The sequence below is a fragment of the Panthera leo genome, chromosome B3 (assembly GCF_018350215.1).
Source record: "Panthera leo isolate Ple1 chromosome B3, P.leo_Ple1_pat1.1, whole genome shotgun sequence".
Taxonomy (NCBI): domain Eukaryota; kingdom Metazoa; phylum Chordata; class Mammalia; order Carnivora; family Felidae; genus Panthera; species Panthera leo.
The window spans coordinates 128,017,343-128,305,700 of record NC_056684.1 but is presented as its reverse complement, the minus strand read 5'-3'; the positions used below and the strand labels follow the sequence as shown (position 1 = coordinate 128,305,700).

Below are 288,358 nucleotides of genomic sequence, written 5' to 3'. Positions count from 1 at the left end.
CTATTGCTGGGTCATAGGGTAGGTCTATTTTTAATTTTCTGAGGAACCTCCACACTGCTTTCCAGAGCAGCTGCACCAGTTTACATTCCCACCAACAGTGCAAGAGGGTTCCTGTTTCTCCACATCCTCTCCAGCATCTATAGTCTCCTGATTTGTTCATTTTGGCCAACTGTTCTGTTTTGAAGCCACTTTTTAAGTGACCTACTTATTAGTAAGTTTTCCTCTGAATGTATACACTTGGTTAATAACTATCAAGCATTTACCAGTTGCTTTTATGGAAGTGTTTACATTGCTTTCCATTATATGGTGCAAAACACTTTTAGACTCAAAAATACTCAGTAAACGGAGTGGATATGTGATAGTATAACCATCTTTCCCTTTCTCTCTCTGTCTGTTTCTCAATCTTTGTTCTTTCTGTTGTATGTATGCTCTGTGTTTCTAATTTTGTTATATGTGGTTTGATCTTCACATGTTGAGATGAAAAGAAATGCCTCTTCCTGCTTGTGATCCAAATGAAAGTAGAGGCTTCACTGGGCAAAAGCAAAGAAACACTACTGCCCATTCCTTGAGGTGAGTGACAAATCTGTCCCTGTGCCTCTGTTCTAAAGCCCCTTAGTTAGCTTCTCAGGTGGAATGTGACCATTTAGCAACTTCCTTCTAAGTCTTCTAGATGGGTCAGATTCTAATTTTATTAGGTACTTGAGTATCCTAATCGCAATAAATTAAACTTTGTGTTAAAATGATGTTTAAAAAACCCCTCTGTTATATTTTTTCTTAATTCTTAGTATTTTTCTTTAGTCTGCTTATTCTCCAGTCCACTCAAATTTCTTTTTCATTCCCCCCAATTTTTCTTCATCCTCGTTAGGGTGTTCTTTTGATTATTACAAGTTCTTTTCATAGTTTTTGAGAAAATCTCAATGCAAGTTCCTATCACTGCTAACAGTTTCAGACGACTCGGACTTCTCGCAATTTAGACTGCCAATTCATCAGCTGCTCTCAAATTATGCAGAAAAAGAAAAGTTATCAGATAATCACCAAATGGAATTAACTTTGAATCTGTAGAACTAGTTAGTTCTAGAAAGTTTTGCATATTTCTATAGTATTCATGAGTATTTTGAGAAGTAAGGAGATCACACTCCTGCAGCTAGTGCATTGGAATACTCTCTCTAGTAAATGGCAAATCAAGTGCTCTCAATTCATTAGCATAGTAATCTAAATTCTTTATATCAAGTCGTAATTTTTAAAAATTACTATGTCAGAAAAATCCAAACATATAGATATGGAAAAATAAGTGTGGTTGACACATTTTTGTTTCTCTAAAAGATTTCCTTTTCCTTTTTTATTTTTAATTTTTTTTGTCCATAACATAATGTTTTATAACATTGTGGATCACTTGTTTCAGAATCACCTAAGTGGATGTTTAGTTTGGTTTTATTTGTTTTGTTTTTTTCAACCCAGATATATATGACCAGCCTCTGACCTACTGAATCAGAATTCTTGCAGAGAGACTTTGCAGCATTTTCAAGTTTATTAATTCATTCAACCAATATCTGTCTACGATGTATCTGGCAATTGTCCAAGGTACTAGGGATACAACCGTGAACTGATCCTGTCTACTCCTCCTGGAGGAAGAGGGAGTTAGAAATTTCAATTTCAAATAGAATAATAAAGGAGGACATCGCTGAGACAAAGGCATGAAGGAGAAAAGGAAGCCCTCCAACAAGATTTGTAAAGGCAAGGACTTGCCAGGCAGAGGGTTTGGGAGTTGAGACAGGAGCTGTCTGGTATGCCAAACAATAGCAAGAAAGCCAGTATAGCTGGAGGGGCTGACTGCTACAGAGACAGTGTTGCTGTGTCCATAAGAGAATGCTTTCTGGGGACAGATCGCCTGTGCTTGTGTCAGCCTATCACATGCTGTGTGACCTCGGGCAAGTTTCTGAATTGCTCTGGACCTCGGTTTCTTTATCTATAAAGTGAGAATACTACTTAGACCATGATTAGGTCATTATGAAATTTAATGAGCTAATATTTGTAGCTGCTTGACACTTGCATTAGTCAGGATTCTCAATTGGGGAAAAAAAAAGTGGGATTCTCTAGTGAGACAGAGCCACAGGACATACACAGATAGATATAAGAGGAAATTTATTTTAGGAATTAGCTCACGTGGTTATGGAGGCCAAAGAGTTCCACAGTCTACTTCTGCAAGAGGAGGAAACAGGGCAGTCTCTGGTACAATTCGGTCTGAGTCTGAAGGACTGGGAGCCAGAGGCCATGGGTGTAAGTCCGAGAGTCTGAAGGCCCAGTAGTTCTGATGTCCAAGGGCAGGAAAAATTGACATCCCAGGTCAAGAAGACAAAAGAGGAAAATATTTACCTTTCCTTTCCTTTCTGTTGTTTTTGTGTAATCCTTCAACGGATTAGAAGGTGCTTACCCACAGCGGTGAGGGTAGCTCTCTTTACTTAGTCTACTGAATCATATGCTAATCTCTTTTAGAAACCCCTCCACAGAGGTACCCAGAAGTATGCTTTACTAGTTCTCTGAGCATCCCTTAACCCAGTCAGGTTGACACAAAGTTAACCATCACAACCCCCTTAAAGTAGAACAATAATAGAAAATGAGGTCAGAGGGTAGGAAGCACCAATATGTAGAACATTCACTTTCACTCTGATTGAGTTGGGAAACCATTATAGGCTTTCAGCAGAAAAACTGTGAGATATGACATACATTTTAAGTAGGACAAACGTTTGTATTTTGTTTCATTCTCCGTTAATGAACTCTTTGAGAAGAAACACTTTGAAATATAGATTCAACTTGTCACATTTATTTTATTTTATTGTTGTGGCTGTCAACATCTAAATTGCAAAAAATCTCTTGGGTTTGAAATATCCTCAGATATGGCTTAGGGTTAATTTATTCTCCATCACCTGTCATGTAATCCTACTAATCAGTAATGAAATACCACTCATATTTTGCCCTGTTGCTACCGCCTAATACAACCTATTATTTCCAAAGTTCTTGACCCCTGGTTTCCTCATCCATACCACAGGATATACATATTTTTCCAGCTTGTTTCCCTTGAGAATCAGCTGAGAAAAATATATATGAACTCATTGAAATCAGCAAAATGCTATAGAAATAAATGTCTTGTCAGTCATGGCCTTTTTAAGTATTAAAGCACTGGGCTACTTAACTTCACTACTATCTTTTTAAGGTGGTAAAACTCATTTGAACAGAAAAGGTCTGCTTATTATTTCAGACACTGGGCAAGGTTATCATTAATGCATCACGGTAAGAGCCAGTCTACACTCCCTGGAATATTAGGGAGTCAGACTGGTCAATTGCAGGGGCGTAAGGAATACCTGTTATGAGTCAGCTCCTCGACCATGTTCACCCCTGTCAAGCTGGCTCTCTATTCTTCCAGAACTGCAGTTTGCAAAAGTACCCATTCCTATTCTTTCTGAGTTATCCCTCAGAAGAATGAGGACCGTGTCTTATTTGTTTATTTACAAATCCACCCATTCTCTACATATACTTTTGGAATTCTTGTGGTGTGCCAGCCACTGCTTCATGGTCTACTTATTGTTTTTTCCCTTCACTTCATGACTTACTAGTAATCTGAGGGTTGATGTTTTGGATCTTGAGTACTTAACCCAGTACCATAATCACTGAGTACCTAGACAATTGTAGAACTACACTTTGCCTAAAGAGAAGGCAAATGTGGCCTTAAGGAATGTACGTTGCGAGTCCTACAGTTGCAGACGGCTTCAAATACAGCCATCTGACCCAGGGTTGATGCTCATGGTCACAGGCTCATTGGGTGTTTAGGATGAGAATGGAAGTGGACTAGAGACAAGTTAAGTGTTTGGGTGATATTCAAATAATAGAGAAGCAGGTCACAGCCTCTTCATCTCAAGATTAAGCATGAGGAAAGAGTACGCACAAAAATCAGATTAATTTGCAAGGTAGGGGAATAAGTATATTATTATATACTTGTAACTAAGTATTCTGGGACCTTGTTATGTTGACTACTCATTAAAAACTGGGCAATATTCTCTTACCAAAATGGATGTCTCTTCTTTTCAGTTACTAGTTTCCTACACGCCATTCTTTTTTTTCTTTTTGTCTGCCATCAAAAAGAAATAAATTTGGTCATAAACAGCAAGTGTTCAAAGTTGCCAGCTGGATGTTCTACTTCTGGGCAATGACAATGACAATAAGAAGAGGGTGATGAACAACAACAGCTCGTGTTGCTGATAAGACCCAATTAAAGGGGCAAATAAGGACAAGTGTTCCACTTGACACACACACACACACACACACACACACACACACACACGCACTCACCCGACTGGTCAGATTTTACAAAGTTGCCGTATTCTTTTTTCAAGTGCCTAACGTTGCCAGAATTCCTGGCATGGCCAATTGAATTTTCCACAGATTGATCCCATCATGCTGAAAATATCCAAGCCTCACATGATGATGATGCCAAACACAGACGTGGTCCTTAGCCTGAGGCATAAGGAGGCCAGCCCCAGCGAGCTGCATGGCAGCATGTTGGAATGTTGTCTGGAGCAGCATGATGGGGCCTGGAGACAGTTTCCGTGGGAATTCTAGCAGTAGGCTCCAACCCTTCTAACATGGCATTTCCGTATGAACTCATGAAATGACACAGAAAATACATCTGTGCTCACCTGTAGTCCCTCTCTTGCTGCGATATTTACTGAATTATACTTCCAAAGTCTAGTGTCTCCAAACTACTCAGTATCCCACTATGAATGAGTTTAGGATTCTTTACTAGAATCACTCATGACCAGTTAGCTTCAGTTTTCCCAAGCAATCAGTGATTTTTTTTTAACTTACCTCAGGTGCAAAATAATGATGTTTTCACTTACTCACTGAACCCAGAGAAGCCTGTGGTTTCCCGGATGTCAGTACCATCAACGGGAAGGCAGTAAATAGGAGGGTTAGAATAACAAGCCTGAGTTGGTGAGGTCTGGGTTCAAATCCCAACCCTGTCTCAAGTCTGAGAGTAACATGTAGCCAAGCTACTTGAACTTATGAAGCTTCAGTTTTCTCAACTGCAAGAAAAGACAAAAAAAATAATTTCTGAGAGGGTTCTTATTAAGAATTAATGAGGGGAAAAAAAGCACATAAAACGATTGGTGCATAGTAAACGCTCAGAAAAGTTATGTGGTATTATAAATTCTTTAAGCAAAAGCATTCTTAACACACAATTAAATGCCATGTAGATTTGAATAAGATTTCTATTTAATTCATTATTAACGAATTAAATACATAAGAAAGTAAAAAAAACAGGCTGAGCTTTTCTTTCTTTTGTTGGGTGTCATATTTTACATTATAATTAAAGCATTATTCAAGACTAATTATACTCTTGATTTTTAACTCCGGTTTTGTTGATGATGAAAGTTAAGAGAATTTTAATCCCCAGGGTGGAGAGGGTAAAATGGCTTATTACTTGGCAAAAGAAAGAGAGAATAAGAAAGTTATTTATAGCCATCAACCAACAAAGTGCATGAGTTTTCATCAGAAATGATCAGTTGGGGAGCAGTTTTTGAGAACTCTAAGAGATAAAATAGAAGAATATAAATTGTTATAAGCAGTCCGCATTTTGTCCTGGCTGTGACCACCAACTCATTTTGTCAAATGTCTGTCTGTGCCTCAGCCTTCTGGTTTATAAAACGATTCTAGATTCTACTTTCCCTTATTTACAAGGCATGGCTAACACCCGACACCTATTTTGGAAGTATTGTCACTCTGGAGGTTTTGCAGAGTAAGATAGTTTACAGCAGCAGGGAAGCTAAGTAATTCCAAAACCACACTTTCCAGTACAATGTAGATGTCAACATTACACCAAATACACCCATTAACTGAAAACCCTGCTTTTAAATCAGCCTGTTCATGCTTGTGGCTTCGTCTGCTTATGTGAATGTATTTGTGTTCACCGCCAAGTTCTGCTTTGAGTTGGTGAACACAGATGCCATAATGTAGGCTGGAAATACTATGTTTTGAAAAAAAAGTTACATCCTGAATTCCCGCCTGCACCCCTGTGTGTTTTATTCTCAATTGAAATGTTCATATAAAAGGAAAGATAATTATGTGATTCATTTACTGGTCGAGAGCAAGGAGGGTGTGAGTTCACAGAACTGTTGCATACCTTTGTTGGACTTTAGATTTCTTTTAGTAAGCATAGCCATTTCAGACAGGAGATACTAATAAGGCTCTTTTTTTTTCACTAATTGCTGCCAACAGAATATATAGGAAAATAAGACTGCTCATTTCTGATTTGCTTGTCCCAGCCTTGTTACTGCAGATGGATCTCAAGAGGACCATTGAAAGTGAGCTACTCTTTGGAAATAAGTGAGCTGACCTCTCCGCCTCCCCCCCCCAACACCCTCTCCTCAAAACAAACTAGTTCACATGAGAACAAAAGAATGCCTTCTCAGAGCCTGAGTAAATAAAAGCAACTATCCTTCATAAGTCAAGAGTTCATTGGACCCCCTTTGTCAGATTCTTAAGATGAATACAGAATATGTGACGATCATCCATTTTGTTGTCTTCCTTCAGGAGGAAACAGAAAACCTAACCACCATCACATTTATGTAAATGAGAATAAGCCTCTTGTAACCAATTTCCCACCAGCCTCCCCAAAAACATTTTGAGGGACATTTGCTCAGATTTCTATTACTGTGAAACAAACTACTACTGAACCTGGTGGCCTAAATCGACAATCATTTTATTTGTTCATGATGCTACGGGTCAGGAATGTGGGCAGAGTCCAACCTTGTGGCTTCTCTGCTTCATGTAGTATCAGCTGGGACACAAAGGAGGCTGGAAGGTCCCAATGGTCTCGTTCATACACTGAACAGATGGTGTTGACTAGGGGCTATGACTTCAAGCTGACTTCCATTGTCCTTCATGTGGCTCTCTCTGTTGGCTACTTAGACTTCTTCACAGCACAGTGGCTGAGTTTCAAGAAGGAACATTCCAGGACGGATGAGAGTAGACACTTGAAATCACTTAAAGCTTGACCTCATGAGTTACCTGGCTTCACTTCAGTATAGTCGAAGCCTCATTCTGTTAGTCATTCCCTATTCTGATAGGCAAAGCCAGTCATCATATTAGCCCAAATTCAAGAGGAAGAGGAACAGACTAACCCTTTCAAAAGAATAAGTATCGCAGAATTGGAGGCCATCTTTAATCCACTACAACCTATGAAACCAAAACCAGATATAAAGTTAGCTGTAGAAAGTAAATATTTGCTTCCCCAAGTTTGATTTTTGACTTCTATTTATTTTATTTATTTACTTTTAATTTTTTTTGTTGCTTATTTTTTGAGAGAGACAGAGACAGAGTGTGAGCAGGAGAGGGGCAGAGAGAGAGGGAGGCACAGAATCCGAAGCAGGCTCCGGGCTCCAAGCTGTCAGCACAGAGCCCGACACAGGGCTGGAACCCACAAACTGTGAGATCATGACCTGAGCCGAAGTCGGACGCTCAACTGACTGAGCCACCCAGGTGCCCCTTGACTTCTATTTAAACACCGAATACTCTAAAGAGTCACAGAGCTGGGGGTACCCTCATGGAAACATACTCAAGTGTCAAGACTCAAAGCAATATGTATTTGTAGTCTTATTTTAAAAAAGACTTGTTTCAGATTGAAGGAACACATTGTTCAAAAAACCCTTTACTTGTTCATAGGGTGCATTCCCCCGCCCCGAGATAGACTTAGAGAATGAGCCTACATACAGTAGACTTAGAATGTTGTCATCTTTCTGTAATGCTGAGACAGGAAACAGTACAGCTAAAAAAAAAAAACAAAAAGAAAACAAATAGGGGGTGAGGTGGGCTGGGAAATATGTCTGGTCAAGTATATGGCACTATGCCTAAAGGAGAGGAAAAAAAATCTCTGATTTTGTCTGACACTCTAGTACCTGTGCACCTGAGTCTAGGTGCAATCAGATAAGCCTGAGCATTTTGCTTAGTACAGGTTTGACAAGTCAAGATGCTGGTAAAGATTCTTAGTGTTGATTCTGCTGTTAAATTCAAATAGCATGACTAAACCTAACAGAATCTGAGGCACACTTTTAAGATTCTCAGCTCCCCTCCCTCTTCCTCCCCGAAAATATGTGCATTCCATCTGTCTTTTTAAATTTTTTTTTTAAGACCGAAGGCATCCCTGGAAGGTTATGAAGTCTTTTTTGTATTATTTCAATTTAACTGGTGGGGAAATAGGTTGGTGATAAGTGATTTGCTCAGATTTGACAGTTAGAGACGGAATTTTTTTGAAGCTCTTGTCTCCTGCCTCTCTGTGAAGTGATCTTGGTTTCCGCCCCCCCCCCCCGCCTCCCCCCCACCCCGGCAGATACACAGAATAGTTATTATATGCAATTTACTAAATTCCCAAGAGAACAAAACCTTACCTTTAATTAATTGATGATGCCAAGTTCAAGAGATATTAATGATGTTAATTACTAACCATGTAGTATTATTTCTTAAGTCAGGGGTAAGGGGCTTTTGGTCTTGATGATAATTACAGCAAGAATCACTGAGGCTAGAAATGCATTTTAAAATAATCTCTAGATAAACTGAGGGTTGATGGGGGGGGGAGTGGGCGGGAGGGGAAAGTGGGTGATGGGCATTGAGGAGGGCACCTATTGGGATGAGCACTGGGTGTTGTATGAAAACCAATTTGACAATAAATTTCATATTAAAAAAATAAATAAAAAATAAAATAATCTCTAGTCATCCACTTTGTGCCCTGTCTTTCTAAAATCTTCAGCCTCCATGTGAGGAGGAAAATAAAAGGAAATGCTTTCAGAGGGTGGTAAACTGGATCTCTCACCTCATTTAAAGAACTCCCATCTTCAGTGAATTGTTGTCATGTGGCCATATGAGCCCAGCGTTGCCAGATCTTTTGATATTTCAAATAAGGCCAGAAATCCAGATTTTTACATGTACTTTCCATATTTTTTAAAATGTTAGCAATGATACAGAATACAAAGTGTGTGGGCCAGTTCTCTGGGGAGCAAAATGAAGAAAAGGCAAAAACAAGGACACACATACAATTGTGGGGACATTTCAAGTACCACGTGTGAGACTCTAGTTTGAGCTTCCTTAATGGCTTTTGTTCTTTCATATAAGATATAAAAAATATTGGAATCATTTTTCTTGTTTCCTTTCACTGCTTCATAAGCCCCCTGAGCAAAAAACACATAGAAATACACAATATGTAGACATAAACGGTACAACACCTACATATTCATACAAACAGCGAGTGTGATTTTGTGGTGTCATAGGTTCCATGGTCTGGTAGATTTCAAAAATGACCATAACATCTTCCATTCCTCTGTGTCTATCCATTTTCCACATCTCCCATCAAAAGGAAGTCTCCTTCTAATGCCCTTGAATCCGGGCTTGATCCTCTGACTTATTTGGTTATTGAAACACTAGCAAACATGATGGAAGCAAGGCCTTGAAGAGGGTTTGTGTTTGCATCTTGTACTGATCTGTGGAACACTTCTCCCATCATGTGAATAAGTCCAAGTTGGCTTGGAACCACATGGAGGGAGTGCTACCTACCCCAGCTAATCTCGTATGCTCGGTTTGTCAGCTGAACTCTAGCTCTGTACCAGTTGAGTCAACCTAGTCACAGGGAGCCACCTGGCTGACCCGTAGAATCATAAGAAATAACAAATGTGTGCTATTTGAACCTACTTACTGATTCATGATACTAAAACAAAAACAAAAACAAAAAACGGGGAGCCTGGGTGGCTCAGTTGGTTAAGCGTCCGACTTCATCTCAGGTCATGATCTCGTGGTTTGTGAGTTTGAGCCCCGCATTGGGCTCTGTGCTGACAGCTCGGAGCCTGGAGCCTGCTTCGGATTCTGTGTCTCCCTCTCTCTCTTCCCCTCCCCTACTTGTGCTCTGTCTCTATCAAAAATAAATAAATGTAAAAATAAAAATTAAAAAACAACAGTGGGCTTTAGGGATAATAGTTTATGTCATTCCATAACTATGTGATATTGGACAAGTTCCTTGGATTTCCCTAAATTCCAGTTTCTCCAATAAATTACTACCTAACATATAAGAATAAAAAGGCATATACTTATATCAATATCTGTATCCATCTATCTATCATCTATGTATCTGTCTGTCCATTTGTCCACCTCTCTGTCCTCTATGTAGTTATTCTATTAATTAGTTAGAACTATTAATATAGATCTTGGTGTTAAACTTGACAGAAGGCCTTGTCAGCTATCAGTGACCTTTCTCCTTTGTTAATTGTGTAAGTACCCTATATTGTAATGTTGACGGTTCCTGATTCCAAGGCATAGTTGTAGTTTGTGCTTGTGATGCTCTTGTTTTTGTTTTTTAATTTACTCTTAGCAACAACCTTGCCTGGCCTGTAAGGTAACCTTCCAACAAATTAAGAAATATTCAAATTGAAACTCGGAACTCCAGCAGTTGCTTTCGGAAACAAAGTTAATGATGCTGGAGGCATATGAAACCAAGTACATTGTCTTGCACTCCTTAAAGAGTAAACATTTTCCTCCAGCTCCTAAGTGAAACAAAGGCACAATCTGGATTGAATAGCTGCCCAATGTTAAGGCCTTCGATGAAAATATTATAATATTTTGGAAATAGATTTAAACGACAATTTTTGAGTCTGCCAGAGGTGTATTTTCATAGGTGTTTTTATATGTATACCAGGAATAAAGCTGTGAAAGGCAAAGGGAAGATCTAAGAAGCGATGCTAATCAAAATCACGGTATCTTGCAGGAATGCTTTTTACAACACCTTTTCTCCATCTTTGAGTTGCGATGCTGATCAAATTAAGTCAAGATACACTGAATATTGTGAGAAGGAATAAAAATACCGTTAGGGTTTTAGAAAACAGATATTCCTTTGTTTCCATTTAAAAACTCTTCTTGGTTATACATCAAAGCTATTGCTTTTCTCACCCTTGATCCTTTACAAAGTTTGACCCTCCACCTTCCAAAATGCTTCCATTTTATTTTCCACCTGTCTTGTCTCTCCTTTGTAACCCTACTACTTTAAATATGTGCTTTTATTTTTTTCTCTTCTTCCCAGCTTCTCATGCCCCTCCCTAAATATGGAAAGAACCCATCTGTACATATGTTTTCTTCTTTTTTTAATTAAAGAAAAAGCACAAAACTAAACACAAAAACACACAAAACCTAAGTGGGTCATATTTTATGCAGAAGTCCAAAGCCAAGCTCGCTGAGAATTCTGCCCACCTGATTAAAGCGTGGCTCATATCCTCTTATCCTTTTTATGCATGTCTCTGAATACGGTCTTTTTGGAACCAAGGGGTTGGTGGATTTTAATGGTTTTAAATGATTTCCTGTTGTGTGATATTCTACCGTTACAGTTTGGGATTTAAAAATAACTAACTAACTAACTAAATAAATAAATAAATAATAAATGTGCTTTCAGTTGGTAAAGCAACTCCTTTGTCCTTCATTCTTCCTCTCAAGTATACGTGGGAGTTTCTATTATCACCCACATCTGGTCTTTGAAACCTAAAATTCGAACTATAAACTTGCTTAAAAAAATACATGTGCACAAAAACACAGCTGTCTGTAGGTTTCTTTTGATCCCACTGTAAAAGAAGCTACATGTCATTTTCTTGATTTGAGGCTTTTCGAAGTGAGGGAGCTAACAGATCACGGCTTTTCTCCCTTCTCCTTTTCATCTTCCTCCTTACAGCACAGCATGTGTGAGAACTGTGGGCAAGAAGACACTCTTTCATGCATTAATGATTATGCTACATTTCGGTGGAAAAATAATTTGGACAAACAGGCATCCATTCACATTTTGGGGCATCTTCTGAAAGACACCAAATGTTGAGGCTGTTTCAAATTTGCTTTTCCTCCCGGGTTGTGTTTTGAGAAGAGAGGGAAGTGTTATCCGAACTTATTAGGTGATCAAACTAATTTCAGAGTCATTTTAGTGGCAGATGAAGGGCCTATATTTTTGAACTTGTCAAATGGTTCTATGATAAACCTATGAAACTCTTTCAAGTTCTTCGTGAAATCAGGATTAATGCCATATGCCATGTTCCTTGTTTATGCAGAACGAAGCAAAAACTAAAGTTAGACCTGCCAGACCTGATGTATAGGAGATTATACAGTAAAATTAGGTCTGTCGAATCTCGCCATCCCAGTATAGACACAGGAAGAAAAAATGCCAATAGTCTTCACACTTTGTTTAAAAGATCATTTCAATTTTTCACAAACATTTTTTTTCCTAGAGATGCAAAAAAGCAGCAAAGCAGGAGTTCATTTTCTTACTTTTTAAATATGAAATTTATGGTCAGATTGGTTTCCATACCACACCCAGCGCTCATCCCAACAGGTGCCTTCCTCAATGCCCATCACCCACTTTCCCCTCCCTCCCACCCCCTTTTTTTTAAAATTGGCCCTAGATGATTTTTTCTAGCCATTTGCAGGAATTACAAATAAATTGCAATATATGGTAAGTGTGCCCTGTGATGATTTGATATGCGTATACATTGTAAAAGGATTCCCACCATTGTTACCTAACACATGCATCACTTTTTATTTATTTATTTATTTATTTATTTATTTATTTACTTACTTATTTGTTTGTTTGTTTATTTATTTACTTAGTGGGGTCATTTAAGTTCTATTTTCTTACCAAATTTCAGTTATACTACAGTAATGTCAACTATAATCACCATGTTATGGATTCAACTCTCCAAACTTATTCATATTATGACTGAAAGTTCGTACTCTTTTCCAGTCTCCTTATTTTCCTCACCCTCTGGTCCCTGTCAAATATTATTCCGCTCTCAGTTTTTATGAGTTTGACTTAAAAAAAAAGTGATATTATGCAGTTTGTCCTTCGTTGTCTGGCTTATTTCACTTTGCATGACATCCTTTGCTTTCGTCTATGTTGTAAAAAAATGGCAGGATTTCCTCCTTTTTAGAGGCTGAATAATATTCCACTGTGTGTGCATATATACATGCAAGAGCATAAATATCTCTTTGAAATAATAATTTCCTTCCCTTTGCAGGTATACCCTCGTGTGGTATTGCTAGATCATAGGTGTAGTTATATTTTTAATTTCTTGAGAAACTTCCATATTTGGCCTTTCCATAATTCCATTGTTTTCTATAGTGGCTAGACCTATTGACATTCCCACCAACAGTGTGCAAGAGTTCCCTTTTCCTCACAGTGTTACCAGAATTTTTTAACTCTTATCTTTTTGATTATGGCCATCCTAACAGGTGTGAAGGCTTATCTCATTGTGGTTTGGATTTGCATTTCCATGATGATGAATGGTGCTGAACATCTTTTCATGTGCCTGTATATCTTCTTTGGAAAATGTCTATTGAGGTCCTTTGCTCATTTTTTGATGGAATCACTTAGTTTTTATGCTATTCAGTTACATGGTTTCCTTGCATAATTTACACATTAACCCCTTATCAGATATGTGGTGTGTAAATATTTTCTCCCATTTCATAGTTGGCCTTTTCATTTTGTTGATGGTTTCCTTTGAGGCACTGAAGCTTTTTAGTTTGATGTAGTCCTGCTTAATTATTTTTGCTTAGTTACCTTTTCTTTGGTGTCAAATCCAAACACTAATTGCAAATACAGATATCAAGGGACTTACGTCCAATGTTTTCTTCTAGACATTTTATGGTTTGGGGTCTTATGCTCCAGTTTTCAATCCATTTTGAGTTGATTTGTGTGAGTGGTGTAAGATAAGGGTCCAGTCTCACTCTTTTTTGCATGTAGCTATCCAGTTTTTCCAACAGCATTTGCTGAAGAAATTATCTTTTTTATTGTAAATTTTTTGTGTCTGTGTTGAAAATCAATTATCCATATATGGATTGGTCTATTTCTGGGCTCTCTGTTCTAATGCATTGATCTTTGTGTCTGTTTTTATGCCAATACCACTCTGATTTGATTACTATAGTTCACAACGTAGTCTGAATTCAGGAAGTAAGGATGAATTCAGGAATAAAGGATGCCTTTAGACTTATTCTTCTTTCTAAAGATTGTTTTGGCTATTAGAGGTATTTTGTGATTCCATATGAATTTAGGATTTATATATATTTTTTTCTTTCTTTAAAAAATATCATTGAAATTTTGATAGGAACTGCACTGAATCTGTATATAGGTTTGGGTAGTATGGACCCTTTAACAATGTTTCATCTATTTGTATCTTCTTCAATTGCTTTCATCAATATTTCATAGTTTTCAGTGTTTAGATTTTTCACCTCCCTGGTTAAATTTATTAAGTATTCCATTCTTTCTGATGCTATTGTAAATGAGATAGTTTTTTATTAATTTCTCTTTCTAATAGCTCATTATTAGTGTATAGAAATGCAACTGATTTTTGTATATTGATTTTGTATCCCACACTTTATTGAATTTGTTTATTTGTTTTAAGTTTTTGGCTGAAGTTTTTAAGGCTCTCAACATAAAGTCATATCATCTGCAAACTGAGACAATTTTAGCTTTCCCTTACCAATTTGAATACCTTTTATTTCTTTCTCTTGCCTAACTTCTTTAAAAAAAAACTTTATTTATTGAGAGAGAAGGACTGGGGGAGGGACAGAGAGAGAGGGAGAGAGAGAGAGAGAATCCCAATCAAGGTCCTCACTGCAGGTGCCAAACCCAACAAAACGCTCCATCCCATGAACTGTGAGATCATGACCTAAGCTGAAATCAAGAGCCAATGCCTAACCGAGACCCCCAGGTGCCCCTTGCCTAACTTCTACTAGTATTTCCCAGTATGATGCTGCATAAAAGTGGTGAGAGTGGTCATCTTCAACTTGTTATTGATCTCTTAGAAGAAAAGAGCTTTTAGCTCTTCACCTGTAAGTGTGATGATAGACTTGGCCTTGCCGTATATGGCCATTAGTATGTCAAAGTAAATTCCTTCTATATCCATTTTGTTGAGAATTTTTATCATGAAAGAATGTTGAATTCTGTCAAATGTGTTTTTTTTCCTCCATCTATTGAGATGATCATATGATTTTTATTCTTTATTTTGTTAATGTAGTGTATATTACATTGATTCGTGATGCTGAATGCTCTTTGAATCTCTGAAATAAGTTCCACTTGATCATGATGTATGATCCTTTTAATGTACCATTAAATTTGGTGTTTTTGTATCCATATTCATCAATGGTATTAGCTTGTAATTTTCTTTTTCTTGTAGTATCTTGTAGCATCTGGCTTTGGTATCAGGGTAATGTTGGCCTCATAAAATGAGTTTGAGAGTGTTCCTTCATCTTCCGTTGTTTTGGAAGAGTTTGCAAAGTATTGATATTAACCCTTCTTTAAATGTTTAGTTAGAATTTACTCATGAAGTCATCTGGTCCTGGAACTTGTTGGGAGATTTTTGATTATTAATTTAATATGCACACTAGCAGCTGGTCTGTTCAAATTTTTCTGTTCCTTCATGATTCAGTCTTGGTAAGTTGTATGTTTCTTGGACTATATCCATTGCTTCTAAGTTATATAATTTGTTGGTATATAATTATTTATAATAATTTCATATGATTCTTAGTGTTTCTGTGTTATCAGTTGTTAATATCTACTCTTTGATTTCTGATTTTATGTATTTGAGTCTTGTTTTCCTAAGGTACTTTAGCATAAGCCTTATAAATTTTATCTTTTTAAAAGCCTCTCTTCATTTGATTGATCTTTTCTATTGGCTTTCTAGTCTTTATTTCAATTATTTCCACTCAGCTATTTGTTGTTTCCTTCCTTCTATGAACTCTGGGCTATTTATGCTTCTTTTTTCTAGTTCTTTGAGATGTGAAGTTAGGTTGTTTATTTGAAATGTTTCTTGTTTCTTAATGTAGGCAGTTATCACTACAAATTTTAAGAAATGCTTTTGCTATATCCCATAAACTTTGGTATGTTTTGTTTCTATTTTTATTTATATCAAGAAGCTTTATGATTTTCTTTAAGATCTCTTCTTTGCCCTATTAGTTATTTAGGAGCATGTTGTTTAATCTCCACATATTTGTGAATTTTCCAGTTTTCTCTTGCAATTGGTTTCTAGTTTCATGCTATTGTTGTCAGAAAAGATATTTGATAGGATTCCATTCTTTGTAAATTTATTAATATTGTTTTTGTGGCCTAATGTGTTATCTTTCCTGGAGAATGTTCCACATGTTTTTGAAAAAAAAAAAAAAACATATTCTGGCGCTTCAGGGTGGCATGTTCTGAGTATGTCTTCAGGGCCTATCTGGTGTAATATGTAGTTTAACTTCAATGTTTCCTCATTAATTTTCTATTTGGATGCTCAAGCTAGCCACTGTTGGAAATTCAGTAGTAAAGTCCCCTTTTGTTATTGCATTGGTAACTATTTTCTCCTTTAAATCTGATAAGATTTGTTATATATTTGATAATGATAAAAGGGTCAATTCTTCAAGAGTGTATACAATTGGGTGCATGAACATTTATAATTGTATATCCTCTTGAAGAACTGATACCTTTATCATTATATGATGACCTTTGTTTCTTGATAACATTTTTGCCTTGAAGTCTATTTTTTTCTAAATAAGAGAGCTATCTTTGTATCTTTTGTTTATTTGCTTGTTTGTTTCTATTTGGGTGGAATATCTACTTTCAGTCTACACGTGTCCTTGCATCGGAAGTGAGCCTCTTATATGCAGCATATGGGCAGTTCGTTTTTACCACCCCCCCATTAAGCCACTCTATGTTTTTGACTGGAGAATTTAGTACATTTACATGTATAGCAATTATTGGTAAATATAGGCTTATTATTGGCATTTGTTAATTGTTTTCTGACTTTCATTCCTTTTTCCCTTGTATTCTTTCTTGCTCTTTTCTTTTGTGATTTGATGATTTTCTGTACTGATAGTATTTGATTCTTTTTTCTTTATCTTTAGTGAATCAACCATATATTTATGCTTCATGGTTACTATAGGGCTTACACGAAATATATTTATTACAGTCTATTTTAAACTCATAGCAACTTAACTTTAAATACATACTAAATCTCTAAATTTTTACAATCCTCCCATACATGTTATGTTTTTAATGTCATAATTTTCTTCTTTTTATACTGTGTATCTGCTAACAAATTGTTATCATTACAGTTATTTCAATACTTTTGTCTTTTAACCTTTATTCTAGAATTTTAAGTGATTTGCTCACCACTATTTCAGTATTAAAGTATTCTGAAAATAACTACCAATTACCTTTTCTGGTGATTTTTATACGTTTATGTATTTTCCCGTTACTGATTTTATTTTATTTCAACTTGAAGAACTCCCTTTAACATTTCTTGTAAGGCCAGTCTTATGGCAATGAATTCCTTTGGCCTTTGTTTTCCTGGGTGACTCTTGAGCTCTCCTTTAATACCAAAGGTAAGTTTGCCAGTTAGGGTATCTTGATTGACAGTTTTTGTTGTTCCTGTTGTTTATTTTATTTATTTATTTATTGCACTTTGAGTATATAAACCCATTCTTTTTTGGTCTGCAAAACTTCCCCCAAAATTCCCACTAATAATCGTTGGAGTTTTCTTATATGTAGCAAGTTGCTTTCTCCTGCTATTTTTAAAAATTCTCCCTTTGTCTTTAACTTGTGACAGTTTAATTATAATATATCTTGATGTGGGTCTCTTTAGAATCACCGTATCTGGTATTTTTTTGGACTTCCTGGATCTGGAGTCTGTCATTTCCTCCAAGTTAAAGAAGTTTCTTGTCATTATTCCTTTAAATAAGTTTTTTGTTCCTTTCTCTCTCTCTCTTCTTCTTCTGGGACCCATAAAAAGCCAATATTGGTATTATTGATGGTATTCTATAAATCTCTTAAGCTGTCTTTACTTTTTTCCATTCTTCGTTTTCTTTTTGTTCCTTTGATTGGATGAATTCCACTTCCCTGTCATTAAGTTCACTGATTCTTTCTTCTGCTTAATGTAGACTAATGTTGAACTCTTTCATTGAATTTTTAGCCCAGTTCTTGTATTTTTTAGGTTTATGATTTCTGTTTGGTAGGGGTTTTAATATAATCTCTTTGTTGTAATTCTTATTTTATTCATGTATTTCTCATAACCTTGGTGAGCATATTTGTGATCATTTGAACTCTGGGTAAATCATTTATCTCCATTTCATTAAGATCAGTTTTTGGAGATTTATCTGCTTTTGTTTTTAATATTTTCATCTGGTGTTTTGATTTTCCTTGTCTCTTTATGTTGCTTTTTGAATATTAAATAAAATAGTCACCCCTTCCAGGTTTGACAGACTGGTCATGTGTAAAGGAACCTTGTCAATCAGTCTGGTCTGAGCTCCTGCTTGTTTCTGAAACTTTTGTGATTATCCAATCTTCCTTCTTGCTACTAATAGCTCCTGGTAGTGAGAAGTGTGCTTAGACTTTTGTAAGTTTCCCAATGGGAAGCTTGTGGTAAGCGCCCAGATGCTGGCTGATTAGTAGCTAAACCCTCAGGCAGCAGCTGGGATGTATGCAGTCAAAGCCCTTGCAAGGAAAAACTGGGAGATGGTCCCCTCTGTGCTGAACCACGGTGAGTGCTAGCATTACAGTTCATTCCTTCTTTGTTTGTTATAGTTGTGTGGGACTCATGAGCACAAAGTCATTGGCTTTCAGAGCTAAGCAATTTGGGGTCCCAGCCACTGGTTGACAGGTTTAAAAGTTTAGGTACTAGATGTGTGGTCCAAATCTTTTCCTCCTCAGGGAAAAGCTGGGAATTAGGGGTTCCGTCCCAATTGTCTATCATTGTACCCAGGTGGAGTTTATGGCCAGAAGATGTCTCAGCCTTTTCTACCCATTTCAGTGTGGGTGTTTTCTCAGTTGTCCAACATGCAGGAGTCACACACTCTTTTCTGGATCTCTCTCTGGGGGAACCGCTCCACCCGTGGTTACATATTTGGTGCAACTGCCAGACAAGGGAAATTCAGGTGGCTTCTATGTCACCATTTCGATAAAGAGTTCTAGAAGAAATGCTAGAATCCCCTAGATAATGTTTTAATGCAAATATGTTAATTAACTTTTTAATGTATTTGCTTTAAAAGAAAATTAAATTATATAGATCACACACTTTTTAGTAAAGTAGATAGATAGACCATGAAACATATTTTATAAATTAATAGTGCTCTTAGATTGTTGCCTTGTAATTCTTGCCTCATTAATGGAGTAAATTTGTTCTAGCAAAATATATTTGTTATGTTTTAGATGGTAGGTTGCAATATTTGGATTATCGAAGGCTAAAACAGCCTTCAAAATCTTGAGTGGCATGGGGGGAAACGTATTCATTGTAGACTTTATGCTTAAAGTCTATTTTTTTCCAAAAATTAATACAAAAAAGTGAAAAACAAATTTAAGCGTGAGTTCTTTTATAGTTTCTTTTTTTTTTTTTTTTTGGTTATTTGTTCTAAATTTCACACTCTATGTATGAATTACAGCCAAGACATTTTTGTTTGTGATGATAAATTAAAAGATTTATTAAATGGCAATAAATCTTGAATTTATAATTCCAAATGGTAAGATGGGAATTCTCATAAGTTTTCAACTGAAGCTTGGTTTCAATTATTATTTTTGCTTCCTTTATTACTCTCTCTACCAAAAGATTATCATTACACTTACAGGCAATTTGGGGTAGTAGTGAGCTACCAATATTTTCAGATAGCAACTTAGTTTATTGCTATGAAAGAAAGATCATATTCTTTAGCTCCTTTTTCTATTATGCTTCATATCCCATATTCCCTGTACCTGCGTGTATGTATCTATGTACATGTGTTATACTACATATATATAGTTTTCTTACTTTTTGTCTAAAATAATTCTGTACGTAAATTGATTGTATTGCACTAGATATAATAAACCATAATAATAGCTTAAAATATTTTTCAAAGTGCTTTTCCATAGGGTAATATGTGTTCATAGAATATTAGCAGTCTATTTGAGGTGTGATCACTTGTACATGAAAAAATATTGAATGCAATAATAATATGTTGATTAAATAATATTTAATGAACTGTGTAAATAAAGGAATCAATGAATTATTTTAGCTGGAGAAGACCTCCCATCAAAGTCATATCTTTGGATGAATTGTGACGAATGTGAGACACATGAGTTCCTGGAGAAGTGAATTTATTACGGAGTGTATAGAAAGATAGGAGCGAGGGACATGTAAGTCCTGCCGTAGGTGACCAATCTTTGTGCCATGTGGAAAAAAAGTTTTGTTGGGGATAACAACAAAATGAACCAATAAAACCACCTTTTATTGTATTAGCCAATAAAACCTCAGTAAATAAAAGGATATAATTGAGGTAGCTGGGTGGCTCAGTCGTTTGTTTGAGCGTCCAACTTTGGCTCAGGTCATGATCTCATGGTTCATGGGTTCGAGCCCTGCCTTGCACTTGGTGCTGACAGCTCAGAGCCTGGAGTCTCTTTCGGATTCTGTGCCTGCCTCTCTCTCTCTGCCCTTCCTCACTTGTGCTCTGTCTTCTCTCTCTCTCTCAAAAATAAATAAACATTAAAAAAAAACTTAAAGGGTATAATGGTGAGAGGTAACTCGAATGTTCTGTGAATAAAGTGTTACTTATATTTCCTAAAATTTTGCAATGCTGCCTTCGAGTATATGTAGCAAAATAGCATTCTTATTGCATACTTAAACATCTTGGAGAACTTACTTTAGTGAATAGAAAAGAATGGCATCTAAGTAGGACACTAAAAGCACATACTTTGACATTCTTAAACAGGTGCAAGGATGTGAAAAAAAGACATTGCCAACAGGGAGAATAAAACAGCCATATGCTCAAGAGAGGGGAAAAAACTGGTTGCCTGAATCAATTTTTATTGATTTTAGATCCTAATCATTTAGCGACAACTTCACATAATTAACCATGCTTCCAAAAGCCCATTGCTTACTGCCACCCCTACGAGTGAAAGTCAGCTGTCAGCAACAGCTGGCTCTAGGAGCCACACTCTTGCTTCTGAAAGATCACTGACCCATCACCTCTAATGGCCTTGTATAAGATCAGCTCTTTGCTCCATTAAGACTATTCCATACAAGCCCAACTTCCCTTAGATAATCAAGTCATATGGTTTAGCTTTTCCTTTCAAGTATTGAGAGGTAGGCTCTTCCTTTGACTGGAAGATACGTAGGTATGAAGAAAATATGTAAGTATTTTTTCTAAAATTTTTATTTCTTTAAAAAATTTTTTAAATGTTTACCTTTGTTTTTGAGACAGAGAGAGACAGAACATGAGCAGGGAGAGGCAGAGAGAGAGGGAGACACAGAATCAGAAGCAGGCTCCAGGCTCTGTGCTGTCTGCACAGAGCCGGACGCAGGGCTCAAACTCGTCAACTGCAAGATCATGATGGAGCCGAAGTTGGACGCTTAACTGACTGAGCCACCCAGGTGCCCCATAAAAATTTTATTTCTTATTAAATGATTAATAGAAAAGTATCCATTATGAATTCTGAAACTGGGGGATTGATTCATTCAAGAAACTCTTACTTGGTACTGGGAACAATAAAGAAAATGCATGTTTTCAAAAAGCTCAGACACTGAAGCTAATAATTACAATTCAGTGTATTAACTATAATAATGGGGATGGGCTTGATGTTACAGGAGTACACAGGAGGGCCATAAAACTAAAGGTGAAGGAAATCCGAGAAGATTTACTTCTGAGCTCCCTCTTAGAAATAATAATAATAATAATAATAGGCAAATGGAGAGATGGCCATTAAGGATGAATAACTAAACCAAATGGATGTTGAGGGAATTGAACTGAATCCAGTGTTGCTATCACATAAAGAAAAAGCAGAGAACTCTGAAAAAATGAGAGAGGTAGGTATGGGCTAGATCTGCCATCAGTGAGGCATGATGAGAAATGGACATGGGGGGTTGGAGAATGGAGATGATGGAGAAATGATTGGGGAGCAATATTAGGAGACAAAGGAAACTGGACATGCAGAGAAAGGAGGAGAAAAGCAGTCGCTGTTCAGCAAGGCGAATGACGGAGCTACCAAACGCAATTGATAGGAGAGGTCATGGGTCAACAACAGTAGAGTTTATCGTGTAAATCTTAAAAATTGAAATCAACCTTAAGCTCTCTTTAGTATTTCTAAATTCATTTCACAGATTGCTTGATATTTGGAGGTGACATCCCTTTTCACATGTTTCAACAAGCTGCACTAATTCTTTTGGAAAAGGAATATTTTCCTTGACCGTCAAATGCGAGACCGATAACTGCACCATGAGATTCAACTTCTTGAAAGGTGCAACTGAGCACACAAAATGTCGGAGAAACTGGCAAATATTTAAACTGTATGCATGCTTGTTACGTGTCATTGGACTTAGTTTGGAACAAGATACTACCGATGTTGCAGTGCCTACTTGGTCTTTGAAATACAGTAAGCCATTGTTTGGTGTCTTTTTACTCCAGGTATCCTTAATGTGAGGTGGCTATTTTTACCCCCAGGCAGAGGTCTTTGAGCAAGTGATTTTATAGCTGGCGTTTTTACAGATTTAAAAGCAGACCTGCTGGAGGTCATACCAAATTAAAGTTTGCTTAGCACCAAGGACAACAGTTCAGACTGCATCAATACGGGAAAACACAGGTGTCTAAACAGAAAGAGATTAGTTTACTTCTCATTCAGCAAATGTGAAAAATGGTTCTTTGTCATATTTTCATGAGGGAAAAATCACTTTTTCTAAGGTCTATGGTAAGTGTTAACAGGCTTTCATCTTTGTCCTGACTTATCAGTTGGATATGTAAATAAAGGAGAAGCGTGAGAGCATAGGTTTTGTGAGAGATGTTTACACAATTTTATTACATAAAACAGCATGTCTTTTCTATTAATAAAGCAACACACAATTGAGTGAGTGTGTCCATTATTGTTAATTACATAAATGAACATGGAGAGGAAAGAAAAATTAAAAAAAATTACTTATTTAATGATAACTTTAAATAATAATCCTATTTGCTTCAGGTTTGGCATTTTAAAATCATGCTTCAAGATATCCAGGAAATATTAGTTATTATATATATATACATATATATATAGCCATATAAATATTTAATAAATATATTTAAATATATACATATATGTAGATGAAAACATATATGAATTCATACATATATACATGTATTTTAAATTTGTGATTTATCACTAGAGGTACAGAAATGTTGGAACTGATTTTGACGTGGGTTATGGTCACGAGTTGAAAGATACCTGGTGTCCTCTTTCCTAATCTCATGGAAGATGGTTTCTATGTTTGGATACTAAAATCCAAAGCAAATGCCCCCCAAAACCTAAATGTTGTAAGGTTTCACAGTTTCACCAGCCTATGTGTTTGCAACATAAAAGAGGTACCAATAGTATAATTGTATTATTAAAATCAAAATACAGGACATTTTATTTTGTGTATAATTGGGAATTCACTACCATCACTGCAGGTCTCGGCCGACGAGAGAATCTGCTTTTGCTACAGCTCTTTTCTCATTGCATTGTCCAGACTTCCACAGAAGCAGATCTTTAAGCAAAAATGTCTAACTTATTGTGTTTTCTTAATTTGTCCAGCCTCAACCACTAACTCTGTTTGCTGTATGCTGTTAAAATGCATCGGTTAAAAGGATGTTTGGAAGAATAGATGGGTGAAAAGAGACCTAGGCAAGTGAACACATTCTACTAGGAATGCCACCTGTCCTCTGTCTCATAGGCTTCGGCGGGAAGTGGTTGGGCAGAGGGTATAAAGAGGGCACCTTCATGTAACAGAAGGGCAGAATCAATCACCAACATTTAGGTTTCTGTAAAGCCACCGCGTTCTAAGTCATTTGACTACCAATCTGCATTTCCCCTGAATTGCTAAGTACCGCCCACTCTACGGATTTAGAACAGTTTTCCTATACATGAGATCGGCATATGCAAATTAAAATATCAATGACTAAAACGACATATGGCTTAATCTTTGCTTTAAATGAAATCTTATCGGGCGTGAAAATCTTTAACTGGAGATGGAATACATCCTAACAGCCTGAACTTTAGTATTTTTTTTTTCCTCTTCTCCTAACAGCAGTTATTGGTTTATCATTAGTTTAATCAGAGGCAGCCTAAAATGTGTTTGTTTTGCACCTTCATTGCAGCCGACTTGCTAAAACTAGAAGAGCATATTGGAAACATAATATGCGGTGACATTCTGAGACTGATGCTTCATTCTGTCCACCTGTTACCAGGTAAGTGCATCCAGGCGGCTTCTTGGAACATTTGAAAAGCTCTCTCAGGTACAGAGAAGATAAAAAGGGCTTTTAAAATACACATATGCTAAAAATCCATTCCTTTTCTCTCTGGAAGAGTGTATCTTTTGACCTTTTTCTACCACTTCTTTTGCTATGGTGACTCCTCTTTCCCAACTCTCTTTTATCCATATTCTCAAATTCTTGTTTCAAGAGGTGCAAAACAAGTGAAGGTCATTTTCTGTTTTTTTGTTGTTATTGTTGTTGTTTATACTCTTTTCCTTTATATCCAGACCCTGTGCCAACTTTCCCTCCAAATATTTTTATTAACACTATCACCACTCTGATTTTGACAGTTAATTAAAGTTGTCATTGACTAAACATGGAAAAGGCCCATGGCTTACCTTATAGGCTTTGTTACTCTCTAATGATTGAGTCAGAGGAGTGAAAGGAATAAGTTGAAAAGAAAGTCATTATAGAGGGCTTTCCTTGGGTGTATGGTTTGCCTCTGACCTTCTAATATGTCACCCTGAGTCTTGAGTAGTTCATGTATCCATTTAAGCATAAAAAGTATCAGTGGGGGGAATTATAATTAGGGTTATGCAACTGTTAATTGTGACGAATGACACTTATTTAACCATAACATCAAAATATCCTTAACTATATGGGAAGAAAATTGTCCTGTGCCTCACCAAATATGCATGGTTGAGTTAGTCATGGAGTCTCATGTATTGTTTTACTAGCCTCTTTGACCTGGAAATAGTAGAAGATCCCTCTAAGCTTACACTATACAACGCTTGAGTTCAGCGGGGAGAGGGGAGAACGCTCTCGCACGTAGAAAGAGCAACCGGATAATGTATAATGAACCAAAGAATTTCCAGCTTGTAGATTTAGTTTATGATTTATACACTTAACTTAAACTGCTTATAATAATAACTTTAGAACCAAAGAAAAATATAATTTTACTTATGACATTTTGTGTTTACTCTTTCTGGCATGAGAGCTCTTAAGATGACTAATTTTTATAAAATTTTATCTGCTACTGTACAAGCAATTTTTTTAAAGTATCATACTTGAACTTTTCATATTTGGTTTAGCTACTGGGCCCTTCTGAAGCAAAAGGATAGGAAATAAAACGTTTTTAATAGGCATGTCCTAATTTCTTAATATTAAAGTACAATATGCTCGTTGTATTAATTTTCCAAATTAAAACATCACAAATAGAAAATGTCAAACATTCCCACAATCTCAAAGTTAACAATACTCCCTATTTCTTTTAAATGTTTGTTTTTGAGACAGAGAGAGACAGAGCATGAATGGGGGAGGGTCAGAGAGAGAGGGAGACACAGAATCTGAAGCAGGCTCCAGGCTCTGAGCTGTCAGCACAGAGCGCGACGCGGGGCTCGAACTCACAGACCGTGAGATCATGACCTGAGCCGAGGTCGGACGCCCAACCGACTGAGCCACCCAGGCGCCCCAACAATACTCACTATTAAAAATGTATTTGACTCCCTTTTAGTTCTTTTCTAAAGTAGGTTCAAATTTTATTTTACAACTTTGAGATCATATTTTAAAGCAATTTTATTCTACATTTTTCCATAATGATTATCCCACCACTGTTTTCCTTTTCATGATATAATTCCTAACCTTTTGCATCATTTTCCATTATATAGATAACACTCTATCTTAATTTTATTCTTTTATTGTAGTTTTGGATTTTTGGATGCTTTTTATCATTGTAATAATATTGAATCAAATATGCTATGTATACTTTTCTCATAGATCTATGTTTGAATAATTTTCTTAAGAAAGTTTCCTTCAAGGAGAACAATCTGGTGAAGAGTATTAAATGTTTAATATATGTGGGCATATACTGATAAATCATTTTTGAGAAGTTTTACCAACTTATGCTTCTTTCTTTCTTTCTTTCTTTCTTTCTTTCTTTCTTTCTCTTTTCTAAAAGACAGACTGCCACATTCAGCTCCTTGTTTGGATATGTCTGGAGTCCTGGAAGCTTGATTACCCTACATTATCCTCCAAAGGGACCTTGAGAACTTGTTTGGATGTTCTAGCAGGGGGAGCTCAGACACTCATGTACCCTTGACCAAAAAATGGTCATCCTCTATCATTGAAGGTCTTCGACCCAGCATGCAGCCTGGGGAGAGATACACGTGGAGCAGTGAAGGAGGAAAGGGACACTTGTCTAGCCAGCTAGATCAGCCGAATCAACCTTGGCAATCAATGGGGTGATTGCCCTCACATCCCCCACTTATACCTATTTCACTCATTTATGAAAGTGATTGCTTTTATAACAGTGAGTACTCTTATTCATCTGTTGGCAAAACATGATACGCCTTCCAGGTTATTTTGCATTTATTTCATTACATGTACTTTGAACACATTTACATGTACTTTAGTCCATTTTATTTTCCCATTACTTATCAGTTCAAGTTCTCTACTGTGGGCGTGTATTTGATACCCACAACACATGGGATGAAAGAATATATGGTTTAAAAATTTTGTAATTTGGGTGCCTGGGTGGCTCAGTGGGTTAAACATTGGACTTCAGCTCAGGTCATGATCTCTAAGTTCATGAGTTGGAGCCCCACATCTGGCTCTGTGCTGACAGCTCAGAGCCTGGGGCTGGCTTTGGATTCTGTGTCTCCCTCTCCTTCTGCCCCTCCCCTGCTCGTGCTCTGTCTCTCTGTCTCTCAAAAATTAACTTTAAAAATTATTATTGTAAATATTAGTACTATAAAACAATATGATACAAAATGCATTATATTTGTTAGATATTTATTTTGAAAAATCCTGTTGATTATATTTCAAAATTTACCTTATTTTTAAAATATGCTTCCAGAGCAGATGATGTCTTTTGAGTTAATGTTCCTCTGTTTCTTAACACCTTCCACTGTCAGTACATATAGGAGTGATTTCAAAACGTGACCTAGGGTGTTTAGAATTCTCTAACTGTAAACCATCTCTAACCAAAGTGGGGCTAATGCAATTTTGGGTCACAGACCAGTGGACACCTGAAAATTAATGGAATTTCTTCCCCTTAACCTAGGTCAGATTCATCCCCGAGCTTATGAAGGTGAAAGGCTAATGTTAACTCAATTACTCTGTCATAGGATCTCCTGATTTACAGTCTATTAAGATTTGAACATTTCCAGTTAAACTGACATACTTGACATTAAATTATGAGCTCTCTTCACTTTCCTTCCTTTGCTGGAAGTAGCTCTGTTTATCCTCCAAAGAGGTCAAGACCTTAAAATAAGAGACTGAATTTCTTTGATGATTTGAGGTTCTTCTTTGCTCACCAGTGATAAAATGGACTATAGAAGAGTTCTTAATTTAAAAAAGGCAGGATTCATTTGCTTAGTTTGTAAAAGGAGGGATATATAATGAACAAACGCTTGGATAAATAAACCCTAATGTAAATATTTGAGACAAATTGACCACATGGGCTCTTTTAAGAAGAATTTCATCAAATTATGTTTGGCAACTAGGCCTTTAACTCACTACAAAATAAACTATGTGACTTAATTTATAGCAGCTATCTGTCCAATTAATAGAAAGATTGATTCCACTCTCATTTGGGTCCTTTTTCTAAAAATGCTTCTTTATTTATTTTGAGAGAGAGAGAGAGAGAGAGAGAGAGAGAGAGATGAAGAGGGAGAGAGAGAGAGAGAGAGAGAGAGAGAGAGATAATGCCAAGCAGGTTCTGCATTGTGAGCACAGAGCCTGATGTTGGGTTCAATGGGTTTGATCCCATGAACCATGAGATCATGACTTGAGCTGCAATCAAGAGTTGGACTGAGTCACCCAGAAGCTCCTCATCTGGCTTCTAAGAATCATTTTACTTTTTACCATTCTCAGAACCATTATGGTTAAAAAGTGGGTTTTGACATTTAGTACTTACCTAATAGAGTTGCTGAGAGCATTAAATAAGCTATTAGATTTCAGTGACTGGTACATAGTATATAATAAATAGTCTAATATTGCTGATAATGTTTATATTTAGGCAAATAGATGCCTCTGAAATTTCATACGTATCAACAGTTATAATAGCTAATGTATTATAAATTTTATTGTTTAATTGTATCTTTACAAATATAATAGCAAGAATATAAAAAGTAATTATATGTTTAAGAATCTTAGGTTCTTTTTTTAATCTTCCTTATTACCCTTGTTTCACTTGGAAACATTCAGCAGATAGGGCATTATTTCAAACAGCAAATAATTGGGTTAAAGATCTAAAGTACAGGTGTCTGGGGGCCCCTGGGTGACTCAGTTGGTCGAGTGTCAACTTTACTCAGTCATGATCTCATGGGGTTCACGCCTCACATTGGGCTCTCTGCTGTCAGCACAGAGCCCACCTCAGATCATCTGTCTCCCTCTCTCTCTGCCCCTGTCCCACTTGCTCTCTCTCTCTCTTTCTCTCTCAAAAATAAACATCAAAAAATAATAATACATACATACATAAATAATAAAATACACGTGTCTGTGTAAGTTCGCTATTTTAGAGGTAAGATTCTCAACTCTGTTTCCTCACGGTATGTAAGAGAACTAGAGAATTGTCAATGGCTAAATAACCAAAGGCCCCACCCATCTGAGTCCCTGAGCACTGCTGGGCACCAGGAATGATCTACATGGTACCAGAAATGCCAGATGACTTTATGCCAACTTGGCGCCCCTGGCACACCTGTGAAAGGAAGAAACCCTGTTTCCCAGAGTCACCTTTCCTTTATGGTCCTGGTTTGAAAACTGTCAATGAGAGGAGCTCATGCTGAACTTGTAAGGTAGACGTGAATAAGAAGCCACTATTTTCTGGAGGTTGCCCCAGCCAAACTTGCAGATAGACAAAGGCCCAGAGGCTTCCCAAAAGCTATTGAGATCCACTCACTTGGGCTTTGCAAGTTGAGAGTTTTAGTGTCACCTCATGAGATTGTTGGTAGTCATCCCCTCATGACCTTCAACAGTGGTAGCTTCCCTGGCCTCTACTCCCTTGGCTGTTGGAATGATCACATAAGCGCTAATTAACATCAAAAGCATTGCATCTGGAATATAAGAAGTGGCTTCTGTTCTGATCAAACGCTGAGCAGATAAAATGGACAAATTCTAAGCACAGCTTTAAAATATTTTTGACTGAGGTCCCATTTGTGTTTACAAACCAATTTGAATGGTTCTACATATGCGACTGTACAATAAATGTTAAAAGCTATAGTAATTCTGTTGAATTATGTTTTAATTAATCACCTGATATGCTAATGCCATAAACATGGGAGGTCAAGAGTGAGTATATTGATTCATTTTGTTTTTCTTTTTGATGGCATGTTTTCATCTATATACAGGCAAAATAAATAAATAAATAAATAATGAAAAAGGCATCAGGCCCATAGGATTGTATGGGCTATGTAGTAGGTTGACTAGTGTCCCCTCCAAAATTCATGTCCACCTGGAACTCAGAACACGACCTTGTTTGGAAATACGGCTTTTGCAGATGTAATTAGGTAAGATAATACTGGTTTAGGGTTCGCCTTCAATTCAATGACAGTGACCTTATAAGAGAAGGAGAGGACACACAGAGATACATACAGGGAAGTAGCCCATATGAAGACGGAGGCAGAGATTGGAGTGATTCAGCTGTTAGCTGAGCAAGGTTAAGAATTGCCGGGAGTCACCAAAGCCAAGAAGAAGGAAAGGATTCTTCCTTAGAGCCTTCAGAGGGAGTATGGCCTTACCAACACCTTGCTTTCAGATTCATGCCTCTAGAACTGAGAGAATCAATAACTGTTCTATTAACCACCCAATCTGTGGTTAATTCTTCACGCAGCCCTAGGCAATAACTGCATGCCAGTTCAATAAACTTCCGACATTTGTCTCATGATATTTTAAAAGTTTTAGAAAATAGTTAAAGCCTCTCAATCAATTCACCTTCTCTATGAATCTGATAACATCAAATAATAAAGCAAACAAAAAACAGCCTCACATAAATTTAATGAAAAGATGTTAAATATAATATTAGCATCCCAGATACTTAAATGAATACTGCATATTAGTGATTAATAAATTTTACCAACTAGGATTTATTCCAGAAATTCTAGAGTGGTTCCATATTTACAAAATCTATTGATAGCATCTGTTATCATACAAGAACCACAAAGGAAAATATATTAGCATCAGTGCATGCTAAAAAAGATGTTCAATTACGTTTCAAAACCATTTTTCTTTACTGAAAGATTAACATATAAATATGTGAATAAAAGGAAGTGACTTTAAAATGATAAAGATTACCTATCTCTCTCAAATAGTCACCACCACTAGTCAAATGGCACAGCACCAGATACTTTATCATTAGGGATATGAATAAATTATAGATATTTGTTGCCACCACTTCTTCAGCATTATATTCCGATTTCTGACCAATATAATAGGACAATAAAATAAACAAGAATTTGACAGAAGAAAATAAATTTTTATCATTATTTTATTATTTTAATCTAATTAATTAATTTACTTATGCATGTATGTATGTATTTTTGAGAGTGTGAAAGTAGGGGGTGGGGCAGAGAGAAGGGGACAGAAGACCCAAATCAGGCTCTGCACTGACAGCAGTGAGCCTGATGTGGGGCTTGAACTCACGAACCTCGAGATCATGAGTGGACCTGAGTGGAAGTTAGATGCTCAACTGACTGAGCCACGCAGGTGCTCCCCCTTTATTTTTTAATTTTTTAATGTATTTATTTTTCAGAGATATTTTTTTATCATTATTTGTAAATTTTATGCTTTACCTTGAAAAACCTGAACAAGTTAACTGAAAAGTACTACAATTAGAGATTTGAATGTGATAGTTAGTTGTAGAAATTACAAATAAAATAAGTTACTCTGCTAAAGACTGACCATAAAAAGGTGAAAGTAAAGAAAATAAGTTACTCATCATAACCCAAAGTATAAATAATCTACATGAGGAATGCATGTTTCTTTAAATAAAATTATAATATATTACTGTTGACCATAATAGAAGAGTTGAGTAAGCAAAATGATCCACCATGCTCTTGGGTTGGAAGATTAACAATCAATATGTATCATTTTTCTCCAAATTAATGAATGAATTTAGCAATTTCTACCTTTTTCTATGTAATGACAGCCAAATAATTTTTCGAAAAAAAGACAAGTAATATCAGCAAATGCACTCTTCTATATTATAAATATAGATGAGAAAAGAAAATTATAAACAATAAAAAATTATTAATAAAGTTATGAATATACTAAAGCTGATGATGTTTGTTCAGTAAGGAAGGGATAGGTTATTTGAAAACCTAGATCTTAGATACAAATAGATTATTGTTTGTATGTAAAAATTAAGAATTCTCTTTCCAGCATATACCATAGTAAATCCCTCAGGGAATACAAAGTTAAATGTAAGAAATTAAATCATAAAAGAGGAGAAAATGTAGTTAACATTTATTTATTGAGGATTGGGAAAAAAAGGTGTGTCTGTGTAATGTATTATTAAAAATTGTATGTGAGGGAGAAAAAAATAAAGAAACAGGCACCATTAACAAGGCAAAGAAGTAATTACAAACTGGGAGAAAATGACAACATATATGATGGACAAATGGTAAATATTCCTATTATATAAAGAGATTTTTCAAATTTGTAAATTTGAACAACATTAGATGTTGTAAGGAAACAAAACGACTAATGAATATTATAATCTTAGCCTTGTACACAGAGTAACTGCCACCTATATGTAAACTATTATCACTTTGTTAAAGGCAGTATAGCTAATTTGAATCAATAAAAGATAATCTGTTAGAAAAAAATGAACAATTAGCATCCATAGGGAAACAATGAAAAAGTTCAGTAGACTAATAATATGAAGACATTTGAGTAGTATAAACGATCCCACATGAGTAATTTATAAAGTACAACATTCTTACATATAATATTGCTAAAGTTTTTAAAAAAATAATAATTGCTGGATAAGATGTAGAAAGAGTATACTCACATAGATAGCAAAATTCTAAATATAAAACAATATTTGAAGTGCGGTTTTGACTACATTTAAAATAAAGAAAACACCAAAAAAGAAATATAAAGCAAACAAACCAAAAAACTTCAAAAATGAATATGCTGATGTAATTTCAACTTTAAAAATTTATTCTTTCAAAAAAAAAGGTCCAGAATGCAAAGATGTTTCTTTCAAAACCAGAACCACTCTGAATACCTAAAGTAAAGGTTTGAATAAGAATAGTATCTTCTTATAATAGAATATTATGCTCTTTAGAATGATATTATAGAATTAAAAAAAAAAACTTAAGAATCTGGGTAAAATAAGTTCCTTTTTTTTATAATTACAAGTGAAGTCAGGTAGAAGTACATATAGAAAAGTATCTAGAAAGAGGCAAATTGCATATATTACATATGCATATCCATTGGGTATTGATATTATGATTGATTTGTTCTTTATGCTGATCTTTTTTTTTTCTCTATTTTCCCGTTGTGAACAGGCATGTGTTGGGTAATTAAAATGTGACTTTCTATGGCAAAGAAGTTTATGCAGACTAATGATGTTGAAATCAAACTGTGTATTAAATGTTAAAGGATTGTTATAAAAAATTACATATGGAATAATTCTAAGATGTAAAAAAAAAAAAACGAGAGTGAATTAGTGTTCTCCAGTGGATAGATTTATAAGCAACTTCTTTTTCTTCTTCATCTGTATTTTTAATGTTTCAATAATGACTAAGAAATAAATAATTAAGTCAAGCTATTTAAAACAAAAATACATTGAATGCCGTTGAGGCCAAATTGCCATCAAGTGATTGATCAAATGGACCTCAATTTATATTTCCTTTTTTAATGTATCCAGTAAGAATTTCAGCTGCTGTGTTAACATTATTGCTGTTTTCCTTAATCTACTTTTCTCCAATTTATAAGTTATATCCTGCTTCCCCGGGCACACAGCATGAGCATCACCCTTGGGCTTGTCAGAAATGTAGAATCTTCAGCCCCACCGCAGACCTACTGAATCAAATCTGCATTATAGCCAAAGCTTCAGGAAAATCGTATGAATATTAATTTGTGTTGCAGTGAATTATATCAGTTGATTCTACTAAGGCATCAACTGCTTTATGGATGCCTCTTCTGACTAAGTAAAATAGCAAAATCATTCTCCCTATTCAGTTTTCATCACAACACTGACTTTATTTGATCTTCCAGCTTACATTTATTCCTTATTATATATTCTTTTTTTTTTTAACAAGCTCTGCTTTCTCTAAGTTCAGGAGAATTTAGTGAGCAGGCTTGTGTAGTTGTGAAAGTGTTAAGAGTTCAGAACTGGAAAGCAGGACAGGGTCAACGTCACAAGTGGAGGTAGGATCAGTTATTTATGCAACAAATACTTCTTGAACTTTTACTGAGCACCATACCCAGGGCACAAATCAGTGCAAAATTCCTGTCCTCCTAAAACTTTCATTCTACTCAGAGGAGACAGTAGAATTGCAAAATAAATAAGTTTAGGACATTAGACAATGAGCAGTGGCAAGGAAAAGGTAGTGGATGAGGGAACAGGGGACAGCTGGGGCCCATGTGGAGTCAGTTAGATGTGAGGATTCTACATTGGCTCCTTGCCACTGCTCTCCCATAAAAAATTGTGTGACCCTCTCCTGTGCTTTCTTCACAAATGTGCATACTCTGATCCTGTATTCAGAGGAGGAAACTAACACATTTGAAATCCCTCTAAACTATAAGCTGCTGCAGGGCACAGTCTGTGACAAAATTACCGCTCAGTCCACATATCATAATTCAGGGTCTGACATGTAAAAGATGATTAGCAGTATTTGATGAAAGTTCCTGGAATGGACAGGCAAGAGTTGAGGAAAATAAACAGAAAGTAGATAGTGATGTTGCCCTGGGATTGGAGGGTGGAAAAGTGGCTGTGGCAGCAGCCTCAAGAGAACGAGAGACGATGAGATGCTGGAGAGGACTGGGTTGAAATGGTTGGGTGGGAGGCGCTGATGACCTGAAGATATGGTCCCGAAATAGGGCTGATGAACAGGAAAATACCCGGGATTCAACATCATGTAGAGCCAAGGTAGCTAACTGCTTTGGGTCAAGGGAGAGGGGTAAGTAGAGATGGAGCCATGGTCAAGAAGAGGATAGACGGTGTTGGAGCACATTTTGCCATTATGTGATTATGATAACGGCCTAAGTGCAAATTAGCGGTTGATCATTCACTGCATGGAGCGTTAGGCAGGGGATGCCTTGACTAAAATCAGATTCTCATTAAAGACACTTCTGAGGAAACATAACTTTTAATGAGGGGCTTGATTAGTTTATGTTCTCCCGAGCAGCCTGAGAAGGGAAAAGATGTGGGCTCTCTGCCCTTGATGTCACGAGCCAACCGAAGTTTGATGATTCCAGATTTAACAGCTACCATGTCAGTGCGATGCCTGCCATTCTCACTGATGTTATGGGATCCAATTTAACTGCAGGCACAGCTTTTGATGAAGCCACATGACTGGCCACGCAATCACTAAATTTTACTGCTTACAAAAAAAGAGCTTTCTAACCGGATGGAGGTATACAGTAATGTTCTCATATGGCTTCATATTTTCTTTACAGGCTAATTCTGCTTGTGTATGTGAATCCCAAGAAACCTTTCAATCTTCCTTGTATTATCAGGCATGGATGAAAATTTACCAGGAAAATCAAGTCATTGAATGTATTGACTGCTACACTTTCTAGCTCACACGTATGGCAACCTAGCCTTCCACCCCTCCATCAAACTTCTTCCTTGGTCATATTTTACAGGTTGACATTTAACACAGCCCTTTTTTTTTTTTTTTAAGGCAGCAGTACTCTTGAAAAGATGTGCTTATGGATTTTCAAGTTCTCTTTCCTTTTTGTGATAAGGTTGGATGAGAATTACGAATGGATGTAATAAAGCCTTCGTCTGCATAACCATCCATGGGTTCTTACAAAATAGGGATTTTTCATAGTATAAACAGAAGCAATACGTTCTCCTGATTAGTACTTGTTGACTGCTTGTTGACTGCCTGGGAGCATAGGGCCAAGGCTGCTGAGTTATGGTCCCCGGTCTGTCATGAGCAAACTGTGTAACCTTGTTCAAGTTAGGTTACCTCTTAGCATTTCATTTGTAAAATGGGTGTAATCAGACCTTCCTGACAGGAATGTTGTAAGGGTTAATTAATTGCTGTTTGTTAAGTGTGCTGAGATTGTCAGATTAAAGCATTAGGGAAGTGTCAAGTTTGTGTTATTATGGTATTATTTTTCTTTGTTTGGGAGGAAATGCCATTTCTGTGTAATTTACTTTAACAGTAAAATAAGCCATTTTAATCAATGCACAATCAAGCCCTTATTCATGGAGGACAAGGGTGTATACACTTAGCAAGCACAGTAGTGTCAGCTGACCCAGGGCAGGAATCTGAAAATTCGGCATTGGATACAAAGAAAGCCTAGAAAATGAGACATGGGGCAATCAGAATCTGAGAGCCCAGGAGACTCAGGTTACAGACCCAATATAGTCTGTTAATAGCAAAGAAAAAAAAAGTCTGTAACCTTAGCAACCGATACCAAAAAAAAAAAAAAAAGTTACCCATGTTACCAAGAAATTTTTGAAGTGATTGCACATATGGCCCAGAAACTAAATATTACAAATATTTCATTAGAATCCAAAGGGAATTTTAAACATATGGAGTTGTTTAAGACTTCCTTAGTAACTTTAAAGTGTGCATGTTTGGATGTGATTTTATTTGTATAAATACATGTTAGTTATGATTTAGGCTTTGACTATTATGATAATAGCGGGTGAATCTTGATTTTCCCAAGAGAATGCTTAGAGTTACAACTGAAAATGTTATTTAGCAATATACATAAGTTGCAATAATTTTAAGACATTATTTTTCTAATATGTATATATATACATATAAAATGTATGTATGTTTCTAATATATATATAGGAAATATACATAATAAATAGTTTAATAAGAACTTTTACTAAAAAATTACAACCATTCAGCACAAATGTTTAAAATGAGGGTGAATAAAGTGTGACACTTCATTGATTATAGGTAGGTATTTTCTAAACAATGTCCTACAAATAATGACGGCAATAACTCTCATAAACACTTTTCAGTATTAATTATCTTTGTGTTATTCAAGAATCCTATGTAGTTATTCAAAATTCTACAAATTTTACATCTTTTATTGTCCACATGGATTTAACTATTTTTTTATTATTTTGCGCTAATACAGATGTATCTACAATCTCCATTTTGAAAAAGTACTGAAATAAATTTTCCATTTAACCAGTTTGCAAAGTCATATTGAAAGAGGGGCCATCCTCATACCTCAGTTGGACAAGAGCAGTGGGTCTCTAATGACCTCTCTGCTTACCCCTGTGCGATACAGAAGGCAGATAAATCTCTTTAAGATGTAAGTCAGGTCATGTCACAGCTCTGTTGAAAATCTGCTAGTAAGTTCCCACTGCACTGAAACCAAAATCCCACAGGGTCCTCCACAGAAGCTTCCATAGCTGCTTGTTTGCCCTCATCTCCTACATTTTTCTTTGCCTGCACAGCTCTGGCCTTATTGCTTTTCTTGGTGTACATGACAAAAACTGTACTTGGGCTTTCCCTATGGCATTTGTATTTTCTGTTCTTTCTGTAAACGTTCCTCATTCCCTTTTCTCAGTTCTGTGCTCAAAGACGACCTTAGAGTATTTCCCTAGAAATCGTGTGTTTTGGGGCACCTGGGTGATTCGGTTGGTTACGCTTAACCTTGACTTTGGCTCAGGTCATGATCTCATGGTCCTTGAGATGGAGCCCCTGGTTGAGACCTGAGTCAGGCCCTGTGGTGTCAGTTCAGAGCTTGCTTGGGATTCTCTCTCAATCTCTCTCTCTCTCTCTCTCAAAATAAAAAAACTTAAAAAAAAAATCTTTTGTGTTAACATCACCACTAAGCCATTTTCTTATTACCTTCTCTTACTTTTAACTTTATAACACTTCCTATCATCTGCCATATTATATATTCATCTCTCTTAGAGAACAGCTTGTTTAGTTCACTTCTTCAATGCACAGAAGACTATCCAGTGAATAATAGTAGCTTAACAAATATTTACTGAATACTTGAATGCATAGTGAGATATTGTCACGTTCCAAAATATTCTGTAAAATCTTAGTCATTACTAATGATGTTATTATTTATTGAATATTCCCAAATTAAAGTGTCTAGTTTTTTTTTTTATTTTTTAAAGTTTTTATTTCTTTTTTAGGGAGAGGGATAGAGAAAGAGAGAGAGAGAGAGAGAGAGAGAGAGAGAGAGAGAGAGAGAGGATGAGCAGGGGAGGAGCAGAGAGAGAGGGAGACAGAATCTGAAGCAGGCTCCAGGCCTCGAGCTGTCAGCACAGAGCCCAACATGGGGCTTGAACCCACGAACCATGAGATCATGACCTGAGCCAAAGTTGGATGCTTAATGGACTGAGCCACTCAGGCACCCCAAAGTGCCTACTTTTGATGTGGCTTAGCCGTTCTTGAAAACAAGTGAACATTTTATTAAGGAGAATCTGTTTTGACACTCTCCAGAGCTAAAGCTTATATTTTATGTGGCTTTAAACAGTCAGTGAGGGCCTCTGCTGCGGACTCAGCTCCAGAGTTAAAGTTTGCTCATTGGTGAAAGCAACCCTGTGGCCTGAGTGAATTGTGCTATTGTTCATCCTCAGACTTACACTTTCATTTTACTTTTCTTTCTTTCTTTCTTTCTTTCTTTCTTTCTTTCTTTCTCTTTAAACTCACACTTTTCAATACAGAAGAAAAGTTGGGTGGAAATTTGATGTGAAGCACGCAAGTTTCCTAGAGGCTAATTTTGCAAGACATTTTTTTATTTGATTAAACTGATATCATTTTATGGTTCCTGAGAAAATAAAGGACAGTGTATTGCTACTTATCTGAATGTTCAAAATCCTGGTTATCCTTCAAAACCAATCTCAAATATTGAGACCCCTTTCAGTGCTAACTGCTTCCTCCTTGATTCTCTTTCCATATACCTTTAGAACACATGGTACAAAATTTATATATGTACCTGTTTCCCAATCACACTGAGCTCATTCAGTGTAGTTCCATACCATATTTATCCTTTATCTCCAGCATCTATCTCTACATTTAGCCTGGAATCGCCATTTAATAAGTATGTGTAGAAGGTTTACATGCACAGACTTCTAATTGTTCGGTTTCTTACTCGTCTATCTTTAATCTGTGTATATTCAGATTACTTCCTAGATCCATTAGAAATTAAAAGCAGTTCTTAGAGCCTTTGGAAAGGTGTTGTGATATGACGTCATCATTGCTGTCATCAACAATGTATATAATTTAATTAAACACCTACTCTAACTCTGGGTGGTCTATGCATTGCTGAAAAGTTTCACTTGTAACTGATTTGTATCATCAAATAATAGTTTGGGTCTGCTATCACATGTACGAAGTGCAAACACTTTCCAGAGTAACCCTTTGATCAATTTCTTTTTTTGCAAGAAGAAGCATGTAAAATTAGGAAGAAAAGTATATTTCATTTATAAGGGCAGGGAATTGGAGTGTTGGGGTTACAGTGTTATTCTTTTCAGTGTTTGACTTTGAGCTAACGTAACCTATTTTATGCTTTCCATTTGTCATTTGTGAAAGAGGAGTCACAGATGGATGATAGCTGTGGGTGGGCAGAATAATATTCCACAAAGATGTTTATAGCAGATTCCTGGGAACCCGTGAGTATGATGCCTTCTCTGGAGAAGCGGACTTTGTGGGTGTGGTTCCGATGAAGGATTTTGAGTCGGGGACATTAACCTGGATTATCCTGGTGAGCTCATCCTGATCACATGATTTCAGCAGAAGCAATGAAGCTTCCTTAGCTGTTGGCAGGCAGGGAGGTGTGACTAGGAAGAAAAATCAAGGAGATGCAACATTGTTGCTGGCTATGAAGAGAGAAGCAGCCTACAGCCAAGGAAAAGGGTGGCCTCTGGAAACTACCAGAGGCAAGAAAATGAATTCTTCACCGGTCTCTGAAAACGAATGTAGCCCTGTTGAAACCTCGCGTTTAGTCCAGGCAGACCCGTGCCAGGCTCCTGATCTACAAAATGTAAATAAATTTGTGGTAATTTGTTACAGCAGCAGTAGAACCCTAATACGGTATCTTGTTGCTTTTCGCCTTGAAAATCTTCCAATTCCACCTTTAATATATTTAATATATTGTTTAAATCCCGGTTATCATGTAGCGAGGCTGTTTAAAAGTGACGCGCATTCATACCGCAGATTTCTGTCTTCTAAATGTATGCATTTGATATACTTCAGAAAAACCTCTCAATTCACTGCTTGAACAAAGGATTTTGTAACTAACTCCTATACTCCTTCTACACAATAGAAATCAGAGCCTGTGAGAGCTCATGCCATTTACTTGCGTCAAAATCTGAATGATGCATTGCATAAGTAACCGCATAATAAGGCCCTCATATTGTAATCTGGGTGGATGTATGCTGTGCTTTGAAAATCAAATATCGTTCCTTTTGACGTTTTGACAAGTAATTTCGACAACAATATACATTTGGCTAACTCATGAATGTAGTACTTCTCGTCCTCCGGATTGTGCCGGGTTTGCACTCTGCTAAGAATGACAACAATTAGAGAACTGACTCGCATCTGCCAAGTGAACAGATGGTCTTGTAGTTTAGAGGAACAATGGTGAAGAAAGAAAAGGCAAAGGGGTGGGAGGGAGAGCCGGTAGGGTGGGATAAAAATTTTGCAATCCAAAATAGCACTAATATGTCTAAAGAAAGATGTAGACAAAGGCATGTTACAATTTATTATTGAGAGGTATAAAAAAAAAATAAGAGAAAGGTCTTGCTTATTTCACCCTTCTTTCATACTGGCATTGAATCAAGTTCCAGGGTACTTGAGATCTGTAAGCTTTAAAACTAATATTGACCACCTCATTTATGGAAATGGTTATTTTATTTTATTTTATTTTATTTTATTTTATTTTATTTTATTTTATTTTTTAATGTTTATTTATTTTTGAGAGAGAGAGAGAGAGAGAAGGAGAGAGCGCACGAGCAGGAGAGGGGCAGAGAGAGAGGGAGGCAGAATCCGAAGCAGGCTCCAGGCTCTGAGCTCTGAGCTGTCAGCACAGAGCCCGACTCAGGGCTCAAATCCATGAACCGTGAGATCATGACCGGAGCTGAAATCAGGTGCTTAGCTGCCTGAGCCACCTAAGCGCCTCTGGAAATGGTTATTTTAAAGTATTATCAATGTATCATTTGGGATGACATTTTGCCCCTGTTGTCTATATACTTCTTTTTGTTGTTGTTGTTCTTTTTAGTTTATCTGTGGAATGAATAGAACACAAATAAGAATAAGGACTTCAGTTCTCATCAACCTCAAATATTTTATACAGATCCCCTTCCTAGGAACAGTGAAGTAATTGTTTTCTTTTATCTCTTTGGAGTCATTTTACCTTCACTTGGTAACATGGAATATAGGTGCCTCTTTAGAAAACACTTCATTAAATAAATAGGTGGTGCATATGTGTGTATTTGTGTTGTGTGTGCACTTGGGCATTAGGTAACCCACAAAGATGGTCCTACGTTCTTGCCGTCAAGAGTCTGGATTACATGCAAAGTCGTATCTTTGAATTTAAAAATATTTAGACTTATCAACCCGTAAGGATCCCCTTGCTTAAGCAGCTTTCGTGTAGAGAAGACTGAATTTCCAGTTAGATTATATCAAGGACAGAGTCTGTACTTAGATGCATAGTCTTAAAAACTATTCAGATATTTATTTTCTCTTCCTGGAAGAGTACTTATGGTACTTAATTACCAAACTAATTATAATAACTCCCATTGTAAGTATTTTGTTAGGCTCTGTGTTAAATATTTTATCATATTTTATCTCATTTAAAATTCAGAAAAAGAAGGCCGCTTGGGTGGCCTAGTCGGTTAAGCATCAGACTCTTGATTTCGGCTTAGGTCATGATCTCATGGTTTGTAAGTTCGAGCCCCACATCGGGTTTAGCATTGACAGTGAGGAGCCTGCTTAGGATTTTCTCTCTCCCTCTCTTTCTGCCCATCCCCCACTCCCTCTCTATCTCTCTAAATAAATAAACTTAAAAAACAATTTTAAAAAAAATAAAATTCAGGAAAAGAATATTACATGTTATCTCATTAAAACTCTGGCATAGGTTTTTCCCCTTTTTAAAGATCAGACAATGGAGGTCTTTGCAGTTTGAGAGACTTTACCCAAAGCCACACATTTGGCAAATTGGGAATGGGAATTGAAAGTTAGGTTTACTTAACTCCAAACTCTCTACTTCAGTTTTCAAATTAGTTAAGGTAAGCTGGGGAATGAACACAATAGATGGTAAATTTCAATGGTTTAACGCCATTGTTCACTGTTCGTTTATGTGAGTTGAGTGACCCGCTGGTGTTAATGTCTGCAGGACAACCCTCCCCATAGGATCACACACAGAGATCCAGGCTCCTTGGGCCTTGGTGCTCAGCCATCCCCTACCGAAGACCTTGCCATGGTCTGTACTTCCAGAGGAAGGAAAAGAGCAAGGAGCAACGCCCACGGGAGGATTTGACCAACACACTGCTACTTGTGTTCCTTTGGGAAAAACTTAGTCACAAGGAGTTTTGCATCTCAAAAGAGGCTGGCAAAGTCATCCAGTTGTTTGACCAAAGAAAAGGAGGGACTTTAGTGAACATCTAGCCATCTCTTTAGCACCACTGTTTAGTGTGTTTTATTAATGGATTTGTGAATAATAAGGAAGCTTCAGAGTGGATCTTCAGTGATTTGTGAATAAGGCTTAAATTATTTTTCTCACCCATACCTAACCCACAGTACAGATCCCTGAGAGCCTTTTGTTCTGTCCTTTGCCTACAAGAGTTGCTTGATTGATTCCAATGGTTTGAGGGGCTCCTTGGGACCTGTGTTCTTTGTGTTGAATGGAGGAAACATTTACAGGTTGGGGAAAGGGTGAAAGGCAGGTTCTTTCCCCCCAGGCATTGTCGATTAGGTTTCCTCTTAACATTTCGGAGGTGTTTATTATTGGAAGTTACACTACAACTAACAGTTAACATTGTTATCATTAATTAATTTCAATGAATTTTTATTTGAATTAAATTAAATTTAATAAAGAGTTTTAACATTTAGGCAACTCAAAATAATAATCTCTAGTGTCTCTTTGTTTTCCAATTAATGTCAAAAAAGATTCATTGTTAGAACTGGCCATAATAGGAGATCAGAAGCAGCTCAGCTATTTTCAACTACTTAGAATGTGAGAAAGGCAATTTACAATCGTGCCGTGATTTTAATGGTACCGCTAAATAAAAACAGTGCCTCCTTTTTCCATCATTATCCTCATATAAAATGTTTCATATAGGTGAATTTTCCATATACACAGTACAAAACTTAACAATAAAAACAGGAGACCTTTCCTAAATATTTTGCATAATTTCTTTATAATTTAAATTTATCATGATATCATAAACTTGTAAATGTAACTATCCATTATCGTTATTTTCTAAGATACTACAGGACTGCCCTTTTGAAGCCAGAGATGCCTGTCCCTGTTTTAACAAGTCCCAAACCACTTATGTATCTTGAAATTTTGTTTTTATTTTTTATAGTTTTTTTCTGTTTTCCCTTCATTTAAAACACATTTCATATGTTTCAGATGTTTGCATTTAATATGTTTTATATGGATATAAATATATGTTTTATATTTATATTTAATATGTTTTTATGATATACATACATAGTGTCATACATTGGATAAATACTATGCAGATTGCATTTATATATTTCTACCAACCTGGCTATAATTTCCTGCTAATCTGTCTGTTATGGGATGAAAGAGCAGCAGATCAGTATGAATTGTGTTAATGATAAGAATCTAAAATGAGTGCAATTTACTCTCTGCAAGGCTTTCTGGTATGTAATGAACACAAACGTAGGACATGGTCTAAAATGTTTTGTACAAATAGCCTGGTCTTTTTAGGCAAAGGGAGACCTTATGCTTTGTTTCTTATTTTTGTTTGTATAAGGAACATGATGGAGAAATAAGTCATAATTACAATATTATTGATCCACTTTGATCTTCGTTTCTCTCTCCTTTCCTTGAATATATCTCCATTTTATTTTTTTTTATTTATTTTTTTTTTTTTTAATTTTTTTTTTCAACGTTTATTTTATTTTTGGGACAGAGAGAGACAGAGCATGAACGGGGGAGGGACAGAGAGAGAGGGAGACACAGAATCGGAAACAGGCTCCCGGCTCCGAGCCATCAGCCCAGAGCCCGACGCGGGGCTCGAACTCACGGACCGTGAGATCGTGACCTGGCTGAAGTCGGACGCCCAACCGACTGCGCCACCCAGGCGCCCCAATATATCTCCATTTTAAAGTAAAAACTGAGCATGTAATTTTTGCTTTTTAGGCAAGGGACTATTTTCCTCTCCTACAGCATATCAATAAGATTAATGGGGTTTCTTTTGCTTGTTTTTGTTTTTGTTTGTTTATTATTTTGTTGTTGTGTTTTACAGAATTACACTCAGGTTTGACATTTTCAGTAACACTCTTCCCTCTCCCTCACTTACACTGAGCTATCCTTAGGTCTTTATCTTCCTATTTTCCATCTTTCCTTACAGGTTTTTGTTGTTATTGTTTTAACAATGGCTATTTTCTTTTCAATTGTGAATGAATGCCTCCTAATTCTGTCTCCGATATTTTTTTTCTCCTGAAAACTGAGTCTTGATCATCTTCCATCAATACCTATCCCTCTTATTGTAAAAAATCACCTTACTATTATTATCTGAAAACTAAATGATATGATCATTGTTGTGCCAAATTAAAAATTTTGGTAAACATACAATTACACTCCAGGGAAGAAATTGCATTTCACAGACCTGTTCTAACCTCCTTGACCCATTTCCCCTCTGTACCATTTCCCTTATCTTCTGATAAACCTCATTCTATCTATTACTACACCTTTTCCTCCAGAGAAGTCCTGATGTCAATTATAAATTGTTGGAAATTTAAAATAACAATTTATAAAACATAAACTAAGTACAAGGCACTCCTGTAAGCACTACACACACATTATTAACTTACTGAGTTTTATTATTATAACACATCTAAAATAGTCCTATAAATATACTCCTTGTTTTATATATGAGAAAACCACATCACAGAGACATCTACCTATTGGTCAAACATTGTTGAGTTGGATCTTACACTCGGGCAGCCTGGATCTGGAGTAATGTTCTATAAGGGGCAGAAATTAACTTCAATGTTATTGACTCCTTACTGCCCATCATGCTATGAATTAGTGATTGCAGTATTTTTAAACTTATCTTCTTCCCTAATCATATAATGAAAACTTTTGCCCTACTTTAAAAGAATTGCAAGCATCAAGGACCTCACAGGGTGGTATTTGTGGAGAAGAGCTCTGTTGATTGCCTAATGTTAGATCCCATATGAGTCTACTTGTACAGTGCCAGGCTTAGGTACATTTTCTAATTATTCCCTACTGCAGTCTGTGCCTGAGACAAGAAATCAGGGGTCTGTGTTTGCTTCACCCATTATTCCTTCATTCATGTGTGCATTTACCTGTTCACCATTACTCCTTTATTCAGAAAACATACATTGAATGTTACCTAATCTCTAAGTACTATGGTTGTTTCTGATTTGATTAAGGGAGCTCACAGCATTTGGGAAAGCTAGAGACACAAATAGCTAGAGTGCAATTGGTAAGAGTCACAATATGAATAGGATAGAATAGAATAGAATAGAATAATAGAATAGAATATGAACAGATTGCTATGGAAACATAAAAGCGAGAGGGACTTGCTCCACTAGTTGTCTTGTTGCTCTATGGGGAAGGCAAGAGGACCAAATCTTGTTGAATATGTTGGATTTCAGCACATAAAAATGGGATATGTATCGTATCAAGTATGCTCAGAAGCATGTAGGGCCAAGTATGTCCGGGAACTAGAAAGTGTTTAAGTGGCTGAGGTACAGGATAACTAAAGTTTAGGATACTTGATGTGAGGTGGGGCAAGTTAAAAAAGACAGGTACCAACTGCAAAGAGCTTTTGAGCTACCTAAGAGCTCTAGAATATTCCTTGTAGAGTGGGCATGACATGATCACCCCAACTCCAAGCTGTATGAGAAATAAACAGGAGCCGCAGAAATCATATAGGAGGCGGTAAGTTCCAGGGCTCACATAGAGGTGGTGGGAATGAAAGGCAGGGAACAAATCTAAGAACCATTTAGGGCCAGAATTGGTTTAATGTTTATTTTATCTTAGAGAGAGAGAGAAAGTATGAGTGGGGAAGGGAGAGACAGAGGGAGACACAGAAGCCGAAGCAGGCTCCAGGCTCTGGGCTGTCAACACAGAGCCCAAAAGGGGCCTCGAACTCATGAACCATGAGATCATGACCTGAGCAGATGCTTAACGGACTGAGCCACCCAGGCGCTCCAGAGCTAGAATTAACAGATGTGAACAGGTGTGAGGAATGGGGCAGCAGTAGGAGTGTAAGTTCTATCACATGGATTAGGAAATGCAGGGAAAGAAGGCTTTGAAATGAGATGAAGATGTGCTTAATACTTACAATGTTTAACTGGAAGCACTTACAAGTATCCCAGATACAAGAGTGCAATGCATTTCAGTCTGGAGAGAAAGAGAAAAAAAAAAAACGGGAATGGAAATATACATGTGAAGAGCTGTAATCAAATTGGTGATACTTGAAGCCAACAGAAATTGATAATTGCACAGAAAAGAGTACAGAGAGGAAAAGGAGAAGAAAATTGATGACACTTTGCTAGAACTGAAGTGGCAAATTGAATTTGTTTCACCAGTGACAAGTTAAGGAACATTTACCAGAATGCTTGATAGATTTAAAGGATAGAGTTTCTTTTAGTCGCACATCTTGAAATTTATTTTTCTTTACCACACTATTGCTACTAAAATTTTAAGTCAGCTATATAATAGCCTTAACATTTATTTGCTTTTGTATGAGTACCCCTCCTCTGAATATTGTTCTTTGAAGCAGGGCTCTATGAATATAAGATCTATATGGTTTAAAGCTCTCTGTTCTCAGGATGTGTTGGGAAGGAAACTTATTTTGCAATCAGTTTCAGGCATAAAAGGAGGTACTTTTTATTAAAACAACAGCGTATAATTTTTTTTTTTTGAAAGCTTCTTGGACTGGGGAGAAACTTGAACTAGGAATTAAAAGACTTGCAATTTTATTCTGCCTGTGTCCGTAACTTTGCGAAGCTCACAAGTCATAGCACCTCTTTGAATGGTGCCCACAGGGGCTGTAAAACAATGTAAGCCATGACAAAGATCTTTCAGATGTCCTCGACTCTGTATTTCTATGATAATCTTTCTCCATCTTGAAATTTTGCCAGCTATTCTCCATGTTCCCTTTTCTCTAAACTTGGCCTTTATGTAGCTATCACGACACTGAGACCCTAAAAAGAATTAACTTAGCTCTGCCTCCTGCAGTTGAGTTTTAAGACGTGGCTGGCTGGTCTAGATTTTCTAATTACAAGTCAAGTTAAAGGCATGAATGAAGCTTGCACTGGTTACCGATATAGAAAACAATGTACAGCCCAATGCTCATCGTTGAGGAGTTTACATTGACTGAGACAAATTCTGTCTATGGTCTCGTGAACGACTCAACAATAAATAAAGGCCAGAAGTTTTCTCTGATCATGAGTTTAATCAATCATGATCTCACTTGATTTTAATCAGTTTCATTACTTGCCTGTAAAAGGAAGGTGGGTTAACTTGCAGTAATTTTTGTCATGTGAAAAATGCACATTTAAAACTGTTGTGTTGGAAGTTAATAAGGGAAGAACCTGGTAAGCATTTACACCACCACTCATTTTGCTTTATAAAATTTTTTAATGTTTGTTTCTTTTTGAGAGACAGAGAGAGAGCGCGTGAGCAGGGGAGGGGCAGAGAGGGAGACATAGAATCCGAAGCAGGCTCATGGCTCTGAGCTGTCAGCATAGGGCCCCAAACAGGGCTCAAACCCATGAAACATGAGATCATGATCTGAGACCAAGTCAGACACTTAACGAACTGAGTCACCCAGGCGCCCCTACTCATTTTGCTTAAATCTCACTATCTATGCCTATGTTTGCATTTGACAGGACTAGACTAAGCCTGAGCTTCGTAAAGCCCTTTAGCTTGTAGAAGACAATGGTAATAAGCAGATGTGGTAAAGAGTTATACAAGGCAGGGCGCCTGGGTGACTTGGTTGAGCATCCAACTTCGGCTCAGGTCATAATCTCACAGTTCCTGAGTTCTAGCCCCACATCAGGCTTGCGACTATCAGTGCAGAGCCTTCTTTGGATCCTGGGTCCCCCTCTCTCTCTCTGCCCCTCCACCTCTCTCAAAAGTAAACATTAAAAAAGAAAGTAATTATATAAGGTTATGACATTGGGTATGATCTATAAAACTTTGCAAAAATATACACTATGAGCCAATTTATGAGTCATAATTACTGATCTTTGCTTCCAAAATCACCTTAAATATTTCAGGATTAACCAAATTTGAATTGACACTAAGCCCTTTGACATCAGATATTGTGTCTTCTTTTTTTTTCTTTCTTTCTTTTTTTTTTTTTTTTTGTATCTGTAGAATCTATTCCAGTGGGCAAGATATTCATCAGCATTCAAAAAATTTGCTATATTATAGAATATTAATGCTAAATTAGAATTGTTCATACTTGATTTTTCACAGATACTTATTCACTCAGTATATATTCATGTGTACTTACTATGTGTCAGGCACTAAAGATTATGCATGGGGGAGACAAAAAGTAAACAGCAGAAATTTATTTTTTACAGTTCTAGAGCCTGGAAGTCTGAGAAGAAGGTGCCAGCATGATGGGATGAGAACCTTCCAGGTTAAAGATTCTCATTTTGTCCTCACATGGTGAAAGAGGGTAGGGATCTCTGTGGGTCTCTTTGTGGCACACTGATCCCGTTCATGAGGACTCCACCCTTATGCCCTAAGGACCTCCCAAAGCCCCATCTCCTTATAGCATCCCATTGGGCATCAGGATTCCAACACTAGAGGGTTATGATAGACCACAGCACTCACCCGCTACATTGACTACAATGTCCTAATGTACCATTATAACTGTTCAGTAATGCGATAGGTCATGAATGAGTTACATATACCCTGAAACACAAGTCTTGGTTCCAGTTGTTTTAATACAATGTGAAAAAAAAAACACAAAATTGTAAGAAATTAATAAAAAAATGTACTTTGTGAATCATCCTTAGGATAGACATACTGGTAGGTATCATGTCAGACCGTTAACTCCAAGCTGAATACCCATGTTTGGTGATAATGTTGACCCGAAAATCTCAGAAGTTATGCAAGGAAAATGTATATAGACAGCAACACCAAAATAAAAGTTTATTTGGGAGGAACTCCAGACAAGATAGGGCTGCTTTATACAGACTTTGTGAACTGTTTATAAAGCAATAAACATGCTTTTATTTTTTGATAAAGCAGAAGTAGTGACTTCTCAGGGGTGTGTGTGTGTGTGTGTGTGTGTGCGTGTGTGTGTAAGTGCATACGCACGTGCACACAAGCGTATGCGTTTGCTTCCTGTGGGAACTGGAGCTTTCTTGGTAGAGCCTCAAAATTAATTTTCCAGCATCAGGGGTTGTGATCATCAAAGGCATGTCAGGTTTATGGGCTTCTCTCATTTTATTGATTGGTTCAAGTTACACTATTTTTAAGGATTTTATTTGCATTCATAAGGAGAAGGCAAGAGTGATTTAGTTTAAAATGTTTTTATTTTTATAAAGTAACTCTGAAAAATATTATAATATTTTACTTCAAATATCATTTCATGTCTACAGAATTAGGATGAACTTTATAAATAATACAAAGATACAATATAACCATCGCAGACCTTGAAATTTTCATAGCAGGAATATCATATGTCATATATTTTATCCTCTCAAAATAGACTGAGTAGAAGGAAATCTTTTGACCAGTTGGCTTTGTAGTTCATATGCAGAATGAAACTCAATATGGGATAGATCCCTGTTCGGGAGAAAGAATCCCCTTTATACCCTCTAATAATGTAGTTACTCCAACTTAGTAACTTATGCCTTGAAAAGAAATTTAATAATGTAGGATGTCTAGTCCTCAGCAGTAGGCTACCATCCCCTATTCAAAATAGGTGAATATTTGACTAAATGATAAGAAACACAGCCAGTAAAAGTAGGTGAGAATCAATTGGGTCATTTAGCTGGACCACACGTTCAAAACAAACTCCAAACCTATTTGTTGTGTTTGACTTGGTTTGTTTTTTTCCACGTTTCAGTTCTTCCAATGTACTTAAGATCAACCGTAGCTGTACATCAAAGCAGAATCTCTCTTCAATAACCCAGGCACTTTTCCAAAAGTGAAGTTTAAACTTATTTTGGTGTAATCTGTTTTATATTTATACATCTTAACTTAGAAATCTCTTCCTAATAATCCAATGGAGAAAAAAAAAATGTCACTTTGACAAATGGTGTTAAAGAAAGTGGCTATCCCTACGTTCAGTAGAAGCAGTGGAAGGAATGCCCCAAGGCAGAGTCCCAAGTCCTTGAGGGGGAATGCTAGTGACGTGAGCTGGAGGCAAGGATAGTGATACATAGGTTACACATTAGCAGCCGGGGGCACAAGACGCTGACCTTGTGGCTTCCAAGACCTTGAGGCTGACATATCCAGAGCCACAGGTGCAGGGCATGTGCTCTTTTCTCCCACCTCTGCCCCAGGGTGACCCCTACACTCCTTATAATGCATTTGCCTTGCAGTTATAGCCCCCTACCCCATCTGAGAAAGGCTGCCTTGACTGTTCTGGTACAAACATCGTAGGGTCAAAAACTCCCGCTCCCAACCTGTGGAGAAGTCCCCCAAATGATTGCAAGCTGCCTCCATTTAGAGACCACCCCACTGTGAGTCTCAGCTCCTCCCAGCCCAGAGAGCTATAACAGATACCCAATCCTTAAACAACTTAGGGCCAGTGCCACCTCCTGGAACTTGCCTGCTCTCCCACCTTGAGAGTGTACTTTTGCTTTACTCAACTGCTTTGTGGTTGCTGCTTTCCCTGTGGCTGTCTTTGTTCCAGTGGGATTGTTGGGTATTATCTTTTCGTGGGAAATCCAAGAACCCAGACCTCCATTCACACACTGCAGACTCTCCTGCTGGAAATACACATGCAAACTAAAAGTAAAATTAAATCCCTATCAGCACTGTATAAAAAAAAAAATATTGAAGATGGTTCAAAAACACAAATATAAAATTATAAAACTTCCAAAAAAAGAAAAAACAGAAAAAAACATGGGAGAAAACTCTTGGGATCTTGGGTTAAGCAAAGATTTATCAGCTATTACAACAAATCAAAGTCTATAAAAGAAAAAACAGACTACATCAAAATTAAAAACTTTTGGGGCACCTGGGTGGCCCAGTTGGTTAAGCGTCTGACTCTTGATTTCAGCTCAGGTCACAATCTCACAATCTTAGGTTGTCAGATCAAGCCCTTCTATGGCTCTGTGGAGTCTGTTTAAGATTCTCTCTCTCCTTCTCCCTCTGCTCCCCCACTCCCACCGCTGCTCACTCATGCAGCTACTCTCTCTCTCTCTCTCTCTCTCAAAAGAAAAAAAAATTAAGAACTTTTGTTCTTTAAGAGACACTGGTTAAAGGATAAAAAGACAAGCTGCAGATTAGGATAATATATTTGTAAATCACTTATCTGATGTAGGACTTGTATGCACACTACATAACAAATTTCCAGAACTTAATAAGAAAACAAACAACTCAATTCTAAAAAATGGATGAAGGGTTTATATAGACATTCCACCACAGAAGATAAGTGGATGGGAAATATGCCCATGGCGGGAAGTTCAACATCATTTGTTACTGTGGGAATGCAAATTAAAACCATGATAAGGTACCAATATGTGTGTGGTATGAAAATGGCTTAAATTAAAAAGACTGACCATACCAAGTGTTGGTGAGAACATGGAGGTATTTGGACTCTCATACATTGCTGATGGGAATGAAAAAATCATACACTTTTGAAAATCATTTGGAAGTTTTATAAAATGTAACACTCACACTTGCCAGATGAACCATCCATTCTACTTCTAGGTATCTACCCAAGAGAAAAGAAAGCACGTAGCCAAACAATGACTTACATACAAATGTTTATAATGGCTTTATTTGTAATAGCCCAAGGTTGGAAACAACCCAAATGTCTGTCAACTGATGAATGGATAAACAAACCAGTACATTCACACAATACAATACTACTTGCATTAAAAGGAATGTACCATTGATTCATACTATAACATGAATGAATCTCAAAATAATTATGTTGAATACAAAAAAAAAAGACAGAAAAAGAGTACTTATTGTATGGAACAATTTGTATATAATTCAAAAAAATAAATATTAACGAGAGTAAATAAGTGGTTACTTGAAAGAGAGGAGCTTGAGAGACATTACGTTAAGGCATGAGGAAACTTTTTGGATCGATGGGTAAATTCATAATTTTGATTGTGGTGATGATTTCAAACTTACAAAATTGCATATCTAATGTATGCAATGTAGGTATATCCATTGTACACAACAGAGTTGTTTAAAAAAGTCTTGTCAAGAGTCTCACAATCAGGAAGTCTCTGAACTTCTCAAGTTCTAAAAGTGACTTTATTCTGAGATGTTTTTTTGAAGCCCACTCTCTACATTTATTCATATTAATATTTGTCATATCCATGGTATGTTTCTGTATAAATGGGGGTGTGTGTTATATTACATATATATCATTATGTACATATGTCATTTAATTTATAGACTACTCAAAACACATGGTTTTGACTAGCTGCTGGTTATTGACTCCTTTTTATTTCTAACTTGATATTTTTATTTATTTATTTTATTTGTTTTTGTAATCTTTATTTATTTTTGAGAGAGAGATGGAATGAGAGTGGAGAAGAAACAGAGAGAGAAAGAGACACAGAATCCGAAGCAGGCTTCAGGCTCTGAGCTGTCAGCACAAAGCCTGACACGGGGCTTGAACTCATGAATGGTGAGATGGTGACCTGAGCCAAAGTCGGACGCTCAACTGACTGAGCCGCCCAGGCGCCCCTCTAACTTGATATTTTTAAAAATTTTAAAAAGAACATAGTGACTGAGGCTTCTAATCACTATGTGGGGGCTATTTCTCTCCTTTCCTTCTATCCCTGGGAGAAAATAACAACTCAAAGGCCATGATCATGAACTCTGAAAAAGACCTTTCCCTTTCCACTACATGGGCCAATATCAGAGAAGTTTCATACCCGTATGAGGCCAGGTGTTACGCTGGCTACAGGATAGCAGTGGACTGGAATTCAGTTTTGCAACCCTGAGTTGTATCAAGAGTAAATGATATTAATGTAGCAAAATCTGAAAAGTAAAGATTTTGCCAATGTATACAACATAAAATTATTATGAAGGAAGCTGAGTGAAATTGTAACTGATTTTTTTCCTTTAAAAAAATACAACGATTAGATCACTTCAGTTTCATGAGTGGCTCTTAATCAGGGGTGCCCATCAAATTTATAGGGGGAGATTTTTCAAAATGCACATGCCTGAACCCTCATTTCACACCCATTGGTTTGAGGAAAGGGAGACAAAACATGGAAAAGTCCCAAAAGTCATTTTGATATGAACTGCCAGTAGCAAACACTGATTTAGAAGAAAGAGATTAAAACAAAATGTGTCTCTATCACTAGATAATGGAAGGACCACAATGATCTCATCAGCTCCCATTCTGACATTAAAATAAATAGCATAACCTTGGCCATGGAGCTGATTATGCTCCAGTTGATTCAAAACTATTTAGTGTATTGACAAAGTTGTATCCCAGCCAGGTAGGAGGGAAGGTGTAAAGTATAAAAGTGCCTGAGATAGCAGACAATTTCACCACCACTGTGTTTTTACAGATTCTCAGAAGCTAGATATCATGGACTTAAGTATTTGAGTGTTTCATTTTGATTTCAAGGAGGTTTCAGTTCTTATATGCCCTGTGAATCATTGGGGTGGGTGTATTCGATTCTGGTAAGCTCTGATATGAACACATTGCTTTCAAACTTCAGTTGCCCTGGAGGTGTAGGCCTGTGCAATGTATTAAGTTGTCCAACACAGAGATGTAGTAGACAACTTTAGAGCTTGAGAGCATTTTATATGTTTTATCTGTAATAATGTTTGCTCTCCATGGGGTGTATAACTTGATTGATAATCTGCACACAAAGTTCTATGGTAAACATGTTATTTTAAATATATATTTTTTCTCTTTGATGTTCACAGCAGCCCTGTGAGGTATGTGTTATTAACCCATTTTAAACCTGAGAACACCAAAGCATAAGAGAAGACCAGGTGATGTTAAAGAGGAAACAAGAATGGCTCTAGCTTAACATTGGAAGGGACTTTGAGCAAGAACAAATATAATAGGGCAACGATTTTCCCATTGTTTCCACACAAAGTACTCTAATAAGAGTTTAACTCAGATGAAGTAATCATCACCGTCATCATCATCCTGGATTTTTGAACATCTGGCACTAGAGGGTTTTATTTATGAATATCTGTAATGGTTATGTGTCAACTTGAATGGCCATGGGGTGCCCAGATTAAACACTATTTCTGGGTGTGTCTGTGAAGAGTTTCTGGATGAGATTAGCATTTGAACTGATGGATTCAGTAAGGTAGAACCCCCTCCCCAGTGTGGGTGGGTGTCATCCAGTACACTGAGGGCCTGCCTAGAGCAAGAGCCTGAGGAAGGAAGAATTTGCCCTCCACCACCACCCCCCCCCTTTTTCTTTCCTGCCTCACTGATGGAGCTAAGATATCTCATCTCCTCTCTGTCCATGGACTGAAACTTACAACATCAGAGTTCCTGGTTCTTGGGCCTTTGGACTCAAACTGAATTACACCACCAGCTATCCTGGGTTTCCAGCTTGCAGACAGCAGATCATGGGGCTTTTCAGCCTCCATAGTTGTGAGCCAATTCCTATAGAAAAATCTCATAAAATATATCTGATATATAGATGAATCTGTTATTTCCTTGTGACTGCAAAGCATCGTCTGATTTTGTTGAGGAAGATGTCTCTATCCCTAAAGGTCAATTAAGGTGGATTAAATCTACCTAAAGGTAGATTAATGGCTAACAGTCACGTTTCTGGTATGAGAACTCTAAGGACCAACTTGGTCTTTAGACTCTAATAAAATGTGGTCTAAAGATGTCATTTCTTTCTCACTGTTCTGATTAACTGCTCATATGGATAGCTGATTACTACATTGTCTGAAAAATTAATCAGCAGCCAGTTAAACAATACCTCTGATTTGGTTTAGGAGCACTTGGCCAAGAATGAGGAAAAAAATGTGTCAAATACCTACTGGTAACCAAACCCCCATGGTCACTGCTGAAATCTCATCAGAGATTGTTTTGACATTGTCCCAAAAATCAGATACCTGGAACTTAAGGAAATGAGGTTATTTAATCTAGCAAGTTCTGTATAATGTTTCCAAACAGAGTTGGTATGTTGTATTCTGTGGCAAGAAGTCTCCTGCAGGACTGGATCATGACTGGGGGCAGATTGTGTGAGAAAATTCAGATAAAAAGAATGAGGTGGATATATAGCAATTTCTTTTTTAGCTGCTTCAATGACAGCACAATTCTCCTAGGCAGATCATGGCTTGCCTCCTGTTTCAGTTATAAATTGCTATGTATAGAAACAATCCAAAATTTAGTAGCATAAAACAACTATTATTTCTCAGAAGACTTTGGGTTGTCTAGAATGTTCTGCTGTCTCTGCACCATCCCTCTTAGGTTACTTACGCGTCTCCTCTGACCTAGTGGGTCTGTTGAGGACTGGACTCAGCTATCGTGCCAGGATGGCTACATATGTCTCTCATTGTGGTCTCAACATCTTTCTTCACACATGTTCACTCATCACTCAGGAGCCTCAACAAGACATCTAACATAGTGGCTAGGTTGTAAAACGTAGTATTCTAAAATAATTAGGACTCTAGATGTTCAGCTTGCATCACACATTATAAATGTCCCATTGGCTAAGGTAAGTCACATGGGCAAGACAACAGTCAACGTGGAAGGAAATTACACAGGGTGTGAATAGAAGGAAGTATGGTTCACGGTAGGCCACCTTACACCAATCTAACATACCTCCTGAGTGGCAGCTCTCTGGACCTTGAGCCAGATACTAAATCTTTTTGGCATCAGTTTCCTTTTTATGTAGCATAGGTTTAAAAATAGCACCTGTTTCAGTGACATACAAATTAAGTGGGTTAGTAAGTGTAGTATTTAGAATGGTGCCTGAAACACAGTAAAAGCTGTAAAAGGTTTTGTCCTTACTATCATCACCATTGTCATCATTGTTATTGTTGTTGCTGAACTTTTTGTGCAATATTTTTACCCTGTTATAGTGTTATATTATACATTAGTTCATCTATAGGGTCTCCAACCCCTGAGACATAATTCTGTCTTGAGGGATATGACTGTCTAAAGAAGATGGCACACAAAAATACAGAATTCTAATACAAGATGATTTAAGAGGGATTAGAAAAAGGTGCTTTAAGGAGCAAAGGTACATTTTCTCAACTTCCCCTATTTAAAATTTTACAACTGTCACAAACTAATGCACATTTATGTCATGCAATAGTTTCACACACAAGCATAGAAGTCAATTCTAAATGTGTCTAAACAAGCATACCAATATTAAGTTAATTATCAATACCTTTACCCCTTCATTTAACATGTCAGATTTCTCATGGCTCATAGTTCAACATTTCAATGTATTGGAATGAAGTCTCACTCTCATTCTGAGTAAAGGTCTAAACTAAGAAACCAGAGATGACAGTGACCCCGATCTCTAAGCAATTTGATTGTATCAGTGCTGTTAAAATCTTCCTACCGTGTCCTGGGAACAATTCTTATAATGTGACACAGGGTCTGGCCTACATAGAAGGAAATGATGAAAATAAGAGTGAACATTTATTCAACCTTGTCATGTGCAGGCTTTATCCTCAGTTCTACATGTGATTCTTATTGAGAACCCTCTGCCCTGGAATGTGGTCTTTTTTTCTTTTCCAGCTGATCGTGGTTCATTTTATTGGTGTTCACAGATCTTCACTCTCCTATCCCTATCGTGGGTATGCATTCTCACCCCAGTCTACTCATGTTGGGTTCAGCCAATGGAATGTGAGTGAACACAGCACACACCTCATCCCAAGCAGAAGGTGTACTGTCACTGTCACCAGGTGGTTGCCTTGTCTCCCTTTCTCCTTCCCTCTGCCATGAGAATGAGAGCGTACTAGATCAGGGCTGCTCCCTCAGCTTGAATCTCAGAAAGAGTAGACCCCATAGCCTGGCATTGACCTGCAGCTTAGAGCTGCAGCAGCTGTTTTCTACCTTCATGCGATATTAGCAAGAAAGTAAATAGCTGTAGTTGAAACCTCTATGATGTAGGAGTTGTTCATTAGCAGCATTACTTAAACTGAGGTTGAAATGTTAGTTCCCCTGAGTAGATTATTCAAAACTAGCCTCTCTATCTGGGCTGTACCTCTTTGCACAATGGTACTGAGTTGTAGCAGTTTTGATTTTTCTCCCCAGGACTTGGAGAGAAAAGGATCTATCCTAGTCTAACATAGCCCCTCTCCCATGAAAGCATATCTAGAATAAGGAATTTTTACAACTCAGTTCTAAGGAGACAACCCATTTTTTATTAATAGGCAGAAAGTGAAACAGGAATAACACAAACGAAGATATACAAATGACCAGTAACCACATAACCACGGGAAAAATGCTTAACATCATTAGTAATCATGGAAATGTGAGTTAAAAGTACAATGAGACATAAATAGAAATCTATTCAAATGGCTAAAAAAAGAGAAAACAAACAAACAAACCAAACCAAACAAAAAACAACCTTATAATTGGAGCACCTGGATGGCTCACTCAGGGAAGCACCTGATTCTTGATTCTGGCTCCTTTCGTGATCCCAGAGTCATGGGGTCAAGCCCTGTATCAGGCTCCATGCTGAGTGTGAAGCCTACTTAAGATTCTCTCTCTCTATCCCTCTGAACCTCTCCCCTACTCGGGCTCTCTCTCTCTCTCTCAAAAAAAAAAAATAAAGTGGTAAATTAGCTCATAAAGAATAAAGAAAATTAATCACAGATTTTTTTAAAATCCCCCAAATTGTCAAATATGTGAAATACCTGAAACTCTCATACATTGCTGGTAGGTTTGCAAAATGGAAATCTCTGAGAGTCTCTTATAAAGTTAAACATGCAGTTACGCTATCACCCAGCAATTTTACTCCCATGTATTCACTTAAATCAATGAAAATAGAGGTCTACAAAAAACACGTACAGCAATATAGCAGCTTCATTCATAGTAGTGACAAGCTACAAACAATCCAAATGTCCATTAATATATGAACTGATAAATTAATTGGATTATAGTCATACAGTAGAATACTACTCAGCAATACAGAGGAACAAAGTACTGATAGATGTAACGACATAGCTGTATCTCAAAACCACTGTGCTGAATTAAACAGTCAGACAAAAAGGACTACTTACTGTGTGATTTCATTTATATAAAATTCTAGAATGGGCAAAACTAATCTTTAGTGACAGAAAGCAGACCACTCATTTTTCTGGGGCTGGAGCTGGGCTCCTGACTACAAGGAGGCAGAAGAAATCTCTCTGGGATGATGGAAAGAGTCTTAGTTGTAGCGGCAGTTACACCAATGCATAGATTTTTCCATAGGTACATTTAATTGTGTGTAAACTGTACTATAAAAAAGTAATTTAAACATAAAATAAAATAACATGGTTTACCAGAATACCAGAATACTGCAAACCGAAATAGCCATCACTAACTCCTAAATCTTTGCTGTGTTCCATTGACTAGGATGAATCTCTCCTATGACTAAATTGGTCATGCTCTCCATTGTCGCTGAGTAAGTGAATATATCTGATTCTATACCCCCCTTCCCGCTCTTGTTCTGCCTTGTCCTTTTGACATTAATTAGGCCTTACCTAAGTATATCCTAAAAAAGTGTGGTTTTTGTTTTTTGTAGTACTTGGTGAAGGTTAAGGAAGACTCATGTAGCTCCCTATAGGCCAAGTCAATTCTGGCAAACAATGTAGTATCCAATATGGTGGTCTTCCTGGTGTCTAGTACTTCTTAATAGTGGCAGAAAGTTAAATTTCCCCATTTTCATTCAATTACCATTCTCCTCCACTTATGCTGATAGGCCCTGTGAAGTGGTTATTGGTTATCCACTTTGATTCCTATCCAGTTCATAAATTATTTATGAATAATTTTTAAATGTTCTATTTTTTTTTACTTTGATGGAAGTGTTTTGTGCCAAGTGACAAATCAATGAGTTCCCATATATTATTTGTTTCCAAGTTGGCATTTTAAAGTTATAATTACTATACTAGAAAATAATACATTTAAAAGCAGAATTCTAAGTAGAACTCACATTTAGGTTTAAAAAGCAACCACTACATAAAATAAATCCTGAACTCTCACTGAACCATAGAGAAATGGTACTTTTTATAAGGACTGCAATGTAAAATCCCAGATGATTGTATTTATATACTTATACTTGATATATATGGACAGAAGCAAGAGAACTGAAGCATTATTTTCATGGGCAACAACATTATTCTTGGGTTTTGACACAAAAAACACCTACTAGTAATAAAAACATTTCAACCACAAGGAAGTATTTTTTTTACTTCATCAATCTCTAGTGAAAACTATTGGTTTCTCATTATTGATTGGAGGGAGAATCTATTGTTTTGGAGGAAAGGAAGTTATCAGCATTGGTTAGTAGAAAAAGAGTGTGCAAGTCAGTGAAAACTGATTAAAGGTTACAATATAAGGTTACAATTATAAGGTTATAAAAACATTAGGGGGAGACAAATTCATAAGACATTCTTTGATTATAGATAGGAAGGAAAGCAAAAATCCAGTTGGCAAAGGAAAAAAATGGAATGGAGACGCTAATTTAGGTTTCACTTATATTGTGTTCTCGGTAGTCATGAAAATAGGGAACCCTTCCTATGGTAAAAAGAATTCAACAATGTAAACATACATTAGAAGTGAAGTCAGGAGGTATTTGTACTTTGGGTAGTTTCCCATCTTTGGGAAGGAGGGATATTAGGAGAAGTTTGGGAAGGGTTTAGGATATTATCAAAAGGAGTGAAGCAATGAAGGGAAATGTTATTAATATGTAACTGGCATTAATTTGAGCATGTGTACTAAAGAAAGCTTATAGTTACTGTTGACCTGTTGTTCTTCCTGTTAAATTGATGGGGTCAGTAAAAATAATAAGTTATATAGTGGATATTCACTGTAGTACATTGAATCATTACCACCCAAATTTATGTCCATCTAGAATCACAGAATGTGACCATATTTGAAATAATGGTCTCTGCAGATGGGATTAAGGTAAGAATCTTGATTAGCATATGTACCAAATCCAATGACAAGTGTACTTATGAGAGACAGAAAAAGGGAAGACACACAGAGAGACACAGAGGGAGAAGGCCAAGCGATGTTGGTGTCAGAGATGGGGGTAGAAATACAATTACAAAGCAACAACTCCAGGGATTGCTTAGAAGCCACCAGAAGCTAGGAAAGAGACTTGGAACAGATTCTCCCTTGCAGGCTCCAGAAGGAAACATCCCTGCTGACATCTTTGATTTCAGACTTCCGGCCTTCAGAACTGTGATGAAATAGATCTGTTGTTTTAAGCCACTGACCTTGTGATAATTCATTACTCAAGTCCCAGGATACTAATACCATTTTTTGGTCATTCTTAATCTACTTCATCATCCCTTGTAAGGGTGCTGTAAAAAACTACATTAAGATTCATGTAAATACAGGATGCCTGGATGGCTCAGTCCGTTAAGTGTCCGACTCTCAATTTGGGCTCACGTCATGATCTCACGGTTTGTGGGGGCTCGAGCCCCGCATCAGGCTCTTTGCTGACAATGTAGAGCCTGCTTGGGATTCTGTCTTTCTCTTTCTACCCATCCTGCATGCTCTCTCTCTGTCTCTTTCTCTCAAAATAAATAAGCTTTAAAAAAAGAAAAAAAGATTTATGTAAATACATGGAAAGCATTTGGTCAGGGTTTGAAGATAAGAAGCTCTTGATAAGTCTTAGTCACTGCTTCTTTGGTGGTAAGAGCACCAGTATGGAATTAGTATTATCGTGATTGCTAAGAATTATCTGGTCAATGTATTCTAAATAGCAACATCAGTTTGCATGAGAAGTTTTAGTGAAATCACAGAACTTAAGGAGGCCACCCAAGCCCTTATGTGTAATTGCAATGTTTATCTGCTCATACTCTATCTTTCAGACTTTTCCAGTGAATAGTCAATGAAATTGTGATTCTAGGAGCAGGATGAAGTTGTCAATCAAAACTGTAGCAACACAGACCTGTCTGGTGAAACCCATTATATTGATAATGGCTGCTGTGACTTCTGCTTCTCCGGAAATATTCATTGTTTCTGAATGCATTACATAATCTCTCAGTGATTCTTTAAATTCCACATCTCAATAGTTTTTAGTTGTAATGAAATACAGAACTCAATCCACCCATTAATGAAAACCCTAACTATAGTATATGCAAATTAATGAAAACAAGGAAGAAAACAAATATGTTTTCTCCCCCATTGCCTTAAAGGGTATGTATGGGGAAAATTAATCTGAATTATTTTGAATGGATATATCTATAATAGAAAAAATAAATGGGGGTGCAAAGGAAGAACATACGATCGATGGAATAATGAACTTATAAACAGAGCAAAATTACCTCCTCTAACCACAAATAAATGCAGAAAATATTACAGATAATTGATAATCCATTTCATAAAGCTTTTTCTTGCAAACACAATACGGTTAATATGATGTCAACTCCCTAGTTTGATATACAGCATATTATAATTTTAAAAGCAATGTTATTATAAAAAATTCATTTGCTGTAATAATCAAATAAATTTTCAAAGAAAAAACAAATATGCATTAAAAATAATTCCACAGGGCCTTGCTCTTCTAATGGAAATGCTAAATACAATACAAGAAAGATTTGCTAATTAAAAGCCATTTTTAAGCTTTCAATTTCATTCTTTTCCCTATTTAATTCAGTAGGAAGCGGAAAACAGTCAAACAGTATTTTTAAAAGGAGGAACTTTAAAAAGATACCACACTTAAGAGACCACTGCTGCTGATATATTTGATGTTCAATTATTTTTCTATTTTTGTTTTCACAGGGAAATTGGATTGCATAAGCACACACACACACACACACACACACATATATATAATTTAAAATTAAGTTTGTTTTGTGCTTAATTAAAGCAGGTATAGCTTATATTACAAAATGGTGATTAAACTTTCTGCAGAGTCATTATGGGATTGAGAAATAACCCCAGACCTCATGTAAGCGTTTTAAAAGAGCTTTAAATTTCAGTGGCTCATGGTACTTCATCTTTTTCTTTTTTTAGTATAGCTTAGAATTCAGTCCTCCCCCCGCCCCGATAAAAGCTGTTCTGAGACTACTGAGTATGGTGCAAAGAACATGGAGTTGGTGATTAGTTGGACTAACCACTAATCAAACTAATTTTATCACTAGTTTGCTCTAGGTCATTCTTGACAAAAATCAGAGAGATCAGTGCTCTGACAAATTATGTATTGGGAGATAAAACCTACTCTATAAATTTCTAGACTTATTTTAGAATAAACTGAAGGGAAAAAAATATATATGCCAGTACTTTACAAACATGATGTCATAATAATCCTGGTCTTTTAGGAATGAATAAATACATTTATCAGGCCGAGTTCAATCAGGAAATTGGAAATTATCCTAAGTATGTGAAGAGAGTGATTTAAACAGTATTAGAGGGTTGAGGTTTGTTCTTCAACAAGGGACTTATTGAGGCTAGGGACATAAAGGTCAAGAAAGCCACCAGTACCTTCAGGAAACCAGTGGGTACTGGAATCAGAGGAAGCTACTGGTTCTGAGCTCAGGCACATGCAGCAGTAGAACAGGTTGTCTTACACCTGGAATCTCCTGGCCAACATTCTCTTCTGCTCTCAGCTCATCTGGTAGCCAGCTTCTGCATTCATTAGGAGCAATCAAAGATGGCCTCCACCTCTATTGCTGCCAGATCACTGGGAAGTAACTCTCACTTTCTGAATCTAACCCAGAACCCACTGCCAAGCATTCTGGGAATGTAGTTCCCAGTCTTTTCACTGGACCTAGAAGAACAGATACAGGAAAAATAGTGTTATGTTAACAATGAACAAGATGGCAGAGGATAGTAAACCTCATGAAAAGTTAATGATTTTGTTTTCAGCACATATCAGCAGATAAAGAAGGATTCATTGGGGCTTTGGTCCCCAAAATTACTCTGTTTGTATGGATATGAGGCTATGCTAATTTTTCTTAAGACTGAATCTATATTCTGAGTGTCTGTATATCGACTGTACTATCTTGTTGTCTCTTGTCTTCAGCTATGAATGACCTCAGAGATAAATATTACTGAAAATGTGTTTTAGCAGAACATTGCACCAAACTATGAATGGCGATGTATGATTATGCTGAAAGAACTTTAAGAGTGTTTGCAAACTTTCAAGATATTAGGCGTGTTCTTGGGTATAAATCCATGCTCATCAGTAAGTCACAATTTGAAATCTGAGCCCATAGTTTCTGACTACTCCCAGTCAGAAATGTAGCTTAGAAGGACTTCTGGTGCACTTGAGGGCCTAATATGGGCTGTAAACTTAGGTTACAAACAGGCTGTAAACTTAGAATGCTTCAGGAAGTACAGTAGAATAGTAAGAGCACAGCATCTGGAGCCAGACCACCTTCATTTAACACCCAATTTCAGGGGCGCCTGGGTGGCTCAGTTGGTTAAGCCTCCAACTCTTGATTTCCATTCAAGTATTGACCTCCTGGTGGTGGGATTGAGCCCCATGGTGAGCCACTCGCCAGGCCCTGCTCTGAGTGTGGAGCCTGTTTGGGATTCTCTTGCTGTCTCCCTTTGCCCCTCTCCCCTGCTCACACACTTTCTCTCTAAAATCAAAATTAAAAAATAAATAAATAAAACCCAATTTTAAAAACATATTAATCATGTGATCTTGGGCAAATTTCTTAACATTTCTGTGCCTCAATTTTCCCATCCATTAAATGGAATGAAAACATTACCTAATTCATAAGATTTTTGTGGGATGAAACAGTTTAATACATGATAAGCACTTAAAATATGACTTTAGTGATTTGTAGAATATTGTGTCATTTTGTATTCATTATGCTTAAAAGAACATTCTAAGGGCTGTAGTCACTGTTGGTTAGACTTGTTATCATAACACAGCATGACAAAATGCAGGTCAGGTTGAATTTATATTGTGCCTACCTGTACAAGACACCACACTAATCTCATTCATTCATTTTTATTTAATTCATTTTCATGTACTGTCCCTCCCACCCATTTGTCTCCTGACCTGCTTTCACAAGAGTATGGTGGTTAAGGAACATGTCTTATGAAGCCAGATTGCCCTGTTTAGATCCCAACTCTACCGCCTACTAGCTGTGTGATCCTGTACAAGTTACTTAACCTCTCTGTCTCTTCATATGTATATTGGAGATACTATTAGATACTAGTCTCTTTGCATTGAAAGTTAAAATAGAGCACCTAAAGACATGAACATAGTTGGCACAGTGTTAACTGCTCTTATTATTGTGTCCAAAATGATCCATATCCCGTACTGATATAGTTATAACTCCTAGCAATTAAACGTGGTTAGCCCAGATTTTACACAGTCCCTTGTTGACCAGTATGTGTTTGTATCCAAGAACATGCCCACTTTCCCGCTGGTTGCAAATATTTTTTTTTTCTGAAAAGTTTGTAAAAGAAAAAAAAATTAACACACAACTACACACTTTTTTCTTTTCTAATTATCTATCTTTTCTAATTTATCTTTTCTAATTATCTATATATTTGAGTGAAACTTGAAATACTTATTTATAAGATTTATAGTTTTGACGTCACTTCTGTGAAATAGAAATGAGAATATAGTCTTTTTTTTTTTTTTTTGCTTCCCTTTACTTAAGCCTCTGTCTAGGTGAATGCACTTCCCATATCTTTAAATGTAAACAACACATACAAAATGTAATGCATCTAGGAATGATTTAGATATTTCCCCGTATTGTAAGGAATGCGTTTCCAGTCTCTAAGCAATATTTAAATGAGTCCTGGGAGTTCTATGAATAATTTCCTGGATTCCTTTTTTTATGGATGACTATAACCAAACCCCTTGCTAGGGCCCTAAACTCTATTTTCTCAGCTTTAGTGGTTTAATTAAGCATTAAGTTGTTTATAGTCAGGAAGCCCCAACACAAGAGGTTTCTTTCTCAATCTGTCTCTTGAAGAGAATCACTGGATTCAATCCAATAGTAATAATAAAAAATCACTAGTTATACTAATTAGCATTGCTTCTGTCATGAAGATTTTAAGGCTTGGAATGATGCCTTGAACTTGAATAAAGTAAGATTTTTTTTTCTTCATTGCATGTATTATTACTCTGGGAAAATTATTACAAAACCATAATCTGATATATAGACTTTCTTGGTTAGAGAAAGGAATGGAAAGAAAAATATAACTTACCATCTCTTCATTTTGTGGTCTATGATAAGCATTTTCCTTTTTTGGGCAGATGATCAACTAATATCATTGAGTCCTTCAATGGTGTTTAGAGAGCCTTGAATCACTACCTTTACTGATTCGTATGCTTGGCCACAAAAACTTCCAGAATTTGTAAAACTTTCCTAATAGTTATAGAGATACATTTTATTAAAACAACTCACACTGCATGTAAGACAATATTAAATATACAGCATATTGATTAAGTAAAACCAATTGTTACTCCAGAATATCATGAAACTTCCACATATCATTGATCAACACATGTCCCTGAACAACTCATTTAATTATTAATATATATATTTTTTAAATTTCTTCAATTCATACATCAATAAATTCAACCCTTTTTGCCATAACATAAATTTACTTGCAGACTCTTGTTTTTTAATGTTTATTTTTGAGGGAGAGAGAGAGCTCAAGCAGGGGAAGGGCAGAGAGACAGAGGGAGATGCGGGGGAGAAGGGAGGGTGCAGGGCAGATAGAGAGGGAGACAGAGGATCTCAAGTGGGTTCCCTGCTGACAGTAGCAAGTCCAATGTGGCTCGAGCCACCAAGGCTCCCCAACTTGCAGATTCTTAATAGAGGAGCCTTAAGAATCCCAGTTCATGAGAAATAGCCTCAAATAATATGCTTGGGGCATTTTGAGAAGAGAACTTCCTGTGTTCCATTCATATTAGCTTCCTCTCTTTCCTGGTGGAGACACTGGGTTCCCTCCACGCTGCTCTCTCTCTGCAGATCGCTTCCCTCCACCTCTCCCATGCTTTGCTGGCTCACATTTACATACAGATACCCATGTGTACACATACTCGCACCCTACAGTTTTTTTTTCTTACCAACATTTATTGGAGCTATGCCTTTATTCATTTATTATGCATCTCCATGTCTGGACTATTAACAATGTGATGACCTAACAAGGACTGTATCTGTCATCAACTCCTGGAATCAGTTTATTTCCTGTCATTCATAAGGTCAGGAAACATTTACGTAAGAGAGTCTCTGGCTAGGCATGGATATAATAAGCGAATAAAACAGACACTGTCCTAATGCTCATGAAACCTAGAATATAGATATTTATTTTTAAAATCAGGAGAGCCTGGCTGGCTCAAGTGGTAGAGCATGTGGCTCTTGATCTCTGAGTTATCAGTTCAAGGCCCATGTGGGGTGTAGAGTTTACTTTAAAAAAATCACACATTTCTAATAGATATAAATATAGATACGGATATAGATATATGTAGATACAGGTTTTAGTCAGATCTGGCTGCCATAACAAAATACCACAGACTGGGTGGCTTAAGCAAGATTTTATTTCTCATGGTTTAGTTCTTCAGCAAAGTCTTTCCTCCTGGATTGCAGGTAGCTACCTTCTTACTTGGCTACATTGTAGAAAGAAAAAGAAAGAAAGAAAGAAAGAAAGAAAGAAAGAAAGAAAGAAAGAAAGAAAAGAAGAAGAAGAGGAGAAGAAAGCTATCTGATATTTCTTCCCATATGGGGACAAATCCACCATGGGACCCCTACCCTCATAACCTCATCTAAACCTAATTACCCTCACAGCCTCCATCTTTAAATACCATCACATTGGAAGTTAGGGCTTTAACACAGAAATACTGAAGGGACACAATTCAGTACTTGGCAGATATAGATGGGCATTTAGATCGCATGCTAAAAAAAAAAAAGCTTCTTTATGGATAATTACAAACTGGTAGTCACTTTAACCAAAGCAGTGACATGGTGTAAACTTGATATAATTTATATTTATTTTTTATAGTTTATTTATTTTTGAGAGAGACACAGAGCATGAGCAGGGGAGGGGCAGTGAGCGGGAGACACAGAATCCAAAGCCAGACCCAGGCTCTGAGGTGTCAGCACAGAACCCAAAATGGGTCTTGAACTCATGAACCATGGGATCATGACATGAGCTGAAATCAGACTCTCAACTGACTGAGCTATGGAGGCACCCCTGTAATTTATAGTTTTAAAAATTATCCTGATGAGGAATTCATCAGGGACATAAATCTGCGAATGGGAAGCCAGTTAGAAAACACTAACAGCGTTCTTGTGGCCACAGCTGGGGGCTGGAAATAGGGCTGTAATTGTGGTGACAGAGAACAATCAATTTAGCTAGCTGCCAAAGGCCGAAGCAATGGGCCAGATGATGGATCAGAGGTGGAGATGATGATGCAACAGGAACCAAAGTTGAATCTCACCTTTATGGACCGATTACCTTGATAGAGAATAAGTCGTATTATGAAGATGAAGAAATCAAGAAAAGGGGTTTAGGGAACATGTTCACAAGTGCAGTTCTGATGTGTGGGATTTGTCGTATCACTGAGAAATATAAACAGAAGAATCAAGGAAGCAGTTGGTGATATAAGAACTGGCCATAGAGGACAGGTCAGCTCTCGAGATACACATTCCGAGATCATTCAACACAGATACTATTCAAAGCATATTGTAGATACATTAGTCAGACATGTAAAAAAAGGAAGGGAGTACAAACCAGAGACATGAGGAACTCCAAAATCTAAAGGTAAGAAGGAAGAAGAATAGGGCAGAGGCAACATAGGGTGCTGAAAACTCAGGAGGAAGTCCTAAAATTAGATGTCATGGAGGTCAAGTGAAGATGTATTTAAGAAAAGGGGAGTGACCAGTTTTAATGCATTTAAAAGATGAAGAGTGATGAGGACCAGAAAATAGGCATTTAGTGACATGAATTCCATGGTGGCCTTGACAGGAACAGTTTCAGGACAACAACAGGGGACAGACACCAGCCTGGAGTGGATTGGTTTAAAGGGACATGAGGAAGTACATATGGATCCTGACATTAATTGAATAAGTTTGGATATAACAGGAAGTAGAAAAACAAAATAATTCCTGGAGAGGCAAAATATTCACATTGCGATGATAATGATCCAGAAGAGAGGAAACAATAAATGATACGGATATACAAGGGATTTTGTCAGAATAAAGACATCCAGAATGTTATTCAGGGCACACATGGACAGATTCTACTGGCCTAAAGAGAAAGACACTTCCTTTATTTTAACAAAGGTGAAAAAAAAAAGCTGGTGATGCTGTTAGGTTTGTTGATTTCGAAGTAGGGAGTTAAAAGGATGCCCATTTAATGGTATCTCTTTGCTCAAGACAGATTTATCACCTGAAAGCAAAGCAGTGGGGAGGAATGGGGAATGTGAGGAACAATGAGAATGTGTGAATGATCACTACAGACAGAGTGGAGTTGGAATGATAGGCTGTGACAAGTGTTTAAATAAAGCTAATGTCACCTATCCCCTAGATTGGTCTGCAATAGCATTCAGCTGAATTTGGGCCCAAAGAAAGTATGTATGTCAGTTCTTCCAGGGGTTAGGGCAGGTGTCAGGGCATTGGAGGTGTGTTTCTATCATAGGAGACATTGGAGTTAAAATACAGTAAAACCTTGGTTTGGGAGCATAATTCATTCAGGAAACATACTTGTAAACCAAAGCACTTGTATATCAAAGCGATTTTCAAGACCCATTGGCTCAGTTGTGATCACGTGACATTCGGCCTCATGTACTACTTGTATTGCAAGACATGGTTCATTTATCAAGTTAAAATTTATTAGAAATATTTGCTCGCCTTGTGGAACATTTGCAGAACAAGTTACTCACAATCTGAGGTTTTACTATATTTTCAAATAATTGTAGTAATGGATTGCAAAGCTTGAACTGGATTTGAGAAGAATACAGTAGGAGGGAAAAGTTGGATAGGTGAATGTGGTGAGTCAATACATAATGAGTCAATGGGTTGAAGGCCTTCACACTTCCTCTCCTGACTAATTAATCCCTTGTGGCACCTGGGTGGCTTAGTTGGTCAAGTGTCTGACTCTTGATTTCAGCTCAGGTCATGATCTCAAGGTGCATGGGTTCAAGCCCTGAGTTGCGGCTTCTCTGCCTGACCGTACGGAGCCTGCATGGGATTCTCTCTCTCCCTTTCTCTCTGCCCCTCCCCTGCTCGTGCTCCTTCCCTCTCTCTCTCAAAATAAACAAATAAACTGAAAAAATATTAATCCCTGTCTCCAATCAGTTGTTTCCTTTTCTGGTTTAATAAAGAAGTTAATGAAATTACCGTAGGTGTCCTGTGGTGGACATAGAGATATGATGCCCAGATCACGTCAGGGATGGACTGGCCACCCAGTTGTAAAGAATGTCGTCATCATTTGGCTTTGGCTTTCAATTGTCAGCAGCTTCAGGATCTTCTCAGTTGTGGACAACTGCTTTGTTCAAGGTTATGTCCTTTCCAAGGCTGTCTGCATCCAAGTTCTGGCCATTTTAACACAGTGTGGGACACTCACTCCAGAGGTCCCTACCATGTTGACTTTTCAAGTTTGCAAGTGCTTTAACTTTCTCCGTCTTCTAATGTTTCCTCCCTGTTATGGATTGAATAGCAACCCCCCTCCAAATGTATATGTTGAAGCTTTAACCCCCAATGTGATTTATTTGGAGATAACCATTAAGGTATTAATCAAGATTAAATAAAGTCATTAAGGGTAGAGCCCTAATCCATTAGAAATGACATCATTATGATGATGAAATCTCTCCAACACAGACAGAGGAAAGGCCACATGAGAGACACAGAGAGAAGGTGGCCATTTACAATACAAGAAGAGTGAATTTGCCAGAAACTAACCCTGATGGCATGATGGTTTTCTATTTCCAGCTTCTGAAACTTTGAGAAAATTAATTTCTGTTGTTTAAGCCACCCTATCTGTATATTTTGCTCTGGTAACCTGAGCCGACTCCTCATTCCTTTATAGGTTGATCCCTAATAAAATCTTGTACCCTAAACACTCAGTATCTGCATTTAGAGAACCAGAGCCTTCTGGCTTCAACCTCACCCTAAATAGCATCACTTGGCTAGGTCAAGAGCATTATGCTATTTCCTGTAGCACCCTTTCATAGGCCTACATGGTGAATCATTATTAGTTGGACATCTTCAACTATACTGCGGACATCTTGATGGCCGAAAGCGTGCCTTGATTTGATCTTGAAGACCTAGCACACTGAGAGTCACAGAATGACAAGAGCCAATACTTAGTGAATGGTTAAGGGGCCTTGTCTTCATCATGTCATTTGTTTGCAAATGATTTTCCAGTGCACATCCACCTCTAAACTTTTGAACTTGAAAGCAGGATTTGCTTGACCACCGATGATCTGATCCTCAGTCTTATTTCTGATCCTGGTGTGTATATCTTGATTTGAGGTTGCTTTAATTTTTTATGCTACATATGACAGTGAGGTGGTCCTTATCCAACTTTTTTTTTTTTTTTTTTGTAAGCTGTCCTAGTCTTGCTTGGGTTCTCCAATCCCTAATAGTCTATTTGATCTCCATATCCCATGCTGCCCTCACAGTCCAGCCCCTTAAACTAAAGGAATTTCCTTTTAATGTGAAACAAGGTATCTTTTCACATGGTTGGTGAGGAAATTTTGAATTGGAGTGCCCCCAGTTACTTCTTTGGTCTTCCCTACCTAGAGAGGACAGGAGTAGTGTGGTCCTTAGGTTTAAAACAGAATTAAATCTAAGATGTTAAGAACTGTGAACTACTGGGGTGTATCTAAGTTTGGTAGGAAAGTCATTTTCAAATAAAAGAAGAACTTGGTAACATGGCTTGATCAGCAGGCAGTTACATGTGAGGAAAATTAAATAGTAGTTTCCTAATCTATTTTTTAAATATATATAAAAGACTGAACAACAAATCACCTCATATCTTCTGTCTAGTTTTCATGCATGCCCAGAGAGCTGGATAAGCATATCCTGCTAACTGATGTTTAAAGGAAATGCTTAGAACATGTTTACAAAGCTTTAATCCTTTCACTGACCACAGGTCCATAAAAACAGGATTAACTTCTCTGATTAGCATTTTTTTTTTCTCTCTGCAAACGAGCATGTAGGTCTTTCTCCATATCCTGCAGGAGTTAAGTTTTATATCAATTTTGACAACATGCGGCTCTTTTCTTTGTATTGCATGGTTGTGTAAGTGTGTTTCCACCTTGAGGGCTAAGAAAAAAAAATCAACAGGATGCTGACATTTATTTCCTGTTTTTCCTTGCCCTGCACATTAATATAAAAAAAATTAATGTAATTAACACATCCTTGCTGCCACTCTCACTGCTCAGGGCATGAATTACTGTACCACAGGCTCTCTGAAATAACCCTCAATGACCTGCGGTCCTTTGCATTCATTAAGCAATTGTCTTTCTCAGTGAAGAGGGATTGTGACAGAATACTTGAATCAGAATAGTGCCAATTACTGTAACAGAGCATCAGAGTCTTTTCAAAGTTCCATTAGGATATTTGATTATTTTTTATATATTCCAAGAGGTGTTGTGATTTACTGCTAGTGTTTAGCTCCTTTCGAAAAGAAATTACTCAAAAGAATAATTTTTTAAGGGGCAAAAGGTACTACTGTGTGATAACTAGCAAAATGCTCGTAGTTAATGTCTTCCTCTTTCTGAGATTTATTCCACAGATGGTACTTTTTTTTTGTCCCCAAGATGATGCTGTATAAAAAGGATACGAGATAAGTGGGGGGAGGGGAAGCAGGACAAAAATCAACCTCAAATTCTTCTTTAATAACGGACCATAAATTCTTTTCTAAAACTTGAGCAGATTTTGGGTTGCAGTGACCATTTGTGACCTATTAGAGAGCCTAATGTCCAACTGTCAGTTCCTTTATCCAATAAAATATTTACAGGTTATATGTAAAATAAAGTGGAATATGAATGTACACCTAGGAGTGTATAGGGTTTATAGACCTTGTGAAAATAAGGTTACTGACCATGCTTGCTTTTCAAAATTTATTTCAGTGCCTGCTGCTACTAAGATATTGAATAGATTTGCCCAACGAATGAATGGAATGGAATGAGTTTTTATGGTTAGTGAATCTCTACTTTTTATGACCATATTTTTTCAAAGCCAAAAATTTTGCAAGCAAAATTAGCAGTGTGATGATGGCAAGGCATTATTAGTAATATCTCGGTTTAGATTTTGTTAGTATACTAGATAATATACTAAAGAATCGGTTTTGGGTGGGAGCATATCGGTGGTCTAAAGACAAGGGGCTGGTTGAAGTAAAAGAGACAAAGCTCACCAACGGTGATGTGCCCAGTCTTTCATAATGAAAAAATATCAAGCCTTTTTGGAACTAAATAATTTCTATTTTGTTTCTTGTCCCCAGAGGACAATACCTGCTGGTCAAGGACTTTGCCAGTAGGAGACGGCCGTTGTAACTAATTGAACCCGCCAGAAGAAAAATAATTTGTTTAGGATATTGTCCTGTTTTTGACTTCTGAGCCTTTGTGAATATACTATAATAAAAAGCAAACAAACACAAAACCACAAAAACTCAGCCATATCTTGTTTGTTGATGATATGCTACTGAGCCAGGATCTACTCACATTTGAGATGGTGCCAGAATTCTTGGGTTTTTTTTTTTTTTGGGGGGGGGTCAAAAATGTATTTAAGAAGGGTCAAAGCTACCTCTAAAACCATATCTTCATGATCCTACTTTGACTCTAGTCAGGTGTCTCTGATATCTTAAATATATCGACTTTGTGCACACCCATTTTTTGAATATACACATACTTTCTTGAAACGCTAGAGGAATAATGATAGGGGCTGATACAGTCCATCTACTGCAGATTTTGTATTATATCACACCACTATAATATAATACTTTTATGACAGAGATCAAATAAGCCCCTCTTCTAATGATCAAAATATATAATGTTACTGTTAATAATATCTACGATTAATTTCTTAACAGTAACAAAATTTCAAGAAAGAAATTAACTTACTAAATTAATGACTGGATTATTTATCTCCAAATGTTTCCCCCTTTACCATTCACATTTAGCTGATAAACCAAATTACTTTCTGCATATTCCTTTCTTTTCATTTAGTTATTTTTTTTTAAGTTTTGAATCCAGGAATTGGTCTTAAAATATAGAAATTAAACTGGGTCATTGTAACTGAGTCATGATCAACAAAAGTTTCCAAAGGGAAAACAATATACAAGCCAATACGTGAAATATGAAGAAGCATTCAACTTTTTGAAGTCTATCCTGGGTATGGAACCCAGTGAGTGATCAAAACCTATGATATGTGTGATGGCCAATTTTGTGTCAACTTGACCAGGCAGGCCATTGTACATAGATATTTGATCAAATTCAGACCTAAGTATCTCTACAAAGATAAGATTACTATTTAAATTAATAAAATTTGAATAAAATACAGTATCCTTCATAATGTGGGTGGGCCTCATTCAATCAGTTAAAGGCCTTAAAATAAAATATGGAGGTCCCTAAAGTACAGGGATTTCTGCCCCTAGGATGCCTTTGGACTCAAGCTTCAGCATCAACTCTTCTCTAGGTTTCTAGCTGGGCTGAACTGCTCTGCATATTTTGCACTTATCAGACCCCAAGACTATATGTGCCAATTTTCTCTTTCTCTCTATATCCATACATACACAAAAGTATACACACCTTATTGGTTGTGTTTTCCCTGAGAACTGGTCTCTGCATTAAAGGAACTTGCAGTCCAGCAGGAAGTGTAAAACTAATGTGCACATACAAACATCCATGTGAATACTCTCTCTTACTTACATACAGTATCAGAAATGTAAGTGGTATGAATGCTCATCTATCATTAAAAATATTATCACAGCATAAGAGACTCTTAAAAACTGAGAACAAACTGAGGGTTGATGGGGGGTGGGAGGGAGGGGAGGGTGAGTGATGGGTATTGAGGAGGGCACCTTTTGGGATGAGCACTGGGTGTTGTTTGGAAACCAATTTGATAATAAACTTAATATATTGAAAAAAAATATTATCACAAAGCCCTAACCCTAAGTGAGAATATCTTTTCTGATGTAGAATGGGGTAACTCACATGGAGGATTAGTAGTACACATTCTCTCAGTCATGAAAAATTTACTTATGAGAAAGTGCAGAAAGATCATCAGAGAATGTATTGTACAGTTGATGTGTCCTAATCTCTTGCAGGAAATATCAGTAACAGAAAAAGCACAGTGAAGAAGGAGAAGGAGAAGGAAGGAGGGGGAGGAGGAGGAGGAGGAGGGGGAGGAAGAGGAGGTTGGAGGGGAAGAAGGAGACTGGAAACACATACAGATCTTGGTACCTTCCAGCTCATGGGTTCTATTTCCTACCCTTATTTTTCAAAACAACCTCACCCTTTATCTGATATGTCATTTGAAAATATCTTCTCCCATTCTGTCAGTTGCCTTTTATTTTGCTGATTGTTTCCTTCGCTGTGCAAAGCTTTTTATTTTGATGAGGTCCCAGTAGTTCGTTTTTGCTTTTGTTTCTCTTGCCTCTGGAGACATGTTGGGTAAGAAGTTGCTGTGGGCAAGATCAAAGAGGTTTTTGCCTGCTTTCTCCTAGAGGATTTTGGCGGCTTCCTGTCTTACATTGAGATCTTTCATCCATTTTGAGTTTATTCTTGTGTGTGGGGTAAGAAAGTGAGCCAGGTTCATTCTTCTGCATGTCGCTGTCCAGTTTTCCCAGCACCACTTGCTGAAGAGACTGTCTTGATTCCATTGGATATTCTTTCCTGCTTTATCAAAGATTAGTTGGCCATACGTTTGTGGGTCCATTTCTGGGTTCTGTATTCTGTTCCGTTGACCTGAGTGTTTGTTCTTGTGCCAGTACCATACTGCCTTGATGATTACAGATTTGTAGTATAGCTTGAAGTCTGGGATTGTGATGCCTCCTGCTTTGGTTTTCTTTTTCAAGATTGCTTTGGCTATTTGGGGTCTTTTCTGGTTCCATACAAATTTTACGATTATTTGTTCTAGTTCTGTGAAGAATGCTGGTGTTACTTTGATAGGGATTGCATTAAATATGTAGATTGCTTTGGGTAGTATCGACATTTTAACAATATTTGTTCTTCTTATCCAGGAGCATGGAATCTTTTTCCATTTTTTTTGTGTGTGTCTTCTTCAATTTCTTTCATAAGATTTCTATAGTTTTCAGTGTATAGATTTTTCACTTCTTTGGTTAGATTTATTCCTAGGTATTTTATGTTTTTTTTGTGCAACTGTAAATGAGATCTATTCCCTGATTTCTCTTTCTGTCACTTCATTGTTGGTGTATAGGAATGAAACCGATTTCTGTGCACTGATTTTATATCCTGCAACTTTGCTGAATTCATGAATCAGTTCTAGCAGTTTTTTGGTGGGATCTTTTGGGCTTTCCACATAGAGTATCATGTCATCTGTGAAGAGTGAAAGTTTGACCCCCTCCTGGCTGATTTGGATGCCTTTTATTTCTTTGTGTTGTCTGATTGCAGAGGCTAAGACTTCCAATACTATGTTGAATAACAGTGGCGAGAGTGGACATCCCTGTCTTGTTCCTGACCTTAGGGGGAAAGCTCTGAGTTTTTCCCCATTGAGGATGATATTAGCATTGGTTCATTCACCTATGGCTTTTATGATCTCCAGGTATGTTCCTTCTATCCCTACTTTCTTGAGGGTTTTTATCAAGAAAGGATGCTGCATTTTGTCAAATGCTTTGTCTGAATCTATTGAGAGGATCATATGGTTCTTGTCCTTTCTATTATTGATGTGATGAATCACGTTGTTTTGTGGATATTGAACCAGCCCTGCATCCCAGGTATAAATCCCACTTGGTCGTGGTGAATAATTTTTTTAATGTATTGTTGAATCCGGTTGGCTAATATCTTGTTGAGGATTTTTGCATCCATGTTCATCAGGGAAATTGGTCTATAGTTCTCCTTTTTAGTGGGGTCTCTGTCTGGTTTTGGAATCAAGGTAATGTTGGCTTCATAGGAAGAGTTTGGAAGTGTTCCTTCCATTTGTATTTTTTGCAAATGACATGTCAGATAAAGGGTTAGTATCCAAAATCTATAAAGAACTTATCAAACTCAACACCCAAAAAACAAATAACCCAGTGAAGAAATGGGTGAAAGACATGAATAGACATTTCTCCAAAGAAGACATCCAGATGGGCAACCGACACATGAAAAAATGATCAACATCACTCATCATCAGGGAAATGCAAATCAAAACCACAATGAGATACCATCTCACACCTGTCAGAATGGCTAACATTAACAACTCAGGCAACAACAGATGTTAGTGAGGATGCGGAGAAAGAGGAACCCTCTTGCACTGCTGGTGGGACCGCAAACTGGTGCAGCCACTGTGGAAAACAGTGTGTAGGTTCCTCAACAAATTAAAAGTAGAACTATCCTACGACCCAGCAATTGCACTACTAGACATTTATCCAAGGGATACAGGTGTGCTGTTTTGAAGGGACACATGCACTCCCATGTTTATAGCAGCACTATCAACAATAGCCAAAGTATGGAAAAAACCCAAATGTCCCTTGATGGATGAATGGATAAAGAACATGTGGTATATATACAATGGAGTATTACTCGGCAATCAAAAAGAATGAAATCTTGCCATTTGCAACTATGTGGATGGAACTGGAGGGTATTATGCTTAGTGAAATTAGTCAGAGAAAGACAAAAATCATATGACTTCACTCATACGAGGCTTTAAGAACCAAAACAGATGAACATAAGGGAAGGGAAACAAAAATAATATGAAAACAGGGAGGGGGACAAAACAGAAGAGACTCATAAATATGAAGAACAAACAGAGGGTTACTGTAGGGGTGTGGGAGGGGAGATGGGCTAAATGGGTAAGGGAAATTAAGGGATCTACTCCTGAAATCATTGTTTCACTATATGCTAACTAATTTTGATGTAAATTTTAAAAAATAAAAAATTAAATAAAAAAACAACCTCTAAGAGGTATGAAAGATTCCTAATAAGAAACAGCTTTTTTCTAACCCTTGCTCCAGAACACTGAAAGATTTAGAGAAAACAGTTGTTATGCTGAATGATCTGACAAAATAAGGGGGAAATTTTGTAACATGACAGGTTGGCATTGTATCAGTAGGGTTTGAGATTATTTTCTAAATTGGTAATATAACAAATTGTCAGGTTTTCACTTCAAAGTCTTTGTTCTAAGAGAACTGTCTCAGACTGGGTCAGGTTCATGGAAATTATTTGAATCCTTTCTCTTCTAAGAGATTGGTTTGTTTCTATTTCAAAGGGTAGCTAACATTTTTTAAAAAGTGATTTCTGCCTATTGGTAACATTTAGCTCTAGAATTAGACATTTTCTTACTGGTTTCTTAATTGACTTGCTGTTTGACATTGAGTTAGTTGCATATTCTTAGATAAAGAACTTGAATTAGTCATTGAGCATCTGTGTCTTTGTTGTTGTTTTGTCATTGGATTACCCATGAAAGATATTGTAATGTCTACATTAAGACAAATGTGGAATCAAATATAATTATCAAAGCATGTTGATATGTAATAAGTCATAAGAAATTATAAATTTGCTATTGATAATTGTTATTCTGTCAATTTAATTGAATTCTACTCACCTTTATCCTATAATAGAGAAATACAGTGAGTAGGACTTTCATGATCCTAACATATACATAATTTAACAGTACTCTGGGAAGTACCATCAGGGTTTCCCGAATAAGTCCTTTCTATTCTCAAATCTATATATTATGTTACCCCAGAGAACTTTGTTTTAAGAAAGAAGCTTTAAAGCTTCATGATCTCACCATGTCTGGTCAACCCAGAATAAAAACAACTGGAATAGATACGGAAATAATACAAAAATAAACTGATAAAAACAAACATTGGCTATTAAGCTATGCCACTGTGGCATAGATTCTGACAGTTGTCTTTTCTTTTAGTAATAAAAGTTCCTTATTTAAGCTTTGATTACGGAGGCATCCACTTCAAGGATGGCCATCTCAAATAAACACACTGCCAGCCACAAGGGTCTGATAGACTGACCATTTGGGTACCTTGTGGTTTTTTTCTCTTCCTGTGCTTTAATTTCCCATTCTTCCATTTTAAATTTTCCAATAAGGAGTGAACCCTAAAACCCTACGTCCCACTCTTGACCCCAGTAAAAGCAGGACCCCTGGCCTGCATTCTCTCTCTCTCTCTCTCTCTCTCTCTCTCTCTCTCTTTTTTCCAGCTTTCTGATGGCTATTACTGAGGGCCTTTTGCAATCATAATAAGGACCACAAGGTCTGGTCCAGCTCCAATACTGGATCTCAGTAAGCTGAGACTGAAACAAAACAGACACCTCTTTTTAACAGGAGAGAGAAACATGTTAATGTGATTATAAGATAGGGATATGGGTGAAATGATGGAAGAAGTCATCTTTTTATTCTTGTTCATGTTCTTCCTGTTCTTGGCTTTCTCCTCTCTTCCTCCTCCTCTTCCTGCATTTTATGTTGTATCTATTTCAACAGACAACAATTTAAGGAAAGATTATATTCCTTTTTCCTAAAAATCCCTGAAATAAATATATTTATTTACATATTTGTTATAAAAATATAAAGAAAAAATATGGTACAGTGAATAAATTTTGGGATAAAATAGGCAAATATTTCAAATGGACCACTTAATAATTGAGACAAGTGACTTAAACTCTTGGGGCCTCACCATTCTATCTGTAAATTGGGAATAATACGCTCTTCTTCATAAGTTTGTGATGAAGCCAGAGTGATCACTCACATTTTATAATGAATGAAGAAGCATTAAAAGGAAACACATAATTTTACATGAAAAATCATTTTGCCTTTCATTACTCCACATTATCTCTTTATGTGCTTTCCATGTTTTTTTTCATATTACATGGTGATATGAAAATATTTAAAATATTTAGAAAGAATTGTTTGCCTTATTATTCTTTTATACAAGTGCATTTAGTATATAAGGTGATAGATTATAATGTTGTACTCTGATTAGCCCATGATTATGTTAGAGTAAAAACCATAATAGAGTAACCAAATAATTAGTTACTTAATCATCAAAGGTAAATTAAATTCATGAAATCTAAGCAACATAGACCAAATTGAGATTTATATAAATAAGCTGAGGGTACACTGATTAAAGGATTACCAGATGTTCCTGTAATAGGTTAATTATTTATTATTCTGCCATATATAATGACTATGAAGCCGGTAAATGATGCTACATCTTGTTAGCTGAGTGGTATTACAGTTGATTATCAAATTAAATGTCTTTATTTTAATGAGTTGCACTGGAAGGGTATGTGTACCATGGGATCAATTATTATTGTAAAATAACCATTAATTACTTCCAAAGTACTAATTCTGAGAAAACTAAGGATTAGGGACAGACTTTCGTCTTAACTAATCAATGTTAACATTTTCACATTTATAGGAAAATTTTGACTTAATGTCCCTTAATCTGGATTTCCTTCACGTAGGAATAAAAATTAGAAACACTGCCAATGCCTCTTAGAAAACAAGAAAATATTAACCCAATAGTGTTTGTGGTAACATTTTAATATTTCTCAAAAACAACAGTTTTTAGGGTCCCCAGCTGGCTCATTTGGAAGAGCATGTGACACTTGATTTCAAGGTCACAAGTTTGAACCCCGCTTTAGTGTAGAGATTACTTAAATAAATAAATAATTTTTAAAAAACCACCAGTTTTGAATCTCTCTTTTTTTTTTTTAAATGTTTAATTTGTTTTTTAGAGTGAGAGAGACAGAGTATGATCAGGGAAGGGGCAGAGAGAGAGAGGGAGACACAGAATCGGATGCAGGCTCCAGGCTCTGAGCTGTCAGCACAGAGCCTGATGTGGGGCTCAAACTCATGAACCGTGAGATCATGACCTCAGCTGAAGTGGGATGCTTAACTGATTAAGCCACCCAGGCATCCCTTGAATCCTGTAAGTACTGATCTTAATAATTAGACAAAAAGCAGAACTATGCTGCAAATTAGCAATTGTTTCCAAACTTGAGGACAAAGGGGTCCAAAGGATGACCTTGTCTAAAGAGTATGACCAAGACTTGGACTGGGTATTTTCCCTAGGGCTTGCCACGGGGCAGTGGTCCTGGTTCTGTGGAAAATTCAGTGCTCTGGAGAGCACATCTTAACATCTCCCCCGAACTAAAGTCATAGTGGTGGCTTTCTAAAAGAATAGTTAATAGAGATTGATTGCCTACCAGAAATTGAGAGTGACACCTTGCCCAAGAGAGATGTCCTAAACTGCAAGGTATGTCAATGTCTGCTTCCTCTAGTCCCTCCCTGAGGCAGAGCTGAGCAGAAGGCAGGGTCTTGGAGACATTGTGAGTACTGATGATCATAAACACCAGGGCCTGCTTCTTAAACTTCCTCCGATTTCCATTTCTGCCAAGACCCGGTTCAGAACACCTCTAAGAACTAGCCCACTTGACTACTATTCTGCGTTTAGAAAACATCTAAAATGAAGTCCAGTGAGTAAAATGATTGGAACCAAATTGGACAGAGATGGAATGAGCTGCAGAATAAGATCGGTTTGCAGAGGAGTGATCGAGGATTCATGAGGACAGAGGTGGAGGGGAGGGGAAGGGAAGAATTAAAAATCGTTTTTTAAATAATAGCTGAAAACTTTCCAAACTTGATGAAAACCACAAATCTAAATGCCTTACTCTGTTTGGGCTGCTATGACAGATACCACCAACGGGGTAGCTTAAACACAACAGAAATCTCTTCCTCACAGCTTGGAGACCAGATGTCTGAGATTAGGCTGCCTGTATGGTGGGCGTCTTCCACAAGGTCCTTCTCCTTGTGTCCTCACATGGTGGAAGGAGCTAGAGAGCCTTGTGGGATCTCTTTTATAAGCCACTCATCTGATTCATGAGGCCTCACCTTCATAACCTAAGTACTTCCAAAGACCCCACCTCCAACCCCCACAACATTGGGTATTAGGATTTCAATATGTTAATTTGGCAGGGGGGGCGGGGGGAGTGAAACTTCAGACCATAGCACTGCATAACCAACAAGCACCACAAACCCTAAGAAGAAGAGCTAGAAATAATATCAAATTGTCGAAAATAGTGAAAAAAAGAGCATCTTAAAATAAGATACCCCCTTGAAAAAAAGGACACATATATACAGAACAAAGGTAAGAATGTCAGAAAATTTCTCCCTAGAAACCATGCAGGGTAGAAAACAATGAAATGGGAGCTTTAAAGGACTGCAAGGAAGAACAACAACAAAACAAAACAACAACAACAAAAAAACCACACCTTTGTCAACCTAGCATTCTACACCCACAAAATACCTTTCAAAAATAAAGACGAAATATAATAATTGATTTTATGTATTAACTTGACGAACTAAGATGCCCAGTTTGTAGTCAAGCAGCAGTCTGGATTTTGCTATGGAGGTAATTTTTAGATGTGATTATCATTTAAAGCAGTGGACTTTGTGTAGAGTACACGCCATAATGTTGGTGAGCCTTGTCCAACAAGTTGAAGGTCTTATGTGAAAAAACTGAGTTCCCTCAAAGAAGGGATTGTGCTTCTAGATGGACATTAGACTCAAGAATGTAACATCAGTTCTTCTCTCGGTCTCTAGTCTGCCTGGCTGCTCTGCAGATTTTTGAGTTGCCAGCCCTCACAGTTGTATGAGACAATTCCTTGACATAAATTTCTCTCTCTCTGTATATATATACACCCCAGAATAAAAATTGACAGAATTCATTGCAATACAATTAATGTTAAAGGAGTTATTCAGAAAGAAGAAAAATAATACCTGATAGATACATGGATCGACAAAAACTAGGATAATCAGAATTAATAAATATATGTATAAAGTTGCATAAAGACTCCAGACCAAAATAATTATTGAGATTGGTTCTTTTTCCATAGCTATATGTACACGGGTACTTTTACCGTGGCAGTAACACACAGGCATTACCTTAGATGTGACTAGAGAGACATATGGGATATGATTTGGACATACACAGAGTGGAGTGGAATGAAACCATGGTTGATGAAGTGGGGCAAGTAGAAAAAGGAGGACAAAGGGGTCCCAAGTCTAGTTGAGGAAGTGTTTGTTTAAGACAAGTGGGACATCCAAGGTATGACTTGAGAAATTTGAGGTAGATCACAGCTTTACCTAGAGTGGATTAAGAAACTCTTGAAGAGGACATCCTTTTTTGGATGTGAAAAATATTTAAATTGACTCCATAAAGATCGTACAAAATTTTGATGCCCCTTCCATTTCAGTCATTCAGAATTCAGGCCTTAGAACAGTGCTGCATAGAGTAAGTTTTTCCTAAGTATTTAATTAAAGAAATGAATACCTCACACCCAGAAGTTATGGGTGAGATGACCCATGAGTTTAGATGGATGAGTAGTCATCTCAGGAGACAACTAGGGAGATGGGTCAGAAACACAAAGCCAACAGCAAGTCAAGTCACTGGTGTTGGGTGCCTTTTCCCCAAGTGGATCTTTTTTTTTTAAGAGAAAGAGCTTGAGTGCAAATGGGGGAGGGCGAGAGGGAGAGGGAAAGAGAATCTTAAGCAGTGTCCAAGCCCAGTGCCAGCCTGATGTGGGGCTGGCTCTCATGACCTTGGGATCATGACCCGAGCCAAAGTCAAGAGTCGGTCGCTTAACTGACTGAGCCACCCAGGCACCTCTCTGCAAGTGGATCTCAACCTCTGCTCAGGAAAGCTTAAATTGATTTCAGATTATTCATGCCCCCATCTTCCGGTGTGCATGCATGCGCACATGCGTTCACACACACACACACACACACACACACACACACACTTTTGCAATGGTTGCATGTAGCACTTCTGGAATTTTTTAAGTTGATAAATAAGTAGATAAGATTAGAATTTGTGGGGATTAGCAGGATTAGGAGGTGAGAAGTCTGTGCAAACCTGAGACCTAAAATAACCTACAAGATGTTGGAGCAGTCACTGTCCATGTTCCATATTCCCTGCTAGGAGACTGACTGGTTACTGGAAGGGGCAGAACTGGGCAGCGGCCCTGATGCAGAAGACCAAAGCGTCTCGATGGATTTGAAAAATTATCCCTACAATAAAATTTAAGCAAACTGATTATTTTAAAAATACAAGCGAGCACTTCCGTAAGTGAATTTGAGCAAAATATAATGTTAATACCAGCGGCAGATCTTTTTCCGTTACCTTTTAAAGAAATGATGATGAAGACATGGCTACCTGTGTTGTCATCTCCAATCTTTGGCTACTTCTCCCCTTCTTTGTCCCATTTCTGGTAGTAAGTTGTATACTCAGTTTAAGCATATCTTGTATATGTTTATGAAATATTTATATATAATATGCATTATTTTACATATCAAATAGGACATTTTATATAGTTATAATATGACCACATATCTATTATATCTATTTATATTCTTTTTTATGGTTTAAATTTTAATGCATACACTATCTAATGTATGTATTTTTCTGTACGTGATTTTTTCACTCAATAACCTTTTTATAACTGAACCTCTAGTGTATTAATTTGAGCTGCTGCTTTACATTCTATTTTCCTATTATACCAAAATGTATCCATTCTTCTGTTACTAGACATGAAAGACCTTTATAATTAAAAAAAATTTACATTTATTTATTTTTGAGAGACCTACAGCGACAAAGCATGAGCAGGGGAGGGGCAGAGAGAGGGAGACACGGAATCCGAAGCAGGTTCCAGCCTCCAAGCTGTCAGCACAGAGCCGGATGCAGGGCTGGAACCCACAAACCATGAGATCATGACCTGAGCCAGAGTCGGATGCTTTACCGACTGAGCCACCCAGGCGTCCCATACCTTTATGATATTTCTAAGATTTTATTTTAAGGGAGAGAGAATGTGTGAGGAGACAGCCGGGGGGGGGGGGGGGGGGGGAGAGAGAGAGAGAGAGAGAGAGAAAGAGAGAGAGAGAGAGAGAGAGAGAGAGAGATGTAGGCAGGCTCTACACTCAGTGCTGAGCCGGATGGCGCTCAATCTCACAACCCTGGGATCACGACCTGAGCCAGGACCAAGAGTGAGCTCAACCGACAGCCACCCAGGCACCTCTGAAAAACCTTTACAATTAACCCATTATTTCCAGTACTGGTATGATCACTTTTTAGTCTGTTTTCTTGTACATGTGTTCAAAAGTTTCTCCAAGATATACGCCGAAAGTAGAACTGATAGGTTACAAGTTGCACGTTATTCACATAGTTAATTTTACTAGATATTGTGAAATGGTTACTAAGTGTTTATCCCATTTCCTTACAGCAGCTTGTAAATACTGCTTTTTCAATTCTTACTGAAATGTATTGTCAGACCTCTCAGTGTTTGCCAAGCTTTGGGATATGAAATGACATCTCATTGTTTGAATTTGCCTTTTGCGGGGATGAGAATAGATATTTCTCATTTTTAAGTTTGTATTGTATTTTTAAGTTTGTATTTTTAAGTTTGCTCCTCTTTGATTTGTACCTTTATATAATTTTCCCATAATTTAAATGAGTTGTGTCTTTTGTTCTTATTGATTTCTAAAGGTTTGTCTCTGTATAGATATCTATATTTTAGAAGACACCTACAGAGAAAATATCTACTCTCAATTTGAAGTTTGGTCTCTAATTTTTTACAGTGTACTTTAAGTTCAGAAAAAAAATAATTTTAATGCAGACAAAATCCTTTCTTACCCCACAGTTCTAAATCTATGACCATATGTTTTTATTAGTGTTTAAAATATTTTAAATGTGTATATTTTTATCTACTCAATGAGTGGTTGTTATGAGGTTAAATCTTTGTTTTTTTTCTTATCGATAAGCAATTTTGCTCCTACTATTGTTTGAATAGTCTATGTTTCCCTGCTTCCTAAGGTCACATTTATCCCATAGAAAGAGTTGGTTTCTCTTATCTCTATTCTGTACCACGGGTCAATTTATCCACCTCCAAATCACTCAAAAATTTTGTCTTGCTATTTGCTTTGAAGCCTCCACTTTTTCCTATTTCAGAATAGATTTACCTGTTCAAGGCCCTTTTCTCTTTCATATAAATATTGCAATCTACTTGTCAAGTTATATTTAAAAAATCCCTTTGGATTTGCATTGATATTTTATTGAACTCTGCATAATTGCATTGCAAGGAAATCTTTGCAGTATTGCATCTTTCTATATATAAATATGGTAAGTTTCCCCATGTACTTGAATCTTATTTTTTATGTTATTCAAATTTTATAATTTTATCTGAAAAATGGTAATACTTTTCTGTCATTATTCCTCATTCTTTTTACAGCTCTTTGTTGTTAAAATTTTCAAAATTGTACTTTCTAATTTCTGTAGCTAGTATATAAGAATTGTTTAGTTTTTTTTGTTGTTGTTTAGTTAGCGTTTATATAGCAATCATGCTGAACTCTGTTCTTGCAACAGATTCATAATCCCCTATTCATAATTCTGAAATTCAAAAAGCTCTAAAAACTGAGAGTTTTTAAAAGTAAATTTGGCACTCAATCTTATTCCAAGGCCAAATCTGATCTGAACAGATGTGAGGCTATTTACAGTCTTTGTCTCAATTAGCGTGAATATTCATAAGTTTTGTTGAAAACATTAATATATTTGATTATGGGACGCTGCTCCCAAACTGCAGGCAATGTTATGTAATGTATGTTTATGGACCTTTTTACCTTTCTAGAACTCAAAAATTCTTAATTCTGAAACATATGGATCTAAATATTTCAGTTAAGGAATTACAAAAGAAATTGATTAGCTTGTTCTTGTAGATCCTCTCAGATTTTGTTTAGGATATCATATTGTTAATGATTAGTAACAATGATATTTCTCTCCAAAGGCTATATTCTGCTATGTTTTTCTTGTCTTACTGCACTGGCTGTGTTTTAAACATTGGTTGTACAAATGAAGCAAAGCTAGCAGGTATAAATAAATATAAATATAAATATAAATATAAATATAAATACAAATATAAATAGATATGTATGTAATGCAAAATTTATATTTACGTTAAGGATACTATACTAATATTTCTCTATTTATTTTAGCACTCTTTGGACAATCAAGTAAATTATTTTCCATCTTTTTTTCTTAGTATTTTAATAAGTGTGTGTTTCAAAGTGAAATCACTTTTACATTTAAGTGAACAACTCAACATGGTTATGTATTATGTCTTGTATATAATTGTAGATTCAATTCATAAATATTGGCCTAATCTTTTAAAGTTTATGTATTTATTTGAGAGAAAGAGCATGCATGTGTGTGCACAAGTCGGGGAAGGGCAGAGAGAGAGGGAAAGAGATGTGGTGCTTAATATCACATCATGATATTAGTGAGATCATGTCCTGAGCTGAATTCAAGAGTCACACACTTAACCAATTGAGCCACCCAGGTACCCTGGCCTAACTTTTGTAATATACTATCTTTATCTGTTTTTGTTATTGGTATTATAATAATCTCACATAACAAACAAGGGAAATTCAATTTTTTTGTATTTTTAGAAAAAATTCGCATAGCATTAGATGTTGAAGAAGAACATTCATTTCAACAATGATCTCTATTGAGGTAGGTGTTTTTCCCCTCTCTTTTAATAGGTATATTTTTAAGTATTGACTATTTTAACCTATTTCACAGGTTTGTGAAAGGGGACTGACTCATCTGGGACTGATTAATTTTTAAGTTAATTTTGGTAAGTTACGTCTTTGGATACTATGCATTTCATTATGGTTTTCAATTCTTGGGCATAAAGTTCATGATATTCTCATATTCTTAGCCTATATTTTATCTAGAGCTATATACTTTCCCATTTTTATAATTTTTATTTGTATTTTCAGTCTTGTGTCCTTAACACTCTTGCCACTATGTTGGTCTTTTCAAAGAGCCAGTTTAATTGATCTTCCTTACTATTTCTTTCTTTTCTGATTCTGCTTTATTCATTAATTTCTATTCATCCTGATCACTTCTTGAGTTTCTTTAGAATTATCACTTTTTTAAAGTTTGTATTGTTCAGTCTTTTCCTGTGGTTACACTAACTTGTCACTTTAAAAAAAAGTTTTCCAATTTGATGGTGGATTTATCAAAATTTCATTTTGGTTTTGTAAATATTTATCTTACATATTTAGGCTATGTTATTAAATATATTCAAGTATAGAACTGATTGATTCCTGACATATATTACATTTATATTTATACAATAATCTTATTTTGCCTGAGATGTTTTTATCTTACTATGTAAATATATTAAATTCATTATATCAAATTAACAAGTATTTGTATATTATTAATAACTCAAGCTGACACTTTTTTCAGATTTCAAGTTTACCACTGTCTTTTTTTGTTCTAGGATTCCATCCAGAATATGGTATTAGAGAGTCATTAATTCTCCCTAGAATTCTTTTGACAATATCAACTCCTGAGGCTTTTTTTGTTTTGTTTTGGGTGACTTTCACAGTTTAAGGAGTACTGGTCAGTTATTACATAGAATGTCTCCAAATGGGACTTGTCAGATTTGTCACGTGATATGACTGGGATTATGAGAATTTGGAAGACCACAGAAATAAAGTCAGGTTCATCACATTATAGCAAGGACGTATGCTATCAAAATAATCTATGACTGTTGATGTTAACCTTGATCACCTAGACAGGGTAATGTTTGACCCCATGTTTCTTTATTGCAAAGTTACTCTTTCGTCTTCCCCAGTTCCATACTGTACTCTTTTGAAATAAGTCACTATGAGCAACCCATACTTAAAGAGTGGGAAATTATGGTCTACCTCTTTGAGGTTGGAATATCTGTATAAAATATTTGGACATCTTATGCACAGCAGATTTGTCTCTTTTTTCCTATCTATCTATCTATCTATTTATTTATTTATTTATTATTTTTTGTATCAATGTAGAGTCATCAATATTTATTTTACACTTTCAGTTGTAAATCCAAAACCAGTGTATTTTATTGCTCAAATTCCAGTTTTGGCCATTGAGAGCACTTTTAGTTGAATCCTGTGTCCCTTTAACCCATTATCGGGGTGTGTGTGTGTGTGTGTGTGTGTGTGTGTGTGTGTTTGTGTGTGTTTTGTGCTCTTTTGTTTTGTTTTTAGCACTTTCTTACTTTTCTGTCACTATGAGATACTCCAGGATCACCTTCCAGTTAGTTTCTTGTCCGAGTCCTAGAATCAACCATTTCTCCAAAAGTCAATGCTTTCTTTTTTTTTTTTTTTTTTTTTGTACAATGAAATTAAAAACCAAGACCTGGATCCCAGACAATTTCATTGCTCTGGAGTGCTGCTTTGCCCTCTTGACTGTAGAGCAGAAAAATGTGTGTGTGTATTCTAACCTGTGTTTAAACATGTATCTCCTCATACTTTTATGTACTAACATCCCTGTCTGTAGAAATCCAAACATGAGTTCATCCTGCTATCTCAAACTCTAATTAATTACCACACGGGCCATTTTAGCCTCCTCCTCTTGCTTATCTATAAACTTCCATTCTAACAATGAAAGAAAGTTCTGGCTCCCACAATCTATTATCTATTTCCTTAATTTTCAATATCCTTATTCATGTATAGCAGTATCAGAATTGCTAACCCTCATCCCCATGAGAAACAACTTTATTGACAAGAGTACAGTACTGATATAAAGTTTCTTTTGACTTTAGTCTTCTAACAGTTTCATTCTTTGTGCTGTAAAATTCTACGGGTTTTGACAAATCCATAATCATATATCCACCATTGCAGTGTATACAGAATGGTTTCACAGACCTAAAATATCCTGGTGATTTAGGCATTCAACCTTCATCTCTTACCCCTGAACCCCAGGATTTTGATATAATGATATCAAAATATTGATACTGGATCCATAGTTTTGCTTTTTTCAGAACGTCATATAATTGGAAGGGTGGCCTTTCCAGAGGACTTCATTCACTCAGTAACATGGATTACAATTCAGTCATTTTGGCTTGTTAACTATGTATTTGTATTGCTGAATAATATTCCATTATGTGGATGTACACATTTGCTTTATCTATTCATCAATTGAAGGGCATCTTGGTTGCTTCCAGTTTGGGGCAACTATGAATAAAACTGCCACAAACATTCTTATACAGTTTTTTTGTGGGAGCATAAATGTTTTTAAATCAGTTGGGTAAATACCAAGGAATATGATTGCTAGATCATAAGGTAAGAAAATCATATGTTATGCTTTGTAGGAAACTATTAAAATGCGTTCCGCAGTGACTGTAGGATTTTATATTCTCACCAACAATGAATGAGAATTCTTATTAATCCCCGTCCTAGCTAGTAATGCACGTTGTCAATTTTTGGATTTCAGCCATTCTAATGGATGTAGAGTAGTACCTTACTGTTGTTGGAATTTGTAATTCCCTCATTCTCAACAAATAATGTCAAGCATCTTTTCAAATGCTTATTTGCTATCTGTGTATTTTCTTTGGTGAGGTATCCAAATCCTTCTCCCCACTTTTTTAAATTAGGTTGTTTTTATATTGTTAACTTTTAAGCATTCTTGGTATATGTTAGATACAAGTCATTTATTAGATATGTGTTTTGCAAATATTTTCTCTCAGCAGTTTGTCTTTTCATTCTCTTAACAATGCATTCACAGAGCAAATTTTAATTTAAAATTTAAAGTTCTTAATTTTAATGCATTCCAACTTAACAAGTTTTTCTTTCATGGATTGTGCTATTGATGTTGTATCTAAAAACTTATCACCAACCCAAGGTCACAAAAATTTTCTTCTTCGTTTTCCTCTTCATATTTAGGTCTACAATCTACTTTGAGTTAATTTTTGTAATAGTTATTAGTCTCTGTCTAGGTTCTTTTTTTTAATTTACATATAGACATCCAATTGTTCCAGAAATATCTGTTAAAATTACTCTCCATTCTCCATTTGATTGCCTTTGCTCCTTTGTCAAAGAAAAGGTGACTGTTTGGATCTATTTCTGCACTCTCTTCTGTTCTATTTATCTACATGTTTGTTCTTTCACAAAAAATATAATGTCTTGACTATTGTATTTTTATATTAAGTTTTGCAATTGGGTAGTCTTTGTTCTTCAGTATAATATTGCCTATTCTAGGAACTTTTGCCTTTCCATATATACTTTAGAATTAGTTTATCAACATCTACAAAATGCCTTGCTCGGACTTTTTAGTGAGACTACATTGATATTATGAATTTGAATCCACAAACTTGGAATCTGTCCTCATTTGTTAGATCTTCTTTAATTTCTTTTTTTAAACTTTTGAAAAAAATTATTTATTTATTTATGTTGAGAGAGAGAGAGAGAGAGCAAGGAACGGATATGGGGCCTTCACTATGAAGGATGACGGAACCCAAAAAAGTGTCTGTGTTCCTCTAAGACTGGGAGTTTCTCACTCACGTTAGTCTATACTTTTCCTCCAGCAATTTGTCAAAATCAACACTTAAATGGTAATTCCTACCAGTTTCTGGCATAGTGACCTCTCCTCTAGATAAGCAGTTCTTGGCTGTAATTTTGTGAACTAATCTCTCCAGGTTTGGGATGATAGTTTGTTCTGCAATCTCAACTCTAAGATGGATCCAAGAACAGTTATTGTTATTTGGTTTGTTCAGGTTTTTCTTGTTGTTAGAACAGGGTAATGATTCCAAGCTCTTTATGTGCCAAACTGAAACCGGGAGTCTACTTTTGTTTTGTTTTGTTTTGTTTGTAATTTTTACTTATACAGATTTCTTTGTCCACTACTGTTCTTAATATCTCATTCTTTTCATTCTAGTTTAATTACTTTCTTTTGAAATTCATGATTTAAAGTTACTTTAATAATGGACTTTCAGTCATATTGTCTTAGTCTAACTTTGTGAAACATACCTTTGTTTTCTTGTCATTTTGAATGACAGTTTAGATGGGTGGAATTCTAAGAAAATTGAGTTCTTTGAGCATTTTGAAGATATCTGACTCCCTTCTGGTTTCTGTTATTGTTATTGAGAAGTCGGCTGTCAGTCTAATAGTTATATACTTTAAGTTAATCTGTTTTCCTCTGTATAATTTCTGAAATTTTCTCTCTTTGCTTAGTACTCTATCCATTCTCTAAAATATTTTAAATGGAAACCAGTCTCATTTATCTTGTTTTGGGGCTCTTCTTGAATCTATCAGATTTATGTTATTAATCAGTTTGGGGAGAAAGTGACCTATTACTAGTTTTGATATGGTCAAATGCCAGTTTAGACTCCATTATAAGGATGAAAAATCTCAGCATCTGGGAGATAAAGTAATTTGTGTAAGGTCACAAAGCTAACAAGTAAAGAATATATAACTGGAATCCAAGTCTCTTTAATTGGTACAATGCTCTAATCTTTTTTAAAGAAAATCTCATTTATTTTCTTTATTTTTAAAAGTTTTTATGTGAGTTGCAGCTAGTCAACATACAATGTAATATTACTTTCAGGTGTACAACACAGAGATCAACACTTCCATACAACATCTGGTGCCCATCACAAGTGTCCTCCCCGGTCCCCATCACCCATCTGACCCATCCCCCCCACTCACTTCCCCTCTGGTAACCATCAGTGTGTTCTGTATAGTTAAGTCTGCTTCTTGGTTCACCTCTCTTTTTTCCCTTTGCCCATTTGTTTTTTTCTTAAATTCCACATATGAATGAAATCACATGGTATTTGTCTTTTTCTCACTGACTTGTTTCATGTAGCATAATACACTCTAGTTCCATCCATGTCATTGCAAATGGCAAGATTTCATTGTTTTCTTTTTATGGTTGAGCAATATTCTCTTTTTTTAATTTTCTTTTTTCTTTTTTAAAATTTACATCCAAATTAATTGGCAGATAGTGAAACAATGATTTCAGGAGTGGATTCCTTACTGCCTCTTACCCATTTAGCCCATCCCCCCTCCCACAACCTTTCCAGAAACCCTCAGTTTGTTCTCCATATTTATGAGTCTCTTCTGTTTTGTCCCCCTTCCTGTTTTTATATTATTTTTTGTTTCCCTTCCCTTATCTTCATCTGTTTTGTCTCTTAAAGTCCTAATATGAGTGAAGTCATATGATTTTTGTCTTTCTTTGACTAATTTCACTTAGCATAATACCTCCAGTTCCATCTACATAGTTGCAAATGGCAAAATTTCATTCTTTTTGATTGCCGAGTAATACTCCATTGTATATGTATACCATTTTTCTTTATCCATTCATCCATCAAGGGACATTTGGGCTCTTTCCATACTTTGACTATTATTGATAGTGCTATGTAAGGTGTAAATAGTTTGTGAATAAATACTATTATCTGGAGAGTTCAAATAAATACATAGATAAATCATGCCCTTTTATTGTGTTTTCTTTCTTCTCTGTACACTATTATTAGTTTTCTGCATAACTGAATATTTTTTATGCTTAGAAAGGACTAAAGGTTTCTTTAAGCTTTTATAGATTTCACTACAGTAATATTCTGGTAGCTGGTATTTAAAATATATCTGTCACATATGATCACGCAGTAAAATAATAAAGTATTTTATGTTGATAATGAATGCATACAATCTATTGATTTTGTGCTAGAATAGCAGATTCTAGTTCTTCAATTTTTAGAATTAATAATTTTTGAAAAATGAATGAGTGAAAAGATCCTATAAGAGCACAGAGTGATCTGCTTCAAGAGCCTCTAATGGTATCACTTAGTTTAATCAAAGATTACTTAGCTGGGCTGCTCTCTGAGTTCCAGAAATACGAGTTCTTCTGATTGATCCAATCCAAGGTCTGAGAACTTTGGAGATTTTTCATTTCTCCAGCTTCAAAATAAAACATTTAAATGTGCAGAGTAAAATAATTTCCAAGTACATCTTAAAACTGTGACACCTTATAAATAGGTGGGAAGAAGCTTGTGGAGCCAGATATCAGATGACTGTTTATCTGACATCTTTTTAATGGTTGGGAGAAATGGAATAGTAAATACAATCTTTTATTAAGTGTGGCACCTAAGGTTTTTTTTTTTTTATGGTTGAAAATCTCTATTTTTATAGAAGGCATATTTAGTGGTTCATGCACAATTTGCCAACCTCTATCTAATATATGGATCTCATTTTACTGTTGAAGAATCATGAAGAGATGTAGGAAAGTTAATGAAAATGCTCAAGGCCACAGGGAAGACTAATGTCAAAATCCGAGATAAATGTTTCCAAATTCCTAGGAATTCCATCTCTACCCTGAACCTGTATTCCTCTGTTTTCACTTAAAAGACACAAATATATGCAAATATGTGTTTATGCTGATGCAGCATAAATCATATATCTGACACAAAACTAAGTTTCTTACTTACCTTCAAGTCATTTATTTTGCAAATAGTGAAAAAGAAACACTGAATAGTGTTAATCTGCCCCTACACCAATCATTGAATGAGAGAAGATATATTTTCTGAATAAACAAATATGTGTATGCCTAGGTGTCTGTGTGTGTGTTCATGTGTGTGTGCATGTGTATACATATATTCTGTAACATTCATGTAAATATAATTACCATGGGTCCCTTGTTGATCTCATGCTTCAGTTAACCCCAGGGGTGGCATGTGGAATAAAATCTACCTTTTAAATGGTGATGTAAGTGACCCAAGTTCTTTGATAGGTCTCTTGGCTGAAAAGACTTCATGACAGAAACCTCCTATTAGAATTCAATTACATTACACTGTGCGATGTTAAAAGCACTTCATCACAGCACACAGAGCTTTTCCAGCTCTGCCTAAATGCACCCTGGTACTTGCCTCTCCTTGAGTCTTTTGTAATGTGTGCCCAGAGGAACCGTATTGTGGAACACTCAAGACTCAAACGTATTCTCCTCAGTTCCTTAAAAATCAAGTCCCAGCCTCCTTAACAAGCAATCTGACAAGGCATAGTATATGCTCCCTGGGTAATCAGTCAAGCTCACACAGAAACCATAAAGGATCGAGCAGGGCTGCTGGGGTGACTGCTCCTAATGAAGAGCCTCATTGTTCTCACAATGAAGGTCCAGGAGGCCCTCCTAGAAGAGGCTCTGAGGATGTCTAGGACAAGGTATGGGGAGGAAGGAGACCTGGCATAAAACATAGCTGTCCTTCTAACCTGAAGAGGACCCCCTTGCAATGCAAAAGATGTTAATGTTGATAAAAGCAAGACAAACAAATATACCTCACATTGCTGCTGCTACCCCATGCTGTTTTGGTATGCTGCTAGTTAGGAGATTATAAATTCATTCAGTTCACCTTTTGGACTACATCCAAGCAAGCTATCACAAAACATAAGAGACTGGCTTCTTTTTACCTGATAAATACCATTTGAAATGAAGTGGGCTTTTAAAAACACAATTTCAAATTATGAATGTCAGGTTTTATGATTTTTAACCGTGTGCTCAAAGAAAATACATATTTAAGATTTGAGGTCTTCTCATGCCACTAATGGAACTTACGTTTCATTTTTCCCCCCTTGGGGCAAAATGACAGGTTCATAAAGGCAGAGTTTAATTGAACTTAACCATGTAAGTCTGCTTTATAGATATACTAAAAAATATGCAGCTTGACAATATCTAGAAAGTACCTAGGATGGAAGTAAAGGAGATAGAAGTTGCAGATGTACTCAAAGAAGATTTTGCAATTTGTAGGCTAAATTTTTGCAAGAAAAAAGTCACATATTATGTGTGTAATTAAAGGGGATGTAAAGCCAAAGAATTCATGTAGCACATAATAGTCTCTTATATGGGTAGGTGCATTTTTACTGCAGTTTTATCCAGTAAATTATATCATAAAGATAACAACTGTCAAAGGGGTTACATCTTTCAATAGGATAATATTGTGTGATTTTAATCACTGATGAGACTCTTATTGTCTAAAGTAGCTTTCATATACTCAATGAATACAGTACTTGGGATTTGCTTAACCTATTAAGTCACCTATTTATTCATTTAGCTATTGAGTGGCAGTTCAAAACTGAATGGGAATTAATGCAAATAATTAGCACAGTGCTTACAAACAACAATAACAAAAATATTAGCCCTGCTGGAAATATTTGAAATAACGTTCATATTCTATCCTATCTGTGCCAGCATGTGATGGGATAACATTCATGAAGTCTTGGGAGATACAGGATTACATGTAATATTATAAAAATTGGAAGGCAAAAATAGGAATGGCTGAAGCAGGTTAAGGTAAAGGTTACTGTGAATAAAGATTATATAGTCACAAAAATAAATAGGGGATTCATTTATTCACTCCTTAAAATGCATTTATCAAGTTTCTAACTACGGACAAAGTATTTTCTTATGCGCTAGAGATTATAGATGAGTAAGGTAGTAGTCTTTTGATTTAGTAAATTTAACGTTTATGGGAAGGGATACGCACATGTTAACAAATACATTGAAATAAATATTATGGATACTGCTACAGACACAGGCACAGGCAGAGTGGCCTACACAGAGGAAAATAATGTACTTTGCTTTAGAGAATCAGTAAAGATTTCATGACAGAGCTGATAGTTAAATTGCATCTTGCCAGATATGAGTTCTCTAGGTAGACCATCGTGACTGGGTAGTCAGGGAGAGATGTCCCCTGGCTGAAATAGGATCACCATAGGGGTTCAAGGAAGAAAGGACAGAAGAAAGGAATGTGTTACTAAATATACTCTCTACGCATCAAGTAAGGTTCAAGACTTTTGCTATACAATATCTTGTGTAATTGGGTTTTGGCTTAGTGCAATGTGACATGTGTGTGGGCTTATATTAAAATCCATATTGAATTCCAATTGTTTTCTCCACCCCCAGTGAGGAATATGATTCAGGAAACAGTGTGAATAATAATAATGTGAGTTTATAGCTAAAGGTCAAATTACTATGTTAACTCAGCCTTTGTCAGCAAAAAGACACTTTAAAAAAATTAATTGCCACCTATCATTTGTAAACCAGGCTCAAAAACTTGAATTGATGTAGAGCAAAAAAATATCTATAAAGTGAATTTATATCAGGCATGTTATGAGATCTTACATTATGACTGAAAGAAAAGCTGCCTAAGCATTAAACGATTTAATAGAATTAATTAATTAATATAATTTTATTTCACTAGGTCCTAAAGTTTTAGTTGAAATTCATATGGGTTTAGAGCTGGGGTCACAAAAGGGGAGATAAGAGTATGGTAATGTAGCATTTATTTATGGCTGAATAACAACCCAAACTCAGTGGTTTATGCAGCAACAATTCATTTATTTTTTTATGATTCCATTGGATGGCTGGATGGTTTCTCTGTTGGACTCATCTGGGATCACTACTAAGGGTGCACTTTACTGGGAGAGGAGAGGACATAGGCAGAGGCTGTCAAGGTCATTTTGGTTTCCCTCCTTACGGTTTTTCCATGTGGCTTACTTGGCCTCTTTCATAGCATGCAGGTCTATAGGCAGTGGTCTGCATTCCGAAAGCATGAAAACAGAAACTACAAGAGCTTATAAAGATGCGCTCTGGAAGCCACACAGCTTTGGCTGCATTCTAGTGGCCAAAATTAGTTAGGGGGACAGGCCAAATTCAAAGGCAGATGAGGATGGTAATGTCTTCGGTTATGAGAATGACAAAGTCTTATTGTGAAAGGCATGAGAAAAGGGAGCTATCATCATAGCCATTGGTTTTTTTTTTTCTTTTTTTCCCTTAAAATTCATTTATTTTTTGAGAGAGAGAGAGAGAGAGAGAGGAGAAAGAGGAATTGTGTGCAAGTGGGACAGGAGCAGACAGAGAGGGGGACTGATGACCCGAAACAGGCTCCACTCTGACAGCGATGTGAGACTCGAACTCAAGAACTTCGATCATGACCTGAGCTGAAGTCGGATGCCTAACCAACTGAGCCACGCGGGTACCCTCCTCATGACCATTCTTGAAAATAATCTGCCCCTGCTGGTTAGTAGAGTTAGCTAAAAATGTTAAATGCAATTTGAATGGATTTAGGGAGTGTATGGATTCCCCAGTTTTCCATCATATTCTCTTGTCTTATACCAGCAGTCTTTCATCTATCTGTCCTCAAAAGTCGTAGTTTTCTATTCTTCACTTAGAGAATCCTGATTTACTTATTAGAATTCAGGAAGATGGAAATGGTATAATAAAGTGTTCCTGAACTCTTCATTTTAAAGTCACTACAGAACACTTACCTGTTTTCCTCAAGTAGAGACTGATTAAACAATATTTAAAATTTTTGACCTAAAAAGAAAAAAAAAACTGAAGCAAGAAGTCATTTCCCCACAGTGAAATTTGTCTAGTTAATATCATCTTTCAAAACAGAGGTCTCCATAATGTATAACAAGGGGAGTAGATTTGGAAACGCAGACTAACTGGTTGGAGAACAAGATTAAATATGGCACCAGGGGATGGAGCCATGAAAGTCAGGAACCAGGAAAGCTTTCACTGACTGCAGAAGTTTTATCTGGCAGCCGGAGGAGCAAGTGAGAGTAAGAGTTCTCTCATAATTAAAGTTTCACGGATGGGCCACAGGGTCCACAAAGAAGTTAGCCTAGATAAACTCACGGTCTTGAAACATGAGTTTGACGCATTTCTGTGTTTGCCTATTGGCTATGACACCATTCTATTTTGTCTGTTTGTAGGACAAGTTAAATTAAGCTTGAAATTCTATGACAAAAATCTGGCTCAGAAGCATTTTGTAAATATTATGACAATAAGTCTGTAGCAAAATCACTGCAGCCGTGTTCACAAAAAAAATTATTTAAATTCTACAAAGAGTAGGTAACTGGCTCAGTGAAGATAATGACTTTAAATTTAGCATGCAAGTCTTTGCATGTAAATATGGAGCAATCAGATTATTAATGTGTTGAGATTTCTATCAAATAAACTGTTAGAAAATATCATGACCTTGATTTTATAAAATTCGGGGGGGGGGGGGGCGGGACAAGCGTTTGTACATTCCAGGAGCTAATTTAATTTCTAGGACTCAAATGGCATAGTATCCTGTGGTTTTAATACAGTCTATTTATTGGTTTCTGACAAAGTTGTTGTGTACACATTTTGTAACAGAAAGGCTTTAAATATAATCTCCATTGTAAATATCAATTTGTAAGAAGGCAGTTATGCATTGAGATTTTGTATTTTAGCAATACTCATCTCCTGGTTTCATTTGATTAAACATGTGAAGGAAATTCAATCTGTAGGGACTCAGCATTTTACAAAATTTATTTGATTTTGAAATCAAATCATCATACATTTCTGCTAATATGACCCAATAGAAGCATGGCCTAATATAGTGATGGTGAACTTCATTCAGTCATAAAAATAAGAGTTTGAAATATATATATGGCAGGGGAGAAGCAGAGAGAGAGAGAGAGAGAGAGAGAATCTTAAGCATACTCCATCCTCAGCAGGGAGCCAAATGCGAGGCTGGATCCTACAACCCTGGAATCATGACCCAAGCTGAAATCAAGAATCAGACACTCAACCGACTGAGCCACCCAAGCACCCCTAAGGTCACTTTTACTGTGAGAACTCTGCAATGTTTCAGACTCTTAGTTTGTACTTCTTTTCAATTTTATAATGCTACTACTTGTCCTTGAGGTTTAAACAAAGCCCTTTGCTTTTGTTTGTTTTTCTTTTTTATTTAAAATTTTAAAAATGTTTATTTATTTTTGAGAGAGACAGAGAATGAGCAGGGGAGGGGCAGAGGGAGAGAGAGAGAGAGAGGAGACACAGAATCCAAAGTAGGCTCCAGGCTCTGAGCTGTCAGCACGGAGCCTGATGCAGGGCTCCAACTCGCAAACTGCTAGATCATGACCTGAGTTACAGTCGGACGCTTAACCGACTGAGCCACCAAGGCGCTCCTCATTCATATCCCTTGATAGGCTCTAGGCTCTGAGCTGTCAGCATAGAGTCCAAGGTGCGGCTGGGACTCACAGACCACGAGATCATGACCTGAGCTGAAGTCGATTGCTTAAACAACTGAGCCACTCAGGCGCCCCTAAATAAAGTCCTTTGCTGCCAACCGTTTACCTGTAATATAAAGTCCAAACACATAAACATGAAAACATAGGCGGTCTTAACTTCTAATCATTCTAATTTTTTTGCTGCCCCAGGTATAGCTTCCCTGGCATGTGACCGGAGCAGTTTAAGTTTGGATGCTTTGAGTTGCTGTCTTCAGATGCTTATTATTATTAATTTATGTTTTATAGGCGAAATTCAGTGGATAGAGGAGCATGTGTCAGGGTCTTGGATTGTGGGCTCACACGTGGCCCATCCATCCCCTCCTCCACCTCCAGAACATGTTCTCAGGCCCCCTTCCCCACACCCATGTGGTGATCTCTGCCACTCTCAGCTGGGGATGATGACTGGATTACAATAACCGGAGCCAGACTTGCATTTCACTGCGTTTGGCTTTGGCCGGGGAGTGTCTTGGGTTTGGGCTTGAGGAGAGTAGAGAAAGGTAGGGGTCCCACACACTCCCCATGGCACTCCGCGAAAGGCAAGCTGTCCCACTTGGTCAGGCAGCACCACGGGCCACGTGCTCTATGACATGGCAGATGAATTGGTGGGAAGTTTATACCCACCCTTGTCTAGGTACCCGGCGCCTAGGGTACATTCTAGCATGGAAGTTGTGATCCCCTGGGTAGGTGGAACAACAGACCCTGTGAGGACAGGAAGTTCCCTCCCCCCCCCCCCCGACATATTTCCTTGGCAAGGGCCTACAGTTCCATTTTACACTGAGGTCTTCAAATTATGTATCTGGCCCCCACCCCTCTGCCTACCTCCAGCTGTACTGAAGTTCTCTGAGTTTCTCAAATACACCACCTTTGCATACTGGCAATATTCTTTTACCTGTAACAGTTTTAGCACATTTGAATACCTGGAAAATTTCTATGCACTCTTAACATAACACAATTACACATTTCCTTCTGATAAATCAAACATCCCCCACTTATATACCTCCAAGTAGATTTAGGCATTCCTTCCATGTTGTTCCGGGATGATTGGTGTCTCCCACTCTTTGGCATTTAGCATATTGATATAGGTGTCTGCCATCCCCTTTATTTGAAGGGCAGCGCCTGTTTTCTTCTATAGTTCCAGAATCTAGCACATGTGGTCAGATAATAAATATTTGTTGAAAACCAACATTTATCCTGAATTACAATACTATATATTATTTATAATATCTTAGTATCACGTCAAATAAGTTTTCCTTAATATATGGCTCTCAGGAAATATTTTGAACATCTATCAAGTATATTTAACTTGAAACACAATTTCTAGAAAGTGGTATTTTTCCATTCTAATTTAAGGAACATTTCACAAACATACACACGGGCATACATCTATACACACAAACACTGAGGATGTCAAATACTTGACCTTGTTAAGGGCAAGTAGAGGAAATTAGCCAATTCATGTATTGTTTTTATTCTTTTTATTTTTAAACTTAACTGTCTGTTTAGCTTAAACAATAACTAACCTTGAATAATGTATGTAAATTTAGACAAGTGACTTACATAACACTAAGGGTAGACTTGAGAAGTGAGTTGTGAATTCATTTTCCATTTTTAGTATTGGCTTTAGTCCAAATGAGCTTCTCTGTTTCTAATGGTTACCTACACATATCAGTTCTATTTCAAATTTATGACGAATATGTAACTTGAAGTCAAGCTTTATAGACATGGGATTTTCAAACTTCAGTTATTTTAGGAATGCAAACACAATTCTTGCTATGTGTTTATACCAATTGTATGATTAAATAGTTAACATATTTTGTTATATAATGTATATTGTATAATGTATAATGTATAATGTATAACTTGTCTTATTTAATGATTTTAAGGGAAACACACACAGTACCCAGTATGGAAAACCAGTATTGTTCCCAGAAACTAAGGTAAGTGTATGGATAATTTCATTGTAATCATAATAATGGGATACATTTAAAAAAATGAAATGCAAATGCGAATTTTTTTAAAGCATGCCTGAAAACAAATTCCTGAATAGGAGGTACTTTTTGTAATTAGTCAGTCCTAGAGGTAATCAGTTCAATATTATTTAGTTTAATAAAAAGATTTGGTTTTACATCAGTTAATCCAATATTCTTAGAGCTACTGCTGTGTTCTGAACCCTATTCTAATCATCGATAAGATGATTTTGCTTTTTACTTTTGACGCTCATCAACGTGCGGAATTCCAAATCACCTGCACATTTGTGTATATGGATTGTATGGCAGAGAGAAAGTTCTGCTCTGCAGTTCACTTGGCCTCCCTAAGCACGCAGCCAGGGTAACTCAGCAATTTCCCATGCAGTGAGCCTGGGCCCATCTCTCTGAATTCAAGTTAATGAAATGTGGCCAAAATGATACAGACTGACTTCAGGCACACTTTACTTTTTAGAAACATCTTCAATGTCCCTCCAGATCTTCCTCTAAAAATTTTAGAGACCACCTGTTCCAGAAGCAATAGCTGAAGCTGGAGGGGAGCTGCCCCAAATGCGGCACAAGAAATAAATCTTTCTAGGGAGAAGCCAATGAGATTCTAAGGTTTATTTATTACTGCAGCCTATCCCAGCCTATCCTAATGTACTCAAAAAGGCAAGTTATATTTCACAGCCTTCTCTGATAAGGACAGATAAGGCAATGAATTCACATTCAAAATGGCGTAAGCGAATGCTGTTCAAAAACCTTGCTTTTAGAAAAGGGGATATAGTTAACGGTGTTGTAATAGTGTTGTATGACAGATGGTGCTACACTTGTTAGAGTTGTTGAATCGCCATGTTGCATACCTAAAACTAGTGTAAAATTAAGTGTCAGTTACACTTCCATTAAAAAAAGGAAGGATAGAATAGAAAAGAAAGAAATGTGTGATTGCCAGAATATATTCTTCTGGATGCCAAACTGTTTATTGACACGGCTGTCTATGGGATGATATTTGTTACTTACTAAACACTTGCATAGATTTTAGAATATTCATAATGAGATCCTTAATTATGTTCTAAGTGTATATGCATAACATCTTGAAAATATTCTCATTGGGGCGCCTGGATGGCTCAGTCGGTTGGGCGGCCGACTTCGGCTCAGGTCATGATCTTGCGGTCCGTGAGTTCGAGCCCCGTGTCAGGCTCTGTGCTGACAGCTCGGAGCCTGGAGCCTGTTTAGGATTCTGTGTCTCCCTCTCTCTGACCCTCCCCCGTTCATGCTTTGTCTCTCTCTGTCTCAAAAATAAATAAACATTAAAAAAAATATATTCTCATGAATCAATGATATTTTTTTTTCAAACAATATGGGCTTTTTTTTTTTTACTTTTTTTAGTTGTTGTTAATTAAATAAATGAGATTAGAGGCCATATTCACAGGGTTATTATGTGGGTTTATTATGTCTAAAGTAATAATGAAATAATAGTGATGATTCCAGGTTATTAAGGCACACATATTTTTTTTTAAGTAGGCTTCACAAGAAACGTGGGGCTTGAACCCATGACCCCTAGATCGGGAGTCACATGTTCTACCAACTGAGCCAGCCAGGTCCAAATTAACCACTGGACATGATTATGATTCCCTGAGTTCAGTTGTGAGCGATAGCCTCCAGTTATTTGCCTGTAGTAAATTAACAAGAGTTAATCCTTTGGTTAATAAAAATCACCCCTATAAGCATTTTGGATTCTTCTTCTTTTTATCATTTATGTCAGTTTATCAACCAGTTATATGATCTACCCAAAGTGATCTCAGAGGGATTGGCCTCTGGGGCTGGCTAGCTCTGCTGTTTAAAGCAAAGTTCCTAGGAAGTTGACAGTAAGTGATCAATATCTTTAGTCTACTCAGAGTCCAAGGATGCGCCGCTAACCCCAGAGAAATTTTCTCGTTCACAAAGATGTCCCGTGGACAATAGGAATGGTCAAGGCAAATCCTGGGAAGCTTAAGTGTTGACGTAAAATTTAAGAGTAAAAAATTTCATTACCTCTTCTGGGAAAAACTGAACATGATATTATGTACTTTTCTATCATTGAGTTAATAGAATTAATTTTTGTCTTTGTAAAAATCAAATGTATAAAAGTGAAGAAAGTAAATAATAAAAGGTCCCCCAATTATAATCTCATCACCAGAGGTAGGTAGACATTGCTAACATTGCTGATCTGCAACAGATATGGTACCTTAATGCTATCATTTTATTCGTATTATGTATACTGTTCTAAAGTTAATTTTTTTCTAGTAAAAAATTTATCATAAACACCAGTCAAGGCAGTATATATAGATTTGCTTTATCTTTTTAAAAGACTGCTTAGAATTCCATTGTATCAATACACTGTGATTTATGAAACCTGCTCCCGATTGATCAACTTGTGTCTCCAGGTTTTTGCTCTCTCCAAAAAATGCTTCAGCGAACACATTTTTATATACATCTTGGGAATTTTATACCAGAATATCTGAACCTTTTCAAGTGGAACTTCTTGGCAAAAGAGAATGTATCTTTTGCATTTTGACAGATACTGCCAAAACAGACCATAATTTTACATTCAGCCAAATTAATTTTACTGGTGTCTCATTCCAGTGATTCTGCCTTCAGTGTGTTCGTGTAGGCAGCCAGCTGTGGATGGAAGAATTTGCTGAATCAACCGATATCAATTTACATTCAAGGCTGGCTGTGATAGCTGACATCAAATGACCGAAACCATTATCACGATTTAAACGAAGGAATTTAAAGAACTCAAGAGCCAGGGATGCTAGACTTACCTGTCCCAGGTATGCTGTCCACTGACCTCTGAATTATTTGACTTGCAGTATTTTCTCTTCTTCCCATTCTTTCAAGAATTGTTAAAGTAGCCCTGACACACTGGAATTGGCACTTTTGACCATTTTTTTTTCTCAGCCAGGAATCCTGGTGATGAAGGTGGCAGCTCAATGGCAACCTCAGTAAGTTTGAGAAGCATCAAATAATGTCTTGGTCAAGCAGGGCCAGTTAAACGGTATATGCAAGTGGATGATCATTTATTATCAGCAGAGGAATGACTCTTAAACATGTAGAGATTTTTGGTAGATCTTATGGACTAAAGTTTTCTTAAGGGAAAAAATATATTCAGTAGGGCTGTACACTAATTTTTTTTTTCCTTTTTCTTGTTTTAATTTCAAAAGCAAGACTTGGAAATAGGTCCTTTGATTCAAACGACTCATTGGATCCTACAGTTTCTAACCATGAATTGATTTATCACCCTTAAATTCCTGAGTAAAACTGGCCTGGGAGTGGTTGTGAAAGCAGTGGCCTCTAATATTACAAGATCACCATGTGAAACTTTTTTGTAGCCTTTTTTGCTAGGACCTGTAACTTTTTACCTTGGTGTCTGTTTTTGAAGGAAGAGGAAAATAACAAAATGAAACAAACAAACAAAAAACAACTACTAATGCCCAGGGCAATGTAATTCCTATGTCCAGAACACAAATGTAATTTGATGGAGGTCAGGTTCACTTAATAAATCAAGCTCTGATTATAAATGAGCTTTTGGTTTAAGTTTATCTGACATAAATTATCTCTCCAGTTTCTAAATATTATAAATCCTGATATTGGGTCTTATGGACAAAGGGTAAATTAAAAAACTTGGAAGTCTGCTTACTTCCACCCTACTCCAATGAGGTCAAAGATATTCCCGTAAGAACTGAAGATATTAACACCACTGCAATAGACTGGTTTCCAAATCTTGCTAGAGAAAAAAAAAAAAACTGTCGGATTTTCAAGAATGATGGAGGATTGCTGTGAGTTTACCGGGTAGTGAGTCCAATTGGAGATAATGTTTCTGATATCATCAGTTGAATAGAGAATAGCAATATATGGCCATGAAATTGGAACGCAATTATTCATATTATGTTTCCATTTTTTGATTCCATTGTTTTCAAACTCTCAGATGTAAGTTTCTTTTACAGCTGAAACAGGAGTAAATACTTCATTCTTCACCCTAGCTGTTAAGTCAAACTGTGTTGGTGAAATAAATCTCACTTGGCCATGCTATATAAATCTTTCTATATGTTCCTAGATTTTGTTTGTCACTGTTTGTTGAGGATTCCTATGTCTATAAGAGATATTGATTATAAGAGATATTGGGCTATAGTTTCCTTTCCTTTGGCTATTTTGCCTGGTTTGGGTATCAGGGCAACATTAGTCTTATAAATGAGTAGAGAACTTGTTCTTGTCTCTTCTTGTGAAAGAATGACATTAGTTATTTTTTGAATTTTAGGTGAAATTAATCAGTGAAGCCATCTGGTCTGGGTTCTTCTTCTAAGTGGGATGCTTTAAATTACAAATTTGATCTTTTTACTTGTTAAAGTTTTATTCAGATTTTCTATTTCTCCTTTCTTGAGTCATGTTGGTACTTTGTATCTTTTTAAGATGCTAAGAACTTTCATCTAAGTTATCTAATTTGTTGCCATACACGTGTTGACAGTACTCCCTTAAAATCCTCTTTATTTCTGTGAGGTTGGTCATGTCCTCTCTTTCTCTCTGTATTTTTTTAAAGTTTAGTTATGTATTTTGAGAGTGAGAGAAGGTGTGAGTCATGGAAAAGCATGGAGAGAGAGGGCGAGAGAGAGAATCCCAAGGAGGCTCCTCTCGGTCAACTCGGAGTCTGATGCAGGTTTGGAACTCACAATCCATGGTATCATGACCTGAGCCTAAGTCAGGCACTTAAACGACTGAGTGACCCAGGTTCCCCAAACTCCACATTTTTATAAGTTAAGTCTTCTCCCTTTTTTTCTTGGTTGGACTAGCTAAAGACTGTCGATTTTATAGATCATTCCAAAGAACAAATCTTTGCTCATTGATTTACTCTGTTATTTTTTTTAAATGTCTACTTCATTTAGTTTTGTTCTAATTTTATTTCCTTCTTTCTTCTTGCTTTGTGTTCAGCTACCTCTTCTTTTTCTCTTTTCAGTAGCTAGCTTATTAGTTTGAGATTTTTTTTTATTTATTATTTTTTTAAATTTTAGGCAGAGAGAGAGCAAACGTGTGAGTGGAAGACAGGGACAGAAGGAGAGAGAGAGAGAGAGAGAGAGAGAATCATAAGCGGGGTTTGATCTCATGACTCTGGCATCATGACCTGAGACAAAATCGACTGCACCACCCAGGTGCCCTGAGATCTTTTTTTTTTAATTTAGGTGCTTGCAGCTATAGATTTCTACATAAACACTGCTTTAGCTGCATCTTCTCAGTTCTGAGGTTTTATCTGTATTCTCACTTATCTCAAAATATTTTCTAATTTCCCTTTTGGTTTACCGTTTGATCCACGGGTTATTTAGCAGTGTGTTTAATTCCCATGTATTTTGAATTATACAAATACCCTTCTGTTGATTTCTACTTTAATTCTATGTTGTTGAGAATATACTTTGTATTATTTCAACACGCTTAATTTCATTGAGGCTTGTTTTATGGCATAGCATGAGGTTTATCCTAGAGAATGCCCCATGGGTTCTTGGGAAGAATATGTATTCCACTATGGTTGGGTGGAGGGTCCTATAGATATCTGTTATGTTTAATACTGTATTCAAATATTCGATTTCATTTATGATATTCCACATAGTTCCACCCATCATTGAAAGTGGGGGTATTTAGGTCTGTAACTATTATTTCAAATTTCCCATTTCTCCCTTAAACTTTTCAATTTTGTGTATTTAGAGCTCTATTGTTAGAGAAAGAATTTATTATTACCTCCCCAGAACACACTTCCTTCAGATATCCACACTAATCTCTTCTTTATTTCTTTTCGACTTCTACTCAAATATCACCTTACTGGAAGACTTTTTCATGATTAGCCTAACACTGGATAAAAGAGCAAGAGAGGTGACCCCAATACCCAACTACTTTATAATTTATCAATTTTTATCTAAAGTACTCAAATCTTCCTCATAATATGTAATCGTTTCTTATTGTCTGTCCACCATCCCACCCAGAATATAACCTGTAAATCATCAAAGACTTTGTTTAGTTGACTTCTAAATCCCTGGCATTTAGGCCAATGCTTAGCTTATAGTAGGTACTTGTTAAGTATTTGTTGAATTAATAGAATGAATTAACTAGAGCAGCGGTGACCAAACTTTTTCTGTAAAGAACCAGATAATAAATATTTTAATCCTCTGGGTCATAAAGTCTCTGGTCTCTGTCACAAGTACTAAACTCTGCTAACGTATTTTGAAAGCGGCCATAGGTGATATATGAACAAATGAGCATGGCTGTTTTCCAATGGAACTTTGCTTATAAGAAAAAGACAGTGGGAGAGACTTGGCCCACTGGTTGGAATTTGCCAACCTCTTGACTATAGGATAGCAAGTGCAGGAAAGAACTCAGCAACTGGCAATGACTTTAAGAACAACACTTTGTCATTGTCTATAGACAGTGGACCTATAGATTCAGAAATTGGATGCAATTATTGTATTGTGGAAGGGGTCATTACCTTGTAGTTGTGCCTAAAAGCATTGGGTTATGTTGGGAATTAGGAGCTTTGGATAGATGTCCCAAGAATGTGGGCATATATGCCTAGCACACATGGATGTTTTTTTTCATTCTACAAATATTTATTGATCACCTATATACTTGGCATCCTCCTAGAGAGTGGGAAACATGTATTAGACATATTGGGTTGGAGTATGTTAAATAAGCAGTTGGGGATTTATCTCATCTAGCTTCCTTTTTCAGAAAATTTGCTCACACCACAGTTTGGGCAATGGTTCATGTCATTTTGCCTCCCTGGCAGTAGCTGGTTAGATTGTGAGGAATGAATACTGGGCAACAACCCACAATGTGAGACTCAACATAAAAAGATGAGCTGAGACAGAATTTTTACTCTTAAGCAAGTAGAAGTTGGAGGCCTGGGGGATCAGAAAGAAATGGAAATGGAGACTGAATCATTTTAACAGTGGACGGTTGGAATGAATGTTTGTCAACAGCTAACTGAGAAGATCCTAGAGCCACGTGAGGTCCACAACCACACTTCATTCCTGGCCTCACTTATACTTCCTTGCTATTAAACTCTACCAGCCTAAATTTTATTACCTGAGATAGTTCGTACTCACAATTTCAGTCAAAAGTTCAATCTGCATCTGTACCAAGCATATCCTGCTGTTGTGTTGTTGTTGTTGCTGTTGTTGTTATTGATTTTTTAGCATAAGTAAGTGAAGGAAGGATTTTTTTCAGAGAACTTAGCCTTTTCAGAGTTTTTCTTTTCTCCTTTCTTTCAGAAACATGAATTATTTTCCTTCTCAAAAGGGAAATTAAGAATTAAAAAGATTATTTTGCAGCGGAAATTTTTCTAAGGTATTATTTTTACACATAAGGAGATATAAAATGAGAACTTATACTTCGATATCACCACACAATTGTAGGTGGCTTGGTGGTTTTGAACATTTGGAAACTATTAATACAATTGATAGGAAAAAAAAAACCCTAAACAATTCATTGTTAAGATTTGATAATAGGTCTTCTAATGGATAAGACAGTATTAAGCTGTTTAGCAATATTTCCACTACTTTGAACCAATCTGTTATCTTATTGTAATTTATTTTCTGAATTCCTTCCCACCCAACCATTGAATCTTGTTCTCAAAATTGTTTTCAGGTTTCTCAACCTCTTGCCTATCCATAGAGACTTTCAAGCAACCCTAAAAACAAAACATAACACTATTTTGTGCATGGCATTATGAGAATTTCTTTCTTTATATATTTGAGTGCATGGGTATTTGTGTATATAAATATGTGGATATTCACACATGCCATCTTATATTAAAATATAAGAGCATCTGATAAGCAGTATAATATTTTCATTACAGAAGAAAAATATGCATTATATGCATTGTTTTGTTAATTAATGAGTGCGTTTCTAAATTCCAGACAGCAATAGGGCCAGCTAAGTGAGTTAGGGAAAGATTATCAGGAACTAAGATAAAAGCCATAACTTAGATCCAAATTATATAAAGCTCTCTAAGTCATAAAATAGGTTGATTTTTACTCTGAGATGAGAGCATTTTAGGCAGAAGAGGGACCCATCTTTTTAAGAGGCTCACTCGGGCTGCCATGCTGAAATGGCTGGAAGGTTCAAGGGTTGAGGCTGTTATATTTATTTGGGCATAAAATAATGGTGGTTTGGGCCAGAACAGTAGTGATGGGAGGTTGTTAGAAGTAGATTTGTGTCATGTGAGAAAAAGAAGACCTTTGTCTTTTTTTAACTTGTATGTATCCTTCCAGTGTATCTTCATGCATGTACAAGTAGATGTACTTCTTGTCTCAATTTATTTTACAAAGTGCATTAGGCTGCATACTTTGATGTGGGCATTTATTTATTCATTTCATTTATGGATATGTTTGGAGCTCTTCTCATGTCTGCATATAGGATGCACAGTCTCCAACTAATCCCTAATAACAGACCTTTGAGTTGTTTTTAACTCTTAGCTACTAAACCCAGGGCTTTCATGATTAGCCTTGCACATGAATCATTTCTGTGTGTGTACAGGTCTATCTGTTCGATCAATCTTTTGGAGTAGGATTGCCAGGTCAAAACATTCATGCATTTGTAATTTGAGTTATTAATTCTCAAATTTAATATTTGGAAAAGCTTCTTAAAAAGCTCCTATTCTTTAAAATTAAAAAAAAAAAAGATGGGTTTCTGTAAGATCTATGTAGTTGAGTGGTTGGGTTTGTTTGGTTTGTTTGTGTGATTACTCTGAAGAGGCACAAATAAAAACATTTTGGAGCTCAACATCATAAATATATGGATTTTTGTGGTTGGATTTTTTTGTATTTATTTTTTCTTGTCTTCATTTTTATTTCTATAGTGTTATCACTGTGCTGAACGTTGTTCTGTCAAAAGCTTGTATAACAAGCTTTGGACTCCAACTGTTAGCCAGGCTAAGTGTAAATCTGAGCTCTATTTGTCTATAACCTTAGGGAATTTACCCAGACTCTCTGTGACCTATTTCCTTAGTGGTAAAATGTGAAAAATAACCACCGTTATCTCATTGGGTTGTTATGTGGTTAAGCAATTTAAAATATGTAAAAGCATTTAGAGCAATACTTGACACAGAATGAACATGAATCGAGTGTTAGAAGGTTTTACAAGTCACTTTATCAATTCTAATGTTTTTAACATTTATTTATTTTGAAAGAGAGAGAGAGAGAGAGAGAGAGAGAGAGAATGCCTGCACAAGTAGGGGAGGGGTAGGGAGAGATGGAGAGAGAGAATCCAAAGCAGGCTCCACATTGTCAGCCCAGAGCCAGACACAGGGCTTGATCTCATGAACCATGAGCTCGTGACCTGAGCCAATAACAAGAGTTGGACGCTTAACCAACTGAATGAGTGCCACTCACTTTGACAATTCTGTGAAAAGATGTAGGTACAGTAATAATAATATTACTTTGTCTATACATATCCAGCTTTCCTCTAGACAGAAGAGTGCCTATAAATACATTAAAATTAATTAGATTCAATTCCTTTAATTTATACATAACTTCCTCACATGCAAAGCGTTTTAAGAAATAGGACTAAAAAATTGTTTTTGGAAAATATCTTGCCTAACAAGACAGCAAGATAGTAATTTTTTAAGGTACACGGACAACCTACTGAAGTCATACAGAATTTTTAAAAAAGAGGAAAAAAGATTTATAATTGCATTAGATAAGTATTAAAAGTTTCTTAAGTGGAGATATTTATATTTTTAAATTAAATTGACATATGGGTTTGATATTGCCATGGGCTGGCAGATGGCCACATTTCTAAGTATTATGAAAAATACAAAGGTGATTGTTGGATATTTAAGAAAGTTGACAGAGAATCAGTTCAATTTTTTTAAACAACCCTGCCTTCAAAAATGATTTAAGGGCTGCCCATTATTTCAAAAATCAAAAGGACATGGCAATTAGCAGTCAAGAAAGGAGACGCCATTTGGGGTATAGAAGGAATATGAGAGGCAGTGATGTCACAATGCTTGATGAGAGTACTCATTACATGGGTGTCCCCAGTTTATGGAAATTCATTTAGAATATTCATGATGTGTGACAATTTAGAAATACATTTTTTAATATTAAAACAAAAGGCTCAGCATGGTTAATTCATGCTGCTGAGAGAGCTAAATGTTCCTCAGAGACGCCTCAGGCTTTACACTGGACAATGGACTGGGAACGTTTCAGGTGGTGATTTGTGACTTTTCATCCCAGCTTTGACCATAGCAACTTTGTTGTTTGATATGTCAGCGTTCTGAATATATTCCGTTAGAATAAGGATAACTGTGTTAGTTTTCTAGGACTGTCCTAATAAACTACTACAAACCAGATAGCTTAAAACAACAGAAATTTATTATCTCACAGTTCTAGAAACTGAAAGTCTGAAATCAAGGTTTGCATGGGGCCATGGTCCTCCTGAAGGCTCTAAGAAAGGATTCTTCCTGCCTCTTGCAGTTTCTGATAGCCCCAGGTGTTCTTTATCTTGTAGCTGCCATGCATCAATCTCTGCTTCAGTTGTCATGGAATATTCTGCCCTTGTTTATCTGTGTACACTTCTAAATTTTCCTTTTCTTGTAAGCCCACCAGTCATATTGGATTAACAGCCCACTCTAATTGAGTATGACTTCATCTTATTTTGATTATATCTGCAAAGACCCTGTTTCCAAGCAAATTCTCATGCATAAATACTGGGGATCTGAACTTCACGTATCCTTTTGGAGGACACAGTTGAAACCAGGATCATATCCAATAAGGCTTCAAAGACACTGGATTAGAGAATACAAAACCCACAGAGTCCTCAGGCTTTTCTATCCAGTTTTAATTTTAAAAAATACCCTGGTATGACCAAGTGCACTTAGCCCTACAGCTCCAATGGAAAATAAGCTGCCTTAAAATGTGTTGCCTCGAGGTACAGAATCAGCTGTCCCTTTCTGTTTGATGCCTTCCCCAGAAAAAAAAAAATGCTAAGCCATACTCAGCCCCATGGGCCCTGTGATGGTGCAGCAGCACACTTCTTAAGAAATTAGGGTAGACTGGTAGTTTCTCCTTTCCTTCACCAAACATGCCTCTTTGCCAGACTCATCATCTGAGTCCTCCTGTCTGAGAATATGACTTGATTTGGTCTCCCAGATACTGAATTTTGCCACTAACCTTTTAGAAGTCCGCATTTTCCCCCACAACAAGATGAGCCAAATTCTTTGCTAGCTCAGTTGAGATCTGATTGCACAACACACTTGTTATTTATGTACAAATCAACAGCTTGTTCCCCTTCACTGCTCACCCCTTCAATGTGATTTAATATTTCAGCACTGGACAGAGGATTATAGATTTTGTTTCATCTTGAACCGCATAATTCATTTTCATATATTAGATCACAAATGATTGGAAAACAGATTCTAATTGGCAGGTAGCCATTTATGTAAAATCTAGTAGGAAATGTTAAGCTCTGACACCTTCACCTTGAAAAGGCTTTTGAAATAAAATTAAAATTCATCATTCAGAGTTGAATGTTTTATACTGCTGGGAGCTAATTACCACACGCATCTCAGAAGTATGTGCTTATCTCTCTTCTAGGCCACTTGTCTTAAACTGTAGGCTCTAGGCTTCACAATTTGTGCTAAATCCTCCAGTTGCCAAGTGGGATAAGGGCTGTTTGCACAAAGTGTATTCTCAGGGGACTCTAGTTTGATCCAGGTGAGTGAAAATGCACCTGCTCCTTGCTAGCCCTGGCGGGGTCTTTTCCTACTGGAGTGGGATTAACGGCTGTCAACTCCCATATTTACCTGGGAGAAGAGAGTTGTGCATCACCAAAAGAAATACGAAAACCAGGAAGTTGTTTGGCCAAAAAGCCGGCCTGGAGAAACTAAACTCAGCCCTATGGCTGGGCTGGAGTTGACGTTTCAGTCATGCGAGGTGGGGAATATTAAGATGAGCCTGACAAAGCCCAACCATCCTTCTCTCCATTGTGTCCACCTCTACCCAGTGCAACTGTTACCTCTTAGTCTAGACAGATCATAGTGATAGTCTGTCACTAGAGCCTACAACAGGTATATTATCTTAGTTACCCAAGTTCTTTCTTGGGAAGAAAGCCACACACTATCTCTCTGGAATACTAGGTTTTTGTTTTTGTTTTTGTTTTTTCCTCTTCTAGGGACAGCCCATTTTCCTGACTACACGTCCACCATTATCTTGAATGGTGGCACCTTCTCTGTTGCACCTATTTATTTAGTATCCAATTCATTATCTGCCTGCTTTATGCTTACCCTTGATTTGGCCTTACATGGTAGGTTCAGATTTTATCTCTTTCTTTTAATTACCCTTCACATTTCTTTAATATCACTTCTAAAGTATTCACGTTTCCATTTACTCAGCTCCCATTGGACCTCTGACTTCTGAGCTTTTCTTCTATTCTTCCATTATCCACTAATTCAAGGAAGTCAGATACTCGAGACTTGTGTGGCTATTCCTACATCAACATGCATGGTAGACTTTGCTCATCTGTCTACACCATTGTTGGTTTCTGACCTGACCTGAGCCATAGAATCCATAACTTACTTTTCAGACAACTGCTGCCAATTTATCAGAGTTGGCCCTTGAGATAGGAGCGGTTTATGATCCCTGTCTTTATCTAGGCTTGTAGCCAGACTCCAGGTCCTCGCCCTAGGTTCATAAGCACTCAACCCTGAATGAGTAAGTGCTCAATAAATATCGGTTAAATGAGTAAAATAATGAATGAATGGAAAAGTGCCAATATCCTTGAACTGCTTATGTAACTGCCAGATAGGAATGGAAGTGCAGTTCCAGTACTGACCACTATGTGGCCTTGAGAGAGTTTCCTATCCTTGTGGATTTATCTGTAAAATGGGCATAATAGTGCTCACTTTATAGGATTGTAATAGGACAAAACCCAGATGATATCTGTAAAGCTGTGGGCACAGTGCCTGTCATGCTTTACATGCTTAATACATATTGGTCCGTGTTATTGCTGATTTTATCAAATAACTTCTATTCATTAAAACCTACTTTTTTCACAACATTTCTTTTCTATGTGCATCTGATTTAGTTGTAATGGTTCAATACCATCCCTTTAAGCACTGGAAATAATAGGTTTGCCAAGTACACAATTTTGTCTCCTAATAGAGGGGGCAAGTTGCCGTCTTTTAAATGCCCAGCAGAGAAGAAACCACCCTTGTCAAGCTCTGGTCCTAAGAAAGGGTTTATCTGGAGATACATTCATAGGAAAACTTTGGCTAATGCTACACTTAATCATTTGAATATGATTACTCTCTGGGCTGTTTATAGAAGCATATTTCTGATATAAGTGTATATTTTGTGATCTATAGTTAGAAACGAAGTTCACATTTTTCTTTGATTTAAATTTCACTATCCGAAACGGTATACCAGGGAATGGTGGGAAACTTGACAGTTACACCTGGCTTCCATACCATTTATTATTAAACTCTCCTAGAGATCACACTCATCTCTAGATGTATAGAGTCCTGAATCAAGGGATACTTTGCCCAGATAATGGGGTCGTATTTATTAGCCACGCAACTGGCAGTTTTATGTGAAATACAATGGTTACTTATACAGAGAGGGTGGATGAAGTATTAGACCAAAGGAATATAAAATCAAAATAAGGTCGTTTGCTTCTCCAGATGTTTCTACCATCAACATAAAAAATGCATCTCTTATTTAGGAGATTACTAGTATGTTATGTTGTACATGTCAGGAGAGTACTGTTAATGATACAAAAGATGGACTTCTGCCAGAATCAAGCTCTGATTAATTTTTTTAAGATTCATTTATTCCTAAAAGTAAACCAAAACATCTTACAGTTGGTATTTATTAATGAATATGTAGAAATGACTATGGTTGCTATTTTGCCTGAATTTCAAATCTCAATTTCTTCTTTCTCTGCTTTTCATAGGGATCAAAAGCATTGGAAAAGAAAAACCCATGATGCTCTCTTGCAATGTACCTTCCTGTCAGAATGGATTTTTTTTCAAGTGCTCAGTTGCTTTTTAAAACTTGCCTAATAAGTCTTTCACTATTTCCCTTGGGTGATTATTGATAATTTGAGTTTGTGATGCTATTTTTCCCTCAAAATGTGGTCTATAGTTGGACATTTTAAGTATTAACTCATTGTTCTGATTCGTATTCCACCCCTTCCTGGAATCATACACAGTTTACCAGATTGAATATTTCCTTTTCTTCTTTGCAGATTTCATAATACAAATATTGCATCCTTATTTCTGAGCCTGGGGAAACATTATTTTTGAGGGAAAATTGCTCTTTGGTACTAATTGCAAAGTACACGGTACATGATTTGACAAAAATCTATCTAGAGAAATAAAGGAATAATTTAAATGGTCTGAAAGCTTGGGCTCTGCTATAAGCTTCTATAAAATAAAAAGGAAAGAAAAATTATATTCTACACAGAACACAGTTTTACCATATAATTTCATTGCTAAATATAACAGGAATTAGAATGATGAAAATAACAAAATGCTAATAGAACTATGCATGCCTCAAGGTTGCCATTATGACATCACCATCATCCTTTTAATTACTTGGGTTATAGAGCTCTAATGCACTCTCTGTAAGTTCAATATGACTGGTGAAACATGTTAATATGAATATTTAAGTGCAGCTAAAATTCATTAAAGTACGATTTTTCCTGCTTGACGTAAACATATCTGAGTTTTTAAGACCAAATCTATTGGGAAATTGGAATGATTTCACAAATATAACATTCTTTATCTAGGTATGAGAAAGAAACACATTTGGAAATGTCTAGAAAATCCATCGAATTTCTAGTTTTTCCCCAGGAAGTGAAAGAATGTAAATGCTTAGTTGGAGCCCTGAGATCAATGACTTTATTCCCAGCTGGTCTCTCTGTCTCTAGTCAATGGGAATATAGCTGGTCAATGAATTTCCATTCTATTTGACTAAGATGATTATGGATTTTTACACTGAAAAAGAATGTTCCACCTCAATGATGTACAAAGATGTATAATTTCTTGGATGATTATTTAATAAAAAATTCACTTAATGTAGTTGATCAGACAATATGGGAAAAGCTTGATATCACTCTATAAACTACACCCCAGATGAGACTAAATTAAAAGCAAAATGATTCTGAAATCATTTAAGTGGTTATTTTACCACTGGAGATTTTGAGCAAATATAAAATAGTAACTTAATAGACATTCCCTAAATCTTTCTCCATTTCACTGATTTGCAAGGCTAAAGAGGCTACTCATTGTGTTCCTAACCAATGTTTATCAAAGGAATTACATTCACAGATTATAAAAGACTTTCTCATGCATCTAAGCATTTCTGCTGTAACCATTAGGTTGTACTTACCAAGAAACATCTACTATTTAATTAATATTTATTGCACATACTATATACCAGGAACAATTCTAGGTTCTGAGAACAGCAGTTAAACAAAGAGAAAACGTATTTAAAAAAAAAAAATCCCTGTCCTGTGATGGTTACATTTTATTTGGAGGAGAGAGAAAGAAATAGCAATTTGCAAATATAAAAGAAATGGTAATTCAGGTGATGACATCGGTATTTATTTCTGTGCAACAAATCATTATAGACTTAGTTGGTTGAAATGGAAGCTATTTGATTTGCTTATGATCCTGTGGGTTAGAAATTTGGGTGGGTTCAGCTGAGTATTATTCAGGGTCTTCCCCAAGGTCAATCTTGCAGCCACAACCACTTAGTGACTCATCTAGGGCTCTATGGTCTAGGATAGCCTCTGTCCCATGTCTCACATTTGGTGCTGGCTGGTGTTACCTGGTCCAGCAGGCTTGATTTGGGGAAGCTTGCCTCAGAAGCCTCATGCTCCAGTGGGCTTCTTCACATGGTGAATCCAGGACAGTGTTCTAGGAAAGAAAAAGTAGACCTATGAAGCCCTTTGAGGACTAGGCTTAGAGTTCCCACGAGACCATTTCTACAATATTCTTTTTGTCAAAGAAAGTCATAAAACTACCCCAGATTCAAGGAATGTGGATTCAAGGAAAAAATACAGTTCCTCCTTTGATGAGAAAATGTCCAAGAACTGTTGCAAATGAACATGTATACAAGGATGGAATAGATTTTTATGGCATTATGGCATCTTTTGATAACGAATCTACCTTAGGTCGTAATCCGTGTTATGGTGAAAATAAAAAGCAAGGAGAAAGATAAGGAATGCCAGGCCATAGTAATGGCAAAGAATCCGAATTATAAATAAGAAGTAACATATTTGACAAACTTGGAGGAAATAGAGAAATACGGCATGTAGTTTTCTGGGGAAGATATTCCACCCAGAGGAAATGGCAAAGGTCCTGAGGGAAGTTTATGTTTGGAATATTCAAAAACCAATGAGGTGATCAAAATGGTGGAAGAGGAGTGGTCTAGCGGAAAAACAGTGGAAGAGGAGGTCAAAGTTATAAATGTGGGCCACTAAAGGGTTTTTTGCCTTTACTCAAATGACATGGGAAGACCTTGGAAGGTTTTGAAAAGATGAGTAGAACATTTTACTAAAGCTCTAAAATGATCAGTCTGGCTATGGTGCTGAAAGTAGACTATTAGAAGGAAGGATAAATTAGAGATTAATCAGGAGGCTACTCCATAAGTCCAGCAAGATATACTTGTGTCTCAGACCAGGATCATAGTAGTGATTATATTCTGAATATACTTTTAAGGTAGTGACAATAAGAAATGGTGACAAATTGGATGTGAACTATGATAAAGAGAAGATAAAGATGATTCCAAAGTTGTTTGGCTTATACAGTGGAAAGCCTGGGGTTGCTAGTTTAAAGACAGAGGATACTGAGGAAGGAGGGGTTTTGAGCCATATTTGGTGTTTATTGTTAGGTATTGTCTTAGCCTGGAATCTCCAGAAATTAAAACTGGGTTAACCACAAAATACAAGTAATTCATGAGGAGTGTGATCCGAAAACAAGAGTGAAGACAGGAGGAGAGTGATAGGGAAAGATCTAATGCAATATTGAACTGATCACCTGTAAAGATCACTTGTTCTTTGATTTGAGGGTTGATGTGAAATCCATCTAAGGACAATTTGGTCTCACGGGAGAAAAGATTGTGCATGTTTTCACTGGTTGCCATCTCCTTTTGGCTCTGGGATGTTGACCTCCTGAGTTTCTGGGCTTCTGAAGGTGTATGCACAAGTGTCGAGTGGATTTCCATGAAAGTCCTGCTCTTGAATCAAGAGAAGTCATTGGTGGGGCGCCTGGGTGGCTCAGTTGGTTAAACATCCGACTTTGACTCAGGTCATGATCTCGTGGTTTGTGGATTCAAGCCCTGTGTGGGGCTCTGTTCTGACATCTCAGGGTCTGGAGCCTGCTTCAGATTCTGTGTCTGCCCCTGTGTCTGCCCCTCCTCTGCTCATGTTCTGTCTCTGTCTCTGTCTCTGTCTCTCTCTCTCAAAAATAAATAAAAACATTATTTTTTTAAAGACAAGTAATTTGTGCAGGAAGCCTCCCTTGTTACTCCTTAGATTTTTTAAAGTTTATTTATTTATTTTGAGAGAGAGAGAGAGCACAAGTGAGGAAGTGGCAGAGAGAGAGAGAAAGAGAGAGAGAGAGAGAGGGAGAGAGAATCCTAGGAAGGCTCCGCACCCCCAGTGCAAAGCCTGATGCAAAGCTTGAACTCATGAGCACTGTGATCATGACCTGAGTTGAAGTCAGCCGCTTAACAGACTGAGCCACCAGTGTCCCACTACTTAGCTTTTGTGTGTGTCTCTTTCTTATCTATCCTTTGAATTAGAAACCCCTTCAATGTCACAATCTCTGCAAATACTTAATACAAGAGGGTTAGTGAAGAAACATCTTTTCCATGAGTGATGTTCTTCATCACTCATTTTTCCCCTTTCTAGATTTCCTTTACATTGACACTTCATTGACTGTGGGTTGCTTTCCTGAAAGATTGACTTATATCTTCAAGCTCAAAGGTTCAGAACCCTTAGTTACCTTGCCCTGTTTGGACCATGTACCATGTAATTTCCCATTCACTATTATTACTGAGAACAGACAAAAAGACTTCCTGTGAATCATCTAGGTTTTAGACATAGTCATTTTTGGCTCCATACGTACTATGTCCTCTGCTAATTAAGATGGATTGTCCCATGAGTGTAGAAAGATATTGTTTGACCTGAAAGACCCCTGGAAAGAGGAGCCCAAATATTCAGGTATAGTTTTATTTCCAAGTTCAGTTGAACACTCACTGGATTCCATACTAAAAAATATCTTAGGGAAATGCATAGCCCGACTGAACTCAAGGCAGATAAGAAAAGGACAAATTCCACAGTGTACCACTGGAAGTCATGTTCTAAGAGGTTTATTTTATATCCTCCTCTCATTTCCTGGACCTGAGTCTTCTAGATATGAGGGCTGAGCACAATTACAGGCCACTGGTTCAGCATATATACTGCCTTGTGAAAGACAGTGTACTATTCCTATAGAAGGTTGTCCCTGAAATGATGCCTTAATGGAACTTTTCATAGGACATTTCACTGTTCTATTGAATTTGTTTCTGGGTGAGGGGACAGTAGATAAGACAAGTGGAACCTATGGAAGAGAATAAAATTAGTGCATTTTGTAACTTTCTAAAATTCTCCATAAATATCTGGGGTATGTATAATAGGACAACTATACAATATCCCTGAATAAGAAATTATGACATAAGAATCCTGTCCCCATTCTTTTACCAACTATTTCCATAATCTTGAGAAAGTGATGACATTATGGCACAAGGGTGGCTCAGTTGGTTAAGTAAGTGACTCTCCTTTTCGGCTCAGGTCATGATCTCATGGTTTGTAACGTCGAGCCCACATCAAGATCTGTGCTGTGAGCACGGAGCCTGCTTGGGATTCTCTCTCTCTTTCCCTCTCTTTCTCTGCCTCTCCGCCACTCTTCAACTCTCTCTCTCTCTTTCTCAAAATAAATAAACTTAAAAAAAAAGGGATGCATCTCTATTCTAAGTCTCTTCATCTGTATATTGGGGAGGTTGGGCTTATAATCACTAAAATCTCTTCCAGCCACAACAGTTGATGATTTTATGTTCCACAAACACAATCTATATAAGTATTGCTGAGCATCTAAAGGTTTTATATGCATTTTTTTTCACTGAATCCCAAAAGTCTTTGAGTCTTTAAGGTAGATAGTAATATTAGTGTACAGATTAAGAACACTGAACAGAAAATGTTTGATTACATGCCCAAGATTGCATAGCTAAATATTTGTTGACCCAGGATTGGAGTTCATATTTGGCTTCAGAAACTTTATACTTACTTACAGTGCTACAATAAGTCAATTTTTCTGAAAATACTATTGTTAATAATAAAATAATTTTTGTATGTAAAAAAGAAGTTGCTTAATGTTTGTCACTGTAGTTACTTTCATGGGAATAAAAGTAAAAAAAAATCTGTAGTTAAAAAAGAAAGCCTTTACTATTGGAATTCAACATGATAGTGTTCTTTGTTCTTAGGAATTTGGGGAGAAGTAGTCTATTCCACTTTCTTTATCTGTGTAAGTGAGCCTAGCCATTTTTTTCCTCCTTTTTAGGCCTCAATTTATTATAATGTGGAAACTCCTTTATGTTTATGATACTTTACTCTTTGAGCGGGCCATAATTCTTTCTTTGAGCACAAAAGATTGTTCTGAAAACTAATATTCTCATGTTACCTGCCCAGAATGAATTTATGTATACATTTGTACAGTAAGACTCTAGAAGATAAATTTGATGCCCTCTTTTCCAATGACCTTCTCACTCCTTCAGTAGTTTCCAACACAAACAAAAGGCCTTCATGAACCCCCCAAATTTTCTCTTCTAAGGACCAATAGTTGCAATACCCTATTTGGGTCATATAAAAACAACCATGCTCATATGTCCTATAGATAATTTGTCTTGTACCCTTAGCTTTCAAGACAGGTGTAGTTATTCTTTCACTGATATCCTCTACTTTGGTTATATTAAAGATCTATCTTGTGATATATTACTTAGAATTTAGTATCCCTGGATGCATTTTATTATTTCCTTCATGTTCCTAAATTTCTCACAGTCATTTCTGTAACAGATATTTTTCTGGTCTGAATTATGTTCCAGCCTCTCCCAATTTAATGTTATCAAAAAATTTCATTAACATGCTGTCTGCACCCTCTTATAGATCATTAGCAGCAAACCTGAAGGAGCCCACTCCATATTTCCCCCAGAAGGCTCTGTACCTATTAATCATTATCTTTTACTTATGGTCTTTAAGTTCATTTTTAATTCAAGTGACTGCATTATTCCCTGGGCCAATCTGAACAGAATTTATAAGGAAAGCTGCAGGAGCCTTGTCCTCCCAAGGTCTTAAAAGGTATTTTAAAGAATAATTACAAATATCTTATACTGTGCCTATATATTGCCTAGCAGATCAATTATAATCCTTGGAAGGCTATTTAAGATACTCGATAATTGCTTATCTTTTCTGTCATTCTGTTTTTCCTTTCTCCCTCTCTCCCTTCCTTTCTTCCTTCCTTCCTTCCTTCTTTCCTTCCTTCCTTCCTTCCTTCCTTCCTTCCTTTTTTCTTTCCTTCCTTCCTTCCTCCCTCCTTCCCTCCCTCTTTCTTTCTTTCTTTCTTTCTTTCTTTCTTTCTTTCTTCTTATTTATATTTTAAAATAAAATATATTTTATATTTTAACAAAATTTATATTTAATAAAAGACTTATATTTTAAACTGAATTTCCACAAATGCCCAATATAGCCACTTCTCTTGGGCAATCTTCTCTCACAACATCTCACTCAGAAAATTGCTTTGACCGATTTTCTCACTTTGAATGCCCTCCCCCATAGTTTTAGCCAGTGCTTTTTTTTTTGTCTCTTATGTTTCTTTTTTTTATTTATCTGGGATTTGAATTATTTGCTCTTTTATTTTTGCATCTGGCACAAAAAAATATTTATTCCTTCAGAGCAGTAACAGTATTTTCTTCTTGCTTACCATTCTACTATCTGTGACAATGCCAAATGCTCAGAAAACAAAGACTTAGGCATAGTCACTATTTCAATTACTTCTAGAGGAATCTGTATTTATAATACTTAATGTTATTTTGTCATTATTGATAAACATAAATGTCCCCCATGTGATGCATAGTGTTATGAGCTTTGCAGTTCTGAATTGAATCCTTGCTTTACAGGCTAAAAATTCTGGAATTGTGTGTGGTTATTTAACTTCTCAGCCTTATTTTCCCCAGCAGTAAATTCGTGATTACACGATTGACTCATAGAATGGTGAGGATTAATTAAGATAATAGCCATAAATAATCCGTTCCCTTTCATAGCATGATCAATTTTTTTTTTAAATTGCGTTACCTATTTTTTTCTTCAGGCATAGCTTACTGATACTACCAGTTTTTGTTTTCCAGATCTGCCATAAACAACAGGTGACCCATTTATGTTCCCCTACACCATTACAATCTTACGGATGTTTCAAACATCCATTAAGCCTGGATTTGAATTCTTACTAGGCTATTTTCTAGTCATATGATTTGGGGCAAATCACTTCTCTGCAATTTCATCTTACAAAGGAGAAGAACACTAATAATCCCCATGTCAAAGGCTTGTGCTGAGGTGTGAAGGAGAAAATGAATACAAATTGGAGCATAGTGCCTGGAATAGAGCCCAGGGTTCAATAATTCAGGACGATTCACTGGGGCCATGAGATAAGAATGAAGAGCATTTATAGGCCTTGGTTTTACTTCAGTCCTCGTTCTTTTCCCTTTCCCCCTGACCTTTGATTTTCCTTACAGCAGAGGGGCAAAGTCTACCTGGCTTGATTGTTTTTGTTTTTCTATGAACTAACTGAAATATGCTTAGCTCTAGCTCCCAGTATTTCTATACGGAAATGACATGCGCACTTGATATGAGTGAGAATCCACCAGTGTGTCGAACAACATTGTCCTCTACACCCCCACCCCTCGGCCCCCAACCTGCCCCACGCCAGGGAGGTGCTTCACGGAACTCTTAGACTGAGAGCCAATAATGCCACATATTTTAAAATCCACTCTGTCTGCAGTTTACCTTAATTCATACAGTCACAATCTAAAGATTCACATAAATTATTGTTTTATTGACAAAAAAATAAAAACAGTTTAAAAAAATAAAGTTTCTAATTAAATATAGTGATCCTATGGAAAACCAGACTCATACTTTGAAATGCCATCTTTTAAAAACTGAAACATGGGGTCAGTTTGTCTTGGTCTTCCAACCACGTGGACCATGTGTCTTATTTTCTTTCTCTATTAAGTAATTCATCTCCCTCCTCTAATTCAGACAACATTAGTATAACCAGTAACAGCACAATTATCTTTTTTATTATGTGACAATTATCTAATATTAGATTATTACCGATTGCAAACAATTCAAAGCAAGAGGCACATATTTGATAATGTTTAGGACAGCAGGGTGTTATTGTGTTTAAAGCCTTCTTAACATCAAAAACTGAATAAATGATAACTAATCATGATAACTAAGGGGCTTGGTGAAATCCCACAGTGTGCAGGGGCATTAACAGTTAATTTGATTTACAAACATTTGCAAAGTATTCAAATGTGTATTTAGGAATACAAATAATAAACTCTTCCAAATTTTAGCTCTGGATCCAACCACACGTAATGGTAAGCTCATATGAGCCCACACGTAAGCTCATATGAGCCCAGCAGTGTGTTAGGATAATAGATAACACGGCTGTTCCCTGGCCCTGAGGAGTGTGCAACTTGTTTATTAGTTTATTCACTTATTTTTTGTCAGTCAAAGTCAATCAAGAAACATTGAGAAACTGACAGCTACAGTTCCATAAGCGTTGTTCTTGGGCTGGTGAAGAAGCACATGCTGATCCTTTACATTTCACTGTGAGTATTTATGCGATTGTCTTGTGGGGGGTGGTGGGGCAAGTGGGAAGCATTTGCCTCTATGTTCATGACTGCATGGAAGAATGGGAGTCAGCTTGAATCCTTTTCAATGAAGGGTCTTTGTTTTGCTGAGCCCTTGGATATTAACCCCTGGGTTTCATAATCACTACAGGGAAAAAAAAAGTTGCTTTGAATTATAGAATAAGAATAATATGGATTTTCCATGGGCAATCTGGGAGGAAGAAAATGGGCAGTGAGGCAGAGATGGAAGAAACACCAAAACTGTTGATTGACAGGAAGCCTCCTCGTGGCTCTCTCAAGGTATCCAAAAAAACAATCATAAAACTCACAAACATACAGTAGAATTAAATGTGGTTGGAAAGTGACCAAAATCTGAGTTCATAACCTGAGATAGCACATGATACGATTCTGCAAAGCAGACCAAGGAGAGGTACATTGAAGAAGAGAGAACCTGATAGGGATTTGACATGCTGAAATTAATCATATGTTTGCAAGAGAGATTATGGACTTCCAGAGGCTAAATTGTTGGAATTTGGGTCAAGAACAATTTATAGGTATCAGAGGGTCAAGCTTTTTTCCCTCCTCTGCCTCATTAGAATTCTTGGACGAGATATATAATATATATTTATTATATATCATATATATTTATTATATAATAAATACATATAATATATAATAAAATAAATATATAATATAATATATAATATAATTATAAATTAAATATATATCACATATATTTATAAGAGTATTACATCATTAAACATTCTTGTTTATATTTTAATGCTATATAAAATTCCATTCGCTTTTTAAAAAAAATCTTTTTACATTAATTTATTTTTGAGAGACAGAGAGAGACAGAGAACAAGTGGGGGATGGGGGTGAGGCCCAAACTCACCAACCGTGAGATCATGACCTAAGCCAAAGTCGGACGCTTAACCGACTGAGCCACCCAGGCACCCCCATTTGCTTGTTTAAAATAAGAATTTTATATCTTTTCCATATCTGTTAAAAATACACAAGTGCCTGATGCAAGTGAAGGTTTTAGATGGAGTACACATACACACACACACAAACATAAGTATATATGCGAGTATATAGATGCTCTCATACATACATATATATATATTTACATACAAACAGTATATATATATAATATGCATTCTATATATTTTATATATTCTGAACAACTCAGAAATGATTACATGGAAATTATAAAATTCTGAAGGAGGAGAATGCTGCAGACCACCAGGAAATGCTTTTCAGATGTGGTAGCCTTAGGAATGAATGAGATTTGGCCATGAGGAATTTATAAAATTTATAGAAAGAGCATTCCAGGTGGAGAAAATGGTGTGAGCAAAAGCTTTACATTCCCTTATGAGAAAGCATTATAAAATATAATTAGAGGAGGGATATCTTTCTTCCATGAGTGGCTTGCCTTGGATTTAGGCAACTCTTTGCATATTAGACCTATGGATCCTTTCCCCCACCCCAATTTTCTCTAATAATTTCAAGGTTAAAGGAATTTTAGGACTACCATGTGAGCGAACCATCAATAATTTTCAGCTACCTGGAGTAAGGGAAAGTCTGGACTTAACTAAAGCATAATTCAGTGCTGTGTTGCACCAGTAAAAAGAGTTTTTATATCATGCAAGAACCTCCTGAGTTCAGTACACTGTGTCTCTAGCTGTGACTTTTCCTCTCCCAGCAGGCAGGTGTAGGATAAACAGGTGAGATTATCAGCCGTTCATATCAAATAGGCCCCCCAATATATTACATTCTTGTGTGGAGATTTATCCCACTCCAGTTAATTCTCTGCTTTGCCTTGTACCCAAATCGGATCTTGCTACTATATCACTTCCTTGAGTAAAGACTTTCAATGGCTCGCCACTGCTCTGAAAATAAGAGAACAGCACCACCTGATTCTGCACACATCACCTGCCTCAGTTGGCACTGTTTCCTTCTCTCTGTTCCTTTGAGACGAACTGCCTTTCATTCTACACATATGCCACAATTACGCCAGGTTCAGAGTCTTCCCGCCCATATACTACCTCGTCTGCCCTGTCCAGCCCTCATCTTTCTGCCAAATAACTTGTCATAAGATTTCCACCTTAGCTTACTTTCTCAAGGAACCCTTTCTTAACCTTAACAAATTAAGGTGGGTCCCTTGTTATAACACTGTTTGTTTGTTTGTTTGTTTCTTGTCTTTCACACTACTTATCACAATTACATTCAAACAATTATGTAGATAATTGCTTGGAGACATAGTGTCCCCAAGGGAACAGACCTTCTCACTGTCATCGTGTTACCTACCACCTGGGCACAGGATTCCGCCTTACCCATGAGAGGTCCTCAAATTTCTCTCAGCTTAATCAGTGAATTGCAATGAGACAACTTTGGTTTGAATTCCCACATCTCCTCTTCTTAGCTGAAACATTGTAGAAAACTCGATCAATTTCAGTTTCGGTTTTACTCCACCAAAGATATTAAACATAACAATTCCTATTTGACAGATTTTTAAGGATTAAATAAGATGCCTTTACTCCGGGTGCTCTGTAAACCATAAAGCAACATACATATGATTTCTTTTTATAATTGAACATGTATTTTCAGGGCTGTATTTAAATGGGGCTTAAAATAATTAATAAACAGATTACTATTTTGGTGCGTGATGAATATCACCAAACTCGTTTTTATTCACGGCATATAGGCTTTAGACGAAGATGATGTTGGCATCAGCTTTATTGTAAGTTGTGATTGTAACTACATGGTTTGGGTCCTCGTCTGTTTTTCTAATCATTTGTATTCTGCAGGCTCTGGGTAATAATCGTTTTATAGATTTAGGATAAGAGTTCTATATTACCCATTTTTAACTGATTGCTCACTTCAGCAGAGTAATCATTTTAGAATCTGTTAATGATCCCCTATGACGGCTTTTATAGACACAGCACTACATACCATGTATCCGCGACATGTAAGTATCTGCGACTATTTTTCAGTTGTGAGAAGAGATTTGTCCAAAAGAATCAAGAAAAAGCACAAAACCACAATCAGCGTCATATAAAAGGTGCAAATTAACATCAAGAAATATAATTACCTAGCAATTTCAGTCCATCATATGCGTGTAGATAATGTGCTTCTCTAATGGGAGTCCAGAGTTATTTCTGAAAGCACATGCTTTCTACCGCCATGTGGGACACATCTGAGTGTGCCCAGGCCTTACTTCTTTGTGGCAGCCAAGATAAATAAAGCAAAACAGTCTCCTGAAAAGCACGGGCAGAGTATCTGCAGACCATTAATCTTCATCCATCCTCATTTTGCAAGCAGTATATATGCCACTTTGTACATTTACTTAGGGATCTCCTTTCCAACATTTTCCCCCCTCATTCTCCTTCTCATCCAGCTTAACTTTGATTCTGCCTTGAATCATTCTAGTTGGCAGGCAGTATCTTTCCACACAACAGTTCAAAGCTGTCAATATCAGTCACTATTTCACCCTATTGGACATGTGAGTATATATTATAAATGCACTGTGCCTTCTTGATTCATTATTAATAGTCGTAATTTTAGGTACCACTTTTTCTCCTTGACTCTTTGGATCTCTTCCTTTTTCAGACTCTCCTCTTAAGTTCTGTATTTCTTTTTTATTTCTCAGCTTCATGACTTTCTTGCTTTGTCTTACACTATCATTTTAACTTGTCCATCCCTACGTTTATACGTTATTTGCCTATTCAACGCTGAAAGAATTGGAGGTGTAAAATTTAGTTTAAATGATTTTACCTGCATATCTGCAAAGAAAATCAATTATTCATTTTCAACCAGTGGCTTTAAAACCATGGAAACAGGGGCGCCTGGGTGGCGCAGTCGGTTAAGCGTCCGACTTCAGCCAGGTCACGATCTCGCGGTCCGTGAGTTCGAGCCCCGCATCAGGCTCTGGGCTGATGGCTCGGAGCCTGGAGCCTGTTTCCGATTCTGTGTCTCCCTCTCTCTCTGCCCCTCCCCCGTTCATGCTCTGTCTCTCTCTGTCCCAAAAATAAATAAAAAACGTTGAAAAAAAAAAATTAAAAAAAAAAAATAAAAAAAAAAAAAATAAAACCATGGAAACACATTTGTTTCTCCGTTGGAGATGGGAGCAAGGGAAAAAGCATTTGACTTGGAACCCCCTGACTCTTTTACATAATATGCTTTTTGCTTTGGTTTAAAATTCCTCTTCACTATTTTTTTTTCCTCCTAATCATTGACCTACTGAACTTAAGGCATAACAGCTTTTCCTAAATTTGCTGTTTCAGAACCCTAATTCAATCCTGAATATATTGCAGATTTTCAGGATCTGTTTAGAAGTTGCTAAGAGGGACTCTCTCAAATTTTCTAACAAATTACAGAACAGCTACTTCTATGTCATGATCCTCTGGAACTCATCCACCAGTGCTGTAAGTGCTGTTAAAAAAGGACAATGTTAAAGCAATCAAACTGCAAATTGTAGAATTAAGAGACACTTTAGATCCTCCAAATCCCCCAGGGAATGATGTTATTTTTTTGATTGCTTTCTTGAAAGGGCAATAAGATGTGTGAAATAACTTTTGACATTAAAAATACAGAATGGGAGACACGTGAGTATACTTTTTCCTTTTGCCTTTATTCTTTCTTGAGCTATTTTGTCTTTCAGACATGTCTCTATTGGGTTCTGTAGAGTGTTGCCCCAGTGATGTTTTATTTTAGAACACTATGTATCCATTAAGAGGCTCTCAAATGTAGAGTTCTAAAGTTTCCACTTCAACTAATTAATTAGGGACAAAATTCTCAGCTATTTGATGAAATAGGCTTTACTCTAAATGAATTCATCCAAAATTGTAAAAATAAAAACCAGATTATTTAGAGTGTCAATTTTAGTTTTAGTGAAGTAAATTGGGAAAGTTCTCAAAATACTGAAATAGCAAGCTGTAAGTGGGAAATTTTAATGTTTTGGAAAATATATGTGGCTTTTAAAATTTTATTTACTAGGGGAATGCTGACATTTCAATATCTATAACAACCTTGCATTCAGAATTTTCACCCTCTTAAAATTATTTTATCTTTGTTTCTAATCTGTCTACCTTCCTCAATTATCCACTCATATTTGTTCATCCATATACAACTTACTCTTCATTTACCAAACGAGTAATATATATTTAAAATGTCTTATGGAGCGCCCGGGTGGCTCAGTGGGTTGAGTCTCTGACTCCCAGTTTCAGCTCAAGTTATGACTCTCAGTTTCAGCTCAGGTTATGATCTCACATGTCGTGAGTTCGAGCCCCACATGGGGCTCTAAGCTGACAGCACTGAGCCTGCTTGGGTTTCTCTTTCCCTCTCTCTCTGCCCCTCCTCATACCCCACTTGTGCTGTCTTTGTCTCTCTCAAAATAGGTAAAAACAGTTAAAAATTTTTTTAAAGTAAATAAAATGTCTTTGTTTTGTACACATTTTTGGCAGCTATAGCAAGGTGCCTCCAGTCTCATAAATGATGGTCATATTTTTTTCTCTCTTTCTCTCCATCTATTCATTGTGTTTAAACTCAAGTTTGAATTTAAAAAAAAGAAAAAAAATGTACCTATTTCTTCTCTCCATTCCTATAGTACCACCCTAGTCAAGGGGCTCATCTCATCTCATCAACGTACACAGATTGTAAATAAAGTTTTTCCCAGGCAGAAAATCTAGCACAACAGAGTATGTGAGCCATGTACAGAGAAGTGCAGATTGAAGCTGATGTTTGAACAGCAACACCTAATGTGATGTTGAGACTTGTGATACATTACAGATAGAAAATTCTTGGACTTTACGAAACTGAATGCTTGCCATCTCTTTATTAAGCTTAGCTTAGCTTAGCTATCTCTCTTCCTCACAATCTAGAAGAACTGTGATTGGCACGTAGTAGGAGCTCATAAATAGTTGTTTCCGTTATTATTATTTACACAAGATCAGATTTTACCCATTCTTCATGGGTCACTAAAAGCTATTTTCATTATTCAGTCTATTCCTTATTGCTCCCTAGAAGAAAATAATATTCCCATTCCACAATTGCAATTTTCTCCCTGTCTTTAACTGACCTTTGATCTTTGATTTTAAATGCATATTACACACATTTTTGCCTATATATATATATATATATATATATATATATATATATATAGCATATCATTACAGTCTAATTCCATTCTGGAAGGTATCATGTCTTATAGTCTTGTATCAATCATAATCTCTACAATAATAATTATTATACATTAGACAGTTAAGTATTTGAAGAAAATAGTGATCAATGTCCTTTAAGACTCCATGGGATATGGGGGAGTGTTTCTACCGTTGTGACTATGTCCCAGGCTGTGGATCCATGAACGACTGAAAGAAATGCAACGCTCTCTGCTTCATGGAGGTGGGAAAGGAAGTCCTATTGAGATGTTGGCTCCCAAGGGCGATGAACTCACTCCTAAGCTAAGTGGCTTGCAACTGCTCAGCAGCTCAGAGGGCTGTCACTTCAAATTCATACTGGAGGGCGCCTGGGTGGCTCAGTTGGTTAAGCACCCCACTTTGGCTCAGGTCATGATCTCACAGTTCATGAGTCAGGGCCCAGTGCTGGGCTCTGTGCTGACAGCTCAGAGCCTGGAGCCTGCTTCGGATCCTGTGTCTCCCTCTCTCTCTGCGCGCCCCACCCCCAGCTTACTCTCTTTCTCTGTCTCTCTCAGAAATAAACATTAAAAAGATTTAAAAAATAAATTCATACCTCAAAATATGCAAAATCTATACAAGTTATCAGTTTTTGTGTTACTTCATATAGTTGAACAGACTTCATATAGATATGAAGTCTGAGCATGTCAATGGTCTATCGTGACTGGTTTTACTCTTTTTTCAGGACAAGCCTCCCCTCTGGACTCAGTGCAAAGCACGGCGAGCAGGGCAGTTAGCTTATGGATAAATATCCTCAATTATATCCTCCAGAGATTTGCTTTATGCCTTGCCAAGAGCCCATTATTCCAATGCTCAGCTTCTGCTTGGACTAGAAATCCAAATCTGATTCTTCAAAAACATCTGTTCAGCCAGCTGTTTGCTACTCTTATAGTGAGTATTCTTCCAAAGTGAAGCTGAAATATCTCCTTGCTCTTATAATTTCAAGATTGCTGCCTAAGGCTTCATAATCCCCTGCGATGCTTCCAAATTTATCCATGTATTCATTCATTCATCATTCATTGATTCACTTGTGAATTATTAATTGAATCCATTATTTCTTGAGTCCCTAAGATGTGCTGGCATTGTGCTAAGAACCAGGTAAGACTGGTGAATCAAATTGGCATTGGTTCTTTCCCTAGGAGGGAAGTTTGTGTTAAATAGAGTTATTGGTTCCCATCTAAACTTGTGGGCGTCTAAGGTAAACTGCAAGTTTGATAACCTTTCATCCCCCTCTTATAATGGGCACCAAGAATGAATACATAGTCCATTTTACCCTGGTATATTAGCATCAAGATTTTATTAAACCTTGAACAGAATGTAGTTGGCCTTGGATTCATCCTTTTATGGTTAGTAGCTAGTTTCTTCACATCTTTGGAGCATGCAGTTCATCAGTTCTGGATTTCCTCATGACTGACGACTCACTAGCTATGGAAAAGTTCTCATTTAAATAAAAATGTTTAAAAAATTTTTTAAAAAGGGGTGCCTGGGTGGCTCAGTCGGTTGAGCATCCGGCTTTGGCTCAGGTCATGATCTCATGGTTTGTGAGTTCGAGCCCCGCCTCAGGCACTGTGCTGGCAGCTTGGAGCCTGGAGCCTGCTTCGGATTCTGTGTCTCCCTCTCTCTCTGCTCCTCCCCTGCTCACACTCTGTCTCTCAAAAATAAATAAATGTTAAAAAAAATTTTTTTTAAAAAGAAAAGTTCTCATTACTACCACTCCACTAATGCAGAATTTCTGCGTCTCTTATTTGTGTCATTTACTTTGTGTCATTCAGTCACACTCCATCCATCCTTAAGGTGATGATTAGAGCTGCCCTCAGCTGCCTCATTTTTTTATTTTAAGTTTATCTATTTATTTTGAGATAGAGAGAGAGCACAATTGGGGTAGGGGCAGAGAGAGAGAATCCCAAGCATGCTCTGAGCTGTCAGCACAGAGCCTGATGTGGGGCTTGAACTCCTGAATCATGAGATCACGGCCTGAGCCAAATTCAGGAGTTAACCAACTGAGGCCGCCCAGGTGCCCCAGCAGCTGCCTCATTTTTAGTAGGTGCCACTGTATACCACTTGTGCAGCTTCAACAGAACAGATGTGCTACAGCCAATTTCCCTGACCAGTCTACCCATATCAGAGAGTTCCAGAGGAACAAATTTGGATGAAATACATTGTAGCATAAAATCTGCTACCTCTAGTTCTGCCACATACGTGGCAACATGGTCACACATCCCTGTCATCCCACTAAGCTGGGATTCAAGTAACTTGAGTCTCCAAATCAACTTCAATGTTTATTATCCTGATGTAGATATTATGTACACTTTAGCCATATGTAGAGCTGATTATTTAACTTGTTTCATATCTTAATGCTAATGAGGACGGTTTTTTCACTTTGCTTTCAGTGTTTTAAGTCCCTAATGCGTTCCCATTATAAACATATAAAATATTTGTAAGTAAAAGGTGGGAATAAAGTGAATGATTAAACTCTGCTTGAGAGGTAAAGAAAATATATCCCTACAAAAATATATAAAAATTGTTTAATAAAAATTTGATATATTTTTACTAAAACAAATTATTATATTGCCATACATAAAGCTGTCAGAAATTTAATTCATCTATTTAGCTGTGAAGTGTCCAGGGCATCTACCATAGCAATGTGGACTTCAATTTTAGCAAAAATTTCAGGAATTTATTCCATTGGTTGATACTTTATCCCAGTCATGGCTATATTTTGCATTCTATGATGCCAAAAATGTTTTCTTATTGCCTTTATCTACTTTCTTTTCCCTATGATGTTTCATTGAATTTCCATTCAACTTAGATTCCTGTAAAGATGAAGTCAAATAGAGCCAAATTTAAATGAAACGTCGAGGTGCTTCTACAAGTCACAAAACCAAGTATGTAAAACATTTCTCTTGAGTTATCTTACATGCTTCATCATGACGCTTATTGATTTGGGAACTAACCTCTCATTGTTAACCTGAAATTAGGATATTCTTGGCTATTTATACCAAAGGAAGGGAAACCATGGTAAAGGCATCTTTGCTGAACATGGAGAGTGGTGCCTGAGTGGTTCAATCAGTTAAGCATCTGACTCTTGGTTTTCACTCAGGTCATGAATGCACAGTTTTGTGAGTTTGAGCCCCGCATGAGTTCAAGCTGCCAGTGCAGAACCCGCTTGAGATCCTTTCTCTTTCCCACTTTTGGCCCCCATGCGTGCCCTGTCTCTGTCTCTCTCAAAAATAAATAAACCAAAAAAAAAAAAGAAAAAAAGAAAAAAGAACATGAGGAGTAACCTCCACCTCGACTATAAACCAGTGATTCCTAAACTAGTTCATTATTGGAATCATCTATAAAGCTTCCTGAGCATATAGATGATCTGTGTAAAGAACTAGAACCTCCAAAGGCAGTTCTTGGAATTTTGATAAAGATCTTGTACTGGATTCTTTTAACCCACTCAATTTTTATTCTTGATGTACACCACTTTTCTTCAGAACTTTTCAATGTACACAATCTTACCCATTCAGTGCCTGACTTCCTGTTTGGGTCTAGCTCTTCAGCCATAGTTGACTCATCCATGTAGAGGTCAGCAGCCCCAGACACAACTTGCCTCCCTCCCCAAATTCACTCAAGAATCATTAATTGACTCAAATGTGGCCAACTGAAGGCTTTTTCCAGGACAATTAAAATCAAGAGATGGCAGAGTACATACTGCACTGACAGCAGAAGCTGTGGATGAAGATGTGACACTCAGTAGGGAGCATGCGTCTGTTTCTGTGTTTGTTTACTATGGCTGCTATAGCAAAGCACCACAGACTGGGTGACAAACTACAAAAATGTATTGTCTCATTGTTCTGGAGGGTAGAAGTCCAAGATCGAGGTGTCAGCAAGATTGGGTTCTTCTGAGGACTCTTTCCTTGGCTTGCAGACAGGGTCTTCTGGTGTCCTCCCACGGTCTTCCCCCTGTACATCTGTGTCCAAATTTCCTCTCTTATAAGAACATCAGCCATGTACTGCATTTAGACTCACCTGAATGACCTACTTTTGAACACTTATTCATTCTTGAGATACAGAGACAGAGCGTGAGTGGAGGAAGGGGCAGAGAGACAGGGAGACACAGAATATGAAGCAGGCTCCAGGCTCTGAGCTGTCAGCACGCAGCCCGATGTTGGGTTCGAACCCACAGACTGCAAGATCATGACCTGAGCTGAAGTCAGACGCTTAACCAACTGAGCCACCCAGGCACCCCCTGAATGACCTACTTTTAATTTAATTGCCTCTTTAAAAGCCTCTGTCTCCAAATACAGTCACATTCTGAGGTACTGAGGGTTAGAATATTAATATATGCATTTGTGGGGGACACAATTCAGCTCACAACTGTGACGCCCTGCCTTTCTTTCCAAATCAGTCCAAGAGTTGTTAACCTACTCTAATGTGGTCTCTTCCAGGGTATTTCAAAGCACAACATGACAGAGTATGTTCTCCCCTGACAGCAAAAGCTGTGGATGGGGAAGTAAGATGCAAGGCAGGGGTGGGTGGGCAGTGGGGGAGACTGTGGTTTTGTTTCCTCCCTATGAAGTGGGAGCCTAACCTCATTGATAGAGATGTCATCTGACAGCCAGAGGAGAACACAGATTAAAACTCAGGGAAGAACCGAGTCTCAGAGGTGTTAAATTCATTGGTTGTCCCTGTTCTTGAGTACTGACTGGACCTATCACCTTCTATAATTCTGTTTTCATCCTTTGTCTGGATATTTGAGCCGGTAGATTCCAACCTACCCAAACTATTTTGAGTTCAACTAGAATAATTCATAGATGATTCAGATGCTATTCACTAAGCAGTTTAAGCAGATCCCTGCTTTAAACTACCCCGGTTTCCATCTCTAAAGAAAGTGTCAAATGCTATATCTAATTTAATTCTAAATTTTGATTTCTCCTTCATATACCTCTTCCACATCTTTTTCATAGCTCGCATCTTATATACCTGAAAGTTTCATCCTGACCATCAAGATCTAGAACAGATTATAATCTGTGGTGGGAGTGGAAGATTTTTAATCCACTTCCTCCATTCCCTATCCCCACTGTATCCCCAGTATGTAAGCAAATTACTCTTGCGGTTTCTCTAAACCTAACCAGTTTGATTCTATATGATCCTCCCATAGTGTAACTCAACCTTTAAGTAAATTCAATTCTTCTTTGATATCTGAATCTGAGTTATTGTTCTTTGAATTGTCCAATGCCCATTTTAACCCATCCCTAAGATTCTTTTTCTGCCTCCAGGCCATAAAGATGATTTTTCCCCCCTAAGGTACCTGCCCAAGGTGGTGGCTGTGTGGTACACTGTTTTACCTCTCTTCCTTTTTGAGAACAACCTATACATTTTTCACATGCTCAGATGTGACTGTCTTGAAGTATGAAAAGACAGGAGACAAACTTTCACAGGTGGATAAAATAGGCACACATTATCTGTCCTTGCATTCATTCACTGAGAGCAAAAAAATACCCTCATGAAGTTATCTATGAAGGTGCTAAAAATATAAATAATGTATACTGTGATTTGCTTATGTCCCATTGTTGAAAATACCTAACTCATAAGATCTTATGCTGTTTAGACAACACAAAGTGGGACGTGAAAATATGCTGACAATTACTTCTTAAGAGAGCAAGACTTTAAAAAAAGCAACAACGAGGTTTTGTGGTGTGTGAAGGATGTGGTCTGTGGGTAGCCTAGAAATAAAGCTCTCATCCCACTTCAAGAAGTAGTGCTTTCTTACTTCCATCCTTAAGGAATCAATTTCCCTGGAGTGTTCTGGTCCTTTCATTACAGGGAGCCTTGTATCTAGGATCCAAAGATCTGCTGGAGAAATGACAGTCAGGGTCATTTCAAAGCAGGGCACCTTTGACCTGGGCCAGCCCTGACCCATTTAGAGGAAAGACTAGACTTTGTTGCACATCCTTATTTTTCTTATGGGTCCCTTAAAATAATTATAGGTGCCCACGCGTGTACATACATGTAGATACATACTCTAGATGTTCACAGAGTCGCAAGGAGGAAAACATTTAAGTATTTGTAGTACAAGGTGGTAAATGCAGCAAAAGGAGCACATGCTGTGTTCAGATACTGCTCTGAAGACAAGGGTACCATTTTGTCTTAATTGGTTACAAGGAGAAGGGTTATGGCTGTCAATACATCATAGACTTCTTGGAGCAAGTGTAGCCTCACAGTATGATTTTAAAGAATGATAAGTAAAGCACCTTGGGTGAGAGGAAGTATTGTAAGTAAAAGAAATGACATGCTAAATGCCAACTCCTGATTCTGCATGGTTTGTTCAAGAAAACATAGTGATGAGTAGATCGTCACTGCTGAGAATGTGGTGCTCTCATGTAGGCTGTGTTTATGTTATATGGCATGAGGCTGAAGGTAAGACTTGAAAAGGAAAAAAAAGGTAGAATCTTAGAGAACTTGGTTGGAACTCCGAATGTACCCCTAAAACATTAGGAGCTAGTGAAGAAACACGCATTGGAGTAACCTGTCAGATTTCTGAGCACTGAAAAGCTCAGTAAGTATGGTAGGTTTCTCTCAGCTGATGACAAATAGCTGGAGACAATTGTCAATTCATGTTAACACACTAAAAGTGAAAATTAAGTATCTCAAACAATGTGACAAATGCTTTCATGGTGGTTTTATGTTAAAAAAGATAAAAGTAACATTAAGAAGAAAGTTTATTTTGTCTTACATTAAATTGCATTCAGGTTCTGTTTTCAAGCTATGCAGTCATTCTTGTAATTAATAAAAATTACACATCTTAATGCTTTCTGTAAACATCTGCCTATTAAATTATGCGATAATACATTTTGAGTTCTGAAATTTACATTTGGCTTTAATGTTGCTAACTTCAGGAAAAGTCACACTGGTAAGGATATTTGAGAATTTTATTATTTTTTCCCCCATGAGTCTTAATGTCTTGTGATTCACACCATTTTTGTCCTCTTTAGTTATATTTTCTAAAGTTGCTAACTGGCTTAAGCCTGTTCAATTCTCATTTGAAATGGATTTGTGTATGATTTGTAGCCTTCTACTAGGCCACGCAAGAACTCTTGTTGAATTGGGAAAAAAAAAGGAAAAAGAAAAGCACCCCTTTCTAAAGCCAAAATTTTCATAATAAATGTACAACTATGATGTTTACATAGAGAATACCACCCGAACAATTTTGCAGTACACGGCTTACCCAACTCTTTGTGGTATAGGAGATCTTCTGCAACAACATGCTCCTCTGCTCTTTTGAATCTTTCCTCTTTTGCAAGGTAAGCAAGATATTTTGAAACCAATTTACATGGTACAACTTACATAGCATAGGCAGACTTTGCAACTGTTGCAAGCATGGGAAAATGAACTCTTCGAGGAAGATAATAGGTAGAAAAAGATACCAGTTTTAGGCAGGTAGTAACACTGATTGATCAATTAATATCTTCTGATGACAACTTCTGCTTCTCTATACATTCTCTTGAGAAGTTGGATAGTGTAGACTCATACTGAAGATGATCTCAAATCAGAGAAATAGAGGTGAAGGTGGCATACTGAAAAATAAAAACAAAAACAAAAAACAAACTATGTAGATTACCCAACAGATAGTAGTTGGTTATTTGGTGAATGTGCTAGGAGAGAAAAGGCGGATTAGTGAATCTCAGACATTAGGACTTCTGGTGTGGGAACACTTTGTGGCCTATGGTTCCTCACCATGTAATGAGGTATAAATGGAGGAGCAAATTTAGAAAGGAAAACAGGATTAGTTTACTTTAGGCCATATATTTCTAGAAGACGCTCCCTATCCAGACACTAATATTTAGTAAGGACTAGGATATTGGTTCTAGAATTTGTAGGAGGTGTCAAAGCTAGGGATGGAAATTTGAGAACCATCAGCATATGGGTGGTATTTGGAAACATGGCAGGGAAAAAAAAAGGTTTTAAGGGAGGAAATAGAATGATAAAACAGGAAGAGTCCTAGGAGATTGAGTGTTTATGGAACAAATGGAGGAAAAGAGAAGGAACATTCAGAAAAGGAACAGAAGAACAAAGACAGAGTTCTGAAATCTAGATCCTGGAGGATATGCCATCTACCCTCAGGGAGCTCTGATGCCCAACAGTGTGAAAGTCATAAGAAGGTCAAATCAAGGAGGGATTGAGGAAAGTATCACATGTGTTTTAGGATTATCTAAAAGGATCCAATAAATAGCTCCACTTTTCCTTGACCAACTTTGAATTGTGAAATAAGTAAAAGGAATGACAGCAACCACAACAACAGATAATGATGCAATTACCCAGAAAGAGTAAGATAAGGGAAACAGCTTTGTACAGCTCTGAAAGACTAAGATAAGGGATACAGCAAACTGGCCTAGAATAGAACCCTGGGATAGGCAAACTGGCCTTCCAAGTCATAGGCAACACTGGGCCAGAAGGGGGCCCTCTGCATTGGGGAGCTTCTCGGGTGCAGCATATGCCATGGAGTAGCAGAGAAGAACAACTGCTCCTTCTGTCCTGCTCTCATGGGAGCACAAGGGAATTCATAATTCATTGCGAGAGAGTGAGCAAGAGTAAGAGAGAATTCAGGCAGTTGAAGATCAAATCAAAATGTCACCTTCATTCGCTACACAGCTGTCAGGTATGCGGGAACATGGACTTACAAACACTATTCTGCATGACTAACATTTCTCAGACTGTCAAAGCAAATCTCCATAGCCCCACTCCAACCCTCCCAGAGGGGCTGAGTCAGTCTTGCTGAGTTTGGCCAAGAGAATGGAGACCACCTGAATAAGGCCCATTGCAGTAGATGTGATCCATGAATTTACATAGGGCTGCTAAGTTCAGAAGGGCCGTGGCTTGGAGTTCAATGATGTGTGGCCGGTGCCTTGAAATTCTTAACAATTTAATTTTAAAATACGTGTTCAGCTCACTCGTAGCCCATCTCTGGCTTTCTTTCCATCTCTTTGAGGAAAACCTTTTATTTCTTGAGTCCATGGTATCCCAGGTCATCTTGACCTTTGCCTCCTTGCCCTTGCCCGACAACTACCACCTCCGGCCTCCCCAAATTCACTCTGTGGGGACCTGGACCTAGGTACAGGGAGGGAAGGTCTGGGTCAGACACAGGTATCCTGCAACATCTTGGGATGGGGCATAATGGTGGTCATCCTTGCTCAGGGCTGGGAGTATTTACCCAGTGGCTGGAGGTGAGGATCAACCCTCTTAGTCACTCCTGATTCAGGCACGGAGTATGTCCCGCTGCAGAGGTTGCAACCACTTGTTAGGTCACCCGTTGATATGACTTAGAAATGCAGATGGCCCTTTGGGAAGGGAAGATATCGGCTGCTCCCTCCCCACCCAATGGATCAGTTCTGCAGCTGCGGGAAGGGGGGACTTGGAAGCAGTATGCTGCTGTGTGCATCACTGAATCACAGAGCGGGGCCTCACCTGGGAACCCGGCAGCATCTACACTGGCCTCATGACTACCACCACCCCTAAGGGAGTGTGGCATTAAGTAGCGGATCAAAGACATCATGAAGGTTAAGAGGAAGACCGCAGAAGAGAAAATAGTTTTATATATTAGTAGCTTTAATGTTACATTTTTCCTTTTCTTTGGACAAGGGTCTCCACCTGTCCATTTTAAAGCAGGCCTTAGAAATAATGTAACACACCTGAAATTTCCAAGATGGGCTGAGCCACATATTCTGTTCCTTCTGTGTTAGTCACCAATTGAGGGTCAGTCACTGAGTGAGGGCTAAGGGAGTAAAATGGGGTCCAGAGGATCATGCAAGGGGAATTTCGTTCACATGCGCTCAGTGATGGGCCTGTGTTGTTCCTCATGAGCCTAATTAACCTGCATGTGGCATTTCAGATGGAGCAGATCAGAGCTCTGTTAGTGACAAAAGCCGAAATGACGGAGGCAGAGCTACAGGACTTAATTTGTTTCCTTTTTAGTACAGGGGTTTAAACTGCGCTGCACACGTAATTGCTCTTGTGCACGGGCTCGCTTTAGGAAACTGACAGCGAGGGCCGGGGTAGGGGTCAGGGGCTGCACTGATGCTGTAAGGCAACCCATCAAGATGCCCCTCAACCCTGAGGATCTGGAAAGATCTTATCCAGAAGCACTTCCGTACAAACTTTTGTAAAGTTGAACCTAGTCTCAGTGGTTGAGATGGTTTCACCCGTAAGGCAGAAAGGCAATGTTGAAGGAAGAGTTTCCTTTTATCCAGATCAGCCTGGCTGAAGTGCCATTTGCCTGCCAGGGCACCAGCACCAGCACTAGGACAATCAGTTAAGCAGCCAACGTGTGATTTCACTGGGTGGGAGGGAGACCGTAGCCTGGTCAGAAACCTGTAATTACCAGAGGGCTGGAGCTTTGGCACTGGTCCCTTGCCCTTGTCCACTGTATAATTCTGGGAGGGCTGAAAGCATTTGGAGCCACCCGACTTCCCTTGGGGAAAACGGGCAGGACTGAGTTTACAGAGTCTGGCCTCCGTGAGCACGTCAGAATCTCTGCTTCAGCTGCAGTGGATTGACTACCAGGACTGAATCAAGCACCGCTGGGGAACCTGGGAATTATCTGGAAAACAAAAAAAACTATGGTGGGGAGGTGGGGAGCCAACAGTATAACACACGGGGTTTGAAGCCAGAACAGTTTGGATATTCATAAAAAGGTAACCCAGGGCTAATCACGCCTGCAGCATACCCATTGTTCATTCTTTTGTAATAAACCTGGAATTCGGCACTCTGTTGCTCTCTGGGCTTCTTCCTCTTCTATTCCAAGCGATCGGCCATATTTCCTCTTTCCTGATTTAACTAGCAGGTCAGCCTTTGGGAAAATGGTGTTAAAGGGAGAAATCTGTAAAATGACATATCACTTGGTGTGATTTTATGTCTTTTAAGAGGTTTTGGAAACAGCAGCCTCTCTGTCCCCTCCTGCTTAACTCAATTCCCCCAGCAACAAAGTTTTGGACACAAACCACTAACACTCTTCAAATGGTTCACTCTCAAAAGACCATTAGGGTTTTTATTCCTTGGACCAACTGAGGAGAGAAAGAATGCCACAGCACTCAGCAGGGCAATTCAACATTCACCAGCTGAGACAGAGTTAAGCCTTTAGAATTGTTGCCCCCTAAAGGAAAATAAAACACAGGGAGAGGGAATTAAGATGATCTTGCATCATTAAGCAGTCATGTGTATTACTGAAAGATGTTGCTTTCTTATTGGGGCTATTAAGTATCACTTTGAATAATGGCTCCAGAGAGCTAAATGCCAGAACAAAGGCAAAAGGAAATGTGAAAATATCATGAATTAAAAAAATCAGAACTGGGAAGAATAGACATTTCCTGCAATAAACTTTAAAGTCATAATCATTCTCACATATATGTACATAAAACACATTTAAAGCAGGGGAGAGAATCATTTCTCCTATAAAAATCATTTCCATAATCTAATGATTCTCGCTAGCTTTTATGAACCCTTCTTGTGTTCGGTAATAATTGACATCAGTGTGTTCAACTTATTTTAATCAAGTGTAGAGGTTCGTACTCACTTATGATGAAACACACTCTGAAGGATTGGTCTCAGAAATTTTTGCACTTAGCTGGGAGTAGAGGTTTCCTTTTCAAATCGAAGGGGATAGGATTGATCTGTTAAGATTTTTGCCGCATAGCAAAAATGAGAATGGGGCTGACAAAGCAGTAGACTTTGTCAGATGTCTTGTTTTCCTTTGACGAGACTCAGCCCACAGGTTAGCACCCAGTGACGTAGGTGTGGGTGTGGATTTTATATTTCGCTTCTGACAAGAGCTTCTTATTTCAGGATAGCCTATGTCTTGGATGAACAGCTAGTCTGTGCTCTTTTAGGGAATGTGCTAATTAGACAAAATTTCAATTCAATGGATGTGGTATATGAGATTATTATTTCGCTCTCCCTAGAAACTTTGGAGACCAGAGCACAGGGCATATCCTAATGTAAAGTTGAAAGGAGGGCTGCCCAGGGCATCTGTGGTAGTACCATTTTTGCCTAAATCATAAGTTAATGACAATGTTCTAAACAGGTTGGTTGGAAGTTTTGAGGAAAAAAAAATGTGGTTGGATGAGGTAACACTGGAGATCCTTTGGTGCCATCAGTTAGATAATGGTTGGTAACCCAAGTAGTACTAATAAGAGGGGTATACAAGAAAAACATGTGAAATGCCAGGATCTAACAGTTGTACTAAAAAAAAAAAAAAAAGGCTGTCTTAGGACATTGAAAAGGGAAAAAAAGGTTTAGAAGTCACTTCGGAAATCTTTATTTACGTTCGTGGCAGCCAAAGGTCACAAAACACAAGTATGCTACCTAGAATCACACATACGGTGAAATCTTTTGTCTTAAGATGCAGTTAGGTAAAGTTGGAGTTAATTACGGTCTTTTCCAAACACGCGGGGTTCTGCAAGTGAAATCTCAAACTTGCCCCTTCACTCAAGGGCAAGGAGAGATGGCAGAAAGAGGCTGGCCACTCCAGAGTGGTAGGTGAGCAGGTTTAACGAGCAAAGGACATTATCTAGGAAGCCCATCCTGGGCAGCTGCAAGATGAGGGGATCTCCGTACCTACCAGCCAGGATGCTAAAAGTTACTGCTGAGGCCTTACGTGGGTTCAGTCACCACATATACTGTCCAGGTAGTCTCAACAACACATTGTCCTCTCCAAATTGCATTCTTGGACGTGCCCCCCACTACGGGAATGCTGAGCAGAGCATGTATCCCTTGGGCAGGGGAGAAGATGAGTGGCTGGGTCCAGCTCATAAGTCAATCAAGCAGTCAGTCACCTTCTCTGAATAACTTACTACAGCAATGACCTGCTTACCTACCATTTTCTAAACACGTTTGAAATGCTCTCCTTTCTATTATGGGCCAACCAGCTGATAAAAACTGTAACTTTAATGGGAAAAAAAAAAATTAGCCTAGGTCGCAGTTTCTCCTAGTTTAAGGAGATTCTGAAGTCATATTTATACTGTACCACAGATTCTAAATCTGGTAACTTTCAAAGGTACACTTCTGTTTTTCAACCTCATGGCTATGTAACTACTACTATTACTACTACTAGAGGGTAAAAACAGAGAGAGAGAGAGAGAGAGAAGGAGAGAGGGAGGGAGAAAGAGAAAATAAAAAAAAATCATTAGAATCACAATGAGATATCTTTAAAACCATCAATTGTTCTAGAAAGTAATGCTTAGCTACAAATGCAATTAGGCAGAAATTGTTACCTCCCCAAAATCGTCTGAAAAAAATAGCGAATTCAAAAAATCTATTTCTCCCCATAGGGTTATTCTGCTTAGCTTAAGTTGTGGAAAATTCTTAACATAAAAGAGGGTTCACAAAATACAAAATGTGTTGACACTATGGGATCTTACTAGAGGAATCGTTTTGATTATTATTATATTCCTAAAAATTCAAAATTGAGAGATCAGAGAAATTTAATATATCTGAGACATTTTAAGACACAGTTTTAAACATTCTACTCAGGGAAACAATGCCTGAACCAATTTTACTGAGAAATTGTCTAATATTTCATGTATTTGGGTCAGTTTCATAAATAAGGGATTGAAAATGACCTTTCTGCTACTGTACATGTTCAAACTATATTGTTATGTAAGCTTTTATTATTACTTTAAAATCTGAGTTATATGATCATTATTTCCTTGGATCAGAAGCATTTTAGTCCCTGCAGCTCAATACAGTCAAATTTAACATCATTGAAGAAATCAAAACAGAACTCCTGCCTCATTGCACAAATCAAAATATCAGGTCTTAGAGTCAAACTCAGTCTTCTTAATGTTCAATTTGAATTAATAGATTAATGCCTTGTTAACTTTGGCAGAACTCTTTGGCATAGAATTAGTTCTACACACTCAGGTAATTGACGTAACAGTTTAAACAAATCTCTTTACCTGAGACAGTTACATAATTGCATCAAATATCTGGCTTCATCTCTTTTGTTGCATGAGGCCAATTGACTTCGGTGTGGTATTTTGGCTTTGCATTGTTTGTTTTTCTGTGACAACCAACTAGATAGTAAGAAAGGCACCTAGCTGCGAGGACTGACAACCACACCTTGAAAAACGTTGCCTTCCAGTTTTGGGTGCAAATGGAGTTAATTTTGAGCCATCCTGGGACCCAGGTCAGGTGTCTAACTCCCGTTCTTGGCCTGTTGTGCATTCCCCAGGGACGGATCAAGTCCCTCATGCATCTGGCAAACCATGCAACATTAGAGCTTAGCAGGGAGGGGAAAAGGTAAGTTTTTTCCCTTGAACCCAGCTGGCATTCAACATACTCTGAAACAAGAGGATTGATAGCCCATGTAATTTTAATCTGGGTTAATATGCATTTTTAATAAAACTGCAGATGCTATTCTGCTTCATACATTCCCATCTCTATCATATCACTGCTCAAGTTTTGTTACCCATATTTGTTGTGGGAAAATAACTCTGTTATGAAGTGTGCGGTTCCCCTGGCCTTTGAACCTTTTTCTCTTCAATGGCATGAATCAAATCCTAAAATTATTAACTATCTCTGCAGACTACACATCCCAGTTTGTTCTATGAGTCTCAAAAGTCTTCCTTATTTGAAATGTAGCCAGATGGGTTTTAAAAGTTTTAATCATGAGGGATTTAGAACAGACGGGAACTTTGCCTTATGAGGAAAGCTGAAAGTCCTTAGCAGTTGTCAGCTGTGGCACTGGAGCCACGTGGCTTCCTAGGGCAAAGCCCCAAGAATGTATTATAGTTTGAACAATTCCTAGAGCAGAAAAAGTAAAAGAAGCTTTGCACTGAAGTCAGCTTGTCCTGGATTTCCAGATCGGCCCATCTCCATGGAGTGATGGCTGCTTTCATACCTTTAAATAGTTCCCTGGTTCAGTGTCTTCTGGGAGGTGGTGACCCTCAGCTGCTACACCTCCCCTAGCTCTGGATGGCTTTCCCTGCCTCCCATGCTTGCTCTTGATCTCTGACTTCTAAGGTACCTCCTTTTAACCTACTCTCACCATAGCACTGACTGTTATTCTTAGCCTTGACCTTAGCTCACTCAGCATTCACCATTAATTGCATTTCCTCCAGTTCAACACTTCTGAGGGAGGAATTAGACAGTGACAACGGCTCTCAGTAAATATGCTCAGGTTAATTTGTAGCTCACAGTGGCCTCTACTCACTTTCAACCCGTTCCCTTAGAGAGTTGATATCTGGATTATTTATTAATTTGCTCATATAAGTAGTGAATTTAAATGAATCACTTTCAGTGCTTATCCTTGAGGACCATGGCATTGAAAAGTTAGAGAAGAGGGAACTGAGATCATGTCTCCACGTGGTTGGTGGTCACCCGTGCTTTTCTGTATATTTTCTGTACCATGTCAACTTGACAAAACATCCAGAAGATTCTTGGCCTTGCCCTTTGGAGAGCTACCACCAAGCAGGCAGGTGCATTTCTTGGTCCTCCACCTCATTCTGGGAAGCCCTCTTCAAATTGAGCAGAACACTGTAATTCCTGTCATTCTTCTTAGACATTCCAGTCAGGTGGCAACTATCATGTAGCAAGAGCCCTGGTCAGCCTTAACATTCCAGCCACTTTCTAGTTCTGAGTTACTTCTGGACTTTTTGGGTATGAATTGAATGAGAATGGCACCAAACAAAACATGACAGTGCTTCTGGACACAGATGAGTTAAAAAATAAGCAAGTGGCTTGATTAGATATGTCCAGGAGATGAGAAACAAACACCATCTTTTTTGTGTTGCTTACACAAAAATCTTCCGTGGAGCCAACTCACAGGCCTGTGCCATATTTCAGGTACTCTGGAAATCGGCTCTCTGTGAGTATTTGGACATAGGAAGAAAAAATTAGTTTGTGACAGTAACTCTTCAGTGGAACCATTTGTAGTGTGTGTGTGTGTGTGTGTGTGTGTGTGTGTGTTTAATGTTTATTTTTGAGAAAGAGATAGAGCATCAGTGGGAGAGGGTCACAAAGGAAGGGGGACACAGAATCTGAAGCAGATTTCAGGCTCTGAGCTGTCAGCACAGAGCCCAACTTGGGGCTCAAACCCACACACCTGATCATGACCTGAGCTGAAGTCGGAGGCTCAACCAACTGAGCCACCCAGGTGCCCCATGTAGCATATGTGTTTTAAACCCAAAATACATCCTGACATCAACAAAGAAGTTGACATTTTGTCTAATATATATATATATATATTTGAGAGAGGGTGGAGAGGGGCAAAGAGAGAGAGAGAGGGATAGAGAGAATCCCAAGCAGGCTCTGTGTTGTCAGTGCAGAGCTCCCATGTGGGGCTCGATCCCACAAACCATGAGATCATGATCTCAGCCTAAAACAAGAGTCAGATGCTTAACCTCCTAAACCACCCAGGCACCCCTCGGATATTTTATCTTAAAAAAACAAACAGACCCCACAAAACAACAGAATAGAAATGAAAGAGCATGGATCCTGGAAGCTGGCTGGAACCTCAGCCCTGCCACTTTGGTGTGATACCTGGAGATGCCACCACCCATAAAGCCGAATAATAACAGCTCCCGGATTTGTGATTATAATCCTGAGCGTAACTAAGCCTTCCAAATGACAACAATACCCAGCATTAAGTGCTCACGTACACACACCTGCCAGTCACGTGGCTGAATAAGACAGAAGTCACCCCCAGCGGAGTTGCGGACACATTCCAACCTCAGCGAGCCTCCGTAGCGCAATCTGCCCCTAGGCCTGACGGCGAAAGACAAACGCGCAAGGAGGGATCTTGGCCCTGGGAAGTAGCGTGAAACCTCGCGAGACGAGAGAAAGCTCGCAGGATCTCCCGCGGGATCTCCCGCGGGAGAGTCCCACCCTGGCAGCTGCGCCGGAAGGAGGGCGGCAGAGGACACCGAAAACTAGGCTTGCCTCGGGCAGCCCAGCCGTAGTGGTGGGCGGGTGCGCGGTTCCTGGATGTCCTGTGTTACCTGGTGACCTGACGACGCAGGTGGACGTGACTGGTCCCCTGACACTGAGTGCATGCGGTACGGAACTTTATCTTTGCTTCAAGAACTACCTGAATCCTAGTGTATTTGACCAAAGGAGGACTCTCCTGAACAAATAAGCCTGCATCTCAGGATCACAGGTTATGACTCCTCTGGGCAAACAGGTCACTTTTCAGACAACTGCTTTTCAGGGCTTGTGACAAGGTCCTCACCTCCCCGTGTCCACTGATGATAAACTGCTATGTCACAAACTTTGTCCAGTCCCAGTTAGTCCCCAAACTTGAAAGATCTACCTTAAACTCCTGGCACCCAGATCCCAAGACCTCCTAAATATCTGCTCCTGACCTCCCTCTTCTTTTTTTGAAGTTTATTTTGAGAGAGAGAGAGAGAGAGAGAGAGAGACAGAAAGAGGGGCAGAGAGAGAATCCCAAGCAGGCTCTGTGCTGCCAGTGCAGGGTCTGGTGGCGGGGCTCGAGCTCACAAACGGAGATTGTGACCTGAGCCGAAATCAAGAGTCCAGTGCTTAACCGACTAAGCCATCCAGGAGCCCCTTAACCTCCCCCCTCTGACATACAAGTTGAAGCAGAAAGATGTATTCTCTTTTATTGAAATATACACATTTTGGCATATCTGGGTCCACAGGTGATCCTGGAGGTCCTCTTGCTGGTGGGAGCCATCAACAGAAGGATCCAGGCAAATTCCTGAAAGTGTGGTGAGTGCTGCAATGCTGATAAAGAAAAGTATGCTCATGAAGGACTCAGAAGGGGACCCCCTTCTTGGAAAAGGAATAGGAAAAAGTCTGGAGGAAGTGATGCTGTACAAGCTAGCCAGGGGAAAAAGGAGCCCATAGGGTAGGGAGGGGCGTTTAAGACACAAAGAATGAGAAAAACAATGATTCAGGGGCATGAGGGGGCAAAGTGGGTTTCTGGGATTGTGGTGGCTCAGTGTGGCTGAAGCACAGAGTGGGAGGTGGCAAATGGCAGGAAATGAGCAGGAGAATTTAGCAGGGCCCAGTGGGGTTGGTGGACTAGTGGTTAGAACACTTGGAAATATTGAGGTTGAAATGAAAATTACCAAGCAGTTTTGGTTTATAATGGATTAAAAAAAAAAAAAAAAATCCCAAATTTGGAGCAGGTGTTGGTAATGACAGAAGGGAAACAAGAAAATAGTTCCAGGAGTGCTGATAACGTACCCATTCTTCATCTGTGTTATATAGCTGCATTTGGTTTGTGGAAATTCATTAGGTGGTTAACATTATGGCCTGTGTGTTACATTTTAACAAAAATGTAAGTGGAAAGACAGAGAGAATTATTTCTATCCACAAATAACCTACTAGTGATAGGCTGATCTAATGTTTTAAATGTCAAGGGGAAAATAAATCTGTGTGTTTAAGTAAGTTCACAACATTATTGAAATGAATGTCCGGGAGCACATGTTTGGCTATGTTTGCATTTATGGGAATTGGGAGTTTTGATGCATGTTTGCAAAGTTTGATGTTCAAATAGGCTTTCTGTAAATTATGAAATATGCTCACAAAGAAACCTTAAAAACTGCTGGCCATTCACTAGCTTTGAGTAAAAAAAAAAAAAAATGGTGTTAAAAACATGTTGCAGTAAGTATAATTGTACAGAAAAACCAGGGAGTAACTGTATACATATGGACACTAGAAGTGATGTCTAAATATTATTATTTGTGAAAAAAAACAAAAAAACAAAAACAGATTCAGGATTTCCATGCCACATTATCACAATTAGGTGGCTTAAAGCAACATAAACCTATTTTTTCACAGTTCTGAAGACCAGAAGTCCTAGACAATATATTGTCAGGGCCACGCTTGCTCCAAAGACTCGAGGGGAGGACCCTTCCCTGCCTCTTCCTAGCTTCTGGTAGCACCAGCAATCTCTGGCTTGCCTCTGTCATCACTTGGCATTCTCTCTGCACGTCTCTGTGCCTTTTATTTCTTCACCAGTCACACTGAATTAATGCCCACCCTAGTGACCTCATTTTAACTTGATTACACTTAAAAAGGCCCTATTTCTGCATAAAGTGAACATTCACAGGGACCGGAGATTAGGACTTCAGCATATCTTCCTGGGGACACAGTTCAACCCATAACAGCAAGTTATAGAAAAATAGGTATTTTGAGCTCATTTAGGTAAAAATATGTATATATGCACATATACGTGTTTGTGCAAAAGCATGGGAATGACTATATAGAAGAACACTAACTCGGGGTGCCTGGGTGGCTCAGTTGGTTAAGCGTCTGACTTTGCTTATATCATGATCTCACGGTTCGTGGGTTCAATCCCTGCGCCAGGCTCTGTGCTGACAGCTCAGAGCCTGGATCCTGCGTCTCCCCATCTCTCTTCCTGTCCCCTGCTTGTGCGCGCTCTCTCTCTCTCTCTCAAAAATAAATAAGCATAAAGTTAAAAAAAAAGAGTACTAACTCAACAGTGCTTTTGTCTAAGGAGAATAAAGGGACATTTTCATATTTTTCCTAAGTATTTGCAAAGTATTTGAATATTTTACAATGATTATGTATTGCCAGTATAATTTGTTTTTTCAGTGTATATTGATTAGGTACCTACTATGAGTCTTGCATGAAAACTCAATCTGTCTTAAAGTATATCTAGAAGAAACATTACACACCTTTTAAAAACTCAAAGCCTGCAGAGGTATAAGGGGTACATTGATTAGTATCATTAAGTTAAGATTTAGAATTTTCCTAAATCAAAACACAGGAAAAGTGAACATGCAGATCATATTTGGGTTATATTTGGCCTATTTAATTTTCATGTTCACTAATAAAGTAAATTTTACAGTGTCTTCTATCTGTGGGTCATGTGGATTCAGGGCCAAGTGAGTTCATTTATTTTGATCAATAGAGGTAGTAAAATAAATGATCTGGATTGGTTATTCTGTATGTACATAGTCCCTAATCTGGTCAGGAATCTTCATGTCTGATGAAACATATATATGCTAAGTCTCTTCCAATATAGTATTATATAGTCACAATCTGATTAATTATATCAAAGTAATACTTCATTGTACTTTAATAGTCAAGATCTGTAGCGTTAAATTTTCTTTAGAAATTTAAACTATGATATATTAAGATATAACCATCTTTTACTTTACCTTTAACTTGATGATGTAAAGTAATGTCTGTGCTGAGAGTGTCTTAGCACATTTTTCTCCCCATGTTATTAGTTTTGAAATTTCTGTGCCATTCTCGGTGGTATGTGCACGGAGCTGGGTGCTAGGGCTGGGCTTATCCACCATGTGCACCATGAGGCCATTCTTCTCTGAGGCTTTGGAAAGCTCTGACCAGAGGGTTTAGAAATTGGGAACATATCTCCCCAGTTTAGACCACCAGGCATCCTATACTTTGCCTTCACCAGAAGGGAATCTTCCTCTTTTTCTCCTATTTCTAAAAGCATTTCTTTCTGTTAACTTCTCCTTTAAGATCAGGGATTATTATTTTCAAAGAATTTAGGTTATCGAGAGGAAAAAACAACAACAACAGCATAAAACAAAACGGCTATAAGTAGTTTCTGTATTTTCCTTATAGAAAGCCCCGAGGCAAGGAAGTACTAAGAAGTTGGCTTTCTGGTTGTAATGGATGAGGAGAAAAATGCAAAGTTTAACACAGATAAACAGTTCAAATAAGATCTTGCCACTGCATTATTCAGGAATGTTATGATAAAAAGTTCAACATTCTCCAACAAAGCATTTGTAAACACAGAAAAGAGCAAACAATTCCTAGTTTGGAGATATCTGTGTTTGCTGTAGAGACTGTTTCTCCTTCCAATCATGAGATGTAAGCAGAATAAAATGTATATGTTTTAAAACTGTGCTTTTAACTACACTACTAAAGATGGATTGAATAAATATTGGTATGTAATTGTTCTATAATTAAGTCAACAAACCAATTTTCTTTCTTGGAATCTGAGCCCTGAAAAACTTCTTCATACACTTTGAACCCATTCTGTTTAGCATTGAGGTAGAATGTAGTCAAATTCTATTTTACCTGATTTACGTGAACAAGGAAATGTGGAGAAAACATATGTAAAGAATATGTTGCTTAATATATAACTTCAAGACCAACAGGAGAAAATGTGTATTGAAGTGCTTTTAGGATTTTTACTTAAGTTGCTAAAGCTTATATTAAAAAAACAGAAATGAGAATTGTATCCTTCCTGTTTCTCAGCAAAATAATGGACTTCAGTTGAATATGGCCAGACGTTGGTGAGCCTGAGCCACTTGAAAGAGCACTTAAAAACAGTGTTCAGCACCTTCTTCCTTCAGAATTCAGTTATGTTCTGCTGACCTAAGTGACCATGTTTTCACTACAGTTTTGTCAACAAAAATAATTTTTATGTTGGTTTCTATTTGTTGACTGTTAAAAATTGTGGTCAGTGATTCTGTTGCTCTTTATTTTAATGTGTTCTCTTATCTTGTTCTCCTTCACCTTTCATACCACATGCAATTCCTTACCCGTCAGGTGGAGAGTGTGATACAGATGGAGTAACGCATGTAAACATAGTACCTTATGGGAAGAAATGGTTGTTATTGTAACATTTTCCAGAAGTCTCATATATAAAGTAGGTTTCTAACTAGTGGTCCACTAAACACTTCATTTTTCCCAGTGATTGTTACTACGTGATGACATTTACTCATTCGTTCAGTTATTTATTTGCTAATTCATTCAATGGCCATTTTTGAGGGTTTATCATATAGTAGATATGATGCAAAATACCAACTAAATCATTGTGACCAAAAGAGAAGCAGTCTCACTTTTTTCCATGGAGCTGACCATGCTGTTTGTAGCACTGGGGGAGGGGGTTGGCACACACGGGTGTAAATGAAACAGAAGTTTTGTTTAAGCCAGTGGTCAGAAACTCAAAATCACGTCAAGGACAGGCAGATAAAGCAGCTCGTCGTGAGACAGTAGGTGTTTAGCTGTTTTTATTTGCCTTGTTCCACGACTCTCTAAAACAACTGTTTTTGAGGGGTGCCTGGGTGGCTCAGTCAGTTAAGCGTCTAACTCGATTTCAGCTCAGGTCATGATCTCACAGCTCATGAGATTGAGCCCCATGTTGGGCTCTATGCTGACAGCAGGGAGCCTGTCTGGGATTCTCTCTTCCTCTCTCTCTGCCCCTTCCCTGCTCACACTCTGTCTCTGGAGAAAATAAAAATAAAATAAACATTTAAAAAAAAAAACCTGTTTGATGTATAACAACAAAAATATATATGTTCCTAAGTCCTATAGATTTTTTGGTCTTGAGTTTGAGACTTGAGACATAGGCTGATGCCAAAGATCTCTTTTCTTTTTTTTTTTTTTTTTTTTTATCTTTTATCTTTTATTATGAGTTGTGTTCCAAGTTGTTTAAGGATAAGGTGGCAATTGAGTCATATTTAAGTTGTTTGTTTTTTTTTTTTTTTTTTTTTTTTTTTTACAATAAGTGTATTTGAGAGGGGGTTGCATGCCATTTTTATTCAACTATTTCTTGGGTTCCACCAAACGATATGGCTCAAATGATTTTTCTTTTTCCTCTTATAATAGGTAAAGATTTCTTTTTATAACCATTCCTTCTGGTGACTTATACATTGATATGCAAATGTGAAATTTCTTCACAATTTCTGTAGGACATCGTGCAAGCAAGAATATGTATATCCTAATAATGTATGCTATAGTAATCATGAACGTATTTTTGATCTTTGAATTCTGTCAGTGATATTTACTTTAATGGGAATGTGTTTTTCTCAAAAAGATCTCAAAAACTTTTTTTCTCAAAAAGAATATGTAGTCAGTTTAATAAAATAGCCTCTCCATCATTTTTTACTGTTTATTGATTTCCTACAGGATTCACGGGACTTCAGTTTATACTTAAGACTCAGGTGGTGTGCAGTGATTAATCAGTGTTTTTTTTTGAAGCAGTGTTATACGTTTGATTTTGCTCAAGGTTTCCTGCTTAGACATTCATATGATGTTACTGAAATGGCCACAGCACACTCATGTGAAATGTGTGCTTGTCTTTAACATCATCCATTCATTAGTTCATTAAACACACATTTGTTGAGATCTACAAAGGGCAGAGTACTATGTGAATCTCTGGGGATATGTAAATGAAGACTACATGGCCCTTTTCAAGGCAAGGAGTCATATTTTGAGATAACCATTATAATCCAGTGTGATGTACATATCATTCATCAAGTCCAGTGGGAACACAGAGTTGGGGGTGTTTTACTGATTTTGGTTGAGGGTTGGAAAGAGTTTGCTTTGGAAGGGGTAGGTTGAATCCTCAAATATAAATAAAATATTTTCAGGCAGTGGGCCAAGAAAAGAGTTTAGGCAAAAGGAGCAGTCACTTCACTCTGTGATGATTAACTGAGCCAGAGAAGACAAAGGCATCCACACAGCAGGACAGCTTACACTTATTTGCATTACATAAAAATTAGGGAATATATGTCAGTTTTCATATCATCAACGTCAATATAATTAAACATTTATTGGTGTTTATTTTTGTAGATAAATGAGTTAGTTTGTTGAGACACAGAGTTCTATGGCACGGACTATATACTTGGGGAGTTTATAGGATGAGTAAAGCTAGTGTTTCATATTAGAAAGATAAAAATTGATGCCAGGTTTTAAAATGATCTTATAAAGGCATAATACAGTAGGCTGATTATATTACTTATATGTACATTTAAACATATATTTCCTTTGAAAAATACTGTTTTGTATTAAAATAAAGGAGTTGTAAATTTTCTATACTTTTTAAATTTAATTTGTTAAAAATAGTGTGATATTTGAAAACATTGATATCTTTGATACACACCTTCCATCTATCATAAATTGGCTGGCTTCGTCTCAAATATATACATGTTACTTAATGAGACTTTATTCCATAGGGCTTGTTATGTGTTAGGCACTGGAAATGCAAAGATTAATGAAGTGTTTATATTTAGAGTCGTATAATCTAAGGAAAAGTGTGAAAATTTTGGCTTTTACAAGTCACAGGAGGTATAGCAGAGGGAGCATGTGGTATTGAGCGGTGAGGGGTAGCAACTCAGACCCCAAAAAGCCTGATGGGCTTCAGTAAATGGAATCATTTGATCTGAGATTGAAATAGGAGTATGAAGTTACCGAGAAAATTCCAGGCACAGCAGGTGTAAAGATGGGGATAAGGACACTAATTTGTAGATCTGCTTGTAGTTTGGCATAGCTGAAATGCAGGCTATGGTGTGTAACAGAAGAAACGTAACACAGGACTTAAAACATGTTATGGAGACCTTTGTACAACGTACATTTTTATTAATAAAGTAACATCTATAAGATGTTATTATGGTAAAAACATGCTATAACCTTTTAACTCTGTGCTTCTCTGGTTTTCTTTTGGTTTTATAATTACTTAAATTTCAAAGACTTTTTTCCTCAGAATTGAGAAAATAAATTTGAGAATAAAATAAATAAAAATGAGAATTTTCCATTAAATAATGTGCTTATTTCTTTACATTTGAGAATACCCTTTGCACATGTGCATCATTGTAATTCTTCACCTTCTTCCCTAATTTTCTACTTCTTGAGACTTATCCAGTATGGGGACCACATGTGCAGTCACCATGGATTTATACTGCCTTTTAATATTTTTATTCTCCAATAAATATTTAATGCAACACAAACAGATGGAGCTTGAGACCTCTGGGCTTGTTTGGCCATGGCGAGTGTAGCAGTGAACCTGGGATTTCAGTCCTGGAGGAGGCTCTTTTCATAACCCCAAACCTCATGAAATGGAACCACTAAGTATTACGATCACATTTGGCAAAAGTCAATAAAATGTAGTCAGTAAATTCCCACATTTGAACAAAATGATATCTTTGTACTATTACTTATTTACACACTTTCCTTTCAGTGAATCTTAACACGTGTAGCCCTGAGAGAGGACAGGCATCAAAATTATTATAAACTGCTTCCAAAAGTAGATGCAAATTACGAATTGTCTGCTTGAACGTATATAGTACACACACACACACACACACACACGTGGAAACACATGCTATTTTTGAAAATGTACAAGCATGTATTTTCATGATATGGTAGTTAATACAACTACACATTTATTTTAAAGAATTGTTGATTTCAGTATGTTTTTACCATCATCTATTTTTTATTTAACATACACTCATGATTATTTTATGTGAGACAGCCCATGGCATATTTTTGACGTTAAAAAGGCTACTTAATTTCACAACTTAGAAAATGATAATCTTAAAGTATTTCGGCTTTTATTTGTTGAAAGGGTTACTGATACTCACTGAAGTCCTTTCCTTTATTTGAAAATATCATTCTGATGCTTCACTAGAATAAATTTGATTTTTTCCAAGAAGCACTGTAAATAAGGTAACTGCATAAAAAGGTGTTTTTCTTATTTGTTTTTACAAAAGTATTTCTAATATTTTTTGAACTTAATGAAATACTGTTAAAGAATGAAGTGAAATGCTTTTATATGTTGGGGAATATGGTGGGTTTCCTCCCCATAACTTGTCCTACAACCTGAAATGCTTTGCAAACCAAAATAGAAAGCCAGCAAATTTAACTCTTCTATCTTTTCACCACAAACTCAGGGTCAAAATCAAGGCTCACCCTCTTTTTTGTGGCTGCGTCTTCCCAAGGACCATAAGTACATAGATACTGTAGAATCTAAAACAAAACTTGTTCCAACATTACACACTCGAGAATGTACTGTAAATATAGGTTTTTAGTGACTTAGAAATTAAAATGATTATTAAAGTCTTTTTTGAAAAACAGGTCTTAAAAATCAATCTTGGTACAGGTATCAACTTCAAAATAAAGCTACTTGGTCCATTTTTACCTTCTAGAGCAGCACACGCTTTATGGTCATTCAATTATCTTTCATCATCAGGATCTACTATATACAGAAAGTGAATGCTATTCATATTTTTTCTTTTTACAAAATGTCAACTTTCTCTATAGGAATATAATATTAGCTTTGGGATAGACTTCATGCAGTCTTAGAGATATCAGAAACAACTCAGCCTTAAGTAAGAATTTGCTAAGAGTGAGAATGGATAAACCCAGCTGTATAAGCTGGAGCCCTTGACCCAGAAGAGCCCAGGCTTCTGTGAGTAAATAAACAGTGACATCATGATGCAATTTAGTAAGTGCTGTTCTAGAGATGTGACAAATTAGGTCAAAACAATCAAGGTGGGTTTTTCACTCCCACAGCCATTCTTAGAATAATGTAAAGAGCTTTTGAATAAGCCAAATGAAAAGATGAAATTCTGCACTGGTTCCTTGTTTGTGAAAAGCACTTCCTATTGCATGCTATCTCTGATTAGCTAGAAAGCACAGAAATCCTATTCTCCATTACCTTCTGACTTCTGATTCTAATGGACCATATGGTTCCCGATTCTTCTGTAAGTAACTTAATGCTTTGTGTAATTAAGAGGGCATATGCTTCCTGTACAAAATCACTGTTAGGTCTCCTTTGCATGGCAGAAACCAACATGGACCAAGTTGTGATATCAGCTTTTATCTGCTGCCAATAAACTTTAGAATTGCTTAATAAAATTCAGAGAAAATGATGATACGTCTTGCAGTTTTCAAGATAACCACATGCATTATTCTAGTTTATTCTGAGACTCTCTGCTCAAGAGAACTTAACACCTTGTCACTCCCCAAAACCCTCTCCCCACCAGCAGGCTTTTGTGATGACAGTTTGACCAGGTATCAGGTAAAGTTAAAATTCTCTTTAGATTCTTCCTGAAATTTATGTATTCTATAGCATCATTCCAGCTCACTTATTTTTAAACATCTCACAGAGCACCATTTTTTTTTCCTACTCTCTGCAATTCTGCACCTACTCTCTGCAAAGCAAGAACTGCAGGTGTATGGTCAAACAAGTGTGAGTCATCTGTATAATTTTATACATGAAAGGGACAAAAAAGCATATCACTTTTTGTTTCACATTCTGAGGATTGACTGTCTTTGATCTTAACTCAGAATAGATGTAGAATTAAGTCCTTTATCTTGAGTCTTTATTCTGCTTCAGGTTGCTGGGAGGATGGTCTAATTCCTTTCCTTTGTGTTCCACTCAAACGCTTTTTACAACTATCAGAAGATACTGATTTTTACTAAAGCAGTAATTGTCAGAGACCCTAGCTAGGAGTCATGTTGGTGGGGTTCTACACAGATCTAAATCCACTGAAGGCAGTGGGAGTTGTGAAACTTAAAAACTAGTATGCAAAAAAAGTGACGTATGAGTATGTGAGTTAATTTTTATCTTTTCGGTTGGAGTATGTGCTAGATTGCAGTAATGACTGTACTTATTCTACATCTGTTGTCCTATCCGTGGCTTGCTCTGTAACTTTGTGATAATCTCCCACCATGACTGGGAAGAACTTCCCTGCCCATTGACTGTGGTCTCAGCCATGTAATTTGCTTTGGCCCAATGAAGGAGGTGGAAATAACAGTGTGCAATTCTGCACCAAGGTTTCAAGGTAACTTGTGTATTTCTGACTGAGTTTTTGTGTTTCTGCCTTAGCCAGAGAAGGACATTCCTGGCAGTCTGTTATTCCTAGACAAAGAGGAGAGACATGTGGAGCAGAGCCAACCACAGATAAATGAGGAACTTACCTGAGGTTAGCCAGACTCTATAGATGCATAAGAAATACTAGTTTATAGTTGTATGCTACTGAGTTTTAAGGTGACTTGTTTGGCAGCAAAAAGTCAATTTGCATTTGATGTGCTCTAAACAGAAATCCTCTCCAGAGGTGGCTATTCAAAAATTTCAAAGATCCTTATAGAAATCTACAACAAAGATTTTGTTAATTAGTATATGGCTTGCTAGAAATGGATGAAATGAACAATGTTTAAGATACGTCATCAGCTCTGCCCCCATAATTATTTGGGTCATACCAGTTAGAGAATCCAGCTAGCTTAACTCATTAGTACCTTTAGATCAGGTCTAGAGATTCATTGGCTCTATGTTCTCCCTACTCTATGCAACAATATGTTGTTTTTCAACTATAGGATTGACCAGATTAAAAAAAAAAAAGGTTAAAAAAATAATCATATGACTGATTTCATGCCTGATTGGTAATAAATGTTTGCCTGTTTGGCAAATTTTTCTAAGAATTGCTTTCATTGTGAAATATGCGGGCGATCACTACTGTTTGCACTGAATACTTCTGCCTCTTCGTCTTCCATGGGACATTGCATGGTGAGGTTCATCGTTAGTAAGCTGACTGAGCATTTAATTGCTATTACAGGGCCTCTCCCTTTGCTCTCTGCCATGGCCTGTGGCAGTGTTCCTTTTAGTTGCTGTCTGTCAGTCTGGGTCTCTGAGTGAGAACAACAAGGACAAGGTCAGAGCCTTTAGTCAGCCTCCAATGGACAGGACATATGCCTTTGTTATATTAGCTTCTGAGATTTGGGTTTTTCTTTTTCTTACTCAAATGTAGCCTAGGCTCAGGTACCATTTGATAATGAGGCTATTGGGAAGAGGAGATATAGTGCTCACCTGACTCTAATCACCTCATGGGAATGACAGTAATAAAACTTGACAGTTATTTAATGGATAATTTGGCAAAAGTGAGGTTGATATATTTCTGTACCAGTGACTCAAATATGTCTTGAATCTTTTCTGGACTGAGAATTAGTTGATGAGTCTCTAATTCTTTCTCATTCAATAAGTAGATTGTTTTAAATAGGAATACTGATTTCTCATGACTGGGTTCTGCTTTGAAAGAGGGGGTGATATCTAGTTTAGAAGACTCCTGGCGGTTTAGAATAAATTATATATGACATGAGAAAAATACATATTTTGCAAAGTTAAGATAGTTAAATAAACCTAGGATGTTGTCATTTTAATTTTCTCTCAGCAATGCTCAGGGCCAATCCTGGTAAGAGTCTTTGAAACCCAGCTGGGAAACTTCACCAGCTCCCAGGAATTGATGTCTCAGGGCTGTTGAAACAGAAAAATTGGAGGGTGTGCTGAACATGTGAATTACACATTTCAGTGTGTGTGTTTTATGTGGGATCTTGTTTCATCTTCCCACAGGGCTCTGCTTTAAGTATGATTCTTCCTATGTAGGATTCTTCACAAGTGGTTGAAGGTTAGGTTAGGTCAGTTGGCCAGGACCACTGGCACATTGAGAGAAAATAGCAGCACTTGGACTTCAACTCATTCCTTTTCCTCCAAGTGTCATGCCTTCTGCTATGAGCTGCCTTGTGTTCCATCCCCACCAGGGCTGTCCCTTAAAACACACTGGACACGTCCTCTGAGTTCTCATTTGGTATCCCTGGGACTTGGTCCTCGGTGATCAAGCATAGGTCACACACAGTATGCGGTGGTCCTGTAGTTATGTCTTCCCGAAGACATGTAGTGACTTTTCTGACATATCCCATCGGCCCACTTTTCTTATTCTTCAATTGCTTTCCTTGCCACCTTTCCCCATTTTATCATTGTCCCTTTTCCCATTTAGTAGTGTATCTTTAGGGATTTGGTAAGAGGAAAATGAGTTAGGACTAGATCACTAGGTAAGTAAGTGAGGGAATAAAGCTGAAATATTTTAGTTTTTCTTCTTCTTCTGACCAGCCAATGTGAACAAAATATGATTGATGGTAGTTTGGCAGTATTTCTGAAAGCCAGGTGGTTAAAAATATGATAGATGTACTTTCTTAAACTATTATTTAAAAAGCATAAAGTCTATCTCCTCTTTCTTTATATAAGTTTCCTAAGTGTGAGTAAAAGAAATGAACAAAAAGAAATGGGTTAGCCTAGTCTCACATACTGGAGAAACCAAGTAGTATTATACAACATTTCTTATTCTGAATACTCATGAAATATAAACATTCCAAGCTATGGCTATCTGGGGGGAGTTTATGTTTACATGAGTATTGCATTAAACTTGAGTCCTCAGCAAATATGGTCAGAAGATATGTTCATATATCTTTTGAAGGAAAAAAAAATCACAACATTGTTGAAGTGATTTAAATACGTGTCATGGAGTTGTAGTAGGAAGTACTAGATACAGTTTGGGGCCTCAACAAGGTCAGCAAGGACCAAAGTGAGGGTTTTTGCTTTCTGGGATTTGTTTGTTTGTTTGTTTGTTTTCTTCTTTCTGCTTTAACAACTGTCCTGCATTCCAGGTGGCTGCCAGAGTTCTAGGCCTTGCACAGGCAGGCTTGGCAACACACTGCGGCAAAGGAAGTCTGGCCTTTGCTTCGGCTTGCTTTTTAATAGTGAGGCAACTTCTTCCAGGAGCAGTGCCTGCGGAAACCGTAAGCCCTTACTGGCTTGTGTTTCATTCCATGCTCACCATTAAATAAAATAGATTGAATCTTGAGGTTGGTATAAGACCGCCCCTCCCTGAGACAGACATGTAAACTACATCAATTTTGGTAAACAGGGAAGAAGGACAAGTATCCGTAGTGCAGGCAAGTGACAGTGACTACTAGAGCATTTGGTTTGCTTCCACGTTACAGTTTGTTTTTTCCTGTTGTCATTCCTGCTGAAACTTGTGTGTGTAAATATGTAGTATTTGTTTCTTGAGAAAGAGAAAAAAAAAAAGGGATGATTCTTACATTGTTAAGATTCAGCAGGCTCATGGAAAGTAGCTTCTTGAACATTAGGAATGAATTTGAGAAAATGCATTTTGTTTCAAGTGGTTAAGAAAATAGTGAATTACTTGTATTCCATTTCTGCTAATCCTTCTTGGTTAACCACATCTTGTTTGTTTCTTCTGTCAGTATCTATAATGTTTCCATCGTTAATTTAGAGATTATACATTGTTCTATTTTGCAGCCCACACATAGAAATATGCTCATTATTATATGTTTAACTTGCTCCCAGATTGATTAGTCATGGGTGTGTATTGCCAAATACAGTGCAGTGTATTATATAGAGAAAAATCACTTTGAGCAGAAAGATGTTTATGTATATGTGTGTATTGTAGTGGGGGATAGTTGTTGGTGAAGACTCAATTTCCTTCCATTGAAAAACAGCATTCAGAAAGCACTCAAGTTGCTGCAGGAAACAATGAAAGGAAGGAAACGTTAGTCAAGGGTGAAAGGCACCATATGTCCTTCAGTACCTAGGCACAACGGGGAGTCAGCCTAATAGCTGTCTTAATGCCCCCTGTTGTGTGTAGGTATTGAGGACATATGGTATATTTCACCCTGAACTGTGAATTTCCTGAAACAGCTGTAATGTTCTTTTAATGTAGTTTGTGTCGGTCATTATATATAAGCAGAGATGTTTAAAGCATCCCCCTTTCTCCCACTGGCAGCAAGCAAAGGAAATTTACATTTTGTTAATATACACTTGTAACTATTGAACTTTCTCATTTTGAAATGTTACTTGCCCACTCTCTACCTCTCTGCCTTCCTCCACATACCTGTTTTCCTCTCTCCATTCCTCGATCCTATTCCCTTTTCCTCTTTTCTGTAGTTAGTAGCAAAGGGCTACTGTTGAGGAAAAGGAATGACAGTTTTTTCAAGTTGTTTTTAAATGACAGCTTGCATATCAAAACCATTTATATGCATTTTTATTTTTAAAATGTTGAGCAAATTTAGATCTCCATTTCAAGTTTGGGGTTTCAAATATATTAGTAAAAGTGGGAAGCTTTGTTCCTTATCTCCTGAAGAGTCTTTTTTTTTTTCCTTAGGGGCATTTTATGCTTGTTCTGAATTCATACAACCAGTTCTGATTTGCAATATGTGACTTAGAAACAGTTTAATAGGATTCTTACATTCAAACAGTAAAACATAACCTGATTGTGAAAATGAGAAAAATAATCTTATGAGGGTCAAATGGAGTATAAATTATGATAAAAATTATGTAAACCTATAGTCAGGAATATGGATGAAGGATATAATTTCAGAGAGACATTTTTGATGTGAAATTAATTTGGCATAGGTATCACTGTTAAATAGGTATCACTTTCAGTTCATCTAAAATCAATGAAGGTGATTAATGGCTCACGTAAGACACAAATGACACATCTTAGAGAACAGTTACTTCTCTAGGGTCATGGGGGGGGGGGATGAGAATTTACAGCATTCAGTTAGGACCCAAGTAATTGCTTACTTAAATTAATAATGGCTCAACACTTAAAAAGAAGATATGAATATGTAATAGACTGTAACACTTTGCCTTCATATGAGGACATTTTATTATAGTTTTGACTTGTGGTAAATGACAGAACTACCTCATTTTAAATGTATTTTATGTCTCTCTCTCTCTCTCTCTATATATATATATATATAGACATAAATATATATATATACACATATATATATTTCTGTTCTTTGAAAGTAATATTTCATATTTTACTTGGTTGTGGTAGTGTGTGTGGGATAGAGCCATCATTCATCTTTAAAGATTAAGGAACTGAAATGCACACAGCAAAGTGTTACAGCCAGTTGCTATTAACAAATCCACCTGCTCAGACATCTTTACTTTGGTAATAAATGTAGCTGGATAGGGACAGATTAGGCTAAGAAATCTTCCAGGCATTTCTTTGGTGAGTAAAGGTTTGATAACATACTATATGCCCTAACTACATACAGATGTTTTAACATCAGTCAAATAGCTTCCCAGAAGAGTAAAATAGCATTAAAGCTAGCTGTATTACCTTGGAATTTATGATAATAGTTATAAAATGTTTACTTTTGTTTAATTTCTTATAAAAAGATTAACCAACTAAAACTAAGCAAAAGAAATATGATATAGGAGCCTACTTGAGAAAACTTGTTTGGCATAAGTTATTTCTAAAAGTTGGTAGAATATCTTTATAACAAACACATTTCTATATTTTTTAGAGTGGAGCCAAATCATCATTATTAATTATTCAGAGTCTTTTGATATGTAAAGTGATATTTAGTTTAAAATATTCCATAATTCTTATTTAACAGTAATACACATTCTTCTTTCCTTAATTAGTTCATACGAAGATTTTTTTTTTTCCAATTTGCATCAGGGTTCCAGTCACTTACAAAACTGACAGTCCTTTTGTAATAAGTATATCTAGAGCGGTGTTTTTTAAACTTCAATATGCATAAAACTCACCTAGGATCTTGTTAAAAATGCAGATTCTGACTCAGTTAGTCTAGAACGGTGCCCACTTTTCTGTATTTCTAAAAAAGCACCCAGGTCCTGCTGGCATTGCTAGTTCATTGAGTAAAAGGCTCAATTCAGTTTGTCATATACCTTGGCTGCTAATGGGTGCCCTTTGGGAGATTTTTTAAGTTACCAATACCTAGTCCCACTCAGAAAATTGAATGAAACTCTTGATGTGGGGTGCAGGCATCAATATTTTTAAAGTTACCCGGGTGATGTGAAAATGAAGCCACAATTGAGAACAGCTGTTTGAGATGATACCTGATTTCTGTCAAGCTCTGTGATGACCTTAGTACACAAGATGTACTTCATAAAATCATGTATTCTATTGGAAAATGGGGTAATCTGTCAATTACAGCAGATTGGATAAGAAAATGGATAATTTTTTGGACAGTGAATTCACATTACTGCTACATGTCTCTCACTGAAAGGAGCAAAACAAGAAGATTGAAAAATGTAATTGAATACCACTAAGAGTACCAAAGGGAGATTAAGAATCCATTAAAAAAAAAAAAAAAAAAAAGGTTTGGCTTGATGCAAAGATTGTAACATGAAGCAAAGAAAAGACAAAGGTCAAAGCCATATCTAATTAATTATGGGAGAAACCACATGTAATTAACAGCTGTGTGGGATAAATATCCATGTCTGTGTACTTCTGAAGGTGAAATGGATCTGCTCAAGTGTAGGCCTATGTTACTTACTCTTAGCTGAACTTAACCAATTCTTTGGTCCCATGATACAAAGAGTGTCCTTAGACCACTGTAATTATAATTACAATCAACTCTGTCTTCTGCACATCCTGTCCAAACTCTTGATTTAGTTTTCTCTCTGATACTTATCACCTTCTGACATACCCCGGTATGTATTTCCTTTGTTTACATTAAAATGTAGTGACAGAATTCTGTCTTACTTTCCTTCTTGTATCCAGGTGCCTGAATAGTGTAGAACACAAAATATGCATCTTGGGTAAATATTCCTTGAACATGTAAATGAAATGAAACAAAGAATAGAATAACAAAATAACAACAGAAAAAGGGAGGATAAAGAATGTAATCTTAACACCTAAAAGTAATGTAACATTCTATATCAACTACAATTAAAAAAAAATATAAGGTTGAAAATAACAGATACTTGACATCAAAAAAAAGAAAAAAGAATTTACTCTTTTTGATCTAAGGATCCATTCTGACTCCTTCTACCAGCTACAGGAATCTTTGTATTGTTTTTATATGAAAGATTGGCCTTATGAATTATTGTGTCTTGGGTTTTTTAAGATAGACATCTTAAAATAGCACCATAATACTATCAAGTAACAAAATATAATTTAAAACTCCACAAAGGCTCTAAAGTTTTACAGGTAAAATATTTCATATACAGGGTACTTAAATCATTAAAATCCTTAATTCAACTGTACAGAAATTACTCTTGCATATTTACAAGATGAACTGAAAACTTACTCATTTTCCCCATTTGTTCAGAGAACTTGGTAATTTTCAGATTAAATATTCTTTTGGGAGGGGCACAGTAAATATTCTCTTTCGGAAACCTATAAAATAATGGCGGACTCCTACTTTGAATTCTGAAAGGTATTCTCAATTTATTCTAAACTCTTGGAATTTAAGGTAGCAATGAGAATCCAACATTGGGACCATGTCCTTACTTTGGAGTCAGTACAGTGACAATTTTTATTTGTGTGTGATCTGAGTATGAAGGAAAACTTCTTCATATTACATATCTAATACAATCTGGTACATTCTGTGATTCTTTAATTTTATGTATAACTGAAAACAGAGAAGGACAAAAGGAGATACTGTCAGGAGTGGTATGATTTATGACTATTTTTTGGTTTGATGGGATCTTTGGTAGCCTAAAGTGTAGATAAACAATTATGATGGTCAGCTTAATAATTTCTTGATATTATTTATGGATATTCTACTCTATTGGTTTTGTTTTTCTTTCAATTTCATATTCTTTGAAGTATGTACAGGAGAGGAAATGTCTGATCCCAGCACTCTGTTTAAAGACTGTAAAAAATATATTTTATGGTATCTACAATGATAATTTGGAACGTGACTTGGCCACAATGTGTTTAGATAATTATAGCTTCCTTTCTACTGGGTTGTACTTCCATTCTGCTTTTTTTTTCCCACCCTATTTCATATTAACATCTTTGGTTTTAAAAATATAAATCAACAACAATTATCTTTTATTTCTCTAAATACTGCTGAAAACAGATAGTTGAGTTAATTTGGGTTAACTTGAGTTAATAGACACTTGAGTCAAATAGTGAATTTTAGGGAAAATATGTTCTTGTTTGTGTTTAATAACATGGTTGAATCAGTGGGAAAAAAGGGGGACAACTGCCTATAAAGAGAGGCCTATTTCCCCTCCATTAAGTTTAATTGCGAACATTTTAGGCATGATGAATCACTGCTGACCACAGGCCACTTCACCGTCATCCTGTGGTCATCGTGGGTGCTTGTGGCTACAAGTTTTGTATTTCAATTAGTAGTGGGAAGAAATTGTAAGCATAATTGTGATATTGTAGGAGCCTTTTGTAAGTTGCACATGAAACGGGAAAAAAAATAACTCTTTAGAACTCGTTGGCCTACTAAAACCTCAAACTTTGACTTCATGGAAGTTAAAAAATGATCCCCTTCTTTTTGGTTCTGTGCATTTGTCAGGTGGTAAAATCCAAAAAACCATTTATGAGAAACGTTAAAATATGCTTTGAGAAAACCACCATAACTATATTTTAAGATTGTTTTTGCAAAGCCTTGGGCAGTTTAAAGAGCCAAGCAAACAAAAGATGTAAAATGACTTTAGTTGTTCTCTAGCCTGTAACCATCAGAAGAAAACAAAACTGGCTGCTATGGGTTGATTGTAGAAATAATGCAGATTGAGACCCTGATACAGGGCAGAATTTTCAAGTGGTTAGAAAAGAGAAAGAAAATCATGGCAAGTGAGGTCATGGGCTGATGTCACATGAAGCATCATAAACACACAAATATTTTCTAATAGGACATACTTTAATAGATATTTAGCAACTAGAGTCAGAAGACAAGATGAACAGACGGGCATCACAAAGTTTTTTGTTGGTATATATGAATTCAATTTTAGTACTTATTTGGATTAAATATGGTAAATTCAGTTTTTAAATAAACAAGATAGAAATATGCTAAGCAAAATAATTCACTCAGAGAAAGACAAATATCATATGATTTCACTCATGTGAAATTTAAGAAACAAAACAGATGACCATAGGGGAAGGGAAGGAAAAATAAGATAATATAAAAACAGAGATGGAGGCAAACCGTAAGAGACTCTTAAATTCAGAGAACAAACTGAAGGCTGATGGAGGGAGGTGGGTAGGGGGATGGCCTAAACGGGTGATGGGCATTAAGGAGGGCATTTGTTGAGATGAGCACTGGGTGTTGTGTGTAAGTGATGAATTACTAAAGACTACTCCTGAAACCAATATACACTATATGTTAACTAACTTGAATTTAAATTTAAAAAATTTGCAATAACAACAACAAAGAAATAAGAGGGGTTGAGAAGTGGGATTTATTTTTCTTACCTGAATATGAACAGAAATGACTACTAATTCCAAGGTATACATAGCTTCAGAGATCTGACATAGATATAGTCTTAGATTAAAAAAAAAAAAAAAAAAAAGCAGGGCGCCTGGGTTGGTTAAATTGGTTAAGCGTCTGACTTGGCTCAGGTCATGATCTCGTGGTTTGTGAGTTCGAGCCCTGTGTCGGGCTCTGTTCTGATAGCTCAGAGCCTGGAGACTGCTTCAGATTCTGTGTCTCCCTCTGTCATTGTTTCTCCCCTGCTCGTGCTTGCTCACTCACTCTCTCTCTCTCTCTCTCTCTCTCAAAAATAAATAAAGAATAAAAAAATTTAAAAATAATTTAAAAAATAAGGCAAACATAGTTGTGTGTGTGTGTATATGTGTGTCTGTGTATGTATGTACATATGCCAACACAAGCACAAAAACTCTCCAAATATTTTGCCCTATGTATAGGTATGCGTATAAATGCAAGGAAAAAATGAAAAGTAAAGTATGGAAAGTAAGTGAAGTATTTACTTATAAAATGGGAGATGAGATGGCCCTGGAACAAAGGGGAACTTTGTTACATAATTTTAATTTTTTACCAGAAGTCATGTAGTGCTTTTGTAATTATTTTTGGCAAATTATTAAAAGAAAAAAGGAAGATAAAATTTATGCCTTTGAGACAGAAAGTGTAAAACTAGAAGGTGATTAATGTTTCCAAGTTTTAAAGTAGTTAGAGTGGCTAGAGGCAGCTAATGGAAAAGTCCAGTTTGAACTTCATAAACATGTCTTCTTCAGGACCTTCGCACTCTCCAGTTTGTTTCCCTCCTGCACAGTCCCCTAGCTTCAAGCTCTCCTTGCAGATAGCTACAAGACTGATTCCTTTACTTTATCTGTGAGGAAATGACATTTCTTTGGGTGGTCCAGATTCCACTTCCTAAAATATCGCCTGCTACTCTTCCCTCATTTCTTTACCCTGAATTAGTTTCCTCCATGGCATTTTTCACGGAATCACATGTATTTTCAAGTATTATCATGTTAATAGGTGTTTCCAGCACTAGAATGTAAGCTCCATGACCACAGGGCCTGTGCCTTTTTCTCTTTTTGACACCTACAACAGTGCTCAACATGTAGCAGTTGCTAAAAACGTATGTATTGAAAGGAATAAGACTGTCTTTTAAGATGCCGTTAGGAACAAAAGACAAATAAGGTGGAACCTCAAATAGGATGCCCAACAGAATATAACCAACTTTCATGGAAGTTAATTTGTTCCATTTACAAATAATCTTTATATCTTATATTTCACAGCTCTTAGATATTTGAATGTGTCTCTTGGTATTAAGTGAATAATTTTAACTTAAAATTCAATGTAGAGAAAATTATGGCTTAATATTAATTTTGGACCATCTCTTCACAGCAGGGATTTTTTTTTTTTTCACTTGTGCTGCAGTCTCTAATTTCTCATCATTTTTGCATATGGCTACCACAGAGAGTCTAAAGGAAGAAACTGTGGCCTCGGAATGTTGTCTTGGCTCAAAAGCAACCTATTGTATATGTTAAAAGTACTTCTCAGTCATTATGTTGAACTTACATTTTTCTTTCCTCATATTTTCTATTTAATTATTAATAAGTATTCCTATAAGCATACAATAACAAGAACAAACACTCAGATGTGTGGGTGTTTGATTAAAAAGCTTTTTAGTCATAGTGTCCACATCTTTTTGGGGGGAATATTTTGTCTGAGTTTTATACTAGATTCTATATGTCAAATAAAAATCAATATGAATTTCTGTCCAAAGTTGTTCCAAATTGTAGGCTTTACAAATCCCCTCTCCCTTAAAAACAATTGGTAATACAGCATTTTAGAGCAAACAACTTTTGCCTTGAATATAATATATGGTGAAGGCAGAATTTTACAAAACCTCAACTAAAATATAAATATTGGGAAGGATAATTTATTTTCCTACCTATGGTGAAAGAAAATTTGCAAGGTAGCAATTTTTTTTTATTGATTTCTCCTTGTGTACTTAATCATGAACATTTTAGAAATTAATTTCATTTTGTTGTTGCTTAAGTGAGTGACTAGTTTATCTATGAAAGATGCTTAATATCACTACAAAAAGCAAGTAAAACAGTGAATTAAAATTGCACAGTGTTTCAAATAAGCATGTGAGACGTTACTATTAATGTTATGAATGCTAGACACCAAAAATAGATCTAAAATAACCAAATATGGTAAAGAAACAGAATGTATATTCAGGTAAATATAATTTTCTGACACTGAGGATTATCTAGGAAAAAGGGTTTCTTATTTGAATGGTGTGAATGTACATAAACATTATGATAATTTAGAATTTTAGGATCACTCAAGGCATTTTATGATCCCCTAATCATCACAATATTGGAAGTGTGTCTAAAAATTAGTTATAAGAATGCAGATCCCAGGACCCCAAAGCCCACCATTCTGAGTTTTAAAAGCATATCTCTAATAGTTCTTATCTACCCCAAACTTTGAGAACTACCCTCTGACAACATTATGAAAGAGGTGATAATACAAAAAGCATAATAATTATAGCAATATTGTTGCTAACAACTAATATTTCAACGTGCTGATCATTACCACCATTCTAATCATGTTACACGTATTAACTCCTTTACTAATCTCAGTGACCCGACATGGTAGATACTACTGCAAACTCCATTTTGCTATCGAAAGTGTATCACGGAGAGGTTAAGTAACTTGACTAAATAACACAATGTATAAGTGGAGGAGGCTGGGGCCAACAATGGAACCAAGGGAGCCTTCCTGGATTTGCCATATTAGTCCTCTCAGGGTCCCCTCGTGTGTGACCCATGCCAAGCATTGTGGGTCAGAGATGAACAAGGCACGTCCCACTCTCAGAGACCTTGAAGTCCAGAGGGGAGACAGACAAACGCTGAGACAAATGCAAATATGATTTAGATATAAGATGATCAGAGAGGAGTGGAAAGACTGTTCATCTCTATGGGGAAATCTTCACAAAGGAACCAAGTCAAACTTACAGACTAAGTGGAAATGGCACATGAGATGATGACAACATTCCATATGGAACCTGCTGTGCCCTACTGCAAAGTCACAGAACATTATCGCATGACTCGTTTAGAGCAAAGAAGTGCAGCATGGCACAAATATAGCGTGCAGGATGAGGACAAGTGGAAGGAGGTGGAGCTGGAGACGTACATCAGGGCAACATAGGAAAAAAGTGAAGAAAATGGCTATACTGGCCATGCCAATTCCATAGGCAAAGGTGTACAGATTTTTTTGTTTTTCCTATGACAACAGTGCCCTCTTGAGTTGTGCAGGGCAAATCCGGCACTAATGCATACAGTGGGGAGTGGTCGTGGGAGAGTGTTAAAGGATGGTAGTAATAAAATGAAATTTGCGACCAACTCAAGCCAGTGCTTCATAAACCGCATACAGGAAGACCATAACCCACCTAAAATACGATTGAATTTGGGTAGACCTCGTCACATGAGTTGATCTAAATGCAGGTGATTTCTTTTCAAAAAGAGTCATTTTAAGAAAAGACCTTGGGGTGCCTGGGTGGCTCAGTCGTTAAGCGTCCGACTTAGGCTCAGGTCATGATCTCGAGATGCTTGAGTTCAAGCCCCGCGTCGGGCTCTGTGCTGACAGCTCAGAACCTGGAGCCTGTTTCAGATTCTGTGTCTCCCTCTCTCTCTCTGACCCTGCCCCGTTCATGCTCTGTCTCTCTCTGTCTCAAAAATAAATAAACGTTAAAAAAAAAAAAAGAAAAAGAAAAGACCTTGAATACGGCCCTTTGCTGTGGAGGTCAAAGTTCACCTAGACTCTTCAGGATTGTTAAACATGTAAATATCTTTATAAAGTTGTCATTACTGAGGGCAAGAACTCTATCAAAGAGATGTTGCAGACTCAAGAAAGATCACAATTGACTTAAGGCAGAGTGGCCGCATAGCACACTGTTTGGGTTTTGCTGTACATACTGCATTTTGCTCCATCACTTAAGAAACTTACGTGGGACTCTACCAAGCTCAAGTAAAAACACTTCTTTTTTAAAATTTTCCATTCATTTTTTTTTTTTTTTTTTTTGAGAGAGAGAGTGAGAGAGAGCGTGCATGAGCAATGGAGGGGCAGAGAGGGAGACACAGAATCTGAAGCAGGATCCAGGCTCTGAGCTGTCTGCACAGAGCCTGATGTGGGGTTTGAATCCATGAACTGCGAGATCATGACCTGAGCTGAAGTAGGTCACTTAACCAACTGAGCCACCCAGGTGCCCCTCAAGTAAAAACACTTCTTAACAGCTTGACTTACTGGGGGGCAGGGTGGTTTGTCACTGGGGCATCACGGCAGGAAGAGAAGCAAGCATCTCAGAGTACTTGCTGAAGAAGCAGGTTTGAAGTGACACAGCAGCAAAACAAGACGGGAGCAGAATGCAAGCTTCTTAAGGAAGCTTAACGCGATTCATGAGGGACAGAATAAGCTAAACATTTCCAACAAATGGAAGAATGGAGAACACCCTATATGAGTTGAAGAGTGGAGAAAACTCTATGCAATCACACAGGAAGGCAAACTTTAGAGACTACTGAGAGGGTGATTATAGACGAATTATTAAAAATAAAGAGTGGTAAAAGTAAGCAGGCTACGTTAAAAAATAATCTGTAGGGGAAAAAAGCAAGTTAATAAAAAGAGGAGAAATATTTTAAGATGTGATATGTCTGGTAATTTTAATGTGTCCATGCAAATGATCAGGGAGGTTCCTGATTTTCTGAAATAGTCATCTGATTAAGTTGTTAGCCAGGATTCAATCTCAGGCAGATCTGATGCCAAAGACTACCTTCTGTTAGTCCTAGCAATTTAACAAATTCTGTGAACCCTATTATAATTATGATTTATTAACTCATTACACAGAAGATCACATTGTTTCCACAAGAGAAGGCTCTCCCCTAACTCACTTCACAGGGTTGTTGGGTAGGGGTGTCTGTGCCTAGATAAATGTGAATTGGGATATATGATCTGCTTATACTTGCAAAAATAGGCTGTAATGCTCTTCTTTAAAGGTAAATTTTAAAAATTGAATATTTGTGGAATGGGGCAGCTTTTGTTGATTTTTTATGGATGCGATTTAATAAAGGATAACAGTAATACTGTATTTGTTTGTATAGGGAATATAAACACTGAAGTATTGATGAATACCTTTTAAATTACGTTACACGTAGGCTGAAAAACTAGTGAAATCTCTGAGTTTATACTTGACCTTGATCAGTTTTTAGACATGCAGAATCAGTCTTGTAAGAATAGATTATAAGAATATCCTAAGTATCTGGGTGAATGAGCAGAAAAGTAGCTGATGAGCTTTCGTGTCAGCTACCACAGTATAAAATGGTAAAGAATAAAACACAAAAACTATATGCATTCAAAAAAGGTCTCTGAGGAATTTATTCCTATTCTTGGCTCATAGTCCACACTTGGAGCTTTTGCGTTGCCTCTGCTGAGTCCTTATTATCCCCTATGTTTTCCTGATCTGTCATTGCATAACTTGGCCCAGCCCAATGACTTGAGTGGAACCAGAAATGTCTTTTAAACCGAGCTGATTTTTCCCCAGTCATTTCAGCTCTATCCAAGACTGTGTAAGTGTGGCAACAAAATATGGGACTATATGAGGAAGGACCCTGGAAACAAATAAGAGTATTATTCTCCTGGCGAGGGATAGCTTACACACACACATCTGTAAAGGTGTGTGCAGTTATGGTTTCTTCATTTCAAGAAGATTTAAAAAAAAAATGAGAAGACATGCAAAGCGGTGTGCAGGGGTGCTCCACTATAAAGTTATAAAGAATCTGTGAGGGTGACAGTTGAAAATATATCATAAATTATTGAGGTTTTAAATGAAAAAAATAATTGTCATAATAATATTCATAGCTTTTCTGTGTGTACTACTTCATTTACATCTCCTGACAAACATGTAAGATAGATATAATTATTTTTCTTTACAGGAGAAGCAATTGAGCCACAGAGGGATGACAAAAGTGAACATAGGTCAGGGGAAGAGTAAGTCCTTGAACCTTAGGTCCACTGAATTCACAGATTTTTAAAAGTCAGAATTTTTAGAAGAATTTACAGTTTTTACTTGAAATTGGAGATTAGGAACACATACTAGGAAATACTATTCCATATGGTGAAGGATATATGCTTTTAAATTAAAAGGTAATATGAATGGATTTTAAAAGGATTTGAGAACCTTGCTCAGCATCCACTGAATAGAACTTGGCACTAGTTCCATTCTTAAAGTTGAAGGAAGAACTCCTGCGTTTTCCTATGGAGTTCTCGGAGGTCCTCTTAGGGAACACTGCAATGCCAAAGCTTATGGAACAACCTACAAACCCTTTGACTTTGAGAACTGAGAATTTTAAGCTGTAGGTGAAGTTCTGTTTGTGGTTAAGTTTTACCAAATGAGTAACTAAATATTATCCAAAAGGGAAAGAAAAAACAAAACAAAACATGAGGCAAGGTGGTAGAGATAGAATGTATGTTAGAAATTCCATTAGCTTCTATAACAATTTTTCTAGGAATATGAGATAATAATTACAATGGAAGTATTTCTGAAATATACCATATTCTAAATCAAACTTTATTCAGAGACAGTTATGTCTGTACTTATAGTAATTGTACAGTAGATTCAAAGAACTTGAAGAATTTAAACAGATTATCACAATTTTTATTATTATAATTTTAAGTGTTCTAATATGTATTTCTCCATTACAGAAAATATTACTGTGTAAATCCAATGGTTTTCAGTTGTACAAGGGTGGTAGAAAATCAATGCATTGGGGAAGCTTTTATGTATGTATGTATGTATGTATGTATGTATGTATGTATGTCGGGCTTTGCTGGTTTGCAAAGTTTTAACTTCCTGGGAATGATGAAGAATGAGCACACTGAGGGAACACCATTATATAATTGCAGTATATGTATTTGCAAAGCTATATTTGTGAAATAAATAATAAATCATGGTAGTGGGTAATGACATACTTAAAAATTATTTGAGATATTTAACAAAATGATAGAACCCATCGCCAGCCTTTGATTGTCATGTGAACTCCAGCAGTTTACTAACGCTTTTCAATGTCAGAGAAAATTGAAAGATGGAAGATGACACATTTAGAGGCATGTTATGCCAAGGCATTCAGGTCACACATTTCTGTAACAAGAATTATAGCTTACATTTAATAACCACCTGCTATGTGAAAAATACTGTGTCAAGTACTTTATATGCAATATATTATTCAATTCTCATAATGATTCCATAAGGTGATACTCTCATCATCTCCATTTTTAACAGACAAGGAATTTAGTTTATTATTAATTAGAAATTTAATAGTTAATATTAATTAACTTAGACCAAGAGAGGGCACAAAATTTTCAGTTGTCTGATTACCGATCCATGGTCAGAACCAATAAGCAGATATACGTAATGTATCTGATACAGATAGATCATAAATTAATTAAAACAAGAAATACAGTTTATGTAATAAACATAGTCTAAATCATATTCAGTCTTCAAACTGACTAACCAACTAAATAGATGTTTATGTTGGGGTAGGCAAGAATGAGGAGTGGTTATTCATAAACATTAAGGTATTTTGCTTTCTGTAAGTAGGTAAGTTTTTTATGAAAGGGACTGAAAAGTTTCCACTATATAAAAAGGTTGGAAAGCTTTTTAAAGCTTACTTGTAAGTACAAAGATAGACTCTTAATGGATACAGAGAAACTTACGGTGGAAGAATATTTCCAGATGATCCCATGCAACTGATGTTCTAGCGGAAGAAGAGAATAAATGATGTTAGCTATTTGCAGCATTTCAAGAAGCCAATAAATGAACAAACAAACTTTCCATAGAATAAGACTACCTGGTTAAAAGGAATTTTTGCTTTGTGTTTATGGGGGTAATAATGAAATTTATAGTTGTGTGTTGAAACTATCTATAGCATATGTACATAGATGTATATAGCAGTATTGTATTTGGAGCTATTTTCCAAGTGATACAAATAAAAATGAGTATGTAATAAAGGCAATTAAGACTTGCTCTGATTCATGTAACACATAGTAGCGTATAATTAGTGCTAAACCACTTTAAAATACAATGCTCTGACATACCCAGGGAAGATTTATTAGAAACAGAAGATGTGTTATTGTAACCAATGATACTTTGGTAGTTAGTGATACAGGAACTATAGACAGAGAAAAATTAATTAAGAAATAATGGCTTTTCTTCGGTATCGGGGCCCCTGACTGAGCAGGATAACTGCTCCAAATCTGTTTCTCTAGCAATCTTTTAGGCAGCATACACGTGGCTGGACCTGGACACAGGCAACTATTAACTCAAGTGATCCAGAGGCTCTTTTCTAGTGTTTCAAACTGCTGATCACCATCTAGGAGAGGGTAATGCAATCAGCTTAGGAGGGCTTATGCATATTTTCTATGTCATAGAAATGAACTGGCAATGTCCAAATGGCTCTTGTGGACTAAGGATGACAGTTTTATGAAATATTTTCTTTGAACCATGGATGTGTGTGGAAAGGATAGAGGTTGGGCAATGGTGAGTTATAGAAAACTTCTGTATGGCTCATAAAGTAAAATGTATTTCTGACTGAGTGGAGAAGATTAAAAAAATTAACATTTCTCTAGGACATGATCATGGAAAAGCTGATAAAAACTTCCAGTGTGGACAACCAATAGTGTTGGGGTCTCCCTAGTCCCACTTGTGGGTCTCCTATTTAGGAGCATGATTTGTTCTACTTTCTGTGTCTGTGAAGTCCATCCCATCCCTGTATCATATAAACTTCCTTCAGATGCTCAGACAGGGGAGCTTTCTAATTTGTTTCTCTGTTGATCAATCCATCTTCTATGCCGTTTCCAAATGAATTTTTCCCAACCACACTCCTGCTTAGAACTCTTTAATGTTTCTTCATATGGTCCAGGTTAATTTTAAACTCTTCAATTTGGCATGAAGTTGTTGTTGTTTTTGTTTTGTTTTGTTTTTGCCATTGCCCCTTACCAATATTTCGAACCTTATTTCCCGTCATTGCTATAGAAAGACCCGAGGTTCAGTGAAACCAAAACACTTGCTGGACCAGGTTGCTTGAGGGCATTTCACACCTTTATGTTTCAGCTCAGGGGTGTCCTTTTTTATTATTTCTCTCTTTGTAAACCAGTAAACCTTTAATTTGTTCTTGGAGTCTCTATTCATGCATCCTCTCCTTTGTGAAACCTTCACTGATACTCCCCACCCCAGCAAGAGTAAGAAGGGTCATCTTTTCTGCCTTCATGATCCTTTACAAGGCTGTCTCTCCAATTATGTCTTATATAGCTTTTTATTCCAAGTGTACAATACAGTACTTAGGACATAATGAGAGATTAATACATATTTGTTGAATGAATAAATGTCAGTAATCATGGAGTTATAGATAAAGATATTAATATTTGCTGGACATATTTATTTGATTGATGCTCTCCTTTTTCCAAAAACTGAATAAATATTAATTAATATACCAACACTGCAAAATTGAAAATGAGTTTCCGCATGACATAATGAAATCACCATCATTTAGTAGACGTGATGCTTTGAGCCCTGCCAATAACTGCTTGTCTAAGCTGTTCTTGATGAGTTATTATTTTAGTCTGAAGAACAGTGAAGGGAAATGATTTGTGTATTTATAAATAATTTCTGTATAATGTGTGTTTGTGGGGTTTGTGGGGAGAAGAGTGAGAAGCATTGTGATCGGAAACACAATAGAGAGAATGGAAGAGAAAGACATCATGAAAAGAAACTAAGAGTTCATGTTTTCACCAGTGATTTTGGTTCAGAGAGCATTTGATGCCTACCAAGAAGTATAAATCAAGATTTGAGGCTCCAACATGTATTGAGTCAGTCATTCATCTTAAGGAAATAGGGATATAGATACAAATTCAAATTGTTTTTTTTTTTAAATTTTTAAAAACAAGCAAAACAACTAAAATGAATAATATGCTTGCCTTTTTAAATATAAAAAGAATGATTACTCAAGATAAATTAAAATGTTGACCCTATTGTTTTGTAAAATTGTGCTCGTCTTCCTTGTGTAATAATGAAGAATTTTCCTCTAGCGTTTGAACATCCACCATAAATTAGATAATTTTTCTTGGCATGTAGTTTTTCAATCACACCACTGCTGTAATAGATAATCAAAGAGAGACTGAATCCATATCTTACAAATGTAATCATAAATAGATATTTCACACTAATGTTGGCAAGTGCGATCTGAAGTATTGGACAGATGTGTAATATAAAGAGATTAAGCTGACATCTGTGTTTCTGATAGTGAGGTGTGGATTTCAGAAACACAGAGAGTTAGGGAATGATGGAGCCAGACACGCAAGTATTATGTTAAAGGACAGGGTTGGGGGGTCATTTAGGCAATGACTAAATTTTATAAAACCTTCCTTTGTGATTCCTATTAGGCTTGACATTGTGTAAGGTATGTATTTTTATTTATTATTATTTTTTAATGTTTATTTTTGAGAGAGAGAGTGAGTGTACGCATGTGCTTGCATGAGTGGGAGAGGGGCAGAGAGAGAGAGAGAGAGAGAGAGAGAGAGGGAGACAGAGGATCTGAAGTGGGCTCTGTGCTGATGGCAGAGGGCCTGATGCGAGGCTCAAACCATGAGATCATGACCTGAGCTGCAGTCTGACACTTAACTGAATGAGCCACCCAGGCACCCCTATTTGTTATTTTTAAAGGAAGGAATATATCATGCGTTAGGTCTTGCTATGGGTCTTTTCAGAATAACCCTATGAAGTAAATATTCTTAATTATAACTTATAACCCATGTAATGTCTTTTTTTATGGGTCAAGCAATATGTGTATATTCCTCAACAAGCATTTTCTATCGTGTATTTAAAATAATATTCCCTCAGCCAGACTATGAAATCCTTGTAGTCAGGGACTGCACCCTTAGACTGGTAATAAGTTTCACTTTCTTAGACTTTGTGCTATAGCGGACCCCACTCTAGGCCTGCTCTAGCTCTGCCCTTTCCCATGGGGCAGAGAGTCTATAGGGTCAGGGGGATGTACGTACCTATGACCCATATTCAACCCTCCTGATTTATAGACTATGCCCCTGGTAACTGAAAATGAACATGTCTCATTCCCTGTACCTTTACCTTGCCCATACAATTCTGGCCAGGCACTTGTCTCATTTTATTCTTTGAAACATTAAGCTCATCCTTGCCTTAGGATCTTGTATTTGATTTTTCCTCTACTTCCTATACTAGGATCTCCATTCTGAAGGATAAATACTTTCCTGTTAATCAGTTTTCAGATGAAATGTCACCTCCTCAAATAGATTTTCACTGACCTACTATGTCAAATAAATTATTTTGTTTCTTCTTTTGAAAAATTTTTCTGCTGTGTGTGTGTGTGTGTGTGTGTGTGTGTGTGTGTGTATTGGTCTGTGTGGAATACAAATTCCATGAGAGCAGAACCTTGTTTTCTCTACCATTGTATTCTGCTATATTGCTAGTACCCAGAATGGTACCTAGCACATAAGAGACACTCAGTAAACATTTGATGAATCAATGATTGTTGAATTGTTTGGAATAATCACCATACTCAAATACATGTATAATGTTTGAATGAATGAATGAATGAATGAATGAATAAATGGTCACATCTTTTTTCTGACTCCAAAGCTTATGGTCATTTCACTATTACACACTACTTACACCTATTCTGTGAACCCAGCCAAACCCCTGTACTCTTACGAAGCTTGAGATAACAGGATGATTCTACACTGTAAAAAATGTTGCAAATTATTTTCATTTCATACCCTTGCATTGTGACGTAAGAGATCCTCCCATCAGTAGTGGAGCCTGTCTCTCCTCCTTGCATCTGCATCAGCCCTGTCATATGCTTTACATGATGAGCCATTCCAGACATGATGGCACAGGGTGGCTTTCCTTCTCTTGCTGTGGTGGAAAACCCTGGGACAGCCATTTGAAATAGCCCAGGCTATTTTTACTAGATGATGAGAAACATGTGGCACAGTCCCCTCAGTTGCCCCGGGTGACTGGCTGTCAATTGCCACATGTGTAGGGGTGATACCCTCCTAGATTATCCATCCTTCAGATGACCTTTCAAATATCTACAGCCACGTGACTGAGTTCAGCATATATCAACAGAGGTAGTTCAGTCTAGAAGATTATCTAGCTCACCCAAAGAATTATGAGTCAAATACGTGGTGGTGGTTGTTTTAATCACTAAGTTTGGGTGCAAAAGCTAACTGATACTGAGGCTGTATGGGAAAAAATAAAAACAGGTCCTGTTACAACCATGTCCTTGTAAGTTCAGGTAACTTCTTAAAGTGTATATATTAAACTCAGGTACAGACAAATTATTTTGAAATGGTCATTCCTAAAGTCTCTGTTAATGGAATGCCTCATTTGTTTGACAGAAGAAGGATGATTAGGATTTGCCTTCATATAATTGAATCTGATAATGAGTTATTTTTCAATGTGTCTCATAGATGATATTTAAATGGCAACCTGAAAACAAGTCACAATTTAAATACTACAGAGGTAGAATTAGAATAGATAAGAGCCAGGGCTTCTCCTAGATGCCCACATCACAGGATTTGCTGCAAGTGGGCTAAAGTTGGAATGATGGCAGTGGGACCACAATTGTAGAACATCCTATTAAATCCATGGCTTACATGAATTTTTATTTTGTAAATGATATAAAAGTTATGGTTGAACATCAAGTAATTTTAATATCATTGAATGGCATATTTTGATAAACACACTGAGAAACACCATATTATTTTGCTTAAAAAAAGAAGTGTGGCTGAGAAAAGTTGTGGCCTCCAAACATATTCCAATGAATGATTCCAATACCACACTAATCTGATACTTAAATTTGAATTGCTAATGCTATAAAAATTTGCTGCTTATACTGCCACTGTCAGTACTTACTCTGGCTAAACCAGATGTCTAATATCCACCCTACACCTACACATTAAACTGCTAATCTCAAAGAAAAAAATGAAATAGCTCATTTTTGTTGTTGTTGCTGTTACAGTTGATCTCTAAGATGTAATGGTAAGACATATTTGTATCATAATATAATTTATTATATTAGTATATATTCCCTGTATTCTCATGTTTCTCTAGGCCATTTGCTACCTGAACTGTCCTGCCAATGACAGTATGGTTCAGTCTGTAGCTTTGTGGCTTCCTGGTCAGAAAATCTTGTATGTGATTCCCATGTGTCCTATAAGTGGTCTGTTGAGGCCACTCCAAAATTCCATCTCCCAGTATAGATGCTATCATTTTAATGAAGAAGTGAAATGAAGTTTCTCATCATTTACTAGAAATGGAATTGTGGATATACTAACAACCACAACAAAAAGGAACAAGAGATTGAGAATAGAGTCTATCTCTATTTCAGCCAAGTAAAGACCTTGAAATAGACGAAAACCTTTTATATACATCCAAAACACATCCAATATCTATTAAATTATTTTCATCTTCTTCCCAAAGTAAAGTATCTTAGGCAGATTCTCTAATGATAGAAGTCTGTATTCATTCAGTCTTGTCCATATTTTTTTTCTGTGTGAACCTTTGTCAAATATTGTACATATTCCTCCTGTGGTATTTTAAAATATATGCAAAAGCCTTTGCTACTCCTCTTCTGAAAAGGTGCAGCTTAATTCTTACTCTCTTATTAAATGTGGGCCAGACTTAGTAACTATCTTCTAATTAAAGAGAATGTGGCAGAAGATACATGTGACTTTTGAGACAAGGTCCTGAAAAGCATTATGGTTTCTTTCTTGCTTTTTCCTGGCTTAATCACTGCTGGAGAAGTCAGCTGCCATGTTGTAAGGATTCTATATGGAGAGGTCCATGTAGTAAGAAAAAGAGGCCTCCTTTCAAAAACCATGTTGGAAACATTTGGACCATCTTAGAAACATATCTTCCAGCCCTGTCAAGTCTTTAGATGATTGCAGTCTTTACCAGTATCCTGACGGTGATTTCACGAAAGAACAGAAGCCACAACCACTCAGCTAAACTCCTGAATTCCTGACCCACAGAAATAGTTCAATGATAAATACTTACTGTTTTATTTTTTAAGTTTTTATTTAAATTCCAGTCAGCATACAGTGTAACATTAGTTTCGGGTGTACAATATAGTGATTCAGTACTTCCATCTAATACTCAGTGCTCATCCCCACAAGTGCAGTCCTTAATATCCGTCACCTATTTAACCCATCCCCCCCACCTCCCCTCTGGTAACCATGAGTTTGTCCTCTATAGTTAATGTTTATTGTTTTAAATGATTATGTGTTGAGGTTGTTTGTTTGTTACACAGCCATAGAAGCTAATACATTCACTAAGGCAACCAGTATGAATTAAGTAAATCTGTCAAATAAAAATACTTCTCAGATGTTGATTGTTGATACCTTTTCTCTCTTGAAAATGAGATTGTGTGAAATGTCTTCTTCCTCCTTCCATGAAATCTTGTGAGCGTATTTTCAGGAAATTGTAAGCTTAATGATATGGGCAACCAGGAAAGGGGCTTTATATATAACTGAAATTATAATATAAAGACTATGAGTTGAGGAACTATAAATACATGTATAATTAGGTATGATTACGTATGTATGGAGTTACCTGTTCCAAGATGCTAATTAGTACAAACTTGCTGGCACATGAGCATCTTTTCCCCTGTATCTCTGTACATAGACTGGCATGTGAAGGCACTGTTTTTCTTTGAAAATTTGGAAAAGTAAAGAGTTTGGGTTAGGAAATGATGCAAATAGTGGGAGACTGAGTAAGATGTGAGAAAATGTGTGTTTCAAGGCCAGCTCCTTGGGTTAGGTTTGATTTCCTACAGTAGAGAAGAAAGAGCCAGAAGCTGACTTAACCATTCAAGAAAGAGTATGTCACCTAGACTGACAGTCAGTCATCTGTGCTTGTGGCTAGAGACCCAGAAAATATGAACCTTAATCATGGAAGAGGTCATTCTCCTATTTTTTCGTACAAACCATCAACATCTTGTATTTCAACATATCTCAGAATTCCTTGAGGATACATGGAAGATGCCTTATACCACATGATTTAACATCCTTAGGAAAAGAACAATGGAAGTAACATAATGGGCAGCAGCTGGAAGTTTTTAGAATTTGACTTCACAGGCTCCTTTAGCAGGGTCAAGTAAACATAAAAGCAAGAGGAGAGGAATGGAACAGACCCTATATCATGATTTGCAGTGGACAAGTTGTGAGATGCTCTTTGGAGGATGCCCAGAAAAACTGATATATTCTTTTTAAAAAAAATTTAATGTTTATTTTTGAGAGAAAAAGAGACAGAGTGTGAACAGGGGAGGGGCAGAGAGAGAGTGAGACACAGAATCCGAAACAGGTTCCGGGCTCTGAGCTGTCAGCACAGAGCCCGACGTGGGGCTTGAACTCACGAACTGTGAGATCATGACCTGAGCAGAAGTCAGATGCTGAACTGACTGAGCCACCCAGGTGCCCCAAAACTGGAATATTCTTAAGGGGACAAATCTCTTAGTAGTTAGAAATCTTGTGGGTGAGGAAAGTGCAATTACTTACAGCCACAATCTGGGAGGTCTTAGACATACATTTGAGTTGATAAATATGCTTCCAATTTCTAAATGTTTCTTTCCTTTCTTTCTTTCTCCCTCTTTCCTCTTTTCATTTCTTCTTCCTTTCTTTTCTCCCTCTCTTCATGCTTCATTCCTTCTCTCCCACCTTCCTTCCTTTTCTTTTTGCTTCCCTCCATTCTAACTTCTAACTTCCCTCTTTTACCCTTTCTTTTCTACATAGTTTGGTTAGTTACCTTCTAGGATCTTGATGTGCTGGCTCAGTTGGGTCTCTGATTCCATTTGGTTTTATTGACATGAGCTTTTTGACACACATGTGTGCATGCGTGCCCAGACACACACACACACACACACACACACACACACACACACACACACACACACATCCTATTTCATTTTAGACAACTCATTCTATTTGCTAACTCTTATAGGGATGCTTTTGACCTTTGTCTATGGTCTGTCACACATCTTTGGAATTTAGAAAATTTAGTAATCATTTTATGTTATTTCCAGACTTCTGTTAGCGGGGGTTAAGTATTACTTTGAAGACTTTCTATTGCAGCAGGTTGAAACTTCGCATAAATTTTGACACCCAGATGCAATATTTCTTCCTGATTGCATGGCTCATAGTCACTTAATAATGCATTGTTTTCCCAAATAAAACTCAGTGGAGGTACAACATCTGGTTTCTAGTGAAAAAAACTAACTTAATTTACTCAAATCCCTGGTGTGATTTACAAAGCACCAAAGAAGGTGGAACGCTTTGACACATTGTAGAATACTGACTAACTGTGTCTACATTGGCAAGGGTTTTCTAAATGGCTCATTTAAAGCAATCAGGGAATCTTTTATTTGGTACCTCCCTGACAGCCAAAATGTTTACATTTCTAAATGAAAACCTTTTTCTTTGGGTTGAAAACATTTCCAAAAAAAGTAAATGCTTTGGTCATTACAAGCAAAGACAGTGTTTTCCTTTGAACAGTGAAGATTGTAAAATGTTTTCCAAATATCCCCAAACATTATGAGGAAAGTGCAAGTGTTTGATAAATTCCTGGCTCTGAGTTCCATTATTAGAAAAATTATAAGCAAGTTCAGACTTTTCACAGGCTGTCAGTTCTTATAGTAGTATAGTTGGATATTTGAAAATGTATCCAAACGGTAACAATGGCAATTTGTGTGCTGATATGAAGAAAATAATCAGGGTCGTTGAGATCAGCCCTCATATAAATGTATAAGTTACTAACAAAATGGTTTCAATGCCTTTGTTTGTTTGTTTGTTTGTTTTGTTTTTTCTTCATTTGTTTCTTTGATACGGTGAACTCTGGTAATTTGTGTTGAATCCACATTTATTTGAGCACCCTCTGCATAATATGGTAGGTACTATTAAAGAAAAAGTCAGAATTTGGTGTTGGGCTATAAGAATGTCTTTGCCATGGTCATTAAAAAAACAAAACAAAAAAACTTGTGTGATAATTATTACGTGGAGGGAACCAGGTGGCTAATCACCAGGTTTTATGCTTGTTGAGTTCATCATAGCACAATCAGCAAAGTCATAGTTAGTGAGCTAAATAAATAAAACTAAATTTTCTACAACAAATATAGACGAATAAATATAATTTCCTACAAAAATAAACAGAAACTATTGCCTTGAGTTTTAATGGTCAATGTATAATGATAAGTCATTGTCACAAAGGTAGGAAGTCACATGAGAAATTCTGATAAACTTTGTAATTTGAGGATAGAATAAGTGTAAAATTCATATGAAGTAGCACCATCACAGCTAATTATATCCTTACAGACATCATGGTTCCTACTAATTAATATTTTTCAGCTTTTGCCCTTATCTATCTATCAAGTCACGAGGTCAGTGTGCTTCATTCACAGTCTTGTTTTAACATGCATATTTAATATTTATTTGCATCTTTAATTGGCTTTTAAAATCAAGAGTGAATTTGAAGAATTCAAACTTTGCAATTTTCATATTCCACATCTGTTAATAAATTACAATAGGATCTCTCATATAACTCTTGACAACCCCTCATCCCATAATATAATTGTTTCTTTGTAGCAAAATGAAGCAAAGCATAATGCACTCAATGACATTGGAAATTTGAATAAAACACGGGAATATTTGTTTCTTCCGATTATCTACGTTCACTCTATTAACAAAGCTTATATTTTAACCTGACTTTCTTATTAAATGCAGTATTGCACTCAGCCTTATGACAAAAGTAGGTTTTATCCTGATTACCATTTTGAACTTTAGTATTCTTGTATTTTAAATACAGTTTCCTACCTTGTAAGATATTTATGTGTATTAAATATAACACGTGAAAATTCCTGGCACATATTAAATGTATACTGAAAGACTGTGGAGTTAAATAAGAAGTCATGCAAGATGATATTGCTTATTAATTTTACACTTTGCGTAAGGACATATACAGACCGTTTATTACAAATACTGTGAAAAACACAGAAGTACAATGGTTGACTTACTAAAGTAAGTGCTATTTGTTTTTCTGTTTGGTTGTTATTTTGCTTTAATTATCCTGACATAGCTTGTCAAAAATAGTATTTATTCACTCAATACACATTTTGTGAGATCTTACGTCGCTGACACATTTCTAGAAGATGATATGTAATAGTGCATCAATGAAACAAAATTTGTCTCACAAATTTCCAGTTTAATGATACAGGGAGAAAAAATACACAAAGGAATGCATAATATCAGGTAAGTAGTTGTACCAATTAAGGTGCTCCAGAGAAACAGAACCAATAGGGTGTGTGTGTGTGTGTGTGTGTGTGTGTGTGTGTGTGTGTGTGTGAAGAGATTTATTTTTTTTATTTTTAATTTTTTTAATTTATTTATTTTGAGAGAGACAGAGAGAGTGAGCAGGGGAGGGGTAGATCCTGCTTGGGATTCTCTTTCCCTCTGCACCCTGCCTGTCTCCCTCTGCCCCTCTCCCCCACTTGCACGTACACACACACACACACACACACACTCTCTCTCTCTCTAAAAACAAATTGAAAATTTAAAAATTAAAAACAAATTAAAAAAATAGAACTAAATCTTGGGATATTCCAGTGTTCAGAGTTTGGGAAAGTAAAAAGGTCCAACAACAACCACAAAAACAAGAACAAAGTTGATGCTGGATAAACATCTTGAATTTGGAAGTAAAAACAAACATATATCTGCAAGTTTTTTTGAAGGCTATATTTCTTAAATTAGTGTCGAATTCTCCTCAAATAAATTGATTTTATGTTCCATTGTGTTTTCGGTAGCCTTTTTATTATATTGTCCTCCATGAAATTCTTGATGAATATTTCTATATTAAAAGCTGTAGAGGGGCGCCTGGGTGGCTCAGTCAGTTAAGCCTCTGACTTTAGCTCAGGTCACGATCTCACAGTTCATGAGTTCAAGTCCCACATTGGGCTCTGTGCTGACAGCTCAGAGCCTGCTTTGGATTCTTTGTCTCCTCTCTCTGCTCCTTTCCTGCTCGCATTCTATCTCCCTTTCTCTCAAAAATAAATAAACATTAAAAAAATAAAAATAAAAGCTCTGTAGAAACCTAATAACAAATGAACTTAAACTGTTTAACACAATATTAAATTTTTTTATCATAGAAGCCTTTTTTTTAAAAAATTTTTTTTTTAACGTTTATTTATTTTTGAGACAGAGAGAGACAGAGCATGAACAGAGGAGGGGCAGAGAGAGAGGGAGACACAGAATCTGAAACAGGCTCCAGGCTCTGAGCTGTCAGCACAGAGCGCGACACGGGGCTTGAACTCACGGACCGTGAGATCATGACCTGAGCCGAAGTCGGACGCTTAACCGACCAAGGCACCCAGGCGCCCCGAAGCCTTTTGTTTTTAATAGCAGCTGATTAATTCCATAGTCCTAAAATTATTTTTGTTTTTCTGCTACATACTAATGCAATGCCTATTTTGATGTGATCTATTCTTTTAAATCTAATAGTTAATAACATTGTCTCCATTTTTTTTTTTTTTTGGCACTATGATGAGATACAAGTGTCTAGATTTGGGATATCTTTTTTAAGAAATTATTTTTATTTATTTTGAGAGAGAGTGAGCAGGGGAGAAGCAGAGGGAGAGGGAGAAAGAGAGAATTCCAAGCAGGCTCCTTGCTGATAGTGCGGAACCTGATCGGGGCTTGAACTAATGAACCAACTGTGAGTTCATGACTTGAGCTGAAACCAAGAGTTGAATACTTAACTGATTGAGCCACCCAGGTGCTCCTAGATATCTTTTTAATTTCAAAACTAGTAGAACTAGATCATAGACTGAAGGATGAAGGCAAGGGAAAGAGACAGTTAAGGATGACTACAAGATTTGGCCCTTAGCAGCTCATTAAAGTTATTGCCTGTAACAGACATGGAAAAGGCTTCAAAGGTGACTATGAGATCAGGATTACTTTGTAGGATAGGGACTAAGTTAAATTTCACTGAAATGAAGATGTATAAAAAGCAATTGAACATTTGAGTGACAGAGAAAATTGATGAGTAGATAAATTTGGGATTGATGAAGATAAGATAGTATTTATGTCCTGAACTGAATGAAATGATGCAGGTGGAATTTAGAGAATTCCAGAGACATTGCAGGCTGCACCTCTCTCCAACACATAGAGATGTTATAGATGGAGCAGGAAATAACAGTGATTTTCCACTGGAAGTTTTGATATCCTCTTTATAACAGTAGAAGACCAAAGTTCGTAGTAGAGGAGAAAATATTACCAACATGCGAAACCTCCTGCTATAGTCACTTATAATCTTTTGATGGATGGTTCAAAGCAAATAATTTTAAGTTCCATCTTTTCTCCCTCTTTCTAATGTAGTCCTAACAGCCCCCTCTCTCTTCCCTATCTCTCTCTGTGTCATAACCAGTTTATTTAACATATCATTGAAAAAGTGTCTTGCATGCATTACATGCAATATGTGGGGAGTTGAAATGTACACTTAGAGAATTTTGTTCAACTTTTAAATTTCTACTAATCAGATCATTTAAAATGTGAGATCCTGGGGAATTCATTTATTGAAGTATTATATTCAGTAGATCATTTTCTCCCAGTGCATTCCCTTGTTAACCAATTAGAGAAATTGGAATACTTTGTAGATACAGTCATTTTTGTCAAATCTCACTTGGAATGCTTTTGCATTTTTGTCTTTGTTTCTGCATTGATTACTGGTTGGCTTCATCAGATTAATGGTTTTGGAATCATTACACACAGTCATAGATTTGGGACAGAGTCATCAAACATGAAGGGAAGGCTGATAACACTTGTTAAAAGACTTGAATAATTGTGTTTATTTTTAAATGCAAAATCAAGCAGAAGAAAGTCCGAGAGTCAGATTTCATTAATATTAAGTAACTATTCTTATCTTCACAGTTGCAGGAAAAAGGTAAGAAATCAGCCCCGTATTTCTCCACTGCAAAATGATAGGGTTACATTTGTGGGGACAGCTTGCTTCTGCATGAGAAATGTAGTTGTCCAGTGCTTGGGTCTGCAGTGGTAGGTCAGTGGTAGGTCTGAAAGAGTGCATGCAATATTGACAATGTTTTCCCCACACTACACAAAGTTATCAGACTCAGAGAGGTTAAGTGATGTTCTGGCTGAAAAATTGCATACAAGCAAGGGGAGGAGCAGAGAGAGCGAGAGGGAGAGACAGAATCCCAAGTAGGCTCTGTGCCATCAGTGTAGAGCCCGACGTGGGTCTTAATCTCAGGAACGTGTGAGATCTTGAACCTGAGCCAAAACCAAGAATCAGTTACTCAACCAAATCACCCAGGTACCCCCAAATCATCTCTAATCTTTATAAAGAGACACCATTGAAGATACTTTTGATACATTTTCAATGCATTTTTATACGAGTGATCTCATATTTGTTTAGGGTTTCCTGCCACATTTTATCTGTGTTTATTGCCACGTTTTATTATAAGCGTATTATGGACTTACTCAAATCTGTTAATACACATTATAATGACATAGTATTATCACATGGTACATAAATGCTCTACAATGTATTTATTTGTCGCCCTTCTGTTGAGGTTTGGTATGTTCAACATTTTTGTGATCAAAATTGTGGTGAACTTGTTGATAAATATTACAGTTAAAATACTAAAATACGGAAGACATTTTTTTGATTATGTGGTATTTTCTCACATTGATCATTTAAGTTGACACAACCAGAAATAAAGGGAATGTCATTTTTATACGCCCATTTTTTGGACTAGTTGATGAGAAATTGACAATACTATGAAATAGTTCACTGAGTTAATGTAAACGCTGATGGGTTCTGTATAGATCAAATGGCAAGTGTGCTTTGATTCCAACATTTTGAAATATTCAATCGTAGGCCTGGAAAAATAGTCCAATACTGATTACAAATACTTTAGTATAATTAAGTCTCATCTCTTCAGAAATAACCTCTGCTTTCTAGTTAAAACATGACTCAACTGAATCCCTTCATGGATCTTTTTCTGGAAATCTTGCTTTTCCCTTTCGGCATGATATTAATCATTATGTTGTAATTTTGATCATGTGTAGAATGGTCATCTTTATGTAGGTGCTGACACCTCTTCCTGTCATGATTCAAATGCACATGAGTGAGTAGGTAATAATGGTGCTTTATTATAATGAAAGCAAACAAATACCTTAAATTCATCTAAAGGAGAAGCTTTACTCTGAAGACAGGTGGCGTATTGAGGGCCACTTACAAGCGTTATAGCTTTTTGTTTGTTTGTTTCCTTCTGCATTTTCTCAAACATACCATTGTTAACCCTAATAAATACAGAAACATTAAATGGGGATAATCTTATTAATTAATACTCTTAAAAATTAATGGGAGTAGAAAAGAACATTGGTTATTTATTGACTCATAATATACTGATTAGTTGGCACATGTAAATTATCATGACTCAAAACTGTATCAGAAATTTAAATACTTCAGGACCTGTGTATTAATAAGTTGTATGACACCTTCATTGACCCACTATTGCATATATGGATATCTGCATTCCTAGTTATCTCTAGTATACATGGGACAGATCAGAGTGATCCATTGTCTAGATCGTGATGGTGAATTGATGTTGCAGTGAAAATCGTATTGTGCAAAATGCTTTCTTTTTCAGTAGTTTGCTTTAAATAAAATATATCCTAATTTGTTAAATATCTTCAGGCATTATATAGTGAATTAAATAGGTTCAAATTCCCAATATATCAGCAAACTGATGGTTATCAGAGGGGAGGTGGGTACAGGGTGGGTGATGGGTATGAAGGACTGCACTTGCTGTATGGCATTGTTGAATCACTATGTTGTACACTTGAAACTAATATCACGCTGTATGTTAACTAATTGTAATTTAAATAAAAACTTAAAAAAATAAATTCCCAATATATCAGGTAAAATAAAGTCATAGTTTGTATTTAACATTATAGAATAACATCTTTTCCCCCAGACTCTGCAATCTCTCATTCTTTTCATGCTTAATTTATATCATCTCCCTTCTCTTTTAGTTCACTGTGTTCCCTAGTTTCAATATTCTCATGTTCCTCATTTCACAGCTGCACACTTTTACTAGGAGTTGTATTAATCTAGTTTCCCTAGAAATATTTACAAACACATTATAAAGACTTCTGTTGTATATTGAACAAACAATCTGATGGTAGAGTATTTTTTATCTAAATTCTAAATGATTCATTAAAATTTTCTTTATAGATGATGGCTTCCAGAAAAAAAAAATCCCACAGATGGAAGCCCGTTAATTATTCTTAGTGGGGCAATTCTTAAATGAACAAGTGGGCTATTAATTTACCATTTGGGAAGGGTTATTGATTTTTTATGGTGAGACAATTCTGTAATAACAACTTCATTCTATGTTTTAATCCTGGGCATGGAATCAGAGGGCCTGGGCTCTGGTCCTGTCTCTGGACATGTGGTTTTGTATAAATCACTTAATTTCTATCTGACCTTCACCTCATTTATGAAAGATACTTCTTACCCTGACTTCAGGTTATTAGGAATAACAAGGAATGCCATGTTTTACAGGCTACAGTGCACTGGAAATATACAGTAGTATTAATATTATAATTGTTGATATTAGATTATTATTAACTATATCCTAATTAACTTCTTTTAACATATACTTTCATTAAAAATAGGAAATTTCTGAAAACATGCAATATATGACTTTATCATATATATGTTGTTAGGGCTACCATAACAAAGTACCATTGATTGGGTGGCTTAAACAATAGAAATTTATTTTTCAAAGCTCTGGAGGCTAGAAGCCTAAGATCAAAGTATTTATAGAACTGCTTTCATTTTGAGGGCTCTTTCCTTTCTTTTATTCTCCTTCTGCTTTCATATAGTCTTATCTATGTCATAATAATTATTTTTCATATAAGGAACCAGTTATATTGAATTAGGGACAATTCTAATGTCATCATTTAACCTTTATTAGCACTTGAAAGACCCTATATTCAAATACAGTTACATTTTGAGATACTGGGAGTTAGGACCTTAACATATAGATATTTGGTGTAAAGAATTCAGCCCATAACACTGTATAATGACATCTTCCAAATGGTGTTCTACTGAACACTAGCATTCAGACATACTTTAATGAATGGTTATGATATTAAATATATTAAAATGTTAAGTAATGTACAAAGAAGCCTGTGTTTATTTGGTTTGAGACTATTGTGGGTCTTTCACAAACCAAGGAATGTTAATTTCCAGGAGAGGATTATAAGAGGAAGGCTGTTCTAAACTTATTTGACTAAAGAATGTGATTTTGTGGTTTGGAAAAGGCTATGGCATACATATTTTGATGCTTGCCATTTTTTTCAAAGAGAATAATAAAAATCTGCCACATCTGAAATATACATCTTAGGATATACTCAATTATAGATGGGGTAGGTAGTCAACTCCAACATATTTGTGAGAAAGAGCAAAAATAATCTACTTGGTTAAAGACTGAAAGAACATATTTCCAATACAAGGAATTACCATTCATTGTCATTATATTTTGCTAATACAAATACTTATATCTGCTTTTTCCCCCAAGAACAGATAATTTTTATGTAATATCAATTACTAACACCTAAGGATGGATTAATGAAACATTAATTTCTCTTTTTCTTTTTAAAATTTGTATTTTAGACACAGTGAGAACATAAGTGGGGGAGAGGACCGAGGAGGGAGAGGGAGAGAGAGAGAGAGAGAGAGAGAGAGAGAGAGAAAGAGTCAGTCAGTCAGTCAGTCTTAAGCAGGCTCCACACTCAGTGGGGAGTCCAACTATGTGGGGCCTGGGGTTATGACCTGAGCCAAAAGCAACAGTCAGGTGCTTAACTGAACCCCAAATTTCTCTTTTTCTTAAGACCTAGAGGGAATGGGACAAAGAAAGGTACGACCAAATGGGAGGAAAAATAAGGAAAGGTTTAACCAGTTGTCCTCAAACCACACCTGATCAGACTTTTAAACATGAGAATATCCTGGCCTTACACCAAGCATATCTGATTTAGATGGTCTAGGGTAAGGCTGAGCTTTAAAATTAAAGCTCTCATCATGATTCTAAAGTACAGTCAGGAGTGAATCCGTGAATCAGAAGGAGAGATGGCATGCAAGAGGTGTACTGTATCTATTAGGGAAAACTTGCAAAGTATTAGGCACTAGAGTAAGATTTAAAAAAAAATGGCAGTGGCTATAGAAGGTGAAATACAAAGATCTAGTTGATCATATTTCCTGAGTCAATATGTGAGAGGGAAGTGATCAGTAGGCACTCAGAACAGCCAGAACAATTTTCATCTTGCAAAAAGTGAAACTGTATACCCATTAAACACCACCACATTTTCCTCTGTCACCAGCCCCTGACAGCCACGATTCTATTTTCTGTCTCTATGAGTTTAACTACTATAGATACTTCACATAATTGGAATCATACGGGGTTTGTCTTTTTATGACTAAGTTATTTCACTTAGCATAGTGTCCTCATGGCTCATCCATGTTATAACATTTGTAGCGCACTACCAACCCTACTCCCAGACTCCCAAGAGTCTGATGCTCAAAATTCACATATTTTTCAGATAGTAGAGTTCCTTTTTAACACAAGCATTGTCCCCTTGTCATACAGAGATGGCTCTGAAGGAATCTGTTGCATGGTGCTCATTTCTTTTATCAGGGATTATCTAAGAAATTTAGTGCAGGATCTAATAGGTAGTGTAGTCATATCTCCTATCACATTCAGCAAGAAAATTGGATGTAAGTTGAATTTATCTCAACCTTCAATTTACAAATGAAATGTAATGGGAAGAATATATAAGGAAAATTTTGAAGGAAAAGGCCTCACCTATCATCTGTACTTGCTAACTATTTATTTTGATTCCCCACTGTCTTACAGGAAAATATATGTCTTAGTTCCTTTTTCCCTTTTATTTCTATGTGCTTAAATAACCCAAGAGAATCTGAAGCTTCTAAATAAACAGATCCAGATCATGTATGCACTTCAAAATGGAGATGAAAGTCCTATGACATTACTCAGTTTGGGCCTCATCGGCGCCCTCTGGAAGGAAAAGAAGGCTTATAGAAGCCTACAGAAGGGTATTTTTTGGTTTTGTGTCCATATGCCCAGGAGGAGAAACTAACTGAACTTAAAAATAGCTGCAAACTATGTTTAAGTTGTTGACACCTCTTGATCTGTAGGTTACTGGTGATATTAAAGTTCTCAATGTTGCATCAGTTAGGATTCCTAGGTAAAAATGAAAAAAACAAAAACAACTAAAGTTATAATACTCCTCAAAATTATCTAATATATGGCTACATACAAATGAAAATTTTAATATAAATTTGATTTAATTCATTCTAATATTTTCTGGGAGGATATTATGGTGGTTTTCTCTGGCATTTGTGTTTATTATTTATTAAGATGTCTACATCTATTTCAAGGATCAGAATTAGACTGACTGATTTAATGAAGTAAGTCAATTTTAGATATATGTTACTATGTCTTGAGCTCAAAGTAAAAATAATGACAGTTCTGTTTTTTTTGTTTTTTTTTTTCCTTCACATTCCTGTTTAATCAGCTCTTCTCAGGAGACTGTAAGAGAAGCAATAAGGGTAAAAATAATGACAAAATATTACTATTTTTTAAAATATATAATCCTGTCAATATTTTAGATTAAATTATGTGGAGAAATTAATTTTCACTGAGGTAGCTAACTTTTATTTCAAAGGTAACTAATACTCTATATTTTTCTTAGCACTTTTACAATTAACTCATTTTGACACAGTGCTAATTGTATTGTGTGTATTTCCTAGTCAAGAAATATGAAGTTTGATAATTTCTATAGATGGTGAATCAAATCCAGACTTCGTTGGAAGTCAAAGATAATTTCTATTGTAGCACTTTGCCTCAGAAAGCAATAATCCCTAAAAAGTTACTGTTATATATATAGTTTTAGTTTCATAAATTGAACTTCAATATCACATAAAAGGTATTTCTTATATCTACCTCAGCCTGATTACATTGTAAAAAGGAAAAAAAAATAGCCCAAATTTGATTTTCAAAAAAAAAAAAGAACAAAACTGTGAAAATGTTGCAAAATTCACACATATTCATGCACTAATAATAGAGGAATCAATTTATTTCTTATTTTCCAGAGGAAAGGAAGAGAATAATAATAGGAAAAAAAAAAAAAAAACAAAGATCAACTGATATCCTACCATTTCTATATTGGGCACTTTGATGTATGTCATCAAATTTGTAGTCAAAAGAAAATTTTAAGGTGGAGTATCCCCATTTACAGATGAGGAAACTGAAGTTCAGAGAGTTTAGTTAGAGAGTATTCATTTCCAAAGCTTGGATTTAAAATCAATTCTGATTTCAAAACCTTTGCTTTATCTACATCTTGATATATGAGTGAATTTGCGTGAATATTTAGTGCTGGTGGAAATTACAGGGAAATCTTATCCAAACATATTTATTACATTTACACCTTTTATAAAGTTTTGAGCCAAACAATTCTCAAAAGGAGAAAATGTACTTTAGATGATGATTAAGAACTCACTTTTTAGCAAAATACATGTTTCTTCAGAAATACAGCTTCATTGTATCTTGCTTCAGAATATACATTTTTAAAATGCCCCATTCACACTTTAAAAGTAGGCTTGTATGTTCCTAATTTTTGTTCTGCACCTCAAAAAGAAATTTTGTTACAAATTATATCAGAAGGCTGTGAATTTCTAGGTTCATCCCATGATTAAACAATAAAGAAAACATTACATCCCAATTTTCAGTTCCAAAATTACTGCTTTGATCAAGATATCCTTTCACCCTCCCCTTCAAGGGGAGTAAATCCAGGGCATCCTTCCTTTAGGTTCTCTGCCCCCATTACAATTTAGCCTTGACCTTGGATGACCCACTTTGGGGCATAAGGACAACCGAGCAGGGGTCTCATTTAATGAAAGGCAGAGAGAGGACTGTGATAAAGTCCACATGGGATAAAAATGAGAGGAGAGTTGACATTTTTACAGAATAATGATGATTAGTAAAAACAGACTCTCTAGCCCCTCCCTATGTTTCATTCTGTGCACAGATTCAAGGCAAGGGCCCATGATCTTATTCTTAAATTTATTGTCTATAGACAGAAATATAGCAGAAGCTTTCATCACAAATGTCTCTCATTACAGGAAAATTCTTACCCTTATGGAATGCTACCTTATCAAAGAAAAAAGCTGAAATAACAGACAACCTGAGGCTTATTTTATGGTGCAATCTTAGGCTAAGGTTGTAGGAATTAGCAAAATGTTAAAGATTAAGCTGAGAATCAACTTTCACAAATGCATCAAGGACAGTTCAAGAGGCATATTTAGAGAAGCTTGGATTGTACATTCTTCATATCTTTAAACAAACCCAATTAAAACATCATTATAAATATGGCAATGTGTATGGAAGATGATGATACGGGTATTTTTCTGCATTCACTGTGGAATCTCAGACCTGGTGGGAGATTGCTCATGGTATTAAAACAATGTTTATCTCCATCTCTGCCTCTGTGGCCACTCTCTTTCTCACTCTCTTTTTTTTTTCCTTTTTTTAGGCCACTTTATTGATGTGTGATTGACATAAAAACAAGGTTGTACTAACATATACCACTTGATGAGTGTATAAATAAGAATACACCAGTGAAATCATTATTATAATATGTTATCTATCACCTCTGAACGTTTCCTTCTTCTCTTTCTCCTTCTCTATCTCCCCTTCCTCTTTTCCTCCTCCTCCTTATTTGTGTGTGTGTGTGTGTGTGTGTGTGTGTGTGAGAGAGAGAGAGAGAGAGAGAGAGAGAGAGAGAGGGAGAGAAAATACTTAACATAATGTCTTCTTCCTTAGCCATGGTTACTCTTTCCAAAAGTTCATTGGCCAGTAGTTAGCCAAGTAAAGGAGCTGGCTCATAATTACTCAGTGAGTCATTCTGTTCACTTGGTTTAGTGCCACCTCTGTAGTGGATGTTTTCTGGTGGATGTTGATATAGTTCAAAGAAACTCATCACTTGTGCCCACATGCATCTTTCCCAGATCTTGTTGCTGACTTCTCCAATCTTGCTGTTCCAGCCAGGTCACTGGCCAATCAGCTAAGCCGTTTGGGCCATGCCAACAGTGTGTTACATATAACACAAGACCCTTGCTAGAGTACTAAGTGGCCATGTGTCAATTAGCCCTCCCTTATTAGTGTTATATGCTGTTCTCTCCATTTGCTTTTAACCGTATCCTTAGATTCCACTCCTTAAGTTCACTTCAGATTCTGTGGTATACATGGTGGCCAGTCCTACTGCTCCTTGACAAATGGCATCTTCCTTCCTATAACAGGCCCAGTAAGTCATCAGTTGGTTGCTGAGCTGTGACTCTGATTATGAATGTGTTGCATGGGAGGTGAGATGGTAACAGATCCTCAGAAGGGCAAACGTTGTCCTGAAAGGCATTAGCAGATTTGAGGCCTTTGTGTAATTGTCAAACAAAAGGGAGGACTATTTCTTCCAGTAAGGGCCACTTCAACAGGCCCACAGGGTTTGGAAGAAACTGGGGAATCTAGGTCTTTGAATATAGAAAGTTCTTTCCAGATTATTTCTGTATCTAGTCTCAAAGTCCTCGCTTTCCCTATCAGAGCCTCGATTCTGGCATAGTAGACTTACCTTGGCTGAGAATTTAGGATCTCTGATCTTCAGCTGTGCCTGATGTTCAGGAGATGGATTCTCATTGAGGGAGTCTAAGGAGTCCTGACTCTCACACTGTGCTTTCACTTGTTTGTTAATAGATCTAAACATGTTATTTTTATTTTTTCTTTTCATGGATTTAATGATGCATAGTGATAGCCACCCAATTCCATATGTGCTTGCTATTTCTACCTCATCTCTCATTTTATCCCAAATATTGCACCAGTCAATGCATCCATTTCCACCTTTTCCCATCCCAGCACACATGAGAAAGTCTTAGACTAGAAATCACACAGATGCATGTAAGGGATGCAGAGACTATCAAAACTCCTCCCACAGTTAGTAAGGAAGCCATGGTTGCTCTTCATCAGTAAGAAGTCAACTCTAGAATCCCATCGTTAATGTCTGCTCTCTACTTCAGGTACTAACTGCCTTAGGTTTTCAAGAAGTAGAACTTGGATCAGTGAATCCTTAAATGCTTTATTCTAGGAGTGTTCTCAGGAAAGGAATGAAGGAAGCAGAATAGGATGGGGGGGGGGGAAGCTAAAGAGTAACGTAGTCTTGGCTTGAGTTCAGCTTCAGTATGATCCTATGAGAAGCTAACTTTGGAGCATGAATTACAACAGTCTTTCCCACATTTTGTACCCTCTAGCGATCATCAAAAAATTTTGGTAAAAATATAAATAGTTAATGTTTTAGTCTTTTTGGGCCATTTAGTATCTGTTGCAATGATGACTCTGCCATTGTAGTGTGAAACACTATGTGTAAATAAATGAGTTTGGCAGTGTTCCAGTTACTCACAGAAACAGGTGATGGCTTGGATTTGAACTACAGCCTAGCTGCAGTTGGCTGTATCTTGCTGTAGGAAAAAAAGGCTCTAATTTGACTGAAGGAAATTCAAAGTCAAAGGAGAGTGAAACGGTGAGTTGTGATTGTCCAATATGCCAACAGATGACGCATATGAGCACATTGTCAGTAAAGGGCTTCTGGGTAGGACACCATCAATATCCACTGTAGGAGAGTTATCAAGGAAGGCTTCTAAGAGGCAGTGTTAACTGGCCTGATTTTTTTTTTTTTTTTTGAAGGAGAGACAGAGAGAGAGAGAGAGAGAGATCATGAGTGGAGGAGGAGCAGAGAGGGAGGGAGACACAGAATTCCAAGCAGGCTTCAGGCTCTATGCTGTCAGCACAGAGCCTGATGCAGAGCTCGAACTCACGAACTGTGAGATCATGACCTGAGCCTAAGTCGGACGCTCAACCGACTGAGCCACCCAGGCGCTCCCAATTGGCCTGATTCTTTAAGGAAAACTGATGAAGTAACAGCATGAGTAAAAGTGCAAAGGCAGATTGCAGTGCCATGCATTCAGAGAAATAAAGTCAGTTTGGAATTAAATGTGAATGGTGGAAGAGGACGCTGGAGAGGTAAATAACAAAGAGATTGTGGTGGGCATTATATATTACACCTAGAACATTGTACTTTACCTTGTAGGAAATGAAGAGCCATTGCGGAATTTCAAGTAGAGAGGCAGGATTATCTCTGCAATGAACATGCATGAGCCACATCTTTTGTTCCTAAGTCCATGTATATATATCCATCTATATTCCATGTATATATATCCATCTATCTATATATATATAGATGGATATATATACATATATAGATGGATATATATATATATATATATATATATATATATATATAAGTAGGTAGATGGATATATATATATATATATATGTAGATAGATGGATATATATACATATATAGATAGATGGATATATATATATATAGATGGATATATATATATATATATATATATATATATATATAGATGGATATATATATAATCATTTACTACCTGTAGAACTTAATAAAACTTCCCTTTAAGACCCAGTGTGTGATTACTTAGATTTGCATCTTTGATCAATGTGCTTTTTTCTCCCCTGCTTCCTTTGGAACAACAGCAGATGTTTGAAAGGTGTTTCTTTAGATGTCAGGTGAAAGTTTATGACCATGAGATGTAGACATTTGCTATTGCTCAATGAAGTCAACTGATCTACATTTAAGTCACACCTTGGTCTACTTAGTCCCATACTTTGCAAATAATCAAATTCATTTTGTACCAAATGAGTCTCAAAGAACCACCTGTTCAAATCAAAGCTTGCCATAATGTAAACAGCCTCTTATGGTCTTTTTGGAAAACAAAACCAACAAAAACACCCCTGTATCTTTTTTGTGGTTTCCCTGCCTACACCCTTCATTCTTCACTATTTAGTCTAAGACCAAAGGAGGGAACTAGTCACTAACAACCTTTTAGAAATAGTCTTCTGTGCATATGGAAGGGAGAGCAGATAAGAGCTGTGTTGATATCTTAAGCTTAGGGTTACTGGACCAGCATAGTTTCAGTGAGAGAAGTGTAAGAAAGTCAATGGATCACACAGGTAACAGGTGGGACCTCTGGAAAGTAGATCAAAGACTGATTTTTTCTTGTATTTTCCAGATATCTACAAAAATTTTATTGCCATTCATAACAAGAAACAATAAACTTCATTTTAATAAAGAAATTACATTTTTTGAGTCCGAATCCATTCACTGGTTTTAAAAAGTCTATATGTGCAAGCATGTGGCAGGCATGTGCACTAGAAAGTTATTAACATGGCTCTAATATTTACGTAATACCTTTACTCCAAAAGGATGACCTCAGGTGTTTATATTGTATGCTAGAAAGGGAAAATTTTTATTAGCTGTTCTTTTGGAGCCTAGGGTTCCTATAAAATTCTAACATACAACAACAATGTGTTGCTCAGACATTAGTCCCTCATCCACTAAACTGTTGTTTCTAGAATAAACAATGGAGTTTTCTTCTTGACTAGGGCAGTGCAGTACTCAATATCATGTATGTTGATAGAGAAGAGGGTTTTCAGTGACCAGAATCAAGCAATTTATGGGAGTCATAGATTAACATTACTTTTATAAATTTGCATTGAGTAGCAAGGTTGGGAAGAGCAAAATTAGAACATTTTTAGAGAGTCTATAATAGGGAAAAAATACAAAACATGACTAAAATTATATATATCTATATATATCTATCTATATATATAGATAGATATATATATATATATCTCACATATCCTTGTTACCATATAAAATAATTAAATGCTCACCATAAGGGGAAAATATATTTTTTTAAGGGAGGGGAGGGGCAGAGGGAGAGAGAGAGAATCTTTTTTTTTTTTTTTTTTTTCTTTTAACTTTAATTTTAAACAGCAACAAGGTTTTATGGTTAGGCAAATCAACAGAGGTTACAGTGAGCTCCAAGTTATGCACTTTGCATCGAACTTTTGAGGAGACAGACGGCCCTGGACACAGCGTCACAAGGTTTAAAGTGATGCCTTCTGACAGCAAAGGGGACCCTTGTGAGAGTGACTGCAGTTTGCTCCCAAATGAATACACTTAGAAGAAAACTGCAGGGATGAGGTACATTTCCTAGAGAGCTCATGTCATAAAAAAATACATAAAACATGAATTTGTAAAAGAGCTTAAAAAAAAAATACTGTCACTGTTTTAATATCTCCTTTTCGTAAATGAGGCTGGTGTGTCAGTATAGACTGCTGACATTTTGCTAAAACTTGAGCCTGAATCTCACCAAAGGAAACCCAGACCACAGTGGAATAGATAGGAAGTCAGATATTCAGAGCTTGTTGACTGAACAGGTTAATTCAACAGCGGTCTCCTGTTAAATAAACGCAAATGCACAACAACTCCATTCTCTCCAGAGAGAGAGAATCTTAAGCAAGCTCCATGCCTGGTGTGGAGCCCAAGGCAGGGCTCAATCTCACCACCTTGAGATCAGGACCTGAGCCAAAATCTAGAGTAGGATGCTTAACCAACTGAGTCACCCAGCACCCCATGGGGAAAAATATTTTTACTTTCATGTCCCCATCTAGCATCCTTAGCTCTATAGAGGTAAGTTGAGCCCTATGTTAGATTGAAGATTGAGGCAACTTTATTAACCCATTGTCTAAATGAGAAAATCCGCATGCACACAAAACAGCACCTCGATTCTTCTCCCAACCCTCAGGCCTATTCCAGTCTAGCATCAAACATAACAGCTGGCTGCTAACTTACAGGGAAGCGTAGTAAATTTATGGCATATAGAACACTCCACAGTTCTCTTTCATAAGCAGTGTTTCTTCTTACCCCTTCCCCTTTATGTCCCATCCAAGCTCTTGGCCTTTAATCTCTTCCATGGACATCTTATTCTCCCTCTTTTCAAGCAAGGTATTAACTCCCAAAGTCCAGTGTGCTTGGATTTGAATTCTTTTGTGACCTATCGCAATAAGATCAACTACCTCTGCTTTTCATCTATTTCTAGTTTTGTCTCTATAGAGAATCTTCTGGGTATGATTTTATCTCTATCGATAATATATAGAATATATATTATATATAAATATATATTTCCTATATGTTATATACATTTCATATATATTATGTATAAATTCAACATTAGTCTTTGCTCATTGTTTTGTGGAAAAAGCACATTGGCAGTATAAGCCCAAGTCTGAGTCATGAGTTAACCTGACTGGAAGCTGTACCAAGTTTAAGAGAGCAGATGAAGGCAGAAAAGAAAGAATTAGTGCTTTATTCCATAAAAACTTGATTTAAAACCAATTTGTCTTAGTTGTTACTATTTTTATAACTTTATCATTCCTTCATTTATGCTCAAAAACTGGGTAAAACCACATTTTAGTCAATTAACTTTTTCAAACTTTGGCTATCTTATATGACATTCATTCCCCCCCCCCCACCTTTGGACATTTATAAAGCTTAGATCTAAATCCTTAATTACTGAAATGTAAACCAGGATTTTATTGTTGCAGTCATCATTGGAATGACTCCTCTAGAAACCATATTGAAGCCCAAGTTTTGCCTCTGGAGCTAGAAAAAAAAGTAAAACTACTTCTTACCAAATATAACAGAAAAATAGTAAGCAGCAAGCTTAAAGGGTATGAAAAATGTGAAGAGACAGATTCTCATCTGCAATATTCTAGTTCTGGATTGAAAAGTACATCATTGCTTACCTACTCAAATAACACCAAGATCAATGGAAATGTGGCATGGCATTATTAGTTGGGAACAGACTAGGCTTTAGGGTCTAAACTTTGAAAGAGCTCATAAGGTGCTAACCACCCCCCCACCCCACCCCGCCAGGTATCCATTTGAACAATAAGATACACATAAGAGATCAGTTGATTGATTGATTTTTTTCTGTAAGAGAATAAATCTTGTGTCTTTATGTTTTTGGAGGGAGAAGGAAGGTGATAGAAGAGGAAAACATGAGAGCTTTTAGTCTGAAGGCTTGGTTTTATGCCCTCTGGAGAGCGGGATTTTGGAGTTGCACTTCTGGATAAATTTGTAGCACTGCAGGTGACAGGGTATAAGAGACAGCTTGTAAGATAACTCTTTTAAAATCTCCATACCTGTTCTCACCACAGACCGGAAAAGAGCTTAAGAATGGCACCCTGAATGTTCTAGGTCTACCACTAATACTATTTTTGTAGAGAACATTGTTGGTGGAAGCAGCAAATAGTTTCCTAAGTAGGCTTGCTTAGGCATGAAATTATTCTGTGACTTGCATAAATAACTTAAGGAGATATGAGGGTTGGGACAAGCCATGTTGGGCAAAGAACCTTCTAAGTTAAACTTGCTTATGAATGTGGCCTATTTGTACCTATAGGCTGGTAAAACTTGGGGAAATATGGGTTATACAGATTATAACAATCACATATTTTACAGAACAAAAGGATTTATGAAGACATAGGCCATTCTTCAATTAAAGTCTCCTATTTATTTATGAGTGTGGTGTGTTTTTTGGTTTGTTTGCTTTGTTTTGTTTTTGTTTTTGTTTTACTTTCTTGATTACCACATGTTTTCCCTTCCTTATCATGAACTGCTTCTGGCCACTCCTTTGTTTCTAACTTTTTTTTTTTTTCTCCCAAAATATAGCCCACTTCACTTTTTAAATGTTTGTTTGTTTACTTGTTTTTTAAGAAAGAAGGTGCAACCAAAAAATGAGACACAGATAAAACCAAACAAATTTCAAAACAAGAGCATCAGCTTTTGTGATTCTCACCAGCTTTCTTAATTACTGTTCCTATATATTTAGCCTCTGATGTTGGAGCTCCTGGAGTTGACATTCAGTTCTACTGCTTCTTAAGACCCAGATTGACAAATAGAAAGAGGGACAAAACATTTGACTTTATTACAACCTAGTCTGCCATCTCAGAGAAATCTCTCAGGGAAAAGCAATTTTCAACTGGTAAAATGCACATTTTAACTTAAATCTAAAGTTACTTACACACTTTAAAAGTGGCCTTCACATGAAACTATGTAGACAAAGAGAAACCACCTAAATATTAAATATGTGAGTGACATTCAAACATTAAATTAAGATGAATAATTGAAGACATAGCATGTTTCTTCTGAAAAATTGCCAGGGGTAGGTCTGGTATTCTCTCCTAATCAAAATATTGATGGAATACCATGTCTATTTATGGATTTCATGACTTAAGGCAATAATAAAAACGTATGGTTTTCTGAATTTAACTCACAACATTTAGTCTGTTTAGTCTGAATCAGGAAGGGTGAGACATAATTAATGGTTGTTCTTAAATATAATTTCTCTTTTTTGTTTATTATAATAGAAAGAACTGATTTTTTACTTTATAAACTTAACACTTTTCAGGAAAACCACTATCAATATGATGAACTTCTTCGTAATTAACAATCCTGGATAATGGCTGAGGATTTTTTAGTTGCCTCAGCTGGAGGTTTCAATATATGAATATATATGGAGGTTTCAATATATGAATGCTTTAAATTGTCTTTCCAGATGAACCAAATGGTCTTTCTCATTCTCTTCCAGTATCCCTGATTGTATCATTGTGTAATTTTATATTTTATAGAGTACTTATATATTTTATACGGTCTTATATATGTATATATGTGTGTGTGTGTGTATGTGTATATACATATGTGTAGCACTTGGTCAGTGCTGTCCAGTATGGTAGCCACAAACTACATGTGACTATGGAGTTCTTGAAATGTAGCTAGTTTGAGTGGAGAACCAAATTTTACTTTTTTAAATTTTAATTTAAATAGGCTATACATGGCTACCAAATTGGAAAGTACAGTTCTACAGATTTAATTCAGATTTTGTTTCTTTTAGCCTTAGTTGAAATAACTGGTTTTATGGTAATGATAATTTAAGCTTTAACATTGAAGAGAAGATAGGAGAGTTAGCCTCTAAAGTTAGAGTTTGCATTCTCTTGTGACATACATTAATTGACACATTTTGTCAATAAGGAATATTTATGGTTTTTCTTTTCCATTTTACATTTTGAGTGAAGAACTTAACTATCTATGGAAAATGTTGAATCTCCTTACTGAGACAGATTAATAATATGTCCTAAAGATAATTTAAGGGAGTAAGATTGGCAGGTGTTGTTAAGCAGAAAAAATAAAGTTCACATAAATTTTTGCCAGGTAGTTGGAATGTGGGATGGTGACATTTATGGAGAATCTCTCCCCATTCAGCTTTGGAGATGATATCATTTCACCAGCTGTTAGAAAAAAAAAAAATGTTTCTTCTCTCTACTCACCTTATAAGCAAAACCCACTGACTGGGCGCAAATCACTTCTCCTGGGATATAGAATGTATCTAAAGTATTTGCTTTATTATTTTCCTTGCTGTCTCTGCAAAAGTTGTACTCAGAGAACCAAAGACATTGGCTTTGTATACAAACTACATAGCAGTGGAATCAAATTGCCTTCTCCATGCTGCAGTTGGGGGGAATGTGTTCATGTCCAATCTCCTCTTTCACACATACATCTCCCATATGGGAGTAGAGGAGTTCAATTCAGTGTTCACTCTCAAAATATTGGATCCTTTACACTGGCAGCTTATTATCTTTTTATTTTAGGAAGTTCTCAAATTTTACCCTGTGGTGTTCAGAAGTCAGTCACTGTTCATTAGAATGTTCTCAAGAGCTTAATGATTAGAATTTTATGTTTTTCTTTCTGTCACCCTGGGCTTAGAGCAAAGTACCCTGGATAAATGTTGACTCAGCTATATCTACTTAAGTTAAAGTGCTTTACTCTGTGTGTCCCAACTTTTTAAAGCAAATACAGGAAACAACACTAGTGTAACAACTTCTTCATGTGCCATAGTTTCAAAATCAATAGCACTTCAATTGCCCAGCACATTTTTTTAAATTTAATGAAGAATGGATTAGTTGGTGGAATGGATGGAATTCAAAACTCTACCATTAGTTCTAAGATAGGGCACTTGCAATATTTCTTGAAATCTATTAAGTCACTCTTTCTGGTGCCTGGCATTTCAGCATCCCACATTCTTAAGTGACAGGTATCTAAATTACTTGAAAGGGAAAGGCTGTCTTTTCATGATCACATAGTGTTACTCATTTCATTGGAAATTCACAGACATTGCTGCAGTTACTTCCGCTGAACAAAGATTCTTTGCAAGGAAATTAGATTGAATTTTGAGTGAGTAGGAGGTCAGTGACACTTTATCTCTCTGATTTTATCTACTATTGTCCTAAAACTACTTACTTTAGTTCTAGAGACACAATGAAAGTTTCCATTTATACAATAAACAGTGAGGAAATCAGCCTTCTGCCTTTGCAATCTTAAAATGAGTTTAATTACATAAACAAAAATAGCCTAAAAAACAGGTATGAGTTCAATGTTCTATTGTTTCAATTTGAAAATAGTTCAACTTTTTCTTTGTCATCTCCAAAAGACCAACAAACTACATTTTAATATATAATAGTTGCATACTTTATTCATGTGTTTGCTCAAGGAAAAGAGGATAGTAGTTGAAATCGACAGTTCTAAATCCTTCACAGTTGAGTTTTTTGTCACCTGTGAGTCATCTGATCCAGCCGAGAGGATTTCTTCAAATGGAATTTCAAGCAAATAAAGAAAGATTTGTCATTTTTGGCTCTCCTTGTGTGATTTTCATTTATTTACTCACGGTACAGATATTTAAAGAGTACATTCTATAGCATAAGACTCTAATACCATGAAAAAAGATAGAAACATCTCTGTCTTCATGGGTTTTTCATTCTAAGAGAAGGGGTTATAAATATTATACACACACATATATAATAACTTCATAGTGCCATGAAGAAAAAATAAAGTGAGGAATAAATGTACCACGAGGGTGGTGGGGGGTGATGGCAGTTTTAAACATGGTGACGAGGAAGTTCCTCTTTGTGACAGTGACATTTATAGACGTGAATGAGGACAAGATTGGAATCCTGTAGATATCCAGAAGGAGACTGTTCCAGGCAGAAAGTAGTAATTGTAGAGGCCCTGTACGGAAGCATGGCTGTCATGGACGCAGCAAGGAGGCCGATGTGGTTAGAGCCTGAGTGAACAAGGTGGAGAGTATTAGGCAATGAGGTCAGAGAGATGAATAGGGTGAAGGGGGTGGAAGGATTATGAGGAGTCTTGTTGATGCTTTATAGGGACTTTGGCCCTTGCCCTGAGTAAGATGGGGAGACTTGGGGGATTTGGAGCAGAATAAAGCCATGATCTGACTTCTGCTCTAATTTTGTACGCTGTGTTCATAATAAACTGTCAGAGAACCATTGCAGAGACTATTACAGTAAAACTTTGGCAAAATATAATAACTGTTAAGACCCAGGCTGTAGTGTTACCCTAATGCAGTGAGACCCCAGATATATTGTGAAAATAGAGGAAAATTTAAATAGTTGATACATTTTAAGTGTAGCGTTAGCCAAGGAGCTAATAATCCAAGGATTTTATGACCTGTGATCTATGCAGTGCTTCTCAGACAGCCAAGTACAGATGGTGTAGATAAGACACATACATGAATCTGTAGTCCGAGGAGAAGTCCAGGCTAGAGATTTAAAAGTGGGAATCTTCTGCTTATTTAAATTTGTGAGGCTGGGTGAGAGCTCTCCGAGCTAGTGAATATAGGTAGCAAAGAAGAGAGGCCCAAGCGTTCTCCCTGGGTCACCCCAACTTTTAAAAGGTGAGAAAAGCAGGAGATGTAGCAAAGGCAGCAGGGAAGGAATGGCAGCGACCAGCACAGAGATGGGAGGGTGGGGTGCTGGAGAGGAGCGGCAGTCTGTTGACCGTGAAGGAAAGTGAAGAGAGTAAAGAGGAGGGAGTGAACAAGTATGTGGAATGCTGCTAGATTAATCAAGTACTGAAGATTGAGAACTGACTTGTGCATTGGAGACCTTGTGAGCAGCTGTCTGGGTCAAGTCTGGTGGTGAAAGTTTGGTTAGAATGTTCAGGGGAGCACCAAAATGGGATGGTAGCTAGAGTGGCATGAGAGATCCAGAGAGGCTTTTTGTTTGTTTTTAACAGAAAAAGAGTAGACTTGCTGCAGGGAAGTTTCGAATCTATGAAAAGCTTACTACTAGTGCATAAATGGAGGAGTTGACCTTACACAAGGGAAGAAGGTACAGCCCTCCATAATCTCTGGAGAAAAAGCCAGTACGTGGGCCCCCAACACTAGAAAGTAGAGAAATGGATGAAATAGACAGAGCTTTTCTCCTGGGTGATTCTCTTTTATCTGTGAAGTCAGAAGCCAATTTATCAGATAATGGAAGTAACAGGAGGAGAAACCAGAAATATGAAAGAAAATAACCATTTATGACGGCAGGATTTACAGTGTTATTTGGATTTTCCCTGTAAATGAAATCTGAGAAGTCCTTTTGATTCCTGTCAACATTTTAAAATTAATCTCTACGATTTTTTACCCTAATTTTAAGTATTAACAAAAGATAGTTTCTGATTTAGGTAATTACTGATATTGTTAAAATAAAACTTTGCATCATTGAAAAAATGCATTCAGTGGGGGCACCTGGGTGGCTCAGTCAGTTAAGCGTCCGCTTTGGCTGAGGTCACGATCTCACCATTTGTGTGTTCAAGCCCCGTGTCAGGTTCTGTGCTGACGGCTAGGAGCCTGGAGTCTGTTCAGAATCTGTGTCTCCCTCTCTCTCTGCCCTTTCCCCTGCTCATGTTCAGTCTCTCTCTATCCAAAATAAATATTAAAAAAATAAAATGATATAAAAAAATGCATTTGATAGAATCTAAATAACTCTTCTAAACCCACCATCCACTTAAAAATGTTATATGCACAGGTTTTTCCTTTATCGGAAATGTTAACATTATCTCTTTTTCTCTTTGAAATGGAACTCCAGAATTTAAGCCTAAGGACACATAATGATGCTTGAAAATCTTTTGTTACTCACCCTCTCATACTTCTGTGTAAGAAAAGTAAGTACCCAAACCGGCTTTACAATTTTACTATGCTACATAAGCCAAGAGTTTAAAATTTTCTTCTGGAGTGAAACAACTTTAACAGTGTTTGCACTCAATTGATAAGTGTAACAATATATCATTACAAATGAAAGATTATGAAACTGTCAAACACTGTATTCCTTGGATCCCTCTGGAAGCACACACACAGTGAGTTAGAACCACCAGAGGTTTGAAGTGAGGGTGGGGTAGTGGAGAATACCTGAGAAAAATAACAGACAGAGGAGGGATTGTGTGGCAGAGCCTCAGATCACAAGGTATGTCTGGCCAAGTCTTGCCAACTCACTGGAGACTGCGGAGAAAAATCACCCATTAGAGAAACCGTGCACAGAGCCACAGTGGCCAAGCCCAGTCAGTGGCTGGAGGGTTGTCCAGGAAGAACATGGCCCTGGCTGGAGAGCTGACACATCAGGTCTCAAAGGCACTAACAGCTGAGGACTTTGGGGTAGCTGCAAGGCCTGCTGCTCAACAGAGATTCCCTTCTTGAAGAGAAATCCGGAGAGCATTTTTCCGTCACTGCAGCAGACACGGACTGTTACCGAAAGCGCACTTAATGAAGTGGCTGGACTTTCTGTATCAAAGTTCGCGTATCTGGGTGGATAAATACTGCTTTATTATGATAATGATTCAGGGCTCAACATCGGTTACATTTTGTATGCTTGTAAACCCTTAAGAAACTATGTTCATGTAAACAAACATATTTTTTAACTTTACTTTCAAATATATAGCAACTGTCTAAGAATGTTAAATCATTGAGAATCATTTCTAATTATCACTTAAAAATTCAACTAGACCCTCTAAGTTTGGTGCAGTTAAATCATAGAAAGTTCTGCTTGCAAAATTCCCCCCCCCCCCCAAATTATTAGAGTCATTCACTTTCTCAGTGCCTAGGAAATATTTTTTGAAAGTTTCACTAAGATTTATTAAATCACAATTCATTATGCATATTGCTTTTTCACCTAAAGTTCCTATGTTAAACCTGTATAATTGGAAAGGATTGTAAATTTCGAAAAGCTTTATATATGCCTTTGCTAGCACAATAACTTTTGATACGTTGGTTTTATTTTAACATGTATCTTAAATATATTTTCATCAGACTTTTTAGCTATAGCTTTAGCTCCTTCAGTTTACAAAACATACCTGTCAGAAAATCTAATTGGAAAAGCAAGTCCTAATTTTCTAACCATTTGTCCAACTCAGGTATATTTTTTCAGAAAATTTTTACTTTATTTTCAATTCAAATAATAGTGTTCGTGCCTATCTCTATGATATCTGTCTCACTCTAAATTCTAATTTCATGATAAATAAATATAGGGCATAGACTCTGGAAATATGTTTGTTCTTTTGGTGAACTGCCTCTTTTGATTTTTTTTTTTTTTAATATATAGTACTGTCTGCTTTGGTTTCACAAGATACTTCTTTAGGAGTGATTCTTTCTTTGATAATAACAAAGGGAAGGAAGGAAGAGGTGACTAAGTTAAATAAAAATTTCCAGTATTTCTGCTGCATCACTTTATAATATATTACCATATGTGTGATTTCGGAATATATTGCCACTAGCCAAAGTACATTGTTTTTAAACACTATAGTTTGTCCTTAACAGAATAATGGAGGAAAGATAAATACATGTATCCCAACAAGGGATCCCAACAAGGGCTTTTTGTCCCTGAGGCTTCAAATTCTGAAATCATTCTTTAGCTTGGTGTCCCACAGTTTTTGTTTATGGGGCAGTGCACCATGGTAAGATTCAGGATGCTTGTGAGATGGACCTTTCATGAAGTTTTTGAGGATGACTGTGAAGAGGGAATAGGAAAGAAGAAATTGCCTACTACCTATGCTGTAGGCATGTTTTTTAGATATATTTAAGGAAGAGTACTTATGGAAGTTCTCCATTGGGATACTGATTTCCTTAGAACTGTTTATGTTACGGAAAGGCTTTGTGTACTCCGTGAGATACAGATACCCCAAAGGGAAGACACTGGTCTGGAAGAACAGGTGAATGAGTATTCTAGAACAGTGATTCTCAACTCGCCATGATTTTTGCCTCTCAGGATACATTTGGCAATGCCTAGAGACATTTTGGTTGGTGAAAACATCCTTGCTGCTAAACATCCTACAACGCATGTGACGGTCCCCACAACAATTACTCAAAGTACCAATAGTGCCAAGTTAGAGAAACCTGTTCTAAGCCTCACTACTGAGCACGAGGTCCAAAGACCAGCCCCATCAACGTCACCTACAAGTGTGTTAGAAAATGCAAAATCTGTGGTCTCAGATGATTCAGATTTATGTTAAAGTTTGAGAGGACCTGAACTAGGGAAATGCCGGGGCATTGCTAGCGGCTCTGATGGTCCAGTTTGCACCCATTCCAGATGTATGGTGGGAGGCTGTTTTATATACTTCTAAAAGTTTCATTTCCCTTCCTTCAGATTTGCAGGAAATGTGACAAAAATATTTTTGGATTAGCTAAATACAAGAAAAACGTTGTCTGTATGCATCTTTAAACAACGGCAATGAATTAGATATAAACTAAAGCTTTTGTGAAAGAGACGATATTACATTTGAAATCAAGACATCCATTATAACAGATAGTAACCTTTTTGTTGTCTTTTCGTTTCCAAAATTTAATTTAAACTTTGAGGCTATTCAAAAGAACAAAACACATCTGCTAACACATCTGCCTCACATACAATTTACATGTAAACATTGCTCCTATCCCCATTTTGTTTTGAGTGATTTATATTCTCACAATTCAACACAAGTCCTCAAGCTATATACTCATTTTCCTTTGCTTTTTGATTTAGAATTGTTTTCAACTAAGACACGTGAAAAGAGATAAAGCATGTAACCATTATAAAAGTAAAATATTGTACATATCACAAGATAAAATGCCAGTTAGAGCTAAATTCATAATACCAACTTATTTTCATTCTCTTTTACACTATTCCCTGGTGATAAAGGTCATTAACTATTTCAGGATGATAAAATGGCAATTGAAAAATTCCCATTTCTGTTCACTAAAAATGAGCTCTAAATTCTATCAAGGTACTTATATCCAAACTTTTTCAGAAACATCTAATATTCTCAAGGGGCCTTTATTCCTTAAGAAAATCTAGTAGAGCAGAGAATGTTGCATTTGAGTGCAAACTATAGTTTTCTTGAAAAAAGTTGAGTCTGTTCATATTACTGAAATTTTTCTTTCTTACTATAGCTACCAGCATTTAAGCTTAATTTCTTTCACAGAATTCCATGGGGACAAAGTAAGTGTTCAGTCCATTTACAGATCTTCTGATAAAAATCCTCTGCAGTGTAGAGATTTTCAAAATTCATTTAAAGTCATCTTTCTTATTTAACTCACCATATTCTTATTGGAGACCCTCATCATTTTATGCCTCGTTTGCTGTTGTAAGTTGTTAGCAGATTTCTCTAACATCGGTCCCTTCTCCTTCTGATCATTTTGTGTGCCTTTCCATGACTTTCAATATACCAGTACTCTTCTCAGAACTCTTATGTACTCTTTCTTAAGTTGACCTAAGAATGTGCCTGCTGTGTAGGGTTCTCTCTGGTCTTCAAGGCTCGCCACTGTGTAGCTACGGTCTCTTCATCTATCTTCATTCACATTGGCCGTTTCCACGCTTGTTTGGAACATGCCATCTCCTTTTCTGTCCCTTACCTTCCTTAACAATTCTGCTTCTGTAACCTTACTCATTGTTCGCTTTTTTCCAGTCTAAGATACCCTGACTTCCGCCCTCTGCTGGTCTAAATTATAGCCATCAGTGAAAGCCTGGCTCATAGCCTATTTTCTTCATGAATCCCTCCCTGTGGGATCTACGTCTGACTCATAATAATGATATCTATCTTTTTTAACTTTCTCCAGCAGTCTGGAGTATTGTCAGTCTATAATATTGTCTTTTTCACAAAGGCTTTAGTTTATATCTAATTCATTGTCGTTGTTTAAAGATGCATACAGACAACGTTTTTCTTGTATTTAGCTAATCCAAAAATATTTTTGTCACATTTCCTGCAAATCTGAAGGAAGGAAAACGAAACTTTTAGAAGTATATAAAACAGCCTCCCACCATACATCTGGAATGCGTGCAAACTGGACCATCAGAGCCGCTAGCAATGCCCCGGCATTTCCCTAGTTCAGGTCCTCTCAAACTTTAACATAAATCTGAATCGTCTGAGACCCCAGATTTTGCATAATATAATACATTATATTACCAAATGTATTGAATTCTGGGAAAAAAGTCTTTTATTATTTCTACTTGCTACTCGATATGATGCAGCTGTGGTTCAATGCATGGGCTTACAGTTATACCTAGTGTGAAATATTGTTTTAACAAATCATTCATTAGCTTAGATTAATGCCTAAGTTATTTAATGTTTATGTGCCTTGGTGTCCACGTTTCTGTGACTTTACCTGACTGGTAGGCAATTCATTGCGGTAAATTTTGTTATCTGAAAATGAGTACTTCTATGAAAATTGAATAATACTTGTCAGAGTGGTAAGCACTCAGTTCCGATTAGATATAGATCGTCATCATCATCTCGTTACATCATTATCACTGTCATCATCTCCTTGATAAAAGATAAGCTCACCCAATGCCGGGGCCAACATTTATACTTGCCCTGGAACCCTATGCACATAGTTAGTGTTAAGCATATTGCAAGGTCAATAAATATTCAGTTATCAACTCATTTTGTTCATATTTGGCTCCAGCTTCTACTCTCCAGGCTGCACTTCCACCCCTGATCTCTCATTTCAGATGGTATTATTATGTATCATAAAATCCCCCAATCTTTTTTTCCCCACACCTAGCATCCTTATCAGAAAAATATTGTAAGCTGGACATTTGGTATGTATTCTCATTAGATCAGATTTTCTGCAGGCAGACATGAGTGGTGAGTCTCATTGTAACCATTATAGAATGAAGCTTGCTTACAACAGGCTTCAGAGCATGGTAAAACTTCATTCTGGGCATATTGTCATTTTGCCTTTTTCATATATCTGTTTTTCTTTGAGTTCCTCTGAAATTCTATATACTTTACATCCTCTTCGTGGAAGGTCATACGGTCACCTCTGTTAATTTACCACAATATCTCTTCTGTTCCTCCCCACTTCTAAATAACCCCAGCTACTTTGTTAAAAGCAGTTCATTTGTAAAATGGAAAAAAAATCTCCTACCAAAAATGACAGTTCTTGTAAGTCAGGGATGGGAATTAGAGAGGAGGTTGGGGGTGGAGAGCCATGTTTCCAAGAAACCCAGCCTGGAAGACAGGTCTATAATACACATAGGCATGTTTATCCTTTAGGAGAATAGATCTGCTTATGAGTCTCACAGGGTCTTGGGTGTTAGGATGAGTTCATAGAAATACAAAGATTCATAGCTATGTTGTCTTCTGTGTCAATGAGATTCATGTGGAACAGTATACGTAATCATCGTGAACATGGTTACTGAGACTTATATGCGAACCGCAATGTTATTGTGTGCCATGGTGGATACAAAAGTGATTACAATCCAAATACTCTTGGCAAAAATTTATATAATCAAGACTATTATTAGAATCAAGTCTACAGTTTTGACCAGTACACTTAGGGAAAGTTATAAATCATATTTTGTTAATATAATGAAAGAAAAAGACATTTATAAAAAAGATTATGTGAAGTATATGAAAATATTAAGCCAAGAGAGAAGACTGAACACCATATATGATACTTCCAAGTATTCTATCAACTGTATCTGGGATAGATCTCTCCTCTGGATTAGTCTGGGTCTGGGGAACATAAATAAGACCAAGAAGAAAGGGACGTAAATTTCTATTATGAAAAAGAGTCTAATGATTAGAATGATCTATCCTATAAAAACAGTTGTTTGGCAAGGGAACGGCCTCCTGGGACTGAATAGCAATGACAAAGTAGTTCTAAATGTTGACTATTAGGAATGCTGTAGAGGGAAATCTTGAATGTGATGAAAGATTAAATTACAGTTTCTCTAAAGACACCTCTGAATTTAGGAGTTAATATTTCATTTAAGTTTGGACAAATAGAAACAAGTTGATTTTCCTTTACTGTTAGGTCCTTCTGACTTTTAAACTTAATTATTATTTATATTTTCAATAGTTAATATTTTAATTTCTCCATGCCATAAAATATAAAACATTGATTCTTCTAAAAATGTAATAAAAATTGAGTATTGTTGGTTAAGTTTATCTTAATGCATAATTTTCATTGGGTTGGCTTGAATGGTGGTTTTCAAATTTTACAACTTGACAATGATAATGACAAAAAAACCCAGAAACAATGACAAAAAAAACAAAAAACAAAAAACAAACAAAGCTTGGATTCCCAAAGTATGAGTTGTGTTTATTTGTTTTACACATGTGCATATACATACGCACACCAGAAACTATTATTTTATATTATAAAACATTCTCAAATAGAAATATTATAAGGGTAAGTTAAAGAATATCTAAAAATATTTTAAATACATTTACTTTTATTAATAGTATAACATTAATTTATTGTATTTATTTTTTAAATATTTATGTTGAGAGAGGGAGAGAGAGTGAGAGTGGGAGAGGGGCAGAGAGAAAGAGAGAGAGATGGAATCCCAAGCAGGCCTGCACTTGATCCCAAGAACCATGAGATCATGATCTGAGGTGAAATCAAGAGTTGGATGCTCAACCAACTGAGCCACCCAGGTGCCCCAAAATTATTTTATTTTTTACTGGTACCAGATATGTTGGTTGTCACTGAAATTAGATTTAATAATGATCATTGTGATGACTTCACACCACTTTTATGGACATAGAGAAGGGACACCTGGGTGGCTCAGTCGGTTAAGGTCTGATGCTTGATTTTGGCTCAGGTCATGATCTCACAGTTTGTGAGTTCAAGCCCCGCATCGGGCTCTGCACCTACAGTACAGAATCTGCTTAGGGTTTTCTATCTCTCCCTGTATCTCTGTCTGTCCCCCACTCTCTCTCCCTCTCAAAATAAATAAATAAACTTAAAAAAAAAAAAAGACATACAAGGGCTCCTGGCTAAGTCATTTAAGCATCTGACTCTTGATTTCAGCTCAGGTCATGATCTCCTGGTTTATGAGATCAAGCCCCATGTTGGGCTGTGCGCTGACAACACAGATCCTGCTTGGGATTCTCTCTCTCTCTCTCTCTCTCTCTCTCTCTCTCTCAAAAAAAAAATAAATAAATAATTGGGGTGCGTCGGTGGCTCAGTCGGTTAAGCGTCCGACTTTGGCTTGGGTCACGATCTCACGATCCGTGAGTTCAAGCCCCGCATCGGGCTCTGTGCTGACAGCTGAGAGCCTGGATCCTGCTTCAGATTCTGTGTCTCCCTCTTTCTCTGACCCTCCCTCGTTCATGCTCTGTCTCTCTCTGTCTCAAAAATAAATAAACCTTAAAAATATTTAAAAATAAACTTTAAAAATTAAAAAATAGACATACAGAAAAGTAATGTATTTTTTAGTTTTTTTTTTTACTAAAGATTATAAATCTTTTCAAATATCCATCTTAATAACTGAAATTTTTTGGCCACCTTCTTTTTCAGATGTATACATAAATTTCACATTGTAATTATATTGATGAAAAGCTTGTTCTAGAAGGAGAAATGATGGTCCTGCTATTTTATTATTCTTTCCTTTTATATGCATGTGAAATGTTTCTGTGTGCCTATGGGAAATATGCACAATAGTTATCCACTTACGCAGTTAATTGTCTAAGAATTCCAACAGATGTATGTAGATATCTTTTACTGGCTCTTTTTCTTTTTACAATTAACCCATTTAATGCAGCCAATTTTTAAAACGTCTATGTGTTACACACAGAAAAAAAAAAAGAGTAGTATTAGTATAATAGTCAGTCACAGTTTTTTGTAGAGTTATGTTTAAGTTACTTATCCATTTTTCAGAGTTAGCGTAAAGTTAGATATTATAATTTTGTACCGAAGAGGAATAATAGAATGATAAAGCTTCTTGTTAACTTGTCCCTGTTATGGAAACACACCCCGTTCCCTCTAACCCTTTGATATCACAGATGACACTTTTGACAGTTTGAAAATTGATCAGAGGCTGTGGGAGATGCCAGTGATTTGAGTGTCAATTTGTGTGTGTGTGTGTGTGTGTGTGTGTGTGTATGTGTGTGTGTGTGTGTGTGTGAGAGAGAGAGAGAGAGAGAGAGTCAGAGAGAGACAGAGAGAAAGAGAGAGACTGCACAAATACCAAATATTGTCCCTCATCTTCTTTAAAAGCCTTGTGATTTGTACTTCATTTTTTACACTACGGCTGGACACAATTTTATATTACATTGAATACAAATGTTAAGTTTGAGTGTCTTGTATCTTGTAAATACATATTATGTACTGACTTTAAAGACAATATATATAATTTCATCTGACAAGCTTCTCTCACATTTAATCTTCTATTTGCCGTGGAATTCAGAAATTCTGTCATCGTGTAAGCTACTTTATGTGATAATTGTGTGACAATGAACATAATATGTGCTTTGCCATGTATTTGTAAAAAAAAAAAACAGATAAAACATGATAATCATACATATATTTAGTCAATTTTCTAGGTTTTTTTTCCCAACTAAGGATTTTATAGAAATTAGTTACCAATATTTACCTTGACTGGTGTCTAGTTTGTTCTTTAAAATGTATAGAATATTACCATCTAATTTTAGACTTTAAAGAATCTTCTAGAGCCTACCTTGACCTACTCTCTCTCTTCAAAATTTGGAAACAAATGTGGTAACTGTAAATATCATGTATTTTTCTGAGCCTCCAAATCTCCCAAAGGCTTTTAACTCAAGAGTATACTTTTTTTATGTGTGTCTTTCTTTAAAAGCAAAATAATTTGGCTTAACCACTAAAATCTAAATTTCTTCTGTTCACATATTATCTTCTGGGTTTGACCAGGTATCAAAAGTTACCCCTATTGTCATTGTCATAGATACTTTGAGCTAAGGCTTATATATATGCCTAAGTTGATGAGTTATGAATATATTATATATATTCACTTTGTGAATATATGGTATATATGGTATATATATGTGTATATATTTATATGGTAGAACTGTATAGAAAGATACATATATCTTTGATGAATATATCACATATATTCACCTTGTGTATATATGGTACATATATGTGTATATACATGTATATATGATATATATTTATATGGTAGAACTACAATATCCATCATAGAAGGTGAATTGGTTAAACACACACAGTAACTAAGAGAAAGAATAGGACTGCTCCCCTGCACACAACACGAAACACACACACACACACAACCACTAAAGAGTTGGAACAATTACTGATATAGAAAACAATGAGGTGAATATTCTATTTAGGTTATTTTTCATACTGGAGAACAAATTTATAGCAAAAGTAAAACAGTTACTGAATGTTTATGTGGAGGTATAAAGAAAACTGAGATTAGAAACAGGAATCTGATACAATCTGATACCATTATGGAAGACTGACTGTACATTGGGGAAAGGAATGAACCAATGCTATTCTAAGATCACCATCAAAAGAACTTGTGGATCTTTAAACTTCAGGGTTCATTGAGGATTGATCAACTCCTTCTGAATGCTGCTAAGTTCTGTTTCCTAACCCTGCTTCATGGGCATATTCTTCTCTTTTAAACATTTGTTGTTGTTGTGTTGTACAATTTCTCTCTCCTCATTAGAGAGTTAGAGAAAAAAAAAAGTCATCTCCTACTAAATGAATTGCATAATCTATCCCCTAGTGGTGGGATAAACCATTAGAAGTGTCCTATTGATCTAGGTCTGCACCACGTCTAAAATCCTTGACCAGTGGAGATCAGACTGGATCTTCATCCCTGGTTGTTCCCCTTCCCCAGGCCCGTACCATGACCCCATAGCCTCATCTTCTCATTTCTTCATTGTTTATGATTCCTTATAACTGTGGCTTACCATACAGTCTCATAGCTGTGAACCCACCTATGCATGTTATCTTTTCAGTTTCAATTTCCTCTACGACTTTTTTCTTTACCTTTGTATTTTTAAGTCAAATTCCTGACAGAGGATTCAGTCAAGTTTTTCTTTTCTGAGCCAGAATATGAACTTGGTGCTTCAAGTGTCAACTGTGGTCAGAAGCTAGGAATGGGCTCACTTGGTTCCTTTGAAGAAGATACTTGGATTTGTGATTAAATGCCCCGTGACAAAAATACTGTCCCTTGTGAAATGCATGAGGCCTCTTTGGGACTGCTTTAGAGAACAAAAGAAAAAAAATCCTCATTACTTGCTTGAGGAACTTCTTTACACCTAATGTAGAAGACTTTCTTAATAACCCAGATGTCATACTACTTAGAAAGCAGGTCAAATACATACATTTTAATGGAAAAAATTGTGAGTCCTAGGTTAACTTCAGACCCTCCTTAAAGGACAACTGTTTTCTCTACTCACAGCACTATGCCACCAAATGTGTAGGTTTTCCAAATGAAGTAATTCCCCAATTCCCTAAGATGCCAAGTATGTGTCCTACAATTTAATTCATTTATGACACTACCCAGATTTAGTGGGGACCCTGCAAATTAAGGCTGAGTCCCACCAGACGGTCCCCAATGCAGACACCAATCACAAATCGTGGGTCCCTAAGCTCCTCATACTTCTAATTTGGCTACAAATCAGGAATTCCCATGACCCCTCCTCAGGTTTGATAATTTGCAGTAATGGCTAATAGAACCCAGGGAAATATTTATTACTTATTTTATTATGAAGGATATTGTAAAGGATACAAATGAACAATGAGCTACATAGAGTGAGGTCCGAAGTGTCCTGAGTGTAAGAGGTTCTGTCTGTGAGAAATTTGGAGTGTATCAGGGCCTGTGGATCTGTTCACACTGAGAGCTCTCTGAACTCCTTTCTTCAGCGTTTTTATAGACGTTCCGTTACAGAGGTGTGACTGGTTGTGTCATTGACCACTGGTGATGAACCAAATCTCCATTCCTGCTCCGCTCCCCAGATGTTGAGGGGTGGGGCTAAAAGTCCCAAACCTCTAATCACAAAGTTTAGGTATGGTTGAAAGGGGCTCGTTATGAATAACAAAAAATACTCCTCTCACTCTATCACTCGAGAAATTATAAGGGTTTTTGGCACTCTGTGCCAGGAATTGAGAACAAATACCAAATATATTTCTTATTGTATCTCACTTTCACACTTGTGTTTTTTAATCAGGAAATTCTGCTATGAAATACGTAACTAGAGACCCTGATTTACAACACAGACATTTTTCATACCATGGTTGCCCATAGAACATTGTTCTTTTAGTGGGGTTTTGCTCAGGAAAGTCCCACAAAGGGCTCTGAGCTGGCACGGACAGTGAATAACTTCCTTGGCATCGGTTACAAGTAGATTAGATGATACAAGCTTGTTTAGGAGCAAATAAAGCACTATTTAAGTGGATTTTTGATAATGCGATTACACCTTCCTTTTTTCTTTAACTTTATTTATTTTTGAGAGAGAGAGCAGGGGAGGGGCAGAGAGAGAGGGAGGCAGAGGATCCAAAGCTGTTGGTCTCTGCACTGACAGCAGAGAGCCCCCTGTGGGGCTTGAACTCAGGAACCATGAGATAATGACCTGAACTGAAGTCACATGCTTAACCAACTGAGCCACCCAGGTGCCCCACACCTTCCTTATACTGAAGTTTTTCATTTTGATATCGTATTTTTATTTTTTGCATATTTTATTTATTTATTTATTTGTTTGTTTGTTTATTTATTTATTTATTTATTATGTGCCAGCTGGGTAGTAAACAGTAACAGGCCATTATCACTTACATTCTCCCTAACCTTCAGAACCACCTTGAAATTTTAGACCCATTCTCATTTTATAAAAAGAAAGGAATTGGGGTGCCTGCATGGCTCAGTTGGTTGAGCGTCCAACTTTGGCTCAGGTCATGATCTCACAGTTGACGGGTTCGAGCCCCACTTCGGGCTCTGTGCTGACAGCTCAGAACCTGGAGCCTGCTGCAGATTCTGTGTCTCCCTCTCTCTCTGCCCCTCCCCCACTCATGCTCTGTCTCTCTGTCTCAAAAATAAATAAAAATAAAATAAAAATAAAAAAGAAATTGCCAATCTGATAACTAACTTCCCCACACATGGGATCAAACGTATTTAGGCCTCAATCAAACTCCAAACAGGTTCTTTCACTATATTATGTTGTCCTCTCTTTATGTGTATTTAGAAGGAAAAAAACCCAAAAAACAGCAAACCTTTTTGGCCACTTGACACTAGTTGTATCAAAGAGAGAGCATCAGTAACAAACTAATCATACGATTTCTCCCCCACTTTTCAGTTTCTTTTGCCACTAAAAGAGAATATATCTTTTTACCCTCATGCCAGTATCAGGTAGTTCCAGCCTAAAAGAGTACGCTTAACATGCATTTGCTGAATAAAACATCTGATCACATGTCTTCTATACAAAAGACCTTGAAGAAAGTTATTTGGTGGAAAATGCCCTAAACGAATTCAGGAATTTCAATATGAACGAAAGATGTGAAAAAGGAAAGAAACAAAAAATATGCTCTTAAAGGCTTTTTTAAGACTGGCTAGGCTTTTCCATTTGTGTACTATATAAGATTTTACTAGAATGTTCAAAATTAAACCACATTAAAGTAATCAAAGCAGTCTTAGAAATGATTCCGTAATAATGATTGGGACTTGAAGATACAGCTGTTTTTGGTTAAGTAGTGGCTCTTAAAAATTATTTGAAGTAAAATGAAAAGTAAGAAAAAAAATTGCCTTTTTAATTGTCCATATTTTAGAACATTAATACAGAGTGTGATCAAGTGGGAAGTGTGCCACTCTGATGAATTACTGTCGTTTTTAAATTCAGTGTCCTTTTGGAACATATGTATTGAAGGGCCTGACAATGTGGCCAGGCTGTTTCTAGCAATCAAATATTGCCAGACTTTGCCCTGTGTATGCCAGTCAGATTTCTCTCTCATTTTGCTTCCAGTGACTCAGGCAACCAAATTATGTAATAGTGATCTTCTCTCCTACACCATCCCCACTGAGACCCCCTCATTCATTCAGAAGATTTTGTTTACCAATTTCCTGTTCTCATATGAAGGAAGTTTATACACATTACACAAAGAATGGACTGGTTTTGAAGTCAAGCCCTGGGCTGAATTGGCCCATGACTCTTCTTCCTGAAAAATCTACCTATGTCCTAAGATTTGCCAGGTCGAAGATGTTAGCTGGTATAATGGAAATGCAATACAGTGAACCAAAAATGTTAACTTCACTTTAGAAATGCAGTTAATACTAGATTATTTAATGCATTTCATTATAGGTATAGCATGATTCAGAAAACATTTTTAAAATAGTAGAAACTCAATGTAATTGTATACATGATGATGGTGATTATTAATTGTTAAAAATAGCAGTTTAAGATTACAGTCGGCAGGTATTCTTAGGGACAAGAAGTAATGACAAAACAGAATATCACACCTATCCTATCTCATCTTTTTTGGACTAACTGCAGAAAGAATTACACATTTTTAACCTTTTTTTTGTGTTTGCATTATCTTACTCCCTTTACCTCAAGTCTTTTGTGTCCTCACGTTATATATTATTTGGATTATTCGTTATCCACGATCCTTCTCAAAACAGTTCTGTTCTAACCTCCTTCCTGGATGACCCCTCAAGTATTCCTAACTTCTTGGTAGAAATGTTCTGTCCTTCATTTTCCCTTGTTCATATTAACCCTGATCTCTGTCCCTTTTCCCTTCTCCCCTTTCTGCAACATGAGGCTCTTGACTGGCAGACTTTCACCTTCTAGTTGTGACATGTCTTTTGTCTGGGAAGGTCAAATTATTTCACTAGGCTGGTCAAACGTGTTGCGTGAAACTGTCAGCGATAGTTTCCTTCCTTTCCCTGGTACTGAGACTTTGTGGAAAGCTTGCTGAAAACAGAAATTCTATTTTGTTGTGTTCCTATCTGCAATTTGCTATATGATCTTCAAAAGTCCCAAAAAAAGCCAATAACAATTTGTATGTATTTACTCTCAAAGATGGGAATTCTTGTTCAGATCAACATCAAAGTACTTAAAGAAAATTGACATAATCTCAGTTTAGTTCCCTATGTATAATTCCTTCCCTGATATTCTGTCACCATGCTCCAGCATGCTAAAAATATATAACAAGTTGGGATGCCTACCACTTCTGCAGAATTGCAGGTTAGACAGCATTCTAATATTTAGTGCTTCAGTTTATGCTATGGAATTTGCGTAATTCTTAAAAATAACGTAGAGTGTATGGCCTTTTCTTTCCTCCTCCTCCCCTCCTCGTTTTCCTTCTCCTTCTTCCCCCTCCCCTGCTCTTTCTTTCTACCCTATCCCCCCTGTCTTTATGGATTATGGGCATCATTCTGTTGATACTTTTGTGCAATGACATTCTAATTGAAGAAACATTCCTTATATTTAAAAAAATATCCCACAAGAAATGCATATTTTTGGCTAACAGACTGTTAAATGCCCTGATGAAAAGTGGAAATTTGTCACTTCTTGAAATAATTCTGAATATCTAGCCATTACAAAGCACACAGAGACTTCGAGAGTTGACAAAATTTGTCATTTCATTTCTTAAATTTTTATCATCAGGTAGAGTAGAATTTTCTCTCTCCCCCCAAAACAATACCCTCCATATATATTGACTCACCTCTCTCATATTTTTGGTGGTTTTCTTTTGTCTTTATAGTGGTGTGAAACCAAGAAAGAGGTATGGATCATAGGTAGAGGAGACAAAGAGTGATATAGAATTATGCTAAGTGAAAGGATTTTTGTGTTTTGGATTTTAGAGAAAAAGACATTATATTCTTAGGAGAATAGGTTAATATGTAAAATATTAATAACACTTTTAATAGCAACGAGTAACTAGAGGCTTCTTTTTACATTTTGGTTTTAAAACCATTTTATGTGTAATTTCACACCTACAATAAAAAATCATCAGTTTTCTACGATCACTAACACCATAAAACAGGAATGTTAATTACATTTGTACTTTCAATTCTACAAAACAGTAATTCCTTCCACCCCGAAGATATGCTAAAACCACAAAAATCTGAATGCCACAGAACACCTGCAAACCAGACAAAAAAAGGAAACAAAGTGTTCCAAAGGTCAGAATTTTCTTTACTCGGCTTTTTTTTTTTCATGCATGTGTACACCCATATACACACATGTAGAAACCGGAGAGAAGAGAGGATTTTCTTTTCCTTTTAAGAACCATCTCCTTGGATACATTTTGTGTGCGTCATTTTCACTCCCAAGACCTCGGTGAAAGAGAGCTTCAAGTTGGATAATTGAACAAACCAGTAACAGAAGAAGGTGAGGGATCTTGGCTATAAATCACAAAGAACCAGGAGCCAATTAAATCAAAGTGATCAACAAAACCTCAGAAGAAGGTAATGATGATAAAATGTATTTGTAAAATTCTAAACCATTTTCAAGTAACTTTCCCCGTGTAGGATGTATTATTCCTCTGTAAATGGACATAATCAAACCATAATAAATATACAGGAAAAGCACCTAATCCAGTGTTTGGTACACAGCATATGCTCAATTATTGGTCACTACAATGAAAACAGTAACCACACTTAGTAATAGTGATAATATACCATAAATCTATTCAGATTTCTGTCTCGTTCTTCCAGAGAGACCTTTGAAACACATATGTTTTCGTTTCATTTTTAAGACAGTAAAAGTGACTTGGACAAAAGTCATGAATTTATGAATTCTACTTGTAAATTGTACTTATGTATTGTTGGTAATAAAATATATGGCTCCTGACCCCCTATCCCAGTCTTTTTTTTACCCTTCCCCCTTCTCTGCTGGGTCTGAGAGATATTGCTTATATGGCCATGAGCCCAAATTTGAGTCCCTTAGATCATTGCTATTTAGAGTGTCTCCTCATTCCAGCAGCCTCACTGGGAACATGTCAAGAAAACATAATCTCAGGCCCACACCAGATCTGCGTCAGTGTCTGCATTTGGTAATCCGTATGCACATGATAGTTTAAGAAGCTGCACCTTAAAACACTAGTGCTCAAACCAGACTCTACCCGGGGAACTTTCAAAAAAAAAAAAAAAAATTCTGATGGCCAGGATCTGCTCTGGACTGACTAGATCAAGATTTATGGAGGCAGGCCAAAGTATTGTTTTTTTTTTTTTAATTTATTTTTTTATTTTTTAATGTTTTCATTTTACTTTTGAGCAAGAGAGAGCATGAAAGGGGAAGGGGCAGAGAGAGAGGGAGACAGAATCCGAAGGAGGCTCCAGGCTCTGAGCTGTCAGCACAGAGCCCAATGAGGGGCTGGAACTCACAAACCATGAGATCAGGACCTGAGCTGAAGTCGGACACTTAACCGACTGAGCCACCCAGGTGTCTCAAGTTTCTTTCTCTTTTTCTTTTTCTTTTTCTTTTTCTTTTTCTTTTTCTTTTTCTTTTTCTTTTTCTTTTTCTTTTTCTTTTTCTTTTTCTTTCTCTTTCTCTTTCTCTTTCTCTTTCTCTTTCTCTTTCTCTTTCTCTTTCTCTCTTTCTCTCCTTTTCCTTTTCCTTTTCCTTTTCCTTTTCCTTTTCCTTTCCTTTTCCTTTCCTTTTCCTTTTCTTTTTCTTTTCTTTTTCTTTTCTTTTCTTAAGCTCTCCCGTTCCCCAGTGATTCTTTTGTGCAACCTGTGGTCTTTGCAAGTGGGTGGCTTAAAAGAAAGTAAATGTGGAAAGGATGCAGAGCACTTACGAAACAGTTGCCAGATTAGTCACCTTCAGTAGTTCAAAGGGAACAGGAAAGAATCAAACAGAACAGGTAATTTCTGCGCACGAAGAACAAAGTATAATCACAAGGCTTTTCATCACCAAGGCAGCTTCTTCATAGCTGAGTCTTCCCTGTTCCTCATTTTCTGGCATTCTCTTTAGGTGTAGTGTGCTCTTCAGGTGTACATGTTCCTCAAAGCTATCCCTCTGCCCCTTTTGCCAAGGTTTTCAGCCACCTTTTTCAGATAAGATGACCCTTTCTCTCTTTCCTGAATCCCCCAGATTCCAATCTCTCCCAGCTAATTTCTCCTGCTCTGTCTCAGCATGAGAGGCCATCTCCGACCCACTGCACCTGTTGAAATAGGTTCCCTGGCCTCTTAAAAGGCTTTACTTTCCTTCAGAATGTCTGCCAATATTTTAATGATGAATTTATTCATGCAACTATTTACTTCTCATTAAACAAAAATTCCCACCAGGGCACAGGCAATGCTGTGTTCAGAGTATAATTACCACCAAGAGTTTGACTGTCTTACGGAAATATCAACATGATTGAGCTAAGGTACAGGTACAAGAACATTCACTGACACATTGTTGTAATTGAAGACATATAAAATACCCAAATTCTTGTATCAATAAAGGAATACTTATGCTAAATCTAAGGGGACCTAACCCAATCATTGAAATGGAGGAAGTAGATATATACATATGGATGTGAAAGATACCTATGCTTATAATATTTTTTAAAAGCAAGTTGAAGAGAAATTGATAAAGTGTGATCTACTTTATGTTTACAATGTGTTATGTTTTTCATAAATGCATATGTGCATGTGCATGCACAGATACACACATGTATGTTTTCCCTCAGGCACAATGGTTAACTTTCTGTCCCTGTATCTGCCAATGCTCTTTGTACCTTGGGGGCCATTGTAGTTGTTAGCTAAAGCATACTTTTTTTTCCCCCTTTACTTAACTGGTTGACTCCTGCTTATTTTCCAGATCTCAGCTCATTGCTAAAGTCTGAGTCTTGCTTGACGCTCCTAATTAACCTATACTCTCCTCATAATATATCCTTATATCATGAATGCCTCTCCTCTGTCACACTTATCCTGTCACTTTACCACCATCCCTATAACTCTTGGGTGGTATGTTTATCTGCCCCATTGAATAGAATTTCTGGGAGGCTGCTGTGTGTGGTCACTGCACATCCTGCATCTTCAGAGCATCTTCTAGCATTTCAAAGAATCAATTATTATTATTTAAATGAAGTTTATGAATTAATGAGTTCTCATTTTCCACCTTGTATATTGCGAAACCCAGTCTCTGAGTAGTTAGGCAACCTGCTCAGAGTAATTAGCTCATAAGTAGCAAGCCAGAATTCAAGCACACTTGACCTCATTCTACAATGTATGCTCTCAACAAGTAATAAATTACCAAGTTAAAGTTTCAAATTCTGATTTTACTAAAATGAAAATACTGAACCCAGGAAACACGTAAGCACACACTGTCTCTTTCTCAGGGACATCTCAATGAAACTATTACTATTATCTCTACAAGAGGAGGAAGGGGAGAGACCATGACAGTCTTAGCTACTGACGATCAAATAACCACCATTGGAAATTCTTTCATTGATAAGGCAGATCATTTGACACTGGTTTATAAGACTTTGTGACTTGCCATAGCCAACAGTTCTCATAAAATTCTGTCCATGACCAATGTGTTATTCCTGTGACAGACTATGTGTTCTCATCTATATCAGGAGTTCAAGCATGTTCATTTCCACTGACAGGCAGTAATGACTTCAATTTTTAAAAAAGGTGGAGACTCAGTTAAAAATGGGAAGACATTCTGCTTTAGAATGGAAGCAAATTCATTTATGAATCTGTTAATGTTTAGGTCCATTTTAGCACGAACTTTAGATTTGACCTATACGAAGGTAATGTCTCTAGGTAGATAATAGTATGGAGAGGTAGAGGCAGTCATTCAGGACAAAAACATTATACTGTTTTCTAAGATTCACAGAAATACCACATTAAAAAATAAATTTATAGCAATACCCTTAATATTTTCTCAAATGCACTCACCTCCTGCCCCCCAAAAAAATTGGTTTAGGAAAAAGCCCACTAAGATTTGAATATAATATGACTTGAGCAAGACTTCAAAGAATGTTACTTTCAATGTTTATTTTATATTCATATATATGTGAAATTATATTAACATATGAATAATATGAGTATCATATGAATTATAAAAACATATGCATTATAGTTATATATGAAATTGCTTATAAGGGCTACTGTGTTTTCTTTTGAATATTCTCAATTGTGGTAAAATTGGTTCCAGAAAATCAATTCCATCCTTAAAGTTTACTCTCTGTCAATATGTCTAGCTGTCTACACACACACACACACACACACACACGCGCGCGCACACACACACACATACATATGTATATAAACAATCACATATCCTATGTATATAGGTGTGTGTGTGTGTGTGTATTTGTTTATGTATATATAAAGATGCAGATATAGATACATAGATTTCTTTGAGGGGTCGTTGTTATCTAGCTGAAAAGAATAGGGTTTTCAAACAGAGGACTCAGCTCTCCCTGTAGCTCTGGCCCAAAGCTGGGAGGGCACCGTGTTTATAAAGCACTTCCTACTTTCTGCTTTCCCTGCTTTCTTTATCTGGTAATTAATGGCATGGAAGTAAGAGACTCTTCACTTCCGATAGCCCTTAGGTTTTCTTTCTTTTCCCCCTCTCACCATAGACTATACTTAAAGAATTTTTTTTTCTGAATATTGAATTGATCTACATCTTATGAGGAGATAGTTTTCGTTATAATTAGCTAAGATGGTTATTGTGTTTAAGAAATGAAAGATTGGAAAGATACCCAGCTGTCTTTTTTTATTTCAGATGTCTCTTACAGCATGACATTATGATGAGTTAAAGTGTAAATGAATCAAAGGTAGACTTTGTGATCCTTAAAAATTCACATGGGGTTTCATACTAGGAAAGATCTGTTTTAGTGTGCTATTCTTAAAACATTTGGGAAAATAATATGACATCTGTCAAATATCAAATGGAGCAGTATGTCTTCAGGGGTGTGTATGTAAAGATAGGATTGCATTTACATGCATGTATTTTATAATAAAATCATTAAATAGACGTTTTACCAAAAGTACTGGAAATTCAATGTCCCAGGTATATTTAATCCTTCAAAGTAGTCACCATGGGAGGCTCTAAACTTATTCTAATCAGGTTGTCATTGCAAAAAAAAAAAAAAAAAAAAAAAAAAAAAAAAAAAAACAACAGTTCAGGAATGTCTTTTTAGAATTGCTTGCAGTGTTTTCTTTTGAATATTCTCAGTGGTGGTAAAACTTTGTTACAGAAAATCAATTCCATCCCTAAAGGTTAGTCCAAATACGATTTGAATTGGTGTGAAATTTGGCATAATGCCTGTCTGCTTAGTCCTCACTGAAGAACTTATTCCTGGCAGCAGCAGCAGCCGCAGCAGCAGCAGCAGCAGCAGCCGCAGCAGCAGCAGCAGAAGTATCTTATTATAAAGCTTTTTCACTTATAAGATAGCCCCATGGCATGGATCCCAAATGTCATGTTCTGATAAGCCCCATTTGTCACATTGGTAAAAAATTAAATGCGCTTTATGCTTTAAATTCGAAAGGGGGATTCAGTGGAATGTGAGAAATATTTCTTTTCAATTTGGAAGGCAAACTCATCAATCACCCATTAGGTAAATGGTGCATTTACTTTAGGCCTGTCAATAAAAAGATCAATTAACATTACCAGGTCCTGTCTTGTAAGAACACAACTCAGTACTACTTTTCCTTGACCCTAATAAGAATTCAGAATTTTCTCTCTACTTGTTGAACCAAAATGCTAATTGATACCAAAAGAAAAATACTAATTGATAATTTTAAAATAATATAAACAATATATATGTTTATTAGTCTCCATCTCAGTTTTTTGGAACAGAGCTCCTAAAACCATTGTAGGTCCCTAAGTGATAAAAGCATGAAACATGTTTTGTTCTAATATTTGGTCTCTGACCCCAGTTCGTGACAGAGCTTTTAAGTCCCTTGGAATTTCCTGGGTAATAGGAATATCTTTTGTTCTAATGAGTCAACTTTTGGTGGGCTTCTGGATGGCTGCAGGATGAGGATTGGCCACTGGAAGGACCAAGCCCTGATTAGAAGCTTGGAACTTCCAGCCCCATCTCCCAGAGTTTAATAAGAGGAAAGGGGCTGGAAGTCGAATTAATAATCAATCATGACTACATGATGATGGCTCCATAAAAAATCCCCAAAGTACAGAGTTTGAAGAGCTTTTAGATTGATAAATACATCCATGTGCTGGAACGGTGGTGCACCCAACGTCTCAGGGACAGACATTCCTGTGCCTGATATTCTTTGGGACTTCATCCTACATATCTTTTCATCTGAGTGTTCATCTCTATCCTTTATCATCAAGTCAACTGGCAAGACGTAAGTACACATTCCTTGGAGTCAGTGAGATGTTATGGCACATTATTTAACCCAAGGAGGCAGTTGTGGCAACCCCAATTTATAGTCAGTTGTTGGGAAGTAGTGGCATGATCTGGTATTTGCAGTTGTCATCTGAAAGAACAGACTCCTGGGACTGAACCTTTAACTTGTGGGAGCTGATGCTAACTCCAGGTAGATAGCGTCAGAACTCCATGGAAGCCAGCGGTGTTGGATAACTGGCCCAGGTCAGGAGTGTTGTGAGTGCAGTACTAGTGTGAGAGTAAAGGGAAACATGACACTTTTTCCTAGACAATAATTTTGAATGAGCCCTATCGGATTTAAAAATATTCTCCCTATTTTTGAGTGTAAGATACTTCTCTCAGGTTTCTTTTTTTCAGGTTTATTTATTTGTTTTGAAGGAGAGAGGGAGAGAGAGCGAGCAGGGGAGGGGCAGAGAGAGTGGGAGAGAGAGAATCCCAAGCAGGATCCACGCTGTCAGCACAGAACCTGATGGCGGGGCTCAAACTCATGAACCATGACTGAGCCGAAACCGAGAGTTGGACGCTTAAATGACTGAGCCACCCAGGCACCCCTCTCTCAAGTTTCTAAAAAATGGAATCCATCAATTTTTACTTCAGTTCAGATTTCCATGGGATTCTATGATCCTATGAAAAGCAACAGCATTATTTTAGTCAACTGAGGAGAAAAATCAATCGTCACTCTGTCTCTTTTGTCCTGATATCTATCTAGTTAGTCCTTACATGTGTTTGACTTGTCCTGATCGCAGTTTGCAAATCCACCCCTGTCCCCCCATTGGGGATCCCCTTGTCGTTACCTTTGGCCCAGATTATTATAATTGCCATGCTAAATCCATGCATTTGTGTTCTTTATTCTAAAACAGTGTTTAGGCAGCTTTATTTATTTTGACAAAGTGATCTGATCACTTAACTTCCCGTTCAAAAAATAGACACACAGAACAAAACGCAAACTCTGAAGATGCTCCATTGCCTCCTTAAGTATACATTCACCCTGATGTTCAAGGTCATCCATGTCTTCATCAATGCTTCCAGTTTATCACAATTTGCCTTCAAATATTCTACACTCCGTGTTACACTGTCTTCTGATATTACTGTTCCTGTAATTTTTTGTCATATTTTTCCCTCAGCCTGAAAGTAAGATGGCCATTGTATTTCATGTTTGTTTTTCAGTTTTTTAAAACCTACTTGTGACGCAGTGTCTTTTAGTAAAACTGTTCTGCCCTGATTTTGTGGAAGTTGTATCTTCCTCATCTGATTCTTACAGCAAATGGATTTTCCTCCATGTTTTACTTACTAGATTTCTTTTATTCCCATGTTTTAAATTCTCATCTTTTATCTCCCATCGATGGAGAGCTCATTGAAGGTAGGTGCAGGTCATTATTCATTGTTAGTGATATTTGCTGTGTCTTACACAGCATAGATGCTCAATAAATAACTGTTTTATTGATTGTAACTACATAGATATGACACACACAATGTTTATATTCTTAAAAAGTTTTCTTAAGCAGATGGTAGTTGCTGTAGGAATTTGGAAATAGTGGGAAAAGAACATTTTGATGCTCAGTGCTATTATGCCTGTATCCCTTCCACCCAGAGGGAGTGCAAAGAAAGGAGTTCCAAACCAGAAGCTTTTATTCAAATCCTCAAACTGCACACAGTATCCACAACCCAGACAAAATTTAGTATCTATAGACATTGGTTTTCTCCACTGAAAATGGAGATTATACTGTCTACTATATATATACACACACACACACACACACACACACACACATATATATATATATATATATATATATATATATATATATATATATACACACACACACAATTTACTATCTCTTTCATGGAGATTTGTGGGGAATAAAAGGGGGGACAGGATAATATCCAACAGGAGTTTGTAAACTTTAAAATATTGTCAAAAGGGAAATCTTTAAAGAAATGGCTGTTCATATATATCCATCTCCTGAGATTTATAGTTTCGTAAATGTCTGTCTCCTATTAACAAACTTGTCTGGTATGATACTCCACAAAGGAGCCAGGATCTCTTTCTTTCCCGTTCTTCTTTCTCCATTTAGAAATTTATGCATCATTTGTAGTGTTTTATGTATCATGAAACTTGAAAAGCTATTAATTATCATTTTCACAATGAGACTTAGTGGGAAATTCATTTTATTTAGGGCTAGTGTACTGACTTAATATCCATTATTTTTTCCTAATCAGTGTGAGTTGGAAACGCCATGTTTCTTCTCCAGATGCCACTGGGTGTCAATCACCACAAGAATGAATTTTATTGGAAGTTACAATTTAAACCAGATTATAATTTGATTTCATATTTTTCCTTGACTTAGCTGTCAAAAAAATGAAGCCAATAGATGGGCATACAGAAAAAGATGATTATATTTCAAATCAGAGAGTTCATAAAAATAAAGCAAAATACATACCCTTCTTAGAGTTAGGTGATGCCATCTCTTATTAGACATTTAGGAGACGCACACCCTCAAAAAGGCAAATACCAATACCTTAAATCAAATCTTATCTGAGGGAAAGGCAGAGGAGAGCTTTGAAAGGAAGTCACTCTTTGTGGGAAGGTGTAGTGGTGGAAACCTTGTCCAATTTCCTTTCTGGAAGTTTTAGCTTCCAGTGGCAGGAAGCTCTTAATTTTTTTCTTCATTACTTCTATCAAGCAGCCATGCTCCATTTCTCTCCCTTCCCTTTCATCTTTTAGTTTTGGAATCAGGCCAGAATTTTTCAAATTTTTGAAGGTAAAAAATAGCACGTGAATTTTTTGATGAAAAAAATACTCTAATGAAAAGCATACAAAGACTATTTTGCTCAATCTTCACTGAATTTTCACTGATATTCTTACATATTCCTAGCTCTGCCCTCCTGCTTTCACATTTAAATACCATTCCCCCTTCCCCTAATGTATGATAAACATCTGGACACCAGAGGACCAAGAGCAGGCAACTAAAAGGAGAATGGTATAGAGCATATAATGCATTATTTGAATGCAGGTAACACTCTTGAGGTTTGGTTGGTTGTTAAGTTGGGTACTGTTTTGGGTGACACGTAGTAAGGAGCAAGGGGTAAGAGAAAAAGGGATCAGTCCCATCCACTAACTGGTCTTCAATTTCAAAAGCCCAGTCCTTTGGGATGGGAATTAGGGTGTGATCCTGGAATTGGTAGTGCATTATTATCTGTGTAAGAAATCTAGAAGATGGAAAACTGGGATAACATGAGCCAATTTAGGTAAAGTGGCTGGGTGGGGAAGTTGTTTGGGGGAATGAAGCACTCAAGAATGGAGGGATCCTGAATACCAAAGTCTTGCATTAATATCACCAACTCTAGAGTCTACCAGTAGCTGATGCTGACTGATGTCCAGAAACGGTGGTAAAGTTCAAGTACCAAATTCAACCAAAAATGTGTGTAAAAGAAGGAACATTTTAAATTCTTTTAATGCTTTTATTTATTTTTGAGACAGAGAGAGACGGAGCACGAGCAGGGGAGGGGCAGAGAGAGAGGGAGACACAGAGTCTGAAGCAGGCTTCAGGCTCTGAGCTGTCAGCACAGAGCCAGACGCGGGGCTCGAACTCATGGACTGTGAAATCATGACCTGAGCTAAAGTCGGACACTTCACTGACTGAGCCACCCAGGCACCCCTAGAAGGAACATTTTAAAGAAAACTCATGCCTGAATTTGCAACGAAAGTGCAGAAGAATTATCAAACCAATTTTCAGGGAATTAGGGTTTGTGTATATTCAATTATCTAGCCAGTATTCTGTGTGTGCATACTGACAAAACAATTACTCTTGTTTACTCTATTGTCTGAATAGACAGAGTTTCATGGGGAGGTACCTTGGTAATCATGATAAAAGTGGCATAAACTAAAAATTAAAATTCTGATTCCCTGTGTTTTAGCTTCATCTATCTGAAAGCAAGGTTTATGATAATAGTTTTGATTAACATTGAAATGACTCTTACATATTTGTTTTGATAATTATTTCAACACAGGGGACTTCTCACTTAGATTGTTTCAGTCAACAAGCATGGCCTATATCAAGAATTTTTTTAGTTTCACCCAAAGTCAGTTTTATCTCAATTCCTTTCTTACAATACACTCACACACACATGCATGTGCACGCACACACACACACACTTCTTAGTGTACAGGTGAATGTATGCAATTTTATAGGATTTTTATTTGTATATAAAGTAGGAAACAAAACCTGAAGAACAAAAATTAAAAATGAATGTGATATTATTAATTTCACATTATCATTAGAAATGGACATTAAAGCCAGAAAAAAAAGCTGATGAAACACAAAGAAAGCAATTGGGAAAAAGGTAGGAAACAGTTTTATGTTGCTTTTTTATTTTAGATGTGTTTTCAAAATCATTTGTGAAGGATGGATTTGCTTCTATGACTATCTTTGCCATGCCATATCAATAATTCTCTAGTGACCAAAGTGAAAAAAATAATTAAAATGGGTTATTTGGATGAATTGATGTAGTTTATTAAAATAGGTCAGTTTCCATCAAATTTCTTAATCTGGGAGCCCCTAAATAAGTATTTTATGGAGAGTTAGTTTTCATCTTCAAATCAGAAGGTTATCATATGTGATTTGTGGTAAAAAGCTAGATTTTTCTTTGGTCTCTCAGGTTGTTCTGTGTAACCTGGTTAAATTAGATCATTAGTCACAAATATCTTAGGTAACATCACTGCTTATGTAAACAGTGAACTACAAGCCAACTTGATAGGCAAGAAGTATTTTTTCCACAATACTTAATTAACATTCAAAACTTGAGCCTGGATGAAAATGTAGACTTTTTAAAATTTTTTTTCAAAGAAACAGTTTATTTGACCAGGAGTTCTTTGGATAATAGGATTATTATTATTATTATTATTATTACTATTATTATTATTATTGTTTTGTTTCTTCCTTGTAATATTCATTTACTGTTAAAATGTAAAGCATGAACATTTTAATAACATTTTAGTATGACTTGTTAGTCATGTTTTATATTTTATGTTAACCAGAACTGAAGCTTACACTGATGATTTCACACTGTAAGCTTCAAATCCTAGAGGGCTGTATTTAATATATTCATGTGGCTTAACTGCTTACCAAGATCCAATAAAAATGGAGAAGAAATGAATGAAGTCAATAGAGAAAATGATTTCTACTTGCCTTCCATATGAAGAACAAAATTTTCGAAAGGTATTATGGAGCTACATAGTATTTATTGATATAATGACAATCAGGGTATAATTAGCCTATGGTTCTAACACATCAGGGCAAGGCCACATAAACAATCTTATATTAAGACCATCTTAATTTAATTTGGATTATTTAAATTACTGTAAAATAAGAAGTATTTTGGTCTTCCATTTATCTTTCTACCTTCTTCATATAATTACTCAGAGACAATAGAGGTCACATGCATAATTGGTTTCTAACTGTTCTGTTAGACTCTATCTTTTCAACATTGTCTATACTTACTAATGTTTGAACTGCATAAACTTCTCGCACAGTTTTAATCTCATAGCCACATAGTCTATATAGGATGGCCTTTTGAATCTCCAGTGGTTTAGAATTGCATAAAGTTCAGTTCAAATAGAAAACAAAAATAACCAGAAATTTGAAGTTTTAGAAATATATTTGGATTTTATCTAAAATGAATTTGTGGAGCATCATCAGAAGAAAATGTGTATTTTGGATATACAGTTTCTTACTTTCTGCCCTGAACTTACATATGTGTTTCTTGGTTCTGCCTCATGGTCATGTAACAGCCACACTAAATAATATTCTCTGCCCCCAAACAGAAAATATTTAAAATTTCCCTCTCTTTCTAGTTATAAAAGACTATTATTTGTGATAGGAACATGAAGTACTTCTGTGCCCAGACGAAAATCTTGCCAACGTTATGAGATCACCAGGAGAAAAACTAGATTGGTATATATGAATATATCAACTTTCAGTCATATGCATATAGACTTAATAGCTTTAGTTTGGGGAATAAGATGGCTTTATCACAAAAAGGATAAATTAATTTATTCAAGGGATAAAATATAAACAAAGAAAACATATCAAAGGAAAAATAGTAAAAGTTACATGAGGAATACCATACCAACATGGTCTTAGGAAACTAATATTTACAAAATTGTTTCTTGTACTTGAATTACATAAATTTGTATATATGTGACCACATATATATGTACATAATGGGACTGGGAAATCAAATGTGTTTTCATATTCTATCATAGCTTTTCACAGGTAAAATATGCTCTTGTTAGTTTCTAGGCATAAGACAAAAGCAAATTAATAACTATATTTCATGATTGCTTTTGGCTTTGAAAGCTGGGAACAGGAGGATAGAGGTAATATTTTTTCTTGCATTTACTCTACACAATAAATCATTTCTTTGTGGGTTTTTGTTGTTGTTTTGCTCCCTTTTTATGATGGATCACTGTGAGTGGGTTAGGGCAATTGGGATAGGTTCTTCCCCATGGATTTCATTGCTCTACTTACCTAAAAGACACCCAGGAGCAGGGGTGCCTGGGTGGCTCAGTTGGTTGGGCGTCCGACTTCAGCTCAGGTCACGATCTCGCAGTCCGTGAGTTCAAGCCCCGCGTCGGGCTCTGGGCTGATGGCTCAGAGCCTGGAGCCTGTTTCCGATTCTGTGTCTCCCTCTCTGTCTGCCCCTCCCCCGTTCATGCTCTGTCTCTCTCTGTCCTCAAAATAAATAAACGTTAAAAAAAAAAAATTAAAAAAAAAAAAAAACGACACCCAGGAGCAGAATGTCTTCAGTTATTAATGTGGGTGATGAGAGGCAGAGCTTTGCAATTCTGAGAGAGGCTTTGGAAAATAAGTAGAACTGGGGATCTTGGGTGGCTCGGTTGAGTGACCAGCTTTGGTTCAGGTCATGATCTCACAATTTGGAAGTTTGAGCCCCTCGCTGGGCTCTTTACCCATCAGTGCAGAGCCCACTTAGGATTCTCTGTCTCCGTCTCTCTGCCCCTCCCCTGCTTTTGTGCTCTCTCTCTCTCTCAAAAATAAATAAACATTAAAAAAAAGACAATGAGCAGAACTAACATATTACTAACTAATCTTCAAGATAGGACTTCTCTCTATCTAACTTCCCGTCCTGGATACATACTGAAATAAAAAACAAAAAACAAAACAAAACAAACAAAAAAAAAAACTCAATCATCTATCAGGATAATTATAATATTAAAAACCTAAGTCAGAAGTTGGCATTTTGTAGGTACATTTAAGAAATGTATATCATGGGAACCAAGGCTTTGAAATTTATTCCTCCACTAACTTAAAGTAATGAACAAGAAAATAATTTGAGATATGCCATTTCTTGGGCAAAGGCGCCTCATATGGAAAGGACAAAAACAGTAGAATCTTCATATATGACTATTCAGCCTTTGTGAATGCAGACAAGTGATAAAATATCTATTCCAAAAAATTCAAAATAACTAAAGCATCATTTTAAAATACAGATTAATTAAATAAGACTAATGTTAAAAAATAAAAAGCTAATATCATTTCTGCAAAAAAACAGAAAAGAGAGCCTTATGGTTTTCTGGTTTGAAATGTTATAGGCATGAAACATTAAGTTAAATATTTCAACATTGTTAAAAATAACTACTTAAAAATGATAGAATAGCATGTCTACTGTTATGTCAACCCTGTGTATATGTTGCTGATACTTACATGTATCTTAAAAGGTCATTTTGTGCCATTTAATGTGACACTAGTCTATACCTTTGATTATAAAAAAGTATTTCATCTGTCAGTGCTACATCTGGTTTTTCCCTCCTGGGAACTCTCAGTTTCATAGTTAAAAAATGAACCAGACCAAATTTGTCTGCTTAGTTCCTCTGTCTTAGTGGTTCTCAAAGTTTGTCACTGGACAGGTAACAATAGCATCACCTAGGAACTCATTAGAAATGCACATTTTCAGCTCTACCTGAGACCTGGTGAATCAGAATCCCTGGGGCAGAATCCCTGAACAAGCCTTCCAGACAGTTCTGACACCTGCTGAGGTGTGAGAACCTCTGTTGCAGGTCAGCACATTCCCAGGTCCCTAACTATCAAAACTCAAATGGTTCCTTCAAGTTCAAGGGCTTGAACTGCCAGTGCCTCTCCATGAATACTCTAAACTACTAGGCACCCTTTCCTTTCCTCAATATTCTGTTCAAATTTTACTGTTCTCAGTCTTAATGCTTCAGGGCTAATTCTCGAAAAATGAAGCCATACTACTACATTTATGTTTATTTATATTTGTAGGTTGCCCTTGTGAAAACAATTGACATTTAAATCTGAGCCCCATGAAGATATATAGGAATTATATATAGGAATTCAGCCCGAAGGACTTTTCTCTTGAATGGTGCACTTTTTAACATCATGACATTTTTCAGATTGTTCTCTAATTATATTTTGGGCCAAATGTATGCAACCTACTCATTTGCGCATAGTACCTATGTGAATATTCACATAGGGTACTACGCACAAATGACACTTATGACACTTAATATAAGAGAATTTCTCGAATAACTCAGTAATATGTCAAAGAATATAGGGTAAAGGTGGTGTATGTTCTTAGAAAATATTAAACTTAAAAATTTCAGAGGGGATAGAGGAGGCAGTGCGTTTATGACAAAGTAGATACAAATATATCCTGGAAGAGAAGGCAATGTTTTCATGAATTTTTAAGGTAAATTAAGTCTTTATAGAAATAAGAGGAGGGGGCTGTGGCTTTAGAACCTTCTCCCCAGCTAGATATAATTGAATGAAAAAGTTTTAGAAGCCCTTGTGGGGTTAGAATAGATGTTCTCCAAGACCCCTTTCCATTCAGACCATAGAATCTCATTTTACATAGCACTGTATTGAATGGCTACTAGAGGTCTAGGAGGAAAGACACTATAAAGAATTTAGTAGTTAGAAAAGGGGAGTTGAGAATAAAACTTCAGTGAAACATCTCTTTCAGTGAAGTATAGGAAGATCTATATTCTGTACTTCATTACCACAGAGAAAATACTTCTGAGAGATCTCAGAAGACTCCTAAGAAGAAAGGTAGAGAAACAAATATCTATTTTTTCCATTAAAATTTACTCTGTAACATGTAGCAAATCACAGCAGAGAAATTAAAGTTAGTTTTGAAATACAGAACAAAATGAAGAAGAAAAAAGAAACTTACTGCCAAGATCCCCTCTGCTTCAGACCCAGATGGCTCATTTTTTCTAAAATGCAGGCAATGCTGTGGCCAAATGCTGTGGTTGTCACTCTTGATGAGAGTGGCTCTGTGATAAGGCACAGTTTCTCTGAAAAGCAACAGGTGCTTACAATTTCAGCTGGTGGCTCTCTCCCTTTTAAAACAGTTATAATTTAACCTGAAAGCTAGCTGCTGATAAGTACGCATATGGGTAGCAATCAGCTAATGAGCTACTAACTTGTTTTATTTGCTTTGGAATGAACTGAGTGTGAACAATTAGAGCTAACATGTGACCTGTCACACAAACTTTAAAAAAAAAAAAAAAAAAAGCAAGACTTGTTAGAGCTTTAGAAGGATATAAGCCATATTGAACACTTTTACACTTAAAGACTGAGAAAAGTTTCCGGAACTGTTATATATAATAATAAGGGGCTGCCCAGAATGCATTTAATTAAAGGCAGTGCATTTATTTCCTATTGCTGCTGTGACAAATTATGACAAACTCAGAAGCTTAAAAAGCACAAATTTATTATCATACAGTGATGGAGTGTAGAAGTCCGATGCCTGTCTCACTGGGCTACATTCAAGATGTCACCAGGCCTGCCTTTCTTTCCGGAGGGTTTACAGGAGAATCTGTTTCCTTGTCTTCTCCAGCGTCTAGAGACTGAAGCATTCCTTGACTCATTGTCCTCTTCTTCATCTTGAAAGCCAGTAATTTTTTTTATCTCCCTTTTATTATTGTTCTGAAGTCAAATTTCCCCCTACCTGCCCTCTCCTGCCCTCAGTTTCCTTTATGACTACATTGGGCACATCTGAATAATACAGGATAATCTCCCCATCCCAGGGTCCCTTCGCTTGGTCATATCTGCAGAAGTCTCTTTTGCCCTCCAAGGTAGCATACTAACAGATTTGAGGAATTAGGGTATGGATCTTTTGGGGGACCCTTATTCTACCTACTATAAATATTGATGAAAGTCCCCGAATTCTTAATCTACCTTACTCCGCTGACTACCATTTGCCTGAAGTTGGCCGCTCAAATCTTACAAGTATAGAAATCATTTATTTTCCCCTCTTTACTTTAAGGAAATACAAGTGGATGATGCTTTCCATTAATGTTCATTGGAGAAGGTTGGGGAAGGCAAGCTTATCAGTTGTTTCAAGCACAGACATTTACTGAGCATCGAGTAGGTTGTGGACATTATGCTAGATGTTGGTTATACAATGATGCCTTAAATATGACCCTGTATTGCTTATGTTCTAATCTTACCTAGCCTCCTACTAGGAGTAAACACACACAATGATAGTAGATTCTCTAGTGTTAACTATAAAGACAAATAGCAACATCCTCTGATTCATAACAAGAGGTTTTTTATTTAATTTGAAAGAGAGAACAGAGGAGAGGCGCAGAGAGAGAGAGAGAGAGAGAGAATGAGAATCTTAAGTAGACTCCATGCTCAGAACAGAGCCAAAGTGGGACTCAATCCAACAACCCTGGGATCATGACCTGAACCAAAATAAAAAGTTGGATGCTCAAATGACTGAGCCATGTAGGCATCCCCATAACAAGAGGTCATTTAGACTTGGGTGTAAGGTAGGGTCTCTAAGGAAGTAACATTTAAGCAAAGGAAAGTGCTAATGGTAGAAGGTATCAAAGGGCCTGCATTGATTATGAGCTGTCTGTGTTTGGGGAAATGAAAACAGAGATTATTTCTATAGCTGGAGCACAGAGGGAGAGAGCAGTGAGAGGTAAGACTGGTAGGTGGTCTCTTTGGCAGAGTTTGAATTGTATCATAATTGAAAGAATAACAATGAAAGGCTTTAAGAAAGATAGATTGGAGCTGATTTATATTAAAAATTACACTGAAAATGGAGAAGAGATCATTAGGAGCTAAAACCATTAGGAGGTCTTTGAATTAATTCAGGTGAGAACATGGTGATTTAGGTAAACAGGGTTTCCATAGAGATGCAGAGACATATGACGATGCTGTATTTTGGAAACAGACTAGTGATTTAGGACTTAGCATAAGCATTTACTCTCAGATTTCTGGTTTTAGCAACTTGATGGACATTTGACATACTGAGTTTGGGAAACTTTATATTCCCATTTATGGATTCTGGATGATCTTAGAGCAATGTTTACAGTTTTGAGGAGTCAAGTTGAAAAAATTGGACAAAAATTTTTGAATGCAGTTGTTGAGGGTTAACAAATTCCCTTAACCTCATCCGTTTCACTTTCTAGATTCAAAAGCACTGCAGTGGATATCTTCTGCATATTGAATTCTCCTTTAAAGTAAGCTTCTACTTGATTTCAGCTCAGGTCAAGATCTCATAGTCCTGAGATCGAGCCTCAAGTTGGGCTCCAGCATGGAGCCTGCTTAAGATTCTTTCTCTCTCTCTCTCTCTCTCTGTCTCCCTCTCTGTCTCTGTCTCTCTGTCTCTGTCTCTCTGTCTCTGTCTCTCTCTGTCTCTCTCTCTGTCTCCCCCAATCCCCCTTCAAAAATTTTTTTGAGGAATTTGTGTGACTTCTTAATGGTTTTTATTCTTAAAACAAATAAAAACAGATTATGAAGTGCACTCAGGTGGTAGTAAGACGTGCAGTTTCCTGTCCTGAAGTTAGTGTCATCTCTTTGACTTGAGCAGAGATGCTCTGAGTCCTATGCAAGTGTTCTGTCATCTGTTTTATAGTACCTTTTGGACCCTCAGCTCTATACCTCTCTGTCCATTTCTTACATGGCATTTAACACCGTGAGCTCATGAGAAAATTGAAGTATGCCAACCAAGAAAGTAACTTACCCTAAGGAAATGAAAGTGCATTTATACTAGATAGCAAAAGAAATGATACATTTTTACTACTTCCTTATAAAAATTTTTAATGCTTATTTATTCTTGAGAAAGAGAGAAAGAGAGCGTGAGCAGGAGAGGGACAGAGAGAGAGAGAAGGAGACACAGGATGTGAAGCAGGCTCCAGGCTCTGAGCTGTCAGCAAAGAGCCTGATGTGGGGCTCAAACTCATGAACTGCATGATCATGACCTGAGCTAAAGGTGGACGCTTAACCAACTGAACCACCCAGGTGCCCCTATTTTTACTACTTAATATAATGAACTACATGGTGTATCGTATCTAGTCTGTTTTTATTAAGTGTACTTATTTATTTTGAGAGAGAGAGAGAGAGAGAGAGAGAGAGAGAGCGAGCATGGAAGGGGCAGATGGAGAGAGGGAGAGAGAGAATCCCAAGCAGGCTCCGCACCATCAGCACATAGCCCGATGTGGGGATTGAACTCATGAACTGTGAGATCATGACCTGAGGCGAAGCTGGAGGCTTAACCAACTGAGCCACCCAGGTGCCCTTCATATCTAGTCTTAATCCCTAAAACTTGGTTTCCTACTTTTGCTTGCCTTCTCATTGTTATTGGTCTATCCTGTAAAAACAGTAGCAATTCTTTTTAGTAGTATATCTTGCGTGTTGTTAATGTTATCTTACTATATTCATTGTATTATATCATCTATTATATCTGTTATATATATCTAAGAAATAATATTTTCTCGTCCAAAGGATGAAATAAAACCTAGCACTGTGAATTATGATCAAATGTCATGTAGGCCACGTGCCCATAAATACCAAAGAAGTTGAGAGAAGGGGGCCATCAAGACAGGTGAGGAGGACAGTGTCATGTCTATAGAGCATAAATGCCACAAACACTTATACGGCATTTCCAATGGTGCCCATAACTATCTGTGTAAATGCAAGTCAGCTTACCTTTTTAACTTCCTATATTCCTCAAATAGAGATATTAATGTAACGATCTCCTGGTACTAAATTATGTAACATGTACTGTGCTCATCACAATACCTGACATATAATGGGTCTCAAAAATGTGTGCAGAAATTATGAATATGAATTATTATGCATTACTATCATTATGATCATCATCGTTATTATTAGAAGTAGTATGGTGTAGGTAGTAAAGTTCAAATGCAGCAGAAGTTTCCCAAGGGCTGGCTTTAAAATAGCCCCCAGATATTCCACTGAGAATACCACTGCAGTGATGGTAATTGGTACTGTGGGAGATTGCAAACAGGAAACCTAAAACTCATTACTGTGTGTTGTTTCTCAGTGCTGAACATTACAAATGCTGAGCTCTGTAATCTGGAATAAAGACAAATTGACCTCCAGCTTTTTATTGTAATCGTTACAGCTGCTCAAAATATCTCCTCCATAGCAGCTACACAAAGAGATGTTCTTGTGTTTGTAGTTAAGCTGGAATAGATAGCATTACTTCTCAGCCAACAAATTTCATGTTTTGTGAGTTGTGGCCAAATATATTCAGATCCAGTGGTCCAGATTAGGAATTGAAAAAGGAGTTTGGTGGAGAGTAAGAATGGCATCTTCTCCCTGTTTGTGCACTGGAATGCCACAAATGAACTTTATGGGAAACACTTTATTTTGATGAAAACCAGGAGAAATTTCATAGAAACATTTAAATACAGCTTTCATTGAATTTAGAATGGGAGTTTCAAAGAAGGATTAAAAAAAATCCTTGTGAAGGAGATGGTCATTTTGGAAGCAATTTTACAACAGATTTTTTTTTTTAAGAAAAATTCCTTCATCTTGAAATACTTTCAATGTGTCATGACCTTCATTGGCCCTTTAACTTTACCTGGAAAAGATCTACAGGTGTCAGTCTGTGTTAGCCCAGTTTCTTCTCTGCAATACTATGTGTTTCATGAAGCCCCCACTGTGTGCAGCATGCTTGGAGAGCAGGGAGGGGGCAAATGAAACATATGGACGAAGTAACTCACATTCTATTTTTACGACTTCCAAAATATGTAGAGTATTCTTCAGAGATTTCCAGGCTAAAATTCATGAAATTTATAGACATCTTTCTGCTCATAGCAAAATCAATAATATGAAAATTACATTTTATTTATTCTTTATTTCTATATATTAAAATAGAATAAGTATTTTTTTCTGTAGCAAATCATGATAATTTAAAAAACATTTTGCTGTATCTAACTGCTTGGTAAATCTCAGTGAGGAACTTTTAGTGTTTTTAGTATCATTTTCCTGGAAATTATTCTCCAGCAATTTTCTTATATTGCTTTCACCTTCCAAAAAAAAAAAAAACAGAGCTAATTGAAAATTAAATTGTATTATTTATCTTAGAAATTAATAAAGGCTTTATAGAAAAAGTTGGAAGATTAATTTTCAGTTTTTCTATTATTCCATATTAAATTCCATGCTATTATTTACCCTTAAAATTATAAATTGCTCTCTGTATTTTATTGATTATTCAGTAAGCTAAACATAGACTGACTGAAGCTGTTTCTGATTATAGATAATGCAAAGAAGCAAAGAACATGTGCACTTTTGATTTCTTATACATCAGAGCTTTTTCATTAAAATGATCTAACTTCTGTGTTGTCACGATGATGGTGATAAGTTTGAGTTCTAAAAGGATAATTTGCAATACATATATATTCTAAAAATATAATTTCAATAAAATTCTTGGAAAACATCACACTTCCTTCAATAATAAGAATCCTTTTAAGGACACCTGTCAGCACTTCTCAAAGGGAAGACGGAAGTATATTAAAGTTTGTTCAGATGCCTTTGAAATAACATGACTAAAATATTTTGTAAATTCTTTTCTCCTGGGATTTCGAATACCCTACATTCTTGTTCATTAATCTCATGTTGAGATTCTAAGGTCTAAAAGTTGTTGCATCCACATAGTGCCACCCAGTCAGACCGAAAGCTAATTGCTGGCAAAACCCCATTGCTTAGTGTCTACGGTGATGCACATGAAGGAAGCACCCAGCATGCAAATCATCTGACCTTGACATTATCAGGAGACAGAAGATTGTATCACGTGAGCTAATCCTATTCCCCAACATGTTTTTGCCTTTTTCAGTGCTGCGGCTTCTCCTTCTCCTCCTTCTCCTTCTCCCTCTCCCCTCCCCTCCCCCTCCACCTACCTTCCTTCCTTCCTTCCTTCCTTCCTTCCTTCCTTCCTTCCTTCCCTTCTTTCTTTCTTTCTCTTAAGAAAGTGTTTTTGTCAGTGATCTATCAAGGTAAACTGTGTCATCATTACTGTTTTTTTACTATAAAGTTTTTATATAAGTTTTAAAGAATTTAACTTAATAAAAAATTATTAAGCTTCTATGTGATTTATTTTTAATTCACAGGTATATGATGTAGCATAATAAAGAGAGCATGGAGAATAGAGTTATATACTCTGCTTCACTCCTTACCAGATGTGTGGCCTTGGGAACATCTGTTAATACATTCTGAATCTGTTTTCTCCATTCTAACCAATACTTAGAATTGTGGGGTTTCACTTGTATAAAGGCAATAATGCATGTAGCAAAGAGGATACAATAAACCCTAAAGAAATGTTAGTGGATACTCCCTTTGCCCCATATTATGAGAAAGCAAATCTGGGTAATGGGCTTGTTGCCAGCCTTTGGCTGGATGAGATGCTGTAGTTGTGAGCAACAGCAATTCACATGGATTCTGTAGGAGCCCTAGAGGAAATCTGGTCAGAGGATAAGATGATAATAATGCAAAAATATAAATAATAATTATATACATAAAAATACAGTGCCTCTTCTTTTCCCTCGTCAAATTCACAGAAAAGTTGCCTTTGGGTAGGGACAATTATCCTTTATTATTCCCTTCTGTTTTCCATACTAAATTTAGTATATCTTTTGAGATGATTTCAGAGGAATAAAAATATGACCAGGTAGAGTGAAGAGCGTATAGAAAACTCAGCACATAATTTGTTTGGACTCCCCGACCTGCTGCTTTAGGCCTCCTGGTAACTCCCGGTAAAAAGTTGTTCTTTCTCAAGAGATTTTTGTTTAGAAAGGAGGCAGTGACAGCCAATAGTCAAACGCTGTTTTGTCAATTCATATATTTGTGCAATAAATATTAAGCACCTATTCTTTACAATATCCTGTGCTATGGGTAGAGATGCAGTGATGAAAATGTTTACAGTAAAACTTTGGATTGTGAGTAACTTGTTTGGCAGTGTTCTGCGAGATGAGCAAACATTTCTAATAAATTTTAACTTGATCAATGAACGATGTCTTGCAATACTGGTAGTACATAATGCTGAACATCACATGATCACAACTGAACCAATGGTTCTTTCTCCCTCTCTTCTCTCTGTCTGTCTCTCTGTCTGTCTGTCTCTCTCTTTCTGTCTCTTCTTCCCTTTCGCTGCAGGATTGTGGGTGATCGTCACCCATGCTCAGATGCTCAGTCTTGGGCCACGGTCTTTGGCAGAGATCACTGATTTTTCAGAATGTTGGAAGGTGCCCACAATCGGCACTAGTGTGTTTTTTGTCACTTCAAAGCACCTATGAAGAGAAGAATAAGCTTAGGAATACTTTGCTTTTCCATACAAGAGTAAACTTAGGAATACTTTGCTTCATTCTACGTCAGGCTCCCTGCAGACAGAGACCCTTTTTTCCTCTGCTGCCTTATCGGCAGTTACATTAAATACAGTGATGACAAGAGTTTATTAATACTGTACTGCAGTCAACATCCATGCGAGTGTATTCAATGACCTAACAGATAGCAGTGATTCTATTAGTGATGGTGAAAACTGTCCTACACATATCTTGTTTCCCTCACACCAGACACAAAGGTTTTCAAAGGTAAGTTCAGGGTAATCTGTTTATTTTTCTTTATATTGTGTATTTTATTTATTATTGCAGTATTGTAATCATGAATATTTTTGGGTTGTGGAACAAATCATCTGAGTTTCCATTATTTCTTAGGGGAAAATTCTCTTTGATATACAAGCACTTTTTTCAAAAAAGAATGCTTAAAGTCAAAATAAGATTTTGTTTTTATTATCCAACAAAACTGGCTAAAGATAAGAATATCTAAATGTAGATTGATCAAAAATTGATTCTGAATTTTTCCAAAACATACAATACTGGAGTCTAAGGAAAATATCTTGCCACAACACAAGTAGGGATGGTGGGTAGTCATCTGGAACATCCCATAAAGTCATTCTTTATTCAGATTCAGTGAAACTTACAGTTCATTTTTTTTCCCTTAGCCCACCAAAACTAACTCATTCCTTCTATTTTCTGGGTAATGTTAGGCATAATTTGAATGTCAGTCATCATTTTGTCTTCAAATTGTCTTTGCTTGGTCTACTATTGCATAGAACTCAAAGGTCACAAATGCCATGGACTCTGAAGCATGACAAAAGGCAGAGAAAGACTGTTACGTTTCCACTTAAAATTTCTTTTCTGCCGATTCCGAAAAGGCTCACTCCCTAGAAGATACTTTGTCTCAAAGAATAAAAGGATCCCGTTTTCCTTGACATCATGACTGTTTCATCCTTTCTGCCTTGCATATGGATTAGTGAAGAGAATGCAAGATTGGTGATTGATTTTGTATTTTGTTAATTGCCACAGGTTACCACAGGGGTACTCCACAAACAAAACAGATGATACATGACTCAACAAATAAACTGAAAAGGCACTGTACAAATGCCAAAACATTTCATGATACTTGGCATGTTGAATTCATCTTGTGGCAAAAATATTTGCTATGAAAATCTTTCATCAACATTGTGAGATAGGTCTTTATGATAGATTTCTTGCTAAAAAGGGTGATAAATCTATTTTTAAAAAATGGCTTTTTAATGGTGAAGATTTATGAATGGAAAAAAAGATTTTGGCATCTCATCCTCAATGATACTGCCTTCAGTATATATGGAGAATGTGAGTCCCACTGAAAGGTTGGGACTAAGTTTGGTTTATGTTTTCCTCAAAAAAAAAATGTCAGGGCTAAGAGGATAGTCTTATAAATTGCATCCAGTGAAAGAATGAGCTGAATTGAGGGGCTATAATGCCTGAAGTCTCAAGAGGACTCCTTACCTTAAAACATCATTTCCATACTCATCATGTGATAGCTTATATTTTATCCATAAGAACTCCAGGGTTTTTTAAAAATATTTTTACTTATGAACAAGTGAAAGTGGGGGAGGGGCAGAGAAAGAGGGGGACAGAGGATCTGAGTGGTTTTCATGATGACAGCAGAGACCCCAATGTGGGCTCGAAATCAGGAATCCAAGGTCTTGACCTGAGCCGAAGTTAGATGCTCAACCAACTGAGCCACCGAGGTGCCCCAAGAATTCCAGTTTTATCTTTTTGTACAATCGGATCTTTGTCACAGTATATTAAGACCCTGAATGAAAACTTTCCGTCCTTCCAGGTTAACATTTAAGGAAAATAAAAGCAAACTAGTGTCAGGAACCTACCACCGCAGATTCTTCATATTCACTTGGATCCAGGATTGAAGTTAATGCATGTTACTTGGTTCACAACCAAAGAAAATATGAAATAAACTGGAGTTTATCATACTGAAGATAGTGTTTACATGTATCGTCTCCATACTGAACCTAGGCTTGACTTCTTGGGCTGCTTTCACTGTTCTCCCTGAACTGAAAAATAATCTGACTGAACTACCCAAATGTAATTTGCTGTATTGTCCCCTAAAGGCCTGGGCATCAATTAACCCCACGACTGGAGCCTTAGACTAGAACTACCAGGAAACCCAATTCTTCATGTTTTAGAGTCCCCAAGGACTCTTCCTGCCTAGGGATTATATGATGATTTCACCAATATTCATTTGACTTCTATTCCTTGTAAAGTAGCCACAATTTTGAGACAGGAACACCAAACATTAGGAGTAAACTCAATAGTGAGCAAGAGCCGGGGTGACTCAGTCAGTTAAGTGTCCAACTCTTGATTTTGGCTCAGGTCACGACCTCACAGTTGTGAGATTGAGCCCCTCATCCACTGAGTGTGGAGCCTGCTTGAGATTCTCTCTCTGTCCCCCTTTGCCCCTCTGCCTTTCTCTCTCTCTCTCTCTCTCTCTCTCTCAATCTTTCTCTCTCCACCCCCCCAAAAAAAATCATTGATATAAAATATTTTAAATGTTCTAATACTTGAAAAAAAGGAAAAGAGCTTTAAAACGTTGGATTGGGTGGGAGAGTATGTTGTTGCCTTATGTTGTAGTAGGTGCTCTACCTTTGGACCTGGGCTGTTAAAATGATTTTATTCATGAACGAAGCATGTTTAAAGCTGCAAAGAAAGAAGAGAAGGAGGGTTAAAAGAAAGAAGGAAGGGAGGAGGAAGGGAAGAAGGAAGAGAGAAAACGGAGAGAAGAAAGATGGCAAAGGGAAAAAACAATTAAAAATATATAGAATTCAGTATATTGTAATTTCAAACTTCCTTAATGATCTTAACTTATACAGAACATAGCATATGAAAGGAGGAGGAAGAAAAGAAAACTTACTGGATCTTAATGGATTTAACAAAGGCTCCCTTAATAAATGCTGCTATAGTGTTTATGGTACAACAAGGGGAGCCCATATTACCTTTAAGTCGTGCCTTTCCCATGGCCTGTATTGTCTAACCTTGTACTACATTTAATCAAGTTTGATGGGCTGCATAACAAAGGAGGAATTCCAGATAGTATTTGCTCTCATTCTTTTATTCCCTGGGTAGATATAGGGAAGAGGCCAAAACATGAATCTGAGGAATGAAGAAGTTTTAGCATAATGCACTGACCTCTAGAGCAAACTCGTTCCACATGAGAGTGTTCACGTTAATAAAAAGGCTAGCATCATTAATTCCATGATCTCTTGTTTTGACAGCCAAGATGAATCTGTCTGTTTTCTTAAACATTCTGTCCTCTTTCCTGAATAGAGATTACATCTACAATCATGGCAGTGAGCAAATTAATACTATTTTTTGAGAGGAGATACGTAATAACGACCACCAGAAAAATTGAAAAAAAATATTTAGGGTGTTCAAAACGTAAATCTTTACAGTGGTTTTATAAATGTTGGCAAAAAGTTCCTTCAAATGTTTTCCTGTATGTGTACAAACTTTTGAAGTCACTGGGAAATGAGCTGATAAAATCACTGTAAAGTTTGCAAAGTTAAGAGAATTGCAGTGAAAAAGGAGCTGTATTCTCTTTATGGCCCAGTCTAAATATAAAAATTCCTTCTGAATTGATTGCAACCTTGACTCAGCATGTTTTCATTCCAGGACTCTCTAGATACAGAGAACAAATAAACTTCTACATTGTTTAGTTAACCTACTAGCTCTTTAAAGCTGTGCTGAGCATTAAATGATAATTTTCTAAATGCTGCTTAGAGTCATAGAATTCAAGGAGTCAGCTTCTAAAACCCAGAAATAGATTGCTAAGCCCCTCTTCTTTCTTTTTGTGATATGCCTATATCTGGCTCAGTTATTTAGGGGCATAAAAAAGGAAAGTAGGTGGAAACACATAAACTAAGGGTTTCTTGGAAAGATAGACGATGAATAGTCAGGTATTGAAGACCCCAAAACGAGATGAGGGTGTCTCAGAAGAGACTGTGTTCACTTCTTAACATTGATCTTAGTATAAGATCAATCCTTATGCACAGACATATTTTCCACCATGCCTAAATTCTAACCACATGCCCACATTTGCATTCTGGCTTCAGATTCTCCACCACTGGCCCAATCAAGGCAAACCTGGATTTTCTTCCATTTTTGTTGCAGTCTGTCTTAATTGCCTACTCCAAAAACATTCCCAACCTTCTTCTCTTTTACCACTTCCAAAAAAGTGGCTGGAAAGCCAATTAATTGCTTTCCCGGGTACCTGTCCTGTTCAATAGCTAATCAATATAGTTCCAGCCTGTGAGAAGTAAAAACTCTCATGGGGTTTAGAGAAGGGGTTTAGTTCGGAAAAAAATTGCTTTCCTAATGGCGAAGGGCATGGTGAATTTTCGGCTCTTGCCTATTCTTCTTGCCTTAATAATAGTGGCATATACATAGCTGCCACTTGTCCATATCATCACAAGAAGATAGGCATGGTGAGAAAGACCAACGGTCTTAGGGTGGCAAAGTAGGAAGAGCCTGCCTCTCTGATGGCATGCTTGAGTGTCCAAGCAAATGTCAGCAACGCCTATTCCCAGATCATGTCTGTACACAAAATAACTGCTATTGTTTAAGCCACTGTAGTCTGGCTTTCTGAATGTTACACCTCAGTATATGTCCATGGGATTCAAATTCTTCAAGGAAATGCTTTTTGTATTTTGTGAACTATAGACATATTTGGTTTTATTAACATACATCACCATTTCTCACTGAATTGTCAAACCGATCACAGTAAAAATATCTAGAATATCTAAAAATAAGTATAGAAATCTCATTTTATGTAAACAAAACATGTTAACCACTTGGCACAATCTCAGAAATCTTGGTGAAGTTTTACATCTCATATCTATTATCTCACATATCTCTTGGTTTATCAACTCTTTAGCCTCATGGCATGAGCCTATTTGTCTTCCCAGTATTCCCTGTAGTGATAACGAAAGGACGTCGCATGATTCATGAATTGTGCCACTAGAAAAGGCATGTAGAATTTTTAAAAACGTGACTTCATTTTGTCATGCAATAAATCATTTTAATAATTATACTTTCGTGGCTCAGCATTTGATAGACTTCTACAATTATACAGTGTCAGCAGCATGGCCAACCCAACTTTTTTCCCACTGCTCTTATGCCAACTCAGTGAAGCACAGCCCAGTGCAATAAAAATAACGGAAGGGTGTTATTAGTAGGTCCTAGGCACTACCTGCTAACTATGTGGTTTTGGTTAATTTTATCACTCTCTGCTTAAGCTCCACTCTCTGTAACATGGAGATAGTTTTTCATATTGTTTCCTGATTAAATAAGAATCATAAAACTAATAAATCATAAAACTTGGCACATATTAGACACTCAATATATATCAGCAACTTTTTGTCCTTCCCTGATGCATTTATTTTGTTGTTGTTGTTGTTGCTATGAAAAGATTCATATTTACTTCCATTGGATGCTAACTGAGGTAAAATACGTAGGTCAGTTTGTATTGGTAGGAGCAAAACCCCCCATATCTCATGTAATAATCTGTGCAGCATAAAAGTTAAAATAGAAATTGTATTTCCTGATTATATAATGCTTCACATGTTGAAAGCTGACCATGTGTTTGACATCTGTTATGGCTATGAGTGGATTATCTTTTTAAGTTAGCTTTTTTAATTTAGCTACCATTTTGATCATGTCTATTTTTTAAATGAAACACCAAAGATTCAGAGAATATGAAGAACCTACTCGAAGCCTAGTAGCTCATTAGTAGTGGAATTTGGTGGACTTCAGGTTTGAACGAAATCTCCATTATTTTAGAGCCTAGTCTTTAATTCATACAAGGCCTGCACAGGAATTGATAATATATAATTGATCAAATACTATAACATGGATAAACTTTTCCTTAGTCTTCAGAAACCTTTACACATTTTTAACTGGAACTACTCATTTTCATACTCTCTTTACCCTCTTATTCTTTAGAGGGATGTGATTATCTCAAATAATCTGATTATAATCCATATGATGCATGGTTCAATTTATTAAGGAGTATGTTGCAATATTGCAAACATAGCTGCTCAGTAAAATGGTGGTTACAGGTGGGAATAAAGGGGAGATGTTGGTCAGAGGGTATAACTTCAGTTATAAAATTCATGAGTTCTGGAGATCTAATGTATAGCATAATTAATAATAATGTATTAAATACTTGAAATTTGCTAAGAGTATATCTCAAGTGTTCTCACCATATAAATAAAAGGTAACTGTATCAGCTGATGGGTGTGTTAATTAGCTTGGTTGTGGTAATCATTTCATAGTACTTATCAAAACATAGTCGTCAACGTAAATATATATAATGTTTATTTGTCAATCATACTTCAGTAAAACTGGGAAATAAATGAATTAACAAACAAACAAAAACTCTTGCTCCAAAAAGAAAAGACAACATAGTTTCTCAGATTTTTAATAAGTCTGAAATCCAAGATGTGTACTTAAATTTGGCAGCTTTTATGCTGTGTCAGCCGATAGGACAGGATCAACAGACCTACTTAAAGCCAAAACACCAAAAACCTGAATTCTGCTCTGCTGCCTTCATATAAATATTTCATTCGTGACACCCAAGGATTGTCATATGTGACAAACAACAATTTTTACATAAATTGCTTAGTTTCATTTATTCATATCCTTAGGAGATGAATGTAAGCAGATCTAAAGTCTTGCTTAACTTTTAATGCATTTTTTAGAAAAGATATGAATTGTGAATAGGCTGTTGGAAGCAAGCCTTATAAATCACCTGAACTGTTCCACTATTGGCATGTCTTGGAGTCATTATGTATAATTGGTTAATGGTGTATTTATTCTCACATTATTGGATCAGCTCCAGGGATAATCACTGATGAGTTTCAAAACTCCAGGAGGATTTCTGTGCAGAGGTAAATGAATTAAAAAACAAGATAAAACTAATTACTTTTATTTAAATTCAATTTTGGGGGTAATCGTTCTGTCTTGGGGGTCTTGCAGCAGTTTTCAGAAGTGATAAATTTGCTTTAGTTTGCTAACTTGCATTCCCTAGAGCTCAGAAATTAAATCATTGGTGATGAAAGTAGAAAGAAAGTCATTCGAAATAAAGTTCATGGTAGAATTTCTCACCTGAGTTCTTCATGCTTTCTTTTCTTTTGATCCCTTATCTTACTTAACTTAGCCTCTAGAAACTTGATAAATACAACCATTTTCAGAGACAAAATCAAGTGCACATTATTTGTAGGTGTTGGGATTTACCAATAGCACAATACAAAAAGGCTTGTGTATACTTCATTGAAGGCATCTGCCCTGATTGGACATAGAAAATGTTGACTGTGTAGGGCTATACTTTTCATTTAAAGCAACTGGATATGGTTAAGTAATAAAAATTCAACAGTTTTTTACTTCCCTATGCTTGGCTGGATTATTATTTTTAAAAGATGTTTGATATGATATTGTTAGAGCCCATTTCCTTTGATGTGGGAACATATATACCATTTGAGTGTGAATATGCCTGGAATAGGTCTACAAATTAACTATTACATCTAATGTATGTTCCATGAGATAAATAGGACTTTTCTTGGCATATAACTTAGGATAGGGAAAGGAGTGCAATGAGAAATGAATTGCAGAAGGCTTTGGTGAGTATATCAGTTAGAATTAGATTCAGCTACACATAAATGAAGATTGATATAGAAGTGGTTTAAATAAGAAGTGAGTTCTATCGTAAATGAAGTCTGGAGCTAGGTGTTGCCATATTGGTGCAATTAGTCTATCATCATCAGGAATCAAGGATCCTTCTATTTTTGTTGTTGTTGCTCTAATACTCCTCCTTTTTTCCCAAGTTACTAACCTGTTGAAGCAATGAATGTCAGTGATTGAATGGGTTGAGGAGAAGAAAGACAATAAAGAACCGGTAATAGAAATTATCATTGCCATTATTCAACTGTTTGTGTGCAATAGATTTAAGGAAAAGCCGAACCACCAGAAATCAGGAAGATCAGCAACAAAGTAGAATTAAGACCTATCCATTGAACTGAAGAGAGATTTTTAGAAGCTCAACCATCTCTTAGTACTTAGGGACTTCAACATAAATGGAACTCAACTGAACTATGACTTTTCTCACTATTTTCCCAATACTTTTCACTCATTCTTTAGCTCAATCAAAGGACATAGGACTCGTTGCTCTTGTAATATGTGTATGTATCACATTTGAATCACTTATAATTTCATAGAAGCCACATTTCATCATTTGTGTGACATAACGGCGTGTCATATAGATGAAAAGATGCCATAAAAACTGAGTTGTATAAAATATATAAAATAAAATGTCATTGGATGAGGAATTAATTTAATGCCCCCTCATTATGCTAAGCTGTGATATTTAAAAATTTTCCTTGAGGAAGTGAAAATTTAGTGGACTAGATACATAGTTTGTGACCTAGATTACAGATCTTTTGTCTATTTGGCAGTTTGTTGTTATGAGTTCACACATGCACAAAAAGCAATGAATTTAAGTCAGTGTCCATTGTAATTCATGAAATATTAAGAGTTTCTCTATAAATGCTTGTTGAATAACTAAATGTATGAATAAATTAAAGAATTACTTAGGAGAGTTGCTACAAGATAAAGGTTTAAATTTCATCACCATTAGTGTTTATGAATTACCTAGTTGCTATGTTTCTTCATATGTACTATAAGCTGATTCTGTCACAGCAAATTACAACAAAAGTGCATTCAGCCTTTGGATAGCTGTCTTCTTAGAGATCATACCACGGCTGAATAATGAAAATCATTTGATTGTTCTTCTCTTCTGTCAAAAACATTTAAAATTGGTGAAATACATTTTTTTAAAAAATGTGTATACCATATGTGGATGACTTACCACCATGCCCTCTTTACAAAGCCCAAATATGTGAAAATCAGATGTAGTACAGGGGTGCATGTTCCAAGAATGATACTGCTTTTTGAAATTCTATGTAAATTGCTTTTTCCTCTTTAAAATTCCAAGTTTTTGCAAACTTGCCAGTCCTTGGATCTTTTCGTTTGTCCTCTTTTTTTCCCTTACAGTTTGTCGTATTAAAAGTTCTACTTGAGAGTCTGACGAGCCAAGGATATTGTATATAAACCTTATTGTCAGGGATCTTACATTGGATAGTGGCAGAGAGGTGACTAAAAAGTGACTGTTGCAGAAATGGGCAGATGCTATAAGATCAACACCATTACTATGAGGGGATATAAGAAAGTTATTATCTAATGAAATTACCACTTTCATTCAGATCGAGGGACTAGGAAAGGCTTGATAAAGAGCAGTATTATGGCGACATGACAGTATTTACTTACTGATCTTTATTCCCTTAATTTCACCGTAGAAAATAATGACTAGAGGATATAGTAGACCACATTTAATTCTGAACCTATCTTTTCAGAAAGATTTTTTAAGTTTTAGTATAAATAAATATCGCCTATAGATCCTGAAAAATAGATTCCTGCTCAAGTAAGTCATTCAGTAGGTCTGGGATGAGGCTCAAAGAACTGCAGTTTCAACAGTATCCCGGGAAATTTTAATATAGATACTTCTTGAACCACACTGTGGAAACACTGACTTGGGGGAGTATGAATATTTCTTGAAATCTGACTGTAGGAGCTCACTATGTGTATATTTGCATAGAGAAACATAACGGACTTTCATTTTTAAATAAATTATTCTGGGCATTTGCTTAGATTTGTACTTATGTACATGACAAGAGATGATTTTAGGGATGTAAAGCATCCTTCACCTCATCCCTAGTAACCTAGTAAATCCTATGCAGAAAGGCTTAAATACTAACTTGATATAATACAGCATGGGTTCATCAAAAATTCAGTCTTTAAATGTATTTGTAACAAAGTTTCTAAGAATAATGTACACTTACAATATGATTTCACCACAGGCAGTATGGAAGCACTACTTTTCTGATTGCTTTCTCTTATTCCCACTGAATGTTTGAATACATTTACTGACTTCTAAAATACCTACAAAACTCATAGAAGTCTGATATAAAGAATCTTATTGAAATGTAGGGCATATAAACCCTGTGTGATTTTTTTCTCTCCTTATTTTAGAATTTGTTATCAGTCTGGAATATGTTCAGAAATTGAGTTGATATTTGCTCTCTCTAGGGCATCAGTACCTATGGAGAAGATTTCTAGGATAGGGTTCAGGTTGAAATCCCAGATCAGCTTCAGGTTTTATCAGAGAAAACTTAATCTCTAGGGTTGGAAATAGTCTAGAGCAGTATTTCTCATAGGAAGGTAAGGCAGTCCTTCTCAGGCTCCCAAATTCTTCACCCACCTGCCATCCCCAGAGCCTCCCTTTTATCTGCTCTTCTTGTCTAAAGCGGCTTCTCTGACTTCCTGGCTCCAGCCAGCCTAGCATTTTCACTTATGTAACCATCTTGTCTCTAGATTCCAATTTGGATTCTCACATCCATCAACTGACAGTGTTTTTCCATGATTGAAGTGCATATACTTTTAAAATTACAGACAAAAAGTAAGGAAAATCTAACCATATTTCAGATAAAAACTGATTTTCATTATTGAGTATCCTGGGGAAAGTCTTGGGGACAAGGAATAAGATGCAGGTGTGAGGAGACATGGCCAAGATTCTGGCACTTAACACAGCAAACTTAACACAGGAAAAAAAGCAGAAGGCATTCCAGTAGTTTAACAAAACTGGAATGTGAGACTTCTTACCAAACTAACCCAGATTTGGATCCTGGCTCTTCCGTCTACCACCTGGATGGCCTTTGACAAATCATTTTACTTCTGTGGGTCACAGCTATCTAATTTGCTAAGATATGGTTAGTAATATTTATTTTGATGGATTATTATACCAATTAAATTAGACTCTGCATATAAAATAATTATTAAAGTGAAATTTAGCTTAAGGTATATTACCTGCTTTTCACAGTTCATCTCTTTCTTCATTTATTTTTTATTTAAATCTGAGTTAGTTAACATATAATGTAATAATGGTTTCAGGAGTAGAATTTAGTGATTCATCACTTACATAGAACACCCAGTGCTCATCACAAGTGCCCCCCTTAATGGGCATCACCTATTTAGCCCATTCGCCCAGCCAACACCCCTCCAGCAACCCTCAGTTTGTTCTCTGTATTTAAGAGTCTCTTATGGTTTGCCTCCCTTTCTGTTTTTATCTTATTTTTCCTTCCCTTCCCCTGTGTTCATCTGTTGTGTTTCTTAAATTCCACATATGTGTGAAATCATGATATTCATCTCTCCTTGACTTACTTATTTCCCTTAGCATAATAACACTCTAGTTCCATCCGCGTTGTTGCAAATGGCAAGACTTCATTCTTTCTCATTGCTGAGTAATATTCCATTGTGTATATATACCACATCTTCTTTATCCATTCATCCATCGATGGACATTTGGACTCTTTCCATGCTTTGGCTATTGTTGATAGCTCTACTATAAACATTGGGGTATATGTACCCCTTCAATGTAGCGTTCCTGTATCCTTTGGATAAATTCCTAGTAGTACAATTGCTGGGTCATAGGGTAGCTCTATCTTTACATTTTTGAGGAGCCTCCACATTGTTTTCCAGAGCGGCTGCACCACTGGTGCAGCAGTAACAGTTCATCTTTTAATTTTTCAAGTGATTTTTAGATAAATTTGCTAAATACTTCATTCATTGTATTTTCTGTTAGGTTTATGGCATTGCCATTTTCCATACATGTTGATGCAAAAAATAGACATATTTGTTTAAACATGAATAAATAAAATGTAAATAAGTATATCTATTTTTAAATGCCTCTTTAAATAAATTTTCTTTGTAACCAGAACTGGACATTCCAAAATATTTTATACTGGACTCCTGGTTGAGAAAGTATTATATGGGAAACTGCCGTGTATGTAATTTTTCCTCCTTAACCCTTCCCAGGGTTTTCATTCTTGGATGCAGGATGTACAATTGTGGAATATGAGTGATGGAAGGATATTATCATTGTTCACTTCACATGGGCACAAAAAGGTGAAGCAGCAAAAGTATTTATCTTTCTAAATGCCATTCTTTTGATGGAGTTCTGTCCCAGATGTTGACGTTCACCACAACATAATGAGACCACATCAAATTGGACAAACGGAATCATGTTACAATGATGAAATAGAAATATTGCATTTTGTCTAATGTCTCACTAGAGGCATGCACAAAATAATTTGTTTACCAATGAGATCCAAGGCTCAGAATTGATCATTTATTAATCACTACTGATGTGTTCCTGTGTACTCTGAATTAAATGTCTCCTTTTAACAGAAAAGTTAATAGAAGATGCTATTTTTAAATAAAAAAACAATAATGCTTTCTGTTTTACATAGACCGCTTCAGAGAGACTGTGCAATGGGGTCAGAGCTTAAAAGCATTCTTACTTTAAAAATAATGCTTGTAAGGTGAGGAAACAAAGTTCTAGCAACACAAAATAAGATTGAGAAGACCAATGGTTATTTTATAAATTGCCAGGCATGTCCACATGCAAAATTCAAAGCAAAATGAAACACTAACTATGTGATTACTCTAGCTTCTAGCAAACTTGGCAATATATCCACAGTGCTGTCTGTCTGTCTGTCTCTCTCTTTCTCTCTCTTACACACACACACACACACACACACACACACACACACACACCCCTTATGCACCAGACCTGAGAAAAACATTTCAGAAGATGCTAGTCAAAATTTGAGCTAGTTGGAAGGAGCTCATTTATGGAATCTTTAGAATACTGGGTGGATATACTGAGGAGTTTTCTCATATGCTTTTGAGAATCATTAATTGGGAAAAACAATTTTTATAACACGTGGTATAAAATGTGTGTAATCCCTGGGGCACCTGGGTGGCTCGGTCTGTTAAGCATCTGACTCTTGATTTCAGCTCAGGTCATATTCTCAGGGATCTCATGAGATCCAGCCCTGCGTTGGGCTCCGCACTGAGCATGAAGCCTGCTTGGAATTATTTCTCTCCTCTCTTCTGCCCTTCCCCGACTCATGTGTGCTCTCTCTCAAAATAAATAAACATTTTTTTAAATAAATGAACATTTAAAAAACAAAATAAAGTGTTTGTAATCCCAATTAAAGTTAGCAACCATTGGAGTAAGCACAGAGCTTTGAAATCTTTGCTTGTCAACTGCTTTAAATGAAATATGTTATTGTAGGTCTGCCACAGTCCGCCCAATAGGAGCTGAAGTTTATCATGTTTGATTTCCTTGGTTTACTACAAAATAACACTTATGGGAAGATAGAAAATAAAACAGCTTTGTCAAAAGAATAAATTATGTCATCTAGACCAGGGCATTTCTTAATATTCACATATTTATATGTGGCCCTGTTCTATCATAAGCTCTAAAACTAGTTACTGCTCCCAGCAGGGAAGTTCAATTTGCAATTCACAAATCACTTATGTTGCAATTTTGCTGTAAAAGATGATAATTTGTTGGTTTAAATAAACCTCTAATCTCAAGTATGGATGCTGATGTAGGAAAGTATTAATGCTCTCAGCCACTGATAGAACATACATAGTATAATATTCTGAGGCATTAATGAAATGTTCCTGCATTAGCAAAATTTTATGAAATCATATTCTATGCCTTAAATAATAAGTAATGTACAGATTTTATATTATATCCTAAAGAAGGTACTGAACTGTTAATAAATAATTTAGTCTTCCTTCATGTAAATATTAGCCAGTATTGAATGCTCATCTGTGACATACCATCTGCACCCTTTTTGGTCAGGGTCAAAGAATTTATTTGTCAGAATGATTTATCCTGGCTTTGAAGATTACCTGCCTAAATATTTTTCCAAATTAGAGTGTAGGGTAGCTAGCTCAGGGTTTGGAGTGGGATTTATCCAATCTTTACCTTAGGGGTGAGATTTAAATAAAATGATTTATATAAGATTCCTCCAATGACATCTAGAACAGAGGAGGTTCTACACCTATAGATCCTATTCCATTTTTAAAAATAATGGCTGTTGTGTGTGCTTTCTCGTTCTGCTATTAAGAATGAGAAAGGCATGCTTTCCTCACCCACCTTTTTTTCTTTTCTAAGGAACTGCTCCCTTCTTATTTGTGTGTGTGTATACCACAAATGCATGTGGCACGCACACACACACACACACACATGCACACACACACACAAACACATGCATGTGATACATTTTGTTTAAAATATAAACCGTCAAGAATTTTGTTTCTTTATCTGATCACTGATTGGGTTGGATTGCATGAAGTACCTGAAGTCCCTCTTTTTTTTTAATTTTTTAAAATCTTATTTATTTTTGAGAGAGAGAGAGAGTTTGAGCAGGGGAGGAACAGAGAGAGAGGGAGACACAGAATCTGAAGTAGGCTCCAGCTTCTGAACTCGATCCCATGAACCATGAGATCATGACCTGAGCCGAAGTCAGATGCTTAACCGACTGAGCCACCCAGGTGCCCCCTGAAGTTCCTCTTTAGCTCTGTGATGGTTAATTTTATGTGTTAATTTGACGAGCTAAAGGATGCCCAGATAGCTAGTGACACATTATTTCTGGGTGTATCTGGAGAATGTTTCTGGAAAAGGTTAGCAAGTGAATTGTTATGCTGACTAAAGAAGCTAGCTATCACCAATGCAGGTGGGTATCTTCCAAATCAACGAGGACCTGAACAGAACAAAAAGGTGAATGAAGGGTGAATTTCCTCTGTCTGTTTCAGCTGAGACATTCATCTTCCATTCTCAGATACAACATAGGCTCCTCTGGTTCTTAGGCCTTCATGTTTGAATTAGAACTACACTATTAGCATTCCTGGGCCTCCAGGTGGCAGATCATGGGACTTCTCAGCCTCTGTCATTGCATGAGCCAATTTCTTAAAATAAATCCTTTGTTTGTTACATGACTATCTCTTCGGTTCTATTTTTCTGGAGAATCCTGACTAACATGAGCTCTAAGAGTCTATTATGATTCTAAAAGTAATCCTCTATAACTTCTTTAAAAAAAAAAACAGAAAAAGAAAAATTAGGATATGTGACATGAAGGAGGTAGGAGGTGGAGAGGTAAGGGTGGGTAAAGTATATCAGCTTTAAAAGAGCTCGAACCGTGTATATTTTGTTAATTCTGCATTAATAATAGGTGGTACATATTATACTTGAAATTTAGGGAATGCTGCCATTCACGCACAAGTGGATGGATGGATGGAAGGATGGATGGATTCAAATATGACAGAATCTTGTTTAAGAAAATGCATATCAATTGAAGCAATATTGTGAGAGTAATGACTGACGACATGACCTATGAAGCAATTATGACCTGGGTTCAAATTCTAATTTTGCTAATTATCAGCTATGGTATACTGAACAAGTTGCAAACTCCTTGGGCCAAATTTCCCCCTTATAATAACTCCATTTAGTTATTTTCTATTTCTAGTATACTAACTCCACTTAGTACTATTTTCTCCATGTTTTCGATGAGGACAATAAGACAGGTAAAACACTGTCTGTCTCAGAGTAAGTAGACAAAACATGATGATGTTGATGATGATGATGATGATGATGATGATGATGAAGCTTAAGAGCAATAGAATCTGACGGAATTTGTGTAACGTGTACTCCTTCAATTACTACTTTCAGTTTATTATAGAAATTCGCCCAACTGTAACTTATATTTTTCTCACCAACCACTTAAATTAAAGACAGCATGACTATGTGACAGGCTCATTTTGATATCCAATCTGGTTACAGTAGATTGCTTGCAACTTACATAGGTAAGTGCATTAGGTAGCTTTTTTTTGCCTCCAGAACTCAGTGGCTTAAGACAACAACTTTATTCTCTCTCATGATTCTTTATCTCTTCTGGGCTAACTCATGATCTTTGTGGTCAGACAGTGGTTGGGTTTGGGCTGAATGATCCATCATCTTCTCTTTCACAGTCAAGAAGTTGGCATTCATGTCAGCTTGGACAATGGCAATTACTTGCCCGTATGTCTCTCATTATGCAGGAGGCTATCTTGGGCTCATATACATGACAGTGGTTGCAGAGTTCAAAGAAAGGTCAAATCCCCCTGTGGTAGCACTTTCAAGCTTCTACTCATGCCATTTTTCTAATGACTCAGTGGACAAGGCAAGTCACGTGAGGAGCCCAAATTTAGCGGAAAAACATACTTTACCACTTGCTGGGAGAAGCTCCAAGATCAATAGGGTATCCAGACAGGTACAGGAGGTATTTGTAGCTATTGTTACCATTGTAGGATTGAAATCTACCACACTCTACTTGGTAGCTACTCACTACTAAAACTAACCATAAATCCCATTCAGAATCTACTATCCGCTGCCTTCTGTATCATCTGTGGAAGTTGTGACTTGCTCATGGTAGTTGCTGTAATTGAATAAGCAGTTTTGACTGAAGAGGAAGAATCTAAGACTCATCAAGTCATTTTTCCTTTACAATTTATATTTTTAGTTAAAATGCTTGCTTAAACATTTTTTTAACATTTGTTCATTCGTTTAGCATTCATTTAGAGGGGGAGGGGCAGAGAGAGGGAGACACAGAATCTGAAGCAGGCTCCAGGCTCTGGGCTGTCAGCACAGAGCCTGATGCGGAGCTTGAACTCACAAACCATGAGACAATGGCCTGAGTCAAAATTGGACGTTCAACCAGCTGAGCCACCCAGGTGTCCCTGAAATGCTTATTTTAATTACCTTTATTTAAATTACAAAATATGACTCCTGTTTTTCTGGTATATAGAAAGACTGTCAGGGAGAAAAAGAATAGTTTTATTTTAAAAGCCTCGACATTTGCTCCCTAGCAAGTCATTTAAACTCACTACATCTGGTTCTACGATGAAAACGAGAAACTAATTTGATTTTCTTACCTGGAAGACAAATGAGACAACATATGTGAGAATGCAGCATCAATTACAATGTGAGACAAAATATCTTCATAATAAATAACCAAACAATCGATGTCTTTGAACTTAATTATTTTAAAAATGAAACCTTGTCTATCTAGTTATCTATCTCTACATGTCTTTAAAAGTGTTGTAACAAAAACCAATAACCTTTTGATTAATTGCATTATAAATATGGAGCCAGGGTCTATCAGAAACAGTTTAGGTATATAATCAACAGTTTTAATAGCATGAGTTTTCCCCAACTCTTCTAATTTTGTTGTTCTTTAGGGACTTAAAAGGAAATATCACATGACTTAGTGTCTGGATTTTTGATTGTCAGAATTTGGAGAGATTGGGTGCTGGCATCTAGTGAGTAGAGGCTAGAGATACTGCAAATCATCCTGCAGTGCATAGGGCAGTCCCTCCAACTCCACAACAAAGAATTATTCCACCCAATATGTCAGTAGTGTTGAGATTAAGGAACTCTGCTTAACTGAGTGAAGAAATTACTGTGGGGTTATTTTATAAAGAAGATAGTTGATGATGAGCATGATGAAGGCAGTGGTGCAGACGGCAGGGTGGGAGGGCCAGAAGAGCCCAGCTTCCCACAAAGTACAGGATGGCATAGAAGAGTCCCAGATCTCTAAACTTATTGAGTGAACCCCTGGCCATCTGGGGTCTCCCGGTGCTCACTCATCATCTCAGTGGACTTCTTCTTACCCAGTTTCTATTAGCATTTTCCTATTGTTGTTTTCTTAAAGCATTATCTGTGCTACTGACTGGGTCTTTAAAATTGATGAGGTACCATCAACCATTTCAGTTTTTATCAAGGGAGCAGAGGCAAAGGGGAGTTGAGTTCTGGCATGTGTTTGGGAGGTGTTTGTTTTGACTGTCTGATGGCTGCATACCAGCCTGAGGGAGTCACAAATGTCACTGGTGTGCGATGGTATAATTTTCCTGCCGCTCCGAAGAGTCTTCTGTGTTAATCTCCCGGCATGTCTGGCAACTTTCAAAATAGAAGTTTAAGGCAATTCCGCGGAGTAGTGAAAAAAGATTCAAAGTTCCCATTCGTCTTTGTAAGGACAGAGAAAATTGCTAGTGTGCAGTTGGTCTTTTTCATTATTGAGAACATAGAGCAGCTCGGTTTTCACCAGGGCTAATTGATTTTCACAGCTGGTGCAGCAAAGTCTAAGGATGATATGAAACTTGAAAAGTCCTTTTGTCCAGACCCTGAAACTCATGAGTTCTGCAGGGACTTAAAATTGGGGCTTCAATAAGAGATGCTGATATCGTCTGAAATAACTTAGGGCACCAACTGGAAAAGAGTTACTTGTGCATGTAATACATGGTGTGAGTATGGCCTTTCATATGGTATCCCTTTAAATTCATCACTTTTTCTTTTATATTAATTAGCATTGTGTTCCATGGCATAAACCTGATTTCAACTTCGGTACCAAATAATTCCCCTAACGACATGGTAGATGATGTTGAGAATCTGCCTTCCCTTTCCATACAGATGGCAGAGGATACTACCTCCTGACTAGGAAGTGGTCTACATCACAGGCATGTTTGTAACTTAATTTTTCTACCTCAGGGGCTAATTGGATCTTGTGTTCCTTATTATTAAACGATGGCAAGGCAGTGGGAATCTGGGGCAGAGTTTCCATACAGAAACTCAAAGCAGGGATGTAGTTACTGGAGCTGGGATCAAAAGGGAGGATTTGACCACATACAATAACATCAGTGTCCTAGTGACAGGGGCACATTTGTGAGAGGCAGCGTACTGCAGTAAAAAGCATGGGCATGAAGAAAGATAAATCTGGCTTCCAAGCTCTGCCACTGTGAAGACAGGGGATCTCAGGTAAGTTCCATCAGCCTCATTGCAATGTTGTGAGATCTGAAGTGCATGTAAAAGGGCCAGGAATCACACTTGGAATGCTCTCTTCTTCCTCTTTCCTTTGCCTTAATGGAAGTTCATTTTCAAGTCTGAGTTTTGCTCATCAAAGCTTACTTTACATTGAGTCCTGAACCATGATTCAGACCTTCTTGTATTTTCAACGACAGAATTGGTCTTACATTTTGGGGTGCAAGTGGAGTGCGTTTGGAGAATGTTTGTATAACACAAAACGTAGTAGTAAAATACATCACTGAATTCAAATAGGACTATTGTCTGAAGGAACAGCCAGCAAATATTTGACTGGGGTCCAGAGCCAGAGAGCCAGTGGCCCTTTACTCAATATATTTCTACTTTCTTTGTTCCAAAAAGAATGACTTTATGACAATAGTTCAAAAGGCAAAACAATTTTTTTCTAGTGACACATGAGCATTCTGTATTATTTATTTCATAAAATAAATTTAAAAATCTTCATTATGTGTTGTTCTGTTAGATCACAGTGTTTGTAAAACTACCTAGATATTGAACTTGACTCGATATTAAAGTTATTTAAAAAACACAATTTTCTAGGAAACATCCTCAATAAAGTATACACTCATAAGCATGCTGGGTGTTGGCAGGTAGCATATGTATACATAGCTACACACATAGCTAGATATAAAAACATGTATTAGGAATATCGGTGGAGGGTAATTACTATACATAATATCTTAGGGTTTAGTTATTGCAAAAATATTGATCAAAAGTAGTGATCAACTAGGGCAACTGGGTGGCTCAGTCTGCTAAGTGTCTGACTCTTGATTTAGGCTCAGGTCATGATCTCACAGTTTCTGAGATCAAGCCCCTCAGTGGGCTTTGCACTGACAGCCTAGAGCCTTCTTGGGATTCTCTCTCACTATCTGCACCTCCCCTATCTCAAAAATAAATAAATAAACTTAAAAAAAAGTAATGATGACTCAGATATATTTATTAGTGCACAAGTTAGTGTTATTTGTTACTTATAATAAAAATAAATAATGATGAAACTAGAGGAATATTATTTTTAAATAAAAATGAAAAATATCAATAATTAGGTAGTGTGTAACTCCATACATTGCTAATCATAAATTGATAGAAAGCATCCTTATTGAAAATTGTCAATTTTTACAACTTTATGGGTATGCTTACATAGTAGGAGCTTTATAGCATTGTTCAGTAGACAGACTTGATGGTAAAATGTTAATTGTAGTTGCCATTAAACTGTGTTGATGTTAACAGAAGACCGTGGGGGAGGGGGAGGGGGGAAAAGTTACAGAGAGGGAAGGAGTTGAACCATAAGAGACTCTTAAATACTAAGAACAAACTGAGGGTTGATGGGGGGGGTGGGGGAGGGGGAAAGTGGGTGATGGGCATTGAGGAGGACACCTGTTGGGATGAGCACTGGGTGTTGTATGGAAACCAATTTGACAATAAATTATATGTAATATAAAAAAACAAAAGAACAAAAAACAAAAAAAAACAAAACGCACACACAAACAAAATAATAAACTGTGTTAATGTGTAGCTGTGTTTATTTTTCAGTGTCAAGCCCAAGCTTCCTTAGTTTGGTATTCCTTGTAAGCAATTATAACATCCTCTTATTTTCCTTTGAAATAGTTTCAGACAAAAAAAATTATACCTGCCCTATTGTTGCTTCCCGCAGCACATTTTCAAGTGAAAGGCTTCAAAATACTATACAATATTTTAACCATTACATTTTTTAATTTACTATGATGTTTCAGAAATATTTAGTATGTTTTGCTTTACCCACTTTTTTCTTTCATTTGCAGTTAAAGTCATAACACTCATTGACATGTTGCTTATATAAATACTTTTAAAAATGAACGGCTTAAGTTAGTCAAAACATAAATTTGATATTTCTAACTATACACTCAAAACATATTGCTCACATGCTCTTCATTTTGTTTCAGTTTTATTTGACTTCAAAGGAAAAAAACAACAACACAAAGAAAAAACAAGAGCATTTACACCTGATAAACAAGTAGTGAAAACCCAAACCAGACATATTCCATTTATTTGATTAAACTCTATAATCTAAGTAGACAATACATTAATTAATATACTAATATAATTTATTACTATAAATATTTGTTGAATTACATAAACGTCTCTCCTTGAGGATTGTACCCATTCCATTAGGGAAATACATTCTGAGATCTTTATTTGATTTTATAATTTAATCCACTTATTTCTTCATACATTTTAGAAAGAATTTTATACATTCTAAGTGGGAATATTTGAAGATAATATCATGTTCTTGACTTTTTTTTTTCCCCTTAAAGAAATTCCTGGCCCCTTGTGTACAGAAAGAAACTTTGGGTCAGTTACATTCTCTGAGTCTGGAGTACATTTGTGCTTTATGGTCCCTTTGTCCTTTGAGAACATGGAACAAAATGGTTTTTGAACATGAACAGGATTTTAAGCTACCTAGTGAGACTTCATCTTGAATTTCAGTTCAAATCCTTCCCATTGGAAGTGGGCATTTCTGAGGGTTCTGTAAATGTTCTATTAATGAACCAAATGTCTCTTAAAAATTGCAAGCTTTGCTCTTTACAAGTCCCGTTGTGAACGCCTCTCTGAAAATTCTGGCAGTTTCACTTGCAATATTTACCAACAACCATCAAAAACATAAGAAGAAGTCAATTAACTTCTATTATCTCTCCTTACCAAGTCTTATAGTTCTACCCCTATTAATACAACTTACAATGACGTTTTCATCCTAGGTTGTCTAGATTCAAGTCCAGACTGCAGATTTGGATTTGAAGAGGCTTTCACAAGAAGGATCATGTTTGTTTGTTTGTTTTAACTTTGTCCTCTCTCTCTTGATATTTTTGACCCGAATCAGAGTTGTAGAAGATGTAAAAGTAAACAATGGTGATAGAGGACACTGATTATTTTTTCTCTTGGACTTTTACATTCTGTCTTTTTTAGTCATTTATTCGCATATTCAACATGCACGTGTTGAGCATGTACTGTGTTCTAGGTACTTGGGATACAGCAGTCAATAAAATAAAGTTTCTTTCCTTCATAGAACTTCCTTTCTGAAAACGCATGACAGACGAGACAAATCTGATATCACAAATAAGTAAGTCAGATATTTTGTTGTAAGGTGTAATTATACTGTGGGAAAAGGAAAGTGGAGCCGAGTAAAGGAAATCATGAGCGCTGGGCAGGTGAAGGAGGGACAGGTTACTCTATTAAATAAGATGGTCAGAGCAGAGACTAAAAAATAATGGAACGAGGAGACTTGTTACACAAGTATCTGGAATAAGTGGATCTTAGGTTAAGAGAGTATCAAGCGTGAAATCCCAAAGCCTAAATCTGTCTTTAATTTTCATTAACTCCCATTAATTTACTCCATGGACATTCATTGTCCACCTAAGAGAATGTAATTCGGTAAAATTGGCCTCCAGAAAAAGGGGAAGATTGTAAAAATAGAGGATAAGACATTTAATTCCAGAACAGAAATTAGAGTCATATGGAGGGGTACCTGTGTGGCTCAGTTGGGTAAGCCACGGACTCTTGATTTCAGCTCAGGTCATGATCTCAGGGTTTGTGAGATCGAGCCCCACATTGGGCTCTGCGATGTCAGAGAATTCCTGCTTGGGATTTTCTCTTTCCCTCTCTTGCTTCCCCTCCCTGGCTCATGCTCCACACTCTTTCTCTCTCTCCCTCTCAAAATAAATAAACAACCTAATTAATATGGAGAAGGCATCAGGCATTGTGGCGTTGGGGTAAGATAACCAAATTGATAGTAATACAAACAAAGGTAGAAAATATTCTTTCCCATTAACTCCAAATGTTTATGTGGCCTCAGTGCTTTGCAACTAAACTCAGTAAAATAAGGAGTTGGAGGAAATTATGTCCATAATATCACTGTTTACTGCTATATGCACCAGTTCCTAAGATAATTCTTAGTTCCTACTGGTACTCAATAAATATTTGTGAAATGAAATATTAAAGGATCTGTTTTGTAAGATGATATGGCCCCAACCTCAGTTTTATTTATTCTATCAAATGCCCTAGATCCCAAAATAATTTCTTTATGGTTTCCTTCTTTATGTGCCCCCTTAAGACAGTAAATTTAAACTTTTACTTTTTCTCTTCTGTACGATGGAAATGATATTGATAATACTACCTACCTCAAAAAGTTCTCATAACATATGAATAATGTTATACATCTAAATTACTTAAAATTTTCCTAGTACATAATTAATACTGCATAAGCTTTGTCATTACTATTTGCTTCTCTTTGTAGCACTTATAGACAAATAATTATGAAAGGGTTAGACAGTAATATTCCTATTATTTCTATTAGGTTGTTGTTAACAATTTGAAGGCAGGTTCCAAATAAGGATTTATGTTATATCCCAGTATGTATTTAATGCAGGATCTTGAAAGTAGTAGAGATTCAATGCAATAAGACGGTCCACAGTATACATGTCTACATCAATGAGAATGCCCACTGAAATATCAGCCCATTATAACCTGTTGTATAATAAAGCCCCATTTACCCATTTATTCATCTAACAGAAATACAGGGGATAGAATTGCCAAAACCATAATTCAGAGAATGATGATGCTGAAACCGAGAAGTCATATACAATTCATCTTATTACGTTCAAAATCAATATTTCCAAATTATGTTTGCCATATCCATTAGTAGTACTCGGTTAAATGTGTTATTCTACATTACAGTTAGTCTATATTTGCAGCTTCAAAAGGTCTTATCTCATTCTGTCACTATGATTCACTTGGTTAATATTCATTCAGTCCTGGTGACAAAAGCCCAAGAAATGGTATGGGAAAAGCATTGAGCATCTGAAGTGTTAGGGTTCAGTTAGTCACCTTCAATTTTTATGACAGAGCTCGAAAGGGAAGACACAGAGACACCCTCCCTTTACCTAGTGTCATTCCTTAGTTCTTGGAAAAACGGCCTGGCTGTGGAAATCTGAGGGCAAAACAATTATTTCACAAAAGAAAGGACTGTATTTGGAAAGAATTTCTTTCCTAACCCTGCATAGCAAGACACCAACAATCATAAACCCTAATACTTAGTGGAAAACATTTGTTTTGAATGTAATCAATGAGTCAACACATATTTGTTGAAAACTCACTATATGTTCAGCCTTATAGATGCTCAATGGGGGATAGATATATATTTATTTTTTTCCTCCTTTATTGATGCTACATTTCATTTTAAAATGTAATGTGAGGCAGCTTGTGAGAAAAATAGTTTTAAAAAATGAGGAGGTAAAAATAAAAAAAAAACAAAGCTAAAACAGCAGGTAATAATAATGAAATTGCATGCTGTACAGTTCTGGACAGATGCTAGTAATGGACTAATAATTTGATTTTCTAGCAGCCAGAACAAGGAGCAAATAGCCAGACAAAAGAAGACTTAGAAATGCCCTCATATCCATATTTTTGGAGACAAAACTGAAAAGAAAACTATTGAAGACTAGTGTTTTATTCACTTTCATAGTCTCCATACCAAACGTGATGTTTATTGAGTATAAGTGGGAATTCCATAAATACATATTGAATTAGCAGGGGGGTTATTTTAAAATTTAGAACAACTTGACACTAAATCTCATGTATTACACGTTTGAAGAAATAACCTCTATATGATGAAATAGCCTGAAACCAAAATTGTCTACAAAAATCTATCACACATGGTCAGTGTTGTTGCTTCCTTCAAAAGCTTAGATGCACTTAAATGAGGCAAGATTAGCAAAATAGTATTCATTTAATTTTAGAGCCTTAGCTGTATTATTTATGGTATTTTAAAGAAATATCTCACTTCAGAGGCTAGGCATAGAGTCTTAACTTGTCTTATAACCAGTATTTTAAAGTAAATAACTTTTTTTTTCTAATAGATGAACTCTGTTCCTCCATTTCTTATAAGACATATCACAATCAATTTAAAGTTCCATGAATGCTAATGAAGAGCCAGGGATAAATCTAATTAAATTTTGTGCCAATGTAGCATTCTAATAATTGCTTTTAATTTGAAGAAAAAAAAAATTTCTCTCTTTCTCTCTGATGAACCAAATCACAGCAGAGTAACATGTCTTCAAACTTTCAATATCAGGAATAACTGGATTTTCTGGAGCTTACCATCCTACTCTCTCTTTATCCTGGAAATCCCTGGGTAAATACATCCTGCTGGCTTATTAATTTATATTAAGACTCATAAAAGGGATCTAGAAATAGCAGAAATCACAGTACCACAACATAGGTAAGCTTACAAAACTTCAATATCCATATCCCTTGCCCATGGATTTCCGATAAGGGGCCTTTCATTCTAAACAGAGTTAACTGGGCATTGCTGTGTTCTTTAAAACTTTCTCACATGGATGACCATAGGGACACTGCCACCTGGAATGCATTAGAAAGGTTAACATAAAAAGCACACAGAGACGGAAAAAGGCCTTCTGCCTCACCTCTTTTCCTGCTTTCCCTGACCGAACAGCTGAGAATGTTGATCTTCTGGGAAAAAAAAAAATCTGATCAAGACCTATTTACTGAAATTGATAAAATGCTCCATTACCTCAGGATCAAAGAGAAGTCAAGAAAAAATTACACGTAAGGGGACCTGGAGAGTCCATTTGAAGTCCATCAACAGACAGGCGAGTGACAGACCAGGAAGCAATTGTAGAGCCATCAACCTAACTGCCTGTGAAATCTACCCTGGACCCATACTCTGCCACCCGGAGAATATCATCTCTAGAGCGGCGCACCTGGGAACTGTCAGTCGTCCAAGTCCCAAGAATTAAGAGGTATATTATAATTGTCTCCATTTCATACTCTTACTTGTCAATGAACTGGAAAAGTACTAGGCTCGAAAACAACTTGTTTTTTACAGGACTCTAGGAAATAAAAAAAAAAATGTGATTTATTACGGTTGTTAAGATAGAAATGCAGAGTGAACTGTACTGAACTCGCTAACAGTAGCCTATTTTATTTTATTTTTATTTTTTTAAGTTTATTTGCTTTGAGAGAGAGAGAGCCAGTGGGGGAGGGGTAGAGAAAGAGGGTGACAGAAGATCCAGAGTGGGCTCTGTGCTGATAGCAGAGAGCCCAATGCAGGGCACGAACTCACGGACTGTGAGATCATGACCTGAGCCGAAGTCGGAAGCTTAACTGACTGAACCACCCAGGTGCCCCTGCATATTTTATTTTTAACGATCATTCCTAAAATACTATCCAGATTGTTATTAATTGCTACCAAAAATACTATCAATATTGCTTTGTAAATATAGAACTATATATATATAACTATGCTGTAGGGACATTTGCAGTACACATAATTGGTTTTTACCTGTTTCTCTGATTTAACAATGTATTTGCTTAAATCGCAAACCAAAAATTGGAAAGCTTTTGAATGAGTAACTTAAATCACAAAAGGAGCACAACTTATTATTATATTAACAGTTTCACCAGATCCTTTTTTTATAAAAATGAAAACCATTCCCAGAATGGCCTCAACAACAAAGTTTTGAATATGCAAGGAAACTAGTTTGCAGCCACGGGTTTGAAGTTGCCCTTTACAGTTAAGGTGACTGTTGGAACCACTTCTGGATGTATTTGATTAGTGATGAGTGATAGCTTACAATTCCACAGCCCTTCATACTTCAGAAAATGTTTTCACATGTGCTGTACCATTGGATCCTTATAAAAACTCTACGAGACAGATTATCATGTTGTTATTTTCTTCATATGTGGTCCTTCCTTAACACACAAATGGTAGCTCAAGAAAATCAGATCATTAATTTTTCTTGAGCACAACCACAGTCAGTGGTAGACCTGGGGCTTGTTTCAGGTTGGCCCTTTCTACCCACTCTATCTAGCAGAACTTTACCAAGTAAAGCAGAGTTACTGCTGTTGTCACAATGTAGAAATTCATCTCTTTGCCCAATGTGTTCGTATTTTGTCATCTAAAGCTTACCAATTGCTACAATTTACAAGTTTCATATAGCCACATAACATGTTTTAAATTGTAGTTTGGTCAACTTCATGTTCAAAAGCTGCCTGTACCTCACGCAGCCTCACGAGAATTTCACACGCTGTTTGAAGATCAATGAGAGTTTTATGGTACCCATGGTAGTTTTTTATACCTAATTTTCCTCGATTTGCTTGACAGAAAAACAATCAAGTCTTATATATGTGGCTTATACTTTTCCAGTAGTAAGCAGTCTGATGCTGTTAATGACAAGAACTTGATGGTTACTGAAAGGGCGGGCCTACGCCGGCCGACTCCATCTTGTTCTGTGTTCTCCACCTTGAGTGACTATGTCCCCAACATGACCCCTTTTCCGGGAAAATCACAGAAACCTCAGACTGCGCCTCCTCCCCTTGAGTAACCTCCCGCTCACCCGTTCAAACTTTCTGATCAAAACACGCCCAGCGACCTGTGTAACAGGACTCCGACCCTTCCCCAGCCAATCGGCTGAGGCCACAGCCATTACCTCACCAACTGCCCCTAGACCCCTATAAAACCTTTGTGCTTTTGAAACTCGCTCTCTCTCCCTGGTATCTCACCGCTGCGTCGGTGCAGGTAGGGGATTGAGCTCGAGCTAGCTCGAATAAAGGTTCTTTTGCTTTTGCATCGGACTCGGCTCCCTAGTGGTCTTTGGGGATCACGAATTCTGGGCATAACATTTGGGGGCTCGGCCCGGGATCCCCAAGACCCCTGAGGGACCCCCGACCCGGAGAGCCTGACTGGCCACGGTTAGTGTCTGTCTGTTTGTTCTGTCTTTTCTGTGTGAGCTCACTTCTGGAGTTCTGGTAGTGCCCGACGCGGTCTAAGTGGACGCACTGGAGGACCACGGGCCGGGAGTTTCGGAAGACGTTCCGATTCTCCCTTCTGGAGGGACGTGGAATCCCCTCAAAGGTCTGAGACGAGGCGGGTCGCTCCCGCTGGTCGGCGTGAGGCCGTCGTCTTTGGAGGGACGTGGAATCCCCTCATAGGTTTTGGAGGGACGTGGAATCCCCTCATAGGTTTTGGAGGGACGTGGAATCCCCTCAAATGTCTAAGCTAGCTTTCAGTTTTGCTTCCATGGAGTTGGAAGATTTTCTAGGGGCCCTCTGTTTGTCTGTTTTTGTGTTTCTCTGTTTTGTTCTGTGGACTTACTGGACGGACGTTATGGGACAGACTCAGACTACTCCTCTAAGTATTATGATTGATCACTTTAAGGATGTGAGGGGAAGAGCTAACAACCTCAGTGTGGAAGTCCGAAAGGGTCGGTGGCAGTTTTTTTGTTCTAGCGAGTGGCCAACTTTCAATGTCGGATGGCCACCAGAGGGGACCTTCGACCTCCCTACCATCCACCGAGTCAGGAGTATCATCTCTCAGCCTAAGACGGGCCATCTTGATCAGCTCCCTTACATTATCACTTGGCAGGACCTTGTGGAAGACCCACCCTCTTGGCTTAAACCCTTCCTAGCCCCGCTCCCTCCGGAGCCAAAACCCATTCTTGCTTTGCAGGGGACAAAGAAGAAGAAAAGTCTTATCCAGCCTTCAGCACCCCTCTACCCTGTCTTACAGGGGGGTACTGAAGAAGAATTAATTTTTCCTCCCTCGTATAACCCCTCTAGGATGCTGGAAGAACACCATCCTCCCCCTCCGGGGGAGGCAGATGCTGTTCCGAGAGCGGGAGGCGGAAACGTTCCAGTGGGAAGCCCGCCCTTCACCAGACAAAGGGCTCAGAGGGAGCAATCCGCCTCCGCCGCCGACTCCACTATTCTGCCCCTGCGAGCCACCGGACCCCCAGACGCGGAGGGGAACCAGCCCCATCACTATTGGCCTTTCGCCACTAGTGACCTCTACAATTGGAAAGCTCAGAATCCTAAGTTTTCTGAGAAACCGGCAGGGCTTATTGATTTATTAGACTCTGTTCTTTTTACCCATCAGCCCACGTGGGACGATTGCCAGCAGCTTTTGCAGATCCTGTTCACGACTGAAGAAAGAGAAAGAATCGTCAACGAGGCCCGAAAACTAGTTCCGGGCACAGACGGGAATCCCACCACCAACCAGGCTCAGATAGATGCCTCCTTCCCCTTAACTCGGCCCCAGTGGGATTTCAACACGGCAGAAGGTAAGGAGAGGCTCCGGGTCTACCGCCAGACTCTAATGGGGGGTCTCCGAATGGCTGCTAGAAAGCCAACCAATTTGGCCAAGGTAGGAAATGTACAACAGGGAAAAGATGAATCTCCGGCTGCCTTTTTAGAACGGATCATGGAGGCATTCCGTACCTATACCCCCATGGATCCAGAGGCTCTGGAAAGCAAGGCAGCTGTTATCATGGCCTTTGTAAACCAATCGGCCATAGACATTAGGAGAAAATTACAGAAAATAGATAGACTAGGAGAAAAAAGTCTGCAGGACTTACTGGTGGTAGCCGAAAAGGTATATAATAACCGGGAGCTTCCTGAGGACAAGCAGGCCCGCGCCATGGCGACTGCCAGCAGTAAGCAGACTCGAGACCTGGCCAGAATACTACTAGCTACCACTGCTGACTCCCCTGAGGAACGAGACCGCCATCTCCGGCAGCTGGCAGACGACACAAGAAAAGGTAAAAGAACCACCAAGGGGGGGAAGCAGAGGCTGCAGAAGGATCAGTGCGCATACTGCAAGGAGATAGGGCATTGGGCCCGAGATTGTCTGAAAAGGGCCGGCGGGAAAGGAAGCAAGACTGATCGAGTAAAAGTCCTAGAGCTAGATGAACTAAGTGATTAGGGGAGTCGGGGTTCGGACCCTCTCCCCGAACCCAGGGTAACTCTTAAAGTGGAGGGGACCCCTGTTGACTTCCTTGTCGACACCGGAGCACAACATTCGGTCCTCCGCACCCCACAAGGAAAACTAGCCAGCAAGAAGTCCTGGGTACAAGGGGCAACTGGTATGAGCCAGTATTCATGGACTACCCGAAGAACAGTAGATTTGGGAACGGGCCGGGTATCCCACTCCTTTATGGTAATACCAGAATGCCCCTACCCGCTGTTAGGACGGGACTTACTGACCAAGATTGGAGCTCAGATAACTTTCAGACAAGGGGGGCCTCAGGTCACCGATGGCAAGGGCCACCCCATCCAGGTCCTGACCATGAAACTGGAGGATGAATACCTCCTCCACCAGGAGGCGCTCCCGAGAGAGGATAATATAGACAGATGGCTACAAGAATTCCCCTCGGTTTGGGCAGAGACTGGGGGGGGGATGGGACTAGCCGCTCATAGGACCCCAGTCCTGGTAGAGCTCAAGCCAGGAGAGAGTCCGGTAAGGATCAAACAATACCCCATGTCACAGGAGGCCCGGAAGGGGATCCAGCCACACATCCGGAGACTACGAAGCCTAGGGGTACTAGTTCCTTGCCAGTCTGCCTGGAACACCCCCTTACTGCCGGTCAAAAAGCCTCACACAAATGACTACCGACCGGTACAAGACCTCCGGGAAGTAAATAAGAGGGTCGCGGACATACACCCAACTGTTCCCAACCCATATACTCTCTTGAGCTCCTTGGCGCCCTCCAGGGTCTGGTATACTGTACTAGATTTAAAGGACGCCTTCTTCAGTCTGCCGCTGGCACCCCAGAGCCAACCCTTGTTCGCCTTCGAGTGGCATGATCCGGAGGAGGGCTACAGTGGGCAACTCACCTGGACACGGCTACCTCAGGGATTCAAAAATTCACCCACCATCTTCGACGAGGCACTACACGAGGACCTGGGTGAGTACAGAAGGGAGCACCCTGGCCTCACCCTCCTACAGTACGTAGATGACATCCTGATTGCTGCTGACATGGCCAAAGACTGTGAGCGAGGGACCCAGGACCTGCTGGCTACCCTGGGGGCTTTAGGGTACCGGGCATCCGCGAAGAAGGCTCAGATATGCAGGGAGAGGGTAAGTTACCTGGGATATATCCTGGAGGGCGGACAGCGGCGGTTATCAGATGCCAGAAAAGAAACTGTCCTAAAGATCCCTACTCCCACCTCCCGAAGAGAAGTGAGGGAATTCCTAGGATCAGCCGGCTACTGCCGCCTCTGGGTTCCAGGTTTTGCTGAGATCGCCAGGCCCCTATATGAAGCTACCAAAGAGGGGAAAACATTTAAATGGACTGAAAAAGAAGAAATTGCCTTTAATCAGTTAAAAAAGGCCCTCCTAAGTGCCCCAGCCCTGGGCCTACCAGACATTATGAAACCCTTCCACCTCTTTGTAGACGAACATAAGGGAATAGCAAAAGGGGTTCTAACTCAAGCCTTAGGCCCCTGGAACCGCCCAGTGGCTTACCTGTCTAAAAAACTAGACCCAGTGGCTGCCGGCTGGCCGCCATGCCTAAGAATTATTGCGGCGACAGCACTCCTAGTCAAGGATGCAGACAAACTGACCCTAGGACAGGAGATCTGGATCACAACCCCACACGCCATTGAAGGGGTCCTGAAACAGCCTCCTGATAGATGGATGAGCAATACACGTGTGACTCATTACCAGAGCCTCCTACTCAACCCTCCACGAGTGCGGTTCCACCCCAGTGCAGCCCTCAATCCTGCAACCCTGCTGCCCGACCCTGACCTAGGTGCTCCACTACATGACTGTGCGGGAATCCTGGAACAAGTACATGGATTCCGGATGGACCTGACCGACCAGCCCCTCCCCGATGCCGAGGCTACTTGGTTCACTGATGGCAGCAGCTTTGTGCGAGATGGACACAGGTATGCGGGTGCAGCGGTGGTCACCGAAATGGACACCGTATGGGCGGAGGCTCTACCCTCCGGAACGTCAGCCCAGCGAGCGGAGCTCATAGCCCTCACCAAGGCGCTGATGCTGGGAGCTGGAAAACGGCTTAACATCTACACAGACAGCCGTTATGCATTTGCCACAGCTCATATTCATGGGGCAATTTATCAAGAGAGGGGGTTACTGACGGCAGAAGGACGGACTATAAAAAATAAGCAGGAGATACTTAACCTGCTTACGGCCTTATGGCTTCCTGCCAAGCTAGCCATTATCCACTGCCAAGGGCACCAAAAAGCTGATAACCCAGTAGCTAGAGGTAATCGAAAGGCTGACCAGGCAGCCAAGGCAGTAGCCCTTACTCCAGTCCCCACCATGACCATACAACTACCAGACCGGGGAGACCCAGTTTTACCAGACCAGCCCAAATACTCCCAGGAGGAGTTACAGCGGATCAAGAAACTCCCCATGGCCCAGGAGATAAAGGGATGGTGGTATACACCTAACAAGGAGCTCGTGCTGCCAGACCGGCTCGGAGTCTCAATATTAGAGCACATGCATCGGTCTACTCACATGGGGGCCCGAAAATTAAAAGACTTAATCCGACATGCCGGAATCAAGATTCACCAACAGGACACCAAAATAGAGCAAGTTGTATCTGCCTGCAAGACCTGCCAACTCACCAACGCGAAAGCCACATCAAATAAAAAAGGAACCAGGCTCAGAGGCACCAGACCGGGAGCCCAATGGGAAGTCGACTTCACTGAAGTCAAACCAGGAAAGTATGGTTATAAATATCTTTTAGTATTTACAGACACCTTCTCTGGCTGGGTGGAGGCATACCCAACCAAGCATGAAACGGCTCAGACGGTGGCTAAGAAGCTACTAGAAGACATCTTACCCAGGTATGGTTTTCCTGCCATGGTAGGATCAGACAATGGACCAGCTTTTATCTCTCAGGTAACACAGGCAGTAGCCAAGGCGGTGGGGGCAAACTGGAAATTACATTGTGCTTATAGGCCCCAGAGCTCAGGACAGGTAGAAAGAATGAATAGAACCCTAAAAGAGACCCTTACCAAATTAACCATGGAGACTGGCGGGGACTGGGTGACTCTCCTACCGTACGCCCTTTACCGGGTTAGAAACACTCCTTACACTCTGGGTTTTACTCCCTACGAGATCATGTTTGGCAGGCCACCCCCTGTTATTCCCAGCCTTCGAGCTGAACTTCTTGCAGAGTTTAAAGATCAAGAACTTTTTCTTTCCTTGAGAGGGCTCCAGAGGGCGCACGAGGACATTTGGCCGCGCCTCCGTGCCATCTACGAGGCTGGCCCGACCCTGACACCTCATCAGTACAAGCCGGGAGACTGGGTCTATGTCAAGAGGCACCACCGAGAGACTCTCGAGCCGCGCTGGAAGGGACCCTACATTGTAGTGCTGACAACCCCCACCGCTCTCAAAGTAGACGGCATCGCGACCTGGGTCCATCACACCCACGTTCGGCCAGCGGACCCCTCCTCGATCCGGAAGGACTTCGTCACGCGATGGGCCATCAGTCGGGACCAACACAACCCGCTCAAGCTCAAGCTCAAGCTACAGCGCATTCGACCCACCTAATATTGGTAACTCTGTTAACTCTGCTTGTCATTGCTCATGCTACCAGGAGTCCCCACACCCCCCAAAACATCACCTGGCAGATCATAGATACCAGCTCAGGGACAATACTTAATTAGACCTCCCAGAGCCACCCCAGGGACACATGCTTCCCAGAACTTGGCGTAAACTTCTAAACTCTGTTCCCCTTGTCACCATAAATGCAGCCGGACCCATGATTGGGTCCGTAAGTTACATGACAAGGGGGGAATGAAAGGGCGGGCCTACGCCGGCCGACTCCATCTTGTTCTGTGTTCTCCACCTTGAGTGACTATGTCCCCAACATGACCCCTTTTCCGGGAAAATCACAGAAACCTCAGACTGCGCCTCCTCCCCTTGAGTAACCTCCCGCTCACCCGTTCAAACTTTCTGATCAAAACACGCCCAGCGACCTGTGTAACAGGACTCCGACCCTTCCCCAGCCAATCGGCTGAGGCCACAGCCATTACCTCACCAACTGCCCCTAGACCCCTATAAAACCTTTGTGCTTTTGAAACTCGCTCTCTCTCCCTGGTATCTCACCGCTGCGTCGGTGCAGGTAGGGGATTGAGCTCGAGCTAGCTCGAATAAAGGTTCTTTTGCTTTTGCATCGGACTCGGCTCCCTAGTGGTCTTTGGGGATCACGAATTCTGGGCATAACAGTTACATGCAACTTACAGTGTACTTTTGCCACAGGTGAAGTTTTTCTTCAAGGATTTGCAAGGTCTTTTTCTTTGTGTCTTAGACAACATTTGGTATTTGAGGTTTGCCTTTGATTTTTTTTTATCTTCCTTTCCTTTACAGCCATTTCCTTTAATTATCACAAGCCTAACTAAGTTCACCAAGCTTCCAGAATGATTATGTTACCATTATACTGGTGTTCCAGAAAACACCATACACTGAATTCCTCCTGGGTTCAGCCAGCTGACACTTCCCTGACTAAATCACACCCAAACAGACTCACCTATCCTATGTGTCACTTCCTCAAATCCTGTTGTCCTCTCCTTGCTACCCATGTATTCACAACCTGGTGCAGAATTTCTTAAGCAGCATTTCTGCAGCTTTCTATATCTATCCCATTGCCTCTCAACTCATATTTACCATGTTTTTCTCATTTATGGTATGAATGGATTTGTAAGTATGTTATGCTAACTAGAAACTTCATATGGAAAAATGTTGGCTGTTAAAATTGATATCTTCCCGCTAAAAATATTTTCACTCTGCATTTTTTCTTGCAAATAATATTTTTTATACTCGATCTATCTTTTGGAATTCTAAACTCTATAGAATATAGAATGACAGTAGGATAGAGGATTTTGTTTGATTGGACTCAAATTTTGTGATTTCTCTGTTTAGAAAGAGGGCGGTCCAGTTGCTAGGATGGAATCATCATATTTGAAACTGTGGAGGAAACCATTGACTTTTTTCACCCAGAATGGCTTCCAGCAATGGTGGGGGTTTAATCAGTGATTGGAGCCATTGTATGTATTTCAGCAGAACTGCTTGGTCCCAGATCAGAGGGTTTAAACAGTAAGGTTTTTAAGTGAAATCTAAAAGAAATTTTTCTCCCAGAGCTAGAGAACTTTGGTAAGTTTATATTAAGACAAAGTCCTTATTGGAAAGCTGCTTCTTCAGATAAACTGTAATTTGTGAGAGTAAGTAGGATATTGGAAGGGATCTCTGGAGACAGGGAGGATTTCTACCCAATACAAGAGCCCCTTAAACAATATTGCTGATATTGGGTGGCATCCACAATCAGAAACTGCCGGCTTCAGGGGTGCTTAGGTGGTTCAGTCGGTTGAGCGTCTGACTTCAGCTCAGGTCATGATCTCATGGCTTCTGGGTTCTAGCCCCACATCAGGCTCTGTGCTGACAGCCTGCTTTGGACTCTCTCTCTCTCTCTCTCTCTCTGCCACTGCCCTGCTCATGCTCTGTCGGTCTCTCTCAAAAATAAATAAACATTAAAAAAAAAAGAAGAAGAAAGAAACTGCTTGTTTCATTATTGGATAACTGCCTGTTGAGCCCACATGGACGTCCTTAAACTTTAGAACATGTTATCTTCCTTCTGTCAAATGGAGTAACAAATAATTAGCTCTTTCCTCTACCAAAACCTCTTTAAAAGAGTGAACAAAAGTATTCATCGTCAGCCACCTCACCTCATCCCCATCATCTCATAAGCTTTCTTTTATGCAGTACACTTTAGTTTTCTCCCAAGTGTCTTGACTAGCTGAGGAATTCAAGTTAAAAATCCATTATTTAAAAGGAAAAAAGAATTTGAGGAGAAAGTAATGCAGAACTTTCTAGTAGGTGGCATAAAAATGTGAGGAGCTATGTTGGAGCCAAGCAGATTTTTATTGCTCCTTAAATCACTCGAGTGATAGCTGCTTTCTCAGGCTGCTTATAAAGGTAGTCTCATTCAAAATGCTAATCTTCCATGGCTTCTCCCATACTGGGAATACCAGTACTGCTTGACCAGCTATTTTTGAGTCAAGGATATTTCAATCAAGAGAATAGTGATGGAACCTCAGAAAAGAATGTTTTCTTCCTTCTTTCTCCATATGGCATTGTTGGCTTCATCCACAAAGAACTTTAAAAATACTCGCTGAGTCTTGAGAAGTATGCAAATGAGGCAGAAGTAATGTTGGTTGGGTGGGAGGAGGAGGAGAGAGAGGAAAGGAATCAACGCTGAAGCTGTGTACCCTCCAAAATAACAAATGAAGGACTTCCTCTCTTCCACAGGGCCATGCCTTTCTCTCATGCCCCATTTCCTTGCAGCTAATAAACCCTAATGAGAAAGCAGTGTCTGTGCACTTCTGTGTTATACAGCTACCCTTTCTTACTTTGACTCCTGCAATGACTCATTTTGTCCCTGTCATTACAAGCCCTTGCTCCTTCCCTTTCTCACCCTTCTTTTGTCGTTCATTCTCATTTCTGTAATCCCATCTCTCTCTTCCTCTCCCTCCCTCTCTCATCCAGAGATAAAGAAAGCAGAACATTTGCACTTCACATTATCATCACCTCCGAGAAGACTGCCGCATGGGTGACAGAAAAAGAAAAGGATAAGAGGTTGTCATAATGCTTCTTGAGTTTGAAATGTCAATCCAACAAATTAATAGCAGGAGCACAGCATGGAACCTATTGACTATTGAATTATAATCCTGGTGTTCTCATTGTAGGATTTTCCTTCTTTCTTTTTCTTCCGCAACACAAAATTCGTCGGTGTAGCTGCGTGTAACTGTAGTTGCTGGGCCTAATGATGTCCTCTTAGACGTGGTCACTTTAAATTTCTATACTCAGATTCGCCACAACTGTACCAGTCTTATAGGGACTTCTGGCAGCTTTTTATGAGGGGGAGGGGGAAGCAGTGCAATGTGGAAACTTCCAACCAAAAATCAGAAGAGTGACTTCACATCTCTTCTTGAAGATGCTTACTAAGGGACAGTGAGACCCGGGACAAATATAACATTGGCACGTACCTTGCAACCACTTTTTTTTTTTCCACTTTAAAGATCAAAATAGCAGAAGTAGCAAACTCCTTTCTGAGTTTTAAAACTCATAAGTATTTTATTAGGAATTTAACCCATCTGTTTATGATTCATCGACTCTGTGCTCATCAAAATGGTGTTTGCTGAGGGTGATTGTGGATTGAAGAAGACCTCAAAGATGCTTTTAAATTTCTTTTACTACAAATGTAAGTGTTGCCAAGAATGAAAACAACCTACACTACACAAATTCTAAGTTTGCTCCCAGCTAGAACCTTAGAAGGTGTAACTCTCCTCTAAGAATGCCAGACCCGATGCATTTACTCAGGCTTCTATCCCTGTGTGGTTGATGGGATTGTTTATATGAACCAGCAAACTTTCCACTCCCTTCCACAACTATGGCCCAAAAGGAGTAAAATGCTATTTCATCACTTTAACATTTTAAAGATGGAATTAGGTCTGGCCTTTCTTAGTGGCCAGAATTTATTTTGTTCTCCCTTCAAAGAAAGCATTTGGCAGGAACTAATGTACAGAAAAGACCAAAAAGACAGACATTAAACACTACAAGATGTGAATTGAATGGTTAGAGGGTAATTTGCAGATCTTGCTGACAAGCGATACACATGATAGTGGGAAACAGCAGAGGGGTTTAGATTAGCTGCATGATGAAGGAGATGCTCCGAGAGGGTAAAAGCAGAGGCTTTGCAGACTTTTCCTTTTTTCTTTTCAGGACCTGTTCATTTTAGCGTTCTTGGACAGTGGTTCTCATAGTTTAGGGGACTGATGATCTCAGGAAATCCTATTGTTTCGTAATGCAGGAACACCTAATCTTAATAAAACTGAAAGAAACCAATTGCTTTGGATGAGATACACATTAGGAATAGCAGAATAAATTCACGTTAAAAAAAGCGCACCATATCCTTATAAAAGTATCAATGACAAGTAGACCAGCTTATTATGCTACCTCTGACTTTCATAGACAGTGATTTAAGGGTCATCTCTACTTTGAGAATTTGCCTCCCAGTCTCAAATCAGCCTTGACTCGGTGGCAGTAGGAATTTCTGTCCCATTAAAGGTAACTGGTCCAGGTAGACTAGAATGTTTTAGAAACATGCAATGTTGAAACCACCTAAGGCAAAAGCACTGGGTTTCTTGCTCATATTGTTGCTCCGGAAAGCTGTAGTGACATTTGCAGAACAATAAGAACTGGGATTAGTTTTGTTCAAATCACCACCTTCACTTGCCTGACCTATTTCATTGGCCACCTAAAATGAAAGATCACCTGACATCAGCCCTTGCTCTCATAAAATCACACTTTGCAATGTAATCAAGGGAATCTTTTTTCTAATTATACCAGTTTAATTGATATGTAATTCACATACCATAAAAGTCACTCCTTAAAAGCTACATTTCAGTGGTTTTGGTATATTAGCCAAGTTGTGCCACAGTAACCATTATGCAAATTTAGAGCATTTTCATCCCTGTAAAGTCTCCATGCATTTACCACTTTTGGACTTTTTGCATAAATGGAATCATATAGTATGTGGTCTTTTGTGACTGGCTTCTTTTTCTCTCAGCATAATATTTTCAAGATTCATCCATGCTATAGTCCATACTAGTATTTCATCCCTTTCTATTACTTAACGGTATTCCATTGTATGAAAATACCACATTTGTTTATTCATTAGTTGATGGGGCTTTGGGTTGCTAAGACATTTTGGCTGTTACGAACAATGCTGCTGTGACATTTGTATACAAGTTTTGTATGGACATTTGTGTTCAATTCTCTTGAATACATATTGAGGGGTAAAATTTCTAGGTAATATGGTAAGTCCATGTTTAGCATTTTGAGGAACTGCCATAGCTACCATTGTATCCCTTTACATCCCCATCAGCAATATGGGAGTTTCAATATCTCCACATCCATCAGCACTTGTTACTGTCCCACTTTTTAATTATAGACACAAGTGGATATGAAGTGGTACCTCATCCTGGTTTTCATTTGCATTTCCCTGATGACTAATGGTGTCGAGCATCTCTTCATGGGCTTGTTGACATTTATACATCCTCTTTGGAGAACAGTATTCAAATCCTTGTTCGTGTTTTAAAAATGGGTGTTTGTCTTTTAATTATTTAGTTGTAAGTGTTCTTTATATTTTCTGGATATTAGCCCCTTATCAAATAGATAATTTGCAAATATTTTCTCCCATCCTGTGGATTCTTTTCACTTTTTTTGATAGTGTCCTTTGGAGCACAAAAACTTTTAATATCGATATAGCCCCAAATGCTTTTTTTTTTTTTCTTTTTCTTTTGTTGCTGTGATTTTGGTCACATCAAAGAACAATTGCCTAACTCAAGGTCATAAAGATTTACTCCTATGTTTACTTTTAGGCGTTATACATATGCTTTTGGCTCCTACATTTAGGTCTCTGAACCATTTTGTATTAGTTTTTTTCTACAGTGTTAGGTAAAGGTCCAACTTCATTCTTTTTCATGTGGATATCCAGTTCTACAGCACAATTTGTTGATAAGAGTGTGCTTTAGATACTCTTATCAAAAATGTTGACCAAAAATGTGAAGGCTTATATCTGTACTCTCGATCCTATTCTATTGACCTCTATCTTTACTTTTAGAACAGTATCACACTGTCGACTATTGTAGCTTTGTAGTAAGTTTTGAAATTGCAAGGTATGAGTCCTTCAGTTTTTGGGGTTCTTTTTGTTTGTTTGCTTGTTTTTCTTTTTCAAGACTCTGTTGGCTATTCTGGGTCTCTTGCACTTTGTATGAATTTTAGCATCAACTTGTCAATTTCTTCAAATAAGGCAGCATAGAATTTGAGAGGGATGATTATTGAATATGTAGTTCAATTTTTTAGAGTATCGCCATCTTACCAATATTAAATTTTCTAATTCATGAACACAGAATGCCTGTCCATTTAAAAAGGTCATCTTTAGTTTCTTTCAATGATGTTTTATACTTTTCAGTGCATGACTCTTGGACTTCTTTTGTTAAATTTATTCCTAAGGATTTTATTATGTTGATGTTATTATAAATGGATTGTTTTTTTCTTAATTTTATTTCACAGTATCATTTTTAGTATTGATACATACAGTTTATTTTTTATATTAACCTTATATCATGCACACTTACTGAACTCTTCATAGCTATAATAGTTTTTGGTGGATTCATTAAAGGTTTCTACATGCCTTACTTGTTATTTATTTTCCATTATGGATGACTTTTGTTTCTGTTTCTTGCCTGATTCTCCTGGCTAAAAATCCAGTACAATTTTGAATAGAAGTGGCAAGAATGGTCACTTTTGTCTTATTTCTGAGGGTAAAAGGAAAGCTATCAATCTTTCACCCTTATGATGTATAAGTTTTTCATCGATTTCCTTTATCATACTGAAGATATCCCTTTGTAGTTCTACTTTTTAAAGTTCTTTTTAATCATGAAAGGGTACTGGAATTTTCAAAATTAATTTTCTGCATCTCTTGAGATGATTGTGTGGTTTTTCCATTTATTATATTAACATATTGTTTTACATTGATTTTTGTATGCTGAAACAAACTTACATTCCTAGGAAAAATTCCAATTGGTCATGGTATAATTCACACACACACACACACACACACACACACACACACACATTGCTGGATTTAGTTTGCTAATATTTTATTGAAGAATTTATGTCTATTCATAAAAGATACTAGCCTATAATTTTTTGTGTGTTGTCTTTTGCTTTGACATCAAGATAAATTGGCCCAATGGAATGCGGTGGGATGTATTCCTTCCTCTTCTACCATTTGATATGGCTAGGGAAGGATTGAAGTTCATTGTTCCTGACATGGTTAGTATAATTTACCACAGAAGCTATTTGAGCCTTGGCTTTTCTTTGTGGGAAATTCATTGAGTACTGATTCAATCTTTTTTGTTGTTATATCTATACCCAGATTTTTAAATTATTTCTGAGTGCATTGTGGTAATTTGTGTCTTTCTAGAAATGAGTCTAATTCATCTAGGTTGTCTCATTTTTGGCATATGATTATTCATAATATTTCCTTGCCATCTAATTTCTCTGGAGTCTCTAGTCATGTGCACTGATTTATTCTTGATTGTATTAATTTGTGTCCTGTCCCTTTTTTGTTCTTGGTAATCTAAAGTTTCATCAATTTTTTTTTTTATATTTTCAACAAAAAAAAATGTTTTTATTCTCTCTTATTTTTCTATTACAGATTTCATTTATTTCAGTTCTAATCTTTATTTTTTTCCTTCTTTCTGCTTCCTTTGTGTTTAGTGTGGTAATCCTAGCCTTTTACATAAATCCTGACACTCAGATATCTGTCTCTAGGAAAAGGATTAAAGTGTGAATGATTAAAGAATGAATGTGTAGAAGTCTCACTGGCAACTCTGCACCAATTGCAATAATCAATAACCGATTGCAGTAACTTTGCAATGATGCCAGATACCATGGAACGTTAACCACATCATAGTTAGCAGTTAAAATTGAAAGAACTAAAAGATAATTAGTTTGGGAGTGCCTAGGTGGCTCAGTCAGTTGAGTGGCTGACATAGGCTCAGATCGTGATCTTGCTGTTCTTAAATGTAAGCCACACATTGAGCTCACTGCTGTCAAGGCAGAGCCTGCTAGAGATCCTCTGTCCCTCTCTCTCTGCCCTTACCCACTTGCACTCTCTCAAAAATAAATTAAAAAAAAAAACAAACCATAAAACAAAGATCATTAATTTTCTCAGTCAGAATGCTGTGAAGATTTGTAAGATAAGAAAGAATTGGTTCTTAGACAGTCTTTTTTTTTTAATGGAAGTATGTACTCTGAAAAGACCAGACCTATGTATTTTGAATGTCACGTAAGCCAAACATCTTCCTGCTGCTTCCTGACCCCACTTTTCCTCTCTCACCATTAGAGGTATTCCAGATCCAGATTTTGTCTTAATAGCCTTCCCTCACTTTGTTTCTATGTTCTGTCAAAGGGAAGCCCAAGTCAGACCAATTCCTATTATAGAAAGAAAAATAGAAAGAAGAAGATCAATCCAACATAGCAGAGAAATTCTCTAGAGATTTCAAAGCTGAGAAGAATTTGTCATTGGATCTTTGATTGATGGTCAGTGCTAAGAAATGTGCAGGTGTCTTGCACTTTCTATTAAAACACACACACCCACACACACTGAGGATGATTTTCCAATTATGCTAACCAATGTCCTTTAAAAACATGAGTATAAAATAGTCATTCATGGTTCTATAAACAAACTTTTCTTTTTTTCAACAGGGTACTTGAACAACAACAAAAAAAGACGAACAATTTAAAAAAGCAAAGCAAAATAATAATGAATATATTAGTATTTGACTCAAAAGCAGTACCTAGAACAGAGGACTTAATGATCCATGTTTTTTAATAAGTGAGTATATTAATGGATGAATGTATATACGTGCATATACACATATATGTGTATATACACATATGTATGCATATACACATATACATTCACATATACAAATATATAAACTGATCAATACATGAATGACATGAAATATAAATGGGCAAGCTGCTCAAGTGAGTTGAATAATAAAACATTTCCCCTGACTCATT

At 37.1% G+C, this 288,358-nt stretch overlaps 3 long non-coding RNA genes across 4 annotated transcripts; 2 read left to right on the top strand and 1 right to left on the bottom strand.

Annotated features, from left to right (window-relative positions):
* Positions 1-45,165: 45,165 nt before the first annotated feature.
* On the top strand, positions 45,166-54,041 carry LOC122221400. The gene is made up of 3 exons (XR_006203192.1): positions 45,166-45,531; positions 48,189-48,247; positions 53,698-54,041. It is a non-coding gene; the product is annotated as an uncharacterized LOC122221400 (long non-coding RNA).
* A 62,468-nt stretch (positions 54,042-116,509) lies between these two features.
* LOC122223013 lies at positions 116,510-146,986 on the bottom strand. Of its 2 annotated transcripts, none has more exons than XR_006203984.1 (5): positions 146,706-146,986; positions 137,395-137,624; positions 126,202-126,290; positions 117,958-118,154; positions 116,510-116,835 (listed from the first exon to the last, which is right to left on the bottom strand). It is a non-coding gene; the product is annotated as an uncharacterized LOC122223013 (long non-coding RNA). The 2 variants fall into 2 exon arrangements; XR_006203985.1 differs by having other exon boundaries at positions 117,958-118,151.
* On the top strand, positions 146,904-271,685 carry LOC122223014. The gene is made up of 4 exons (XR_006203986.1): positions 146,904-147,095; positions 147,699-147,768; positions 267,941-267,994; positions 271,468-271,685. It is a non-coding gene; the product is annotated as an uncharacterized LOC122223014 (long non-coding RNA).
* Positions 271,686-288,358: the final 16,673 nt, after the last annotated feature.